This window comes from Strix uralensis, chromosome 3 (assembly GCF_047716275.1).
Source record: "Strix uralensis isolate ZFMK-TIS-50842 chromosome 3, bStrUra1, whole genome shotgun sequence".
Lineage (NCBI taxonomy): Eukaryota > Metazoa > Chordata > Aves > Strigiformes > Strigidae > Strix > Strix uralensis.
In genome coordinates this window covers 57330591-57618948 of record NC_133974.1, presented here as the reverse complement: position 1 = coordinate 57618948, position 288358 = coordinate 57330591, and positions in this window count along the sequence as shown.

Here is a 288358-nt window from a genome sequence, read left to right as displayed (position 1 = left end):
TTATAAATTTACATCTTTCATGACAAACTAAGATTAGTATCTTTTGTAGCCATATTAGAGAGTCAGAATTCACATTGAATATTATAAATGCATAAATGCTACGTTTGTACACAAATACATGTGGGACCTACAGAATTTTGTTTGCAATGATTTTGACTTATTATTTTGGCAGAAATTATACTATCATTCAGACAGAAGAATATCATGGGGTACAGTGAGTGTTCTTACAGATCAGAAAAAATGAAAAAGAGCTACAGAGGAATTATGTGTTGAGAAAAAAGAATAAAAAGGGAGATTATTGTGATATGGGAAGAAAGGGTTTCCTTTCTTGCCAGAAGACCAGCAAGTATTGAGAAAAAATGATCCTGCACACCCAAATTATGTGTTATATAACTGCAGTAGTGTATTACAGAGGAAACGCAGTCATCTCCCGTAGTGCATCTCCCCTCAATGCTATGCTATCATCTCTTACACACTAGTCCCTTGGTCACAGTTTGTGTGATGGACATTTGGGATAGATACACTCAAGGGGGGAAAAACAGTGTTTCCAATGATAACGCTGATTATATCACCTTACAATTTATGGCAGAATTTCTCAGAAATTCAGATGATACTATCTAGAATTAAACTGGTCTGCTAAGAGGACTGATCAACGTGAAAGACAGCCTTGTGAAGCAACACTGGCTTGGCTGTGTAAGTGCACCAATTATTAATTGTTACAGGGAAAGTAATATCTACTTCTTTACATAGATGAGTACATTTGATTCCTAATTCACAAGCAATGCTTGGGACCATAGTCTTCTCCATAAACTGACTTCAGTAATGACAGGTGATTTGAGACAAAACTCTCATTAGGAACAAAACTGTTGCCTAAAAAGACTGGTATGTTGATGCTTGTTTTCTGATAAATTGGTATGAAACTTGTTTCAACTAACTGTAGGCTACATTTTGAATAGACTGCCAGAAACACAATTCCAGTTAAGAAAACTTCCCCTCAGCAAGCTGTTAAATGCAGTAAGATATCATTTTACTATGTGGTGTTACAGTAGTGACCATAAAGCTGTGGAGTTCCAGATCCTGAGGGAGGTGAGAAAAGAAAGTAATAAGGTACAGACCCTGGACTTTCAGACAGCAGATTTCAGCTTATTCAGGAAACTGGTAGGTTGAATCCCACGGGAGACAGCTCTAAAGGGCAAAGGAACTCATGAAAGTTGGCAGAGATTTGAGGACAGCATCCTGAGAGTGCAAGAACAATCCATCCTAATGTTTAGGAAAACAAAAGGTTGTAGCAGGAGACTGGATTGGCTAAGGAGGGAACCCATGGTAGAGCTCCAATGCAAAAAGGGAGCATACAGCAGGACTAATCAGGGACAGGCTACAAAGCAGAAATTCAGAACCACTTTCTGAGCATGAAGGGATGGTGCTGGGAAAGCCAAAGCTCAAGTGATTTTAAGACATGCAAGGGACATCAAGGGCAAACCTTATAATATGTTAGTATTAAAATTAGAACTTCTGATAAAATTAGTACTAAAAATGTGGGTCTGTGGCTTATTTCTGACTAGGGTAAGTGATTTAATAATAGTGGACACAGATAAGGGTGAGGTCTCTGTGCTTAATGAAAGGATTCAAGGACAAGACAAACCAGCAGTGAATGAGGGTCAAGTCACAGATTGCTTTAAGAGAGCTCAAGCCATAAAAATCCATGGCACCCAATGGGTTGCATTCAATGGTGCTGAGCAAACTGGTTGATGGCCTCTAATATCTTCAAAAGGCTGTGGATACTGAAGGAGGTTCCTGATGACTGGAGAAAGATAAATGTTATATGCATCTTCAGTGAAGGCTAAAAGGATGATCTCAGGCATTAATGACAAATCAACTTCAGGTATAGTACCTGAGAAAGTCATGGAACAAGTCCTTCTGAAACACATTTCTGGGCACATGAAGGAGAAGAAGATGACTGGGACCACCCAGCAAGGATTTACCAAGGGTAAATCATGACTGACAAATCTGTTTGCCTTCTGCAGTAAAATTACTAGATATCTGGACAAGAGGAAAGGGTGGAAATCATTTATCTCAACTTTAGGAAAGCTCTTGGCATTGTCTCCCACAATATTTTTGTATCCAAGGTAGGACATTGAGATTTGGATGGATGGACATCTAGGATGGGTAAAAAATCTGATTGCATGGTTGTGCTCAAAGCATAGTGGTTAATGGGTCATTCTCAATCTAGAGACTGATAGCAGTGGAGTACCACATGCGTATGCCCTGGAACCCCTACCCTTTTTAACAACTTTGTCGATGACCTGAAGGAGACAACAGAGTGCATGCTTGTCAGGTTTGCAGATGAAACTAAATTGGGGGAACTAGTCTATATGTCTGAGGTTGGGGCTACCATTCAGGGCAATCTAGACAGTCTACAGAAATGGATCAACAGTATGCTTGTGAAATTCCACAACCACATATGAATTCTTGTCCCTGGGAAAGAAAATCCCTGTGAACTATACAGTCTGGAGCAGGCCAGGCGTGGGAGCAGCTCTACAGGGAAGAGGCTGGGACTCTGGTGCACAAGGAGCTGTGAATGAGCCAGCAGCACCTGGGCAGCAGGGCTATAGCCTGTCCGTCAAGGGATGGGATTATTCTACTGTTCTCAGCATTCAGGAGACTATACCTAGATATTGCATCAGGTTTTGGGCCTCCCACTACAGAAGAGACAGTGATAAATCAGCGCGAGTTCAATGGGAGACCAAGATGGTTACGGCTGGAGCAGTTGCTCTTCAATGAGTGCTAGACTAGACTAGACTAGACTAGAATACAGTACAATACAATACGATATAATACAATAGAATAAACTGTTTCAGTTGGAAGGGACCTACAACAACAATCTAGGCCAACTGCCTGACCAGTTCAGGGCTGACCAAAAGTTAAAACATGTTATTAAGGGCATTGTCCAAATGTCTCTTAATCACAGACAGGCTTGGGCCATCAACTACCTTTCCAGGAAGCCTGTTCCAGGGTTTGACACTGTGAGACAACCTGTAACTCCTCAAAACAAAGGTGAGAAACGACTTAGTAAAGATAAGGGATGGGGGGGAGCCAAGCCCCTCTGAACTGAGGTATGTCTCAAACACTCACAAGTAATGAAATTATAGTCACAGGGTGGATAATGTGGAGTCTGGAGCTGATAAGGTTACCTGGATAGCATGCAATGCAGCTGGAGGAGGGAGCCCTGCTGAGACAGGATGGTTCTGCTCTGGTACATCTTGTAAAGTTTCAAGGCCCATCTGTCTGATGAATGACTTTTGCTTCATTATCCACGAAATGCATATTAAAATTGACACTCCTGCATGTGCTAATGAAGATTAACAAGATCATGCTAATTACATCATCCCATGAAACACCTTACTCCTCCTCATACATGTGATACATAGATATGTAGGTCGACCTAGGGGAGGAACCCAAGGAAAGTGTGTATAAATTGAGGTGGGGGCGAAGAGTGAAAAAAAGAAGTGAAAAAGTGAGGAAGATGGATGCATCCTGGAACCTTCGTTGACAGGAACAGCGCAGGAACCTGGACCGGTGATCTCTATTTCTACCTCTCTCTGTCTCTCTTAATTTGTTTTTTCCCCTTTTTCCTTATTATCATAATGTAACACAAGGCATACCATATCGCTTGTCATAATTTGTTATATACATAGGCAATTATCATGTATCCAATTAATACATTGTGGTAAATTAAAAATGTCTGTCTATGTATGGACTTTGAGACTTGTCTCACCGCTGTCCACTACGTTGGGGATTTATGAATCTAAGTCACTTGTCTCCCTCATCTGAGCATGACATGAAAGGCTTCCTAATGTGCAAGCTAAACCTCCCCCGGCACAGCTTTGAACCATTCCCATAAGTCCTGTCACTGGATACCAGGGAGAAGAAATCAGCACTTTCCTTTCCACTTCTCCTCAGCAGGAAGCTGTAGAAAGCAATGAGGTTGTCCTTCAGACTCCTTTTCTCCAAACTAGACAAGCCCAAAGTCCTTATCTACCTCCCATAGGACATGCCTTCCAGCCCTTTCACCAGCTTTGTTGCCCTCCTCTGGACACATTCAAGGATCTTCGCATCCTTCTTAAACTGTGGGGCCCAGAACTGCACACAATACTCAAGGTGAGGCTACACCAGCGTTGAATACTATGGGTTAATCACCTCTTTTGACTGGCTGGTTATGCTGTGTTTGATGTACTCCAGGATGTGGGTTGGCCTCTTGGCTGCCAGGGCCCACTACTGACTCATATTGAGCCTGCTGTCAACCAGCATCCCCAGATCCCTTTCTGCAGGGCTGCTCTCCAGCCACTCATCTCCCAGTTTATATTTGTGCCTGGCATTACTCTGTCCTAGGTGTAGAATCCAGCATTTTGACTTTTTAAATTTCATCCCATTAATCATATCCCAATACTTCATCTATCTACATACTTCTGCAAGGCCTCTTGTCCCTCAGGAGAGTCAACAGCACATCCCAGTTTGGTATCATCAGCAAACTTGTTAATGGTGTTTTCAACTCCTGCATCTAGAACATTGATAAATGTATTGAACAAAACTGGGCCTAGAATTGAACCCTGAGGAACACCACTGGTGACCAGTCACCAACCAGATGTATCCCCATTCATTACAACCCTTTGAAACCTGCCATTCAGCCAGTTCTTCACCCTGTGCACCGTGAACCCACTCATCCCACAGCTGGATAACTTGTCCAGAATGATGTTGTGAGGGACAATATCAAAAGTCTTACTAAAATCCATAAAAACTACATCCACCTCCTTCCCTTCATCCACTAGGCGGGTGACCTTATCATAGAAAAATACCAAATTAGTTGACTGTGCCTGACAATAGTATTATTGTTTAAATGCCTTTCAATAGTACGCAGTATAATCTTCATAATTTTTTCCAGGAACTGAGGTTAGAGTAACAGGTCTGTAGTTCCCTGGGTCTTCCTTCACACCTTTTTGGTAGATTGGAAAAACATTGGCTAGTTTCCAGTCATCAGGGACCTCCCTAGACTCCTAAGACCTTTGGTAGATGATCAAGAGGGGGCCCTGTCATGATATCCGCTAGCTCCTTCGGGACTCTGGGATGAATTCCATCAGGCCCCATGGATTTGTGAACATTCAGTTGATACTGCTGGTCCCAGAAAGAAAGTATAGGGACAGGATGGCTCAGCCTGGGGCAAAGATGGATCCAGGGGGCTGTCAACAACCACAGGTACCTGCAGAGAGGTGGTCGAGAAGAGGGAGCCAGAGAGACAAGGTGCATCAGCTGGATCAAGGAAAAGAGATTGAGACAGGACTTAAGGAAAAGGCTGATGGGGCAGAGGTGCAGGTTGCCCAGGAAGGTTGTGCCAGCTTTGTCCCTCCTGGGGGCTGTTGTAGAGATGTCAGCTGCAACTTTTAGAAACTGAAGAACCCCACTAAGGACAATTTGCTGATTTGAAATTGTGATATACTAAACTGACAAGCTAAGAAAGAATGTCTATTCATGTGGAATAGTTTAAAGACATGCTCATAACTTTATCTAATACACAAGTACACTTTCAGCTATATTCTGCTACTTCTGAAGGTGCAGGAGAATGCACTATTTACTTCCACAAAAGAAGCTGGATGGGTCTTAAATTGGTATAGTGAAAGCTTTCAAACCAAGAAGCACTCTTAGGCTGCAGTGGGAGTAAATAAACAAAGATGGCCAAATTTCTTAAACTCCATTTCACATCGCTAGTCTTTGTATTAGGTGTTTACTCAAACAGCTTTTGTTATAATGGAAGTATTTTACTCCAGAACTAAAGCTTTTATCTTTCCATATTGTCATGAATAAAATAAAATCTAAACTTTTGCTATGACTACAGGAATATGATCGCACACATCCACTGATATCTGTGCTTTTCTACACAGAAAATCACAGCTCAGGAAAAATAAACTGAAGGGAAAATGAAAAACTCCAGCTGTACGGAAGAGAGCATATAAAGAACACTGATGACTTAGAGATATCATTATAGAAGCAGCAGTGTAAAAAAAAAAAATCTTGTAACATGCATATTTAATTAATAAAGTGATATTGTACCTCAGTTGTGATAAACTAATTGTCTTAACTCACTTGCTTAAGCACTATCCAGGATTTATTCTTACCTGTGGAAGAACTGTAGGTTCAGCTGTGAAACTATGCAAACTCAGAAGGTCTCCAACTATGAGATTTCAAATTGTTAATACTGAAAAACGCATTTCTACCACGTACTACATATTTCACATAAACAGCAACTAAAATAATTGGATTTCTATCACTTAATTAAGATACTTTATGGTGTAGGTCCCTCTGAAGTCTCAATATTTCTGAACAAAACTGTCAAAACGTTTTCCATTCCAAATGTCCATAGCACAGGCTAGGATCAGGGAAATGTATCTTTCAAAGATTTCTGTGAAGCTTTATATTGCAAAAAAAAGTACTGAAGTAATTTTCTCATATAGTAAAGTCACAAAGTGTCACTGTAATTCCAGTTTCAAGCTCTGTCAGGGATGATTCTAGCATATATGCCCAGATGCCACATATGAGTTTAAAATGAGTCTTTCTGAATTCTCATTTGTGATTCCTTTTTCAGCCTAAAATGTAAAACCTTTCTTTCCAATATCAGTTTTACAGATTTATTTTGCAACTGTTTCTTACAGGTCAATGGAACTTTTAATTATTACATGTATATAATAAACATATTTTTTCTAAAAACATGTCTGGTATCAGACAATCAAGCAGTCAGATTGCTGTGAGGGTATGACAAGTGTGGACTATTCTACTCCTTTAAAAAGTTGAAAGATAAACAAGGGTGAGTTCACAAACTCTTGGCAAGGGTTCTCTCTAGCATAAATTAGAGCCATTTTGGTATTGAAGATGCCATGGACTTGCCTAGGGTCATCAATCCCCCCAGGAATTGTGAGTCCATCCATGCACTTGTGGAAAAAATGATGACATAAACATACAACTCAAAGATATTTTTATTTGCCACAATACACTTAACATGCCTCACTGGGTCAGGACACTATGCTGGCTGGGGCTATAAACTGGCAATTGGAATGGCGAAAGATGGTAAAGGTATTTACAGCATGAACATGAAATACTACAGCACAGTATGGATTTTTATATTGAGATTATTTACCCATATTTCTTCATTGTGCACTCTCACAATTACTGAGACGATATGATAATTATGGGGAAGTTGTTTTTCAGCTTTTTTAATAAGAAGAGGATTTTGCATGGCTAGTTTTTAGATTATTATCACTGTACATAAATGTTGATGCTTTTTGTTCTGTGAAAATTAGGAGTTCTGGGATGAAAAACATAGCTAGGAGGCCTTTCTACTATTTATAGAAATGCTTGAGGAACACTGGTTTGCTGATTGATGAGTAGAACATTGAAAGTTAACTCAGTTACAAAGATGTGATGGGATACTAGCAGGCAGAAAATGTTAGCTGAAATAATAGATCCATACAGTTCAATGCTGGCTATGACTATAAGGTAATTTATTCTGAACCTCGGGATGTCATAAATAATTTGCTTTCACCAAGTTACCTTTCAGTCTCTCAGTTACTGGTGCTTGATAAAGAATTGGATGCCTTTGACTAAAGCACAGTTTCTGACATATACCCAGTTTTGAACTGGAGAAATGAGAAACGGGACTTTATGATGTCCCTTGATTTTTTTTTTTCTGCTTTTCCCATTGATACAGTCCATCTAGCCGTTAAAAATGTTTTTTCCCACTTTTGAATTTGTCTGGCTCCAGTTTCTAGACATTGTGTTTTTTTCTCCCCTAGATTAAAGAACCTTTTCCTGATGAGAAAATGGCTAGAGAGAACAATCTAGCAGATCCGAACACTGAAAAGCACTTTCTCCATTACATTCACAGCATAGAAAGAACACATTTTGGAGAGGCAATTGTGTGAGCCAGCACAGGCAGGATGCAAGAACAGCCGCAAAACCATGGATGAAATGTAAAGAGTAAATTTATTTTCATTACCTTGCCAACTGGGGGATCCCTGAAGCTGCACCTGGGCAGAGGCACACATGCAGGGAAGAAGGCACTGCAGAGCTCAGTCCTTGCTAGAGGATCACTGAACCTGCTGGTTTTGCCTGTATCTTAGGGATTCGTGCAGGTGTAGTTTACTGATGTGCTTTGAGCTTTCCCACAGCAGGGCAGGAATCACAAGCATGTTTGATAGGGTACCTCTAAGTGTATCACAGGCCTGTGTTATCTAAACACAGATGTTCTACTTGTCCAACATATGAGTCTAAACAACAACTAGTATAATGTATGTGTTTTTCTACACCCAGCTACAAGTCACTTGAGTGTGTTTACAATTCTCCTCACCAATCTTACGTTATTTTCCCAGAGTGATAAAATTCTTCATATCAACGGAGCAATTCCTTGGTGGAGACACTGCTTACAAACAGCATCTTTTTATTGTATTCCTATTTGTCTTCATTTTGGTACTTAACAATTGTAATCAAATGATGGAGAGTTTTAAGTATCTCACTGAAATATTCTCCAATTCCTTAATTATTTCCATAATTTCATTGTAGTTTTTACTTTCCCTTTAAAAACTCTGGACCCCTAATTTTTATAAAATAATTTGCTAGTAACTTCACAATATCTCATACTGAATGAAACCACCTTGTACTCTCACCTCCATTTTTATATAATAATTTAGATCTCACTCACTTATGTTCCCCCAATATCATGTGCAGGGTTCATGTTTTTTCTTTACCTATTATTAAGACTTTCTTCTTTTCAGAGTCACTGATACTGATACACTATGTAAGTACATTTGCTTTAAACTGTAGCAAGAAGTCTAATGTTTGAAAGGAGCTAGACTAGGATCAGAAGGACTATATGACCTGTTCTCACTGTTCATTTGCCACTGTAGTAATCTTTGTGTCATCTTGAAAGTTAGTTTTGATTTTGTATTTCTTCTGGACCATTGATGAAGATGTTGAGTAACATCAGACCTGATACTACATACAGTGCATATAGAAACCAAATAGCTCCATCGCATTATAATGCTATATCAGTTTTTGCGACTTAACCACCTACTCTGGTTAAATGGACTCCTAGTTAATACTTCATGTGGTTCTGAATGGCAGTGTTAATTTCACATAGCTAATGTGTAGAACTCAGTCAGGTACTTAAGAAAAAATGTCTACAAATGACTACTTGTACACAGTTATTTTTTTCAAATGATAAATTACATTAGGCTTGTTTTAGTCATGATAAAAACTCCCTATTGACTCATTTTTAATTTGGCACACATTGCCCATCCAGGTCCTTTTCACAAATGTTGCTCTTCAACCAGTTCCCAGGCAGCACTGGTGAATGGCAATGTTCCTCTCACTTTACACATCTCCTTTCTGAATTTCATGACATTTCTTCTGGCCCAATCTTCCCTCTGGATGAAGTCTCTACCACTCAGCATGCCAACTGCTCCCCCTAAGTTAGTGTAAATCTGTCAGACTCCCACTTCTCTGCAGCTGAAATTATTCAGTAGTCTTTTATCTTTTCAGACTTTACAAAAATACATAGTTATAAAGACAAGGTTTGGAAATTATTTTTAATTATTCTATTTACTATGCTTAACTGGAATCCTAAGATAAAGCCTTAAGGAAAAACAAGAAACTCTAGGAGGACCATAACAGAGGAAGATAGAGCCTTTGAGGGGAAAAAAAAAAAAAAAAAAAAAAGTATTTAAAATGTAACTTTTTAGGTAACCATGCTTGACTAAAGTTTGAAGTTATTATCAGAGGGTTTAAAGTGACTAATATAGTGTTCTAAGCATTTTTTTGTGCACAGGTGTGAAAGGATAAACAGCATATGCAATGGAAACTTATATGAAAATGAGTACTTTTGATATCATTGAACTTTTCCAATCAAAACAGGATTAAAATCTCTTTGTTTCATACTTTCTTGATGAAAACTATACTCTCCATTTATTGCTGAAGATACAAATTAATTTTCTGAGTTATCTCTTTCTATGTTATTCTTCAGACCTCGCTGACTATCCAAGAGAAAACCATCTTAAAAATCATATTGTTTTGAAATTCATTGTTTTTTCTATTCTTTCAGCTACACTGGCTGTGGTTTACCACACCCTCCAGAATTCACCACAGCAATGGAATTTCCTTCCTTTAAATGTTTGTGAATTTGAAAAAGTCAATATATGAGAGCAATTCCATAGAACTCAGTTTGAACTAACCTTATCCTATTCTAACAGCCATCAGTATATCTGCAGGAATAAGCACTGTTACAATGAAGAAAAATAGCTTTAACCCCTTTCCATTTTCAAAGTTCCCATCCAGCAAAACATACCAGTATGCATTGAACATTAAGAACATGTTTCAATCCCTCCACAGTCATATAAGCATTTAAGAATGTGATTTGTTTAAGTGCTGCTTAAATCAGACTGACAGCAATTTGACTTAAGCATACGCTTAGCTGCTTTACTGGATTGGGATGGGTTGGGATGGAATGAGATATCCAATGTGTTTAAGACTGGAAATGGGTTGCATATGGAGTGAAGTCAATATGATACTATCACAGAGAGTTTGGGATCTGCCCAAACTCCACCATGTGCTTCCATTTCTTCACTGTTGTTGTCAGTTAGGTTCCAGTTCACCACAGCATCTAGGCAAATGGCTTTCCATAAAACATGTGTAGGAGGGGCACAGGTTACATCCCCTTCTGTATTACTTCAAAAAAAGACTAATGGTGAATCCAGATCTTAACTGGGTCCAAAAATCTGGATTCTGAAAGAAGGACTTCATAGAGATGTGTTCTTCGGGAAAATATAGAAAAGAGCTACCATAGTACAACTGGTCAAAACTTAACACGTTCATCCAATACAGACTTCCTCTATTTTGGCTTTTAAATCTAGCTTTTTGGTCTAAATTGGGATTTCTGCAGAAATACAAATGAGAAACTTTATTATCATTTTTAAGAATTAGGACTTAGTTTCTCTTCATTTTTATAAAACTTAAACTAATTAATTAGTTACCCCATCTTTTGAAGATCTGAGTCCTTCATAGCAAAACAGAGGGCAGAAGAGGGCTTTTAGGACTTTGAAGCTCCATGCCACATATATAGAAAATGGCTTCAAGAACAGCTCTTCCCATGTTTCTTAGATCAACGGGGAACTCAGAAGTGCTGGAATTCACAGCTGTACAGTGATTTGCTAACACAATCCCCTGAAGCAAAGAGCTCACAAACATGTACAATGCCTGCCTCAGACACTGTGTACATATTATGAGAGATGTCCAGAGAACTACACCATCAATGCACTTGTAGTCCCACGGCTTGGCAAACTCATTTGGTAGGTTTCATTGGACCTCTTCTCATGCTTTGGCGGAAACTCACAGGTACAAAAAAGAATATTTCTACAAAATATGTTACTTTCTCACAAACCAACATATTTCATAGAAAAATATATTGTTGTAAAGCTTCCAGCAAGCTCTAATCCTCAGGAGAAAACCTTGTTACTCAGCTTAACAGTGGCAGCTGTCCAAGAGAAGAATAAAATATACATGTTTGCAATGAGTTGAGATATTGGCACTTAATATAGCATAGCAGTAATTCAGGGAATAAAACACTGACAATATGCATCTCTGAATTACATCATCTTTAACCTACAACAAAAATTATTTCAGTGAGTAAAGCAGAGACTGGTGCCACTCCTCGTTCTTGAAGAAAAAGTCACCATGGCCCTATCTGTCACCACAAACGCTTGAACTCCTCTGCCTTCTCTGGAGGGAATTATGGCTACAGCTCAGCTGCTTGTACCAGCACCATAAATTCTGGCAAGGTCATGCACATCAGTAAATACTGATTCTCACAGGGCAGGTAGACAGAGAGTGCCTGAACTCACTTACTCCAAAAGGCACTCTGCACAATAAAGAATTCAAGATAAAACACTCTCGTGCAATACCGTGAAATAGTAGAAACTGTCTAACAATGTAATTGTAATGGGTAATGGGCATTTGATAATTTAATTTTAGCTTCTTGATTTTTGCTACCCTGTATAGGAGGTATTCTGCTGTGTACATCCCACCATTTGCTCAGCAGCACTTCTCACCAGGAAATGTACTTTGAATGATATTGTTGTTTTAAATCTAACCTTCACCATGTCTCCTGCAGGGATTAATATGAGAATACCACAGAAAGATCATCAACAACCTTTGCTTTCATGCTGGAAACAGACACCTATATCAACTGGTGTTAGCAGGTGGACAAATACATTGCAAGGTCTACATGGTTTCAGGGTTCACAAAAGTTTGTAGAACCAGAGGTTGCTAACAAATGTTTTACTACCATTGGATGATAGTAAATCAGATGGAAACATTTGCTTTTTACTAACTTCTGGAGAAGTAGCCAAGAGCCTTGACTGTAGTAATAGCAAAGCCATCTCCTACTCCTACTCTGGATACTCTGTTGTCTCTTTCAGGAACAAAGTTAGCTAAGTACCTGCCCACCGCTGAGGTAGCCCTGCCGAAGGACACAGTCTCAGCTGGGCAGTGAGGTAGGAGAGCTGGCAGTGTGCCACAGTCACCGCAGAAGTGCACATGCTAGGACTGACACAAGGAGATCAGCCAGCTCTGCAGGCAGAGTGCATAGCTCAGGAGCAGGGTGGGAGACCAACAACACATTCAGTCAAATGAAAAGGGTGCAATAAACCCCTGAGCCCAGTGTGGTTTCTAACACTGAATCTCATTTGAAATCAATGACCTGATTTCAAATCAGGTCAGGTAGAAACCACCTCTGTGGTGCTGTCGCAGCTGCCTCTGCCCTCCCCATGATCCCAGCTGCCGCTCCGCAGCCTCTGGCAGATATACAGCTGCCTGATGGAAAACGCAGCTCTTGCTTGGGGATCCTCAGCTGTGTCACCATCAGTCATGGGGAAGAGCACCCCAAAATGGCTGCACTCTTCAGCAGCTCATGGTTTAATATCACTTGAAGTGGAGCGCCTTTTTCCTCTATTTACCACCCATTGCTCAGCACTGAAAAGTGCACACTGTTCCCTATTCACCTCACAAGCTGTGCATCACCTTTCAGGACTTTTTCTGTTGACTTTGACTGACAGCAGTGTGAAGATTAGGCAGCCTTTTAATCTTTTACTAGCCATGATTACTATCAGTGGAGTAAAAGAGCAATTGCCTGGCAGTGCATGTTGCAGACCAATAAAAGGTTTTCAGAGCAGAAGGCGGTCATATACTAAGTTAAAACTCCAGTCTATTCAAGTCCATGATGCCTCCCTTTGAAAACTGCATAACTTAATGATAGTTTCCTGGAGGATTTTTCATGAGCCTTTACAACAAAAAGACCTATATTTCTCATTAATAACATTACAAAAAGGAAAAAAATAAATAAAAAAAGAAAGAGAGAAAAAGGTTCAACTATTTCTTCTAAAATTACAAACCTGAACATAATTCTTTTTTATCTTAAACATTTCAATATCTTTTCTTATCTGGGAGACTTTAATTTGTATTTAAACAGATTATGAGACAATCTGAATGAACAACAAATTGCCAGAAAACTGGAACAGCTCACTAGTATTCAGCAGCTACCTGAAATGCTTTCAACATTGGGAATGCTCCCACAGAGATACTTTTACAGCTCTGACAGTATATGAGCAGAAATTACTTTGATTTAAGAATAAAAAAAGAATTCATTTTCCCATTACATAAGCATGGGGAATACTAATAGCACTGATGTTACAGCTCTGTTCAGACTCAAATTAGGCATATAATTTCAGATCATGGAAGTTTTGTTAGTACCAACCCCTAGACAAGGTGCAATGGCACAGGTTTCTGTGTAGATAAAGTCCTTGCAGGTGTACCCCACAGTTCTGTATGGTATTTATCACAAAAGTATCTGTCACCCATGTCTTCAGTGTTCTTGGTATGTACAGTTACTGAACTAAAACATCCTGAGTGTGCTTTCACATGTTCACTCCAACCTGTCTGTCACAACATGAATATCACTGTCAGGATTGAATAGGAAAAGTGTTTTGAACAGATGTGTATAAATACTAAAATCTGATTTACAAAGTTAACCTAACCTGTTACCAAAAGGTAATCAGTAACAATTACATAGGTAATATTCAGGTAAGTGAAGTCTAGATTAAAGTTTTTGATATCTCATTGACATGCTCTGAGTCATCCACATCTTTCTCAGGCTTATGGGAGATCTTATGTGAGTTAAACTCAAAATACCTTTTGAAGCAAACAGAGCTGATGTGATGTGGCTTTGTAGTTTCTTTTTTATATATTGATTTGTTTAAGTATTCATTAGAAGTACCTTGCCCATTTAGATGGGCACTTGTCACACTATAAACCTAAACAAGCACAACAAAACTGGCTTTCAAAAATCTCTCATATAAAAAAATGTGGAGCTAGTAATCTCAAAAGTAAATGTGACTGACTACAATATTTTCACTCCAGCAGTCAAGAAACATGGGTAGTAAAGAATAAATATTTGAGCCACAGACATCATCAGAGGTGAATGAACACCCTGACCTTATCTGTGACAGATCCTAGTAGTAGAAAAGTCTTAAAATTAAATTCACTTATACATTCTCTCCTATTACATCTGAATGATCCTTGTTCACACAGATTTAAGGGGGAAGATCACATCATGCTGTTGGTGACATTATTTCTGTGGTATCTGAGATCTGAAATAAAGGAACCTGAAAGGAAAAAGAAAATATAAAAATAGCTAGATCATGCACAATGTAATTTATGGGCTCCACACTGGAAGTCATCTGCTTTTTCAGACATTGCTGACAAATCAAACTATTTTCATCAAATAAAAGCACAATGAGAAGTGCAATATATTTGTTTCTTTTTGAAATCTAGTCTTGAAATTGAATTGTTTAACCTCATGCCTTTCTAAAGTTCTCCAAAGAGTCTGAGAGTCTGCATGAGTAAATGAACAGCGCACTTTTTAGTATGCATATATTGCATACTGACTTGATACTTCTTCCCAGCTCCTACAAACAGCTACATAGCTGAACCATCACTGACAGTGACACTCTTCTCATCTTTCATAACAAAAAGAAAAAAACTCCATGCTTCTCCTGCATATGTAAGCACCAACGTCTTTCTCTTTCACCTACAAATTACTTTTGAAGAGCATCTCACAGTGTTCCTCAGAGAATAAGATTAGTTAACTTTTTTTTTTTACACTGAGCACATCTGGATAAACTCAGTGATTAGTGTATTTGAAAACTATAGCTTCATTTGCATAATGTAAGCTCCATGAACCATACAAATAGAACTTGCAGTACTTTGTGAATTCTCCAATGTTTTGAATGATTTAGCATAGTGACATAGTGACAGCACATGCTCTGTAAAAACACGAGTTTGATTTCCTTCTATTTACACACAGGACTGAAGGACAACAGTAACCACATCAGATACACTGTTAAAGCAGCATTAACTAAAAAAAATCCCCAAAACCTCTTTGGCTTTTAGAACATATAATAATATCTACACACACCCAAAACCAATGTAACCACATACAAGCACTCCTTGAATGATGAAAATACACACACGTACTGTCATATGATCTCACCACCTTGGAGCTAGGAGAAGCACAGAAGTTTTTGCTGTAGCCAGAGTGTTTCCTTCTTCTATGCTACTTCCCATCTCCAAAATCTTGATAATATTGCACACTTATGAAGGACATCTACACAATCTTACGGCATTGTCAATCAATCTGGATGAATTAGGCAACTGAGAACAGACTGACACATGCCATCCCAGGCCAATTTTACAGTCCAATGGGCAGGTTATATCTTTTACAGAATTTTCCCATGGTGTGATTTTCAGCGTATCCCTCTTGATTCTAATTTCCATCTGCTCAGATCAGCTGCTGTTATAAATGCAGGTCCACAGAGGAAGTCTCCAATGCAAATGTCTATATAATTGCCATTCCTGGCAGTTACATTAAAAGTCTATCTATCTGATAAATCCACAGCTGTAAAGATAGCAGTCAAAAGAAAGGAAAAATTAATCCAATTAAAAAAATAAATAAAAAGATAATAAAAAAAATCATCAAATTCATAGTATGTTTTGTTTTTATGAATTTCCACATTTTATGGCATACTTGCCATGAAACTCACTTAGCAGGGCCACAGTCTGTCTGTTTTCAGGGTGAATCTTTACTGCTCTAGAGCTTTCTAGTTTAGACCCATAGTAATAAATCTGAGGCAAAAACTTCTTCCCTCTCCAGCAATGGTGGTGTGAGAAAGCAGACTGTCAATAAGCCCAGGCTGAAACGATGGTTAGTTGACCAGCAACCAAACAACATTGAAAGTAACCCTTTTCCTATGTCTGGTTATCAGTGTAGAACGTACTGTATCAAAGCAATTTGTAGGAAGTCTAACTAGAGGCAAATATTTATACTATGAATATTTTTCCTATACTACTAAATTGTTTGTGCAGACATATATTAACATAAATATGAGATACTGCAAGTGTGAAACAAAATCTGCAAAACATACCACTGAACATAGCATTTGCAACTAGGAGATGAGAGGGAAAACAGCTGAACCCAGCAACTAGATATGCTGGAGATTTCCCTAAAACACAGATTCAGGTCAAATACTTTCAATCATGCACTCATTTATGTATGCAGATTGCTGGACTTTCAGCATCAAATCAAGCTGACTGCTCAGGGTTGGTAGATGTGGAAGAGCTGTAAGTCAAACAAGAAAGCATATCTGAAGGAAGAAATGCTTCAAAGATTCATGGACACAGAAAACCTCAAGGACAAGCTGTGGCCTTTGGATTAGTCTAAGGAATGTCACCCAAGGAAGCAGGAGTGTATGGAAGGATGCATCCCCCACTGCCTTGCAGTTGCATTGACAAACTCCTTAGATAAGCTTCAGAGGGGGAGACATAGACTGAGCGAAACCCTATTGTGCAAACCAGACACCATGCTTGCCTTGCCTAATGACTTCTAATGACTAATGGCACCTTCGTCATTGAAGTGGTAACAAGAACTGATAAGAGGTGATCATTTCTGGGATGACTGATAAGATCTCTGGGAACAGAGGAAAATCCAAAGCTAGGCAGTGACCAGACCACCGACTATCGACTCAACTGGAATCCATGCTCCACCTTTTTCCTTGTCTCTCATGGAAATGAATTTGTGGAATACCTGCCCCTCCTCATCTAGTATGCTAATCAGCTAATAAAATGAACTTAAAAGGGCAATGGAAACTTTGCTCGGTGTGCACCCACCAGCCAGGATTACCAGACCTGAGACAATGCTGGATCCAGGGGTGGTGATCTGAATTTCTTTGACTCTTTCTCTCCTTTCTTTTTCTTTCCTTTCCTTTCTTTTCTTTCTTATAAATTTATAAGAGACCACAATGCTTATTATCCTTTTCCAAGTTTAAATTGTTCTCTACCGCAAGTAAAACATTTTAACTGGCCGTTTGGTGTCGTTTCACCTTAATTTAACCTGAGGGGATCACAGAACCATTGCCATTCTCTGGGCTTCCAGTCCAGGTTGTGACAATATCCTTTGGACCTCTGGACAATAGTGCGAAAATCTCTTTTGCCCAGGAAGTTTATTCACACTTATCCAGGGACAGCCAACCTGATCCATAGCTGGAAGGGTGAATTCAATGTTGTTTGCTATCAAACCATTATCTGAAGGCTCTGTGGATTTCCTGATACGGGTATTTTAGGAAAAGTACTGAGTGTGTTCTGCCTGTGCTGGCAGTGCATGTATATTTAATTCTATTTTCCAGCAATTGCTGGCAGATATAATGATTGTAGAGTGGCCTTGGCCTTACACTACCTAGTAAGGCTGATTTGCCAGGACCCACTCCAGTGCCTTTTGAAACTACTCAAAGAGGTTCTCTTGTAACCCATAGATGGTGAATCAGACCCTTGAGCTGAAGCTACCTGAAAATTGCCATGAGGGAGTTCTTCACTGTAAAGGAACAAAAAATTTCCAGGCATTTCTGCTTCTGAACTCTTTTGCAGTGCAGCCAACATCAACAGCTTGGACTCTTCACCATCCATCAAGTGGAGAGATATTTGTTACAGAGGCTTCCAAATAAGCAACCCACCACCAATTTAAAAAAATTAATAGATTTATTTTTTTCATAAAACCACCAGTCAGCTCTCCGTAGATTACAGATCCGGATGTCCACAAGAGGAGAACAGAATAACTTTCTGGGGTTTAACAATAACCCGAATTACTTTACAAAGCCCCACTCCCCAGGGGTTTACCGACAACCCCAAATGCAAACTTCACTTCCTGGGGTTTAACGGGAACCCGAAACGTAAAACAAAGCCTCACACCCCAGGGGTTTAACGGCAACCCCAAACGTAAACTTCACTTCGTGGGTTTAACGAGAACCCAAAACGTAAAACAAAGCCTCACAGCCTAGGGGTTTAACGACAACCCCAAACGTAAACAAAACTTCACTACCTAGGGTTTAATGACAACCCAAAACGCTCTATCACTCACCTAGAAAGTGAGGGCTCTCAACCTTGAGGACCTGCTCAGGGCAGCGTCCCGACCCAAAGTACCTCGAGGAGTTTCCTTGGGCAGAGTCCTGACCCAAGGGGAAAGTCCTGACCGCAGCGTGCAGCTCCAGGGGACGAGCTCAAAATGGCTCCCCCAAGGGACTCCGTTTATACCCAGACCGAATCTGACCTGTAGTCAATAGCGGCTCCCATTGGTCAAAGGTCTCAGCTACCGCGAGACCCTGAAAACAAAGACAGCCAAAAGCTGCCACGTTTCAACAACCAGGAAGCTCTGTTTTCACTGGGCGGATGCACCTGCCACAATATTCCTTGAAGTGACTTTCCTGCTACCTGTCCTACATGTATTTTTGAGAAGAATCCATAGAGTGAGGTAATGCTCTTGCCAGACGGATCTTATTTCAAAATCCAAGGAAACTCAGTATAGCATTTAATTAAACAGTTTCCTGTATCCATACTAGTACATGCAATGAATAGCAAAATGAAGGCAAAATAATTTTCATGAAAGCCCCTCCACTTGTTACATGAATTCTACTGATCTCCATGTTGCTATTCTTGTCAATAAAAACTTTTCACACTGAAGGTCAAATGTATATTTAGTAGTGAGTATAATTAATCACAGGTGCAGAGTCCTGTTGAGAGTATCTTCCCTTTCACTGGGAGTCCTGAAAACACGAACATCTGTAGCATGAACAGTAGTTAAGGGGCTTTGTGCAAGAATCCCTCTGTGAATTTGATGGCCCATGTTACAGAGGAAGTAAAGATGGCTCCTTCTGGCCTTAAAATGTACAAGCCTCCAAAAAGTCGCAGTGGAGATACTCCTTAGAGTGACCAAATTTTAACCTGATTGCCAGTTCTCCAGAAAAAAGGCTCTTGACTTTATGTTGAAAACCTCTTCTTTGGGATAAGACTGACTTTTAAATGTTCCCCAAAAGAAAAGAGCAAGGACTTTTATTTTCTGACTGAAGGGGTTAGTTGTGAGGCCAACTTTTCTGGTATGTTTGCACTACAAAGGAAAGATAATTCAGAAGAAGCTTCTAGTACAGTGAGACCATGGTCCATACATTTTATGTTTCTATTGGGTGCATCTACATTAGCAGTTTGAATTAGAAGTGTGCTTTTTAAATGATGCTCCCAACCACCCCACTTTACACACTTTGGCTCACATCACAGAGCAGTCTTGGAGTGCATGAATTAGATGTCTTTTGGATGAAACTAAAATGAAATATGCATTTCAGAACTGTGCCTACTAATCAAGGCCCAAACTAGAGTTAATGTAAAACCTAATGAAAGACTATGCACAGTGGATGTTGATCGGACTCCACAGATCCACCCATAATGAGCTGGACTTTTTTCTGTGTAGACAGCATAATTCATAGAATCATGGAGTCATAGAATCGTAGAACCATAGAATCATAGAATAGTTTGGGTTGGAAGGGGCCTTAAAGATCATCTAGTTCTAATCCCCCCTTGCCATGGGTAGGGACACCTTCCACTAGACCAGGTTGCTCAAAGCCCTGTCCAACCTGGCCTTGAACACTGCCAGGGAGGGGACATCCAAAACTTCTCTGGGCAACCTGTTCCAGTGTCTCATCACCCTCACAGTAAAGAATTTCTTCCATATATCTAATCTAAATCTACCCTCTGTCAGTTTAAAACCGTTACCCCTTGTCCTACCACTGCACTCCCTGGTAAAGAGTCCCTCCCTATCTATCCTGTGGGCCTTCTTTAAGTACTGTAAGGCCACTATAAGGTCTCCTCAGAGCCTTTGGTTCTCCACTCTGAACAACCCCAATGCTCTCAGCCTGTCCTCATAGGGACTCCAGCTCCTGATCATCTTCATGGCCTCCTCTGTACTTGCTCGAGCAGGTCTATTTCCTTCCTATGTTGTGAGCCCCAGTGCTGAACACAGGACTCCAGGTGGGGTCTCATGAGAGCAGAACAGAGGGGAAGAATGTCCCTTGACCTGCTGGCCACACTTCTCTTGATGCAGCCCAGGATATGGTTGGCTTTCTGGGCTGCAAGCGCACATTGTCAGCTCATACTCAGTTTTCCATCTGCTAATAGCACCAAGCCCTTTTTGCAGGGCTGTTCTCAAGTCACTCACCGCCCAGCCTGTATTTGTGCATGGGATTGACGTGACCCATGTGCAGGACCTTGTACTTGGCCTTGTTGAACTTCATGAGGTTTGCATGGGCCCACCTCTCCAGCCTGTCATTCACTAAAACGAATGTCAGCTTACCAGACTCAGATCATGTTTTTGATAATCTTTCTCCTGCCAAAGAGAAACAACATTGCAAAGTTTCATATATATATATATAAATATATAAAGAGAATTCATTCTTCATACATTAAATGGGAGAGCAAGAGATTACTGCAAGCACCAAGAACAAGCAACCATCAACTAAAATAATTTCCTGCTAAGAAGGTCGTGCCTTCAAAGGGTTAAGAGTAATGGAGAAGTAGGTGTATACACTATCCAGCCAGTAAGTAACAAAGCAGAAGCTGGCTGGAGCAAACAGTGATTTTTTTTTTTTAAATGAGTGTTTGTTTTCAACCACAATTAAATATTTATCATGAGTTTACTTATTTATCTGGGTTGGACTCACACATACTTTGATATCCCTATGTGGGCAGTAGCAGCCAGACAGTATCATTTAGAATTTTAGTCCTGTAGTAACAGGACTTCCTGCAGTCTCACTTGTAATTGGACAGAGATATTCTAAAACCTTACTAATTTTTAGGCTAGTACTGGACAGGAAAGAAGAAAACTTTTATAGTTGTTTTTTTTTTCTTTCTGTCTTTCTTAGTAGGGCAGAGACAAATATATGTCTTATAATATATGAAACACAGGTGTGGCTTTACTCCATGTGCTCAATCATGTGAAATAGCTACTGATCTTCTAACTCTATCACTCCCTCAGATATTTAATCACAAAACTACAGACCGCTTCTAGTGCCTGTCTGGAAGATGAAGCTATTCTTTTCTTCACATATGATTGTACCTCTTTTTATATATACAGTTCAGGCATTAGAAAATACCAGTTTTGTCCAAAAATGTCTGAAAGTGCACCCAGTTTATCAGATAAATAACTCCTTTCCCTGTTTACATTTAACATCCCTGTGTATAAGTACATTCCACTATTACAGAGGGTACATCTTAACATCACAGAGCTGTTTGCTCGAGGCTTGGATGATCGCACGCTTTGCTGGGTGAAAAACTGGCTGGATGGCCGGGCCCAAAGAGTTGTGGTGAGCAGAGTTAAATCCAGTTGGCGGCCGGTCATGAGTGGTGTCCCCCAGGGCTCGGTTTTGGGGCCACTCCTGTTTAACATCTTTATTGATGATCTAGATGAGGGGATCGAGTGCACCCTCAGTAAGTTTGCAGATGACACCAAGTTGGGTGGGAGTGTTGATCTGCTCAAGGGTAGGGAGGCTCTGCAGAGAGAGCTGGACAGGCTGGAGCGATGGGCTAAGGCCAACTGCATGAGTTTCAATAAGGCCAAATGCCGGGTGCTGCACTTGGGCCACAACAACCCCCAGCAGCGCTACAGGCTTGGGGAGGAGTGGCTGGAGAGCTGCCAGTCAGAGAAGGACCTGGGGGTGTTGATTGACAGCCGGCTGAACATGAGCCAGCAGTGTGACCAGGTGGCCAAGAAGGCCAATGGTATCCTGGCTTGTATCAGAAATAGCATGGCCAGCAGGGACAGGGAAGTGATCTTACCCCTGTACTCGGCACTGGTGAGGCCGCACCTCGATTCCTGTGTTCAGTTTTGGGCCCCTCACTACAAAAAGGACATTGAATTACTCGAGCGTGTCCAGAGAAGGGCAACGAAGCTGGTGAAGGGTCTGGAGCACATGTCATACGAGGAACAACTGAGGGAACTGGGGTTGTTTAGTCTGGAGAAGAGGAGGCTGAGGGGAGACCTCATCGCCCTCTACAACTACCTGAAAGGAGGTTGCAGAGAGCTGGGGATGAGCCTCTTTAACCAAGTAATAAGCGATAGGACAAGAGGGAATGGCCTCAAGTTGTGCCAGGGAGGGTTTAGACTAGATGTTAGGAAGTATTTCTTTACAGAACAGGTTGTTGGGCATTGGAATGGGCTGCCCAGGGAGGTGGTGGAGTCCCAATCTCTGGAGGTGTTCAAGAGGCGGCTTGACATGGCGCTGAGGGATATGGTGTAGTTGGGAACTGTCAGTGCTAGGTTAACAGTTGGACTAGATGATCTTCAAGGTCCTTTCCAACCTAGATGATTCTGTGAAATTCTGTGAAATTCTGTTAACAGTATCTCTGCAATGTTCAAAGTGTTATGACTTTCCTCTAAAGATGAGAAACTGAGGCAAATTTCCAAGCTTTTCTGCAACTCTTTCAGCTTTGTTGTAAACAGTTTCAGCACAGAGGTCATCATTATTAATTTGTCCTCTTGGGTTGACTAGGAAATGGTAAACCTGAACCTACCAATACCTCATAGCAAGAGGAGGTAGGAAAGGAGAATGATCTTAACAGCAAATACTATGGTCTGATAAAAGTCTGATGTCTTCTAATTCTCAAGAGAGAAACTCCATTCCCAAGGGCTCAAAGTTAATGCATCTTTCGTAGCTTTAGTTAGATGTTATTTTACATACGGCCTGCTGATCTCCTTGTTCCATGGTGGCACCAGACAGACATTTTGATGTCCTACTCTGTAATCAGTTTGCCAGTAGCAAGTTGACCCACTGGTTCTGACCTTCCCCCTTCCCTTCCCCCCCCCCCCCCCCCTCCCATTTTCAAACATCTCCTTTACTGGTGAAATCTTATTGAAACATTTTTATACCAAGACACCGTTTTGTGGAAGGTCATTCCTTCCCTCACATGCAAGCAGCTTCTTACCCTTCAAATGGACACACCATTTTTCAATTTTCACATTCGTTTTCTATAGACAAGTCTTTGCACACTTCCTTCTTTGTAAATAAACTATGTGAAAAATGTCCCTAGGTCTCTGAAGGTGAGGTAAAAAAATTAATTCCTACCTACTCTGATTAACTTGTTTTGCAAAGCAGTTTTAACAGATATCCCCTCTGGAAAAATTCCTTAATTGCTTGCTGAAGGCAGAATGCCTGTGACTAGTTCCTGACATTATTAGGGAAATATTTTACTGTGATTTTTGTTGTGCACACACCGTATTACTTAGAGAGAAACAAATCTCAATGCTCTTATTCATAATTTCCTGAAGTTTAGTAATTAAGATGGAAAGAAGCAGTCAACTGTCAATTAGCTGCATTTTCATAAGGTTCTTAAGTAATAAAAACTTGCATTCTGGCACATATGTCAAACAAATCTCCCAACTATGCAGGCCTCCTATCCCCAGAAGATGAGAGATGTTATACTCCAGCAAATTCAGTTTTCATACAAACATGAGGAGATATACATGTGTATGTAAATATAAATATATATTTGCATTTATATATACATTACTCTTAACCCTTTGATGGTACAACCTTCCTACGAGGAAATTATATATGTACATTTGCATATATATCCATAATTTAAACATAAAATTGTTTAAAGTCAATTTTTAAAATCCTAGGTGAAAGCTACAAAAACATTACCCAGAATGTCAAATATTTTGTAATGCATATTTAGGAAAAGAAAGCCCCACCAGCTGATAGGAACTGTGCAATGCCAAGAGATTTCTAAGTACAGAGAGCAAAGAGGGGACCATCAATAACAAGACTTGTCTTTGATAAGTCTCTACCACCTGACCCATTTACTGTTCCTAGCAAATGGCAAAGTCAACTCAAAAAACCAGGCATCATCAGGTTACTGTGACCTACTGAGCATATTACTTCTGCAGATAGGAGTTAAATGGCAAAACTCTACACTTCACTGATCAGCTTCACAAGCAAGAATGAACTGCACTGGATTTAGCTGTAATTTTTTTCTCTTTCTGCTTTAAAAACAATCTATATATTTTTTCCATCCATAAAAAAAAGAAACAAAGTTCTACAAAAAAATGTAAATTGCAACAAAAAAAAAAAAAAAAAAAAGGAGATCCTGGGACTTTTAATGTCAACAGCAACTCCGGTTACAAAATATTATCTTTTTAGACGATGCCTAGGTAGAAGGACATGCTATGGTCTGGGATGGACATGCTATGATCTGTGATGAATTAAACCCACTGGGTATAACTACTGAGATGTAGGCTACTCTGCATGTGTGTGTTGTGCAGTAAAAGAATGCACTAATGATGTATTACCTTGTATTGCACCTATATGGTTTAAAACAAGGATTTAAAGCAATGAAGATATTTTCTGGCGTCTCTCACACTCATAATGACAGGCTACCTATGCAGAATACAAGATGCTGTCACACCTAAGGAAAAAGTACAGATCTGCATCTGTGAACATATATCATTACATCTGGTTTAAAGACATGACAGGAATACCAGAGGAAGATAGCTCAACATCTTCGTTTTGCCAAAATACAGAGCATACATGTATTTACTACCCTCTTCTACTGTGGTCATTTCCACTCGATAAAGCATTTTTATCTTCACCCTGCCTACTTTCATGTTCCATCTCCTGCTGTCAGATGAAAACCACAGCAGACAAGAAGTGGATGGACTGTGTTAGACACAAAGCAGAGAGAGTCACCGCACAAGAGGAAAAATCATGTCTTTATGAGAACGGGCAATAATAACAAAGATACATTGGACAGAAAGCTGATTCAGTTGGGCTCAAGTGCCATGTTCCCTGAGAGAAGAGGCTTTCAACTCCCAGGATTTACCTTTTTGAAGAACTTTTGCAGAAATATTTTACTTTTATTTGGCCAACCACACTGTACCCAGCAGCTTCATAGTCATACATGCTGATCTGCAGCCAGCATGTAGGGTAAGAATCCCACCTTTGCTCTCTTTCAGCTTGTTAGGGGTTGGGCAGAAACAGCCAGTTGAAAAGTGGTTGAATGTTGGATTTGTAGAGTGGTCATCCTTAGAAAAAACATCCAAACTAGATAACCCACGTTGCAGAAAAATCTTAGCAACTTAACATTTTGTATCAGGTGTACGTATCAAGGTGTTGGCAGTGGGGGGATGCTGCAGGGGTGGCCTCTGTGAGAAGACATCAGGAGCTGCCTCCGCAATGGACAGAGACAGTTTGAGCCCAAATTAGACCCACTACTGGCCAGAGATTAGCCCATTAAGGATACTGGAGGCACCTCTGTGATAACATATTTAAGAAAGGGTAAAAAAACCCCTTCACAGCGGCTGTGAGAGAAGAGTGAGAATAAGTGAGAAAAACAGCTTTGCAGACATCAAGGTGAGTGAAGAAGGAGGGGGAGGAGGTGCTCCAGGTGCCAGAGCAGAGATTCCCCTGCAGCCCTGGGAGAAGACCATGATGACTTGGATTGTCCCCCTGCAGCCCATGGACAACCACGCTGGAGCAGATATCCACACTGTAGCCTGTGAAGGACCCCACATGGGAGCAGGTGGATGCACCCTGAAAGAAGCTGCAGCCCATGGAGAGCCCACACTGGAGCAGGCTCCTGGCAGGAGCTGTGGCCTGTGGAGAGCAGCCTATGCAAACACAGGTTTCCTGGCAGGACCTGTGACCCCTGCAGCAGTTCATTCCTGAAGGATTGCACCCCATGGAAAGGACCCATGTTGGAGCAGTTCTTGAAGACTGCAGTCTGTAGGAAAGACCCATGCTGGAGCAGTTTGCGAAGGACTGTATCCCATGGGAGGGACCCCACATTGGAGTAGCAGAACAGTGTGGTAAGGAAAGAGAAGCAGAGAACAAATATTATGGACCTTCATTTCCCATCTTCCTGTGCAACTTGGGGGAGAGGCAGAAGGAGAGACAGAAGGAAGGTGCTTTTAGGTTTGGTTTGTTTCTCATTCTCATACTCTGTTATTATTTGGCAAAAAATTAAATTAATCTTCCTCAAGTCAAGTATCTTTTGCTTGTAATGGTGTTGGTGAGCAATCTCCCTGTCCTTGTCTCTACCCCCAAGGTTTTCATCTTGTTTTGTATCCTTGTCCTGCTGAGGAGGAGGAGTGAGAGGGTGACTGAGTGGGCACCTGGCAGCCAGCCGAGGTTAAACCACCACACATTGTTATGTGGCTTCTGAGGAATCACAATAGTTACATCCATATCGAGAATGACTACATCGTGTCATGTCTGTTGCAGATGCGGCTCAGTACAATAATAATTCTTGCATTAGCCAAGATGATATGACTAATGGACCATAACTGCAAAGTAGCAATTGTGTTCGGTTTTTTTTCCTGAGGGCAAATTAAGAGATATCTCCTTTCAACCATTTTTCTAATAAACAAAACAGGGAGGTGATATCAATTGCAGCATATCAAGGATACTTAATATTCTTTCTACTGTAAATTAGCACTCATCAGTGTTGCCTCCCCTTCTCTTCATTTTATTCCAGAGAAGTTACTGTCGCAACTAGGTCATGTGCCCTGTTTAATCTTCAAAGCTGTAACATTACAGTGGATTCTTGTTGAAAGTGAAACAAACAAAAGTGGGCACTTTTTATTTGTAGCCTTTTAGATACAATGATAATAGGACTTTACAAAAGCATCTCTGGCAGTGAGGCTTGTGGAAGTACACCATTTTGCTGAGGTGGTGAACAACTAGTTATGGACACCAACATGAAGGCCTGGAAGCAAGTCTAAAAAGTAGGACCACCCCAGACACCAGCAATATTTCTGGAGGTGGACAAGTGACCTATCACTAGTCCTCCATAATCTCTTTCAACTGAGCATTGCTCCTTTGTCACTGCTTCTTATTTTTTTGAAAAGTGGGATGATACACTTGGAGAGAGAACCTCAATGGCTTGAGCAAATCAAGTATTATTTATGCTTCAGCAGTGTGTTCCCATCGAAAACATTTACAGATGTAAAGGATAAACAAGGTTAAAGGAGCCAGATATTTTTCACTTTTAAACACAAGCTTAGACTACGAGAGAGGGTTGCTTTTATGGGATTTCTGGTCATAAAAGTTAACATCTGAATACAAACAAAAATAGTCTCTAACGTGAGTGTTATATGGCAATGGAAAGAATGAGCAACTTGATTCAAATGAGTGCATTCTCTCCTATGCTATGCCTGTGCAAAGTAATAACAATCTGCCAAAATTCAGAAAATTGCCACCTTATTCTTTTAAACAGCCACCTTACACCAAGAGTGCCCTGACATCCCAGAGCACTGCTTTCAAGCGCTAACTAGGCAAGAGACAAAGCAAGAACTCTAGTTTTGTGCAGAACTCCCTCTCATATTCCTCATCCTATGCAAAACCTCATGTTCTGTTTGCCTGCTTTTCAATCAGTTACTATCTGCTTGAAAATAACATTTTATATTCTTTAGGTAAAGAATATAAAAAGCTTAACAATAGGGAGCAGATCCTTGACTTGATTCCAGGAAATTGATGACATGGAAGTAATAAAATGACCTAAAATATTCATAGGTAAATGCATGATTGTACTGGATGGAGTTTTTGCCTTGTATTACAAGAACTTATATGCTTCTTAATGGGACAAAGTGCAGTAACCAAAGCTCCATTTCAGAAAATATTCCAGTCAAATGTGAGTTCTTGTACCAGGACTTCCACGAAAAAATTTGCAGGACTAAATGTATCATAGAATATTAGTAACAGTTTAAAACACTGTGTGTGCAATCATGACTCTGTGGGAGGCTGAACTAATTAAACATGACATCATTCCAGTGGCTAATTAAAGTGAAATATTAAACTCATCTTTCACGTAAGAGAATGAGAAAGTGAATTGAGTTTAATGAAGAGGAAAAATTCTAAGAAATGAAAACATCTACAGAATTGGTATATCCTCTGTTAAGAACATTTAGTGAAACAGCCCACTTCTAGTATATGCTCTCATTTTAATGGTTTTTACCTAATATGCACTGCATGCTGGCCTTTGGGAAATCCAGGTTCCAATTTTCTGACAGCATATTCAGCATCACACAGGAAAACCCTGTAAAAGCACAAAATGTTATTTAACCCCATAAACACTAACCATGAGTCCTCCATAATATCTTTCAGCTATCCAAGTCACATCATGGCCTAGTTCATGGGCTTCATTGGTTTTAAGAAATACTTTTTATCTATTCTGTTTGAAATTAATTCTTACATGACTGGCAAACTAAATGCCAACTTTGACTTCCTTCTCAAGATTTTCTCACCTTTTCACTATTACCACATGATCTCACTGGCTTTTTAATGAAGGATAACAAAAAACCAAACCACAACAAAACACCTATATAACCTCACTCCACTCCTTTTTTCTTACCTTTGCCTTACCTCCCACTCCTTTTTATTCTTTATCCTTTGCCACCCATGCAGACCTGAACATCTCTTGCCTTTCAACTCTTCCTACCTGGTTGAATTTTCCCCTCATATTGTACCCCTCACACCCCCTTTCTTTTCCATCTCCCCTTACCCTTTCTTTTACAGCATAAACATAAGCATACTCCATCTATCAATAAAAAATTGATTCTTGGTAGTACTTACTAGATTCAGTTCCCATTGTGGTGAATGTGACACCATCAGTCAATGTCTTCAGTTTCTCCACACTATTTCACTCATCGCACATGTTCTTCTCCCTGCATTAAAATCGATTTGTCTTGAACAGTGCCACACAGGAAGAACGTGGCCTGCTAAAATAACGTATTCATCCCACATCCTCATTCCTTGATATCCCACCCTGTGATCGATGTGTGCCTATCCTGTATTCCCTGGCTCATCACATCAGTCAGATGAGAAGACACACATAGTCAAGACACTTCTTCCCAGTTGTATTACTAGGATAAGCCTTTACTTGCGTCACATGAAAGGGGCATATCTAGACTGAATGCAGGATAAATATGCATATATATAATTTCTCATGAAGAGATCAGTAAAGCACATAGGGATTTAAAGCACTGGCACTCGAAGAAGTGGATGGAAACTAGAAGAAATGGCAACTTAAGAAAAGTGTGACAGATTGTACAATTCCCTTAAAACTGGACGGAGATTTCATGGGACTGTTTCGACAGCATAAAGCAAGGAAGATGCTAGAGAAGTTGTCGTCCTTAAACTACTAAAGGTCCTTGACGAATTTTGTAGATAGCAGTAGCTCTTTCCACAGCTATTTATGATCATCACTTAAAAGGAAATGGAGATGACTAAAGAAGGTGAAAGAGAGTAGAGAGAGAGAAGACATGGAAATGGGAGCAAATATAACAGATACAATGGAAAAGAAACATGATAAGATGAGAACAAAATATAGCTTAATTTTAAAAAGTTTAAAAATTCTATTAAAAATTTATTTTAAAATGTATTTTCATCTTGTTCTTCCTGTAACCATAAGCAGATGGTATAGACAACCATCAGGGATTTAAATTCATTAGTTTATAGGGCTTTATCCATTCTTACCTTCCCTTGATGAAGAAGTATTGTTGCAGTGAGAGGCAGAAGCTGTAGAGTAAAGCAACAAGCGGAAAGATATCACCATTTAAGGCCGTATTTTTAGTGCAGTACCTCTGTATTTATTGACTTTCCTCAGTAAATCTTAGTCAACGTAAAACAAAAACTGATTAGTCCATGCCATAAAAATGCCTATATGAGCTATAAAGTTGGAAACAGAGGACAACCCTGAATTTGACAATTTTTCCTGAGAAAATATAGAAACATTCCAGGAGTTATTAAAGGCAAGACTTAGCTGACATGCATGACAGAGAGGGGCATCTTTGAGTGACCTGGATGTACACATTTTTTGAACCAAAAAGTGAACATGCTGTATTTAGCTGGGAACTTGAGAGCATGTAACTGGCCTGTGCTGGCTTGACATGGCAACACTGTAAAAAGTTCTGCTCTACCTTTCAGAAGTAACATTGTTTGACTATTTCTCAATCAATAAATTTCATGAACTTTGTATTCCCTTTTTGGATACAAGACTGATAAATTGTGTTCCTGTATGCTCTTATAAATAATTTGCTTTTGTTCATCATGGTGTACACAAATACTTTTCTTTAAGGGTGTAATACATAGATTTCCCCTTTCACCAACCTTCCAGTAAAAATTTAACATATGTTTTAAAATTATGTTAATTTTTAAAAAAATTATGCTAGAAACACCAAAATACTCAGCTTGTAGGTTATATTGTTGAAAATGCTTGTGGAAGCAGTTGGTGAACAAAATGTTTAGTATTTTAAGGAATGTGTCAAATAACATTTTTTACCATCTCTTATTGAGAAATGATGAGCAATATAACAACTCAACTGTGTGATTATGTGCCCAGGTGACTCCATCTCCATTTTTACTTCTGTAGTTAATACATTTTACTTTTATTAGAACTCTTATTAGACTATTTCAAACAATTGTATAACAATATGGGGAGGTTTGTACTTAATCTGTTACTTAAGAAACAAGCAATTGCTCACAGTTTTTCTTCATGTGGTGCACTGTATTTATTAATGTGGAAAATTACATAGTGTTTAGGTTCAGTAACCTAGCAATGAACAGCAAGAGGATTTCAACACTTGACTCTCTTTCATGTATGTGAATATTAAAGATTGATGGGAGTGAAACAGGAATTAATTGTGGGACACAAAGAAATTTAAAGTACCATGAAGGCCCTCCTGACTCATGCGCAAGCCAGTTTGGCTACTGGAAACATTATATTAAATGGAAGAGGCAGCTCTGGAGGCAAATAAAAGTTGCTATTGTGGCTGAGAAGCTACAGCACATGTCCTGCTTTCTTTGCTCATGTTAGGCACAGGTTTATTCCGGTAGCTGCTGGACTTCAACAGGTCTCATCTGGTTTCATGACTTTCAAAATCTTTGATCTGGGTAGCAAAACAAACATGGTTCCTGCTTTGGTCAGTAAAAACACATCAGTTCTGCCACACAACAATCCTTCTGTACTCATGGGAAAAAAGGCAGGTTTTATCCCTCAGAAATGATTCATTCTGTACTAGATGAATTTTGTGATTGACTTCCATGGATGTCAATTCCTTCACAATTGAAAATCATTACTGGTTTGTTTTCTAGCAGGGATCTGTTTACATTCACCCTCCTGAGGTATCAACTGGTGATAGGTCCTTTTTCCTACCATTTGTCACTTCAGTGGATCTGTGACCACAGTAAGCTTCTGACGGGGGAGAGTGCTTACAGGCTACAGAACAGTCTATAATCTTTCCCATAAATTTCTGTTTAATTCTTTTCTGACATTTGAATACAAAAGTCACTCTTGTCAAAGTGTCAAAAGAAATCACATAGGTGTTCTAGGACTGTGTCCAGATCACAACCAAAGCACAAATAGCATTAGAAATGCATGGCACCAGGTAGGTATAAGATACAAGAAAACCGATCTGCACTATGAGCTTGACCATCTCTAGATGATTTGCTGTGTTGGCACATCAGATTGAGAATGTTTCATTGAACCAGTGACCAAAATCATCTGTTTACTTGTCCTTCGGTTCAAGTAAAAGCAGTGTCTGCTGATACACATAAGTGTTCAAATTCTCACTGAACGTGGGGGGTTTCATGAGTTTGTTGCATTTTGTGAAAAGTATTTTGGAAATGGCATACAGACAAAGTAAAATAATATTATTTAAGGTGAAAAGTCAACTCAGATCAAAAAAATATTATTGTGGTTCCTTGTGCATCTGCATTAAACCATAGTCTTTTGTTATGTGATTATATCCTATTTTTCTTCATAGAATCACTACTTAATTCTGTACACAAGTTAAATGCACAAGGAAACAGAATTAAGGGCTGGATGGATAGCTATTGAACAAGGTACTTCTGCAACTCTAGAATGTTTTAATTTGGCACCTACATAAAATTCTTCTAAATCTTGACTGACAGACTTGCAGCGATGCTGCAGCTGTACGACAGAAACTAGGCAACAGTGTGGGGGAGGACCTTTGTGGTTCCACAGGTTTCACACAGAGTGTTATGAACAGTCACTGCTGAACCAATTAATGTGGGCAAAATGTTCTGCTAAAAATAAGGGGGAGAATCACAGCCAGTATAGAAAAGAACAGAATTCCATTTCTCCTGATGAAGACAAGCATCACATTATTATGAAACCAGCTGAGATAGAAGGGAGAGTTGCTTAACTCCACTCAAGCATATTGCAGAAACTTTAATTATAATGAAAAATTTCTCAGGAGTCTTTTTTTTTGTCAGTCTACAAACAAAGTGTTGATTTTTCTCATTAATCTCTGATTTAAACATGGTGTTTAAGAAGTTCAGGGTTTCTTCTAAATGAGATTTCAATGTAAACAGGTTGACCCATCTTAAGACAACCTGAAGACAACCTGATAATGGTGTGCATGGTTATTAACACTGGGAGTTGTGGAAAGAGCAGTTCCTATGAGAAACATTCAGAACCACAGAACCTCAGTATTGAAGCAGAAATTTCTCAGATCCTGAGATCTGGAATGTAATATAATAGAAGGAAAAGACTTGCCAGGGGAAGGGGTAGTTTCTTGGTGTTAGGTATGTTTTTTTCCAGAGGAGGGGTTGATTTTTAGCATAATTACTCCATTTCACATATTTCTTCTCATCGTTTCAACTTCCATATGCAGGTTGACAAAAAAATCCTTCCATCATGTTTGTTCATATTTAGATGACTCTGCTACAGAAGCCTGACAAGCATCTATTCACCACATTTACTCTGAACATCTGAGAAGTATTTAAGACATGACTCGAATTATTCTAGCACAGGTGAAAAATGTCACTTTGTCAAAATCGAGGCAATCCCAGAGCCAGAGTTAAGGCAGTTAGCCTGGACACTGTGGTTTACAGGAGAAAGGCTCTCTGCAGCACCTCATTCTCTGGGTTTTTTTTGACAGCTGGTCTTTTATATATGTTTTCCACACTTCTTTACACAGAAAACTTCATTTCACAGAAGGTTTGCTTTCATCTCCTATCAGGGAAATTAGATAACCACCATCCCAAATTCTGAGTGAGCTGGCACATGAAATTATAGATCTGAACTTGTGTTCTATGATTGGAAAATACCAAACCTACTAATACAAGAAGGGAAGGACATGGGAAGTGCTCATTAATTTAATCTCATTAAGGGCATAACTTAATTTTTTTTTGGGGGGGGGGGGGGGGGGGATGAAGTTCAGAAAGAGTGTATAAACTGTATTTTATTAGCCTATTTAGCTATGATCTTATATGAGAAATTATTTAATTGAAGAGCAGTGGAATTTGCACAAGGGTTATAAAGTGAGTAACAAACTGATGGATGGAAAATAGCTTTTGTCAGAAGTTAAGGCCTTAGAAAGGAAGGAGAAAGCTAATTCATGAAATTCCTTGGGTATCACTGATGGAACTGATTTAATTTTCTGTTTGGGACAAAAAGTAGGAAAGTTTTGCTGGTGGTGGAAAATTAATAGGTCAAATCAATGGAAAGGATTGGCTTGTTGTACAGGAAGAAATGACTTACATTTATGTCCAGGCTGAAGCATTGCCAATACCAAAATGCAATAACACAAAATTCAAGTTATGTACTTCAGGACTTAAGACAAGGACTTCTGCTAGAAGATATGAGTTTATCAGCTGGAAATGACCAAGAAAGGGAAAGACTGCTGCACTGGTTAATTGGAGGATAAATGCCAGTAAAACTATAAGACACTTTTAATAAGATAGTATTTTTTATGGAATAAAATTTCTGTTTTCTGTAAACTCTAATAACAGTGTGAAAAATACTGGAGGAGCCAGGATTTTAGATGAAATATCATGCTCTGGAGGGATAAGCTATGTACAGTTCAAGGAACACTGTTTTGATGTATCCCATTATGACAAGGTTCAAGTGTGATCCTTGATAGGATTTGGGGGTTTTTGGTTTTGCTTTTTCTTGCCTTTTTGATTTTTTTTTTTCTTTTGCAAAGCTTCCTGAGTTATGATTTCACAGTCAGGCTATCATTTCAGCAGAAGAAACCACGACATACAAGACAATTCTAAAAAACATCTCTAGGGCTAGATACAAAGTCCTCTGAAGTAAATGGAAGGATTCACATTAACGTCAATGTGCTTTAGTTACAAAATATAAAATGTAAAGGTCATTTTAATACATATTTTCTGCCTGTAATTAGGTGGTTTTGATGAAAATTTAAGAGAGAATAATCAGGGAGGGATAAAGATAGTATTTACGTAGTTATAATGTAGGCATCCCGGTAATCTAACCGCGCAACAACTTACTGAGCCAGATAAACCATTCAGTGCTAGTCTAAAAGATTACTCAGTCTCTGGGTAAAATTCATTAACCTTTAAGTACCACTTAACTAAATCCTTCTTTACAAGTGTCTACCTCACTGTGACAGCTTTAAGCTGTTTACAGTCCTAAGAGGGAGAGAGAGAGAAAGAGAGATGAAAGCCTAGTATGCCTCTCTCTCATGATAAAATGTATGCTGTATGTTTATTGACTTGCAAATTCTGACAATAAAATAAATGTGAAAGTGGAGGTCATTACAAGTTTTTGTTGTACTTTTGTTATAATTTACTACTCTGCTATAGCGTTTTTGCAAACAGAACACTGCTTGCCATAGCTATCAATTAATATACCTCTGTTTTACAGAGAAAATGCTCATTTTATTTCTTATAGTTGATTTTTTATAAGAATGTGGATACCCCAAGAAACCTAGTTTAGAAAAATTATATTTGAGGATTCTGAATATCCTGCTTAGATAAAAAGTTTATGTTGGGAGTAGAAAGTGGGATTCCACTTTCAAAGAGGAAAATCTGGCTTAGAGCAAATTCTCCTTTGACTCTGAATGGAAGAAATAACGAAGATTCAGAAAGAAAAGTAAAGCAGCTGAAGCTGAAAAGCTGAAGACAAAAGGAGGCCGGTCAAAACAAACTACAAAGCAGAACAGACACAACGATTAAGGCAACGTCCACCGTATTCCTAGGATCTCCTCCTGGAGAGGACTACAGAATCTCAGCCTGGAATGGCAAAATATACTGAAGAATTGGAGCCCTAAATAGTTTCCAGATTTTCCAGGAAACAAGGGAAATCAGGGAAGTTGTGTTACCTTGTAATTTGATTTTAGGAAGTAGAGACAAGAAACATACAAATTGTAGGAGATTACCCGTACCTTTGTAATTTGCTGAGAAAATTTCAAACAAATTAAAATAAATAAGGATTTTATTAAGATGAACAAATAAACAAATTAGCATAAGCCAAGCTGCTACATAAGTTCTGGAAGCTAATTTAGAAAAGGACTTTTTTTTTTTTTCATAGCAGAAAGCAAGGTCATAAGTAGCGACGTGGTGAATATGTCCAAATCATCAAAGCACTGGATATTCAAAGCAGGTAATCAAACTAATCAAATTGAACTATGGATGAGAAAATTACTTTGTCACCTTAAATCATGAAAATTTACAGAGGAGTCAGATTTTTCCTGTTTGAGATACTTAGTCAATGTTTCAAAAACTTGCTTCTTTCTACTGAAGGACAAAAAGATCTGTGGACATGAATGTCTGTGGGGCATAATCTACTTTGATCTCAGATTCTTGCAAGAATAAATTGTCCAAACATACAGTCATTGCATCTTGGCTCTCCTTCAGAAAGTATAGTAATACTTATAAAAAATCAGATTTATCATGTTCCCCTCAAGTTTCTTATTACTACCATTTATTTTGTTTCATCCCTTCTGGTAATAACACATAATCTTTCCAGAGACTTTGTGTAAAGGTGGGACTGGTAAAACTTACACACTGGCAGCTTCTGAACAACAGCACTTTTATCTTCAAAGAATCTACAGACTAATAAGAGTGTAACTGGGATCTAGCTTTAGGAAACTTATAAGCAGTTCCCACACCAACAGCTGCAGCTTATGCACATAAACAAAATCAAAATTGAAGGAGACTTTTATAAAAACAAATATTTCTTCACCTTTGTGGGAAAGGCTGACAGTTCAGACATTTTGAGAACAATTACCTATCAAAGCTCTTATCGGTCTGGTGTAAGACCAAATTCTTGCTTATTTAATGTCTTTGGGAACTAACACAGTAATAACAAGCAAATCATATATGGCCACTTGTTCCCCTGGCCATTATTGGCTCCTCCAGGGTAAATACATTGGAGCTGGAAAACATGACAGAAGATCTCAGTGACACTGAGATAGAGAAAATAGGGGAGGAAGCATGGGTGAGTTCCACAGTCTCTGCTGATCTCTTCCCACTTAATATGGCAATTAAAAGAACAGGTATAAACAGACTGTCTCAGAGATTTTCCTAATAGTTATGGGGAATTCGTCTCCTCATCTCACAAAAATAGAGGGCTGTTTGGGAACAGGAGACTCACTGAGCAGCCATCTTTATGTTTTACCAGTGAGAAAGGGAGCACAGAAATTGAATGCTCACTTTGAAGGGTTTTTATACATTACTTCAAATAGATTATACCTTGGATGCTGTGGCAATTGCCATCTGATTTGCCATGCTGGATCTTAAACTGTGCTTTGGCAGGATGTAGCAAGACAAAGTCTGTGACAATTTAATGAGATATAGCTTTTGGCTTCTGCACAAAGCCAGAGCAGAAGCCAAAGGCACACCAGTTCCAAGTTGTGAGCTTCTGTGTAACCTAGTGTCTCAGGACATTAAGTACTCAGGGTATGCTTATGGTTTCATGATGTCCAATTTTAAATAAACCCTCTCTCACAAAACAAGAATCCCAATCCTGACCCAGCGTTCTCCATCCTATTGTCATTTGGAGTCCAAGAAAACCTGTAAGGCTGTGCAACACTGGGTTACCAGCCTTGTGTACAGCCCAACCTTGCATTAGGGGTCACTTACTGGCACCTGTCTATGCCTAGATTTTCCACAGACCCTAAAACCCCTGAGATTTAAGAAGCACAACATCAGCTCTACAGCAGACTACCTTGCATGAACATTATTTGCCATGCAATAGAGCAATTATTCATGCACATGCAGAGCACACACCTGCCCTATGTCCAGACAGATCTGAACTCTCCAGGAGAAAAACTCCCATGCAAAAATGTCCCCTGAGCTGCCCCACAGCAGGTGTGCCAGATTGTCTCAGGCCATCACTAGCAGCAGTTCTGCCAGGAAAAGGAGAAAAAGCAACAAATATTTGGGCACAGTCCCCTCTGCCAGTAGCTCCTGAGGCCCGGTGGAATGTCAACAAAATCCAAGTTCAGTGTTAATAGGAAGGAGGAAAGGAATAACAAGGGAGTAAATTACTGTAATTACAGAAACTCTATGCTGACCTTATCTATAGAGATGGAAATTGCTTGGTAAAGTTGGAAACAAAAGATGCCAGGGGAACACTCTCAGAGAGGGAAAAATCATCCACAAAGTAGATTTCTCATTATAGCACAGCAATAGGGTGCAAAATGTTGACAGTTAGTTTGCAGTTATCTATGCCTGACCCACAAACAAAATAAAAAGTGAGCTTTGATACAATCACCTTACAGTACAAAGGGGTTGTAGAGGTGGGTCTCTGCTTTTCAGTGACTGGGGAGAGCATGTCACCCAGGACCATGATCCACAGCAGAAGTACACTGCAAAGTCGTACTCCCTTTTTGTATGAGTCAGAATTTGCTTTACCTAAATTACTGCGGCTCTGAGAGAGCCAAAGCTCAGTCAGGCAAAAGTAACTGAAAGATGCATGTGCTTCACATAAATGACTATAGCTCTTAGCAAGCAAAGACCCTGCCAGGTGAAAGGAACAGATAGAGGCAATACCAATAAAACTTTCCTAAAAGTATTTTATTTTTACTCTATAAAATAGCTTTTCTAAAATGTGCAAGATAAACAAAAATCCTGGAATTATTATATATGTTTAGGACAAGCAGAATAATTCATTCATAGCTTTACTCTTTGTGGATCAGCCAGCTGTTCTGTTCTTGAGCCAATAAAAATGTTGATCATATGTCCAAGAAAAGCAGTAAATGCGATATGAAGAACCATCCAAAACAAGTAGCTAGTAAAAGTAGGTTGCTTAATCTCTTGGAAATTGTATTAAACAGTGATTTGAATGTCAAGTTAATAAAGATATACAAATTTATATCTGCATTTTAACTGACAACTCAGCATTTTCTACATTTAAACCACAATGGATTAAGCTTGTATGTTTTCTGGTAGATGTAGATGTAGCCATGAGGAAAATTTCTAGGACAGAGATTACAAAAAAGCCCTTACTGATTAGTTTATGAATCAAAGACACATACTTCACATTTTATAATCATGAAGTCTACCACAGCATTTGGAAATCATCTATTGACATAAAATTTAATGACAAAATAAATTGAATTCCTTTTACTGTTAATTTTTTTTCCAGCTGCACTGACTCCAAACAGCCATCAAGAAAAGATCCCCATTAGCTGCTAAGTTAGTGTGGCTTTAGAAAACAATTCCATAAACCTTCTGTGGTTCTTTCCCAGCCACCTCCCTTTACAAGAGTTTGATGAAAGATGTATTACAATAGCTCATCACTAGTCCTGGTTCCAACTCTTGCAGTTACAAAATTAGCACATCGAAAAGCTTCTGGAGGGGTGTACAGTATCCTGAGAAGCCCTAGAAAAATTAATTACCTGTTAAAGGAACAGACTGGCACATTAGGGGTACATTCAAGGTCTTCCTTCCTTTTTACCAATATGTTGCATTTAAGCTAATGAGTTAGTCTGGTAAGCGATGAATCCCCTTGTGTTCTAGCCAGTCCTCAGAGACTAGAGGGGTTAGGGGCGGCTGGACTTATCTATGCCAATTATTGCTGTGACTATAGGCCTGACACCAGATGCACAAACAGCCCATGTGCTGTAGGTCTGGTTGCATTCAAGAGAAGCAGTCAGGTTAATGAATAGTACAGTTGATTCTTATGCAACATCTACAGATTCTTTGAGATTGCCTACAATAAATGCACAAACTGCAGGTTGGCTATATAGCACTACAGACAAAAAACTGATTGCAGTCATCCACAGTTAATTCCCAGGTAATCACTCGGCGTAGCTGAGGGCTCAAATCTTACCAAAAGGCGTCCCTTCGGGGAGGGGAGTGGGGGGTGGGGCATGAGGGGGGGTGGCGAGGAGCACAAACCAGTCGATCTGTCCCTCCGATTTGGTGTCAGATTATCGTCCCTCTGAGTTAGATACAAACTCGGGGTAGTATTTATCTTAGAATGTATGTGTGAGTGGGTGGGACTGTGGTCAAGCCACTGCTTCTTGAGCAATATCACAGCACATTCCTTGGTGCAAGGTGTGTGCTGTTTTTGTGGGGAAAAGAGGAAAAATGAGAGATAAGGTCCACAGAGTACTGCAAAACAGTCCTTGAGAGAAGGGGAAGAGCAGGGGATAAATCTGCATAGCCATGTCAAAATTTCATTGATATAAGTGGAAGAACAGGACCGCGTGGCCTCCACCTCGTTTCACATTCCTCCTTGGTGATACAGCAACACAAATCACTGGATCTCCATCCTGTCCTGTGTTTGTTCTGGGCACCATGTGTTAAGGAAATGTGTGTTTTACCGATTTTTCGCTGTTTTGCTTTTCCCACACTTCCAACACAATATTAACAGGTTTTCCTACTGACATCTATAGTTACCTTAAGATACTGCATATGGCTGCTTCAGCTACCATATTGAAGGCCACCTTCTTCCCCTCTGCCGAGTGTTTAGATTGTACTTGGCTATCTGCACCTTAATGATCTCCTTCAATTTCGTGTTTGTACTTTTTTGTTGTTTTTTTATCCCCTTGCCCTCCTTCACCAAAGATGTGGTTATGGATAGTAGAATGCCAGACTGTTGGGACCAAAACTTGGATCTTGCTTCTTCTCACAGTGTCTCACTGAAATGCATCTTCTTTCCTTGGCATGCACACCCTGTGGACATGCATCACTTCCAGTTCCATCAGAGGTTCACCTACATCTCCAAGTCCCCTCTGGAATTCCCTAGACCATGAAATATGGAATTACTACATTCATTTCTTACACCAAAAGGGACTGGAGTAATTTCAGAATTAACTGGGAGATTTTCATGGGTGGATATCATTAGCTATGTACGTCTTCAAAACATTAACGAATAAATCCACTCTCAGACTAACAGTTCAACACTTGTACATTGTATCAGTGGAGTGAAAGGTATCAGCAACGCAAAAGAAAATCCAAAGTATATCCAAAAGCTCTTAGAAACAGACACAATTAAAACAAAACATCAAAAATTCCACTTGGGATCCTTGAAAATACCTTAAAATATGAAATTTCCTTTCATCCTCTTTTAAAAGGCTGTATTTTTGCAACTGATGGTTTGAGAAGTTTTGAAATATGTCTTCAGCTCTTGGTTAGAACATAATCTCACTCCCTGTTTCCTGGATTAAAACATTTGACATCTATGAAGAGTGTTACAGGAACACTAAGCCTCTTAGCTTTCTGCTGTTAGACACAGCACTCCTCTGCTGAGTAAATATGCACCCTAGATTATATCTCCATTGTACAACTGTTTAAAAAATTGAATTTCTCTCTTATGGATTTGAAAAATGTATTTTGTTCCATCAGAATGGGGAGTTAAAATATATTCAAAATGTATCTAGCATGATATATCAAAGCTGAAACCAAATACTCTCTGTCACGAAGAGACTACTGAGCCTTGTACAGTCCGGTGACTATTACCTGCTGCTGTTGTTTCATGTGGGCACCAATGATACAGCCAGGAGCAGCCTGAGGCGTAGCAAGGACTACAGAGACATGGGAGTGGCATTAAGGGACTCTGGAGCACATTTTCATCAATCCTCACAGTCCAAGGGAAGGTGTTTGAAAGGATCAGTCAAATCTGGCAAATCAACAGTTGGATACGGGACTGGTGCCACAGCCAGGAGTTTGGCTACTTAGACCATGGAACTTGCTTTGAGTAACCTGGTCTGCTGGGGACTGATGGAGTCCATCCATCAGAGAAGGGGAAGAACATCTTCAGTCATGGTCTTGCCAAGCTGGTGAAGAGGGCTTTAAACTAAAGTTGCTGGAGGAGGGGAACCTCAACCCGTCCCACTCTTAACAGTTTGATGCCAGTGCCACCAATAGATGCCCAGATCCTGGAGAGAGATCACAGGTCAGCAGGAGAGCACCTGAAGAGCAGCACAAAGGAGTTCCAGCCAGTAAGTGAGCTCATCGGGGGCTCACCTTAAATACCTGTATGCAAATACATGTAGCATGGGGAATAAACAAGAGGAGCTAGAGATGCGCGCATGTCTGCAGGGCTATGATCTTATTGGTATCATGGAGATGTGGTGGGATGACTCCTATGACTGGAGTGTTGGAATGGAAGGATACAGGCTCTTTAGGAAGGACAGGCAGGGGAGACGAGGAGGGTGTGTCTCCCTCTATGTCAATGACCATCTGGAGTGCATGGAGCTCTACTTGGGGGTGGGTGAGGAGTTGACTGACTGCTTATGGGTCAGGATTAAAGGGAAAGCAGAGACAGGAGATTACCCTGGACTTCAGGAGAGAAGACTTTGGCCTCTTGAGGGATCTGCTTGGTACAGTAACATGGGATGAAGCCCTGGAGGGAAGAGGGGCCCAAGATAGCTGGTTAATATTCACACACCTCCTCCAAGATCAGGAGCCATGCATCACAACAAAGAGGAAGTCAGTCAAAAAAGCCAGAAGGCTTACATAGATGAACAATTTGCTCCTGGACAAGCTCAAGCACAAAAAGGAAGCCTACAGAGGGTGGAAGCAAGGACAGATAGCCAGGGAGGAACACAGATAAATTGTCCAAGTTGCCAGGGATCACATTAGGAAGGCCAAAGCCCTGAGAGAATTAAGTCTGGCCAGGGACACCAAGGGCAACAAGAAAAACTTCTGTATCGAAGCTTGTACCTATAAGGTATATCAGTGATAAAAAGAAGACTAGGGAAAATGTGAGCCCTCTTCAGAAGGAAACGGAAGACCTGGTTACCTGGGATGTGGAGAAGGCTGAGTTACGCAAAGACTTTTTTGTCTCAGTCTTCACCAGCAAGTGCTCCAGTGACACTGCCCAAGTCACAGAAAGCAAAGGCAGGGACTGAGAGAATGAAGAACCACCCACTGTAGGAGAAGATCAGGTTCAAGATCATCTAAGGAACCTGAAGGTGAACAAGTCCATGGGGCCTGATGAGATGCATCTGTGGGTCCTGAGAGAACTGGTGAATGAAGCGGTTAAGTCACTATCCATCATGTTTGTTAAGTCTTGGCAGTCTGGTGAAGTTCCTGCTGAATGGAAAAGGGGAAACATAACACCCATTTTTAAAAAGGGAAAAAAGGAAGACTTGGAGAACTACAGGCCAGTCAGTCTCACTTCTGTACCTGACAAGATCATGGAGCTGGAAACTATGCTAGGGAATATGGAAAATAAGAAGGTGATTGGTGACAGTCACTAAGAACAAATCGTGCTTTACAAATATGGTGGCTTTCTACATCGGGGTTACAGTGTTGGTGAAAAAGGGAAGAGCAACTGATATCATCAAGCTGGACTCGTGCAAAGCATTTGACACTGTCTTGCAAAACATCCTTGTCTCTAAATTGGAGAGACATGGATTTGATGGGTAGACCTCTTGGTGGATAAGGGTGGTCACATTCAAAGCTTTCAGTCAATGGTTTGATGTCCAAGTAGAGAGCAGTGACAATTGGCGTACCTCAGGGGTTGGTACTGGGACCAGTGCTGTTTAACATCATTGTCAAAGACATGGACAGCGAGTTTCCCAATGACAGCAAGCTGTGTGGTGAGGTCAACATCCAGAGGGACCTTGACAGGCTGGAGAGGTGGGCCTGTACAAACCTCATGAAGTTCAACAAGGCCAAGTGCAAGGTCCTGCACATGGGTCAAGTCAATCCCAAGCACAAATACAGGGTGGGCGATGAGTGGATTGAGAGCAGCCCTGGGGAGAAGGAATTGGGGATACAGGTGGATGAAAATTTAGATATGAGCTGGCAATGTGCACTCACAGCTCAGGAAGCCAACCGTGTCCTGAAGTGCATAAAGAGAAGTGTGGCCAGCAGGTCGAGGGAGGGGATTCTCCCGCTCTACTCCGCTCTCATGAGACTCCACCTGGAGTCCTGTGTCCAGCTCTGGGGCCCCCAACATAAGAAGAACACAGACCTGCTTGAGTGGGTCCAGAGGAAGGCCACAAAGATGATCAGGGAGATGGAGCACCTCCCTTATGAGGACAGGCTGAGAGAGTTGGGGTTGTTCGGAGTGGAGAAGAGAAGGCTCCAGGGAGACCTTGTGGTGGCCTTCCAGTACTTAAAGGGCGCCCACAGGAAAGATGGGGAGGGACTCTTTAGCAGGGAGTGTAGGGATAGGACAAGGGGTAACGGTTTTAAACTGAAAGAGGGTAGATTTAGATTAGATATATGGAAGAAATTCTTTACTGTGAGGGTGGTGAGACACTGGAACAGGTTGCCCAGAGAAGTTGTGGCTGACCCCTCCCTGGCAGTGTTCAAGGCCAGGTTGGATGGGGCTTTGAGCACCCTGGTCTAGTGGAAGGTGCCCCTGCCTTTGGCAGGGAGTTTGGAACTAGTTGATCTTTAAGGTCTCTTCCAACCCAAACCATTCTGTGATCCTATGATTATTTCAGTGAGGTAAAAATGCAATGTGTCAGTGATAACATTTAGAAAATGTTGACAAAATTCTTATTTTTCTGTGAAATATTTTTATGTTATCAATCACATCAGTATTTTATATGGAAAAAATTTTCTCTTGTACCATGATAGTCTATTCATCAAAATTATTTTGATATATATTTTAGTTTATTGAAACATCCCATAAAGAAAGTCTGTGTTACAAAGTGTAGTATATTATGATTCAGTATACCTGATTTTATCTCCTGTCAGCAGTGTAGGTCATTGAAGTTTCTACATGGGTATGCTCTTTATCTGCACATCTTTCATTTTTGCCTTTATATGCATAAGTACAAAAAGAGATACTATGAACATCATCCTACCTGTAATTATCCACATCTACGTAGTGAAAAACCTTTCCAGAAACATAACACAGGTAAAGTATTCATGCTTGTGAATCCTACAAGAAAATGTAAATTTTTCTGTCAGTCACATCTGTATTATGCTCATCCCAAATTTTCGGAGTGAACTGCCCCTGTTTAAAGTAGGGACAAGGAGTAAAGGAATTTTGCACTTTGTAAATTGGGGACAACTTTTTACTTGCTTCATATCAAGGTAACTCAGCGAATTGCCTTAGCATTACTCCTGACACACAGTTCTGCAAGGAAGAAAAGAATCAAGTTGAATATGGACTGACTGTATCAGTGGTCAGAGGGAGAGCTATGGATGTCATCTACTTGGACTTCTGTAAGGCCTTTGACATGGTCTCCCACAATATTCTTGTTGCTAAATTGGAGAGTTATGGATTTAATGGATAGACTGTAGATGGATAAATAATTAGATGGATGACCATATCCAAAGAGTTATAGTCAATGGCTTAATGTCTAAGTGAAAACCAGTAAGAAGTGGTGTCCCTGAAGGGTCCCTAAGGGGACCAGTACTATTTAATATCTTCATTAGTTACTTAGACAGTGAGATTGAGTGCAGCCTCAGCAAGTTTGCAGACAATACCAAGCTGACTGATGCAGTTGATTTGCTTAAAAGAAGGGATGCCATCCAAAGAGACATTAACAGGCTTGAGGAGTGGGCCCATGTGAACGTTATGAAGTTCAACAAGGCCAAGTGTGAGGTCCTGCACCTGAGTCAGGGCAATCCTCAATATCAATTTAGATTGGGGAATGAATGATTTGAGAGCAGACCTGCAGAGAAGGACTTGGGGATACTGGTGGATGAAAAATTGGATATGAGCTGGCAACAGGCACTTGCAGCCCAAAAAGCCAACTGTATACTGGGCTGCACAGAAAAAAACATGACCAGCAGGTCAAGAGGAGTTATTCTCTCTCTTTGCTCTGCTCTCATGAGAATTCCCCCTGGAGTACTGTGTTCAGCCCTGGGGTCTACTGTACGAGAAAAACATGGACCTGTTAGAGCAGGTCCAGAGGAGGGCCACAAAAATAATCAAAGAGCTGGAACACCTCTTCTATGAAGAAGGACTGAGAGAGTTGGGATTGTTCAGCCTGGACAAGAGAAGGCTCTAGGAAGACCTTATTGCAGCATTTCAAGATATAAAGTAGGCTTATAAGAAAGACAGAGAGAGACTTTTTGACAAGGTCTGTAGTGACAGGACAAGTGGCAATGGTTTTAAACTGAAAGAGGGTAGGTCTAGATTGGACATAGGAAGAAATTTTTTACAGTGTAGGTGGTGAGACACTGGAACAGGTTGCCCAGAGAAGTTGTGGATTCCCCATCACTGAAAATGTCATGGTCAGGTTGGACAGTGTTTTGAGCAACCTGATCTAGTGAAAGATGTCCTTGCCCATGGACTAGATGATCTTTAAAGATCCCTTCTAATCCAAACCATTCTATGATTATATGATTTTATTAATATGTTTATTGATCATTATTGTTTAACATTAAAAATTAAGTAGCACTTAAAGGTCTCCAATGGGAGTTCAATTCAGGAAGGACATCCTATGCAGTGTTCACTTGAGCTTTCCTGGTTTTATCTGTATTGTTCCAACCTGCTTCTTGTTGTCTTCCAGTGATGATGGCTCATGAAGCCTCATGCATCCACTTACCATTATTTCAGAACACACACAAATACAGAGTTAGAAAACTACTCCATTTTACCATATTTTGTCTTCCATCCCACCTCAAGACTATTAACCATGTTTCTTTTTAAAAATAATAGTAATTAGGAATAAATTCTGATCAGACTGGAGATGTTTGGAAATAAATATTTATGTTTAAAAATCTAAATAAAGACTGTAATAAAGAGTGGTAGAGGTGAAAATCTGGGTGTAGCTGGAAGTAAATATAGCAAACTAACAGAATTTTAATGCAGCTAGGTATATGTGGCAAGAAAGGGAAAGAAATTAAAGGTCACAAGAATATATGTTTTTGTGACACCCTGAAAAAAGAGATGTTTATTCTGTATACAATAAACATGGATATAGCATACAGATGCTTTTACCAGAGAGAGAGAAGAGCTGAAGAGAAATAATTAATCTGAAATAAAAGAGGCAATAAATATGACTGGATGTTGTAGATACAAAAATCCTTCACCACCTTTGCAACAAAAAAATTTTAGTGACTTCCCTTGACAATTCTTGTAATTGTTTCATTTATGCTTACACAAGAACACAACATATTTAGTTTTAGCTAACCATACTACTTCTGAAAGTCACTGGACTCTTCTAAGTTATTTCTACTATGTTAATTTTTCCACTCTTTATTTCCCTTTCTATCTTTACTTTGTCTATTTTATTTCAATCTGCTGGAAAAAAAAAAAAAAAAAAAAAAAAGATGCAGTGCTGGTTTTGTTTCTCAAAAAGGAGATCCCATACATTTTGTGTCTAGATGACTCTTATTAAAGAATATCAGGCATAAAAGCTGTTGGAGAAAATGAAATACTGGATATTGATTATGACATTCATGAAAAATGTTGATATATCATATGCAAAAAAGGAGTATAAATTAACATCTGCCTGTCGAGAGGATGAAAGATATCTGTTATAAAATACCTGCATGGTCTTTTCTTTCAAGCTCAGCAACCTGCTCAAATGTCATTCAATTAAAAAGAAAAAAAAGCAGACAAATTACAGGCTTTTTCATATACCAAATCATATGCTATAAAATTTGTCAGCAAGGAGTGTTCAGCCACAAAGATAAAAGGGGACAGATGAATAAAGAAGTCATTTGGCCTGCTTGCATGAAATGTTACACTACATGTTAGATTTGGAGTCAGGAAGAAATTTTCTCCCGAAGGCTGGTGGAGACAGTAAAAGTCTTTGCTTCCCTCCAGAGCAAAGACTTGACCATGGTCGATCTGTAGACCCCAGCCCAGCCTCAACAACACGGACTTTCAGATGGCAGAGTGGTCATGGGTGGTAGATGCTGTGACAACTGTTGGCTAAGTGCTATTGTTGTGACTGTTTACTAAGACATCACCACTAAACTACAGATAACTCCTTAATTTAGACAAAGTAGGTACAGGCAAAGGACAGCAGAGGGACACAGAGAGGTAGAATTTGTTCAAACAGGAAAACCAGACTAGCTGTTTCTGCTGTTACCAAGGAAGGGAGGTAGAAAAAGTATAATTAATCTCCTCATTCCCTAGCAGTGCCTGATGGAACAAGCTCACCTCCCATCCAGCTCCTAATAATTAGACAAATTTAATGGTGCAGGTTGTGGAGAAGCCAACAGGATTGTCAAATTGCATCTCCAATAGTCACAGGGAAATGGAATAGTCTGCAGAACATTTTCATCTCACAACCCAAGTTCACTGAGGGCCACAAATACTGGCCACTAGTCTAGGAGAAATTCACAAGCAGAATCCTCAATTCTAATGTGTTGCAATAGGTGAGCAGAAGATATTAAGGTCAGTGTTACTGTCCCAGTAGTAGGGATCTGTTGAATGTAACTCCCAGACAGTCGTAAAAACTGGTTCACAACCTGACCATCAGAGGAAAGCACGCCCGATGTTTTTTAGTTAAAATTCAGGGCTTAATAACATTCTTGCTGTTTCCTCTTGACTGAAGTACACTCACAGCTAAATTAGAACATGTGGATTATTTTCTCTGGTAAGTGTTGAACAGATAATGCATAGCATAGTTTTCCATTTTAATTCTTGTCAGATGTGTAAAGGGATGCTCAAATTCCCAGGCTGTGTGGGGTCATGAGAATCCACTGGAAGGTAGAGTCAGTCAAACTTGGTACTTTGAGTATTTTCAGGCTTCATCCTCTGGCACTGCAATTCACAAAGTGCCCTCTAGAATGCATCTACGGGAAAAAAAAAACAAAACTGTACAGAGCTCACACTGACAGATGCAGAGGGGTTAGTTGTTGTTTCTGGACATATGTTTAATTATTGCTTTGGTCATGAAACTTATAAACCTCAATTACCACTCAAGAGAGATGTCTCTTCCAATCAAATCATCTCTTTAACAGCCTGGGACCTCTCTATTCATAGCCACACTTTTTTTCTTTTGTGGGATGACTAAGCTGTTCTTCCAAGTTTTCCAGCTTACTTTTAAATTGAAAACAAGTACTTACACAGCACAAGCAGATCTAGCCAAAAGGAAGCTTTCACACTTCACTTTCAATCCTAAAATATATTCTCAGAGTTAATCAGAATACAAATGCTAAACAAGAAGAGTTTGGAGACAACTGCCAAGAGTCGACATAGTGCTTAGGGATATGGTGTAGTTGGGAACTGTCAGTGTTAGGTTAATGGTTGGACTGGATGATCTTCAAGGTCTTTTCCAAACTAGACGACTCTGTGATACTGTGATCTGCAGCTGGACATCATCTTTGCAAAGAAATAAAGATATCATAGCTGGGGCATGAGTGTGACTGTATTGTTTGTAGCAGAAGGCAAAGTTTCATGGCTGTTACATTCCCTTGATAATTTGACCATGTGCCGTATCTTCTGTTGCTCGGTCGAACTGCTGCGTCACTCATGTATCTGGTCCCCAGGTACCAGCCAGCACAGCCGTGTCCCTGTGTTGTACATGTCCCCCTGTTTGCTGCTCTCCTGCTCTGTTGCCACTGGTTGCAAATTATGTTGGTCTGCTTGGGACACTATTGCTTTTTTTTTCTTATGAGAACAGTATCTGGCATCCAATGTTTAGGATCAAACGTTTGCTGAGAAACTCTGGGTGTTTTTCATCTAATGCTAGTCATTTCAGTGGGTTGCAAGAAGGTTTGAAGTTTAATCGTCCTTACTGTCATGCTTGTAAATGGAAGATGTGCACATAGCATTTGAAAATCTCAAACTGAGCAGAGGAATGAAGAAAGGTAGACAATGTACAGTAAAGACTCAGGAAATTATTAAGGTTCCATGTAAATTCAATTTTATTTCCCTTTAATTAACATTCCCTTGCAGAGGAAACTTAAGGTTTAAAATACTTGTTAATAGCACGTTTACAGTACTAATACTTCCTGTTAGTTTTTTATTCTAAAGCAATGAGTAAGAGGAAGGAGTATTTTTGCAAGTACTGGTCTTAAAAACCTTTTGCTTGAAATGTTATCACACTCAGCATGTTTTCCTGCAGATGACTCAATAGTTTACTTTCAAAGTTTAGTGAGATGTCATGAAACAACTTGACTAGATTTTGAATAAGACCTTCAGCATCCAGTGTGGCAGCAATAATTAGAGCAGATTCATAAGAATAAAAAGGTAGGATATCATTATCATCATACTCAATAAAATCTCTCCAGCTTTACAAAGAAAGGAGATTTTCCTGAAGCAGTCAAAGTGTTCCAAAGGCATTTCTCAGTACATGTTTCATATATTTCAAAGCAGAAGAGACATTCCAGCTTTTAAACCGTTCTGTTTACAGATAGGCTGATTCTGCTTTATGCTAAAACCGTGTTACATTTCTATGATCCTCTTTTCAGGTCCATTTACACCATGAGAAAAGTAAGGCTCTAGAGTAAACAATTAGGGACAGTTTTTATGAGCATATCGATCCACAGATTTTTTTGAACATTAATGCTCTATACATTGTCAGCAACTTCTTTTGTTAGCAATTGATACATGATATTTGCAATTCCACATCATGTTAGTGAAATGTCTATCAGGTAATTGCCCCCTCCCTGCTGTGAGCACCCCCTCTGCAGGAGCTGGGCAGCCTTGAGGCTGAGCTCACTCGAGTCTCAAAGTTGGTGCCACCACAGAAAAATGTAATGGGGAATCTATCATCTATCACTTGCTTCTGTTATCAGTATATTTAACAATCCTTTTTAAAAGTTCTTGAACCCTTATAATGTTGTTCCTAGGCCATTCCATAATGATTGCATTACAGATCTATAAGACCGTTGAAGAGGGAGTTAAGTACCTCAGGCTAAAAATCTTTTATATGCCTATCCACACACTTTGCGGCCTAAATACCCTCAGAAAACAGATCCTTCATAGCTACTCAGAAAAAAAAAAAGAAAAAAAAAATTCAAATGCCATACTCTTCTGTTATTTTTGTTATATAGCAAAGCCAGAGAAAAAGCAGTTGCAGTCGTCAAACCCACAGTGTTTCACCATGTTATCGTTATTCCCAATTACAATTGAGTATTTTGTTAGAAAGATTTATTTTTTCTTCAATTTGTTTCCTCCTTGTCAAAATCTAATTCATTTTAACAAGAATTGGCAAATATTTTTAAACTTAAAAGATGAAAATAACTTCAGAAATACATTTTATTTTTGTAAAGTAATAAATATATTTCCCAATGCAAAATGCTATTTAAAGAATGAGAAAAATTATTGCTCAATTTTCAAACTCTGCATAGTGGTAATAATTTTAAAGGCTCATAGTTTATAATTTATTCATTTTAATTTGTTTCTTGTTTGTTGGCTGGGTTGGTTGTCTTTTTTATATTTTTTTCAGTCAAGTTCACTTGATTGCCCAGGTAAATAACAATGCAACCAGGAGATCCCATTATGCTATTTATTTTTCTGTCATTTGGAATCTGGAGTGGCATTCTTCCTCTTCAAGTCATTTAGATTGATCTGCAGTAAGCCATGAGATCAGAAATTAAGCTGGTATGAGCTGGAATTCATATTAAGACATGTCTATATTACTCTAATATTTGACATATCTAGGCATATTCTAGCAAGACCAGCTCAGCTGCATAGCAAGGAACTCTTCGCAGCATAGATGTTAGTTCTGCACTTAATGTCTTTGGCTTGATTTCATACTGTCCCCTGCCCTTGTGGTTTGTGAGTCTGAGTTTCCGGAAGACAAAAATCCAACAAACAACAATAAAAGAAACTACACAACAACAAAAAGATACTCTTGAAGTGAAAGGTGGGACTGAACATAACCAATATTTCTCTTTCTAAAGGGAGAACTCCAGTAGACTCACAAAGGGTGAAGCCATGCAATTTGGCTTATTAGAGGTGAAACAGGCTGACCAAAGGGTGTAGGGAAAAGAAGGGCAGTTGCACAGAAAGATTATATTAGACATTCAACAACCACTTACAGCCAGAAGGACTGTTCAAGCAAAGCTGCTTACACTCCTGATGAAAACCCAAGTGCCTCAGGTTTCAGGTCAAAACTTGGCTGGATATCCAAGGCTGTGCCATTAAACACATACTGTTTGTCAAACTGGGCACCAATTTCCTTCCTAATGGTATTCAGAATGAATCACAATTTAAATTATCCAGTAGCAGACTTGCTCCTTACATGTGCTCAGAAAACACTTAATTTTTTAAAAAGAAAGAATTTGAAAAGAATGGGTTTGAAAGAATGATGGCACTCTGCCTGCTTTTGAGTAACAACTCATTACTTACAAAACCAGTTTCTCAGCAGCGCTCAGTTGCCTCTTGTAAGTTAATAACTTCATAAAAGGCAAGTAAGATCTACAAGGATATGGAGTCTGGGCAATTCAGTGAGCTAGAAAAGATATGGATATAATTCAAGAGAGTAAAGCAGACACTTACTGAGAAAACAGATTTCAGAGGATCTCATGTTATTAAACAACACTGATGAAATTCCATTTAAATCAGTATAAATAAAGTTATGTTAATAAATGCAAAGGAACCCAAATGAGGGATAAACACACCTAACTATCTGAAGACAATGGTAGGCTTGATATTACCTGTTGTGACTAAGGAAGAGATTTTGGAGCCACTGAAGATAATTGTCTGAAAATATAATTTTTGTATCTGTGGTATCAAAGAATAAATGAAACTATAGAAATTACTAGGACAGAAAGAAAGGACAAAGAAAATATTAAATACCACTGTACATATTCATGGCATATCTATATCTTGATTTCAAAAGGGATGCAATACAACTACAAATGGTACAGAGAAAAGTGAAAAAGTTGATCAAAGGTATGGCATAACGTCTATGTGGCAGGAGATTAAATTAACTAGAGCTGTTAAGATGGTAAAAGAAAGGACCACAGGTGGGAATATGGTAGAGGTATATAAAATAATGAGTGGATGAACAAGAAATATTATTCAGATCATCATAATGTCAGAACAAAGGGGCATCAAATTAAATTATCAAACTACAGGCTTAAAGCCAAGTGAACTTAAACTACAGAACCATCAGCTGCAGGAGGCTGTGGGGGCCAAAACTATAAATGGGATCAGAAACTAATTAGATCTAGGGAAGAAAAGTTAAGGACTATTAAAAGGAAAATACTACCCTCAGTTTGGGAAGTTGCTACACCAGGAGCTGCGGCATGTGAGCAGGCAGAATCAGAGAACCCTAGCTGTGTGCCTGCAGTCTGGCCCAGGCACCTGCTGCTAGTCATGTTTAGAAAACTCCCTGAGGCTTGATGAATCCATTATAGCTGTTTTACAATTAAGATTATCTGTGGAGACTTTCTCCCCATAGTTTTTCCATGGAAAGCCTAGAAATCACAGTCTCCTGTTTTTTCTGTGAGTGCATTAAACCCTGGGCTGTGAGGGAGAATCTAAGGGCAAGAAGTTGTTTAACTCACCTACTCTTCCAGTTTCGCAAAGCTACATAGGAAGCAAATGTTGTAGACATACTTCTCTCCTTAGTGTTTCAGTGCAGGTGTCGCTGCACTCAGCATGTCATTGAGATGCCTAATATTGGCTTTTTAGTCTTCCCACAATAGTATAATGCCATCTGTTTGTTCCTAGGTCAACTGCATGAGTTCTGCCCCCCAGAATTGGCACCTACTTTTTAGCACTTCTAGACCTTACAACACCCAGAAGTGCTTGGTGAAGCTGAAGAACTTCATTGTGACTCCCAAATGCTCAGTTTCACTGGGCTACAGATGGTGCAGGCAGGGTGAGGGGACTTGTGACAGAGCACAGGGTACAGGATGAAACTCCAGGCTGAGAAGCACCTCCTTTTGCAATAATACCCTGTGATCCACCTGAACAGATCTGATCCTATCTTGTTAAAATGTCCAGGACTACAGAGGGGAGAAAAATTGGAGAAGTCCCAAGAGCAAAATAGTTGAAGCAGGATGGCACAAAAGAGTCTGAAGAAACATAAAAACTAGTACAATCATCAATGAACAAAAAAGGAAGAGCTCCAATTTGAGTGCAGCCTTGCTGTGAAAGGAGCCCCGAAATATGCCGTATTTAGAAAAACAAAAACTGGATTAAGATTTCTGTTCCAAGTCTGAGAGGTTACCTGCTGTGTGCAGGAGCTGGCCATCACTGTCAGTTTGGCAAATGTTTGAAAGGGAAAAAGGTAAGAAGGTAGAAAAAGAAGTAAAAAGTTGAGACCAGTGGTGGTGCCTGCTGATGCTGCTGCTGTTATCTTTGCCTCATTGAAAGTTACATACTTACTTGAGGGCATGAACGCTCTTACAGAAGCTGAAAAAGCTGAGCTGTGTTCAGGGGTCAGAATATTACCAAGAGCATGGTACAGGACCATAATGTACAGAAACAAATCTTGCATGTAGCTGCACAGAAAAATGATTACCTCATTACCTCTGCAGAGCAGAAACAATAATTATCCTACACCCTTTCCTATTTTGGACTCCTGGAGTCCAGAAGTCTGGCTTTTCTAAACTAATGCACTCTTTAGGTATCTATGTGTCCTGAACACCCAACACTATCATTCAGGGAATGGTTAAGCACATGGAGAGGGCTTCCAAATTAAGCACTGGGACCCATACTCACAACTTGCCATATTAATATATTTATAAAATAATACTGTCCTATGCACCTTTGGGGACAGGAACAAGGCAAGGATATCTGAACACAAGACCAACAACATTATATCAGTTTCTTCCTTATACTCCGCTTGCACTGTGCTCCAAGCAGTGTTAATGGAAGCAGCCAGTCCTAACTCTCGATTTCACAGCCATTGGTAACCTTAGAGGAAATAGTCACATTACCTTTCCAGTAGACCCAGAGCAATCAGTTTATCCATGTGTTCAGTATATTAACCCAGATTTTTGTGAATTCTGCCCATATACTACAAAATACTACTGGTCTGATGTTACAAGCACAGTTCTGGACCTCTCAAACTGTTGCTTGTTAACTGAGCAGGAAGCAGAGAATGGAAACTCTACTTGGATTTATAAGAAGGATGTCAGTGCAATACACTTGACTGAAGCAAATCATTGATTGCCAGAGCTGTATACAAATATTTGCTACATCAGTCCACTCAGTTTCTAATTCTGCTGCTCAAAACACATTTGCCTGCACAGCGGGGCACAAAGAAGTTGTGCTGGGAGTGCATGACTACAGGCAGCAGTGCAGGCAGCACTGGCAGTGAGGCAGGTACAAATCACCTGGCCTGGCAGCCAGGCTCCTCCAAGTGTCATTGGCATGAAACAGGAACCCACAAAGCCAGAAAACAGCACTTCTGAAGGAGTTTTGGCCAATTTATGGATGTCTCAGATCTGTGTGGGAAGAGAAACAACAGAAAGAAAAAGAAAAAAAAAATCCCAAACAAAAACCAAATTGGTACAGAAATAAAGACTGTTTGGCCTCAGATGGACTACCTTGTGGGATCCACCTTGCATGTTCCCTCTAGACAGGAAGCAGAGAAAAGATGGGGAGATGCCTCCCAGTTCTCTGCAAATACAAATCAAGCACAAATATTACAGCACTAAAGGTATCTGGGAAAAGGAAACAGAAGATAAGAGAATCACAGAATTTCACAGAATCATCTAGGTTGGAAAAAACCTTGAAGATCATCTAGTCCAACAATTAAACTAACATTGACAGCTCCCAACTACACCATATCCCTCAGCGCTATGTCAACGTGACTCTTAAACACCTCCAGGGATGGGGACTCCACCACCTCCCTGGGCAGCCCATTCCAACGCCCAACAACCCGTTCTGTAAAGAAATGCTTCCTAATATCCAGTCTAAACCTTCCCTGGCGCAACTTGAGGCCATTCCCTCTTGTCCTATCGCTTATTACTTGGTTAAAGAGGCTCATCCCCAGCTCTCTGCAACCTCCTTTCAGGTAGTTGTAGAGGGCGATGAGGTCTCCCCTAAGCCTCCTCTTCTCCAGACTAAACAACCCCAGTTCCCTCAGCCGCTCCTCGTACGACATGTGCTCCAGACCCTTCACCAGCTTCGTTGCCCTTCTTTGGACACGCTCGAGTAATTCAATGTCCTTTTTGTAGTGAGGGGCCCAAAACTGAACACAGGAATCGAGGTGCGGCCTCACCAATGCCGAGTACAGGATTAAGATCACTTCCCTGTCCCTGCTGGCCATGCTATTTCTGATACAAGCCAGGATACCATTGGCCTGCTTGGCCACCTGGGCACACTGCTGGCTCATGTTCAGCTGGCTGTCAATCAACACCCCCAGGTCCCTCTCTGACTGGCAGCTCTCCAGCCACTCCTCCCCAAGCCTGTAGCGCTGCTGGGGGTTGTTGTGGCCCAAGTGCAGCACCCGACATTTGGCCTTATTGAAACTCATGCAGTTGGCCTTAGCCCATCGCTCCAGCCTGTCCAGATCTCTCTGCAGAGCCTCCCTACCCTCGAGCAGATCAACACTCCCACCCAACTTGGTGTCATCTACAAACTTACTGAGGGTGCACTCGATCCCCTCGTCTAGATCATCAATAAAGATGTTAAACAGGAGAGGCCCCAAAACCGAGCCCTGGGGGACACCACTCGTGACCAGCCATCAACTGGATTTAACTCCGTTATACACAACTCTTTGGGCCCGGCCATCCAGCCAGTTTTTTACCCAGCGAAGCGTGTGCTCATCCAAGCCACAAGCAGCCAGTTTCACCAGGAGAATGCTGTGGGAAACGGTATCAAAGGCCTCACTAAAGTCAAGGTAAACAACATTCACAGCCTTTCCCTCATCCAATAAGCAGGTCGCCCTGTCATAGAAGGAGATCAGGTTTGTCAAGCAGGACCTGCCTTTCATAAACCCATGCTGACTGGTCCTGATCCCTTGGTTGTCCCACATGTGCTGTATGATGGTACTCAGGATGAGCTGCTCCATCATCTTCCCGAGCACCGAAGTCAAGCTGACAGGCCTGTAATTTCCCGGATCATCCTTCCGACCCTTCTTATAGATGGGCGTCACATTGGCTGATTTCCAATCTGCCGGGACCTCCCCGGTCAGCCAGGACTGCTGGTAAATGATGGAAAGCGGCTTGGCGAGCACCCCAGCCAGCTCCTTCAGCACCCTCGGGTGTATCCCATCCGGTCCATAGACTTCTGTATGTCTATGTGATGCAGTAAGTCACTGACTGTCTCCTCCTGGATTGTGGGTGGGTCGTTCTCCCAGTCTCTGTCTTCTGGCTGAGGAGGCTGGATTCCCCCACTACAACTAGTCTTGTTATTAAAGACTGAGGCAAAGAAGGCATTAAGCACCTCAGCCTTCTCCTCATCACTTGTTACCATGTTTCCTCCTGCATCTAGCAGGGGATGGAGGCTCTCCCTGGTCTTTCTTTTGCTGTTGACATAGAAACATTTCTTGTTGTCCTTGATTGCTGAAGCCAGATTAATTTCTATCTGGGCTTTAGACCTCCTGATTTCCGCCCTGCATAGCATGACAGCCTCTTTGTAATCATTGTGAGGCACTCGCCCCTTCTTCCAAAGGCCATAAACTCTCCTTTTCTCCCTGAGTTGCAGCCAAACCTCCCTGTTTAGCCAGGATGGTCTTCTCTGTTGCCAGCTTCTCTTACAGCACCTGGGCACCACCTGCTCCTGAGCCATTAACACTTCCTTCTTAAAGAGTGTCCAGCCTTCCTGGACCCCTGTACCCTTCAGGACCATCTCCCAAGGGATCCTGTCAAGCAGGTGCCTAAACAAGTCAAAGTCAGCCTTCTGAAAGTCCAGGATGTCAGTTCTGCTGCCCGTCTCCTGGCCTCTCTAAGAATAGAGAACTCTATTATTTCATGATCATTGTGCCCTAGTCGGCCTCCAACCGCCACATCCTCCATAACTTTACCTTTTTTTTTTTTTCCCCTTCAACAAGACTATCTGGCAAACAGCTACATACCATGATTTAAAAAAAAAAAAAAAAAAAAAAAAAAGAGGTGTCAAAATAGTCCTGATGTTTTCAGGTGAAAAGCATAGAAAATTCAAAAAACATGTAATAAAAGTATTGATGTATGACAGCTGAGCTCAGGCTTTGCTCCCTTAGAATCAAAAGCAAAAGCTTAAGCCTTGATTCCCCACAGCCTAGGTGGATCGTATCTTTGGGGTCATTCTCTAAACTACATACAGGGAAAATATCACCCTTCTGACCATGGAGGCCTTTATATAAGCATTCCTAGTTACACCAGCCACTCTGCACATGATGGAAAGCCACAAAATGGTATACCAGGCATGTAAGACATTTGATCTTGTTGCCAAGAAACAGTCAGTCCTACAGAATGATTTGATTTTCCTGACTGGAGTATGCAACTATTTTGTACACATGGTAAATGCCACCTTGTTAAAAAGGAAAGCTGAAAGTGTTTTTCAAAATCAGGTATGCACCCACCTTGCGAAAGTGGCCTCTAATTTTCTGTATAGTTGTAGAGGTTTCATTTGCTAAAATGCTGAAAACACTCACCTCTTGCTGTAAAAACACCATTAACATAGTGTTTATAAAAATTTTTTATAATCACACTCTGGATTTCTAGTTGTGTGTCCACACAGAGATTAGACTAGGTCAGAAGAGACAAGAAAGAATTAAAAGTTGCCCAGGCATCAAACAGAACCTGAAACAGACATAACATATAATAAATTAAACATTACATACACATTTCTCAATCAACAGAAATCAATTCCAGCTAAAGGAGCAAACATAACCTTTTTGTTTCCTACTGTAAAGTAAGAATCACTGAAGTGATTTTATCTGGAGTATCTCGGCTGGGGGAAATGGTAGTGAAGCATATATGACAAAGTGTACCGGGTCTGGCTGAGCCAGAATTGGTTTTCCCCTGTAGCAGCCCTCATGGTGCTGTGTTTTATGTTGGGAGCTGGCAGGGTGTTGATAGCACACTGGTGTTGTGGCTACTGCTGAGACGTGCTTACACAGCACCAAGGCTCTTTCCGACATTTTCCCCCCCACAGTGGGACGAGGTGGGCAAGATCTTGGGAGGGGACACAACCAGGACAGCTGACCCGAACTGACCAAAGGGATATTCCATACCATATGACGTCTGTTCAGTATAAAGCTGGGAGAAAGGAGGAAGGGGGTGGGGTCACCCTTGGTCCTCCGAGGCAACCGCTACGCATATTGGAGCCCTGCTTCCTGAGAAGGCCCGACATCGCCTGTTCATGGGAAGCAGAGAATAAATCTGTTTTCTTTTTTTTTGCTTCTGCGCATGGACCTTTGCTTTGCTTTGCTTATATTAAAACTGCTGTTGTTTTACCCACAAGGGTTGTTTTTTTCTCCTATCTTATTTTCTTTCCCCTTTTTGCCCTGTTGAGAAAAAAAAGGGGAAGGGGGGGGAAGTGATAGAGTGACTTGGTGGGTACCTGGCATTTCGCCAAGGTCAAACCACCACACAAAGCAAAATTTTCTATGCTATCAGAAGAAGCAATATTCATGAACAACAAAAAAAATATCTTTGGTATTCATTGTGGGTCTTGATGAAGCATTGCTCAGCTCATGTAAAGGCTTTGTTGAAGTGCTGAGCAATGTGGGCCTGAAAGGAGCTATTTATCATGCAAAATCCATCAACTTTAATGAGCTTAAATGTAAAAGGAGAATAGTGGAATATGCAAAGGTCAGTCTAAGAGTGAGTAAGGGAGACAAGGTTATTAAGCAGAGGATAGTCAGATGTGCATGGATATAACATGAGCATATAAACAGGATGGGTCTTGGTTACAACTATCAGTGTGAGGATGGAAGGTAATATCTAATCTATTTTAATCTCTGTAGCTTCTTTGATCAGCATATGAAAGAAAAATTGGAAACCACACAGCTATTTATTGGATCATGGGGTGTGGTTTTGTGTTAATAGCCTGTCACGGCAATGTTAACCAATGCCTTGCCAGGATGAGCTCCTTATTGACAACAAACATGTCTGAGTCCTTGCTTCCTAACTGAGTTTGTGGTCTTTATCTGTTAACCAAAGTCAACTCGGGAGTCTCAATACAGCTGGCTTAACTGCAAGAGGAGCACTGAGACCACAGGGCTGTTATGGCATTCTTCAGCATTGATTATTTGAAGTACTGCTGTGCTTTCCACCACACTGAGCACTCCTGTAGCTGCCTTGTATTTCAGTAGTCATACCTACTGCTTCCTTCAGGAGGGAGATGGAAAGAAGACCTTTGGTGATTGCCCTTCCCAAAGGTCAAAGAGCTGTGTCCTAACTCTTAAGAGGGCACAGTGTTTGTAGTGAACAGAAGCGGGGTGGGGAACAAGAAAAAGCTTTCCTTCAGCTTCATTTCCCACCTCCCCAGTGAGCTATGAGAGGATAGAGATTTTACTCATAAAACCTGTCTTCAAGTAGACAACTGACTTGGAAAAAAGGAGTCTACATCTTATTCACAGGAGATGAATGAACACATCCTGTCATCACTAGACCAGGACAAGTAGGTCTAAACTCGCAGGAACATTGGTGGTCACTACTACAACGATACTGTTGCTGTCATGCAAGATGAAGGTCCACTGAGACTGGAAGGTACAAGAGACAAAGCACTGTGGGAAGAGGGGATCGTGGAGAGATAAGCCTTGAACACTAGTACATCTCAGTACAGATTTACTCGTCACCTATCCAAAGAAGCACAGCATGACAAGTATTCTTAACTTGAAAGCTGAATAGCAATTTAGGGAGAAAATTATCTCCTCATGTTAGGAAAAAACCTGAGTTGCTGGAAGGGCAGCAAAACTAACATACAGTAGTGTGCAGTGTGGTGAAATACATATTGAGAAGGGATATTCTGCAAGGAAAGACTGGAAGACAATGCTCCTCCACTGTTCTTCCTCCATAGGTGTATAGATGTGCATGTCCTGGACATTAACTCTTCTACCTGAGGACTAAAGGCACATACAGCTCATTTCTCCTTTATTCTTAATTTGCTTACCTGAATTCTTGCTTTATCCCTGATTGCCTTTGCCATCTGTGGTTCAATGACTCTCTCTCAACAGTTTCTCTTGATCTGCTGTAGATTGCTCCCAAACCTAACTAAATTTTTATGCAATCCTTGTGTATTTTTTCCAAAGTATCTTTTCAATGTATTGTGACATCTTTTGGATCCATCAGAGATGTGATACAATGTCTCTTTTATTTGTACATTATTTTAGTGCTTTTGAAAACCAATAGAATATTAAAGAAGAAAATACATGACTTTTGATGCCAAGAAAAAGGCTTGGAGGTGGAATTTTTGTGGATGAGAAAGCAGCTGCTGCAGATACTAGTGAAGAGTTTCTTGAGCAAAGACTGTTTTACAGTTTTAGGCACAGAATATTCTGTACCTCTATGTTAAAAGAAATGTTGCAATTAAAAATGAGTACTTGCTTTAGCATCACACTATCACATTTTTAAATATTTATTTTTAACAGAAAGGAGGCAATCACCACTACCAACAAAGGGGAGTCATTAAGTAATTAAGATTCCTGCCCTAATCCCTGTTAACCTCAGAGATCCTTTCAACACTACACATAAATGCATTTCCTATTCATTGTAAACGCTGCTGCAGATTACATGAAATCCTTTCATTCTATCTAGGGAAAGAAGTGTTTGTGATTTAATGTATTTGCTCTTTACATGAACCATTCTGTAGCTCTGACAGCACTGATGGCTGCCCTAAATGAAGGTATGCAACACCTTGACACCCATTTTATGCTCCCAGATTATTAGGAGCTAGAACAATGCCATTTCTAGATATAAATGTGGGCCCCAGTTTGGTGAGTGAAAGTAATTTACAGGCTCTTGAATGTTGTGAGTGTTAGCCACAGTCATTACAAAAGGCCCTTCTTTGTAATAGCAAATAAAATGCACAGCATATGGGCTGGCTAGTTTCTCTTAAAAATTGCTTCTGTAATGGTTATTTACAGTTTATCCTCTCTGCATGAAGATAAGCAATTTAAACAACATTCATGGTAGAAACACAAATGATGTGGTACCAGAAAAAAAAAAAATATGGCTGAGGATATTCTTCCTATTCCTTGCTTTCTCGTTTCTGTAAGTGTCTATATTATGTGAATCTCAGTTCAGTTATAGAGCTTCAAATGGGGAAAAATGAGACATGTTATTGAGCCAGGGCTGTTTTCTTATTTTTAGAAAATGAAACAAACAATCCTCAACTTGAATTGCCCTGGTTACAGTACACATCACTGATCCGAGAATCTGATACAATAAACAACATAGAAAAGCTTTTTGAAATATCACTTCAGTCTTGATCATATCTGGTACAACTTCAGAGTTAAAAACATTGAACTAAAGCAGGTTTCATCCAATTTCCCTCACTCCCTTATCACAACTAAATGTACTGCTCCTCCCACACGAATATCTGAGTGACTTGAAAGCTGCCCCATTAGGCCATGTTCAATAAAAGCAGCTTAAAATCCACCAAGTCTGTATCTAGTATTTCCAACTAGCTGGCTCTACGTGGCTTTCTGCTGTAAGCTGATTCACAGAAACAGACTCTACAACTCAGAGTTATAAAGCAGTGATGTTTACTCCAGCACCAGGGTGCAAGGGGATTTCTCCACAAAGCTTGTACACCAACAGCACATTTTACCAGAAACTTATAGAGTGTGGATATACATATTCATTGGATTATGTAATACAAATATACATATGCATAAGTAAGGCTGGGTTAGTTCGAAAGGCTGGTGTCAGCAGTTTATGTTATATTTGCACCTGTGCATTGCCTCCTGGTGGTTGTCTTCAGGGGCCTTTTGGAGGAAGGCTCGTAGTCTTTCTCACCTTTTACTTTTCCTCGGAGCACGCGCAGATTCTCTTAGCTTCTTTCTGGAATAACAAGAGTTGTTCCAGCTGGTTTACCATCTCTATCTTATCTAAAAGCACCAGTATATTGGTTTCTACCATCCATATATGGCTATCTATTCACTACAAAGACTAAACTAGTCAGAACCCATCTGCTTTCCAAGGATATGTCTCTTATTTTTGCCAAACATAATAATTCTTGGTAAGATTCCACAGAAAACTGCTTTGTTTTGATGAAAAGAGTAGCCCTTGGTAAGTTTCCACAGAACAGTCAGGACAAGCAGGATTATTAAGCAATATTCAGAAATCATTATAAGTTGTTGTAAGTTGCTATAAATAAATAAGTTGTAAAGCAGGTGATCATTTCCCTGTATCAAAGCAGCAACTTATCCAGGGTGCCTGAGTCACATGTCAGAGGCTGTCAGATGCTCCTAGCACTCTTAGCTGAGCACAGGGACAGAGGGGAAAGGAGGATTTTCTGCTCTTCCAGCCCTGCTTCTCACAACTTGTCTCTGTAGTAGATTCCCCTCAGCTGCAGGTCCTCTGTCTTCAGCAGTCGGTCAAGCATAGCTCCAGACAGCCTCAGGGACTTAGCACTACCAGCCCAGGTGCAGCTTCTTTAGAGGGTGAATAAAGGATTTCCTGTTTTCTTTATTTTAAACATAACACTTATTCTTCATTTAGAGTTTAAACTTACAAGGTGCTGAGTTTCTTAGATGAGCAAATCACAATGCCTGGGTCCATGCACCAGAGGCCAGACTGTAACTTTCAGCCAGTATGGATCTTTGCTAGTGGGCACTGTACAACAAGTATCTCTAAGTTCAGAATAATAAAGTTTAACATGATGCATTTTTCCTTAGGCAGAATCCTTACCCGTGCTTAATTTCTGTATCTCTCCTCTGACGACACTTTTTCTGACATTCTTACAAAGGTCTGACAAGAGTTAGTTTCCTTTCATTAACATAGGATTGCAACAGAAAATCTTCAGTGAATTGAAGCTGAATTACAGCTTCCCAGTCACTGGCTTGTACATAAAATAGGTGTATTTTGAAATCCATCTTCCAGTTAGCAATGATGATGCAATTAAAATAGGCAGAATGACCTCACCACTGCATGCTCTCAAGCACCATGCTGTCAAAGTCATTCTGTTGCTGAAACCACTCCCAAGCCAGAACTGAGATGCAACACAGAAATCCCCGGTTTTGGCAGATGTTGGATAAGCAGGTTTATATTTCGTTCCTCGGTTGCATGTATAATTTCACCTGTAAATTTCATCGTTGCCTCCACCTGGATCCAAACATATGCTCTATTATACTCACGACTAGCCTTTCTGTAACACACAGGCCAGCTTTTTAAGCTTAGATGGCTGAAGTTTGTCCCAGATCTGTATTTAGGGTCTCATGAAGATCCGACTAGCTTCAGATGAAATAGGTTCACTCCTGAACAGCAAAATTAGCTAAAGTAACCATTCACTTCCTATTTTGTCTTTATATCAGAAGTATGGAATTTATCAAAACTAATTCACAGTAAAGGTAAAACAGTAATTTACAGTGCTCAATTCAATCTCCTGGTTCAACTGGCTCGGTTTACACACTGTGAGCCTTGGACTCTGTCTTTTTGCTCCTTGCCTACCTGTATTTCTTACTATAGCTGCAGTTCCTTTCTCGGTATAGGTAACCAGTGCAAGAGTGCCTTACTCCACTACAGATCTTCACTAAATCCTGTGAAGTTCTTGTTACAAATTGCTTCTTAACAGCATCGTGTAACAAAACCCTTGCAAGATTTGGTGTTTGCTGCAGCCCAGAAATTGAAAATCATACTGAATATTATGTCTTCTTTTTAAATGTCAGCATGTTGAAAGGAGTTTGTCATCTCTAACAGAACTCTATGACTGTATGCATAGTTTTGATGCTAAAAGTTGTTTGCTTAGAAAAGATTGTACCATTATAAATTTAGTCTAGCTTACATCAAACTATACTCCCTATAGATGATCAAAACTTTGAAGACAACTAAGTCACCTCAAATATTTGCCAAGACCAGTTAAATCTCTGATGACTCACTAAGCCATGACAGAAAAAAAATCCTGTCTTTCTGGGGGAAACTACAGTGACTACCTAAGCCACAATTTTTTATTTTTTGGCTTAAAGGTGTTTGTTTGTACTTTTCCCTTAAAAAAAACCCCAAAAAACCCCAAAAACCCAAAGCTAATTCAGAGGAAGAACATACCAGGGACTAACTCAAAAAAGACTGTCCTCCACTCCATAGGAAAATTCTCTCTACCCAGCAGAGATAGGCCAATTCTTTCCACTTACAGAGATGTCATCTACTTAATATTTCTCCATAAAATTATGTTTTGACTTCAGCTCCAAAAGAATGAAAAGGATTTGCAACTACCATTAATAAGTGAAAACCACTGAAGCATCAAATCATATCAGACTCATAAAAGTAGAAGACATTTGTAAGATCAAAAGCTATGCAGATGCTGCTTTGCAGCTCAGGTATATCACATCAGGAGGACCACAACAGTACAGCCTTCAAATTATAATAAAAAAAGGTTAAGTGTATGTACCATTGTCTGTTTTTATTACAATCATGCATATTCATTAAAAGATTCTTTTTTTTCAGCTGTCTGCATCAGCAGTACAAGAAATCAGAACTATTTTGCCTAATAACATTTGTTAAGGATAGTTATGAAGATGGTAGACTGATTTAACGTTTTCAATATCCTGTAATTTTGACTAGCTGACATCCTGCCCCTACCTTGCAGCCCAGAAGCTGAAGCCACAAGTGTTAAGAAATCAACTGAGATGTGGAAGAGCTTTAAAAAGGTCACTACAGTACATTCAGCTACTGCCTTTCACAGCTTGCATGGCGGCTTGAAACCACTTTCCTGTGCCAAAGACAGCAAGCACAAATCCAGAAGAATGGGTATGGCCACACTGTGGTTTGGAGGCAGACAAAAACTTATTCTGCCCATGCTCCAAGGTGGCTGGATAGGAGCCAGCTATGATCTGGATGTTGTATAGATATATTTGCAGAGCAGTATGGCCCTGTGTTTGAACTAACATGTTCCTTTGAGACATATACGCAACACACAGAAGCGAAACTTTTCACTGCATTCTCCATCTAGCTGAAATACAAGCCTCGGACATAGCAACCTTAGGAAATGTCATCCCAACTAAATGCCTTGAGAAAGAGCAGATGGAAGTATAATCAGAATCTTTTCTGTCACCCTTCTGTCCTTCATAGAAAGGTTTTCAGATACTTCATTAATAATACAGGCCCTTCAGTAAGGCATGAGATAACTCCAGCCAGCACTGAACCAATTCATAGAATACCAAAACTTTTCTTCTGTTTGATTTTGCATCTTGACACAGGAGAGTATTTCAAAGCAGGGAATATACATTTGAACTCTGACTTCATGTAATAGGCAAGTATGGGGAACAGAGAGAAAGAGAGCCTGGGAGGAAAAGCTTTGCAACATTTCCAGAAAATAACAATTTCAGTTAGGATATCTGCAAGGATAATGTTTCCATTTTCCAAACGTTAATATCAGAAAGCACATTTGTGTGCTCTCTGTTTACAGTATGCCATATTTCAGTGCTTTTTCACAGGTTTAACCAAAGTAAAGAATAATCACTTACTTCCGAGCTTTATATTTACATCAGAGCGGAGATGAACTCTCTAGTCTTGTACACAGACTGGTTAGAAGACAGGACACACGGGACAGAGAATCACAAACCCATAGATGGAATTTTAAACAGAAGGTTGCATCTTATTATCTTTTAACTTTAATGTCAAACCTTCTCCATCTCAAAGAACCTGGCATTCCTTGAGCCAGCTTCAGCATTAAAGCAGCCTCACGCCAAGCAACAACTTTTGAGATTGGCCTTTTCATCCTCCTCTGTCAGATTCTGTTTGCCTCTGACTCTTCTCATCTTCTCCCTGCAGGGAAAATGCGGTGCACATGAAGGTAGCTGGAGCAGAGGCTGTAAGATCTCTTCTCCATCCAAGCTAACAGAATCAGTGGTTATTTCAAAAGTTTCATTTTCACCTGTGGGAGCTGTTTCCTTTGAACTTCTCACTTGCTCTGGACAGGTTTAAACAAAAAAGCAAACTCCACTTTTAAGTGTGAAGATTTTAAATTTTTATTTGTGCTTTTTAGTAACTAACACTGTCATTCTGGCAGAGCAAGTAGAAATATCCACTAAATACCTTATCCTGAAAGGACAAAAATGTCCTTATGAATTCCAAATTCTAGTGATAATGTATGATTAGTATCATTAGAAATTCCTGGAAATGAAGTTCAAACACCATTTAGGGGCAGGAAAGGTAAAATGCATACATAGAAGTTTTCTTACTGCATAGACTGATTTCGTTCACACACAATCAATTCTCTCTCTTTCCTGCCTTATGCCTCAGCCAAAGGCAACAGATAGAGCTGTTGAAATTTCTTGTTTATCACCATCACCAGAAGCATGAGCAATATTGGTTGCTATCAGATATTTTGAGGAAGTAGGGAGAGGAGGAAATATCCCAAGCAGCACAGCCTGCCTCTCCACTTAGGATCCTCTGTGTCCACTGACCTCAAATAATCTCAGTAAATGTACCCCATTTATTGAAACAGGGGCTATGCTGTTCTATGGATTGTTACAGTCATAGCAGCTTGTGGAGGCAAAAGAGTGCCAGCAAATCCCATGCAAGTAAGTGTATTCAGCCATGTTACAAAATCCTGAACAAAACCCTCCAATTTACATTGAATTACCAAGCTTCCTAAAAGCATAGGAGAGAAATTATATTGTATTGCACGTCGCTCTGGTGATTGTGATTGACTGAAATCTGTTCTGTAATATACTTAAGCCAAATTAATGGAGACAAGTGGACTGGACTTGGATACACTACCATCTCCAGGTCTGAGACACAGCCAGGTTTTCATATTCCACTGACGAAACTGTGACTGTAGAAGCTGAGGAAGACAAAGAGATACTTTCAGCTCTTCAGCAAAGATAGCAACATAACAGAAAAAAGCTGAAACAAGACAAACAACATAACTTCTACTGTCAATATGATTTCTGGTTTGAAATCTGGGATAAGTTCAGGTCCAGTACCCCTTACTAAAACTTTCTCTGATGCTGATAGTGATCAAGGGCATCTTGACACAAACTCAATATTGACTTGCCTTATGGTATAAAGTTAAATAACATTATAAAGCAAACAGGTGTGGAGTACTAGTGTACTCACCAGAAGACCTTGCCCTTAGCAGAGGTGAGTTTTTTTTCTTTTTTTAAGTAGCTGAAGCACATCATTATATTTATTTCAAAGATCCTATCTGTCCTATTTGCTCTTCCATTTCTGGAGCCTTCTTTCTTAACAGCAACAGGTACTTTGACTTTCTAGATTCTGTGCACCGTAAGATATAAGTTAATGACAAAATACCAGGCACCTCTTCTACTACTCTGCCTTTTTCTTCGCTTTTCATCCTCTCTAGTTTCCAACAATGTGACACAGCTTAAGGTACTGAGTAATGCAGTGCTCGCTATGGCATAAGAAATATTGTAAAATATGAGTATGACATGAAACTTCTCCCAGGTGCTGTACTGCACATTATCTGCACACTTGAGCAAGGAAGTCTATCAAGATGCTTATTAGGATAGGAAAAGTTCTGTATTGAAAGAGACCCCTTTCATTTCCATCCTGCTCTCTACTTTCACTGTTTAACTTCACATAACTTATCTAATCATTACTTCTTGGAATGGGAAAATGAAGCAGCTTCTTTTTATATACGTGGGGGGGGATAAGTATTTTTTTCCTTTTCTTTTCATAAGAGTTTCCACTGAGCCAAGAACTCCTGAACATTCATAATTAAATGTTATTTTACTTTAAAATCAGATATTAATGATATATATGATTCATGCTCTGCAAATTGCATATTCCAGGGAGAGGGACTTCTGTTAAAAGGCACAGTAAAGTGAATATCTGGATAGAGAAGATCTGTCTAATAGATGGAACAAGAAACAGATAGACAGCCTGAGGAGCTTTTCAGGTAGAGACGAAAGTCACAAGTGTGTGTGTGAATTAAAAAGAACAGATCCATTTATCTCTGCCTCTTTACACCTGGGCTGAATGCTAAGAACCATCTGTCAAAACTGCATGCAATGCAATAAAGAGCATTTTGTTTATCTGTGAATAAATTAAGAGCTTTGGACAGGATTTCAGTGGAAGCGTGGTAAGTTGATTTGCTCACAATCCACTCTGGCAGTTGTCCTTTCTGAGGAACCTCAAGAGGGCTTTTGATGGATTTGCTCAGAGGTGAAGGGGCAAAATACCCAAGATATTTCACAATCAGCTCTTTCTTTTCAGTATTGTCTTTCTGATTGTCAGTGTTCTCCTTTCAGAGCAGACAGATGTTATGTTTCTTAAATGAGAACAGACTAACCAGAGCTACTAGAAACTTCTCAGGACTGTCCCACTAAGGGATGAGTGATTCTGGAAACCAAAGAAGCTGCCAGATTTGAAGCATCTGAACGTCACTGTGACTGTCATCACTGATGGAAAGAGTATTTCTACATATAAAGCCATGAGATCTATTACTGGAAAGATCCATATGTGCTCACATGTGCAAATCCTTCAACAGACCAGTCAGGGCTCCTAAGAGGATAAATTAATTATCATTACTGATGGTTAGAAACACAGGAACTGTAAACTAGTTGTTACATGTTCTGTAAATGATGTATGAATTTGGGCAAGTTATTTCATCCTTCTGTTGGAGCAAGTAGGGAAAATAGTTTCTATATTGTCTAGAATATATTCTACTAGTCTATTATATTTATCTGATATATTCCCTAGTCTATATGCTATGGATTTCTTCTGAGTGACCCAAAATAGCAATGAACTTCATGAAGTCTATAAATAAGCAGTTCCTGTGTATCAAAATAAAACTTTTGAAACCTGCAGAATGGACCCAGGACCAATAAAAGACAAAAAAACTTTGCAATAAGAGAGACTTGGGTGGGAAGAAAGGGGGAAATTGCCCGGAGAGAGGACTGGAGAGGAAGAAATCCCTAATAAAATGTTTGGTGTTCACCCTCATGGAAACATGACCCTATAATTACAGTACTCTGAGAAGGTCTCAAATGAACCAAGTTCATTTCCCACCTCTTCCTCAGACTTCTGGCACAGCCTTGGCTAATTAGCCAAATCCTTTTGCACCACAGAACAAGCAGGCATAATAGTAGTCCTCCCCACTGCTTAGTCATGTCTAGTTAGACTGTTAAAATGAATTGTTTTTTTATAACGTACGAGTTGTTCCCTTTTATGCTTTTGTGCAGGGCACTTAACACAGTTGGAGTAAAGGCTTTAAGTTCTACAAGTAAAAAACAAGGCAGGGAAGGAATTTATTGCTTCTCATTATCATTCAAGTCTCTTGCTGGAAGAAGTGTAGGAGCTTTTCTTCTAAGGGCAGATTTTGTAGAATAACATCAAATTCTCAGAACAACCGACCTTGCCACCTCAGCAATGCAAATGAAAAGCAGAGGATTTGCACATGAAGTGGTAGGAGCAGCATACTGCTGGACCCTCCATGGAGAAGTGGCAAGGACTGAGTGTCCTGGCACCCTTGATCTGTTATCTGTTGTGTGATTTTGAGTACTTTTAGCAATTCCCTTGTGGTGAGGCAGAGAATAAATTGTTGTCTGTCAGGTTATGGCAGGGATTTCAGTATAGAGCATTAACATAAGCTAAGAAGCATGGATATTGAGCACAGAGAGTATAACGTTCCCTGTCTCATAATGCTCAGTAATGAAATTTCCTCATTGTGAGCTGTAAGTAGAATATATTTGACCCTGCTAACATTTTTTCAGACTGACTTGATTAGGCTGACCCTGCCTTGGATCCTCACACTGTCCCACAAATTAGTAATAGCCTCTGTTTGTGTGACCCACACACAAATCTAGTAGGGTAGTTTGAACTGTCACTCTGCTTTTCCCGTTTACAAAATATGTGCCTTTTGTAGCCTCTGGGTACACATTATGGCTTCTCTTCTGTTCTCTACTCAGCAGAAAAAAAATAATAAGAGCATAAAACTGTGTGTATGTAACTCTGTGTCTTGACAGTATTAACTCTGCAATATGGAAGAACACACTAGAGGAAGTACTTGGTGGTGCTCTGTTGTCTATGGTCAATCAATACAGATGATGATATTGGTAGTCTACAACAGGCACATTTTTCTTTGGTCCTGTATGTGTTGTAACCACAGATAAATAGCCAATTCATTATTTATTTTTTACTGGTCATGTCATTCGTCTTCTTACCACAAGATTCAACTCTATGGAATTCACTTTAATATTCCATATCTGAGCAACTTCATCTGAGAACCCTTAAATGACTGACCTACAAAAGAAAAAATTTCAATTTCTGGATTTTAAATGCAAGTTTAACCCTATTAATTCCCCTCTGCATTGAGTGCTTGCCACGGATTACATGGAATTATATCAGCCTGGGGGCTGGGACCGAGAAATTCTGTTTTGGAGTAGACACCAATAGTATTGCTGCACATCACATTTCAAAATCCACTGCAGTCTCCATCTGTCAAGGTACATGGACAGTTTACAAAGCCGAGCACAAGAGATTCCACACTCCTATCTCTGGAGTGAGTGCTGGGAATTAAAGTGATTAACTATACACATGAAGAATGTGTTATATTTTTCAAAGAAGGTTCATTTTTTTTTCCATTTACTTTTTCTCTACTGCTGAATCTCTTTCGCACGGCTTCATGGCAGGGATAAGACCCGTGGCCAGAGAATGGCATACAAACTTAGGAAGGGGTGCTGAAGCAGCTGTAGGTCGTGCCTTTAGCATGTAGGTATGCCTTTTCTGTCCTGGACTGGTCTGGGAGATAAAAGACCCCTGGTGATGTTTAGAAAATTGCAACAGCCAGCCTCTGGCTTTAGAGTTATGAGGTTCCTTCACAGCAGTATGTACTGCATCATAGCTCCTAATATATTCTAGCTTCTTCATCAACAAAAACCTCAGCTGCAGTGTTCAAGATTTGTTCGGCTTTCAGGTGTTATTCTGACCACAGCGGTTGTCACAAGGAGCCTGAAATGGGGCATTTGTATGTGGGCAAGATGTCACCAAGCTTTCACTAGAGGTAAGTCATTATATACCAAACGGAGGTAAGTGCATGCCTTGTTCCAAAGGGATTCTGAAGCAATCAGATTGTTTCAAATGAGATGCTGGACCATAATAGATAAGATTAAGTAGGTGATGGATTGTAGATGAGAGAATAAGTTGTTCAAGCTGTCTCTTTTTAAACTTTCCAAATATTTCTAAAGTGGCTTTTTCAACATGGAGCAAATACATGGGCAGTATATGTGGCAGGGTAATGATCTAGCACTCTCTTTTCTTTGGTGTGACTTCATTCATGGCTGCTCCAACTGCAGGTAATGTGTTGATAAAATATTCATAACAGATCATGGTCTCTTCCCTGTTCTACATGTATTCACACCTGGCTGGGTGAAGAACAGCACTGATAATCATAAACATCCCAAGCCTTTCTCATCTGAGGAAATAATCCCCCAGGGATAAAATACTATAGGAGATTAAATATTCACACAGATATCAGTAGCCCAGATGGAATATGAATAAAGAAAGAATAATTTTGAATTTTAGAACATATTTTTTAAGGAGATATACCCAAGAATAAAATTGTTTGCTCTGAAGTTACTTTAGAATTTAGTTGTAGATCTCTGTAAGGAAAAATGCTACAACAGACACGTTATGACATAGATGTGGTAGTCCAAGCATCCATTCTATTCCTAACTTGTCCATCAAATTGTTAATTTAAAAATCTTAGATTACATCATTTTTTAACAAAATCAATAAATCAATATTCTTAGGCAATAAGCACTACTTTAGGAATTATTTAAAGTAATTAAAATTAAAAATATTTTCATTAAGTGGGGTTGCAAGCTTAGTCTGTTGGTGAGTTTGCCATACAAGCAGCTAAATCCTGAATCAGCTATTCCTCGCTTTACTGTACCTATTATAGTGTCTCAATTTAGCTGCCTTTTGGCTTTTCTCCCTTATTTAAAGATCTTGTGGACTTAAAGAACTAGACAGGTGATATTCTTCTATAAAATGTTTCAAAAAGGTTATAGGAAAGCTTTTTATTTTTGAAAAATGGTTTAATTTTTTTATTTCCTTAGAACTCCACCGGTTCAATCTCAGTTATGTTCTACAAGACTTAGTCATAAACATGCTCTTGTCAGAATGCTCCTTCATTTATCCCCTTGAGGCAGACTGATGCGGATTCCAGTTAGACTAAAATATACAGGAAACAAAGAATTAGTAGGGTTGTAAGAGACTATGAGCTTAAATCTAGATTTCAAAAGCTAACGGTTTTTCTAAGCAGGTTTGTTGGTCCCAGTTCCAAAAAAGGAAGAAATAATTTTATGTGTAAAGAATCTAATAGAGTATTAATTTGGGGACATTAAAAATTAGGTTAAAATCCCTTTAAACATTTTTTTCTACTTGATTTTCAGTGCAGCTGGAAATGTGGGGGGGTTTTTTATCCAAGTTGGACACATGCCATTGTCATCTAGTGTTCCAAGAGAGATTGTATAAGACAGTAATGAATACATATTTCATTTCAGGTTTTGCTGTTATTTTAGCAGGGCAAAACATCCTTCACACCACTGAAGCTTCAACACGCACAGTATGAACACAACCATTACAACTGACAGGCATCTTCCTATGTCAGCCTTCCTCCCACACTCAACTCTCCATCCCTGCTTGCACAGTTGTTTAATTCTGAGCAAAAGAAAACACTTAGACCCAAAACACCTGTGGGTTTGCAAAAGTTGCTAAAAGTCACAAACTCTTTGATAAGGACATGGTAGAGAGGTTGGTGCTGGTCTCTTCTCATAGGTAATTAGCGATAGAACAAGAGGGAATGGCTTTAAACTGCAACAGGGGAGGTTCAGACTGGACATTAGGAAAAAATTTTTCACAGAAAGAGTGGTTAGACAGTGGAATAGGCTACCCAGGGAGGTGGTGGAGTCACCATCCCTGGATGTGTTTAAGGGTCGTTTAGATGAGATGTTGGGGGATATGGTGTAGGGGAGAACTTTGTAGAGTAGAGCTGATGGTTGGACTCGATGATCCCAAGGGTCTTTTCCAACCTGAATGATTCTCTGATTCTGTGATAATTCTAACATATAGCTGGAGCAATGTGAGGGTGAGTAAGGAGGTTAAGCTTGTTCATTTGATAAACTCAACAGAAAGGCTTTCAAAACCAGCTTAATGCAATTCAACAAGTTACCTTATACCGAAGGAGGAATGTAAACCAGGAGGTATACTTTGAACACATGATCCATTCAGTCATCGATATTCAAAGATGAAGATATTCTTGCAAACATCCTAGAAGATGTTCTTGCAAACATCCATCTGAATATGAAAAGCTGTTTGGTCCAGCATTTTTTTTTTTTTTTGTATTAATGGGTTTTGCTTCTATTACTCTTTCTCCAGTCCCTATTCATATGCAGAAACAAATATATTTGCATATGCAAGAGGATTCTGCATGTACTTTCTTTTTTTCCCCATTATTGATAAGCCACAGGTTTTAAAAGATGCTTCCATTCAGGAAAGCAAAAGAAGTAGTGCCAGTGAGGTGACTAGTCACATCACAGAGAATTCAGACAAACAATTTGTAAATAATCCATAACATAAAATGGGTTTGCTGTATGGCAAATACTTTCAAAGTAATGATTGTTTCCATAAAATTCTGGATCTGCTTATGAACAGAAAAAAAAGAGGGGCTACATTCAGTCAGATAATTCACAGTAGTACTTTGCAGAGATAATAGAAAGCATCATTACCCTTGAAAGAAACTACGATATATGTGGTAGTTTCTTGATGATATAAATTGTTATCGCATTGTTCACAAACTCCAGAAGCATTACAATTTTAACAGATCAAAAAATTAAACAAATTTATCGTAAATATCTTCTGTGTCTGGAGGTAGGTCAGAAGTATACAGAAAAGCAAGCCAATACAATTTACAAGATTAACAAATCTCCATTAATGGCAGAAAATGTACTTAGATAAATTGAAAAAATGCACCAAATTTTGACTAGTAAAACGCTTTTTTTTCTGCAGTGAAAAAAAAAAAAAATTTTAGAGTATTGTTTCACCCAGTAAATTCTTCATTTTCACTTCTCTGTTACTTATTTTTGTCTTGGTTAAAAGGAGACAGCCTTCACAATGCATCTAAAAAACCCTTGTGATTCTTCTGTATTTATTTAAACCAATTAAAATTGACTAATCACTTGTTGTTGTGACTAATCTCTTGTTATTAATTCTGTTCACACACTCTTCCTCAAAGATACATGTACAAATAAAAATGTGCTGTCATCACAGACAACTGACACTCTCTGGGTTAAGTATTACCATCATAAACAGCAAAAAAAATGAAGTCTACTATCTACTCTATCCAACAGAATAGACAAATTCAGGCATCAAACTTTGAGTAAAGTGTAAGAGAGAAAGTAATTTTACCCCTATAACAGCCTATATTAAAGTTTCTGCTGATTTTTTATGTAGACTTTTCCTATTGTTCTGAATAAGGTGTTCTATCACTTATGCATGCTAGCAGTAATTCATGGATGGATTAGATAAGGAACAAACCAACATTGATAAGCTTTTCAAATAAGTTTTAAAAAATGAAGTAGTGAATGAAAACCATCTAATTACTCATCTTCTTACCTGCAGCATGTTTCCATGCATGAAAAATGTGCATAGTTTGGATGGGCAAGTTCCCTGTCTTAGCAAAATCTTGGTTTTGAAATGCCATATCCAGTTAAATGGAGCTAACATTCAACAGGTTTAAAAATAAATACACGCATTTATCAATACCTTAATTTTTAACACAATTAAATTTCTTCAGTTTCTGGACTTTTTCCTTTCTTTTCGTTATGTACTCAAGCATTGCTGCATGTCTTAAGAAGCATAAAGCCACTATTACAACCCTCAGTACAGTGGAGGCATTCCTCATTGAGCCCAAAGAGTAATAAATTAATTTTCATACAACAGTTTGATCATAGCAGCAGAAGAAAAGGTGAAACCCCTACCTACCAATGAGCTGAACATAGACAATGACTTCCTGTTACACAGAGATAGTTCAAATCCTTAACTGATACAAAAATCCAGATAGTGTGTCAGCGCTCTTCAGTGACCTAAGTTCTCAAATTTGCACACTCTGAATTAAAAAAAAAAAAAAGAAAGTTCATTGCTAAGGAGATTTAAGTGAGACGAACAACCCTAATCCAAAGCAAAATTAAATTTAGTATTCAAGTGTCAAATGGAACCACTCTAATTTAGTGAATGCTTGTTGAAAAAATCCAGCTCGCCAAAATATTCATGAATATCACAGACTTTTCTTTCACCTTGTTGATGAGTAGCTTAGTATATGTAAATTACTTCATTATGTTCTATTGCTTTAGAAATTTTTCAGAAACAGTTTTGTAAGCACCTATACATTCTCATAATTTCTTAGAAGAGGATGAAAGCTCAGAAAAAAATGACGTTGCTCATTTTTCCTTAAACTCACTAATCCAAAAACTCTTCTCTGCAGAGTATGAGCTGGAAAAAAAAGCCCTCTTTGCCCTCAGCCACTCTGAATGTGACTGCCTTGGTACTGCAACTCCAAAGAATGAAGAGCGCTGAGAAAAAAAATGCTACATGGAAAGCAAGGAAAAATGAGGCATTAATTTCATTCTGGCTTTGTTTAATTCAGAGTTTATTATCAGTGTGAGGTTGAACCAGGAGATTGTTTTAAGAAACCTGCCTGTTGGGACTGGATGGGATACACCCAAGGGTGCTGAAGGAGCTGGCTGGGGTGCTCGCCAAGCCCCTTTCCATCATTTACCAGCAGTCCTGGCTGACTGGGGAGGTCCCGACAGATTGGAAATTGGCCTATGTGACGCCCATCTATAAGAAGGGTCGGAAGGATGATCCGGGAAATTACAGGCCTGTCAGCTTGACTTTGGTGCCCGGGAAGCTGATGGAGCAGCTCATTCTGAGTACCATCATACAGCACATGCGGGACAACCAAGGGATCAGGCCCAGTCAGCATGGGTTTATGAAAGGCAGGTCCTGCTTGACAAACCTGATCTCCTTCTACGACAGGGCATGGATGAGGGAAAAACTGTGGATGTTGTTTACCTTGAATTTAGTAAGGCCTTCGACACCTTTTCCCACAGCATTCTCCTGGTGAAACTGGCTGCTCATGCCTTGGATGGGCACACGCTTCGCTGGGTAAAAAACTGGCTGGATGGCTGGGCCCAAAGAGTTGTGGTGAATGGAGTTAAATCCAGTTGGCGGCCGGTCACGAGTGGTGTCCCCCAGGGCTCGGTTTTGGGGCCACTCCTGTTTAACATCTTTATTGATGATCTAGATGAGGGGATCGAGTGCACCCTCAGTAAGTTTGCAGATGACACCAAGTTGGGTGGGAGTGTTGATCTGCTCGAGGGTAGGGAGGCTCTGCAGAGAGATCTGGACAGGCTGGAGCGATGGACTAAGGCCAACTGGATGAGTTTCAGTAAGGCCAAATGCCGGGTGCTGCACTTGGGCCACAACAACCCCCAGCAGCGCTACAGGCTTGGGGAGGAGTGGCTGGAGAGCTGCCAGTCAGAGAGGGACCTGGGGGTGTTGATTGACAGCCGGCTGAACATGAGCCAGCAGTGTGACCAGGTGGCCAAGAAGGCCAATGGCATCCTGGCTTGTGTCAGAAATAGCATGGCCAGCAGGGACAGGGAAGTGATCTTACCCCTGTACTTGACACTGGTGAGGCCGCACCTCAATTCCTGTGTTCAGTTTTGGGCCCCTCACTACAAAAAGGACATTGAATTACTCGAGCGTGTCCAAAGAAGGGCAACGAAGCTGGTGAAGGGTCTGGAGCACAGGTCTTATGAGGAGCGGCTGAGGGAACTGGGGTTGTTTAGTTTGGAGAAGAGAAGGCTGAGGGGAGACCTCATAGCCCTCTAACATTACCTGAAAGGAGGTTGCAGAGAGCTGGGGATGAATCTCTTTAACCAAGTAACAAGTGATAAGACAAGAGGTAATGACCTCAAGTTGCGCCAGGGAAGGTTTAGACTGGATATTAGGAAGCATTTCTTTACAGAATGGGTTGTTAGGCGTTGGAATGGGCTTCCCAGGGCAGTGGTGGAGTTCCCATCCCTGGAGGTGTTTAAGAGTCGGGTTGACATAGCGCTTAAGGATATGGTGTAGTTGGGAACTGTCAATGTTAGGTTAATGGTTGGACTAAGTGATCTTCAAGGTCTTTTCCAACCTAGATGAGTCTCTGATTCTGTGATTGTTTTTTGTTGTGTTTTTTTTTCCTGTGACTGTCTCTGAAATAGTAATTTATAACACAGATAAAAATGTTTTATTAAAATATATTTTTGAAGTGATTGAAATGCTACTTGTTGTTATGGGAGGACAATTGCAAAGAGGTGGGTCTTGCATTCTATTCACTGTTGGGAATAGTGAAATCATAGTGATACTTGTCAAACAGTTATTCATTTCCCCTTGGGTCCAGTCCACCAAGTGAATGTCTCTGATGATGCTATGTGGCTTCGGAGCGGTCTTGTTCTTCCACACCTATATTTCAACACCAGAATCAGGGAACTGAATTTAATCTGGGAGTAGAGACAACAAAGTATGCTGAAACCAGGAGTAAGGGATATTTCCTATCTTGCCATACTTGTAAGAACCACACTACATGCTGTAGGGCACAGATCTCCATGCAGTCCTCCATTTTAATCATCCTTCTGGCTACTGTTGACTACCTAACTGACACCTGCCACTTATGAGCAAAGGGAATCCCCTGACACTAAATGCAGACAGAATTTTAGTCCTGACAACAAAAGTGTCACATCAGAAAGTCCAACAATTTTTCCAGGGACAGACTTGATTTCTGTGCTCACTCTGACCTGGCGTGACTTTGCAGCACAAGCAGGTAGCTGTAATCAGCTGCTACTCCCCAGGAGGGTTTGTCAGTGAGTGCCACCCATTTGTGGAGGCAGAGGCAAGGAGAGTGATGTGGAACTAACTGCAGGCAGACCAGAGCAATGCAGGGGTGGGGTGCAGAATGGGACTTTCAGGCCCATGACTATACAGATGAAGGAAGGAAGGAATCTCTCTGCTAAACCAAACAAAAAGAGGTACACAGTTCTGGAAGCAGGGAGTGGAGCTAATTGTACTAAAATGGACAGATTGACTTCTAGCACAGCTATAACTTGCCCACAGTGTCTCACCACCCTCGTCTAAATGGTTGCTCCATGTCCCTGTACATGGCAGTGTCCTGACGTAAATCATCCTACCCCCCAGAAGAGAAAGATATTACTACATTCCTAAATATTTCAGCATTAAACATAATATTTCAGTATTAATCATCCATTTGAGTTTGTAGAGAAATATCAGAAAGCTGTGAGACTTCTGAGTAAGACATAGAAAGCCAAATTAGGAAACCAGTAAAGCATAGAATCAATGAATCATAGAATGGTTTGGGTTGGAAGGTACCTTAAAGATCAACTAGTTCCAACTCCGCTGCCATGGGGTCCATCCAACCTGGCCTTGAACGCTTCCAGGGAGGGGCCAGCCACAACTTCTCTGGGCAACCTGTTCCAGTGTCTCACCACCCTCACAGTAAAGAATTTCTTCCATATATCTAATCTAAGTCTACCCTCTGTCACTTTAAATCTGTTACCCTTTGTCCTATCACTACACCCGTGATAAAGAGTCCCTCTCCATCTTTCCTGTAGGCCCTCTTGAAGTACTGGAAGGCCACTATAAGGTCTCCCTGGAGCCTTCTCTTCTCCAGACTGAACAATCCCAATTCTCTCAGCCTGTCCTCATAAGGGAGGTGCTCCAGCTCCCTGAACATCTTCATGGCCTTCCCCTGGACCCACTTGAGCAGGTCCATGTCCTTCTTATGTTGGGGGCCCCAGAGCTGAACACAAGACTCCAGGTGGGGTCTCATCAGAGTGGAGTAGAGGGGAAGAATCACCTCCCTTGACCTGCTGGCCACACTTCTCTTTATGCAGCCCAGGATACAGTTGGCTTTCTGGGCTGCAAGCTCACATTGGTGGCTCATAGTCAGTTTTCTATCCACTAATACCTCCAATTCCTTCTCCCCAGGGCTGCTCTCAATCCACTCATCGCCCAGCCTGTATTTGTGCTTGGGATTGACTTGACCCATGTGCAGGACCCTGCACTTGGCCTTGTTGAACTTCATGAGGTTTGTACAGGCCCATCTCTCCAGCCTGTCAAGGTCCCTCTGGATGGCATCTCCCTTCCCTCCAGCGTGTCGACTGCACCACACAGCTTGCTGTCATTGGGAAACTCGCTGTCCATGTCTTTGACAATGATGTTAACCAGCGCTGGTCCCAATACCAAGCCCTGAGGAACGTCACTTGTCACTGCTCTCCACTTAGACATTGAGCTGTTGACCACATCTCTTTGAATGCGACCATCCTTATCCACCAAGAGATCCATCCATCAAATTCATGTCTCTCCGTTTTAGAGACAAGGATATTGTGCAGAACAGTGTCAAATACTCCAGAGTCCCTTAATGCCACTCCCATGTCTCTGTAGTCCTTGATACTCCTCTGACTGCTCCTGGATGTACCATTGGTGCCCACATGAAACAATATCAGTGGATAATAGTCAGTGGACTTCACAAGGCTCGGCAGTCTCTCAGTGACATCCCTGATACAAGCCCCTGGTAACTAGCATGCCTCTCCAGAGAGTGCATCAGGTCAGCAGATGGGTGCCTCCATGCTTCTCAGAAGAGGCATCGCTTACTATTATCACCTGTTGCCTTTTCTTAGTTGAGCTGATTGTTATATGGGGAGCAGATCATGCTGCCTCAGCTCCCATGACTCTCCTGATGTGATGGGTCTTTTCTCTTCAGTCTGAAGAGAGGTGAAGTAGTTCTGCAAGAGCACCTCAGGCTTCAGGAGAAGTCTCTTCCTCCTGCAGATCCTTGTTGTTGCAAGCTTCCATTCTTTTGCATTATTATCCCCCTTCCCTTCCGTGTGTTCCAGTGGGGGAGTTTTTGGTTGTTTGGCCATGGGCTGTGTGTCCACTACAGACTACATTTGGAACCAGCTATTTAACTCCTTCTCAACTTCCCTGATGCTATGCAGCCTTCTCACCACCTTCTGCAGCTCAGTCACCTGCTGCACGAGGTCATCCACCCGGGCACATCTTCTGCAGGCAGGTCTGCTGCCTGTGCCTGCCCCAGGAGAATGGTCCAGGCACTTGCTGCAGTCTGAGGTCTGCACTGCAGCCTCCCCCTTCAGCAGCTCTGTCTGGGTGGAGGCATCAGCCACCTCTGGGACAGATGGTGCAGACCCCCCCTCAGCTGGAGCTGCAGCCTTTGCTCTCAAACAAATACCCACCATTCTGTCTTGAGGGTCAGGTAGGATCAGTGCCCTTGGCCTGTGCAGATGGTCACAGAACCATGCCCAGTTGCTGGGTTATGTGGACTTTAAGCTATTCACTTGGCCAGTGGAATGTCCCTCCTTCGAAGAGGCACCCTCCCTGTGTGTAATATTTCAAAAAGATATATCTGCAACACCAGAATTGTTCAAAATACCCACATCTCTTTATACAGAATCTGGATAAAGTATGTTAAATGTGAGGCTCCCACTGCCTTCATGCATCTTTGCATTCAACTAATTTCCCTGTGTCCTTTGAAAAGCCAGTCTTCCATTCCCCAAATGGATCAACCTATCTCTGAGGTATTGTGAGAAAATGAGAGAACATCACCCCAGTGCACAGCACCTTTCACTGCTCAGCTCTCCAGATTAAGAGCTACAGATAAGTCCTTATCTGCTTTCTAGCAGCGGTCAGAAAGCTGCTTTTCTTCAAGAATATAGTAGAGCAAAGTGTGTGCCTGAGAAAATAGCCATATTTGCAATTTACTTCCTAAAAGGCAAACACAGTAAAAAAGAGAAAGTTTTTTTAAAATATCAGGTATCATCCACAATCACTTGTGGATTTTTTTGTGGATTTTGAATGATTTTGGTGTTTTAGATGCATCTCTTTCTGAAATATTACACACAGGGTCAGTTTGTCTTTCAACTTCATTGCTGCCTATTGCTGCCCCATTGCTGCAGATTTCATGTAACACTTCCTATGCTCCTTAAACATTGTTTTTTCTTTCTCTTTTTTCATCTCTCACTCCTGAGTTGTTTGGCAGGGGGCTCTAGTGGATGCTTTTCATTTCCTATATTTTTCTGGGTATTTTTTGGACTCCTTGGAGTTAGCCAGCTTTATCATATCAGGTCTCATGAGGCCATTCATTCTCACCCCCTTCAAAGTCTGCACAAATTAAACAGCAGCTTTCTGTAAACTAACACTTTTAAATTACTTCTATTCACACTTTCCAGCATATTCTGTTTTGCTAAAGAAGATTTCAGGACAGATGTCAATGGTTTGCCTGCCTGAACAGGTTATCTGCTTTTTTACTACAACTCCCCTCACAGCAAGATGCCACCAGTAGAAAACACCATCCCACAGGAAATTTCTCTCAAAAACAAGGCAGTCCACTTTCACCTGGGTTTACCACAAAACAGATACTCAGGAAGAAACCGCAAAAGGTGCTTTCTGAGAGATAACTAAAATGAGAGATTTGGGCAACTATTCATATGCACATCATTAATGTGCATATGCAATACCCCAAAAATAGCTGCAATTGTCCCTGATTTTGATGCAATCAGAATATACTGAGAATAAGTTCTTTTGTTCTGTTTTCAGAACAGACCAAAGTCAAGCAGAAAAATGCTCACAGTACTCAAATAAACAAACATGTATCATGGACAGACAGAAAAAAGTACAAAAGCAAGAACCTGGGCAAAACATAAACATAACTGTAGTTTCCCCTTAGGTGTGCATCTCTGCAAAGAGAACTTTTGATTCCTTCATTTTCCATTGACAGAGGCTTCAAGTGAAATCCATTTAATGGCTAGTCCTCCTAAGACTGAACTAAAAATGAAAAGTAACAACAAAAATACTTTTTAAATGATGGAACACAGAAAGAATACAGAATGTATAATATAAATGTGCTATACACCGTGCATATACTGTGAGGGGCACTAGACCGCAAACAGGCAGCACAGTATATCTGTGTATCAAACAGTATCAAACAGTATCTCTGTTCAAATTCCTACACCCTTGCTCTGGACAAGCCTCTTTCTATTAAGTAAATAAAGTTGAAAAAGCACTAAAGAGTTTTAAAAGAGGGATATGTCAAGGTTAGGTTGCAACAGGCACTGTTTCAGATATTCCAGATGTTGTTGTAGCTGCTGTAATTAAATATTTCTAACAGAAACAGGGCAGCCACGAGACACACCACCACTGGAAGGACACAAAGCAGTTCAACGTTACTTTATGTTACTTTAACTTGAGCTGCCCACGCTCAGATGCACAACACAGACTACTAGCTCCTCTTTTGATAAGGTTCATCATTACCTCCTGCAGCACTTTTGTTTGTAGGTGTATATGAAACAAGTATGCTATGATGTGCGTGGACATAAAAATCAATATGAAAAAGGTTAAATTCATACAGAGTTTTGGCCAGAACCCCTGAGTGACCTTTAGTTTAATTAGGATAACTTTATTGTTCTCTACCTTTGATCATTGATGGTAGCAGAGTTGTTCATAGAACGTAATTTAGATATGGTGAAGATGTTTCAAAGGATCCAAACCATATTTCATTCTTTAAATCCCCCAAATAATGATTAGGCAAATAGAGTACTTGACTTTCCTATCTGTTGCCCTAAACAAAGTCTTGAGCCACAGCCAAAATCAGAGAACAAGAATGAACATCAGCACTTTTGGCTTTCTGAGCCCATGCCACATCAGTGAACACAGAATTCAAATTTGAGGTGAGAACTAAAGTATACAAGATACTACTTCAGGAACCCCACAACAGTTTAAAGAAATAATACAGAAGAAACCAGCAGTCATGTTTTAGTAAGTGGTGTTTGGCTTTCCAGTGAAAGAAAAGTTAGTTGGCAGGACTGAAAGATCACATCTAGGCAATGGCTGTTCCCAAGCCAGGGCAACTATAGATTATAGGTTAATACTTCAGGAATATAGATTATAGGTTAATACTTCAGGAAAGAAAATCAGAGTGACAGCCCTTGCACTGAATACATCACCAGTTTAAGAAAATGTTCTTATTGATTCTTGGACATTTAAGCTCATGTTCACTAAGTAAACAGTAAACAGGCCTGACCTGAGACCTATGACACCAGCTGTATTAATGGTGAACGGCAAATGTGACTGAGCATCAGAGGTGTTGCCAAATGATCCAGTGTCAGCATGAGTACTGCACTAATCCAGAAGGGAGTGATCTAAAATCTAAAAAAAAAATCCTCTATTAAATGTTGAGAAATTACAAAATAGCTCATTTATAAGGCTTTGAACAAAATAATAGTTGATGATTTTCGGAAGCTGTCTTTGGAGTCGCAGCTAATAATTACTGTTCTCAGGACTGTAAAGTTCCTTCGTTTAGTAGAAATGAATATTCATACACTGCCAACCCATCTAATAAAAATATGGAAGAAAAGGAGGTCTGTGCAAAGTGGTTTTATGTGGGGTACTTAAAAGGAACAGTACAAAATGTCACCACTGGTAGCACCAGCAGATGCCATGATTCATCTTTCATAGCTCGAAATGTCAAGAAATTAGGTCTCTGAATCCAAACTAATCACCTTCAGCTCCTATTATAATCAGTGGGGGAAAAATACAAGCACTGCCCAAGCATAATTCATCTGAACTGTCTTAGATATCTATCTCAGGCATTTCGTCCTGCAGCTACACAAAAGAAAATGTTGAACTGTTTCACTATAAATAACATGTCAGTGCCTAAGTAATAATCTCCATTTTCACCATAATCTCCTGTAATTTCATTTTCTTTTAAATAAATATTTACTTGACATTTATGGATTCAAAAGCTCGTAATAAGGGAAGAATCAGAGAAAGCTTGTCTCTGAGGCCTGTTAGAGTGCCTCCCCTTCTCCTACAATACTTATTGTGAAAATAACACAATACCAGTAACAATAATTCTAAAAAATTAAAATAATACCAGAGTGGCCACTAAACAATTCATAAAAATCGTAAGAGTATTTGAGAAGAGAGAAATTGGAAATATACTTGACTGGGCTGTACAATATTTATTGTCATTAAATTAAACTGACACTTAAATGAGAGAAGAAATAAAGTAAGTTTCCTCAAAATAATCTAGTTAGCCTTTCTGCTTCAGTTTCCCTAGTCATACACTGTTTTTTATTAAATACTAGTAAGATTAAGAATGTACCTTATATAATCAATATGAAAGGTATTATAAATTCTATATTAGAATGTTTTCCCACCAAGAGTGAAATAAAAATACATTTCTGCTGGCAAATGATTTATGAATAGTTCAGACCTTGGGTTAGGCAAGAATATATCATAAACTCCCATTTTCTTATATTGCAGTAGACACAAACACTATTTACTTTCCCTGTAATTTTAAAAATTACTAAAAGATTTGAAAGCTCCTGCTGCTTTTTCAGTCTATAAACTGTATACTATAATCAGTGTATCATTTCAATAATACAGAAATATAGACCCGCTTATACACAGCATCTCACTTCTATCCCTCAGGAAGCTGGAAACTAGGAAGTTTACTAGAATCCTCTACACTGATGTGCATTAGGGGTGAAATACTAAGTATTAAATCTTTCCTATTATGGTCTAGTTTTCAGATATCCAAAAGATATTTAATCCCTTTGGTATTTCCCATATTACTACCCCTGGTTGTATATTATGCACTGCAAAAATTAAAACACTTCATTCCCTCCTAAGTAATTTTTTTCATTTCTGCTACTGTTATTACCTGAGGCAGAAACATGCACATATGAAAGACTACCTTAGTCTTGTCACCAGCAGTTGTCACACTTCTTTCTTCTTCCATACAAATATATAGACACACATACCTTTGAGGGCTTTAATCCCTGACATCTAATGCACAGGCACATATCAACACATATCCTGAAAAATCACCTTTGCTGAAGTCCATTTGCACAGCGGACAGGACTTGAGGCAATCCACAGATTGACTGCATTCCTTCTACAGAAGCAAAATATTAGCATATTTGGGAGCTGAGCTCACTCAACGAGGTTGAGTAAGGTTCAGTCCTTCCCAGTTCCCCTTGTTGGTCAAAATCAGGAGTCAATGCCATGAAAACCAATGTGGTAGACTGAAAATGAAATTTTTTATTCATGCCTCTACTAATCTTGATCATTCAGGACTGTAAACTAAGCCTTTTCAAAACTTTGTCTCATAGCAAGTCACTCATATGATTTAGGCATATATAAAATTACTGATCACAGTCTACAGTTATGGAACTTAATTTATGCCCCAAAGCTACCTTTTAAAAACCAGATATTAATGAGGTGATATTAAAGGAGATGAGGTGATAGAGCAAAAGCTGAATATGCTGAACTTTGTAAAAGTTATACGCTGCCTTGTTTACACATATCATAATCTCACATTCAAATCTAATGTTGTCTTATGATTTTTTCCCTTTATAGCCTCAGTCTATTGGATAAGTGTACCACCTCTCTACACTCTTCACTTATGCTCACAAGCCAAAGACTTCTGATTGTTACATTTTCAGCTCAGTACATTTTTTCTCAACTAAACAAGAAGAGGTGTTTCCCATGTTAATGGCATGCTCAAAATTTAGTCTCCTTATTTGTGGATCTTCCCAATGAAACTCTTGGATTTTTGTGGAAAGTAGTGTTTATTACTTTATATTACAATAGACCCTTTTGTGTTTGTGGATGAAGACATACCAGAGTGCAGGAAACCACCTCTATTTCTGTTTCCCTGTATACTGCACCTGAGAGAAGTGGAACAATAATTAACGACCTGCAAGGCTTCTGCAAAGCCTTCTGCTTCACTCCTTAGTTATTTCAGCTAGGACTGCAATTGGAAGAGGCTGGTCCTGAACCACTCATTTTCCTCTTGCATCTTGTGCTGCATGTATGTGCCAGCTAACACCACATCTATTTTGTGCTTCAGATCCAGTGCACACACACACATACAGCCCCTTCTGGTGTTTACTATCTCCCACACACCCCTGGGGAGTGTGCAAGGAAGAATGTGGAATTATCAGACCTTAATGGTGTCTGGTTTAATACATTTTGCTTACTGTAAATCCATCCAGAGATTTACAAAAACCTTAAGACTTTTACAGAAATCAGCCAAGAATTTCTGTTTTTTCCTCACTTCTGTGTGAGTCAGCTCGTGTAGAGAATCATCATCCCTATAATAAAAAAGATTTTTTGCATTCTTTCTTCCTCAAGGATGTCATTTCCAGGGACTGTGGGAACAGCAGGCAGGTCTTTACCCTGCACTGGGTTCTGGTGCAGGGATGGACTGCTAGGCTCCCTCACTGGAAATCAAATGATATTGAGTTGTGTTTCAGGGTTATTTGAAAGTTGAATACTTTCCTGAGGAATTGTTTCTGCAGTGATTGCCAATTTTCTGCTTGAGAGGTTTATGATCAAATAGTTTCTGGCAGGAGTTTTTTGTCGGGTTCTTTCAACTGCTGGTTTTCTGAGGACATTTTCTAGTGAATGTTCAAGTTTCTTCTGCCGTTTCTGTTAACATTTACAGAACAAATTTCAGCACCTGCTAGAAGATGTGAAGCACTGATAACACATAGATGGAGAGGATATGGGATCAGCTGTGTCAGGAAATAATAAATAGAGTACTTTGACTACACAGCAGAAGATAAAGGTACAAATCCAATGACAGATGCTAAATAATCTAACATTAAAAAGAAAAGGCTTGATATTTATTTTAAACTAACTTCAAAAGGGACCTGAATGGCTAGTAGGACACATCTGTGCCAAATATCCTCCCAGGGTGAGTTCATTTCTAATGCAGTTTTCACAAAGTACATGCTGAGGTCACTTTTAGACATCTGAGCATAGCTGTTATAAAAACAAATCTAATATCTATGCTGAGATGCACTTGTGAAATCAGGGGCAACAAAAAATCTACAGTTAACACAGCACACAGTAGGCATAAAAAACTTGCATATGCTGAAGGAGTCAACATGAAGTGAGACATGCTGAAAAACCTGGCACTTGTATGGGCAATATTATAATAATAATAATAACTATTTGATTCCTCTGCTGTATGCAGCAGAAGGCTGAGTAAATGAGACACACTTAAGTTAATACTGGACATAAAAATAAGCCATTAAGAGGCCATTCCTATATCATTTGCATTTACAAGGAAAGCTGTTTTAAAACATACATACTTAGAAAATTGAGACTCACTGTGGAGACTTGAGATAAACTGAAAAAAACAGTAGCTAGCATTATTCTCTTGAGATAATCCCAGCACCTGAGGAAGTGGGATGGCCATTACAGTGGTGAGCAAGCAACTTTATTCATTGTGGATTCTTCCATTTGACATTTATTTTAAATTGGTTTTGGTTTTCTTCCTAATTGAATGTAATGCTTGTGAGAGTTGCACTGACAAGGTTGGAAAATTAAGTCCAATATGCTCGTTCCTAAAATTAGCAAAGGCAGAAACTGTGCAGCCTTGCCCAGCTAAATGTGCCCTCTGTGTTGTGAGCTGGGGGAGAAACTGTTAGCGTAACTCCAAAAATATTCCTGCTTTCTCTGATGTAAATATCTTGTTCCAGCAACTGCATTAAAACCGTGTATTTACAGGGTAAATAAAGCTCTCATTCACTTTCAGAATCAATTATACCTAACCTAGAGATCTATCTGTGAATCATTGACTATTATTATAATTGTCAGCCTTATCTCTATTATTATTATTGTCACCCCTTTCAGAGCCAACAGACAACTTTGTGATAGACTACGTACTGTGTGTATATATTTAGAGAGAGAGCATATGGGCTACAGTAAAAGACAGGCTCCACTCTGGGGTGGACTAAGGCCACAGCTCAGAAATACTCTACAGAGAAAACCCATTATGCACAGTGAAAGTCCTTTCTCAAACCATTATGGTTCCATTCATGAACAAGATCAGTGACAGATGAAGCAAGACCATTTTACATATGACATAAAGCACAGACAAATGAAGTGACTTGCCAGCACCCATCTAAAACTAGGAATTAAGTGCTACCATTTTGGAGCATCGCAAACATATCTTTGTTATATTTATTTTGAGGGGGTCTTTCCTTCTTTCTCTTTTCCTTTCTGTCCATGTGCAGCCCTACTTTATATTGTGTACTCTGCTCCTTCTAACATGACAACACCTGGCTCACGGGAAGCTTTGGGTAGACTCAAATGACACACCCTCCCTGCCTCCCTCTTCCCTCTTCTGTCCAGGTAAGTATGTCCCTCTTTGCAAGGTTTCCTCAGCCTCTGTGATCAGTCCCCTTGGACAGAAAAAAAAAAACCCAGTATCTGGATTGTTTTCTCACCTTTCTCTTACCTACTCTCTTTCTTCATTCTTTTTTCAGTGCACACTTTCATCCTCTCCATGTCAACATTACCATAAGAAACAGAAAAATCTTTCTCTCCTCACCACTATTTACTGCTTTTTCTTCCTGCTCTATAGTTGTTTAAACAGTTTCTCTACCCACACTATTGAGAGATCTATTTTAATTTTCTTGTAGTCATCACTTACTTAAAGTATTTAGTTTCAGCTTTGTGGCTTCTTATAGGAATCTGTAGCTAGTGTTTAAAATAAAGTTTCCACATCTTTGAGCAACTTTCTCTTGATTTGTTCAGAAATAATATCAGTAATTACTATGATAATCCTAAAGTGAGAGATCATCCACCTTACTGCACCTTACCTCTTTCCAATATTTTGGTATGCACCATTCTCTATTCCCAAATTTTGTCTTAGCCAAATCAAAGACAGAAATAAAGACAATTAATGAATTGACATAATACAACACTTGCATTTTATCTTTTTCAAGCACTTTTTTCACCAAATCTAAACCAGAGGGAGGACAACTTATAAATGCTAAGAGATAATTAGTGACAGGGCAAAGATGACAGGAGGACACTAAGCTTTTACAGCAGGGGAGCAAACATTGCCTTCCAAGTAAAGGCCGAGGCAGTATTTCAGTTAATTCTTCTCAACAGTGAAAAATCTGTTCAAAATAAGCCAAACAAGAAAGCACAAGGTCCCAGATGAACATACTTATTACTTTCTGTAACCTTCTCAGCAAAGCTATCAAGGCTAATGGTAGCATTAATAGGAGAATGCAAATCAAAAGCAATCCCTGGAGCAATTTATATCCAGTCAGCAAGAGGGAATGCAAGCTGGTCTCTGAAAATTAACACCTTGTCAGATGGGAATAATGATGAGAGAAACTCAGGATTACAGTTTGGTAGTTAAAACAGATATACCAAGGCACCCTACATTTTCTTCACTGTTACAGTCCTATGACTTTAATAAATAAGCAAGTCAAAGATCAGCCCCTGCTAATTGGGATGTAGACACTTGCAGGTCTGCCTGCTGTAGAGAGTCACTAATTCTAAATTACTGCTTTCGAACTTGATGGTGGGACTCATAGTTACAGCACCATGTATGAATCATAAAACTTCAGAGGAGATCATCTATGAAGTCTGCTGTAATTCACATACCAGGGGGAAAAAAGAGGATACACTATACTGCATAGTTTTTCATAGTTGAGTTGTTATTATGCCACCAGTCACAGGAACAAGAAAAAGAAGCTTCTTAATGGCAATGATCTTCTAATAAAACAAAACAGATATGTAGTCAGTCCTTCTGGGAATGTGGAGCTGGGTGCCTTAAAATTGGCTGTTACCAGTTGAAACTAATGGTAGTTTCTTGTTGAATAAGAACTTATTCAAAGCATTAGGTGAAATACTACCATTCTGGCATGGTGTGAAAAAGTATTTTAGTTTTGTGAATAACAAAAGTATTCACAGATTTAAACTGAAGGACCAGGACAAGGTCTGTAGCAAATTGCGGGACTGAGCCAATAATCTCAAACATAACAATAAATATCTCTGTGTCAGGACATTTTGAAATTAGATTTTAGAAGATTGTCAATTTTATTTTTTATTTCTATGTTTCTCTTTGTATTCTTTAAGTTTTCCTTTTTTTTTATGTTACTGAACCAACAGCTTTTGCAATATGAGCTTGATTCTTGTCACCACCTCTCCCACTGAAAATGCATACTTTCAAGATGGCCATGTAATTAACTGTAACTATACTGAGGAAGAGAAGCCAAAGAAGTATTTCATATCCTCCATATGTATTATATACAGAAATCTTTGCCTATGTCTGTCTATCCTACCACACTGAGCAAGGAACACAGTTTTATCTTCTGCAAAGATGAACCACCTTTGTTACCTTCCATGAGGAGACAGGGAATTAATTTATTTACATGTGACTTTTAGTGTACCTTTTACTTGGTCTTTCTAAAGTGACATAAAGGATCTTACAGGACTGCAATATGTGCTGCATGGTTATTGGTAATCAGTGATGCACTGTTACAAGAGTTTACTGTACTTCAAATATTTACCCTATACCTCTCATCAACCCTATAACTCCCATCTTCCTGTCTATGCCACAAAATTTAAATTCAAGAATATGTTTATAGAGTCTTTACTCAGATGCTTATAAAACAGCTATATCCCCTTTGTGTGCTTTTTTTGCCTAGTGAAAAAGCAGACCTGCAACCTGTGATGTCTGCTAGTCATAATCACTGGCAAATGCCCATCATGCAGATGCATGCATAGACAACACCACAGCTCCATGAATGTCAACCCTTCTCTGAAGGCACTTTGTGCAAAGATCAGTTGCTGTGAATGACAGATTTTCAGTTTGTTGGAAGTGTGAGAAAAGCAAAACAGTGAAAAATCTGTAAAACACACATTTCCTTGACACAGGGTGCCCAGAACAAACACAGGACGGGATGGAGATCCAGTGATTTGTGTTTGCTGTGGTGCCAAGGAGGAATGCGAAGCGAGGTGGAGGCCACGCAGTCCCATTCTTACACTTATCTCAAGGCCTGCTTTACCCCCTTCTCTCAAGGGAAGTTTTTTGCAGTAACCTGACAACCTTGTCTCTCATCCTCCCTTTTTTCCCACAAAAAACAGTGAACCCCTAGCACCAAGGAATGTGCTGTGTTGTTACTCAAAAGATAATGGCTTGACTGCATCCCACCCACTCACACAAACATACTAAGATAAATACTACCCCGTGTTTGTATCTAACTCGGAAGGACGATAATCCGACACCAAATCGGAGGGACAGATCGATGGGTTTGTGCTCCTTGCCCCTCCCAGAACGCACGCCTTTTGATAAGATTTGAGCCCTTGGCTATACCAAGTGATTATCCGGGAATTAAGTGTGTGTGATTGCAATCAGTTTTGTTTTGTGTGTAGTGCTATATAGCCAACCTGCAGTTTGTGCATTTATCGTAGGCAATCTTAAAGAATCTGTAGATGTTGCATAAGAATAAACCATACTATTCGTGAACCTGACTGCTTCTCTTGAATGCAACCAGACCTACAGCACATGGGCTGTTCGTGCATCTGGTGTCAGGCCTATAGTCACAGCAATAATTGGCATACCTATTAAGAGATAAATCTAGCTGCCCCTAACCCCTCTAATCTCTGAGGACTGGCTAGAATGCAAGGGGATTCATCTCTTACCGAATTAATTAATTACCTTAAATGCAACACAGTTCTTGAAAAAAAATTGCCTTGTGATACAATGCTGACGTTATCTGACAACCAGTGTTAGCTCTCTTCTTAACTGCTTCAGTCATCCTTGTAACCCAGCACAATAGTTGTAGTTGAAGCACTTGTGTACGGTCTGCGCTAGCTGATATGAAGACCCTGCCATCAGCTTCTGGCCGTTTTGACATGAGAACAGCTAACAGCAGCTATATAAGTCCCCCCTAGTGCCTTGCTGCTGCTGTAACCTCAGAAGCATTGTGCCACCTGTGCTGAACATGTGACAGGACGTGATGGGACATGACACCACCTCTACCATGCCAAACCTGATTAAAATGAGGTAGATCTGGCAAACTGCACACTCTTTGGGGAGCAAGGCCTTTTCCAACTTCCCAGACACCCAAGGAACGCTAGACTCTGCCACAAGAAAGAGTTAAAGCCCAGACCTGACTGGGAACGCTTCTGCAGGAGATGATGTCACCAATCTCCCAGTTACATCTGGGAATTCTTCCCCATGGTCCTCAGCCCCTCATTTGTACCTGAGGAGGGCTGCTGAAGGAGTAATCATCCCTTGCCTGAGGCCATTCTGGCACTATGCAAAAGAAGTGTGAGACAGTTGCTGGAAATTCATTGACTAATATCACAGATTCTTAATTATCAGGATTTCCCCAGGATTTTAAGGTTGCCTCTCAAGTTTATTCTTTACTGGATATCAAAAACTATATGTGCTCTTCCACAAGTGTAACTATGACATGCACTTTAGCCCTTAACTAAGTGTTGTTCACATATAATCTCTTTAATAACAAACTGTCCTAAAATCATATACTTCCACATACATGTGCAGGTAAAGACTAAAATGTTGTTATAATTGCTAGATTATTACTAAAATATTAATAGAATATTTATTGCCAACTCTACCATTTTAAAACCTGATCTGGGAGTGGTCTTGCAGACATGAAAACAGTCCCATTGACTAGACATTTAGTACTACACAGAGGTAATAATAAGACCCAAGGAGCATTTGATTTTTAAAGAAGAAAAATCATATGTATCTGTTATTTATTTATCTATATAAAATAATGCAGACACTTTTTAATATGTTTTAAAAATGCAGCAGTAATATTACAAGTACACAGAAGTGACACTGATCCAGAGATATCTTCTGGGAGATTCAGGGTAAAAAACAAGCAGACATTGTTAACAGGTTATTTTTCTTATGCAGTTTGAGTCCTCTAGAACTTTTGTCTATAGAACTTTCGAAATTTCTGTGAACCAGCTATTGCCTCAGTGCAGCAATAGGATCCATTCTTAAGAGTGACTGAGAAACCTGTAGTAGTCAATATGAAAACTGCAACCCTTCAATAGCAGTGAGTTTAACAGGAAAGTTTTTAGTCCAGAACTTAGGAGATCCCCTGAGCATAGCTGTGAAGCATATACGTTTCTTAAACCACTGCTATTTGGTCCAAGGAGCTTACAAGTCTAGTTTCTTGCCAAGCCCTTCAAGCTAAGCCTTGCAAGTCTTAAATTCTACATCAGAGACTCCACTCTGTGCTCATAATTTTTTTTTTTTTTTTTTTTTTGGAAATAAAAAGATTAGTGTTCATACTGCAGACTCTAGGAAGGTTCTGATTTGTTTGGAACTGTTACTGATCTCTGTTGTGTGTATGCAGAACTGGGACCAGATAGACATTTTATTTCAAGTAACCAGAACTCAGACATAACAAACTTTTTATGCTAGACAAGATATTCCTGTATTTTTATTTATTGGTAAGAAATAATAAGAACCTTGATTTGAGGATATTTTCTACAACTTCATAATCAGCTTAAAATTCCTCATCATATCTCACATTATTATTTGCAGTGCATACAGTCAGGGCATATTTAAAGTAGATCTTGAAGCAACATTTGTATACTATCATGCCATGCCCAAGAAAAATACCTCTGTCCTCTCTGGGTCCTGACATTTTTTATCAGATTTTTTGAGTCCAAAGTCCACATTTGAAGCAGAAATTATTTGTAGAAATAACAGAAAGATTCATGAATGCAGGAAAGAATCATAACGACAATTCATCCACTGAAGCTAAGGGGAATCAGGGAGCCCTGATATTAAGAAAACAGTTTTTCAGACTATCACAAGGAAAGCTCTTCAAGGAGAGGAGTATTTATTGTTATAATTATCATCTCCATTAGAAAGGATAATAATGATTTAATAATAATTCTTATTTTAAGAGTATGGAGAGGTCTTTAGCAATCAGACACTATTGTGTTAGGCATGATGTAAATTTAAGTAAATGTTAATGTCAGACATGAGGAATATGTCTACACTGCTAAACAAAAGGGACCATGAAGCAAGGCTGAACACCATATCCCTCATCATATGCAGATGGATATACTTAAATTTTTTGAAGCACGTAAGTTACAAGCATGCTTCTACAGAGTGTGGGAGAGGCATTGATATTCAGACAGTGTTGTAGACCCCAAAACCATCTGGCCAAATAAGCTGGCAGTGGAAGAAATGATAAAAATCTGACCTTGTAACAAAGACTGTTTTACTCACATTGAATCTAATTTAGTGGCAAGCCAAGCTACCCAGAGGCAATTTCAAAGAGCACAGCATGTAGGAGGGCAAGGGAAGGACTGGCTGACTGTGGTGGACATGATGAAGCTCCTCACTGGACAAAGACAGTTCTGAGAAGCACTTATGAGCTTATAAACACAACTGGTGGGGCAGGAGAGTCGAAAGAAGAAAACAACATAAAAGAAGTCCCTCTTGTAGGGCAGGACAGGGACAACAACACAAGAAACAATACCAAAACCCAGACTGGACACAGACCTGGAGGGGCTCAGGTCCAAGAGTTACACTTTGGATACATGACAACTCTGCTCTAGGAGCACTTATCTTTAATCGGTGTGGAGATATGCCACTTAACCTCATGGCCAGAGATCATTCATTCTCTGGCACACTTGTCTTAGCAGGATAGATAGAGAGATGAAGTAAAAAGATAGATGAGGAGAAAAGGAATAAAAAAAAGTTAAGTAACCTAGGATATTTTTGCACAGATACATAGCAAATCCTCATTTCACCAGTGATTCTAATGACTGACTCAAATGTTCACAAAGGTGCAAAGCCTTCACATATTTTCCAGTTTCCAGAGGAGCAGGCAATGGTAATAGACTGATGCACTGTCCTTTATATGTCTGTTAAAAACAGTTTTCTCCAACCTCTGAAACTCTAATCATGGCCAATCAAACTGAAAGTCACTTGGTCTCTTGGGGATGGGATCCCCTCTAGGCTAGCCTCCCTGATGATGCAATTCTGTATAGACCAGTTTCAAAGGACTCAAAAACATGAGGAAAGATGACAGAGAAAATGCAAAAATAATGAAGTGTCTATAGTGTCATGTTGAAACATGAACATAGACACACACACTGAATAGTTGCAATACAAATGTCCATAGAACAGCTCCACCTTACAACACTGCCTGGCCAACAGACCTACTCACCAGAATGTGCTGTAAAAAAAGGTATAAAACCTTTCTGTGACTGTGTATGAACACTATATTTAATGAATGAATTAATTTTTTAAGACTCTCCTATCAGGCAGAGGAAACACTAATAAACAAGTACAAGTTTAACAAGAAAAATATCTAAAGGAAAACCATACAGTGCTGTCAAATAAGAATACTGAATGCCTTAAGGTTAATTTTGTATATAGCTTAATTTTTCATCAATCATCTGATGCACTAGAAAGTCTGGTGTTTGCATTTAATTTTCTATTTTTTTTTACTTTGTTGCACTTAAATCACCTCTAATTTGTGCAAACATTTACTTAATACCTACCGTAAATCATGAAACAAGGAGTGCTTACAAGAAAGCAGTTAAAACAAAGCTCCTTCTCTCTTGGGATGTCATTACTTCTGCAAACATGGATTCAGCCTCTCACAGTATGTGGAAAATATGCCAAAGAAATATAGGTAAATCTTAGATTTACCCTCTGGTGACTTTCTCCTGCATGTCATAGGAATAGTAGTGGCCACTAAGGAACACAGGTGAGGTGCAAAAATATTTAAGTCACTTACAGAGCTGGAATGAAACCTGGCAGCAGTATTGTTTCATTATTCTGTGAAACATGAGACAACTAGAAGTGTTTCATGTCTTTTCACTGCTCATGCTGTATTAGACATTCAGTAGGTAGCAGCTGTGCAATACCACTGTAGTCTCAGATTTGTCTGCATTTCCATACCACATTTATTTTCTCATACCATAACTTCCTTAAACTTTTCACTATTTATTGCAAATTTCCTAGGCTTTTCTTTCTCTACATTTAATAGGCAAAGGCAAATCAGTCATTTGGAGAGGAGAAGAGAATGACATATAGTAAATGTTGTGAAAACCTATGTGAAAAAACACTGAATAGTAATACAAAATTTATCATAGATTTTAAAACAACACTAAAAAACTGAAAGTTAGAGCTTCCAACACACTTGCAATGATTCAGTACTTCATTTGTATATTACATACTTCTTCGCCCCTTTTGTCTAATTGTAGGATTGGGACTGTCCTTTCTGTACATGCATTTTTTCTGTAGTGTCTAACTGCTGCATCTGAGGATTGCAATTTTTTGTGGTACTCCAGAAGTGAAATAAACAAACAAACAAACAAACAATTTAAGCACATTCAAGCTGGGAAATATCAACAGAGAATAGAAATGAATAGAAATGAATAGAAATGAATAGAAATGAATAGCATAGCATAGCATAGCATAGCATAGCATAGCATAGCATAGCATAGAATAGAATAGAATAGAATAGAATAGAATAGAATAGAATAGAATAGAATAGAATAGAATAGAATAGAATAGAATAGAATAGAATAGAATAGAATAGAATAGAATAGAAGAATAGTTATGGACATTCAGTGTCTAATTACAGTACAGCCTATTATATCTTAATACAGTGCCTCTGAAAGCCCCCACTGAAGCAACTGGGTGGGTTCAGATGGCTGCAAAAAGCCGTGTTGAAAACACTAAGGAAAGGCTAATAACAGAAAAATCTCACATCTTTGTAATTGAGGACATGGTTTGTCATCACAATCAGTAGTTATATAGCACCGAGGTCATCTTTGTGACCCAGAGTCTGTCACAGATAAAATGTTTGAGATTTGGACGTTATTGTGAAGAATACTGAAAAATAGTAGTTGATCTGTTGTGAGTTTTTCCCCAAAACTTCACTATGAAGGTTTCTGGTTTGAAAGATATTGATATCTGAAGAAATTTTAATTTGTCTATAAAAGCTGTAAAGATGAAAAAACCAGCAAGGTTCTATAACTTTTTTTTTTTTTCATATTTATATCTGTGATCAATGAATGGGAAGGGAAGATTTTTCTTGTGGAAAACCTGAAATAAAATGTCTCTGTGAAAACTTTAATTTAATCGGTAAGATTAATTTTTACCATCTCTACCAAACAACTGTGTAGACCCAAGCTGAACTTGGCATTAGTGCAGAAATTCCTAGAAAATACTCCTTGGTCCATGCTCTGTTTTGTGTAAGCCAGATATATAGAAGTTGTTAAACATGAAAACTACATAGTTGGCTGCCCTATGCTGTGCCAAATTATGTGGGCTATCTCTAGCAATTGCACAAAAGAGCTGATGTTAAGTTAGCCAGCCTTGCCATACATCACTTGTTAAATTAGTCCTGAAGTGAAACTTAGTCCCTGTGCTATACCTGAGAAGGTCACTACCAGGAGTTGAAAATGAAGAAGTAATAATAAACACCATAAAATAATTTTACACAGATGAGGCTTAAATAAAAATAAAGTAAGAAATTGGTTCTTTTGAAATGAAATAAACTAGTTTCTATAAACAGAAACAGGTTAAGTACCTACCATTATTCAATAATCCTGAGGACTACAAAAAATAAACAGAATTGAAGAGTCCTGTGAAAGAGTCAGGAAAAATTAAATCAGAATATCCACATAGGGCAAGAAGCTAAAGGCTGTGAAGAAGGGGAAGAAATTACTTTGGCTTAGTACTACATCAATTCAGGCTGTGCTGAAAAAAGCAACTAAACAAACAAAACCAGAAAAATTAAAATCAAAACAAAAGTCAACAATCTCTAAGATTTGATATAATTTATATAAATAGAAAAATAATAAATCTATATTTTTTATTAGGGTATGCAATCTTGGTTTCTAATCAGTGTAGGTGAACTGAGCTCTTTACATTGTACACTTGTGTTATAAATCTTTGATTGTTTTTTAATTAGAAAGTATATTTAGGTAATAAAAATAACCATACTATTTTTGCATACAAATTAAGCTTAAGAGGGAAAAGAGATTGATCAAGTTGCTGTTATTATGAGACAGATTTTTAGCCTCAGTTTAACAATTTTTTTATTAGCATTCCTCTCACTAGTAAATATATATTCAAAAGATAACGGATCTTCAGCTAGTACAAACTGGAATTGCTGTATAGTCTTCAGTACAGTCACACTGATTTACACCATCTTAGCATCTGGCTTATAGCTTCTATTACTATTTTTCTATTAGTTGATGCTGCCTCAATTTTCTCCAAAGACAGAGAGATCTAAGCTATAATAAGCAGTTACTTATACTATTGGTAGATAATAGAATAAAAGGAAATGGGTCTAATGACTTCCTTGGCACTTTCTGGGTGTGCAGCAAAACAAAGACAAGGGTGTTACTCTAATGAGACTGCAATCTATATTATATGTAGGCTAATACAATCCCCTATTCAAATTTCCCAGTGCTTCATATTCTTAGGTCCTTTGAGATATCTGCAAACTCTTCTGGCTGAGATGTTAGGAGGGAATGGTGACCCAGAGCTGAGATGGATCAAGGGCAAACAGGACTTTGCTGAGCAAGCAAAAAAGTTGAAAGAGACTGGGAGCTAGTAAAAGACACAGAGAGTTATTTGGCTAACTTGGACAAATGGTTGAAAAATATGGAGAAGCTTGTTACTGGAGCTTAAATCATTCGGAACAGATGAACAGGAAATGGAGAAATAACAGGGAGAAGAACTGTATGAGAGACATGCTGGCATGCAAAAGGATGGGAAATGGCCAGAGGAAGTGAGACTGATAAAAAGAGACAAGGAAGGAGCATGGAGGTGATCTGAGACTGATTAGAAACTCAGATTGAGACGAGAAGGAAGGGAGGTGGGCATTGGATGAGCTGAGAAAGGAGCATTGGACATGCATGGGCCAGTGGGACAGGTATGACATATCTGAATGCAGGTTGAGACAATGCAGGCAAAGAAACCAAGAGTAGGAAGAACTCAGAAGAGAGAAAATAGAGTGATTGAGCAGGGTCAGGTGACAGAGATTTAAGCTTGGGGAAATAGGCACAAGGCTGAAGAAACTCCTATAGAGCCCCTGGGGGAAGCCACAGATCCCAGCTCTGTGGTCTGCTGGCATTTATGAACCCACTCTGCCCGGTGGCACAGGAAGCACTAACAAACAAAAATTCTGCCCCAAATTTCCCCCAAAAAATAGTCACTGCATATAACTCATACATCTAGAAACTTAAACGCTGTGAACACAATGGAGAATTACATAAATTTTTCACTTCTAAATATCGTTCTGGGGAGGGGAATGTTCCAGACGTCTTTCCTTCTTTCTGCCTTCTCTGAGGCTGATTATTGTTTCATTACGGTTAACATGAAATTTGCCACAGCCTAAAACCATATGCTACATAGCAAAACAATATGCAAGATAAGAAAAGAGAATCCTGTTTTAGTAAAGGAACTATGTATAACACAGCTGGCCAAACTGCTAATGCTGTTTTGAAGAGATGCTGCTGGGAAAAGCAAAAGTAAGGCACTGATATTTTCAAGACTACATTCTTCCTGCTAAGCTTCTTGTTTTTGAGTCAGTCTTTCCCTCATCCAAAACTTTTGCTCCAGTCACCAGGTCCAAACCCTGTTACACCTCACTCTAAATCACAGCACTGAGTAAGTTTTCAGATTACTTTGAGATTCATGACTTGGCCACACAGTACACAGTACACTCTCTCTTCAGAAACCGAGCACATAGATTATGGATCAGAGATTTCCTCCATAGCCCAGTTAGTACAACCACTGTCTTTCACCAGGCCTTCATGCCTGCAGGAAGAGTTGGGACAAGGAGGAGCTCTGGTGGGCCCTCGACCCAGCTTGATGCTCAAGGGACCAGCAGCCAGAACACACTGCAGGATGCACAGCTCAGTCCAGATCCAGTCTGTGGGAAACTCTTTTACCAGCTTCACATCTGTAAATAGTCAATATAGTGGCCAGCAGTGTAAATGATTTCACTCTCCTTTCTTATGTTGGCATTGTTGTTACTGCCTAACACAACACTATTGTTATTTTTTGGTAAAATAGAAATCCTTTCATATAAGTTTGCTCCATTTTAAACCCAGGAACGTTTACAGTTGTGGTCAAAATACCACATGTGAAAAAGTCTGGAAAACCTACATTGTTTTGCTGAAAATATATCTTGTTTATTACAGCCTTGTAGTTATCAGTGTTTGGTGAGCAGTTTGGGAATTACTGATCTAGATGAAACTGGAACAATTTTTAGTAACCATCATAATGGAATAAACAGCAAGTGAGAGGGAGACAGTCAGTGAAGTGACTGAAAATTCATGAGGGAGAAGTGTCTTGACAGCTTACCTGAAAAGTCCATTAAAAACCACAGTCCTTCAGATCAGCTGCTTTCACATCTGAGCGCTTCAGCTCATACAGTTTTTTTCTTTAATTGTCTTTAAACACTTTCCAACCATCAGTTGGAAATTATGCTTTTGTCTTGCTGTTATGATTTCTTAAATTCTTAGAAAAGATTACTTTTTAAAGAAGTTTTTTCTTCTTGCCAGGGTTTTTGGTGTGTTTGTTGGATGATAAAAGAAGAGAAACTGGAGAAGTCTGTTTTGCATACAATAGCCCTGAACTTTTCTCCTCAGAAAAGTCTGTTATGATTGAAATGTTGAAGACTGCTATTTGTACTGAAGGAGAAATGGAGGCTTGTTTGTTATAGCAGCACTCTGACAGACTCACTTAAAATAAAAATGCTGTGTTGCTTTTGCAGCACTACTGCTTGAGTGACTGACAAACCTGTCACAGCACTTCCACAAACAGCACAGAAAGGCACACATTTCCAAGTGGATAGTTTTCACAGTAATCTTATACTGCTACCCAATTATTCCCTTTCTTAAAGAATAAACCTTGTTCTCCAGATATGACTAATATCCCTCTGAATATTTTTTTTTCATCTAAAGTTTAATGGCTTCCTTGTTTATATTTGCAAAATTCCATTACATTAATAACAAATCACATATCTTTTGAGCCACTTGACATTTTTTTATTATACCCATTTTTAACGTTTTTACTTTGGAGTGATTAATTCTTTGGCACAATGTGCTTCTCATAAAAGCCTCTGTATTTTTTTCATGAATTATATATAATATATAGATAGGTTTGTGGGGTTTTTAATGAGTTTGCATAAAAAGTTTTTATTTGTGAAAGGACTGACTGAAAAGGAGCAGAAGATTAGGAAAGTTGGCATTTCCTTAAAGTGAGGGTTTGAATTTATGGATGATGAAAGAGACAAAACAGACCTTATTTCCCTCTGCATTTAGACTTGTTCCCTTTTCTCTTCTCTTTCAACCAACTGCCATGGTGTTCAAGCCCTCCACTTTCTTACCTCCACAACTTATCAATTGCTTGCCAAGAAACTAAGGTGGTTTTAAGCTGCTGTACTTTGGGACTCTGTTGAATCTCTTTGGTCTCTTGACTGGTGTGATGCTGAAAGGAAATTGCACTTTTAAGCAGCTTTTGTTTCATAATTCAAAGGCAGTGGAAACTGAAACAATAAATTTAAAAGGTCTGAGACAAACAACAGATCAGAGAGATTACCCATATGGATAAAGACTAAAAGGAAATGTACTAAAATATTTCAGTGAAAGGATGGAGCAGCTAAAAGCTCCATCAGAGTAGTTGAATCTCTTTAGAAATGTCAAAAAAACTGGAAGGAAACTCAAATGACATTTTCCTCTGCATGTAATGAGGAGCAGTAAATGGAAGACATCAGGTATTTTTCATGGTCGGCTGGTTCCACAGCATCTGATTTGCCTAATAGCTTGTACAGAAACTTAAGTAGTACTGCTCCCCATTCTATAAATGTATTTCACATGCATCCAACTTTTATCAGATGAGACTAAGGGAAGGTGAAAAAACAGAGGACTTTAAGACTGATTCCTGGCAGCCCTGGTTAGCAGCTGGTCAGTGAGAAGCTGCTCTTCCCATTGAGGTCACTTGTTGAGAGGAGCTGGTGGAGGATCAGCTTTGGCACCTGCACCCCATCCTGCCTCTCCAGCAGAGCCACGAGCAGCTAGATCCAATGGGGCGATGTTCATAGACCTCAATAGCTGGAAACTGCAGGAAAAGAGAGCCCTATCTGCTTTGAAAATAAATGCAAAACCAGAAAACATAAGGGAAGCCAGGCAGGTGTTAAGTTACAACAGCAGTTATCTGCCTTATGATCCTGTCCTCAACAGTGTTAATCGAATCCAGGTCTCTGCTTTCCTATCAAAGAGAAAACCTCATCACCCTCTACAACTACCTGATAGGAGGGTGCAGAGAGGTGGGGATGAGTCTCTCGAACCAAGTCACAAGCAGTAGGACAAGAGGGAATGGCCTCAAGCTGTGCCAGGGAAGGGTTAGACTGGCTATTAGGAAGTATTTCTTTCCAGAAGGGGTTGTTGGGCATTGGAATGGGCTGCCCAGGGCAGTGGTGGAGTCCCCATCCCTGGAGGGGTGTAAGAGTTGGGTGGACCCAGCGCTGAGGGATCTGGTGGAGTTGAGAACTGTCAGTGTTAGGTTAATGGTTGGACTGGATGATCTTCTAGGTCTTTTCCAACCCAGATGATTCTGTGATCTGAGACTCAAAAAGTCCACCTTACAGCTTCTAAAAAGCTAGTTACTAGTTGGGTTTAGAATAAAATAACTCAGAATAAGACTATGTAGAGATGAAGCTTTCATCCTCTGCCTTTGGCTGTACAATGTAAGTTACACATTTCTGAGAAGATTCTGACCTTCAAACTACAAGTGAATCTCTAAAAGTACATAAAAAAGCCCAGGAACCTATGGCAGAAGGGCCACAAAACTCAGTGTACAAGATGAACAGAATAATATGTGGTGTGGTACTTTCTCTGACAGAACACTGGCTTAGGCAATGTCTAGAAAATAGGAAACATGTAATAGAATAAAAGGAGCCACATTATTTCTCACAGTTTCTGAGTGCTGCTAGTACACAGGCAAGGAGAATTATGACAACTCTGTTAGCACGTAAGAGCTCCTCACAGAGCGATAGACAGTGCTCCCACAAAAGTTGAGTTGACAGCCCACATGAAAGCAAGTGAAAAGCATTTTTCCAAGCTGGGTGTTGGTATATAAGTCACTGTGTTGTTACAGGATTGTTAACAATTCTGAAGTTATGCTTTGAGCAGTACAAGATAATATCAAATACTCTTCATATTAGACAAAATTTATAATTATATCATTATAAAAGGTATTCTTCCTACTTTGAAATTATGCCAGTGCTTTGAAAATTCCCTGTAGAGCAAATGGTGATTTAAGGTAGGTATGGAGAAGGCAAGAGTTTGGGAAACTAAATAAGGTGACTTTAAAGAGGTCCTAGTCCTGAGGAACTGGGACAGAAAAGTGAAAATCCTATAGACAACAGATGTCCTCCAAGCAGACTGCTGCACAATCTGCTTTCAGCATCAAGATTAAAAAAAAAAAAGTAAGACCACTGGCTTGTGACAGAAGGAACCAAATCAGCCTAACAATGGATTAATAAAAAAACTGCCATGTCTGTTCCTTGGAGTGACTGTGGATATCCGAAACACAACGAAAATGGCTTGCCAGCACTAACAAAAGAAACTGGCAAATTGCCCTAACAGCACAGTCTTATGCTTTCAGTTAAAAAATATATGGCCTACAAGTTGAAAACAAGCTTAGGAGAACATTAATAGCAACAAGCACATTCTCTAGAGCATATGATAAAAGCACAAGTAGTCTGATAAAAAAAAGAAAGTGCTGGACAAACTGTAGATGTAGCAGCATTTTTAGGACAGAGGAAACAATAGTCTGTTAGCACAGGGTGGTTGGAAGCTCATGCTCATAGCCACTACTATCAAGCCAAAGGGAATTTCTCAAATCCAGAAGGAATTCTGTTTACAGACAACAGAGAACAGTATGCTTAACAGATTATATAAAGGTTGTCTAAGAATATAAAAAAAAAAAAAAAAACCACCACAAAAACCACAGAATAATATTTTACTCTGGCCTCTACTCAATAGTAGTACTGGGAAGCTATCAAGACACATGCTGAAACGGAGACCAGGACAAGCAGGACAGTGTGTGCTGGTGGTGCAGGAAAAGTCAACCCAAAGTAAGTATACACATACACATATAGGATATGTGGAAAACTTTTCTTGCATGACTATTATTTCATTTTCTGTGAAATAGTTTCTTCTGAAAGACAGAGTGACCGTGCATGTCAAAGGTTACTGTTAGGTGCAGTATAGCCGATGTAACTGTATCTACAGATTTAGTAAACATTAATTTAAACAGTCTTCAGTACCATTTATTTAGTTATTTCATGGAAAGTAAATTTCCTAATTTTCATTAGTATCAGAAACCCTGACAGACTGGCAAATTAAGGAGTAAAAAAAGATTACAGGGTAAGATCCCAATTATACATACCATTTTTCAGGGACAGGGTGCATGGCAGATACAATGAAATACCAGTTGCCACCTGACACTCACCTAACACAACACAAGGAACAAGGAGGTCTTTGACATCAGGAATTCAGGAAAGGAAAATTCAGTGTATGCAGAAATGTAAGAAGTCAAACACAGCAACAAGAGTTAGCATACTATGGGGTCCTGGAAGCAGTGATAGCTTCAGGTAAATGGTGAAATATGAATTTCTATCAAATACTGTGGCTGCAGGTGGTGACAGTTGTCCAACGGCTTGCTCGAAGCCTTGTGAGGTTGTTATTGCCCCTGGACACACCCTGAGGAGGAAGGGACAACTGCAGTTTCACCAGCAAGCAGAAGATAAAAGAAAAGTATGCTCAATTTTGTCTACTAAGGTTGCACACAGATAAAAGTCACAGATATACAGGCAGGTCCGAAGACACTCTAATGTCAGAACAAATGAACTTAGTACCAGAGTCTCTAAAGTTAAGTGCTGCAATTCCAAGCATTGCAATGCCTAGAATCTAATTTTATAACAGGACCTGCGTTTTGAGGCAGAAAAAAGAATAGCAAGAATAGCACAAACACAAATATCACAGAAAAACTAAGGAAAGGAGAGGAGGAATTAAATCATATGAGTAGGAGCTACAAGACCCTGTCCAAAATAGGGTTAATCATATTACCTTCATGTGTTAACTTTTACCTCAGGGATGAGTGAGGCATAAAACCCCAAGATGGAGTCAGAGAGCGATTCAAGTTGTAGGAAGGAAATATATACTTAATTCTCAGACAGCTAATAAAAAAAAAAAAAAAGATTAGATAAAAACTGATAAATGCTACTGTTTTGCTATGTGCCTGTTCCAACATATGTAGCACAAAGGCTAATACATATAAATGAGTAGAGGGTTTCTTTTAAAGTCCTTTCTAATATTTTCCCTCCAGCGCTAGCAGAAAGAGTATGGAAGTATTGCTCTCTCATCTAATTCATGGGGTGTTTGGAGGATTAATTAGTTAATGTTTATATAGTGCTTTGAAGATCAAAAGCATGGTATAAGCACCAAGTACTATTGTACGAGGCCTCAAGAAGCAGGAAATGAGAAACCTTCATCTCATAAAAGGGAAGAGTTTGGTGCTTGTTAGCTATCAAGTGTTCCCCTCATTTGTTAGGACTTTCATTCAGGGAGACCATCTTTATGTTCTTTATGTTGCTAAGGGTTACATTTCAACGGCTGTGAACTAGAACTAGTAACAATAGCTCTTCAGACCATTAGACAGCTGGAAAGAATATCATAATATGACTGCTACTCAGCTGCACCTTTTTCTTCTTTGCAATGGAAAAAAAAAGTAGGGAAGATTCAGTAAAAACATATTTTGAGTGTTATAATCCTACCACTGATGTAACCATCCGAAAGTCTAAAATAGTGGTAGAGACTAAATACCACAGACCAGAAGATATTTTCAGTAGCACATTCACCATCAGATGGAGTCTTTTAAGTCACAAATGCTTATACTCTGAAAGATCAAGCACAATTTGGTGGCTTCTGACCAAGCTGCTGTTCACCTTTATGGGCATGCTAGGGTCAAACCCCAGAGCTGCAAGTGTGCAGTAGCTATAGCAAAGGTTTCTGATCCGTTAGAAAAACCAGATCATCAGGAAGCCCGTTCAAAAGCAGGTAACATTTCCAGGTGGAAAAGGAGAGCTTGTCCAAGAAATCTCAGAAATGGAAGCTCATTCCAACTTGTTTTATGCAAAAGGTCATATTAGATAATTATTGTGGTCCAACCTGACCAGAGCTAAGGTCCATGCCAGCCCTCATGGGCTACAAGAGCAGGAACTCATGGGGAATCTCCTCTCCTAACAGAAATTGAGGTAAAGGATCCAAAGTTCTTCCTAGCTTCCTGGGCTTTTTAAATTCAAGAGATGTCCTTCCTTTCTAATCTGCTTACAGTGAGGTTTCACTTTTCGTTTTGAGTGTTTCACTCTTCTGACTCAACTAAATATATTATTTTAGTTTTATATGATGGGGAAAAAAAGCAAAAAATTCATTAACAGCCACTAGTGTTTTAGTATTCTGCCTCACACTACATACATTCCCAGTTGCATTTATTACTGGTAAAATTGCAGTCTAGAGTTCTTACATCTTTTATGCTCAACCATGCAGCACACATACCCTGAGGAAAAACAAAGCACAGGAGTTTAAAATGCCTTCAGGTTAGTGTTCAGTACCTCTGTTGAGATATGCCATTGCTCCGCTTGCCTCACAGAGTACCTCAAGTTGAACTGCTTCCTCTGTAAAGGATATGAAAATCATCAGCTTTACCTGAAGAAAGTGAAGATCCCTGGGAAAGGAAGAAAAGCACGTGGATTTGGGTGACCTTCTGTCCTGGTTTCGGCTGGGACAGAGTTAATTTTTCTTGAGCTGGGAGGGAGGACAGCTGGAGTGCCGGGCTGGGATTGGCCAGTGGAGTATTCCATATCACATGACATTATGCTCATTATATAAAGGAGGCAGGTTCTCCATAGCTTCCAGGTTTGCAAGGGTGCGATCTTTGTTCTTTTGAGATCCTTGGCTGGGAGCGGGCTGGATATCGGTCAGTGGGTAATGAGAAATCGCATTGTGCATTGCCCATTTGTACTTCCTATTATTGTTGTTGTTTTGTTTTATTATAATCACTAAACTGTTTTTAATCTCAACCTATGAGTCTCCTTTTGTGGCTCCCCTATTTCCTGGGCAGGGGAAGGGTGAGTGACTGGCTGCATGGTGTTTGGCTGCTGGCCCAGTTCAAACCACGACACCTTCCAAGGCTCCTGGACTGGGCTGACTTTTGTCCTGCCTTGGACATCCTGTATATTTCTTTTAAGCATAAAATGCAAAGCCCAACCTCCCCCCCAAAAAAATTCCTGAGAAGAGAGATTTCTATCAGCAATAGAATAGAATTCTGTCAGAAACTTGTCATCCTGAAGCTTCATCATAAATTCTTTCACTCTTCTACTTGAACTGGATCACTTCAAAAAAAGAGTTTTAGCAGCAGTTATTTTGGTGTTAAATGACTGAACCTTAAATGAATCTATTGGGTTATAGGAAACCCTAAACTAACTTGATTGTCATCCGATGCATCATAACTTAGTTAATTAACACAAGGGCATGGCAGCAAAACAGAGTGTTTTGCTTCAGATCTTACTGCTTGATTTCAAGACTCATCAGAGACTATCAGAAAGACCTGCTCTCATTTAAGCCAGTTCCAAAGAGATATCTTCATCACCAGGCAGGAGACTTAAATGCTGGCCTCATGACTCTTTTGAGCATAACTGGAAACAGGCACAACTCTACTTAACCCAAATTAATCTGTTAGGATGACTTGGCTTCAAGCAGCCTGCAGGTAGCAGCAAGCCTGGGAACAGTAAATGGGGAATTTGCCTAAATGTCTCCTTAGCTGTAGACTATACAGTAACTACTGATCTTATAGTAACTATAAGTTACTAGAAAAGCTGGAGTGTTTCCCAGACTAAGTTTATATAGTTCAAAATCTTGTTCAGTGCAGAGGCACACTCTGGAAATAATAAATCTTTTCTAGTGCTAGAGGTAACAGACTTAAGGTCCTCCTCTTCTTTTCCTTTCAGTAAAACTGGGGCAGATCCACCAGTTTCTAAAAGTTAAAGGTTTGCACAAAACAAAAAGGCATGTTGAAAGGCAAACACTGTCCGTCTCCCTCCACCCTGGGAAGAGAAAGCTCCTAAAAGAATTAATGGTTCCAAATAGCTGTGGGGAAAGCTGTAATCTGCATTTAAATAAAAAGATTCCCAGGTATTCATTTTTCTTTTTATAGCAGGAGGCAGAGCATTTTTTATGTGTACATTTTAATGTTAAAAGGACACTGTGGTGCAGGTCTGTGGTTTATCACACTAGTGCACAGCCAGCTGAGTATAACTTTACCTGCCAGAGTAATGCTAAACGTTTGTCCTGAGCAACATCCTAAGAAACAAATATAGATAGAAGTCAGAATTGTGTGAAGCTGTTATTGTGCAGCTAATGTAGAAAACAGACACAATGCAGCTGAAGGACCAGGTTTGCTTATGCGCAGGGGCAGCACTAAACAAAGTATGAATTGAGAATGAAGAACTGGGCAGAACCTCCTGACTCGTCAAATCCTGTCCCTTGTTATTGTGGATGATTCATGCCTACCTCGCATATGAAATGGCAACTAAAAAAAACCCCAAAACACAAACCACCCATAAAAAAAGAAAATCCATTAAGATCTTATATTAACACACACCTGAAAAATAAAGCAAGAAAAAGTCTATGAAATCCCTAGTCAAAAGCCTGGAAGGCCACTTAAAATTTATAGGCACAAAACTCAAGGGATTCAAAGGAATCTGAGCAGATTTCCCTGAGTATGTAAAATCCCTTACTATGCTACTGATGAGTTAATATTCAGATAACTGTGTCAGGTGAAATTGCTTAATTAGAGCTCTAATTAGTTTCCAACCATTCAGAAAAAACACTAAGAAGAATCTCATATTTTAATTAAGAATTCATTTTCGATAAGCAGGCGATTCTATCAGTCACTGACAGCTACATGGAGGATGGCATATTTATGTGTTTATATTTTTGCATCGCTATATACTCACACCCACAGTCAGGTTGGATGTGTGACATATTTAAGGCTCAGTTCTGACAGATGCTTAATCACATGAGTAATCCCATGGGTTTACATGAGTAAATGTTTCTGGTGTAGAGAGCCATTTAGACTTCATTGCTATTATGTGAATTTCCACTTTGACTATGACCCCCTCAAAATGACTCAGGTCCCATGTGTTATATGTTTCATGCTTGGGCGAATCATCAGGGTCCCACAGAGTAGGAGGTCATGGTTCCTCTCTCTGATGTAATGAATCTCAGATAGCTTATGGAAAGTGAAACAACTCTTACAGATACTCTTTATGGGCAGAATACCTGTAACCCTGCTACTTACAGCTTTCTTCTGAAAGGTGAGAGATGTGGAGAGAAACAGCACCTAAGTGGGCCTGTCTCTCTTTCTTCTCAGACAGCCTTTAGGAAAACAAATGTTACTCATGCTTTTTGGTATGGATCTTGGTGCAGTACCTGCTCTTAGTGCTTACCTTTCAGTTTGGATTACTTTGGAGGGAAAGACAGAAGAATGCTTTTCTTACTGTCTTAATTGCAAGCTAGAGACACAACTGTGCAGGAATAGCAAAAGCTGAAGCTTTTCTGATATGTATATACTCAGTGGCAACCTTCCAGTAAACGAACTAACCAACCAACCAAAGAAACAAAAAAAATTGAGACATCTTCAGTATTTAAATATCTAATGGGCATGCAAGGAGTTTCTGGCTCACAGGTATTTAAATGGTCCTTCAGACAACTGCACCACTTTTGGATCAAGCTTTGTTCTGTTTCTGCTGGGCAGTGCGCAGAAGACATTTAGAGAATGCACTGCAGCAATGCTGCAAATTCTGATTCTCCCCTAGGGCTTCCCTCCTATGAAAAGTCAGCTGGTTTCACCTGCTGCAAAACTATTCACAAAAAGTTCAGCCAAAATATCTTGGTAGGAATTAGCCAAAGTCACTATGTTGTGAAACGTAACCCACTTCTATGTCTTAATTTATATGAAAGTCTACCTTTGTATTATTTAAGTTTTCCCTTTTGTTCTTTTAGAGTGCAGCATTAATGATATGATGATTAGAGAATTATTCCACTCTTTCCTCTTTCTCATTGCTGCATTGAACCTACTTTTGTTAATTGCTAAAACATTTAAAAATCACTGAAGTAGTTAGCACCTTATTAACAAACATCTGTTTTTTCAAACTTCTAAGAGCCTGAAAAAATGGTATGTAGTGAGATGACTTTTAGGTACATGTTCATCCCAAACCCCAGGCCCATAGTTGTGTTGTTGACCACAACTGGGTCACAATCCCTCTGTAACTGAGTTTTCTGCTTGTAGGTGTGATAAGACATCAGCAATTAGACCCAAGTATTTTTGTGGACCCACATGGACTTCAGTGCTGTCTGCACATATCTCATGGTCAGAATTGAAGCTTCTAGACACACTCTCAGGCCTAATAAGAGTTTATGCTACAAATATGTGATAGCTGATAATAAGTAATTATTTAAATTGTGATTAAAATATTAAAAAATCTAAAAAATCTGATATTAATATACATAATAATGAAGGATGTTGTTTTTCATACAGAGAGTAATGTGCAGTAAATGTGCAATTTTAATGGCAATTAGGTGAGATATGAAATTAAAATGAATATTAAACTAACATTCCCTTCCTCCCTCTTCCAGGCTTTAAAGTACAGAGGCTTCATCTGAGCATTCAAGATACACTAACCCCAAATTTAGATCACTGAAAGCCCATGGCTTCTGTCTGAGCCACAGCAGGGTGAGCATCTTCCCTTCATTCCTCTGCTGCTTACAAATCTCTCCTTGTTTTCTTCCCATAAAGAAAAATGCTTAAAAGGGAAACAATTGCACAAGAGTAGAAAAACAGTGGCTGGGGACTGTAAGGATGACATCAGCCCAAGGTCTGAGGCAGATTTTATTTTGCTGTAGGTGAATAGCCCACAGTGTTTACTTTAAAATCAGTTTGACTTCAGATCACTCCACGTGAATGTAATCACATATAAAATTCCAATACAGACATCTCTGCCTTGGGTGAGCTGAACAGTAATATTTATTTATCCGTCTTGCTGTCCCTGCTAACACCTCCTCATGTTTACCATAGTATAATTCCATTTGGTTGTCAGATCACTGGTTTTTCTCTTATCGTGATCACATTACACTCGAAAAGTTTCCATTTTGAAGGATATTTCATATAACTTTAAAACATAAGCAAAATTTATTTAAGAACGGACTCAATTCAGGGTCTATCAAGGCAATATAGAAGTGATGAAGGTGCCAGCTTTGAGTCACGCTGTGTACTGGGTGACCTCTGAGACTTGCAGCCACCAATTCTGTGAGTTTTAAAGCAAGGCAGATGAAGAATGACTTATCAGTTTCTTCATATACAGTGTGTGTTACCTATATGAGGGTTGCTTTGTGAGAAAGCTGGCATCCTGCATTGCTCCTGAACACGGCTAGTCAGTTAGCACAAAAAAGCCCAAAGAAACAAATTGTTTAGAAACAACTGCTTAATTTAGATTTACATAGCTCTACTAAAACCATTACTCCTTTAAAATAGAATTGAGCATCATAACTTCCCCACCATTCCTAAGGGCAAAACATGATAATGTCCGAAAATGTGAATCTGGATCTGAATTCTCCATTTCAGGTTAGATCTCTATTCTCAGGCCCCAAATACTGGATATCCAGCAACATTGGTCAAGTTTGGGAGTTCCTGGTAATCTTCTTTCCTTCTATCCAAAATGTAAAGTGTATCGTTAGGTTTTCTTTTTTGTAAGATTAACCAGAACAGAATAAGCATGCTATTTCTTATCTTTCAATATTCCATAAAGTACTCTGATCACTTTATAAAATATATTAATAACTGTGCTTGATGTCATTATTTTGCTTCTCGTGGCCATGTTAGCAAAGACATAAATGGATTCAGTACACTCGGTGAAGAAAAATACATTCAGTATATTTTTTCAAGTACATCATGAGTATGCCACTTATATAAAAAACATATCTTGTTGAGTGTAATATATGAAACAGGTTGATTTCCATCTCACATAATCCATTTATTATCTATAAATGTAAAATGTTCCAATTCTATAACTGATTTCTTTGCATTTATAAAAACCATATAATACCTCTTGTACAGACAGTAATGAGAATTTCCTGACTCACTCTCTTTGTCCATCCCTTTTTTTTATTGAGGACAGTTTGCTGTGCCTCAAAACCCTGGGACAAGCTTGCTGTATGTCAGCATACCCTGGGGGCTCTCTCGGCCATGTGGGTATTCAAGGATCAATGAAGAATGAAGCCAGTTTAGATGGGGCCATCTGACAATGAATAAGCCTAATGCCATAGCTGCAGAGGAGCTTTCTTCAGTGGCAGCACCCAGAACATTAAAAGCTTAATAAATGACACCCAGAATCTTAGCAAATTAAACACACTTTTCACCTGTGAAGGGACATTTTGATATTCCACCATGACATATCAATAGCTGAATTCTTCCCAAATGTGGATGACAGCCTGTTCCTTGAGCACTGAGAACATTACATTCTGAATTGCCTGTCTTGTACACTCCTGAGTTTAGTAAAGCCCAATTAAGATTAGCAGTCTGCTAGAAGCACTTTTTTAGCACAGCTTGTGTTACAGTTTTCTTTAAAACATTTGATTGTTTGATATCAGACTGCCAGTCTCTGAGTGGATATAAGGCATTGTCTTCTATTTTAAACTTTGTTTTCTGAGTCCATGACTCAGTATGATCTCTTGGAAAAGGAAGTTTTATGTCAGTTAAAAACATATGCATGTTTTATAACAGCGATAACTTCTTATGAAAAAGTGATATATTTTTATTATATAAGGGACACTGCTAGTTCATAAGGGACTCACAATGCTCAGTAATTCAACGCCTGCTATGTACTTAAAATGTTTTGTAGAGTACTTCAGTGTGTTTGCCTAAGAAGTAAAAATTGCTGTAAAAATGTAAGTTGCGGTAATGGTGTTATTGCAAGTCATTTTTGCCAGCCACAATGAATGATTTCTAAATGCCACAGTGTGATTAAGCTGTAAGGCACAACGGGTTATATTACAGTGTGAAGCCCTAGGTGTGCTGAAATTACCTTTCAACAGCTCACCCGGGAGTATCTCTGGGAGATTATAACATGACAACTTTACTGTTTTTTAAAAATGAATAAATGAAGTCATTAAAAAGCATTCTTTTCCCAGATAAGTGAAGTGCCTTCCATCACCCAGTGTGCAGTCATTAGGTCTAATGTGCTTTTCTGCAGAAATATTTCAAAATGATCCAGGGTTCCCTTCCTTGCTATTGTGGCAAAAGGAAGATTTGTTACAGGAATCTTGGTTCTCTCTGAACAAAGGATGTACGCACAATTACCCAACATACTCAATTTCCAGATTCTACAAAACTGCACTAACAACAGATCCACTATGTTTTCTAAAACATTTTTTGCTCCAAATCTCTTGTTATTTTAGTCCATAAGTGTTTCTTCCCCATTTCTTTCCTCCAAGAACAATAACAGAGACCTCACGAACTGACTGCCCTATAGTATGTCTGATTCCTCAGAAGTTGTTTTCAGTGGAGAACCTTTTGAAAACCTGTACGATAAAGCCCACTAAGTGTTCATTATCATTGTCGGTCTTGGTCCAGCCAGGGCCAGGGCGACACGCAGAAGAAAGACAAACTCAGAGTAGTTTGTTGAAGGGAGGGCATTGCCAAGAGCAAATGCAACGGCACTAAGTGCAAGCTCCCAATTTATTACCACCTGTTTACATAGGTATTACTTTTGCATCCTACTGACCTTCAGGTTTTATCTGTTTACTGCTCACATGCTCACCATGCATTCTGCAGGTGGTGTTCCGGCCTGCTGTTTCTGACCCTCGCAACACGGTGTTCTGAATGTTGCCTTAGTTTCCCACAATCATTCTTCTAACCTCAAGGCCAGTTTACATTTTGTTAACCAGCAGTTCTTAATTCCCACACATCATTATTTTTTTAATTAAACAATGTGACACACCATCTTCTCCTTATTTGGGGAATATACACTCTAGGAAAACAAGGCATAAACTATATTTCTATGCACTTGTGTGTTGGTTGCACACAGAGACGCTATGCTGCAGTGATTCCAGCACAGCAAACTTTAAGACCTTTGCAGAATGTAGGTAACAGCTCAAGGGTACAACTAGAAAATGTGACTAAAAGCAGGTAAGGTCTGTCCATATAGCCCAGCCACTGTGGCTCTTTTCTGATCAAGACACACTGCTATAAGCCCAACTCTCCAGCATAGCATAAGGCCAACATCTGGTTCAGATCTCATCAGTGAACCTCAGGAACAACAGAGTTTTTCCCCTCTTTGCTCTGCTTCAACACCAGCACACTGATGGCTATGAGGTGAGTTGAGACCTGAGCTCTTGTGGACTAGTGAGCAGCCCAGGTATTGGTCAACCCTCTAACATCATTTTTGCAGCCTCCATGGGGGAACACTTGACCCTCAGCAGTCCTGTAAAAAAATGACTGTCTTCTCTGCAGCTCTGCCATGAAACATCTGCCTTTTCTGTTGCATCCTGTGCCCTGGAGAGCCACCAGGAGATTTGTCTCTTGGGAAAAATGTAAAAATAAACTATTTAAGGCAAAGGAAATGATAGTTAAAGGCAAGCTAAATGATAGGTGAAGGCAAGCCTAGGGGCAGCATGTAAGGATGTCAAGAACTAAAGCACAGGCAGCAGGTTTGAAGTCTTTCATTAAACCTACTTAACAAGTTAAAGTACACCAGACCTATCTAGTTCTGCACATGTGAGATAAGCCACAGTGCTGTTGTAGTTTCCCCATCACTTCTTTTTACCATGTCCCACTTTTCATTATACCTACACATCAACTTTTAAGTAAGCTCTTAAAGAACAGATCAGAGTAATGTGTGTGTCTGTAGCTTGTCTAACACCAAGGAGGTCTTGGGGGGCTGCTATCCTCTATGATGAATACTCATTGCAGAGGCAGGAGTGTAGCACCTTCTGTGGGCTCTTGGAAAAAGTCCTAGTTGAATTCAATGAACAGGGATATCTTCAACCTGTGTGCAGGGTTGGAGTGACTTGGGGTTAGTCCTCTACAGTAGTTACACCTTCTAAATTCAGTTGTATACAGCTAAAGTAGGAAAAATGAAAGAAAGAATCGGTGCTTGCAATGGTTCTGTCTTTAAACAAAGCTGAGGAGAATTGTTATTTAACTTTCATGGTTTGTGCTACAGGTAAACCCATAGTTAAAAACCTACCACCATCTTTTCACAGTACATATGGCAAGACCTTATCCTTACATTGGTGTCAGAATGGATCATACTTGTGGTGGAGTGTTCTGATAATACCTCACTGGTGACAACACATACGCTGTATTGATCCGACTTCTATTTCTACTCACCTAGGAGGGTAGTTGCTGCAAGCATTTGAGAATCTCTTTCTACTATAATACCTTCCATTTTATTTGAAAAAAAATCCAATTTAAATAAAATGAAAATACTTCTCTGATATAAAGGAACAACATATTCCAGAACTTAACACAGTGTGTGAAAATGAATTTGAGGGGTTTTTTTTGTCTCATTGTGGTTTACATGCTGTTGGTAGAAAATAAAGTTAAGATTAATTTTCATTATATACTGTATTCCAAACCCGATTTCGGAAAAATACAGTTTACAGACTTTGAATTATATCACCTTGTACAGTTGGCTTTGAACATTTTGAAGAACAGTACTTTTTCACATTTTATTTTGGCACCTGGATCTGATTGAATGATTTGTTTTGATGGAAAAGGCTGGGAAGAAAAGAGCTGCCACAATTTTCATGGTATATATGCAGCTCATAAGTGGAAGCATTTAATACAGTATATCTCTCCCTCTCCCAAGTGTTACAAAATTAGTCAGTTTGGTTACATGTACTGGATAAGTGAAAGACAAGTGTGTTGCAGCTGTCTCAGACTCACAGAACTGAGAGGTGGAAAGAACATGTTCCTTTTTTTCAGCTGTCCTCTGCCAACACAGACCTTTTCAATTTACTACATTCTTAAGTGTTTTAGCAGACTAATTTTTAAATGATTCACTGCTGGAGTTTCTACTGCTTCCCTCCAGAGACTGCATCACTCTGATAGATGTCACCATTAGAAAGTGCATCAGCAGTTGGTCTCAAATAGCTTTTGTCCAGTTTCATCTCAATATTACTTCATGGGCTACATTACAGAAACCCTGCCCCTCCTTGGCTGCCACATTGCTCTTACTTGCATTATTATAGTCTCTTGAAACTCACGTCAGGACTGAGGTCTCCTTGAACCATGTTTTCAGCGTAAATGCTTTATAAATGATTGTTTCTACCTTGCCAGTTTGCAGTCTCTTCAGACAAGTGACTTGGCAAATAGGAAGTGCTAAAGAGACAGACATAATATAAAAACAAGCTTATGCAAATGTTTTGGTACTTATAAGCAGACAAGTGCCCTGACATTTAACCTACCTTTTCTTCCTTTTTAATGTTATTTTTTCATTTGCCATCACAGGTTTCTTAGTTCTAAATTAGCCAAAAAAATTTTCAAGCATGATTGGGGCCTTAAACGATGGCCTTTCTACACACTCATGCTGCTGTTTTTTGTAAACATTTTTTCATGTACAGAACTACACAAATACATTCATGGTATATCACACAATACCATTCAGAAACAATAAAGGAACCTAAATTACCTGCTTGGATCCAATGAAGAAGCACCCTTAGAGGCTTCTCAGTAAAAATCTTGGCTCGATATACAATACTTGTCACAAAAGCTAAGGTGGTAGGATATACACAGAAATGTCTAAAAAACACGATGAAAATTATAAGATGCTGTTCAAAACCAGTGGTGCCTCCTCATTTAGAATCCAGGATCCAGGTCACAGGATCTTGCTGAAGGAAGATGAAGAATTAAGAAGAGAGGAGAAATTATATGCTCAAGACAGTAAAAGACTGGAAAAGGACAAATAAGAATAAGATAGTTGATCTTGAAAGAAGATGGATAAAACAAGACACAAGAAAGGAATGAAAAATGATATGTGGTACAATGGTTTTCAGCCAGGGGATATCAAGGATGAGGGGTCATAAAATGTAATCAAATGGTCCTAACAGCACTCAAAAATACATTACAATTTAAAGTTAATAAACTCTTTTTCACCTTTAGCCACACATCCTTGCCCTTCAAGACCAAATGTTTTCTGTCAAGATCTCAAAATGAGCACCAAAATATAAGACATATGGCTTTGTCAGTGTTATCATGAATGCATGTTTTACTCTTTTGGTACAAAATAATGGATCAAGTGAAAAAATATTCTGAATACAGGTTTATCAACCCACAAGGGTGGCTTAGGCTCATTTGTCCATCTTCTATCATTCTTCACTACATTTCTTTTGTTAATGAAAGAGTTTAATGAATAGTAGAAAAAACAGCTGAAATGGTTGATTCTAATTCACGAAATGTACAATACTTTCAGATGATTCTCTCAGGATAACAAGAGAAGAAATTTGTCAGCCTGTTTTACCTAATTAACCAGCAGATCATGCACACCAGCCAGGACAAGGGTCAGTATAGTTGCCACCTGCATGGGAAAAGCTGTCCCAGTGACCTGACTGCTAGCACTCCAGGGCACAGCAATGATGTCTTCTCAAACTCTCTTACCGTGGCTATTCAACCTCACATAAAATTATTAAAGATTCACTGCACACAGATATTCTGCCTCCCTAGCAAGTACTCTGCCTGCCAGGATGAAGCACCATTCCCAGGGACTCTCTGACCTGATTAATATTTAAAATATTTTATTCAAAATCAAATAGTTCCAGTAAGTGAGATCAAGGAAGACCTGCCCATATGACCCCAGGAATACATTACTGTCGACCTCTCCCAGGGGCTTGGGATCTTTTTACACTCCCTGTTCACAATCAGCCATGAGTCAACCTGAGCTGGTGTCTCTTTCACAGATGTTCTAGCTACCAGTTTATGGAGTCACTGTTATTAATTTCAGCCAGTTTTGCATGAGTATCAGTACTTTATACACAATGGAATAAGATCAAGGGGAGGCTGAGGGCACTTTAATCAGACCATCCCTCCCATGAGGCACAGAAAGCAAACTAGAGGGTATATATAAGAGTCTGGGTTGATAAAACCAGCAGCACTGTGGGTTTGCTCTCAAGATAGAACAAACAGATACTGTCTTTCCGAATCTACCACATAATTTCTGACGTAGCTTTTACCTGTACACCGATCTCTAGGGATAAGAGTTGAGGCTTCACCACCAGTTCTTGGTGACACCACTGTTTCCCAAGTGCCCCGCTCTGCCACCTGCATCAGCTCCTGCATCTGCACCCTTGTCTGATTGCAACTGAACTGAGACCCAAGCAACATTTTGTATAAACCACAAACCAGCCCCAGCCCAGCTATCACCCTAGAGAAAACAGTGCTTGATCCAAAGCCTCCTGAATTCAATGCAAAGGCAACTGTCATTTGGATCCAAATAAGAATACATTTAGGAAAAAAGTGTTTTATTTTGAGGTTTCCTTTTCCAAAGCTACATAACTAAAATGCAGAAGTGAAAAATATTGGTTTTGACACATTATACTGAACCAGTTCAAGCAGAAACCATTTTCAGCTGACAAGTTTCTCTCTAACTCCTCTGCTCAGATTTCTTTGCATGTTAAAGCTGCAGGACCAATTATCCATCATTATCCTTACACCAAACCATATATGTAGACTCTTAGATACTTTTCTAAAATGCACTAATTGTTATGGTGTTTGTATTACAGCTGTTTCAACTCCAAGTTGTGACAGGAGACATACATAAACATGTTTAAAAATTAAGTCCCTTACAAAACACTGAAATTATAGCTACTTGGTGCTATGCTCCACTGAGGCATTTTTACACAACCACATCAGAGTTTATAGGAAGGACAGTCTGCCTATTTTTTAAAACATGTTTTGGTTGAAAGATGAAACTGACTTTCATTTGAATCTGGCGTGAGGATGCCACAGAAAAGTAAAAATAAAATCATCCTTATTCCTGCAGTTTTACATTCAGAGTAGAATCATGGATATTTTTGTTCTCATGTGCCTAAAACTCTAGAGGTGTTATCAGTGCCCAAATATTGCTTTTGTCATGATGGATAAATTTCTGTAGCAATTATACTGACAGCTTCCAGGTAAGAGATAGAATATTCTCTTCTCAAACCCTTGCTTATTCACACACAACTTTCATCATTAACTTACCTTCTCCCCATATTTCAAAAGTCTAGGAGCGGAACACTGTGCAGCAAATCAACAGTTTATTACCCTATTTTCATTTCCATTCTTTTCTGAATTTATTTCAGCCTTAATAATTTCAGTTAGCATATTATAGCTTAATGGATATACAGCATATTTTTATCTATGGTATACAGAAGATATAGGGTTGAGATATATCATCAGCAACTACTGCTTAGGTTGTGCCTTGGCAGAAATTACTGTTCCTATCCACTTCAGTCTAAGACTCTAAGGAATAGTTGTTGACTTTGGTTCAGCCCCAGAGTGGGCTGTGAGGATGAAAGGATTCAACACAACCCATTACTCCTCAATGTCTTCTGAGCATCATCTGTATAAATACTTTCTGTTTGATTGGTATAATATTTTGGAGATGTAGAGCAAAAACATGTAGCCTGAGATTACTGAATTCATTTCATAACACAAAGATGAGCACTGTACAGTTTGGAATATCAGGCCATTGGTTTCTTCTGACTCACATAGACTGAAATGCAGTGTATTGTAAAAACAAAAGTACAGCCTGGGTAATATTGGAATAAACTGTTACTTTATATCACAGATTCAGGCAAAATATGTCTCAACAAAGAGCACTAATTAAAATCTGCATCTCTGGGTTACTTAAATTTTAGTGATCCTCTCATATGTTTCAGTCTGACATTTAAATTACTTGCTGATGTCAGTCATAAACAGTGATGTCATATTCAAAACTTTTCTAAGTGAAAAATTGTTCTCCTTCACTTTTTAGATAAGCCTTTTGCAAGCATGCCTCACAGCAAAATCACGATCTGGATTTCACTGCCGGAGCTTTTGCTCCCAAACTCATATTTATTAGCCCACATATAAAAGCATGCTTGAAAAGGAGCTGACAGGGCACAGTGAGGCATGAATTTCAAGTATATTCCAGCATCAAAGGTCAGAAGCAGATTTCCTATTTGAGTAGCAATTATAAATAACCATCAGAGGTGAAATAGGATTGAAATACTGGGTTATGTTGTGTTTCCTGCTGATTTTGAAAGGTTAACATTCTGAAGGAAATAAGAAAAACCCCTATTCCATCTCTTTAAAAAATTAAATGCTTTCCAAAAAGGGTAAAAATGGGGTACCACAGCACTTTTTTTTCACAAGAGAATTATTCACAGACTCAGAGGTTTTAAGGCCAGAAGGACAGTCCAAGGACACCTTCCTATTCATGTGCTGTTTTCTTCTTCCACGTCAGATTCCTCAATACGTGCTTCACACCCCAAAAAGATACACTGTCTAGACTGAGCAGCAGATGGTTACTGATGTGCACCCCGTGGTCCTGCTCTCATCATCTACAACATGTTGAGGTCATGCAAAATTTCTGTGTCCTGAAACCCTCCTCTCAAAGTAGCCAAATTCAAAGGGTTGAGGAGAAGGACTTCCAGGACCATAGATTTCCAACAATATGTATTGCTCTTCCAGGATATGTCTTCATGTAATTCCCAAAATGTAACTTTATTAATTTTTTTTTTCTCCATCCATAGGTCCCACTGGATTTGCTAACTCTCATGACTACTTTTGCTTGGATACCACTTTTACTTCTCTTTCTGTTCTTTGATTTTAATATATCATCCACAACTTTCTTGTTGTCACCTCTGCCCTTCTTTCCCGTGTTCCTCCCCTCATGTAAAAATGCACTTAATTCCACCACCATAATACCTGAACTCAATAATTATTGTTGGAGGGAAGATAACAATAAAAACTACTTTCCTACTCTCAGTACATTTTTGGTAGCATTTTACTATTTTTCAGCAAGAATGTTTAGGAATATGTACCCCACTGAAGGGATAAAAAGAGTCAGCACTTGGGGCTCCTATCTAGCGTGAAAATCCTTGTGATTGTGAAATGTTTCATTAAACAGCTGCTGTAAATATTCTATACTTTAGCATTTAGTGGAAATAACATGGATAGAAGCCTTTTGCCTAAGCTGGGTTTGCACAGACCAACTATGAAACACATCATTATAAATTAAATGACTTTGACAAGTAACAGCCCTCACAGCTACCTTGGCCTAATGCATTCAGCGAGGGTCTCTGGGTATGCGGTTTATCTAGGTGACATCATCAAGAAGCCAAAGAAGGAAATTAAACATATCCTAGGTGATTTCCTCTGAACAGGCTTTATGTGAAAGATGATAAATAGAGCTCTGTATTTTGAACAGAAGGTTGCAGCAGGGGCAGTGCTGACAGGGTCTAGGCTTTGTGCCAAGGTATTTATTTACTTGTTGTGTCATGACAAATATTAAGCCACAATCTGAAGTCTCACTGAGCAGCAAAACCTCAGAGGGCCTGGCACAGAGGATCTTGCTGTGTCTGTGTTCCCTCTCTGTGGGGAATGAGGAGTCCATGTGTTTCATCAGTGTCCTGACCGCCAGAGTTTATATTTCACCATGGGGATGAAAACGATTGCATTTTTGCCAGTAAATAACCCAAGAACTTTTCCTGGGACTGTCAAATCTGCCCAATGCTCTACGTTTCTGAACAAGTCTGAAACAAAACAAGTTTGATTTAACAACATCAAAATATGTTTTAAATATTGAATGGCTGTGTTTGGGAGGAGTACTGGCTTAGATCTCTGCATACCAGGAAATGGCTTCTATCAGACATTTGCTAAATAGAAAACAAAACAAAATTTCACAGACTATTGGTAAAACTCATGAATTACCACTTAATTAAATGTTTACAGACTGATGACTGCAGACATGTTGCCTTTTACTGAGAAGAGCTTAGTAGGTTACAAGAGCAATAGTAAAGAATGAGAATTATGAAATAGATACTTAAGGAAAAAAATGGTTATATCCATTTAGGATAATTTACTACTTTGGTTTGTGTAGTTACTGAAAATGGTTTCACTTGAGTGCTATAAAAGCATATTTTGGTATGTAAGTTATCAACCAGTGCAAATAATGCATTGTTCCCATTGCATTCAGGATTTGAACAGTACTCACAGCAATATTAGGAAGACACCCATATTAGGCAGGTGGGTTTCTGCACAAATCACTGCACTGAGTGGGGCTGTGAGATGAGGATGCATACTTAAACTACCACTGAAGGAATACAGAAGTGGCTAGATCCAAATCATTTGTGCACATTTTATGTACTCAGACACTGGGTCATGAAGCAATAATTGAAAAATGATGTGTGGCTTTTTTGCCTATATTTGATTAAATTGCCTCTCTTAGTCACTTCAGTAACAGCTTCGTGATACACTGTGCTGCCCTATTTACAAAAGAGAGAGGTTACTCTTTTCTCTCCCTGGTCCTTCACTTCTCAAGTCTGCGAAAACAAAAATCACCATGCAATGACATTTCCTGATCCTGATTCCCCATTGTTTTCCTAGTGTTGTCACAGTAATATCCTGTGTTCATTTTGCTAAGTGAGAGGAAGACGGAATCAGACCTATTGCTTTCAAATGAAAAATTTTATTCCCAGTCCCTGCTAACAAAAGCCATTTTAAAGCTTTTGAAGGAACTGCCTCTGTGTCCTAAATGAACACAAATCATGACATATAGACTAATGCTTGAAAGAAAGTGAGATTTGGGCAAAGAAATCTGTTTTGTAGTGCATGAGATGGAAGAGAACCTGGGACAAGAAATCAAAAATCAGTACTATTAGGTCTACAGGATCTGTGATGCAATTTTGACAGTCTAAACATAGAGGCTTTGTACCATGCAATACAATAAGAAAAGGCACCCACTTACATCCATAAATCTACCTGAGGAACAGTATTCAGTCTTGGAAGTAGTTTGGATGTTAATCTGCAAGCACCACAAACTCACATCTGGAGTGAGTACAGAAAAGCATGAGGGCGAAGGAGGCTGGCACAAGGGGCTGTGGGGCAGCCGTGCTGCCCTCCTCACTAAATTGCTGCCTCTGTCTGGTAATGCTGGAAGGGAAATGAAGGCTATGAAATAGCAGGGAAGTGGGAAAAACAACAGCCAGCTACAGAGCCTTTGTTGTCAAATATCTGCTGATATTGTTTTTCTATTCACAGGAAAGCTGATGGCAGAAGAAAATTTTAACTTTCTACTAGCAGCAAAACTTCATTGAAGATTATCATATCTCCAGCTGCCTTCACAATGTGCACCAGTTTTGCCGCATGAAGTTCAGTATATACTGTTGTATTGGTCTTTTCCAGCCCTCACCAGGTTTGATACCAGAAACACTTGTTCAGTCAGCAACCTTTGATTATCTGTGATGAAAATGTAATTTGTGTTATTGATAGTCTTTCACTTGTCAAAGTAACGCAAACTGCATTAAGTCTTGTCTCTTTATCTGACAGTTTCTTCGCACTTTACACATAGAATAAATGTTTAAAAATAAGCAATCAGAAAACTGTGCTTCAGGCTAGATCTGAAGGATATTGGGGCAGGGGTTAGCTGGACTCATTGAGAGAGCATTAAACTAGATTTGAAGGGGGAAGGGGACAAAACATCAGCCCATCTGAAGTGCATGTACACCAATGCACACAGCATGGGTAACAAACAAGAGGAGCTTGAAGCCATGATGCAACAGGAAAATTATGAGGTAGTGGCTATAACAGAAACATGGTGGGATGTCTGCCATGACTGGAGTGAGCCAGTTGATGGCTACAAGCTCTTTAGAAGGGATAGACAAGGAAGGAGAGGTGGTGGGGTGGCCCTGTATGTTAGGGACTGTTATGACTGCTTCGAGAACAAGTGTAGTGAAGACAGGGTGGAGTGTCTTTGCATTAGAATCAGGGGGAAGGCCAACAGGGCAGATGTTGTAGTAGGAGTCTACTATAGGCCACCCAGTCAGGACAGAGAGGTGGATGAAATATTCTATAGGCACTTAGGAGAAATCCCAAGATCACTTGCCCTTGTTCTTGTGGGAGACTTTAACTTCCCAGATATCTGCTGGAAATACAACACAGCAGAGCAGGACCAGTCCCAGAGATTCCTGGAATGTGTGGGAGATAACTTCCTGATGCAGCTGGTAAGGGAACCGACCAGAGAAGGTGCCCTGCTGGTCCTCCTCTTTGTGAACAGAGAAGGACTGGTCGATGATGTAGCGGTTGGAGGCCGACTAGGGCACAGCAATCATGGAATAATAGAGTTCTCTATTCTTAGAGAGGCCAGGAGATGGGCAGCAGAACTGATATCCTGGACTTCCAAAAGGCTGACTTTGACTTGTTTAGGCACCTGCTTGACAGGATCCCTTGGGAGATGGTCCTGAAGGGTATAGGGGTCCAGGAAGGCTGGACAGTCTTTAAGAAGAAAGTCTTAATGGCACAGGAGCAGGCGGTGCCCAGGTGCTGTAAGAAATGTTTCTATGAGTATGTCAACAGCAAAAGAAAGACCAGGGAGAGCCTCCATCCCCTGCTAGATGCAGGAGGAAACATGGTAACAAGTGATGAGGAAAAGGCTGAGGTGCTTAATGCCTTCTTTGCCTCAGTCTTTAATAACAAGACTAGTTGTATTGAGGGAATCCAGCCTCCTCAGCCAGAGGAGAGACTGGGAGAATGACCCCCTCTACAATCCAGGAGGAGGTAGTCAGTGACCTACTGCATCACATAGACATACAGAAGTCTATGGGACTGGACGAGATACACCCGAGGGTGCTGAAGGAGCTGGCTGGGGTGCTCGCCAAGCCGCTTTCCATCATTTACCAGCAGTCCTGGCTGACCGGGGAGGTCCCGGCAGATTGGAAATCAGCCAATGTGACACCCATCTATAAGAAGGGTCGGAAGGATGATCCGGGAAATTACAGGCCTGTCAGCTTGACTTCGGTGCCCGGGAAGCTGATGGAGCAGCTCATCCTGAGTACCATCACACAACACATGTGGGACAACCAGATGATCAGGCCCAGTCAGCATGGGTTTATGAAAGGCAGGTCCTGCTTGACAAACCTGATCTCCTTCTATGACAGGGCGACCTGCTTATTGGGTGAGGGAAAGGCTGTGGATGTTGTTTACCTTGACTTCAGTAAGGCCTTTGACACCGTTTCCCACAGCATTCTCCTGGTGAAACTGGCTGCTTGTGGCTTGGATGGGCACACGTTTCGCTGGGTAAAGCACTGGCTGGATGGCCGGGCCCAAAGAGTTGTGGTGAACGGAGCTAAATCCGGTTGGCGGCCGGTCACAAGTAGTGTCCCCCAGGGCTCGGTTTTGGGGCCTCTCCTGTTTAACATCTTTATTGATGATCTAGACGAGGGAATCAAGTGCACCCTCAGTAAGTTTGCAGATGACACCAAGTTGGGTGGGAGTGTTGATCTGGTCGAGGGTAGGGAGGCTCTGCAGAGAGATCTGGACAGGCTGGAGCGATGGGCTAAGGCCAACTGGATGAAGTTCAATAAGGCCAAATGCCGGGTGCTGCACTTGGGCCACAACAACCCCCAGCAGCGCTACAGGCTTGGGGAGGAGTGGCTGGAGAGCTGCCAGTCAGAGAGGGACCTGGGGGTGTTGATTGACAGCCAGCTAAACATGAGCCAGCAGTGTGCCCAGGTGGCCAAGCAGGCCAATGGCATCCTGGCTTGTATCAGAAATAGCATGGCCATCATGGACAGGGAAGTGATCTTACCCCTGTACTTGGCACTGGTGAGGCCGCACCTCGATGACTGTGTTCAGTTTTGGGCCCCTCACTACAAAAAGGACATTGAATTACTCGAGTGTGTCCAGAGAAGGGCAACGAAGCTGGTGAAGGGTCTGGAGCACATGTCGTACGAGGAGCAGCTGAGAGAACTGCGGTTGTTCAGTCTGGAGAAGAGGAGGCTTAGGGGAGACCTCATCGCCCTCTACAACTACCTGAAAGGAAGCTGCAGAGAGCTGGGGATGAGTCTCTTTAACCAAGTAACAAGTGATAGGACAAGAGGGAATGGCCTCAAGTTACACCAGAGAAGTTTTAGACTGGCTATTAGGAAGTATTTCTTTCCAGAAGGGGCTGCCAGGGCAGTGGTGGAGTCCCCATCCCTGGAGGTGTTTAAGAGTCGGGTTCACATAGTGCTTGGGGATATGGTGTAGTTGGGAACTGTCAGTGTTAGGTTAATGGTTGGACTAAGTGATCTTCAAGATCTTTTCCAACCTAGATGATTCTGTGATACTGAGGCTAGAAAGGTACCTCTGCTAGTGGCTACCAGGAATCAGCTGATCTCTCAAGGTTTGTGATTGAATGTTTCATAGTGAGTTCACTATTGAAAACAATTTATGGGGATTTTGGAGGACGATTCCCCCAACCATGTGTAGTGGAAATGTAAAAGTATGGAAATAGAAAAATGTAACTCAGAGGAGATAAGGGATGAGTGAAAATAGATGAGTGAAATTAGCATTACTGGATGACAGAGGACCTTAACACACAGTGCAAAGCTCTCTGGCATCTATTTTGTGTGTGTGACTTTGTCTTTACATTGCAAAATCGAGTTCTTAACCCTTCTGTTCTTTTACCACTTTATTGTAACAAAGTGGGATGGAACTTGCACGTGATACATGACAAACCAGTGCCATCACAGAGCTTTTCATGATATGGCTCTGACTGTCCAGCCAAACTGTGGGCTGCAGTTTCCATCTCATGTCTGTCCATGTAAAGAGAATAATATGTGCCAGAGACCACAGATGGGTCAACAGCTGGCACACGTGAGTTTTGTGTATCATTGAGTATTTCCCAGCCAACCAGATAGTCTTGGAAAATGTTCAGGGAAGGCGTTAGAAAGCTGTCCAGTGCCATTGATAACAAGAAGAATAATGCTCCACAGAAGACTTGCTGCCAGAGCAAAATGTTGGCATGTGATAAATATCACAAAACTCGCAACTTTTTCACAGCTAGCTCACCAGCCAAATGTCACCCATTTCCAAGGAGGCTCTCACAGCTGTTTTATAAAAATAGAAAAAGATATTCGGTGACACTAATAAACTCCCTCTATAATAGGGTCAGTACTTGAACCAAAGACAATGCTAACACTCAGCTCCCAAACCTTACCCCCTTACCCCTGACCTGCCTTAAGTCAGTCTCAGGTTTGATAACAGTCTCCAGCTGAGAGTAGGTGGACATTTGCTGTGAAATTTAAACAGACACCAGTAGTAATGTTCTTTATGGGTTTACTGTTTCTTTTGAAACCATAATAGTTCTTGACTTTTTCTGTCACCAACTCAGTAGACAGAGGCAGAAGAAGGGGGCAGTGCACCTCTAGGACTATTCAACACTATCAATAGCTTTTCTTCAGACATGTTAGGTAACATTCAAAAGGAAGACCTGAAAGCCCAATGTCCTCAGTCTCCAGGACATATGTAAATCCCATGTTGACTGATTCTATGAGGGCTACCTTCTTCAGGCAAATTATTTCCTTATAATCCATTACTCCCTGCTGAACACATAATGTCAATCCTACCAAAATACTTGGAAAGTGAAGCTAGTGAGAAATTCTAGAAATACGTCTAACACAGCATATGCTCAATGCAGTTCCTCACAGAGTCTGTCTATATAGTCCAACGGCTTCTTCCAGATCAATCCTGGGAAGTCTTCTCTGACACAGTGCTTCACAAAACCCAACTACAGTTCAGCAGATGAGTCACTGCAGTCACTTTTTTTCATATTGACCACCAACATCTTGCCTGTTCTAGTACTGCACTTTGCTGCATTACCCATTTGCTGCTTACATCTTGCATTTACAATATATTCCTCAAAGCAAGAGTCAGCCCCTTGTGTATATTTGTACAGTGCCTTGCACAGTAGAGCTCTGGCCTCTAGGTGTTACCATAATATAAAGAATAAAAAAAATAATCTCTATTTTGGGATATCCAGACATTTTCCAAGCACACAGAAGTTTTTGTGTTAATAATATTTAATTAATAATCATCATTTTTCATAACAAACAATAGCAGGGTGCTAAACCAATATTAGCCATAGGAAAAAGAGTCCATTTTGCTTGTACCTAAAAGCACTTAATCCAGGCTTCCTGGAAGTGTCCCTTTATCACAGATGCTGCTTTTTTTTTTTCCTTTCAGGTGAATAGCACGGCAGTGGAGTTTGCCTGACCTATTAACAGAGCCCTGATATAATTGTGAGGGGTTGAGACAGAGTGTTCTGCCAAAAGGTCCTGAACTCCAGAACTTGCTTTTCCCATCCTTCCACAAAACTTGAATTAGCTGACCTCTAGGTCATGCTACAAAGGATACCTTTTATAAAAGGCTCTTTCTGGGAAACCAGGATGAGTGGGTTGTGTTGGAGGGCAGGAAAGATCTTATTTTCAGTACTTTTGGAAGGTTTCTATATTATGGCACCGGTTTTGACTTGTGTTTTATTTCACATGCTTTCCTGGAATTTGGATAGGCTTGTTTTTCATTTAAACAAAACAATAAATAATGATGAAGTAGATTGCTGTTGAAACTGCAACACTTACAACAGTTCTAGTAATTTCTGAACAGTTTGTTCCCAACAGAAGCAGGCAGGAGAGGAGGAGGAAGAGATGGTCTGTCACTGAAAGCTGTTGTGGAACACAATTTTCCTTTGATTGCCTGCCAGGGATGACACTGCAGCCACCTCATGTTGTTGTAGTAGATGTTACCCCAGTAATGTTCTCCAGAGCTGCAGCAGAAGTGGCATCACTTCTCTTAACTTGAGTTCACTTTACACACCAAGGAACCACAGGAGAGAAATTCACAGAAAGCCAATTCCAGAAATAGCTTTGAACTGTGCCTTTTGTTATGGTTCAGTATAAAAAGAGGTCTGATTCCAGGAAAGCCATAGCTTGTCCTCAACTCCTAATAGTATGAGTGGGGACTGTTTGCTCAAGTTTTGTCTGGGTCCTCAGGGTTGTTCTAGTTTGTCTGAAAAAAAGGCAATGGTATCAGGTGTGCTGGATGAAGACAAAAAATGCAGGTGCAATAGATATCCTGCCAAAGTTTGTTTGTAAACAGAGTTGAGTTTAGGACAGATTATTTTGTTAGGAAATCCAGTCAATGTGTTTAAACACTACAGATCCTGGTGTATGTTGTGATGTGTAGGCGTCCACCTTACTAAACAGCTGATCAGAGAGGGAGCCAGCAAGAAAAGTCCAACATCTTTATTCTGTGTGATATAACTCCCAAAGGGGCATCTATATACAAAACGAGCTCTGAAATTATTTTATGTTTTTTTTTTTTTTCTGGAGCTTTCCAATAAGATATGTGGCTAGTGCAGTCTCTTCCAAGGACAGAACAGGTTTTCCTTTGTGCATGAATTAAACACTATCTAAACTGATTTGCTATCCCTTTATATAAGAGACCTTCTGAAGTCACTCTTTACCTAGGCTTTTCTCTGGTCTAGGAAAAAGCTACCTTTTGCTCTGTAAATGAATTACTTCAGTATAGCTGACACTTACCTTAGTGGGAATGACATAATTCAAAAATACAGTGGGTCCCTGCTTTTATTCATTTTTCAGGATAATAGACAGTCATAGAGTGCTTGGTGTGAGTTAGGAATTACATGGGCAGTGGAAAACTTCTGTCCCTGACCTTAAGAGAAAGAAACTACTGTGCAAGTAATCCCTCCCTCTGACAGAGTTTTTACAGCATCTGGATATAGTCAGGGAAGCTTTCTAAGTTTTTATTTGTCTTGGAGTATTTCTTTAGTTATTTTAAAAGTTTCATTTCTTCACTCAGTGTTTGGGAAGAACAGTCAAACATCACCCACTCCACTACTTCTCTTTTTATCATGTGTGGGCCCCCTGCTTTACTAAGACAGACATGCAGAACTCTCCAAAGCCCAAAATAACAGATTTTTAAGTAAAGCTGTTAAAATAAAAATACATGTATATATATATCATCATGCCACCAGAAACATTGGGCAGAAGATGTGAATTTTTAATCTGAGTAACTGAATTTAGAGATTTTTTATGGTATTCAACACGATGAATGGTATGAGGACTGAGGAAGATCTTTCTGCAGAGCCAGGATGCTGCTGGTAAAAGCCTGGTCCAGTTATGTTGATCCAATTCTTGAAACCACAATCAGTTCTTTCCACCTGGTAACACCTGCTTCCATGGTGTGCCCTGCCTCCACTGTCATGGGACACTGACAATTGTTCTGTTACAGGAGTCCTCCTGCTCCTGTTGGCAAAGAGTGATCACTGCCCCTCACCTCTGAACAAACTAGTATTGAAATTTCAGCATCCTGCTGACTTGTTCTCTTTGTGCGGCATTCAACAGCAGCTGCTCAAGTGGTTTTTAGTAAGAAAATAGTGAATGAAGGTCAGACTCCTAGGAGAAGGAGACCAGTAGCATTTCCCCCACTGGCATTTCATACAAACAGAATATATTTATACTTGGTGGAAGATTTAAAGGTTCTCAAAGTGACTAGTCTGAACACAATTGGCTCCTACCTGAATAAACAGCTGAAAGACTGGCTCCTTCATGCCATATATCCAAGAACTATTCTAGCTTTCTAAGGCCTGGACTGAATAAGTGAAAGGCATGGTTCAAAAGGTGTGCTTTTAAACCATACCATCTGCAAGTAAGCTAAAAACCCCCTATCACACTGAAATAAGAGCACACCCCAGCAGATTTCATCAGCTTCAGTTCTTTCATTTGAAGAAACCCTAATTAAAATGGCACAATTTCCTTGTGTAGAATAAGGTCTTTCTTGTGGCAAATGTCACATCATCAAGTCATAAGAGCCTCATGACTTCTCCCCTCCCATCTTCTCAGTGTCACTAAAGGGTGAAGCATCTCCTGGAAGCAAGAATGGAGAAACCCTATCCAGACTTTTAAATGACCAACCAGACACACCTTCCTCTGCAAAGAGGAGCTGTCTTTTGTACCATTTCACAGTGAAGCTGAACATTTTCTAAGGCTTCTAAGAGCAAAAAATAATCCCTTTGGGACATTTTCTTAGACACACATTCCAGCATAGGTCAAGCCTCAGGCTATGGTGTGAGTTGGTTTCTCAAGAGGACAGGATTCATGAAAAGAGGAAACAACAGAGAGAAAAATAAGAGCATAGCACTCCTCCCACATCATCAAGCACCAGACTTTGTTTCAAACAGGGATCAACAAATCACTGTGTGAGCAATGAGAAGTGTGATAAATTTACCACAGTGCAATGAAATCAATTGTAATAGTAACTACTCCTACTGCTCAGAAAATGTTAGGCTGGATTTCTTTGGTTGTGAAACCAACTAAGACATTAGTCTCTAGTGTTTTTAGATACTGAAGGCTGGCAAAACGTTATGAATTTATCCAAAATAACAAAAATTAAATCCTTTCTTTGACTTATCGAACCAGGACAGTGAAGTACCTCTTCCCAGTTCTCTCTTTGTCACCCTGTATCCATTTCCCCTGCAAAGTAAAAAGTGTTTTGGGGATTTGGAAGCCCAAAGAGACCTTTTTCCTCTGTATGAAAACATAATTCCTGTGATTTAAAATATTACCTTTGGGACTTGTCAATTTTGAATGCATCCGGGAGTAGAAGTACATTTTTAGATAGCTGCAACTTCACAGAGAAAAAAAAAAAAAAAAAAAACACAAAACAAAAACATTTAAATGGGAACAATACTGCTTCCTAAAAATAAGAAATTCAAGCATTTGGGTGGCCTGAAGAAAAATAGAAGATTCTTTTATTACTATTATTTCAAAATTAAAAGAACAGATATTTCAAGCCCTTTCATTTCAGATTTTTTCTAAGAAAATAAAACAATTCTTTGTGACATTTCCTTTTAAACGTAGTTTCTTTTTAAAACTAGCCTTTACGAAAAAAGAAGTTAAATAATCTATGTTATGAAGTTAAGAAGTTAAATAACCTAGTTAAAAAAAAAAAAAGAATTTTCTCAGATTGGACTAAAATGTAAATTTGAGGGGATTTTTTTCTATGTTATCAAAGCATTTAGACACTTTTTTTTTCCCTTTTAGTGCAAATAGATTTTTCTCGCTTACATTTTCTGGTTTATCCATCAGTCACTTACCTATAACCTGAAGTATTTATAAAATCTCTCACACGTTTGCAACATTCTTCATTTTCTCTCATTAAAAACATATACAATGTAGATTCCTCTGTAGTTTGCTTAGACACTCAGTCTACCCAGTAACTACCCGTGATCCCAGTATCCCTACTTGCTGGCCCTGGGACATGTGAGACCCCAAGGCCCCAACCTCACCTCAGCTGCTGGTACTCAGACCTACATACACTGTAGATCCCTGCAGTAATTGTCTTTATACACGCAGTGTCTTGTTCTCCCCACATGCCTCTCACACAGACACACACATACCCAAATGGGTCTCAGCTGACCCCCAGACTCCACAGCCTCTCCAGCAGTTGACCTGGACCTCCTGGTCCCCTCAGTACCCAACTCCTCCAGTAATCTCACTCCCAGACACACACGTACAGCTGGCTCCCAAGCCACCCACACTACTGACCGGCTTGACATGCACTAGTGATCACATACTGACACACACACCCTCACCCACTGCAGGCACACTGGCTCCTCTGATCTGTTGTCTTCTCTCCAGTGCCTGCACTCAAACCTCCATACGCACACAAGCTCAGATAGAGAGCCCCTTGCCCAGGAAAAGAATTAGGAAAGGAATTTAATAAGAAGCCAAGACAGCCTGGGGGATCAGACAAGGGCACTGAACAGCCACCTGTTTACACAACTGGTTCCTTTTATCTCCTTTATTCTTTTATTTTCCTACATTTTTTCCTGCTCAAACCACCTTGATCCCTCCTTTCCCCATCCGTCAGTTTCTCCCACAACCACCCTATAAGAAGTCTTATGCCATCCCAGTTGCTCTTCCCTGGTATCGCGTAACAAGTCCATAACCCTTGGCAGTGACCCCTCAGTCTGTAGATGATCTCAGGACAGCTTCTCCCATGGACCTACAGTGGTAGGTGCCACTCCCACCCATGGAGCTGACACCCTCCTGGGAGGCCATGGGGGGCCAGATCAGGGACTCCTATCTCTGGCTGCATTATTGAGATTCCCCTACCTGCCGTTGTTCCTCTACACTCCTTTGTGTGTGTGTAGACCAGCTTCTCACCACACATCCTAACAAAACTTAGTATAAAAGTCTGGTTAGGTGGGGTAAGAGTCCAAGAACTCCTACTCTGAGTGGAGCTCCTCTTCAGCTATATTCATGCCCCCCATATGGTTACATTTCTTTAAGCATTTGAGTAGATGCTTTCCTTTGAAGGGTTGCTTGGAGAATGACTGTTGCTAACACTGACTTACAATTATGAACAAACAAGCAAAAAAAAGATAAGGCTTTTTCCTCCTAATTGAAAATGTTCACCAATCAATTCAGGAAAGAAGAAGGTGAAAAAGCCATGCCTATCCTCAAAGATTTTGTCAGTGGCTGAAGAAACAGATGGCAACAAATGGCAGCTGACATGATAAAGTTACAAACACCTGTGGTTGGTGTGCTATGGGCATACCATAAGGAGTACTGTCACAGAAGGTACACTATACTATACCAGCCTGCACTACATCAGTGCTGAACAGCTGATTCTTTGTGAAATGCACCTACAGTGCATTGTGGGTTGACACCTACCAGTCAAGCTTTCACATTTAAAGCAGAATCTTCTCTTCCTGCAAATTTCCTTTTTGCATCTTTAAATTTCTGCTAGTCCCTCTTGTAACATCCATGCTCTGTTTCTCCGTGTTTATCAATTTCTCTTCTGAAAATGGCTACAAGAACAGATGCTGCAGAGTTGGTGTAATTCTTCTACCAGTTATAAAAAGGGACTGAAGTCTTGCTTCTTCTGCCTTGGCAGAACTATAGCAATTATTGCAGTGGCTGGCCACTGAGCCAGGAAAATGAGACAACTGGGGGAAGTGGGTTGATGTAATACAAAATGAGAATCACCAGGCATTGAAGGCATTCACTGGCCAGCTACAGAGAGTGGAGTGATGCCCCTGGGCCTCTGAAGCAGTTGAGAGTTCATAGTAATTCAAACCTAGTAATCAGCAAAACCATCAGAATTTTCCAGTATAGAAAATAAAACCTCTGGTGGTCCTACGTGGTATGGCAACCAGTTCTGCTCAGGAACAGCAGTACCAGAAGACAACCCCAAATTTTTCACCAGCTCTTTGCATTGCAGTCAGACTGCAACTCTTTCCTTTTGTCTAAAGGTCTTCTTCATTCGTCTTTTTCTTGGCTTGTTCAGCATTTGAACTAATTCCGGTATTTATTCAGGAGCTATTGTTGCACTGTGGACTGAGGTATGGTAAGACATTTTTAGACTGATACACACTCTGAGACTGTTTTTTAAAAAGATATTTTAAAAGTAATAGTGGATTTTCTGTAATTTGTTGCTCTCTTCTGAATCTTGATCGGCAACTGATAAGCCAAGAAACCAAAGCAATCAATCAAAACCAGCATGAGTTAGAAGTTACTTACTGAACTCAAAATTGAGAATTGATGCACACAGGGTGTTAATAAACAGAGTTAAATAGGCCAAATTAATGTGATTTTTACTTTGCACTGAACAAACATCAGTCACCTAATCTTTCCATACATTTTCCCTCAACACCGCCAAGTGTCAGGCAATGATAAGACAATTTTTCTGATCAAATATGACAATATTGGCATTTATAAATTAAAATATATATGATTTAGGATCTTTTTTCTGATCTGGAAGTAGAATCTACTTTACCTTCCTTTAAATGGTAGCCAAGATTTGGGGTTTGTTCACCTGTAATCTGGGTTTCTTTCCATCAAGACCTAAGGCACTTCTTATTTTGGCTATTTGCTTTATTTTAATCACACAAATATAAAATTTTCCACCACATTTCAGCACTGAATTTGTATTGAAAAAACTCAATTGCTTCTTTTTCCAACATACATTTGTTCTTGGGTTGCAATACTTTCACATGAATTTCAAAAAAAGGCTTTGTTTACCAGTGACAGCTGAGGGAGCTGCTTGTTCAGACACAACCAGTTGAGATTTCGAAGATTCTCATGTGAAAATGTAAATTAAATTGCCCCACAGGACCACCTGAGTTAGGCTCTGTCTCATAATCTCTGTGAAAGATGTTCAGAGACTATTTTTAATGCGCATCTCTTCTCTTTTATTGAGTTCTTAGCTTTTTCCATTACATTGAGTATGTACATTGCAAGGCTTGAGCCATTCATGAAAATTAATATCAACCACTGTTTACTGATTATAAAGATACCACTTTATTTTATGGAAGCTATACTGTTGTGTGTCTAGAATATATTCTACTAGATGTTTTTATATACAACTAAGAGTGATCATTTTAAATAATTTTCTGATACTGCTTGGGGAATTACTGACTTATAGTTTATGCAATATTTCCTCACATTTGTTTTAATAATAGATTTTGTACCTTTGTGATAGTGCAGGAGAGTAGCTGATTATAATGAGGCTGCAAAGTCTGATGACAACCATTACACAGAAGAGCTGATGGATGTAGTAAGACACCAACTCCAGCAGGAGCTCTTCAGTGATCAGGAGCTGAACTGGGGGGGTGGGAGAGGGGGAGAAATTGTACACAATGGAAGAAGGACATATTGCCAAAAACCAGCATAGAAGAATAGCACATGATGGAGAGAAAGACGTAGAACCCTATGGCACAAAATGATATACAGCTGGAAGAAAACATAAAAGGCAATCAGGAAATGCTCTGAAATGCATTAGATGTAATAACGTGATGGAAGAAAGAAGGGCTTGTTATTTAAAAGAAGGTTGCAGGTGACAGAGAAAGCCAGTTTTATTGCTTCAGTTTGGTTGCTTTATTCTGTGTAAATAGGTTAATTGAGATCAGCCACTTAACATGGTTAATATTTATAACAAGGGATGAAGAAAACAGGCCATATTAGGGAAAAAAACAGTCTAACAATAATAAGATAAGATAAATTAGATCTTTAAAGTTATTATTCCCTGATGAGCTTCACTTAAGGCAACTAGTTTAGGCAGTTTTCTTGCATGACTTGTGAGGACTCAGTGGACTGAAAAAGGGGAAATAACTAGTGTCCATTAGGGGGGAAAGGAAGGGGTAGTGAGAAGAAAGATTAAAGGGGGTATAGGCCTAATAGAACATGTAACATTGATGCCTGGAAGAATATTAGGCACTACATTATTAATCAATTTGAAAGAACCTCAAGAATACAAGAAAAATCAAGTAATAATAAAGAGCCAACATTTGTTAGTCAAAACCAGGTTTTAACTAAAACAATCTTGTTTCCTCTTAATAGGACATTTCCTAGAAGACACAGGGAAAAAGTAGATGCAATCTATTTTGATTTTACTAATGCTTTTGATATAGTTTGATGTAGTTATCCTATAAGCAGACTGGGAAAATTACTGGAAATGTGTAATTAGATTTAAAAAATACTTGAAAAACAGTTATTGAGTTTAGTCTCAAAGTAGAGAGAGCATTTTAGCTAACACAGTGGTCTCACTTATTCTATATTTATTATCCAATTATTATTTATGACAGTGATATAAACAACAGAACAGAAAAGCATATATCTTAAAATTGGGCATGGCATCAAACTAGAAAGCAAAGATTTTGGAAGCAAGATAAGAATTCAAATTATTTTGATAAATTGAAGGAATTATAAATACTATAAAATTCCATCATTACAGGATTAAAGAACTACATTTAAGAAGGGTAAAAAGTCTTATTTGAGAATTTATGTTAGGCAATAGCTATCTTGAAAGCTGCACTGCAGAAAAAATTCTGACACTTGCAGTGGGATGCACACATCACAAAAATGTGTGTTGTTGAAAAGACGACAAATGTCATTTTAAGAGCATTTGTGTGCACAACAAAAGGAAAGGAATTACACCTTTTCACTCAACACTGCTAAGGCTTCTAATGAAAGATCATATCCAGAAAAATTGGAGAAATTAGTAAATTGCAAGATTAAAGGTCTTAGAAAATGTGATCTATGTGAGAAAGTTAAAAAAAAAACAACTGAAAGACACCTCTAAAAATAAAGAAAAAAAAATAGAAGACTGGGAAAGAGATAATATGCAAAGGGTTATTATAAATAGGACAGAGATGTACCAATGTCTACATGCATGGGGTTATGAAACAAGTTGTGGGTCTAATCTAAAACTCAGATAGACATAAGGAGAAACTGTCCAAGTATAAAAAAGTTTAAACATCAGAATAGGTTTTTCAGAAGGGCTTTGTACCAGAAATTTACAAGCAATTTTGTCAACATCTGCCAAAAACCATGTAAGTGTGTGCAATTCTGCCTCAAAGTATGCACATGGACTAAATGATTTCTTCGAAGGCTGTTATGACTTTGATACCAAAATCAAGCATTTCACCATTAAAAATCTATAGTAGGTGACTTCTGGTCCTAAAATTACTCTGACTGCAGTCAGACAAGGTTGAGACCACAGTATAATCCAGTACATCCTATCTGATATTTATTTTTCAATACTGCTTCAATCTTATTGCATGATGGGCAACAGCAGTTTTACTAGAAAAGTAAAAATGAGTTACCCTTCCACCCAACTGAGAGTTGATCTCCAATTAAAATTGTTCTTTGCATATCTTATCATACTTATCCCTCCTAGAAAGTTTGCATGAGAGCAATTTCTACATTTACCTCCAGTCCGTGCTTTAACTGGCTCTAAAAAGAAAACAAAAAAGCAATACATTCATCAACAAAACCCCGCACACATTGCACACAAAAGAAACTGAAGTGCTAGTTCTGTGCAGAAGAAACAGGGCTTTTAGCTGACCTTGTCCTTCTGCATCCTGTGTCCTAAAATGTCAAGGTAATTTATTCAAATATGTGCACTTCACCACACAATTACTAATGTCAGAAGCTGTGTTACCCAATAGTAAGCATCATCTTAGATCCTCAAACCCAGCTGTTTCTTCATGGCCTGTGGAAAGACCATCCTTGCTCAACTCCAGCTCAGGAAAACAAGTTTTAAGAAACAGAACAGCACATTTGAATCCCCTAGAGATTGGTCACTTCATGATTCCTTTGTTTTCTGATGGTCTCTGAAGTAAGAATAACTTATCAGAGAAGATACGCCAAATAAACCATGCTGAGTAAAGTCGTCAGAGATATTTGTTTAAAAGCTTCAGTTTTTTAAAAGAAAACAGAAAGGGCTACAATCCCTCTCTTCTCTGTCAACAACATAGGAAAGGTGCATTCAAGGGAAAAATATTAAGAACATTCCTACACTGATTCACCAAAACACATTTCTTTTGTCCATCCCCTAGCAATACAAAAAGCACTACTGCTCTGTACCATGGGGCCTCCATTTTCTGGGAAAAATAAAAAAATTTAAAAAAAAAAAAAAAAAAAAAAGAAATAAGAAATGGTAAAGCTGGACTGAAAGAATATATTGGGAAGGCAGATATGATCATTCCATTAATTCATCCACATACCTCACACAGTCACTTTAGAAAAGTCCCTTGTCAACAGTCAGAACTGTGGGGTAATATTTTTTTAATCTATAATTAATCTCAAATAAGCCACTGTTTCAGAGAAAGAGGACCCAAAGTGCCGATCAGACAATTATTTTGTTCATATTTGAGTAGTTGGGCAAAAAATAGAATTTTTGCAAAGCAGAATGCACATTTTTATGGTGTCATTGCACATCATCAATGAATATTTATCTTTAAAACAATAATTGGGCAGAGAATAGGACTAAAGTGTCAAAAATAAAGTGGAAAAAAATCTTGCTTAGTAAGTATATATACGCACAACTAATTTACAGCTCTAGAGAAAATTGGAACTATTTCTATTTCCCTAACCTCCTTCCCTCCAAGGAGTGTCTTGATGTTCCAGTTTATGTATGAATTTGTTTATTCATAATTTTCCTTATTTTATTTTTTCAAACTGTGTTTTATAATCCCTCCCTTTGTGCATTGACAAACAGCTATCAGCATAATAATGTTTGGAATTGAGTGAATGCCAGGGAGCAGATGCTTGAAATGAAGTTTAGGCAACTAGAAACGGAGAACAGCATGTTGGCCACAGTATTAGCCATTTAACTCTTTCTTGTCATCAGAGCCATGATTTAACTTTCTTTTTCATACAGAAGTGGTAGTTATAGGGACTGGTACTATGAGGTGAAATGCTGTGACCCTAATAGTGGGGGATCAGGATAAAACTCAAGCTGTAAGCCAGTGGACTGAATCACATCAATCTAAAGTAAGTGCTGCGAGAGATTTATTGTTACTTGCTCACTTAGTTGATTCTGAATCCTGTGCTGAATGACTATGTCCCAGTGATATCACATCAAAGTTTTTCACTGGACACTCCACAAGAATGAATTTAAAACCATTATATTTTACTTTAGTTTGCCATTGTCCTTCATTTACTTTCACACGCACTAGAATCCACCATGCTTTTTCTTGTCTTCCCCTTTTCACTTCTTAACAAAATAGATAAAGGAATAACAGTGTCTGCTTACTATAAAATACATCTGCAGCTGGAAACATTCCTCCTTTAATCTGTCAGCTGCTTTTAGGCAGAAAACAGAGATTTTGCAACACGTCTTGAATAACACTTGTTCACTCAGATACTATGAAGGCAACTCATCCCACTAGGGATCTTGTTATATAGTTCATCTTTCCTGTGAGTTTTTATAGAGAGGTCATAGAGGGAAAAAAATATAGTTTTGCACTGCCACGGTCCATTAAGGACAGATCAGCAATGAAAACAACAATTATTTGCAAATGTCCAGGAGAACATCAACAAAGTTTAGCCACTTCAGCATTTGTGCTCTATCTGGTGCTGCAAAGAGTTGATATAATTATTTCTAGTCTGAGGGTAGGCTCGTGTCACTGCTTTCTTCCATCTCACTGATGCAGCTCAGTAGAAGCCCAGTCAAGCCTTTTTTGCATCACTGGCTTTGCAGCCTTAGGGAGATATAACAGTTGCAAAGCAAGCAGATAAATAACAATAGAAGACATTTTTGGAGACAATCCATCTACTGATTTTTTCTTCTAAGATGTTAACTAGGCAACTTTAAAAACTGAAGACTGTTTCGGTTTTATCTTTCTGAGAGATTTGAAGAGAGCAGTAGAGTTACATGACTATGTGGAAAAAGGTAGACAGGCCATCTCCAGAAAATGATGAGGAAGTTTGGTGGTTTGGCTTTTTTTCACACAAGTCCAAAACCCTATACCTTTCTTCTACTATGCTAAGTAGATCCACTGGTTCACCTGTAGGACTCTACCCACTCAAAAATTGCCTTTGTGAGCAACATATATGCTCATTAGCTTGTAATAAATTTTTCACAGGTCTCAATGTATCACCACTAGCCATTCAGAGATTCATACCCCCACAGGACAAGGCACATGACAGCCTACTGCTTGTCTTGCCCAGGACAGAAGCAAGTATAGTAAGACCAAAGAGGCTAAACACTTGTACAGAGGAGCAGGATCCTCCTAGCATAAGCTGTTTCACCAGTTATTTGAACATCAGCATATTGCAATATTTGGAAGGTGATCTTATTTGCTTATTCTTCATGTCATAGGAGATACCTGAAACTAAACAGTGACACAGATTGTATGAAACTAGTAGATTCTTTAGAAGTGAAAGAGACAATCCCAAAGACTAGTAGAAGTTTGAGAATTAAGAGTACATTGATTCCTTATTATCCATACACAATTAGTTCTGGGAAAAAAGTAATTAATTTAGCTGACAAGAGAAATACACTCCAGATTATAGGGACAGTTAAATCTTCCAGTATATTTATCGTCAGTTTCACATAGATCAATTCATCAGTTCAGAATTTTGATGGATAAATGAAGGAATCCTGCTTCAGGCTTAAGACTTAAATTTCTTAGATGTGTCTACATTAAGAAAATAGTTGATACCGGTCACTGGGACTGATTGTATGAACAATACAGCTGACAACCCTGTCACACTGACAAGTTTGGATACTATTGGCAAGAATCCATTAATTTAGTATATTTTATCATGGATATGTTTTTTGGTAGCACTATTTAGCTCTTAGACCAGTAACAAAGTGAGCAAATAATTTTAGGAAGGAAGTAAGCACATGCAGCAGCTGTTTGTAGGTGGTGTTTCTGGTTTTGTGATTTGGAGTAAGTTGCAGCTTCAGGAAGCAGCTCTAACATCAATAGCAGCAATAATGAGAGGCTGCTAAATTGGCTAAAATTTGTACAAATGTCCAAGGGAAACTATGGATTTCCTTGAATTTTATTGAAACCATTTAGCACAAATGACCTAAATCAGCCTAATTCTGTTTATATCCATCCATTTTGCAGTTAATGAATGCATTCTTGGACATAAAAAAAAAAAAACAAAACAAAACAAAAAACACCACAAAAACCAAACACAAACAAACAACCAATCAATTTAAAAGAAAAAAAGTAAATAAAACCAGAAAATGAATGACAATATGATTTGTGTGATCCACAATTCTAGTAAACAATAATATGAACAAAAGGAAAAGATGTTTTTCTGTCTTCTACATATGATCTTCCGCATCTAAGAATCTACATGGACTTCTAGCAACCACATGACAGAAAAGAAATGAAATTGGGTGTGGCAGGAATTGAAATAAGACGACATCATCACCACTTGTCTTAATTTACAGCATGCTGAAAATGGTCTGCTTTAAATTCAATAAAACTCAATTGCGTCATCAGCCAGGTCCCAAACCTGGGCACACCCAGGCCTGGCTGTCCCTGCCTGGCCTGCTTGTGCTTCCCCCATCCTGCCCACTGCCCAGGACCCCATTGCAGCCTCCTGGGACCATCAGTCCCTGTCCCAGTGATGCCACAACAGTGCCCATCTCCAGCCTTATCTCCTGAATGCACACGGACCTCCACTGTGTGCAGCCTGTCTGCTGGATGGGCACCTCAGTCATACACTGCAGCCTTGTCTCTGGTCTCTTTGGCCCCATCTGCACTAGCTCCTGACAGGAGCCCCTGGATAGTCCCTGGTCTTGATTCACCATTTTCCATGTCAGGGGCTGTTGATGGACACTGTCACAGCTCCGAGCTCTTCTCACCATGGTCAGACTCTGTGGGGCAGCAGCCGTTAGTGAGGGTCCACTTCAGATCCCAGCTTGTCCGCCTTCAGGAGCGCTCAATGCTCACCATGCCCTGACAGTTAGTCTGGAGGCTGGGAAGAGGGAGAGGAGAGAGCAGCCATCTTCACTCACAGTCCTACATAGAAGTTGCTGCTCCAGAGTGTAAAGGGAGCATCCTGAGCTGCCCCCATGGGGCAGCCTCTCCTGGGCCGAGATCCCCAGAGTGCAGGATCTACCCTGACTCCCCTCCTATCCCCATCTCTGCTCCCACAAGACATCTTGGTATTCAGAGGACTGCTTGGTCTTCGTAAAGGCTGATCCAAACTCAAAACTAAACAGAAATGTCTCTGGTGTTTCAGTTACTTATGGTTTGTAAAATGGACTGAATACTTCTCTAAGTAGGATACTGAAAGAAGCCTTACTCAACAGGTATTTATTAATAGCTCAATTTCATACACTGCAAGAAGTGACATGTAAAATGAACTGGAAACAGGGGTGAAGAGGAAAGACAATTTTGATGCCACTACAGCTTTTGCTAATGGAATCCACATTGACAATCCAGCAGAGACACTAAATAAAGAAATAAATTGAAACTACAGCCTACATCCTACACCAAAGGGAGTTTTCCTGTGTCAAGGCTGAGCAAAATGGGCCAGGAAGCTTTTCTGAATAACCGTTGTTCATGTCATTACTACAAATTAAAATAAAAAAGAAAGGAAGATGGAAAAAGAAAATTAGGAGTGCTAGTAACTCTTTGGGGTTTTTTTGAGCTCTGAAATCGTGCCAAGAAGAATTACAATATTAGTTTATCACTTTGGGATACTTTTGAATTAAAAAAAAAAAAGTGTCATATCTTTAAAAGAAAAATGAAGGTTTTTTTAATGTATGACTAAAGGTACTGAAAGATATAATTATTTGCTTCCCTTGGTAATTTTGTTCTACAAAAGGAACAGTTTCAACTTAAGCTCTCTCTTCTTTTATTATGTTCTTCTCTTCGTATTTCATCTTTCCCCCTTATTACTCCACAGTACTATTTGTCCCTCCCCCACGTCTAGGAAAGTGACAAGTTTTGATACAATGATTCTTTTCCTTTTCTCCTTGTACTTTTTCTGTTGCTGTCTTATTTTCCCTTGTCCTTATCTCCCTCCCTCTTGACTTGTGCATCATTTCCAGCTTCATTCCCTGATTTGTTTCTCCTTTCTTTCTCCATTGTTTCTTTTTGTCTTCCTAGAATCCAACTTCTGATCACTTTTCTGCATATTTTGTCACTTCCTTATTAATTTCTTATTTTTCTTCTCACACCCTTCATCTTCCCCATCCATACAGTCACTAGGTAAGATGAAGAAAAGGTAAGATAAAGAAGGGGAGAGAAAAGTTGCACCCTGTATGAGACATGGCTGTCTCTCCCTCTGGCACCAGATAGCAGCAGTAATCAAGGGACTGTTTTTTTCAAAGGGTAGGATCCTTCATTATCCATCTCCTACCCATGGGGAAAAGGAAGCCACTGATACCACCCCTTCCTTTTACTAGTATGCTGGTTTTGACTGGGGTAGAGTTAATTTTCCTCATAGTAGCTATTATGGGGCTATGGTTTGGATTTGTGCTGGAAACAGTGTTGATAATTCAGGGATGTTTTAGTTATTGTTGAGCAGTGCTTACACAGAGTCAAGGCCTTTTTTGCTTCTCACACCACCCTGCCTGCAAGCAGGCTGAGGATGCACAAGAGGTTGGGAAGGGACACAGCTGACCCCAACTGACCAAAGGGATATTCCGTACCATATGATGTCATGTTCAGCATATAAAGCTGGGGGAAGAGGAACGTTCGGAGTGATGCTGTTTGTCTTCCCAAGTAACTGTTACATGTGATAGAGCCCTGCATTCCTGGAGATGGCCGAGCACCTCACTGCTGATGGGAAGTGGTGAATGAACTCCTTGTTTTGCTTTGTGTGCACGGCTTTTGCTTTACTTATTAAACTGTTTTTATCTCAACCTGCAAGTTTTCTCACTTTTACCCTTCTAATTCACTCTCCCATCCCACCAGGAGGGAGTGAGCAAGTGGCTGTGTGATGCTTAGTTGCTGGCTGGGGTTAAACCATGACACCTGGAGAGATAGATCCACTTTTGTTGCCCCAAGAAGCAAAGCAAGAACATTTGCTTGGAAACCAGAGCTCACAGTCTCAAATGCTACTGATATTCCTCCTGCTTGCAATAATATCAGGAGTCCTGGAAATTCCTTCAGGAGTATTGGTGACAGCTTCAAACTGTCCTCCTGCTGAATACTTGTTTCTACTGAGAAAGGTGAGTTACATTACATATAAGCAAGATTTTTTTTAGCTGAGTGAAATTGTCTAACTTACTCAGGAGAGGAAAAAAAAAAAAAAAAAAAAAAAAAAAGAGGGGACCAAACCCTCACACCTTTCTGAAACACTTTAGTTTTGACATAACTATAAAATTACAGAAGATAGAGGTTTCCTGGTGGAGCAATTCTACTATTGAATATCATTAATCAATCACTCACAAGGCCATTGTGTGGGGACTCTCAGCCCAACTTGCAGCTAAGGACATCTGAATCCATCTCTCCATGGATAAACCTCCTGTGCTCTCATGCAGCACAGGAGGTTTTTCCAAGCTGTTCAGCTTCATTTTTATGGACTTCCTAAATGCCCATTCAGACAGAGAGACCCCCTTCTTTAGAGCATGGGAGGGGAGACACGTGTGTTTTAATTGCTGGTCTGACTTGGCAGATTAATTGAAACCATCCTCCCTCCTGAGAGCACCGCACCATGAGAATACAGAAATATTCTCATTTTCTTCCTACTTCACTGAAATCAATGCCAGACTTCCTACTGACTTGGGGCTTGAATAAGCTGCTATGTAATTATATTACTGTACTTTACACTGTTATACTTTTATATTCTATACTGTAATTATACAGCATAGAATTAATTGCATGCAAATGTGTTAGCACATCATTAATAAGATTTATCAAGCATTCTTCCAAGTAAATTACAAGAAATGATCTTAACATTGTAAGGATGCAGTGTGACATAGTTTTTTGGAAAGCCTGAATGGGAGCCTCAGGGCTTTGGGATTGGTACAATCATCATTATGCTACCTAAAGCAATACCCCAAAAGTCCATTCAGGAGAGCACATACACAACCAGAATTGTTTAGCCAAGACCCACAGACACTGCTGAAACAAACGTTTTCTCAAGTGCTGCCTTGAAGCAGAATTTTCTCTGCACCAGGCCTTAAGCTCTCCATGTCTGTGCATATCTCTTTACAAGTCAGTATAATATATTGTACACCTTAGGCTTAATTTTGAGTAGTCTACAGTCTTAGAAATATCTGAAAAAAACCCTCACATTTGTCTCTAATATTAAGAAATTAAATGTAAAGTACTTAATCTTCCTATGGTGTTTCAATTTGTACCTGTCTTTCTACTGTGCCTCACCGTTCTTGCCCTAATTGCTGCTATCAGATACTAAGTTTTTCAAGGTAGAGATTGATTTTCCATGTGCATTCTGTAAACCATGAGGCATGATTTTGGATATAGAAGAAGAAAAAAAATACTGTGAACAAAACAAGGAAAAGGCCAGAATGAGATGCCTAACACACTGCTGTATGGGGGTCTTCTGCACACTCCAGCCAACACATTTTTTCACCTTGCAAGTCCAGTGAATCATCCATACTGTAAAGGGGTAATAATATTTTGGTCTAGTAATTTGATTTATCAAACAACAAAGCAATATTTCTTTAAGTTATGGCTAGCAAAGTTCTTAAGAAAATCCTTAATGTCAGTTCAGAGGAGCTTAACACTTGTGACAGCTCATTAGAAATATTAGCTATGAAATCTATGCCAACAAAACCCAATAATATCTGAATTAAGGTAAGGACAGAACACACAGGTTTAATCTTGCAGACTCACGTGTTTAAATGGGTTCCACTTATAATTAAACTTCACACTGTTTTTGACAGAAAGAAAAAAAAAAAATAGCCTCTACTGCTGTTAATATATTTGCCACGCAATTTTGGCAGCTTTGATCAGCTTTGTCATTTCAGGATCCGGTAGTTTTCATATTGATACAGGCATTAATCAGAACACATTTTTTATTTCAGAATTAGCATACCAAAACTGTTTTGTGAGTTATCATGTTAATATGTTCTATCAAAGACTAAATTAACATTTTACTGCTGTTAACCAGAGGCAGTGCTTCATATACAATTCAGATGATGTTGCCAAACTTTTCACATTACCAGCTGCTTCAATTTGAGGGTGCTTAGTAACTGTGGACCTAAAGAAATATCATTTGAGAATAACCTAACAACAAAGCTCCCCACAGTCCAGTACCAGTATTCCCCGAGCTAATGAAGCCCCATACTGTTCCTGAACTCTATTGTACCTCCAGTAATGAGGTAAAGCACAATGTTCCAAACACCACTATGCAGCATCCCTTTCCATCTTCACCTTCCTTTAATTTTTTCAAACTTCTTTTAGTCTCAAAGGTATTATGAAAAAGGATAGGAGAGCAGAAGGGAGGAGGGAACTGATAACCTGCTGTATCTGAACTGCTTTCCTTTCATGGGAACAAAAGAGAACAAAGCAGAAAGACTGTATTTTGCTGTTTTCCACTGCCGTCACATGAAAACTGCTACCCTTCTTCTGAAGCAACCATTCAATGTCAACAGTTACCATTATACATTACTATTTTGGTGGCAGAGTTCCTGGCTCTCAACCCAGAGGTTTCCTATGGCAAGCTTCCCAATGTCATCCTACTTGTAAATGCACAGATCATGCATGCAGCTACTATCTGCCAGGGAGTATTCGCTTATTGCCATCCAGGCAAACTTTCTTGACTTCTGTGAAATCTGCATAACAACATTCAGCAGGGTATCTGAGAAACTGTGCCAGCAGAAGTTTGTATCTTCTACATATATGTAGAATCTTTTGCCAGGAATCTGATAGCAACAGCTGAGGATAGTTGGAAGTTTTCAGTTTTTGTCTGAGAATGGCTCCTCTCCACAATGGGGAACAGAGCTCAAGTACTTCATTTACACTTAGAATAACCATTATCTAGGTTTAAATTCAGATTTAATGTTTCATTTAAAATAAAATTCACATGTATTTAGAACAACAGATACCCTCATTTATAGACTTTATCACCCTACATAACTAATTATGAATTTAAAATATTTAAATGTAGATAGTGCCAAACTCAATTACACAGGAAGCTGACTCACTCCCAGCATTCCCCATCTCCTTTATCACCTTTCAATACTCAAAACTACTGAAAAGACTTTTTCATCAAGGTGAGGACATCACCAAATTTTGACAATGTCAGACCAGAGGCACCAAATTTTCAAATCCTGATACTGTCTCAGTCCGTGGTGTAAAGAAATACCAACTGCAGCAGTAATGGCAAAGAGCAAGAGCTGAGCTGTTCCTCCACTGTAATTTGCATTCACTTGAAGATCCACAGGAAGCCTATACAGACCTGAGAGGAACCATGTTCCAATCAAGTTGCTTTCCCCGTAAGCAAACTGCCAGAATCCCTGTTAGCTTCCCTCTATAAATCTAAAATGTTTAGCAATAATTTAATATTTAAGGGAATAGGACTTGGATGCCACTGACAACATCTGTATCCACAAAAAAGGTCACAGCTCCGTAGCCAAACACCAGTAATTCAAGGCTATCTGCGTTTCTGCTGTGACATAATTGTCAAATAGCAGCTGGGAGTTTATAACCACATCTTAGCTGTGGGTACTGTTAACTAATGGCAGATATATTTCTTCCTACAGAGAAGCTAAGATTACTTCCTCTGTCTCCTCTGGCTACTTTCCCAACCTGCCATCACAATCTCAGTTAATCTGAATTGAGCCTCTGCCAACAAACTCGTATTTCTGCTGTGCTCTTCTTTGCAAACTGAGGTGTTATGTCATTCATTGTGGGTGGAAGATATAGATTCATACATGTCTCTTTATCAACAGGCTAAAACCAACCAGATCCCATCCTTCCTAAGGGTGAGATTCATTCATTTTAACTTTTAGCCACCTGAAGTTCAAACTGGTCTCCCTCCACACAAAGTCAAAAAAGAGTAATAAGCAAATCCAGAAGGCAAGTTGTTTGACCTAGTTTAAACTTATTCTTCTAGCTCATACTTGCCCAAGTTCTTTTGACCCCAAAGTTAGATCCTATGCTAACTCCCAAATAGCCCCTTTTCTGGTTGAACAGAAGTGAAAACCAAACTGGTGTCCAGCAGTATCCACACTAGAAAGCAGTTTGAAGAAAAAAAATTACCCACACTTATCTGCTGAAATCTCTCTAACAGGAAGAAAGAAGTCAGTGAAAAAAAGAATTTCATCTTACTCTGATCAGAGATACCACTAAGTCACTTACAGTCCTTCAGAAGCAACAGCATTGAAAGCAGCTGTAAGGTTTAAAGCAACTAAAAAAACATTGACACCAAGTCATCAACTATTCCTTACACAAATGCTATCAACCACCTCAATCTGTCTGGCACAGCCATCATCATTTCTTACACCCCAGTGTTCTGAGCCCTCAGTTTTAATAGCTACATAACAGTTCACATCATAGTGAGGCAGGCTGCAATCCCCCTGAAGATGATGTGTTTCTTTACCAGCTTCAAGTTAGATTTTTTTCCAAAGACCTTCTTTAATCATGGCTTTACAGAGAAAACAAACACTTGCTTAAATCTAAGAGATATAAAAGCAAGAATACTTTTCTTAAAATGAGTAAATGATGTATTTGAAAAATATGGGGTTTACTTACAAATATTTGATATTCAGCATTGCTACTGTTAGTAAGCATTCTGTTTTGGAACACATACAGCACTTAAACCTCAATAAAAGGTAAATTTCTCACCTGTGTTGGTTTAACTGTTCAGGAAGAGACCTTGCTATTTAAATAATATATTTAGCTTTTTAGAATGCAAGTTCTGCAATGAAGAATTTGCACATTTAGACACTGTTTGCTCATGTAGAAAAGTTCTTCCCTTTCCAGTTTTCAGATGCCCTGTCTAATTAAGTGTGTTTTCCTTCTCTGCCAAAATTCCCCCTGCCCCCAACAACAACAAGCACTCTTGTACCAACTGCAAGAAAAAAAAAAAAAAACCTAGAGAAAACATTATTCTTAATATTTCTACTGTGACACTACTTCTGAGCATTACAGCGAGGTTTCCTGAAGAGTTGGTACCTAACAATGCAAAAAAACCAACAACCAAACAAACAAAAATGTTACTTCCTAACATAACTAGTAGTTGTGCTTTTAAGGTAAGCATCTAACCTGCAGAGAGAATTTTTAAGATCTTACTGCCCACTCTCTGCACCTTTGGGAGCCCAACTACCATTGAATCTCTGAGTTTATGTGTTTTCCAACACAGATAACAGTATCACTATTGATCTAGCACACCGTAATTGCCACTCATTTATTAAAGTAACAGCCCTTCACATGTAAGATGCAACAGAGCACACAGGAGATCAGTAAAAGAGCATGGAATATTTGACTAACGAGCATCCAGCCAAGGGTTCTTACTGCATCATTAGTGTGAAAGAAAGCCTTGTAGTAGTTCAGCCATCTCTGCATCAGCTCATCACCCACAGTGCAAGGCCGCTTGCTGAAGCAATGGAGCCCAGAGACTTGCTTCTTTTCAGCCTACTGAGATGTTTGTATCAGTCTTGTGCTTTCAAAGTTGTTTCTGCCTGGGAAAGAATCAAACCCCTGTTTTCAGAAGAAAACTGGTCTTTCCTCAAGATGCTTAAAAAATAAAATAAAACATTAATCAGAGAGTCACAATAGTTAACCCATTGGTGGTGTGAGGTGGGGATATTTAAAAAGGCTTTCTTTAACCTAAGAAAGCAAATCTCCTAGACTAGTCCCTGCAGAGGGGAAGCATACTCTCTAAGGGCCAATTGAGAGCATGCTCTGAAACACAGGTGATCTGATATGCCCACTAAAGGAGCCTGTTGATTATAAGTCAGCTTTTCACAAGCTTCCTGCAAGCTTGACCTTTTCTGGGTTTCATTGCCTTTGTACTATGCCCATCCCCAAAGAAGGGAACAGCTACTACCTTTGATTGATAGCAGCAACTTCTCTCTTAGGGAGTAAGGAAAAGAGAAGCAGATGAAATTATTGGGAACAACTTAATTCATTTTTTGCCCATCACACAGGAGCTAAGCTGATGCCTGAAATTAGAGGTTGTTAGCTGTTCCCTGGCTAGTACAAACAGTAGTAACCAGCAGTTGCAGCTGCTTCATACTCCATTACACAGGAGAAACTGAGCTGCTACTAGTAATAAACCAGCAGATTTTGATTTAATATTTATCCTTTTTTTCTTTAGTAGCTAATAACATTTTGATCCCTTTTAAACATTCCTATCTTTCTTTTGCCACAATATTCACTTTGATAAACTACTGCAGACATACTAAAATATACTTTTGAAAGCACCCTTTTTTGCACAGACATTCCATCTGTAGAGTGTCACTGTATCTTGTCTAAGCAGCTAATATTTGGGTGATAATCCTATTCAATCACCAATATGTTGCTTGCAATTTTTGTTTCACTTGTCCTTCTGTGGCAGCTCAGTCTGGGGGGGTTGTGGAGTGTGTTTACAGTAAGAACTAGCTGTAATTACTAGTTGAAGTTATAAATATGCACCTCCAAACCCTGGAAGAAAGCAAGCCGCTTCAGCCATTAAAGTTATCTAACAGTATAAACATTTGAAGACTGTAATGACAGCTTGTTCTCATTTCCCTGCTAGCAAAAATTGGACTGCTTCTGGCTGCTATCAATTAGCACATCCCAACACTTTGTAGGAATGTGGCTGCCAGTGACCCTGTGTTCATGTGTCAAGATAGAAGCCATGTGCATCTGAATATCTGTCCTTGGCTCTCCTAAGCATGATGACATCTTGGGTTGCTGAAACTCAGTCTGGCACTTCACTGAGCAACAGCTTGTCATAATAATAATAATAACAATAACACATCTTTATATTATGGTAATATGCTTATAATAAATAGAATCTATTTCTAGCTGGAGAATATAAGGCTGCACTGGAACAAAATGTTTTTCAGCTTGGTCTCTTTATCCAGTATCAACACCTAAACTAAGGAGTCAAAAGTAAGTCAAAATTTCATATTTCATTTATAAAAAGCACAATTTTTAAAAAAAAAAGAATTGTTGGAAATGGAAGAAGAGCTATATCAATGAATTCTTTGACAGTCTAAATAACTAAAGGATAAGTAAGTGATGAAATGTGGGACTAAGGGTTTCTGCCTCTTTAAGCAACTGCTTAGTTGTCTGAGAACCTAGAAATGAACAATCAAACTTTGCATCTTTCATGTAAAGTATTTTCTCTTGTATATCTTTACTCTGAACATTTTCAGTAATTAAGCTTATAGTTCCTATCATACGGTTTCCTTCAAAAATTCAGCTGAAGTGTTTTGTTGGAGGTAGGCTGGCTCCTTCAAACATTTCTGTGATCATCCATATTGTGATGAGATAGTCAGATCTGGAAAAGTTATAGTTAGTCTAAGCAACTGCCAGTACAGCTGGCCTTCCTCAGTAGCTCAAATAATCTAATGTGTTGCTCTGTGTCGTGAGATGTGACATCACACTAAATGCTGAAAATTTACAAAGAACTGCCAGCAAACATACAATCAAATTTTCTCTTTTTAGGGATTACCCTTGGCTGCTCTAACTCATCCCCATTTCAACTCACACATGAATTTAGCCACAAAACAGATATGAGAAGTAGACAAATCACTTCCACAGTAGTTAACTCCCACAATCAGGATCTTGGCATTCACTTCACATAGCCTCCAGTCTAACAAAATGTGACATTATGTTACATAAAAACATTTGAGGTTTTGAGCTATTTAAGCCGAGAAAAATCTGCTGCATTTAAATAAGCTATTAATTGCAATTGGATTTATTCTTTCCTACCTGTTTTATAGAAGTCTTTGACTTCTATAACAACCTAAATGGACCAACTTAAGTCCTGCCTCCTGCTCCCTTGTTCAAAAGAAACAGGAGCAAGTTGTCTTTCCTTCCTGCCACACAGTTGTACATTAAATTTTTTGAAACGAATGGGGTTCTTTGAGCATGCCAAAGCATTTAAGTCAGTTGACAAGATTGTTGCAACAGTTTGGACTGGATTTCAGATTGTTTGCCAGACTTAACACTCAAAATGCTACATCTTATAAAACAGTTTTAGAAAGCAAGTGGCTTAATGTTTGCCCCTTTTATGCTTCACAACTACAATACAGTAAATTTTCTTTCATTTTGTTTTATTAATTCTTGTCAATAAATACTGAACTCATTGAGAAGAAGACAGTTTCAATCATTTTCAAATTATCTGACAATTCAAATCACACCAGAAGTTCTGGAGGAAGGAATAGGCTCACAAAACTGATCAAGTAGTAGAGTTAGAATGCTAGCTCCTATGTCTAGAAAGCTAGGTTCATTTCTTTCTGGAGATTTGAGTCCAGATAACATCCTCAAGCATTTTGGGCAGAGAATCTTATTTAAGACCATGGTATAATCCAGCATCTCTGGATCTGAGCATCCACCTCTTAGTTGACTCCATTAGTACACAGGATAACTTGGTGGAGGTGATTCTCACTTCTCCTTGTTGGAGCTATGATACTTGGAAAAATGAGTCACTAGCCCAAAAGAGGATGCTCCAGGACAGTAGGAAGGGAACTTAGGAGTCTCCACCCATAGAGTCTACTTTCTGGTCTTGTAGATATTGACATTGTTCAATTTTCTCTAGGTAATGAATTGGGAGCAATCGTGACCCTATCTGTCCTTTAGGGCCTTGGGAAAAAGCATACATAGTAACCAAATTCCCTCTAGCATATAATGAGACTAAACCTCCATATCCCATATTCTAGTTCCCAATAACTTCATAATTTTTTGTAAAAATAAAGGTGAACTTATATCACAGACAAAGTTAAAAATTTTATATCACCAAATCAAGAAGTTGACAGAGAACACTTGCCTGTGAAAGCTAATAGTGTGCAGAAGAAAAGAGAATGAAATATTCTTTGCTTTAGACTTGTAATAAAACTTTCAGTGCTTCACAGTGCCTCTGGTAGCTCTTCATATCCTCTCTAAGGAGCTGTGACTCATCAACTGAAGAATACTAGTCTGGATTAGTGGCATTCACCCAGAGCTAACTTTTTTTTTTTTTTTTTTTGTTGTGAACAAGCATGTCTGATGCCATGCCACCTTTCCTTTAGTTCTTACATCCATAACAGAAGTGGAAAATATGATGATTCTGCATTCCTCAGCATTTTTCCACCCTTCTAGGGGTAAAATGGCTTTGTTGGAAAGCAGGGCAGATGTGATTATGAAATACATTCTTACAGTCATAACTAGCTATTGCTCTGTTCTACACAAATTACTCAAGGTTAAAGTTTCATGTTAATGGCATAGCAGAGTAGCAGGGGACAAAGCCAATGCAATGAAAGAAACTAATAAAGTAAGGCACCTCTGGGCCTTCTGGCTCCCTGTGTTATCAGTACTATACTTTAGTCAGCTGCACATCCTGAATTTTATAATAATGTAATCCTGAAACCTCTAATTGAGAACACACTGTCTAACATATAGATGAATCAAGAAGACTTGTGATAAAATTGAAGAAGGAGCAAGGGAAAGCTCCATCGGACATGAGCTCTCCATTTTTAAGTGGGTTTCTGAGTTGTGTGTATTCTTACCAGATCTTCATGCTCAAAAAAATCTAATGTGGAACACATAGGGAAGGAAAATGTTGTCAGAAACATTGCTAAGAGTTTTAATTTGCTTTAAAGGAAAAACATGTCTTCAAAAAAGTCTAAAAGATTATATTGCAATGTCAGAATGATGACAACATTTGTGGCACTGTTGATGCGAATCAATATCAGAGTGACACAATGTCAGTACATGTTATCATACTACGAAAACAAACACATCAGGAAATTTAAGACCTAATTATGTGTGCAGAAAGGGAAGCCTGAAGCAAGAGAAACAATGAAAAGGTGAGTTGGTGCTTTATAAGTAAATCTGAGGCCTACATCAAGTACACAAAGAAACATAAACACTGTAAAAAATGCATTTCTTAGGGCCTCTTCCTCTTTTGAATAGCATCCATAGCAATGAATAGCACTGATTCCTTGTCCAGACAGAATAGCATTCACCATAGGAACAGAGAAGATAAAAAGGAGATGGGTCTGTAACTCCTCTCTTCCAGGCCAAATTCTGAGGATTACAGAGTCTCTCTGACCCAGGCATAAATCAGAGCCTCATGACATGAGTACTTCCAACTGGGGAGATCTGCTGACTTAATAGTACATTTATATGGCAAAAAAAGGCTACAGAAGAATGAAGAATAAGGTCTGCAGTGTGAAAATAATGTAGGATGAGGTGAGAGTTAAGATCCTCACATTTTATGCAGTTTTTATGCAATAGGTAGCTCATTCTGCTGAAGAGAGACGTTTGACCCAGAAAGAGCCAATGAGACCTTTCCTCATTAAGAATAATACTCTGAAAGGACTTCAGGACTTAGAGCCATGTCTGTATGGCTCACCCAAACCCAGCTCACACACTCTGATTATCCGTGTGCTGGCACAGGAGCTTTGCTCAGGGCCAGGTGTACAGCATGGTTGAAAACAACAGAGGCCACAAGATGGACTTGGATGGAAATACCAGTCCTACCTGAACTGTTACCAAGAATAGTGAGAACATGACCCAGAAGATCAGAAACCAGGGTAAGGTGTAAATGTTAAAATTGTGAGAATTCAAGTATTCTTTACAAAAATGCTTGAACTGCAGCAGTGTTAGCGGATCAGGATCCATCTGACTTTAAGAAAAAGGCATGAAGCCTGCTGGAGTAAAAAACTAAGACACAGTCTAAACGCTACATACCAGAGAACCATTAAAGTAAATTAGGAAACTGTTGGAAGAAAGAGTTAAAGGGAAGGCTACAAGGTATACACTTTACCTGCTTTAGTAATTTACAGAAGTGTAATTGTGGAGTTTCTTAACTCAATAACTGAAATAAAAACTTTATGTAAGATCAGGTAACAGTTCAGGAATATTACGAAGCTGAATAACCAAACCATCAGAAAGTACTTTGAGAAGTTCTGCAAAGCACTGCAGAAGTAAAAAAGATCTATACAATTGTTTACTAGCTATGCAAACTTAATTAAGCTGAATTCAAGAATTTGTACTAAAATAAACAGTTCAGGCCTTGGGCTCAAAATGTACAGCCAAGTTCTTATTATACTTACACCTCCATAGAGCTTTTTTTACTTTCCCTTCCCTTCTGCCTCCCGCTATGCATCCTCAGCAATTTTTAGCTTAATTTTTCACTTGAAGAACTAAATTTGGGAATTTTACAAATGTAAAAACGAAAACAACACACACTTCCACATGAAAGTCCCTTGATGAAAAAGACCCCCCTGATTTTCTCTTATTGCTCTCCTGGGCTTCTGCTTAGTAAGGTTTCTTGTTCAGGTAGTCATTTTCAGGGGGGAGTTATAAAAAAAGGAGAGAGATCAATTAGGAAGCTGTAGGGCAGCTTCACCATATGGTATGCCCAAAGGAGAGACTAGCAACACAATAAACTGCAACTCATAGTGTCATACTGCTGTACTGTGCATACTTCATTGCCTCAACTTGTAGCAGAGGTCTGAATCAGAAGACATGAGATAATGTCTGTAAGACAGTTCTCATTCTCAAGTAGTCCGTAGCAAAATTTATTTGTAAGGTGTAAAATGAGGATGTGCAAGGTGAATAAAAACTTTCTTGAGCAGACCAAATATTGACCTTCTCTTTTCCTGAATGTTTTTCAAGTTCAGGAACATGCAGACCACCCAGTGCAGAAAGGTAAGGGTACTCCCTCAGTCCCTAAATTTCTGCCTGAAGCCTCAGCTCTCTGATTCAACAGATGATCAATTATTGCCCTGCAAGGTAAGCAAAATACAATCCAAGTGCTTGTAAGGCCTTTGCACTGCTGTACATACACACAGATGGTACAAGGTACTTGACAGTCTGACCTAGAAATCCATCTATTCTGAGGCCCATTTAAATCCTTTCTTCACTCTCTTTGGAGCCCTGAATGAAAATAAAAGCTTTCAGCTTTGCTTCCTTTTTTTTAAATCTCCACTACCAACCACTGTTAAAGTTTCACACAGTGAAGTACCTGAAAAACCTCTGTTGAAACTCTCTGATTTAGGAAAGAGGCAAAAGCAAAAGAAATAAGGAAAGAAGGAAGGAGAAAGACACCTCACTTCCTCTGTCTTTGAAAAAGAGGAGCAAGGTGGGATTAAAGCATCAGGTGAGAGTTCAGACACAAGACACAAGTGACAGACAGAACAGGTTCATCAGGCATTAGAGCACTGGTGTCTGCTAGCTGATTTGTGGCAGCTGCTCCTGCAAGAGCAACCACTTGCTGCTGATTTACCAGCCAATGGCTGAGAGCAAAACACAGCGTCCGTCACTTGGACGAAAAGTGCTCTATCGCTCATCAGCAGGACTCCTTGTGGTACAGCTCTGCAGGGTGGAAGTCCAGTGTTCTAGCCTGTTTATTCTTAGTTAAATTGCCCTGTTTTCAGGTATCATTCACAAGATAGCTAATAGAAAAAAAAACCACAAAAGCTTTGGTTCAGCAGTAATGAGGCCTGCAGGTAAGCATTTACCATAAAGATACATCTTTTGTTTTGTTTTGTTTGTGTTTGTTTATTTTTTCTTCACTTTTAAATACCTGAGTTTTCATCATGCAATTTACAAACTTTCAAATTGCCATTCTAACTCAAAAACCACAAGTCAAAATAGGATGTCATTATAAACCTTTAATATATGTTATGAAATTAAATTATAAGGACACCTTATGCAACTGCAACTAAACATACTAAATAGCTGGTAAAATCACACTTTACTACTGCTAAATGGAGCTGGAAACAGGACAGGGTGTTGGTAGGAATCAGTTACAAATGTAAAATTGGTCACTAATTGGCCAAAACTTCACAGATAATCAACTTAATAACAGCTAATCAAACAAGAGTTACAAGTTAAACAAATAAATGCTTCCCTCCCAGTCCTTCCTTTTGAGATCCTACTAGCTCTGAAGTGTGAATCCATTCACTGGGTGTATAACAAACCAGCCGTTTTTAGAGTCCATCCTTGCTCAAATTGTAGACAGACGTGAGACTGATTTCATAAAATAAAGCCTTCAGCACCAGCGACTCCTGTCACAGCACATTACCTCCTCAGTTGTACTGGCACAGCTGTCTGAGAGGCTTTGCTGTGAACCAGACCAAGAACTGATCCAGCTGGAAGTAAGCCCATAGAATCTTTTTTTTTTTTTTTTAATTTTGTTTTTTTCTTCTCTTCAGGCCAGATCACTTTGCCTGTCTAGCTCACAGCAGGAGTGGGAATACGCAGGGAGGTGGCAGTCATCCCTGTCCGGTCTTGCTGCTGGGTATTTCAAAAATACTAGACCACAGCCTAAGAACTTCTTTTTCAAGGCTTGTTCCTTTTAAACATTTGCAGATTATACATGCAAAAGCAGTCATAGATACTACTCAACATTTAAAACATGTCCCAGAATCTCTAAATTTTGAAGTGAGGTGCATAGCATAGCCTCAAAGCTGTATACTACTGCAACTCCTCCCAAGACTCAGTTATATAACATTGGTAATGCTTTGATTTCATTTCTTCTCCAATTACATATTTCATCTTCCATTTTCCTCTCTAAAGCACCAAGTTTGCAGCAGCTAGGCTCAGGCTTCTGGACACTCTGGGCTCTGTCTTCACTTAACGGAGTAGTACGTGGGTATGTTCAGTCTATTCTGCCGGCTGGAGCCTTGAAACACAGTATCCATGCTCAACTTGGAAAAGGTGAGCTGTAACAGATTTAACAGATTGTCCCACCCCACCTCAGTCTATCCTGGACACTTCAGTGGAAGCTTACACCTATAATCAGGGGCCAATCTTGTCTGGGTTCCCGGTGTGTAGCAAACTCCAAGCTTGGGCTCAGATGAGCAATGAGTGGAAGTCGGAAGATTTCTAATGTGAGATTGTGAGGAAATCTGTCTTGAGAACATGTACTTAACTGATGGTATAGACATGCTGAGTCTTATTCTGCTGAGAGCAGTTTGTTCCTGCAACGTTCAGTTATTGCTTCAGGGGACTTTAAATATCATTACTTGTGGCCCAGATGATCGCAGGTATTCGGGCTCATACAAGAAATGTAAGCTTTCCGCAGCACTGTTTCACTGAGACACAGATGGAGTTCTATGATTTATCTGAAGTCACCCAGGGATACAACAGCAATCAACCTCACCAGGCCTATTCCCAAAAGCACAGCCACCCTTCATCATAGATTCTGAGTAAGTACACAGTCGGCGCGAAGAGTAGAAACGGATTCCTTCACTGAATTCTGTTTATTGCTGTAAACAATTTACATGGATAGCAGCTTGTTGTGGGGTTGATGATTCATTGCGATGTCCTACTAGATCATGCTTGCAGCGAAAGGAGGAAGTCAAGAGCATAACTCGGACTGCGGGTGTGACTAGTGTCTGTAAGGCTGGTGAGGTGGCTATATTTTGCCTAACTGGGCAATTCAAACCTGGGATTTATGAACAATAGCATCAGACTCAGTGGCAGGTGGCAGAAAGGCCTGCACAGAGAGAGGTGGGAGATGTGGTAAAAGGCACAAAATTGTCAACTGTGAGTTACAGTCATAGTCTAAAGATGACGCCACCTCACTGAAGCCATAGACGCAGTGCTCATAGCGTCGCCACTGTCTGGTGTTATCTGCACTTGGTCTTAAGTCTCACTGATAATGATCTCAGACTGCATTCTCATTTACACAAAAATCTTTTATACAACTTGACCATTACAAAGGTCTTGCACCTTCCTTTGGCACCTGCTGCAAGATTTTTTTTCACTGGCAGTGCAGTCTAGAAAGACCTTGAGATAAATGGGATTCAGGTCCCCACTCTGCCCTGTGTACTGCGCTCTTGAACATATGTTGTGGAGTCTATAATGGTTTGCTGTAACAAGCAATTCACTGTGTAACGGGTGATGAATGAGTTATAATATTTTACTGCTTTTGGCTAAGTACATGAAGTGGCATGTGTAGTGAGCATATTTCAGGATTTATTCAAGTATGATCATTGAAACACTCATGTGCTTTGCAGGAAGCAAGAGGAAATAGACTTCAATGTTTTTTAATAAAAATGCGGCATTCTTTGAAAGGATTTGCTCTGTTTTTGCCATTTTGGAGTATTAACTACAAAATAGTTTGGCAGAGTTATGCTTAAATGATGTTCTAACATTTGCCACTATGTATAACTTGAGGGGAAGAGGGTTGTTTGTGAGATTCTCCTTACCGATACAGCTATGTTGGGTGCTTCAGGGAGGCTGTCCATGTCAGGCAAGCAGGAGGAGACAGTGACCGGTGACAGGATCTGCCAAGAACTGGACAACCCTACAGACTTCTTCTGTGGGGTTTCTCTGTACACATTTGACTTAGACCTGTGGTGTATCAGTGAGGTATCATTGCTGACACTAACACCTGCCTATATTGTCACCCCTGCATGCTCTCTGCCACTTAGTTTCCTTTCTGTTATAGGGAGTGGGTTTCTCTAGGGGAAGGAACTGCACTATACCTGCCCTACGCTAATAAAGTTAGAGGATTGTTGTAATATTATGGAATTGATAATTGTAAAAATAAGCTGTGGGCTGATGCAGTGACAACAATTTGTTCTCACATCTATTTTAAACCAGAGGTTTTTCCTAAATCTCAACATCTTCACTCCCAAGACTCAACTGCATTAAGAATGAAGCACTCTTCTCACGTCCCTTTTAGGTTAACATCATTAGATTTCCATTAAAAGATGCCATTTAGCTGTGTTGCACCCACAGTAGAAAACTATCAGCAGGTCCTATCCCTCCTTCTTTCTTTCCAAACCTAATGTCCACTTTTCCTGTTTGTGTCAACATCACAATGTTGACACTGAATTTCTTGTTTGAATTTCATGCCAGACTGCTGCCTGGTGGTTATCTGATTGGTCAGCAAAACTCAACCTATGTGAAAGACAAACAACAGAGATACTCAGTGCTGGTGGTGGAACAAAACAAAATTAAAAAACTCCACCACAACAAAACAAAACAAAAAAATCCAGCCTTTTTGTGTGTGCTATAACACAAGTACCCACTGATGGGAGGGTGTATACTTCCCCTGACATCAGATACATGAACTTTTTTTGCTTTAATCAGAGAGAATACTTGTCCTCATCTAACTTAATGTGCTGACTTAGTTTTACAGGGGCTAGATGGTCATCTTTTCCTCCCACAGTCAGAGTGCTGGGAATCAGGTTTTATGCTTGAGAAGTCAGAACTTACCATCAGGAAAGGGCTAAAGAGCAAAAGTGATTGAAACAAAGTTGCACCATTGGCAACATTTGCTTCTTGATTCTGAATCTGCAAATGACCACATAACTACATAATTCACAAGTTTTCATGGAAGAGTATTATATGCATTGTCTTGCACAGTAAATTATAGAACCCTGGCCAGTGTATTCCTTTTCTGGCAATTTATCACACTGATATAATTTAAAGATGCTTTCTCCAATCTGTTTTTTCACCATCAACAAGAAGATGAAAGCCTGAAAAAGACACCTAGCTGAGTGCTTTCCTATTGATTTATTTTGTCTTACTAAAACCTTTTCCTAAATACAAAGTAGGAAAACACTTAAAACCTGGTTTACAAAAATCTGGAGTTGCAATAAACTTTTTTAAAATCATAACTCCACAGATATTTCACACTGACTTTAACTCTATGAAAATAAGATGATTTTGTATAGATGTTAAATAACATTAAACCACTGGCTTTATGAATATAAAACAAATAAAATAAAACATTTTTAATGAATATAAAATACCAGAGGCAACAACATGTTTTTCTCCTGTTAACCTTGACCACAACAGCATAATTGGAGGATCTCCTGGACAAAGTGTTGCCTACAAGCATTAGGTTAAAACCCATAGCATTAGACATTCAGTTTCAGGTTTTAAAATGCATCCTGTTTGGTGCACAGAGCAAGAGTAAAGGTTGTGCTGCAGGCTGATATTCCCAAAGTCAACGAACCATGACAAGAAACCAGAAGATACTGCAAGAAGTTGCTTGCTGAGCAGGAGTGATCCTAGAGATTCCCTGTGTCTGTCCAAGCCCAGCATGCACCAATAGGCTCAGCAGCCTCTTCCTCACTGTCTCCACCATGGCTTGGGCTGCCTCCTTCCAAGGTCAGCTCTGATGTGGCATGGATGTGTAATCTCAAATCAGACTGCTGTGTAAACATCTAAGCTGTCAGAAAAAGCTGTGAGTAGCCTTGTCCAGAGCCTCTTCACCTTGTCTCAGGAGCTGCCTTTGTCTCAGGCCTTTGCTGCAGCTGTGTTGTAGCTATGCTGGTGTCTGGCTCTGTTTCCTCCTGATCCTGACCTTGCATCACTGATTTTGACATCCTGACTGGACCTCAGACTTGTCTTGTCACCACAGACTTGTGTCTCAGGACGTGGCACCAGTGGGAGCAGCTGCCTCTGTCCCTTCAGAGACCTTGGCCTAGATGGGGCTCCCGAGGGAGGACTGCCCAGGCCCTCAGCTGCAGTGAGTGCGAGGAGCTGCCCCAGCAGCAGAGGGGAGCAACGCTCTGGTTGCTATGCTGAGGGGAGACGTAGCAGTGGACATCTTTACAGACTGCCCCATCAAGAAGAGGAGATAGACAAAGCCCTCTTAAACCAATTGGGAAAAACCTTACAGTCTCAGGCCCTGACTTCCATGGGAGAGTTTAACCGTCTAGAAGGGCAACATGTCAGAGTACAAATAATCCAATTTTTGCAGTACATTTGGGACAGTTTTTTGACACAGAAGCTGGACAGACTGAGGGAGATGCTCATCCAGGTGTTCTGTTCACAAGTAAGGAAGAACTGTCTGGGGATGTGATGTTAAATGGCAGCATTGCCCAGACTGTCTATGAGATTGTCCTGGTTTAACCAGGATAGGGTTAAGTTTCCCCAGCAGTGGAGGGGGAGCTCTAGCCAGGTTATTCAGATACCATGCGGACGTCACATCCTGGCAGGTCACATTTTTCCTGGCGCGGGAGCGCAGTGCACTCGTGGTTTTGTACATCGTGCTTCCCACTGCTGTATTTGGTAGCTATTTTGCTCTGTTAATTGTTATCACTATTACTGTTATTGTTATTGTGGTTTGTTGTGTTGCTATTGCATTGTTGTATTAAACCTTTCCTTATTTCAGTCTTGGGGCTTGGTATTTCACTCCCTTTGTGGGGGAGGGGCAGCGGCCACGTGGTCTCAGACCCCGGCAGGGGCTAAACCACCACAGAGATTAATAGATCCTGAAGGAAGTGAGGAAAGCAAATAAGAGAATAACAGCCCTTGACTTCATAGGAAAAAAATCAGTTTGTTAAGGGACCTGATCAGCAGGATCCCATAAGAAACTGTCCAAAAGAGCAAAGGTGCCCAGGAGACTTGTGCAGTCTTCAGGTACAAGAACAGTCCATCCCAGCATGTGGAACAACAAGCATTGTGTGGTAGGAGACCAGTGTGGCTGAATGGGAGCACCTGGCTGAGCCCACCTCACCAAGGGAGACACACAAAGGGGCAGCAGGCAGGGGCTGCCCTGCAGCGGTGCAGAAATGCTGCCCAGGCACGTGGGGATGGAAGCAGCAAGGACAAATATTGGCTGAAAGTTGACAGTAGTGTGGGATGTGTGGGGTGACAAGGGCTTCGACAGCTGCATGGGCAGCAAAAAGATCAGGGGAAATATTGGCCCGCTGCTAATTTGGGAGGGCAATCTAGTGACAAAGGACAGAGCAAAGACTCAAAACATTCCTTACCTTGGCCTTTACTGGCAAGGTCTGCTCTCAGGCCTCCCATGTCTTTGTGCTTAGTTGCAGAGCTTGGGAGTGAGAAAAGTTCATGGTAGGTGAAGATGAAGTTAGGGACCACTTAAGTAAACTGGACATACACAAAAAATGGGAATGAATGGGATACCTCAGAGGGTGCCGAGGTTGCTTTCTATGCCATGTCTTATTAAGATCCAAATGTGCCAAAATTAAAGCATGTAAAATATTCACAAACAATCACAAATCCATTCAAATATCAGTCACAAACTATTCTCACCAATGCCTTCTGCAGAGCTCCCTCTTCCCTTCCAGAGACACTTCAAACTATTTGACCCTGGTTATTCAACTCCATCTTGCCCCTCAGGAACACTACTGTAAATCAAGCTTCCATGACTGTCCCAGCTTCCTAGAGACCTTTCAGGACAGGCTTACTGCAAAACATCTGGATTGGTGCCAGCTTGCTCTAACAGGGCATGAGAGTGCAGACAACAGTAGCAACAGGTTAGGGCCAGGCAGCCTACTGTATCGTTACAATTGCAGTAAACGATTGTAAAATAATGATCACTCTCAGACAAAGAATACTTCTTCTGACACAGATGAGTGTTTGGGGCTTGGAACATACCTTAAAGTAATATTATGAATATGGGGCATTGGCTTTAGATATGAAAAACATTACTGTGATGTAGTCATCATACTATCAAATTGTTAACAGCCATGGAAATTCTAGTTTCACAGTATTTGTACTGTTCGTAATGTCAAGTACTGGGAATACCAATAATCTAATTTGGGTCAACTAATTTTTATCACATAACAGAGATATAGAAAATATACCCAGCAAGGTGCCACTGCACCATTTTACATCCTGGAGAGTTGTAGTCATTTCTACAAGATCCATATATGGGTAATTAATGAATCTTCTCTAACTAGCCAACCACATGCCCATTACTGAGCTTGTGAGTCAATACTACTAATTCACAATGACATCAGCTGGTGGCTGGGGATTTTCCCTCACAGTGTGCCACTGTTTAACTCATGTTTATGACACTAATTACACTGGCACATTGCTAAATAATTCAAGCTTCCTTGGACTCACACACAGGCATCAGTAAGGTTTATTCATGCCCATCAAGCACTGACCCACGCTGGAAACTCTGCACAGTGAATGCTGTCCCAATTTTCAACGTAGAAAATGACAATTTCTGATATAGCTGATGCTGCCAGACACGTTGGTTTTACTGGAATTTTCTTTTTTTCCTGATGAGAAATCCATCAGGTGGAATCTGAAAACTCCACACTGTAATTAATGGTACTCAAGCATGATCATGGAAGAAGCACCCAGTATGCTATATGCATGAGATACCTCCTCATCATCATGCTGGTGGTCTGGATGCAGCAGACTTAGGGCAGACGTAGAGAGGTCAAAACAGGTTTGACTTTTCCTGGGTGTGTTAGACATCCTGAACAGGTGCTGTACAAATGGCCTGTACACTTACAGTAAATCTGATGTATGCAAGAGCTGCAAACTCATGTGCCTTGATGAGTCACCTGTAGAGTACATACACACAGGCTAGGAACTGTGATTACCTCTGTTAGGGTGACATACAATACGATCTGACAGCTGTTTGAAAAAATGCAATGGTGTTGCCATTCAGAAAATGATATTGCCAGAGTCAAATCACTTTCACAAATCTTTTGAGCCACTTACTTGATGCAAAGAGACAAAGGAAGAGGAAACTGTGACCTCAGGATGCTGAACAAGACTAATTCCACAGCTGGTATCTAAATGCAGAAGTGATGTGCATATAATGAGTGATACGGACCTTTTCAGAGGTTGATTTCCACTGTGGCTCACAAGCAGGCAGAAAGCCAAGTACTGTCAATGAGGAAACTGGACATATTTTTTGTTCATCCCTATAGCTCATGAATGCAACAAACTAGTAGTGCTCCAAATTACCAACCTCTGTACATTTCAAAAATAATGATTAAACAGAGAATGACTGAGACCAAAGGCCATGTCATTTTATACTATCAAAGTACTTGGTGCAGTGAGAGCTTGCTACAGCTTTGTTTTTAAAAAAATAAATAAAAATCTGGCAGTCTGGCAAGACTTGACATAGTGATCTGGAAATTACACTAAAAAAACCCCTATACTAGTGAAGAAATAAATTATTTTCTCTCAGCCATACTGAATGGTGTCATCTGCGTGTTCAGAACAAAGCAGAGATCCTTAACTCTATGACAATTTTAGGTTAGTTTCAAGACCATCAAGACAGCAGAGGAAATAGCTCAAAACATATTAAAGAAATTTGCCTCAGTCTTAAAATATGCAATAATTTAATTAAGAATAAGAAAGCTAAATTTCATCCACCAGCCCACACATTCAAAACATATTACAGCAAGAACTCAGGCTCTCTGATAATTTTTTTGTCACAATAGAGTATTTGGTACCTGCTCTTCCACCTATTCCACATCTTTATTGAGAAATTCAATCTTTGCTGAAATTAAATCCCTTCTCAAATAAGATAAAATTTTATTCACATGTTCAGAACAACTAATCTTGCACAAGCCTAAAAGCAGTATTTTTATTCAGGAAAGAGACAGCAAAAGAATAGAACAAAACTACTGAGACAGCTTTTACTCAGCCTGTATGACTTTGCATCTGAATCTCAAAATGGCAGTCACCACACTGTCTTCCCTGAAGCAGGGAGGAAAACAATGACTTTTTAATGAAAGAACTGCACAGACACAACTAAATGCCATTCTCAGTCAGGCATTTCTATTCCATTTCCCTTGACTAATTTGTGATTTTCTTCTTTAATTTCATGATGGATTATTTTAGACTTTGGGAGAGTTTATACTACAATGTTGTGGCCAGATGTGTGTATCAGAAGAAGCAATTGCATGTGCTCTTCCTCATTTACACCTGTAGATTTACCATCTGCCACATAGAATTGGGAGAGAATCACTGAAATATTTGTGTTCTTCAAACATTGAACAAGGAACTTGAGTAGTAAAAGGAACATCATATTAACCCCAAAGCTACTGTTCTTTTTCCATTTCACTGCAGTTTTTGCATAAAATCCCTCTGTGTCTGGCTTCTTGCTCCAAGCGAAGATAAACAGTTTACCACAGCATCACAGCACCAAGTGCACTGTTACATTTACATTGCCTTTAGGCTGATAAGAAGTGTGATCATTTTCTTTTTTTATTAATCACATTACCTTCATTTGGCACTTGAAAGTTTTTTCTTCTAACTGAGTAATAGTTAATCAGTCAAAAGGTCCTTTCATTAATTCACTTAAGATTTCCTCCCAGCATATTCTTAATACTTTTCTCCTTCAAATATTGCTTCATTTGTAATTTTATATCCAAACCCTCTGATCTAAACACAAAGCCCTAGGAGGTTTTATTATTATTGCTGTTATTCTTTTCTCTGTGTTTTTCTCTATCTAGTGCTTTTTCTGAATCTAGTAATTTGATCTAGCAAATCAAATCTAGATTGTAACAGACATTTTAGAAATCAGGATACTGGAGCTTTTAGCACAACATGAAATTCACAGTACCCCGTTTCAGAACACCGTCACATTTTTTTGTTGCCCTTTTAAGTATCTTCAAAGCACATTTGTATATCCTATTAAGAGCTGTTAAGAGAGGAGTTTATTTCCAGCTATGTTGTTCTTTCAACTTTGACTTCAACTAGAGCTGGACCTAGCCTTTCAATCTGAATTTATTCTGAGAAATTAAAGATCAGAAATTAAGGGTTGTTATCTAAGACAACGTCCTCAGATAACCATGCAGTAAACAAGATAGAGTGCTCCAATACTTACATTATGGAAGCATGTCATGTGTACTGTTTCTGGCCATTGGAAATTAGTACCATTATTACTAGTCCATTTTGCCTGTTTAATAATTTCTTCAGAATCATTACATGGTCTTTGCTAGAATTTACTGATCCAATTTTAAATACAGTTCCAAATCTACTTGCTTCAGTCATCCATCTGAAATCTATATAACATTTTACACCATCAGACACACATACACACAAAACTAATTTCAGTTTCTTTCTATGCTTTTGGAAACATCTATAACATTGTTATGTTAGAGTGAATGTAACTGTATTTTTTATTATGACACACCATTCCAAACATAGTTCAGGAAAATACAGGCATTGCTTTTCAGACTAAACCAGGCTAATGAAATAGCTTCCTTTTACTTGGGACATTTCCACACAGAAAATAGTTAACATATTGGAATCACTATTATCCTCAACATACAGCAAATCCTAATTATCCTGGAAGAGGAACAGCCCACAAGTTTTACTCTAAAGGGTTTAGCAAGTGTTATTATTCTGTTTAGAACAGGCACCGAGAAATAGGCACACGCCCAACTACACACACATTACAAAACAGAGTAAGGCAGTGACTGCAGCTCTCCCTGATCCGAAACAAGCAACTCAGTCAGGTGTCTGTCCTCTCCGATTCCAGATTTAAAACACATCTCTTCTGTTTTCTGGTAATATTCAAATAATTAGGATACCTTTCCTCCTCTCAGTTCATCTTGAACATGTTTTGAGGTTTAATTCCTTCTCTTCTTCCTCCCCTAAACTAGAAATACTATATCCCCCTTACTGATACTCTAGTTCTTTCTTCAGAGAGAAAACATTGTCATTATTCATCCTCCACTCCTCTGTCACCTTTCTTTTGTTTGGTTTGTCTGATACCTAGTTTGCTGAACTTGTTTCTCCAAGACTATGTAAAATTTCTATCAGATAACATTTGCTCTAATTTTCTGTTTCCTAAAGGTGTGAAATTTAGATGTTAACTTGAATCAAAAAATATATAACCATCCATAGAAAATGTCAAGGATGAATACAGTCCTGTTACAGGATCCAGGTAATACTGAATTATTAATATAAAGCATGCTGTATCTGAACACAAAATAATGCTTAAGTAACTTCTCCTGAATATATCAATAAAGATTTCCAGAAGCACCAGAAGAAAAAGAGAAAATACAAGAAAGATTACATTTCAAAATTACATAAGTGTAAATAGCAATAAAGATTTCCAGAAGCACCAGGAAAAAAAAAAAAAAAAAGGAAAATACAAGAAAGATTACATTTGGAAATTCCATAAGTGCAAAGTATTGCCATTTAAAAAGTTTGAATAAAATACCACATAATTTTATCCATTTGCAGAGGAGAAAACAGAAGCATCTATAATTATTCTATAAGATCAGAACAAAAGAGAACAATCAAGCAGAACTTACTATACACGTTCACCTATTTCTTCAGTTGTGAATATATAAGCTTTAGTTACTTGATCTAAAGATATGTGGGAAATGTCTGCAGACACCGAAAAGGATTTAGAAATGCTAAAGCTGCAAAATCAAGTATTGAAAAATTACAAAATTCTAGGCTTGTTGTTACAATGTCATTGCTGATGTACACACATGTGTGGCAGCTCTGATGCTTTTCAGCTGTTGAGAATCTTCATAGTGCTTCATTCTGCTTCATCCCAGAAAAAAAAAAAAATCAAAGTATTCAGTTAAATAATTAATTCCTTACTACTCACCTTGTGAATGAAATCACAGGACAGTTAGGGTGTTGAGACCCTCTAATTCTGCCTTATGGACCACTTTTCATGCTCAGCCCATGCTGCTGCATGCCCCACTCTGCAGCTTTGGGGGTAGCCAAGTAAATCCCCATAGAAGGTTATTACCCAGGGGCGATGCACCTTCACTCCCTGTGTCTGCTCTATATCCATGTATGTAGCATGGGAGGGAAAATACTCAGAATGATCTTACTAAAAGCCTTTACAGTTCTGGTAGGAATGGACCTCTATGGACCTCTTTATATCCAAGGCAAAAGCCACCACCTAAATTTTTATTACATGATCCTACAAGGCTTTTCCTTATAGCCAATGCCTCCTTCAATATACCACTGAGCACAGTGCCTTGAAACAATCCATCTTTCTGAGTTGGCTTCTCAAGTCCATTTGCATCAGATGTGCACAGTTTCTGCAGTTCAGTTATAACCTGGGGATAATATCTTTTGCTTCTAAAAATCCTTAGGGCTGTTCTTTTAGCACTAGCGTTATTTTCTATAGTGCCACAATTATTTGCTAATTGCACACATAAAAAGAAAAAGTGGTGCTATCATTATGGGGGAAGGAAGTGAGGAGGCACACATATAAAGGTGCCATACTTTAATTTGCTTTTAACTTGCCTGATCCTTTCTTGAAATTTTAAAGGAAATTCAACACTGTCTGGAAGATTAAATGTTAGGAGAATTTTACTGAACAATGAATGATATCAAAAAACCTAGAATAAATGTGTACAACTATTATATATTTACTCTGCATTCATTTAAGTATTTCAGGGTAATCACTTCAAATAATTTGGAACAAGTGTCTGGAATTTAACATCTCTATTAATAAAACAGATACTAAAAATCTTGCTTGATTGAGCAGTGTAATTATTGTCAGAATGAAACCTTTTTGACACTATTTCTCTCCTAAGATTTCTATCAAATTAAAAAATGTGAGAAATGCATGATACACCGAAGAACAATATGTGATATAAAACAGTGCAGTGGGGAAAAGCAATGGTAATATACGGGCTGTGTCACTTACCAAACAAAAGATAATAATGGCTAGTCAAAGAGATGGCAAATAAACTCCATACTTAAGTGGAACATAGTGCAATTCCAAGGGGCAATTTATTCCACCCTAAAAAGTATCTGAAATAGTTGGGTTGAATTGTTTTTTAAATAATTCTATTACTTTTTACTCATTATGGAGCAAACCAAGATTATTGGTTTAGATACCTAAATTCCAGATAGCTATGGTAGGTAGGATGACTGTCACCTAGAATTTCTAGGTCCTAAAGTCCAGTTATCTACCTTTAGAGCAGTATACATTTATTTTTAAAATCCCATAAAACTCTGTCGCATGTATCCCATGCATGGATACTTACATTTACAAGTAACTCAGGAGAAAGAAGCTTGAAATTGCTGATGTAGGTCTAAAAATTCTCTAAATTCTTGAAAAACACATTACTATGAATTACACAGTACAGACAAAGAGGTGAGATAACACTCTTAAGCTGTCTGGATGTACACATCAGTGACTACTCAGCTCAAAATTCCCAGAATGAACAGTTACATGGAATATCATAACAGTTAAATTAGCTGTGAGGAAAAATTAAACTAAAATTAAAGCAGCTGTGAGGGAAAATATACCAACAGAAAATAGAAAATCCAATTTATGGGGACAGAGAAATGTGAATAAATAGAGCACTCAAAAGCTATAGAAAAATAATTTTGTCTCACCAGAAAAAAATGCAAAGCATCAGTATTTTAAATTATTATATGGTGACATGAACTATATATTTATCAAAGATGATCTATCTATTCTTTAAATACCATCTGAAAATTATCCAAAGCTTTGATTCATGCACCTGAAGCACACATAGTCTCACCTCAGAACAGGCAAGTGATGAATATACAAGCTTTGACAGAATTTCCCCTTACTACTGTTTAACACAGGGAAAGCTGCACTATACAAATGCAAAGTGGGAAATTACTGGCATCCAGAACACAGAAAATCACAGACTTGTACCCCAAAATGCTGTGAGTCACAGTGTTTCTTATACAGTCCTGCGTTAATCTTTAAGGTATTTTTCTCATTTAGAACCTGATACCCCGTTGCCCAAATACAACATATTTCTCTTTTGCTGCCAGACAACCTAATGTCTAACAGAGTGTGCATCTATGTGGCATGTAAAAGCAGTTTTTATTCTTCTTGGAGAAAAGAAGATTTTCTGAGGTGCATTAATGAAAATTAAGTGAAATATAGGAAGTGAAAATTTAATATAAATCAGAGAAAAGTGGAAAAATCCCACATTAGGATTTAAAAAAAATAATTTCAAACCTGTTATATAGCTTCAGGTCACCCCAATAATGAATGACGCAAGTGGTGAATGCAATTTATGTGACAAGAGGTGATGTCATATGGAAACATAGGGTAAGCACAAGGAGCTTTTACACATTCATTACTGAACATACATAAATTAAAGGTGTAATTAATAGTATTTTTTATTTTAATGTGCAAAATTCAAGCAACAAGCATCAAAATGCCAAGAAACAGCTGCTTTTCAGGCTCCTGTATATTCAATGAAAACGAAAAACAGATTTTCAGTCTAAGCTAAAAAACCTCTTATTTGCTATTCTGTAGTTTATATCAATAGATTTCAATTTTGAGAATGATCCATTCTCAGACAAAGTTTCACTAGACAGTAAAATATCTTCAGAGATTTCTTCTGATTGACAATTTAGTTACGATTCACCTTTGCTTCATTTAATTGCATGATCATGCAAGGGAAGATTAAATTAACACCTTTTCTCCTCTAAAAAATGATCCAGTCTGGATTCCCTACATTATTTTTCACACATTTTCAAAAGCAGAAGATTAAATAATTAATCAGTCAATGAGTTGAAAACATGAAAAACTAATGAGTCAGGCTTTATGTAAGAATCAGAACTCCTGTATGATGAAATACGTATGGCACCAATTTATATGTTTATTTAGACTTCACCTTTACAAGTACTCAAAATGAATGTCTATAGTCATTTTAAAGGTCAGCAGGATTGAGTAGACTGATGTTTTTATATACCAATCTGAATTACTTTTAAGGTTGCACCTAGTGTGAATGACTTTTGAATCATTTCTTCATCTTCACTGAAATAGATCAGTTAGCAGAATAAATTGCATTTCTCAGAAAGTCCCATCAAATATATGGAGATTTCCATCTCTCTTGGAAAGCTTACAAGACACCTGATCATGTTAATCCTTCTGTACGATAACTTATTTTTTTAAATTCAGAGCAAAACAGGCAATATTTTCCTACTAACTTGAAGTCACCAGGGACTGCTGGTACTCTGAGTCTTTGGGGATTTAACCAACTTCTATTGCAAAACTGGATGTAACAGTCGTATTTTATCCAAAAGTACTGCAAGGAAATGGAGATGAAAAAGACCATATATCTAGCAGAAAATAAGCAGAAGGAAAACACGACATTGGAAGCTGAAAATGACAGTGAGGGCAAGCCAACTGCCCTAGACATGCCAACATATAAACTGCCGTGCAAGGGGATACTGTGATGTATCGATAGGATATGGAGAGATTGACTATCCCACTTTGCTCTGTGCCATGTTTTTGTCTATTCTGACTGCTCAAAGCAGAACTGTTCTGAGGTAGAGACAGTTCACTCATACAGTAAATGCCCCAGATTGAACTGCAAAGGCTGAAGGTTCTTAGGGTATTTACCCTTTAATGCTCTGGTAAGAATGCTTTTGGGTTATTTCCAAGGGTTGTCCAAGGCCAAAAAAATATGGACAACTGGAGAATTGATAATTACAGATATTGTGAAGACCACCTTTCTCTGAGGTGTGGTGTAGGGTTTTTTTCTTCAAGAACCATAAGAAATTCTCTCTTACAGCTCTATGTTGTTGAACCTCTTAGTCCACACAAACAGGACTGTACAAATAAAAACCAAAAGAGAAGAGAAGCTTTCGGTTTTGTTTTTGTTTTTCTTTTAATTTATAGTGGCACATTGGCTACCTCCATAGCAGCACAATAAACAGCATGTGGACTCCTGCCTGAGGATTGTCATGCTAACAATTAAACTGTTAGCAAGGTCCTTGTGTCAACTAGAAACCTCTCAAACAAAGCCTGGGCATGCATCAGGGTTTTGTATGGGCCAGGAATCATTTCCAACAGGCTGTCTGAATAAAACCATCCTCTTTAGGTGGGTAAGAGAGTTAATGGTATGGACATAGGTCATATCATGCCAGCTGGCCACAAAGAACTGTCCTGGCTCATTTTTTTGTTGTTTTTAAACATGATAAATGGTGCCATTGGATTCAGCCACCCAATAGCTTGTCTGTGGCAATGACAAATGGAAAATGTTTAGGAAAAGCATTTAAAAAATGGGAAAGGAACAGAGTGATATTTCCCTTGGTGTATCCTGCTGGCTTCCAACAATCAACAATCTAAGGATTTCATGAGTCACAGACTGCATCCAGATGTATTGATTTTAATAGCTTTGCCCTCTTACTTCCAGCTGTTTTCAGCTTTGCATTTTCCATTTTCTTTAGGCTTAATTTTAGAGTGAGTTCTTGGGCCAAGAAGGGAGCACAGCCTGCCTCTCTTCCAGTTTCTGAGAACAAGCTGTATTGGGTTGCACCAGCTCCAGGAGGTGCAATGGGCTGGATCCAGAAAACTAGGAATTCAGTTCTGGAAAGATGAAAGTACCTGCCTGATTTTTTAGACTTCTCTTTTAGCAAGTTAGTGGCCTGCTTCAGGCTCCCACGTTGAAGAGAAACGTTCTCTCTCTATGATAAGCTGACAGAAATTCCATCATGCAGTGAGGTATTTCGGATACATTAAATTCAGGTAAGCGATGTTTGATTTTATTTCAAAATTTAGTCAGCACTGTTACTTCATATGTTTTCTGTTTTTTATGGATTTTTCACAGGCTCCACCAGAGCTTCCTCTGCTGATAAACTTGTATGGATAATTCAAGGCTTTCATATAAATAATTTGTTTTGAAGGTACTTGTTCTCCAGTTTAATTAACATCTCAGTACGGAGTTGACATCTGCCTGTACAAGAAAAGTTTTTTCCAAGTTCAGGAGCTGATGCCATTGCACAGAAAGGGCAGGGACCTTTTCAAATGCACAGAGGTTAGAAGAGGAAAGCAGGCAAGAGAACTTTTGCATTTCTGAGGAAAGAAAGGATTTTAGGAGAAGAGCAGAGGCTGATGGTCTGGAAGGAGATGTAAGGTCACACTCTCCTCTTTCATCAATTACTCCTTGGAGAAGATAAACCTGTTAAGAAAAATACATTTAACTATAGTTCAGCTACACTTTACAGCAAGGCAGTTTCCAATACCCTTTAAAACCAAGATTGGACTCTTTTCATCTGACACAGGAATCCATGACAAAAAAGAATCTAGCAGAGATGAAGCCCTACGGCCCTTGAACATGAGCAGTGCCAACAGTGGGTAACACTGCTGGTGGATGCACATCCCATCTGTGTGTCTGAACATTTGGAGAGGGCCTACAAGCCACCTGTGGCACATATGCTGCTGTACAGAAATCTATTATCCAGGCCAAAATATGTTTTTTTAAAAGAAAAATACCAAAAAAACACCTTAGCAGAATCTTAGGATGTGCATAGTGGTTCTTTTACTTGTATTAAAACTCAGTTTTGCTCATAACAGTTTTTAAATGGTTTTCCAAACATGGTGTCCCTGCTCATCTAGATGTATGACTTCATGTCATATTTCCTAGTACAAAAGAAATCAAATTATAAGTAAATGACTTAGAGCAATTATATTACTTATAGACTTTTTATTCATGACAGATAAGAAACAGACCTGTTACTAGCCATATTCTAATTATTGTCTTAAAAGGATTTAGTAATATAGTCTAAGATGAATATTAAATTACCTTTGCCTTGTCTTATGCACCTGGGTCAGGAAGGTTGATTGGGGTTATGGCCTAGGCTGTGAAATCTTTATTTTAATGGCAATTTCATTACTTTTTTTACTTTTTTTTTTAAATGCAGAAAAAATAATTCTGTATTTTTATTTGATTTTGTTTTAAAATTAATTTTCCATCTCATGTGCTAAGGAAATGAGATGTGAAAACAGTTCTGTACTCTGTGTGAGCACATTGGTTTAGGAACATACTTTCAGGATTAGTCTAGCTAACATTGTAGCAAGGTTACATTTATCTGTTTTCCTTACCAGTTTAGTAAAAATACCTGTGCAAAAGTTATCTTGTTTTTTTCCATTAATAATAAAGCTTTAAATATATTAAAAAGATAAATTTCAGTGTGTCATGTCAACAGTGAGTGCCCAGGAAGTCTTAAACTGTCAGCGACCTAGGAGGCTAAGCAGTACTTACTAAGCAGTAAGATTTGGAAATGTCTCTCAGAATTTGCAAAATTCTCTGTCACATTGCAAATGTGTGCCCTCCGCACAGTTAAGAGGACTGGCTCACTGATCTATGCATCACACGTGAAATAATAGGATTCTGATTTTGGCCTCATATCAATTCCACTTCACTGTAGTTGCAAAACCCCCAGCAGAGTTTTCAGAAATACATATGTGCAGCTGAAACCAACAGAGAGCCACAGCTCTCTGATACTACTGCATGAGCTCATCTTCATTATCTCCCACATTTCTTCTCTACTCTCTCATTGCACTCAACAGTTACCTCTGTTTCCTTTTGTATTGCAAGCTCTCTGGAACAGAGACTACCTATTTATGACAGTCCATTCAGGGTTTCTGGGCATTTCTGTAAAGCTAATCTGAAATAATAGTATTCAGGGAGTGTCTAGACAAGGTAAAAGCAATTACTGAGCCAAGGCCCTTCCATGATCATGCATTGCCTACAAATTGTGTAATAGTAATCTGATTTCTCACTGGAATCTATTCTTGCTATTTTTCAGTCATGTGAGTGGCTTGTAGTCAGTCAAAAGCTGACAGCAATCTAATCCATAGGACCATTTCGTAATTTCTTCTCGTGTCCATAACGTATGCAGGCAGTCCATCTTAATCAGAGCACAGTAAATTTCAGTATCCCTTCAGCGTTCTCAAACTTTATGCAACTTGCTTTGTCTGACCATCAATCCACACTTACTGCTCTCTGCACTTCCATCTGAGTATACCTACTGGCAGTAGGGAAGGAAACACTGGCATGCCTTACAGGTGATCCAAGATGATGGATGCTTACTTTCTCTATTTTGCTACAATATCAAGTGCTTTCATTTTTCAGGATTTGTTCCAGAAAAGCAGGTCATCTTTCAGAGATTGCTGCATAGACTAAAGAAAAAAAATCAAAATTCTGTTTTGCAGTGGGATTCAAGGTTTTGTGCCTTTGTTCTCGTTTTGTAACCAGCAAGACTGAGATGATCAACAGTGTTTTCACCTTTCCCATCATCCAGATAGAGCACAGAGATTAGAGCCCCCACAAGGGATAGGGAATAGCCATGTTCAAGGTGTTGTAAGGCAGAACTAGGAAATGGACTTTCCAAATATTCACCAATTAGAAAGCTAATAATGCATTTTTCTTCTGCACATAAACTATTTAAACTAGGAAAATGGGAAGATTGGGGGTCAAGAAAGAAGAAATGGTGCCAAAAAGAAGTGGTGTCAAAAAAGGGAAGAGGGCCTAGGAAGCAGAAGGTGAAGATCCTGGCTGCAGGAAAGATCCTGGAAGTGGGGGAAGATCCTGGAGATCAGAGAGTTGTGTGGAGATGAATGCCAGGGATGCCATGGGATCTTGGCCAGGGGTGCCAAAGGCTGGTACCCAAGAGCAGTGGATCAATGGGAACTGACCCGACTTTCTGCATGACTGTCCCAGAGCAGCTATGACCTCCCTGCGGGGAAGGGAAGTCAGGACCTAGGAAATACAGCACTGTGGGAAGGGAGGGAGTGTGTGAAACAATCAGGTAGGGTAAAAGTTCTCATCTTGTTGGTCCTTAAATAAACCCCAGCATCCAGATACACCACAGACTGATTTACTCTGTCTCAGCTGTGACAACTCTCTACTAGGCTGTTCTTGTTTGTTTCACCTACTCTCTGTCTTTCCTCCTGCTCTTCAGCTAAATTCTGTATGAAAAGCCTCCATTTTAAGAGTCTCCATCTCCTTCAAAGTTTGTCAAAAAATCTCAACTATTCCTATGAGTCAGTGAATCATTGTAAGAATTCTTTCATTTCCAAAACGAATTCAGAAATTTGTGCTGCCTTACTGACTGTTACGTTCTCTCTATCTGGATCTATTACTTGCTCACTAATTGTTTCCAAGGAGCTCTACATGACTGTGACAAAGGCAGCACTTGTTTCTCTTGAGCTTTAGGCCCACACGCTTCATTGTTTCAATATAATACACTTATTATATTCTTCTTCAGAAAGGTCGTACAACGCCACCTGTAAACGATCACCTTTCAGGTGCTGCAGTTTCTATTATTTTCCTCTTTATGAGTTGAAGTGTGTGAATAATGTCAAGGGGAAATAGTCTATTCAAATTGTTAAGTAAAATTAGCTAATTTGACACTTCATGAATGTAGAGGAAACTGGGGGGAAATCAAAGACCATAGGAAGCAAAACTGCAGCTTGTTAATCTGGAAAAAATCTTATCCAGTACAAGAAAGACTTCTCTGGAGTTATACAAATCTCTGTGAAAAAAATCAAAATTAATCCAAATAACAAACCTGATTTAATTGTATAATTTCTTTCCAAGTGAACATTTTCTTTGTTACCCAGCTGTCTGTCAATCCTAGCCTTGCAAAATTTTGATTGACAAAGTACCTATCATATCTTGAAACATGGCAAAATTCTCAAAACCATGTTTATTGAAGTTTCAAAAAAAAAACTTTTCCATAATTTGAAATGTTGTGTATCGTGATTTGTGAAAATATGCAATGTTACAAGATTTAATTTTTTTGTGAAGTGCAAATGTGACTTTTCTGTCAACTGTTACTGAATTAACCCTCTACAAGCTTTCATTAAAGCTGGACAAAGAATTTTCAAGAATGGAAAATTCAGCAGAAAAGTGATTTCTGTCATCTCAAACTATTTACAAATTTGACTTCAGTTTCACCAAGTCCTTTCAAACAAGAGGAAAGTGTTTGGGGTTGCTTTGGTAAAAGTATCAGAGGAGCAATTGGTGATATTTTCCTCTATTCTCCAACAGTTCAGCAGTTTAAACACTCTCAGAGAAAGCGGGACAGCCCTGCTTTGTACCCACAGTCTGTACAGCCCTGGGGAGGGTTTCAGCAAAGCTTTTGTTTCTCCTTCCTCTCACTTAACAGAGGCTTCAGAAACAGGTCTGTGCTCATTCTCCATGTTGAAAACATACATTTTTCATATTGAAAATGTAAATAGTCAGAAGCTGATAAAACTGGTAGCTGGACTGGTCACCTTGTCCCACCATCCATGAAGAGCAGGACTAACTGCTAAGGACTCCTAAGGAGTCCAAGAAGTCTGGATATTCTTCAAGAAGTAAATCTTAAGGGCACAGGAGCAGGCCATCCCCATGTGCCAAAAGACAAGACAGTGGGAAGAAGACTGGCCTGGCTGAACAGAGAGCCTTGGCTGGAACTCAAGAAAAAAAGGAGAATTTATGACCCTTGGAAGAACAAGCAGGCAACTCAGGAGGACTACAAGGATGTCATGAGATTATGCAGTGAGAAAATTAGAATAGTCAAAGCCCAACTAGAACTTAATCTGGCTATTGCCGTAAAAGACAATAAAAAATATTTCTATAAATACATCAGCAAAAAAAGGAAGGGCTAAGGAAAATCTCCATCCTTTACTGGATGTGGGGGGATAAGGCTGAGGTACTTAATGACTTCTTTGCCTCAGTCTTTAATAGTAAGACCAGTTGTTCTCTGGGTACCCAGCTCCCTGATCTGGAAAACAGGTATGGGGAGCAGAATTAAGCCTCCATAATCCAAGGGGAAATGATTAGCAACCTGCTACACCACTTCAACACACACAAGTTTGTGGAGCCATATGGGGTCCACCCAAGCATACTGTCAGAAGTGTAGCTGTCAGAAGTGCTTACCAAACCACTTTCAATCATTTATCAGCAGTCCTGGATAGCCGGGGAGGTCCCAGTTGCCTGGAGGTTAGCAAATGTGACATCCATCTACAAGAAGGAATATCTGGGGAACTACAGGTCTGTCAGACTGACCTTGGTGCTGGGGAAGGTTAGGGAGCAGATCATCCTGAGTGCCATCACATGGCACATACAGGACAACTGGGTATCAGGCTCAGCCACCATGGGTTTATGAAAGGCACATCTCACTTGACTAACCTGATCTCCTATGACAAGGTGACCCACTTAGTGGATGAGGGAAAGGCTGTGGATGTTGTCTACATGGACTTTAGTAAAGCCTTTGACACTGTTTCTCACAGCATTCTCCTGGAGAAACTGACTGCTCATGGCCTGGACAGATGTATTCTTTGCTGGGTAAAAACACTGGCTGGATGGCTGAGCCCAAAGAGTCGCAGTGAATGGAGTTAAATCCAGCTGATGGTTGGTCACAAGTGGTGTTCCTCAGGGCTTAGTACTGGGGCCAGTTCTGGTTAATATCTTTATCAATGATCTGGACAAGGGGATCAAATGCACCCTCAGTAATTTTGCAGACTACACTTAGCTGGGCAGGAGTGTTCATCTGCTTGAAGGTGGGAAGGCTCTACAGAGTGATCTGGACAGGCTGGATCAAGGGACTGAGGCCAACTGTATGAGATTCAACAAGTTTGAGTGCTGGGTCCTGCACTTGGGTCACAACAACCCCATGCAACACTACAGGCTTGGGAAAGAGTGACTGGAGAGCTGCCCAGTGGAAAAGAACCTGGGGGTGGTGGTCAACAGCCAGCTGAGTATGAGCCAGCAGTGTGCCCACGTGGCCAAGAAGGCCAACAGCATCCTGTCTTGTATCAGAAATAACGTGGTCAGCAAGACTAGGGAAGTGATTTTCCCCCTATACTTGGCACTAGTGAGACTGCCCTTCAAATACAGTACTCAGTTTTGAGCCCCTCACTCCAAGAAATACATTGAGGTGCTGGAGAGCATCCAAAGAAAAGCAACAAAGCTGGTGAAGGGTCTAGAGCACAAGTCTTATGCGGAACAGCTGAGGGAACTGTGATTGTTTAGCCTGGAGAAAAAGAGGCTCAGGGGAGACCTTGTCTCTCTATACAACCACCTGAAAGGAGGTTGTAGCAACACAGCTGTCAGTCTCTCCTCCCAAGTAACAAGCAATAGGACAAGAGGAAATGGCCTCAAGTTGTGCCAGGGGAGGTTTAGATTGGGTATTAGGAAAATTTTTTTCACCAAAAGTGTTGTCAAGCATTGGAACAGGCTGCCCAGGGAAGTGGTGAAGTCACCATCCCTAGAAGTATTTAAAAGACACATAGATGTGGTGTTAGAGACATGGTTCAGTGGCAGTGTTAGGTTAACAGTTGGACTTGATGATCTTAAAGGTCTTTTCCAACTTAAACAATTCTATGATAACACCTGCTGGGACTTCACCTAACTAAACCTTAAAAACCTCCAAGCACAAAAGTTTCATGAATTCTCCAGGTAATCAGTTCCAGTCACTCAGTCTTTTTCAAACTTGTGACTGTTGCCTCTTGTTATGTCACCTGCCATTGTGGAGGAGAGTTTGGCTCTGCAATCTTTGTAACTCCCCACATTTGGTCAGTTCTAACCTGCACTTCACCAAACTAAACAAGCTCAGATGCTTCAACCTCTCCAGCCAGCTTGTGTGCTCTAGACCCTTTGTGATCTGAGCAGCCCTTCATTGTGTTTCAGTTTCTTAATCTTTTTCTTAAATTGGGTGGTCCAAAACTAGACACTATTCCAGGTGCAGTCTCATTAGTGCCAAGCAGAACTGGTCATAACACAGCCTGGTATGCAGTTTGTCTTATTTGCAATGAGAGTGCACTGTTGGCTTGTATTCTGCCTGGCATGCACCATAATTGTCATGTCTTTTTCCAGCAATGCTTCTCTTCAGCCAGCCAGTCCCCAGCTGGTACTGATGCACAGGGGTTATTCCTCTGAGGTGTGTGACTTTGAACTTCTCTCTTAACCTCATGAGGCATCTGTTGGCCTCATCTTCAAGTTTGTCAAGGTCCCTGTGGATTGAAGTGCTGCCTGTTTTGATGTGCTGTGGATGTCAGGCACCTCCACCCATATGCATATACTGCTGTATCTCACAATGTGGTATTTGGGAAACTGAGGAGCAACATGCTTACACTGAAGTAATTTGCTTGAATGAAGTAGAAAAGATTCTGCAGACATGGCTAAGAATCCCTTACCTCCAAACACAGAGTTTATAGTATGGTTCTTAACGCACTTTCCTGGGAAGAGTAATAAGGGTCAAGCCCCAGGCAATGAAAGGAATTGCAGTGCCTGTCCCACAGTCTCATTTGGTAATTCGGCTGTCGTCTGTCAGTTACAGAAAGGAATGGCAGGACCACCTCTTCCCTCTCTGAAAGTTCTGTGTGTGTATTTAACTCCTTTTTTCCTTACCTTTTATTGTTTGTCCCTGAAAATGAAACTATATTTTGGTGTCAGCAGACTGCTTCGCTTGACACAAAACAATATCTTTGCCTTGGTAAAGAGAAAGAAATTGAAAAAATAACTGTTCATTAAAATCTCATCCCAGACTATATTTTTACATGATGAATTGTTTGCCTAGACCTAGCTCTAATATTTTCTCTAATCCCACACTTTACATTTCAATTCAATTCCATTCCAAAAGGAATCCATTGCCATAACAATATTTAATCTTAAAGCAAAATAACGTAAGAGTATTAAATACTTTTCTTTAAAACTAGAGAGCTACCTTTTCTTCTACATCACTCTAAACAATACAGCTCTGTCATCCAAAACAGGATGCTAATCTGTGGGCAACTTGCTTGGAATTAGTATCCTTTAGCTTAACTGTTGTCTAGAAAACTCTTTCAGATTTGTTTTCCTCCTAAACCATTTCCAAACAAGTCAGTTTATGTTAACTGAGCAGGATTTTTCAGACCCAATTAGAAGATTACATTTATCATCAGTTCCTATATTAATTTTAGAGTTGTCTTCAGTGTCACTGATTTAGAGGCTCACCTTCAAGGACCCACTAAAAATATACATCTAGGAAATTATTCAAGAAAGAGATGCACACACATTTCCTTGTGTTCTAACTTCTCTCACTTCTGTTATATAAAACACAACACCAGAAACTTTTTCTTCCTTCTTTTCTAGCACCATTTTTTCAGGTAGTCTTTTTCCTGGCATGCTGAATCTACCTAAGACTTGGCATTTGTATTTTGAGTGTTTTGTTGCTCTCTCAAGATTTTATCCTCTGAAGAACAGAAATACTCACATTACCTTCTCTAGCTCTTTTTGCTCCTTTAAAAATGCTTTGAAATGTAAAAGTTATTAACTACATTCTTTACAGATGTCTTCATACTTCAAAAAAATTAAAACTACTTTTGGAGAAGGTCTTTATTCAGCAGTCCAATGAAAACCTGGACCCTCTTGCAACTATTTAACAATTGTCTGTTAATTCCTAGAAAGCCCTTGTAAATATTTTAATTGTTTTGCTATGCAATTAAAATATTCTTTTATGAATTAGACTTCATCAGAAAACAAGAAAAGTAGATAAGAAAACAGTATTTTTATTTAATAATAATTTTCTCCCTTTTCACTTTGTAATGAGAAGGCTTTACAGACAGCATTCCTCCCTGAATTAAATACAGAGTCTAGACATGATTTTGCTACCCAACCCACTAAGCTTCATGATGGCTTCTATCAAACAGGAAAAAATACTCCTGCCAACCATCTTCTCTCCTTCCCCAGAATAATGCTTCTGCCCAGATACATTCTGTGCCTTCAAAGACAGAGTTCTCCCAAACATTTGGAAGCACTGAAGTGCTAAGGCTTGGACAACAGGCCCAAGCCAGAGTTGACCTATAGATAAATCCTGTACATTTTATAACTGATAACCATTGTGCTAGTAGGTATTGTACTAAGTTATAGCAACCCATTTATGCTGGTGTAAAAAGTGCTAAAGCATTGAAATACTGCAGCCTGAAGAACAGGCCCCAAGCTGAAGCTGCTAACTTAGCATGTAGTTATTAATAAAATATGTAAACTTGCTAGTGAAAGACAAAATATAATCAGTAATGAGGAGAGAATGTGTCCAACTTTCCTTTCACAGCCTTGTTCAAGGCTGAGAACCTACGTAGTATTTGGCCTTGTTAGAAACTCCCTTGGTTCCCCCCCCGAGCCCTGGCCAAGCTTTGGGTGGAATCCAACAGGTGAATGAAACCAGAAATTTTCCATTCAAAACAAAGGTGCCACTTATTCTGGCTTGTCAATCTCTGGTATATAAGGCTGGGCTGGGCCCGTTTGCCGAGACTTTGGATGCCTCACCTATGGGTGGATGCACAGCGTAGGATTTCCCACTTGCCAGGACAGGGTCTCCAAATCCTCGCTGTAACCGGGGCTGCCCAGCGACTGCGGATCTGGATGATGATGATATATGCAAGTGGTGATGTATCTTTCTTAATCACTATTCTCTCTCTCGTGTAGTAATGATTTGATGCATTACCCTGTATTTTCCTGTTTGTTGCTTTAAGTGCACTATTCTGCTTTTTCTTACTGCATGTTTTCTGTATTACGCTGTCACATTATTTGGTTATCACCAGTAAAATACACCTGCTCTTTTCACTCTGGTGTCCAAGTTTAATTGGCATCCTTAATCAACAAAACAAGCACCGATCCCACAAACAGGCTCTGTAGGGTCTTGTTCACATATATGATAAAATGCAAGCTGGGCATTGTATGTGGAGTTTATGTAGAGCCTGCTTTTGTGATAAGAATATCTTGATGCATTACTAATGAAGAGAGGTTGTAAAATAATCTATGCAGCAGTAATTCTGCAAAATAAAACAGCAGCTACTAAAATGGAGAATTCAAGGGCTAAATGTTAAAAGTACATTGTGGTCAGGATTTTACAAGAGAAAATACATAATGCATATGCATTATATAAAATACATAATACATATGCAATGCAAGTATTAGCCATATATCAGTGAGGTGTGTGTAGAAAAATTAAAGTTCAATTAAGGAACCAAATTACCTTTTTAGCAAATTACAGGGTTTTAGGATTTCTGTTAAAAGTGCATTACAGGTTGTTAGCAATTAGTTGATGTCATTTAGTATTGATATGTAATTAAGTTCAAAAAGTAACTTTTATTTCCAGTAGAAAAGCTTTTGTGATTATGTTATGAAACTTAATCAGGTAGAGGAGCCACCAAGGCATTCCCCTCCCTCTCTTGACAAGCAGCAATCTATATTGTCTTAGTTTGACAGGTAATGGTTTATATCTACATAATTTTAAACCAATTACTTATCTTGTCTTTTATATTATAAAGGCATGCTTTTAGTTGTATAATTTCTCCTAAGAAAAATTCTATCAAACTAAATTACAGGATGCAAATAGATGTACGAAACAGAAAATGTAGGCATAAGTTCTAAACAAATACTAGGCAATTCATATTCACATCAAAATAACAGTCTAAGTTGAATATTAACATTAAACATTTTATTAATTTTGTAGTTCCAGCCTTTTTTATATTTTGATTGGGAGAAAAATGTGTTGATAGCCAGTACACTTGTAACATCCTCTGATTACGGCAGAAAAGACCCTGGGGTCCTGGTGGTTAACAAAGCAACCATGAGTCAGCAGTGTACTCTCCTGGCAAAAACCCTGCTTCTACTCTGTTCCACACTTGTGAGGCCAAATCTGGATGCTGAGTCCATTTCTGGCCTCCCCAGTACAAGAGACATGGATGTACTGGAGTGAGCCCAGCAAAGGGCCAGAAGGATGATTAAGAGACTGGAGCATCTCTCATTAAGGAGAGGCTAAGACACCTGGGACCTTTTAGTCTGGAGAAGATAAAGTTTAGGAGGATCTTATCCATGTGCACAAATAAAAGATGGTGGGGTGTAAAGACCAGCCAGACTTTCCTCAGTGGTGACCAGTGAAAGATAAGAGAATCATAGAATCATAGAATGGTTTGGGTTGGAAGGGACTTTGAAAGGTCATCTAGTTCAACTCCTCTGCAATGAGCAGTGACATCTTCAACTAGATAACGTTGTTGACCTGATCAGCCTGACCTTGAACGTTTCCAGGAACAGGGCATCTACAACCTATCTGAGCAACCTGTTTTGATGTTTCACCATCTGCATTGTAAAAAATTTCTTCCTTATATATAGTATGAATCCACCCTACCATTACCTGTTGTCCTATCACTACAAGCCCTATTAAAAGGCCTGTCCCCATCTTTCTCATAATCAGAATCATAGAATGGTTTGGGTTGGAAAGGACCTTAAAGGTCATCCAGTTATAATCTCCCTTTAAGTATTGAAAGGCTGCAATAAGGTCTCTCCAGAGCCTTCTCTTTTCCAGGCTGAACAATCCCAACTCTCTCAGACTTTCCTCACAGGAGAGGTTTTCCAGCCCTCTGATCATTTTCATAGCCCTACTCTGGACCAATTCGAGCAGGTCCATGTCTTTCCTGTGCTGAGGGCTTCAGAGCTGGACACAGGGCTCCAGGTGTGGTTTTACCAGAGTGGAGTAGAGGAGGAGAATCACCTCCCTCAACCTGCTGGCCACACTTCTCTCAACACAGCTCAGGATACAGTTGGCTTTCTGGGTTGTGATTGCACATTGCTAACATGTCCAGTTTTTCATCCACCAAGAGGCAATGGGCACAAGTCAAAACACAGAAAATTGCATCTGAAGACAAGAAAAAGCGTTTTGATTGTGAGGGTGATTGAACACTGGAATGGGTTACCCAGTGACACAGTGGAGTCTCCATCCTTGAGGATATTCAAAACCCAATTGAACATGGCTCTGGGCATCCTGTGCTCTGAGCAGGGGCAGTGGGCTAAATGATCTCAAGAGGTCCCTTTCAACCTCTGCTATTCTGTGATTCTGCAAATAATTTCCAGTGTCTGAGCACAACCAGTTCAGATTACTGTGACTTTTGCTATTGATTCCAAAAGGGCATGACCAGATCTAATGAATGGGTTAGTGGCCTTTTAATACTATGAGCTTGTTAATGTAGTGCATTCAAAGTTACAGAACAACAATGGTGTGCTTAATTATTTTGTTGCCTTAAAGGTCAGCATAAAAATGGTCTGAAATAGGGAGAAAAACACATATCAGATTGCAAATGATAGCTGTGAATTTAGAGCCATGGAGCTGACCTGTCTGATTAAAGATAATTATTTCTCAGAAAGTCTGTGTGTGAATTAACCTTGATATAAAATGAATGACAGATGCCTGAATTTACAGGAAGCAGAACATCAGCTTCATGATATTCAGTTCTTATGGCTGACTATTCTAACATCTACTGCTTAGTTAAAGCAGTCTCTTCCTACAGGATAAAGTTTTCTTTTTTCCATAACACTTTTCTGTTCTAAAACAAGGGGAGCTTTCAGCACAGAAACTACCATCAGAGGCTATGACTGCTAAGATCCATTTGTTTTACGTGCTTCAAACTTGCATTGCATGAAAATGAGATGGCTAAATGCAGAGGTTTACCGTGTTTCATATTTTTTTTGCAGCAAAGGATTCAAAGCCCAGGAGAGCGTGAGCATATTACAGAATGCAGCACTGGCGAGTACTGTCTTTAGATTCTTTACCCATTGAATTATCCTGTAAAACCTTTTTCTTCTATCACCTGCCCCTCTCCCCCACCTCAAAAATCGACATTAAACTCCTCTTGATCAAGGTCACACTAATATGAGTGGAATAAGGTTTAGCATTCAGTCAGGGTCAACAGCATCTCTTGGGCTGCAATATGACTAAATTTAATTTACCATATGATCCTAAGAGTGAGACTTTTGAACTGCAGTCCACCTCCCTTGCTTCCAAACAGTTGATATTTTTGAACTGCTTATATTTTTTGTCAGATCATTTGGTAATTATTTTTTTTTCCTAAGGGAGGACTCATTCCCTCATTCAGAAATGTAAAGGTTTTTTTCCCATGGAGGGGAATATACACAAGCAGGTACATTTTAAGTATTTAACCTCAATATCTCTACCCCTAGTAACAGCAGGACAGCAGGTTTTGAAGATTTTCCAGATCACTCCCCCTCAGGATAATTCTGTAACAAAGTCAACAGTACACTTTTGCAGTATGCTTATCCTGGATTATCAACAAGGTAAACCTCAAACCATTAGCACTGAGCATATCAGTATAAATCAATAACACTCTGAGCAAAAAGATTCAGTCCTCTAGGTTACAACTGCAGTAGACTGTAAACCATTCCAGCACTGGATGAAACATTCAAATTCTGGTAGCACTGATACTTCCACTACAGAAAATTGTTTTGTGACTTTCACCTCTGTGACACAAAGAATAGCACGTTTAATTCCAAATTATCTTAATTTCCTTTCCTAAATATTAAGTCAGGTTAGCAAGACTGATAACAGAATCTCTAAAGCTGGGTCTCAGTTTGTAAACTACCATCTGTGAGAAGTTCATATTTGGTCTCTTTAGATTTCTTTTTTTCACCTCTAAGTGGCTAGTTTCATGGAAAATATATTCAAGACGATGGTAAGACTTTTCTGGCCCTCACATGCAACTCTAACTTGATTTGTTCTTGGCAATCCTCTCTAATCATGCAGTGAGATCCAAAATAGTGCCTTGGCATCAGCAGTATAATTCAGAAGGAATTGAAGGGCCTGAATTTGTCACAACAATCCAAAAAATCTGCTAGGTCATTAAGAGGCCATAACTACTTAAGTTTTCACAAGATAACTTGTTGTTACACATACCACAGGCACTTACACTGTCACTAAGCATGCAGGTATCTTTGCCCCCAACACTGATTCAGTATGTAGCCTCAACACAAGATTAACGTGCAGTGGTACCACTGAGTACAACACAGCATATAATAGTTGTTGTTACTTACATTAAAAAAAGGTGGCAGAAGAAGGGTGCTAGTGACCTTTTATGTAATATCCTTATGATGATATCGCCTACCCAGCAAGTGTGAGTACTGGGTTTTATCCACTAAGCTATTCAATAGGTTGTAAAATTTGTGCATGTGAACTTTAAAACAAAAAGCTTCTAATATCTCTTAGTTATGCTCCTCTCTGAGGATTTTTAGTGACAAAACCAAAAAATTAAAACAGTAAGACAAAAAGATATTTATATCAGAATGAATTGGAGTGCTTCTTTTCCTGATCCCTGACTTCATCACACTGGGCTCAAATAGTTCTCACATCAAAACAACGATAAACAAGAGTGGCTGACACTGGGAGAAGAGGAGAGCACAAGAGATATGAGCATTGACTGATTAGACAGCTGGCATCTGTCACTGTGCTCAGAATGCAGGAATGAAAAATTGCACCTTCAGAGTACCTGTGAGAGATGACTTGTAACTCCCCAAAAACAGGGCCTGAGAGAAACAGGCCTGCAAGAATAAACAGCCTGAGAGAGATAAGGGATGGGGGGGACCGGAGGCCCTCTGAGACGGCGAATGTCTCAAACACTTGCAAGTAACAAAACTATAGTCACAGGGTGAATGGTGTGGATTTTGGAGCTGATAAGGCTGCCTGGATGGCATGAGATGCAGCTGAAGGAGGGAGCCCTGTGGAGACAAGATGGTTCTGCTCTGATCCATCTTGTAAAGTTTCAAGGGCCATCTGTCCAGTGAAAGACCTTTGCTTTACTATCCACAAAATGCATATTAAAGTTGACATCCCTGAATATGCTAATATGCTTAACAAGATCATGCTAATTACATCATCCCATGAAGCACTTTACCCCTCCCCATACATGGGACAAGTAGGCATGTGGGTTGACCTAAGTGATGGACCCAAGGAAAGTGTGTATATATTGAGGGGCGAGCGAGGAGTGAAATGTAGAAAGAATAAAGACATGAAGAAGTGCAGAAGAAGACTGATGCATTCTTGATGAACTTGGGTGGGACCAACACAGGAACTCAAACCAGTGATCTTTGCTTCTCTATTCTCTCTCTCTCTCTCTCTCTCCCTTCTTTTCTTTTTCCCCTTTTACCTCACTACCATTAAGTAATGCAAGGCATACTATATTACTTGCTGTAATTCATTATATACTTAGTCAATTATTGTGTATCCAATTAGCGCATTGCGGGAAGTTAATAAATGTCTGGAGTTTGAGACTTCTCTCACCATTGTACACTCCACTGGGGATTTACAAATCTAAGTCACTCATCTCCCTCGTCTGAGCAGGACGTGACAGTACCCAAGCACCAGAGTCTCCATCACTGCACACATTCCCAGCTCTGTCTAGAGACATGTTACATATCAACTGTGGCTACTGGCTACTGGCTAAAAAAGTCTGAGGAGAGGGGAGAATGCATGAAAAAACAAGATATTACATTGTAAAAGGAGAACCCCCTACATTTAATCTTTATTCTTTCTTTCCTCTCTACCATTTTGTTCCGTCTCACATGCAACAAGGTCTCCGGAAACAACCAGAAACAACCACTATTGATATCTGAGATTCAAAATTCTAGCTATAAGGTACTATGACAGTTAGCTACAAGTGATGTAGTACCATTACTTTTCATTTACATATACGTATACATGTTCACATATCAACATATGACACAAACATCAAATCTTAAACCCGCAGCACAACATTTGTGATGTTTATAGAGTCAATTCACTAACATGGATTTAGCAATGGAAGGAAAGATCAAAGTCATTTCTTTTTCAATACAGACAATTTTGTTTGCCTGTGCTGATTTTGGAAGGAAGCTGTCATAATGTATAGTCTTAATGAAAACTTTCTGTGCCAATTGCCTGTTGTCTTTACTGATGAAAATCTGAAATTTCTATCATCTGTGTTGAATTTAACAATCACTCCCTGTGGTAATAATTTATATTTTGAGTTGATGTCCAAAAAAGTCAGAAATTATATCTTAACACACTTATTTAAACCAATATTGTCCTTGACAAGAGACAACAAAAAACCAAATGACACATAGCTGAACATCTCAAAGAGAAAAATACAGATATTAGTAATTACATGCATCCAATCCACTTTATCTTGTTGCAACTAGGATTAGCTACATAAAGAAAGGAAAGAGAAAAGGAGAGCTCTCAGTAAAAAAGTACCAGTCCAGCTTCTCTCTTTCTCCTCACTTATTTATCTTATAGCTTCATGCACTTCTTATTGTCCACCATGCAAATACAGAAAAGTAGTGATTTCTTTCTAGGCTTTTCTCCAACGGTCTCAGAAAGTAATCTTAGATCTGAATCTTAAAGCAAGGTAAGATGATATTATGCATTTGCCCTTCTTTTGGGTCAACACACTGCACCTAAGGTAAGCATCAAAAAGGGACCAACTAGACCTCACACTAGAAGCACCCATTTCTCACACACAGAATAGCAAGTAAGGCTACGCTGTTATGTCCAATACTGATTTCAGCACTTTGTCATTTATAGTTGTTGAAATAAATACCCCACTAATATGGCATGTAGGCACTAAAGTCACACAAGTGGTTAGCAAACACACTGACTGACACAGTGAGGTTTTATGAGCAGTCTTGATGCCACCAGCCAACTCCATATGCCTTGGATGCTCAGCAGTGGAGGCTTCTCTATCCTGTCAGAGCAGGAGGGGGGACATCCCTCACACATCTCAGTCCCTTTGGGTCCCCAACCCCTGAGATCACTATGCTGTTTTAAGTCCTCAAGAGCTCTCCCAGACGTGCTTAGAGGAGTTCTCACTCTTTTGCACATTTATAGACCTTTCCAGCACACTAACTTTCAGAAAAAACACTTGCACTCATACCTGCTTCTAGGAGTCCAGTACAAGGTTGAAAAGCCCATCACAGGAGTCAAATGTTTATTTCCTTCTGGGCTAAGCCTAGACTGTGTCCTGTGACTCATTGTACTGGCCTTCTGATTAACCAAACTGAGCATCTGGCCAGAGTATAAGATATTTTCTTCCAGGCCAGATGCCTGTTTTTCCTTCTCACTGAAGGTTCATGGAAGCAGTGGAGTTGGTCTAGACTTTGAGCCAGACCTGAAGCAGGCAAACATTTTGAGGTCTTGATTTGGATGATGCTTTTTGAGAATCTGGGTGTCAGTTCTTTATCAATGTTTATTTTCACAGTATTCCTGTAAAATGTACTTCTCTTCCCTTAGAATGGGATACATATGCTCATTTCGTTTTGTACTGAGATTCAGAGTTTAAAACTGAATGTGTCAAAAATGTCATTAACTCAGGATGCTGAGTTTGAGAAGGCTTGAGACTAACTTAATGAAGTAATTAAAATTTTAGATGACTTTGTACATGTAAGGAAGAGTTCCCACTGACAATAGAGGCAGCTGGTCAACACTTCTGGACATCAGATAGCAGGTGTGGAGAGCTGGGTAACCAAAAAATGAAGAGTTTAATATTAGCAATCATCTGTGAAAACTTTGGGTAACAGTCCTACCATTATATAGACATAATGTGGAATCAAGAGGAACAGAATCCTTGACACTCTACTGTTTTGTCCATAAAAAATGTCCTTTCTCTTTGCACTGTTCCCTTCTGGGTTCATTCTTCACTGAATAGAAAATTTGGCAGAAAATTCAGTTTTAGAGTGAAGAGAGAAAGAAGAGATTAAGAGAGATGAGCATAAGACAGAATACACTTTCACAGAGTAATAGTGTATACAGCATCAGATGAAAGAAAAGAGGCTTTTGAGTATAATCACTTTGACCCTTGATTTAAAATAGCTGTCTGCTTTCAAAATTCTCCTATATGGGGAAGAAGTAACTTAAATATATTTGGTATGATGATATGAAATACTTTTTTGGTTTGTTTTGGTTTTTGCCAGACTGCAATAATAATAATTGACTTTTCCAAAACTTTTCTGTTTACCTTCTGAAACAACAGGGGAAAAATAGTATTGTCAAAGCTATATTCACAGTTTTATTCATCCACTCCTTTTTAGCATCTGCAACAAATTAGGTAGGAGCTAGAGATATCAAGCTTTTTAACCACAAACCTTTGGTTCATCTCCAAAAAAAGTCTGTATTATACTCCCACGAGACAAGGATTTACGTGGATAACATAGCATATGATTAAATAATCACAGACAGTATTGTAATGCAAATAACAGAAAGACACAAATGGGGGTTGGTTAATCATAATCACAGAATCTCAGACTGGTGCTAAGATCTTGATTGTTAGCACAGCGAAGAATAAGAAACATATCTTTTCAGAGAGCAGTATCATAGCACCACGACCATTTTGAAGACAAAGTAGTATGCATTTATGGATAATTGTCATCAGGTTTTTTTAAAAAGCATCCTTGCAAATGCATCCCTTAGAACAAACTAGATCACAAAATCAGTCTCTTGATCTCTGTATAGGTACAAGAATATGTAATAAACTGACTAAATTCACAGATATGCAGCTTGCCCAAAAGATGGTTTTTTCACAGCAGTAGTAACCATATTTTTCTGGCCTTTCTACCAAAAAAATCTCAAGCAGTCTGAAGTCAGGTAAATTTTTGATACAAAATTTGTATGTCTCTGGAACTGCCACTGAAATGGCACCTTGTCTGAACGATGCACAGTGTTGTGGTTCTATGCCAAAGACATAAGAGCTTTCATCAGTTTACATTTGCAGATAAAATGCAGCATAGAAAGAATTACCTGTTTAGAACAGGAACTGGCCTGAGATACTTTGTAGGATTTTATGTAAATGACAGATAAGTAGGGTTTTTATTTTAATTACCCACTCCACCATAGAAACAGGATCATCAGAGCCTGATACAAGCCCTTATTACCTAAATCTAACCCCATATATGGATATCTTCAATTAAAACTAAACAAACCACACTAGGGAAATCTAGAAGAATCCCAAGAGTGAATTCATTAAATTACCAGTTGCATAATAGTTACCATTCCTAATGCCCTCCCTTCTGCTTTTCCCTGCTGCTGTAAAGTGCATAATTAGCCACTGCCATCTGCACTGACTTTCAACAGGGCGATATCTCATTTCCTGACTGCCGCAGCACCCAGCAGTAAGGGCAGAGCCACCTCCCTGCAGACAGTGGATACTTTCTTTTGCAGACTGGGTGCAAGGGGTGGCAGGACAGTGCTGCCCTTGCACCCACCCTACCCCTTCCCTATAAACATGGAGAGACGGGCCAAGAGTGGGCTTCACAGCCCTCACTGATGCCCCATTGTCCTGCCTGGATGGAGCAGCCTTCCCATGCCTTGGACCAGACCTTTGTATCTGTGCTGTATGGAAATTGATATAGTGCAGGGTCTGTTTCCTCAGTATCTGCATCTGACTGACCAGAATAACACAAGATAAACCTTTAGCCTATGTAACAGTTTGACATAAGCAGTCCAAGATGGAGATTTCCCAAAATACACTTCCTCACAGAAATTAATCAGACGACCTTGTGGCTCTGCCCACATTGCAGTGCTTATAACAGCAACTCACTTTATTTTACATTTCTTGCCCAGAGAAAGAGAATATCACTCACAGAATAATAGATCTTTAATTTAAGAGGCACAGTAAGGGTATAAGTTTAAATCTTGTATGCCCTGCTAGAGGCAAATTCAGAGTTTACAGGAAATTCTTTTGGTCCTACTCTGTCCCAGATGGAGCTGTTCATAAAAGCTTGTGTCATGTTGCGTAAAAGTACTTTGAGCTTTACAGTCCACTTAAGAAATACAACAATGTATTCCAAATGGCTAAGGTTAACACTACATACATCTTTTCTAACCTGACAAATTCATCTATTCATTAAAGTGGACAGTGACCTAGGGATATGGTGTAATTGAGAACTGTCAGTGTTAAGTTAATGGTTGGACTAGGTGATCTTCAAGGTCTTTTCCAAGCTAGATGATTCTGTGATTCTGTGACTTAGATTGTGTGTATATGCATGCACGTAGACAGACCTACACCAGAGATTTTAAGAAGTGTTATCTGAAACAGGACTGGGCAACTTTGCAAAATACAACTACTGTTAATAACCCTGTACAAGAAAGGTTAAGAAGGAAAATTAAACATAGCAGTAGTTGTATTTGTGTATTTTCTATTTTCTACTATATCTTGCATGGTTCAAAAACTACCAGATTGTGACTGCAGCCTGTAGACACACCATTCTGTTCCTCTGAAAGCTGCTCCATCAGACACCTCCTAAGCCCCTTCAGAAAATTTTCTTTCTAGAAATATCTTGCAAGGACAAAATCTAAATTGTAACAGTATAGCAGAGTGTGAGGTGGAAAAGCAAATACAAGTTTCAAACACATGAAATCTCATTAAACAAAATTAATCATAATAAAAATATAAATTCATTTGAATTATGTATACACCAGTGTCATCAGTCCAGTTTGATTATGGTACTAATAACTTTGATAACTTGGCTTATCTGTTCCCAGACTGCTCCTCCGCTGACAGTACTACCCAGAATCTCTGGAAATGTCTGACAAATGTTTTATTTACATGTTGATGTGTCAGCTCCTGCCTCTTTCACACCTTGCCATGCAAATAAAACATTTATCAAACTCACAGAGGGGTTTGAATAGCATTTCTTTGCTAAGAAATTGTGTGCTGTAGGTAAGTAGTGCTTATTGAACATTTGTCTGGTGTGTATTGTACATCTTTCAGGACAGAATTATCTTTCCCGATCAGCATGCCAGCTGTGATTGATTGCCAATATTTTGCTCTTTCATGCATGCTGCTATCCATGGTTCAGACTCTCTTTTGCACTATTTTACACTGTTCAGGTAAAGCGGTGAAACAACAACTGGAGGATGGTATACTGTTCCATTTATGCTGTCATATTCATGTAATGACAGCTTTGTACAAGTGAGAAAAGTTTGACTAACATTATTAGTGACGTCAGTGAATGGACAGAAAACTCTTCCTTCCTCCTAAAAACACATACCTTGAAATCTCTGGGAGTTTTGCAATTTGGACATCCCATGTTGTTCTAGGGCCTGTTGTCACCCTCTAAAACCAAACAAGATTTTTAAGAACTGTATCAGAGCTGGGCAGGATATTGGAATCACAATCAGAATAGGCAGATTTCACAGGACAATTTTTCTTCTTTGTGTCAAATATTCAACAGAAACTCCCTAGAAAGCCAGTGCTCCCAGTGACCTGTTCTGCTTGACCTGCTCCAGTCAGCGCTGACTGCAGGTGGAGAACTGAATGTTCAGCAATACATAGACAAATGGAATTTGCCTTAGTCTTGTCAAAACACCTAGCTGAAATATCAGAGAACATCTGCAAGAAAAGTGGTGCAGTTCAGCATTTCATGGTGTAGCAGTAAGGTGGCACTGAGGTCTGTTTTATTTACTTTATGTGAATAACCATTTAATCCTTTATTTTTTTTTACTTGAGATCATTATCTCTTTCTATGGTAATTTGAACTTTTACCAATATACATCAGTCAAATACAGTAATTTGTTGAGGCCGGGGCTCCACATAAAAATGAAAGTACTTTTTTTTTTTTTTTAAGAATAAAAGAATCAAGTCCCATAAGTAATAGAAGAGTGAACGGCAAACTGTGGTATTGTTTGTGACAAATAAGTCTGTAACAAGAGATAAATTCTAAGTGGGTCAAAAAAACAACCCAGAGTTAACCCAGGACACAGTTAAAAGAGTGTGCCACGCAGAAGAAATTACATGATCCTGACTGGAGCATACAGAGAGTGGACTATGGACAAAGTATGTGAACATCTTCGAGAAACCAAAATACTAAGAGAGGAGTGACCTGACTGGCATTTAGAAACAGAAGTACAGTATTACTTTACATCATCATGCAAAGATCTGCAGAGTGTGTATAACATGGGTAAGATAACAACACCATGTTTAGCCAAACATATATATTTAAAGACTCCATGGCTGGTGTTGCAACTGAGAAGAGTAATCCCTCTGCAGATGGATAGGTCTTGCATTGTTGAACAACACTCAGCTCAAAACACAGAGTGCACAAAGCCGTGTATTCACAGTTTTACAGGCATTAGCACAAAGAGAAAAAAAATCAGAAATAGAAAGTTAATTGATAGCCCTGAAGGTTTATGATTGTAACCTTATCCCTATAGGGGAGTGTGTGAACTGAATGCATGAAAACAAAATAATAAATGGGAAATGACAAAATATGTAATACTCTAGTGAGAAATGTATCTATAATAGGGATGAAAGCTCATCAAGAGCCTCAAGAAAAAGCAGTCACTGGAAGGCCAAGGCTTAAAATAGATAAGGAAAAATCTGAGGCCATCTTCTTCCTATTGGTTGAAGAATTCTCAGACCATAAAAAGAGAGCTGAAAGATCATCACCACAATTTACATTCAAATAATTTCCTGTACCCTAAAATAAAGGTTAAGGGAAGAGCTTACTGCTGGGAAAATCATTGGTTAAGTAGAAGAGCTGATAAAGCGGGCATCTTCACTATTACTTGCAACAGGATGCAAAAGTCTTTCCTTTTGCATCACCTTGGAAAAATTTAACATAAATATGAAAAAGAATTGTTTTCCACTCTTTGTCATATGAAATATCAATCAGATATCTCAAGTAAAGATGCCTTGGCTAGATCCAGGCAAGTGTTCTCAAAACCACAAAACAGTTTAAACTGTTTTCACTTCTGCCTTTTTGGCTGTATTTCACACACCTGAAGGACAGGACACATTTAAGATGCCATGGGACTGTAGATCTCAGCCTGCAGTGCCAGTTTCTTTGAGATTCACGAGGACAACTAACAGTCTGATAACCTGTTCACAGTAGCCCTCTCTTCCTGATGAAATGAACTCTTCGCTGGATTAATTTTACAGGGCCCAGCAGGAATTCAGTCTTGGCAGCCACATGTTAGAAGGTAGGAAAATCTTGTGCCATACCTCCAGTCTCAGAACAGCATGGTTTTACAAGTGGCCAAGAGGAAATGTGTCAGCATCCAGCCCAGCAAAAAATATTGCTTTCATATTAGGTCCAGCAATGTGACAGGTGGACACTACAGTATATTGGCACTGGCACTAGTCTTTGTTTGCTACTGGAGTAAGACAGAAAGGCAATTAAAGGTTAGACATACCTATTTGGTGGGGGAAACAGCACAATAGAAACAGAAGGAAAATATTTGGGGAGAAAAAGAGCACAGAAAGAAAGGATCTGAATAGTTCTAAAAAGACTTTTTAGATAAAAATAATTAAAATGTAAATCCCATGTAATGAAAATGCCATATGAGGTTCTCTTTGTGAAGAAAAAGTAAAAGTATCTGCTTTGTATACTTAGACAGAAGTACCCAAATGTCCTTTGAGCACTGTAAATCTGTCTACCATGGCTGTCCAAACAAACAACGTAAGAAGCAAAGGCATGCAACTGAAGTGGGATTATTCAATTTAGCAAAGAATACGAGAACTACTCCAAGATTTACATAGCAATGATGCAATCTTTAGGCACTGTAAAAAACAAAGTTGTTCACAAGTATTTCAAGGAATCAAAATGAAGTAATTTCTATCAGTGCAAAAATGTTGTTTTCTTCTGTTTCTCTCCAGTATGCTATACATTACAGCTCTTAGTTTTCTTGTGTTCAACTTCTTATGTGATAATAGGGTGGAGAAGGAAGGTGTCTCATACATAGCATTAGGTAAGAGAATAGATGCCATCAGAGGACAAAAGCAACAAAAGGAGTCACTTAAAAGAAGCTGAATTTACCATCAAAAGAGATGTTTTTTACAAGTAATCAATCTTCAAGACCAGCATTTTTATGCACTGCCAAGACCTATGACTCAAGAGTAGGAGAAAATCAAGTTGAGGACACTAAAGCACTTAAGGGACAGAGACCACAATATATGAGGGGAGGCTGACAGAGAACAGAAAACTAAGGGAAAGTCTAATTGCTATTTTCTACAATGTAGAGGAAAACTATAGAGCAGATGAAGCCAAGCTCATCTTGGAGGTTCACAGCAAAAGGACACAAGTTACAGCAAGGTAAACTCAGTCTTTCTGTGAGGAAAACTTTCTCCCCAAAGAGCACGGTTAAGCCCTGGAATAGGTTTCTATCCCTGGAGATTTTAAAAATTCAGATGGACAAAGTCCTTTACAACTTTATCCAAACTTTTAAATTAGCCTTGCTTTGAGCTAGATGACATCCAAACATCCTTTAAAACCTATTTCTCAATGATTTTGATGATGTTTAATTTTTTTCTATGATTCTATGATTATAAGTAGAATTTAACAGTCAAGCTCAGTATTAAGAGCCAAATTTTGTAATGTAAGTACAATCAAGTGAAAGAGAACCCCAGTATTACACATTACTGAAAAGAGTTGCAGACTAACAATATTTCATTTTATGATGCACCTGAGAATCTAATTTCAGGTTCATCTTGTAATAAAAAGTTTGCAGTAAAAACCAAATATATCAACATCTGAACTATACAATTACAATTTCAGTAAAAACTTTAGACAAATCTTAACTTTGTAAATTTTGCAATGTTCTGTATGCCTTAATGTTGCTGTTGCAATAAAAACATCATATAAAAGTGAGCCACAAATGACTGCTCCTTATCTATCAAGACAGTACCTGGGATTCCTCATACTTTTGAAAGATTATTCTTTTACTAACTGTGATATCTCATAAAGCTCCCTGAATACAATGGAAGATTGATTGTGAGGGTCCTCTTTATTCATGATGAAATATTCCATTATGATTAGAGGGGTGATTTCTATCACTTGCTCTTAATTTTGCGTATGAATCCATAGATGAAATTCTTAAACTTCAGAGGATAAAGATGCTGAGAGATGGCAGTATATACTTTAATGTGGTTATACTGTTGCCATAGGATTTTCAGTGGGAACGGATATGCCCCTGTTGATTTTAATTCTGTGTTTCTCCATACTGCACTATTAAACTTGCTCCAGGTTCAGCAGGGTGTAACAGAAGGCAGGTTGACAATATTCCTACATACTTTGGCCTTCGCATTTGCTTCCACTGAAGACAGAAGCCTAAGCAATGAGAGTGTGCAGACTGGGGTTTTTTACATCTGTTGTAGGCCTGAACTTTCCAGACAGAGGGAATTTCAGTGTGAATATTTTTCTGTGTAATGCTGTTATATAGAGTCACTGTCTTTTTAGCACTAGCCACCAGCAAATATCTGTGAATTCTAACAGCCACATAGTAGAGGCAGCGTGCTTCTACCTCCCTACAAACACAGATGCTGGGACCAGCTCTTTATTGCACATGATTATCTGTAGAGAATGGTGAGTGGGGCCTAACTAGAGCCTACCACATAAATTTTTAACCTTAGTTCTTATTTTTTAATAAAGCACCATTTATTTGGTGCCCACAAGCATAACCTGCCCCTTCTGGTGCAGGGAAAATATACATACAATTCTCTTTTTCTGAGGGTACAAAATTCTTCATTTATGCTAGATGGTAGCCAGGAAAGTGTTAAAAAGCACAAGCTGATTCTTATGAAAACACAGAGTGACATGAAGCAACAAGGGTCTTTGAGGAATGCCAATCCCTGCTGGCAGGACAGTGATCTTGGCAATGCCACCAGTTCCTCCCATGCATTTCCTTGTACTCATGAATGTAAGAGCTGGATGTTGCAGAGGTGTTCCCCCTGCAATGAGCAGGAATATCTTCAACTAGATCAGGTTGCTCAGAGGCCTGTCCAGCCTGATCTTGAATATTTCCAGGGATGGGACATCTACAACCTGTCTGGGCAACCTGTTCCAGTGTTTCACCACCCTCATTGTAAAAAATGTCTTCCTTATATCTAGTTTGAATCTACCCTTTTTTAGTTTTAAACCATTATCCCTTGTCCTATCACTACAGACCCTGCTAAAAAGTCTGTCCCCATCTTTCTTATAAACACCCTTTAAGTATTGAAAGGCTGCAATAAGGTCTCACCAGACCCTTCTCTTCTCCAGGCTGAAAAACCCCAACTCTCTCAACCTTCCTTCATAAGGAAGGTGCTCCAGCCCTCTGATCATTTTTGTGGCTCTCCTCTGGACCCGCTCGAGCAGGTCCATGTCCTTCTTATGTTGGGGGCCCCAGAGCTGAACACAAGACTCCAGGTGGGTTCTCACGAAAACAGAGTAGAGGGGAAGAATCACCTCCCTTGACCTGCTGGCCACACTTCTCTTGATGCAGCTGAGGATACGGATGGCTTTCTGGGCTGTGAGGGAACATTTCTGACTCCTGTCCAGCTTTTCATCCACCAGTACCCCAAATACTTCTGCACAGGGCTTTGTTTTGTTTCATTTTAGAGCACTTCACTACTGATCTCTGGGTCTCTTTCTGCTCAAGACCTAAGAAAATTCTTTCAGAATATCTTAGCATTTCCCCTCTCTACCTAGTCAAAACACACTGAACAAATCAATATAAAAGACACATTTATTTACATGTAATGTAATTATCAAAAATTATATGCTTTTTTATCAGAAGTTTATCACCTTCTCCTTTACATTCACCATCTAAGCTTTTAGTTCATCTAACTTTTTTCTTTCTTAAAATCAAAAATCCTAAACTTTTTAACAAACTAATTAAAATTGAAACCTCCACATGAATTAAAACCGCTCAGTATCGGGTCATGCTAATGCTAGTAAGTGAAAGAAAAAAAATCTCCTTTCACCTCAGAACCCCTGAACTAGAATATCCATAAAGAAAATAGATCATCTACAGCCTAAAATATGTACCACACAGAGAGGTATGGCAACCTTCACAAAGGTACCTCAACAGGTATTAACTAACTTTTACTCAGGAAATTTTGTGGGCCTATTTGCTTTCTTCTGTGTCACCTTCACAAGACCATGCCTGCCTCTCTGAAATGAAGGTAAGGATTTGGTTAAAAACAGTTGAGGATGCATACTAAGACCTTTGTTTGCTGAAGTTGCAGGACAGTATTTAACCTCTCTCTTTCCAAAGGCAGAGAACAGGTTTCAGCAAACACACCTATTGTTCAAAGTTCTTGCTCTGATACACTCCCCAGGTTTACTTTCCTTTCACATTGTTTTATAACAGTGATGTAGTACTAGTCATTTTTACACAGTAGCTGAAAATTTGCAATGTGTTTCTCTCTTCCATTTGCATGGGAAAGCACATGGGGATGATTCTCTGTGGAAGAAGCCACAGAGAGAAGGTTGTTTGTACTGGTTCAACAGAGCACAGCAGAGAAACAGCAACCACTTCTTCATATTTGTGACAACATATGGACTTTTCAAAGTCATAGTCCTTTTTTTCTCCACCTTTTAAAAAGAAAGCCTCAATAATAGAGATGCTTCAATAACTTAGGAATAAGCGAAACACAAGTAAGGACATGAATTAAATAAAAGCCTGCTCTCATAGGTTCATTCATTTGTCTCCATACAGTGTCCCCAAGAGCATGCTTCAAAATCACCCTACCAGGAAAACAGAACTTTTTGACAAAGGCAAATGTTGATCAAAGACATAACCATAATCATAATAGCCACACTAAAACTAATAAAGGATTATCTAAATTCTGAATCCCTGAAGTAACTCAGAGTTTTAGCTTGTGCAGCTATCATGGATTAAAAATGCAAGATTGCCAGCATTCTTAATCACTGGTAACTACAAGAGTGCTGAAGCACAAAGTGGCAATTAGACTTTCTTTATGAGTAGCATATAGTCATACCACTCCAAATAGACAAGAGCTAAATAATGGTGGACTGAGAAAACACTGTGAAGATGCATAAGAAAAAGTGTCTGCCATTAGTAATCAACTGCTGACATAATCCAAAGCTTTTGTTTTAAGGGGGAAAATATTTCATTACTGTTGTCAATTTGAGACATGTTTGCTGATACACTAGACAACACAAAGTAACAAAATTCAGTTTTGCACTGAAGTAGAACATCCCCAAGGAACAGGTAAACACACTCATGACACTTTATCAGGACAGACAGCAGACAAACTTTCAGCAGGTGCACGCTGCTTGTCACTGTTGAGAGATCCATGAGAAGATGACCTATATAGCTGCTATATCTGTTGAAGGAAGTGTCAGGTGGAAAGAATAACCCTGACACCGCAAAGACTGAAAATACAAAAAATAAAGTGTTAGTAAAAAATTGCTCTGAGGTTAGTGGGTGTATCTTGCAATTTTTATCACTTTGCTTAGTGTCAAAAGTCCCCAGAGAGATGAAGGTGACAATGTAATTTCTAGGTAGTAGCCAGGTATCATGTGTAGTAACACCCCATAAATTTAACAAATTATGAGTTTCTCCCTAAGAAATGCCTCAGTGTTCCTTCAGACCCTAGCACAGTGTTCGTGGTGACTGGGAGCTTGACAGAGGACCTGTTACACTCCCTCATTTTTGTATCAGTAGAAAACCCCTCCCAGACAGGAAAGATCATTAAAAAAATATTTCTATGAGGACCAACAGGAGGCAAAACCATGGCCTTTCCTTCCTTAAGAAATGTTTGCTTTCCTGTTCCTGACCTGTTTTCTGAAAGTTGAGCTGGACTTTGCAGAGGATGCTGCAAGTGGGGCAGACCCAACAGCTCTGACACATGGTGTTCTTCAACACCATGACATTTAGAATTGTGTTTCTGAAGATAAGCATGTAAAACCTTTGTACATCCCTCAGAAGGATCACTGAGAACTGTAAGGAAGGCAGCCAACACCTGTAATCTGGACTGAAATGCCTGTCAACCCCTAATCCAAAAATAAGTAACTAACTCTTCTGGTCCTCCTGCATGAACTGAGCAAACCCACAGAGGTACCTGCAATGAACTCAGGGACACCATTTTATGACAACAATGAGGAAAGAAAGGAAAAACACAATTCATTTTTCTTTATAAAATGTATTCCTCTTCTCCAATCATCTCTCTCACACAGAAACCAATCCTTTATAGACCATATGGTGAACAGAACTATGGACCCAAATCAGCTGAAAACTAACTTTTCTTTTTCTACATTGCTTTTAACCTGAGTCAGTTGCCCAAGCAGGTTACCACCTGATGACGCTAATGCTTGTGAAGGCACAAGGAGACAGCATGAGGATGGGAATGAGAAATGGGAGTACAAGATCATCTCTTTCAAAAGCAGCATCAACTTATACCCACTTCAGTAGATCACAAGGTCACAGCTTGAGTGCCACACGTGGGATTTTCTTAAATTTTCTGTCATACGCAGATCAAGTTTTGATGTTTTTCCAACAGTTCTGTCTAGCCTGAATGAAAGGTATTTATCCCATTTTGTACTTATAATCAAACTATCAAACTTAGTCAAACTATAGCTTTAGTCAGAGGGAAGATTTAAGTTGGAGGTTCCTCAGTTTATGACAAGGTAGAAAGACTAATTTGATTAGTGACTCTGAAAAAAAAACCTCCATCACTTACGTTTCACAGTAGACTCAGACAACCTGAAACTTCTTGGATTCTGACAGATTTATTGTCTGAATGCAAAGCTTAAATGTGATTTTCTCTCATTAACCTTGACACAGAGCAATTATGTGCACATGCACAGTTCTGAGGTTACAAAGAGACAGGATCATGTTCTTTGCTTAACTATTATATGGCAATGTGCTGGTAAAGTATTCTGTGAACCTACCCTCCCTGTTACATCAAGTCATATTTCTTTCTCATTCCTTTAACGCCATATAAGAACAGTGTTTACCATCTTCCAGTTACTGTGCAAATGAGTACATGACCATGTTCATGCTGGTCCTTGACCAGTTTCTAATAGGTTTGTGAAACTACTTCACTGTTGTACCAAATAGTACTCCAGCCTACAAAAATACAGTGCTTTCACATGATCATGAGAACTTGAGAATCACCATGTAACATCCACAAGATTATGAGACTGTGACAATAGATTGTGAGAATTATTTGACTGTGAATTTTTAGTGTTTATACTGAGAACTGGATGGGCATATCAAGGTGGTTGAATATTGACAACTGAACACCATTATTTTAGTAACTATTTTAAATCAATACTAGCATCAACCCTAATTACAACAAAACCACTGGTTAAGATACCTTCAAAGTGGGATTGCTCTTTACATTCTCACACTGAGATGCATTACATTTGAGAATCGAAATCTCCATAGAAAGCTCCTAAGTACAGGTAAAAATCATTTAACTAGGCCTGTTGTTTCATTCATAAGGAGGGGGGATATGCCAGACACCGTGTTGTCATGGGTTAGTTTCCTTTTCCCTAACAAGAAAAAAAGGCAGCGATCAAAGAAATATTTCCTAAAGGAGCAAGAACATTGGGAAACACATTTCTTAATTCCAAGCAGAAATGCTTGGACAGGATAATCTGTTATGAAATAGTATGTTGTTTCCCAAATTTCTAGATGCCAAGCCATTAAGTGAACAGAGAAATGAGAAGCAAGTTTATGGCACCTCAAACCTAGTCCCAGTTTTCAAAAGGGTATAGCCAGGCATATCTTCAGCTTTTGAACAATGTTGAATGCTGAGGCACTTCTTGTATTTGCAGCGTGTGTCAGGCTAACTCAGCTATCATCAGAGATGAACATACCAGAATTCGCTCTCTCATGATGAGAACAAGTACTGCAAAGCCAGGAGCTCTAGCATTCAATGCAAGACAAGTCACCAGCTCCTGTGTGATCTAGAAAGTGTGTCCTTTGGTCCTCAGTTAAAATAGAAAGCAGCTCTGAGCTGGGTAAAATAATGCTAGTGGGACAGACAGTGTCCTGTCAGAAAAACTGCAGTTACTTGGGAATTAAAGCATTTCACAAGAATGTGTCCGATTTTATTAAATTTTGGAGAAGAAGTGTCAAAACAAATCGTTTCTGCTTGCTTCTTTCAATAACAGGGATAACACTGAAGTGTTTTGTTTAGATACAGTGGAAATGTTATAAATTTTGTAACAATAATGTTAATATAGTTATATACAGATATAAGATTAATAATTTCTACCTTATGGGAAAAGTGTTCATAATTTTGAACACCGTAATTTAATGGTTATTAAATTCTTTCAAAATTTTACTTTGATGCACAATTTTAACACTCTATTACAAACAAACACAAATGAGTTTTGAAAGATAAATTTCACAAAGCATGACAGCCATTTTCTATCTAGCTTTTGCATCAGATGACATTCACAAATAAGCTGGTTAGTTTAAATATTTGCCACCGATACAGTGCTTTGAGATCCTCAGATACAAAATGTTGTAAAAGAACAAATCTGGTCAGATATCCATGTATTGTGAGAAATACCTAACTTACAGTAACATCTAGAACAGTTTCATCCCATCAAAACTGCTCTGCAGCATTAGCTGTGATAATAAAATCCTATTTTTTTCCATAACTATGTTATCCCCAACATCCAGATCACTCTTGCAGATGACAGCTGTCTGAAGAAGTAGCTTTATTTTGAACAGCCTCCTACAGTGCTTAGCACTGTTAGTTTGGAAAAAAAAAATCCTCCCTTTGGCAATCAATATGCTTTGTTTTATTGAATTTGTTATCTAATCACAGGCACATTCTGTGCAGTTTAGGAAGGAGAAACGGTTTTACTAGCTGCCAAAGAATGAAATGGTTCCTATGACTTTCTACACGCACTTCATTGTTATTACTCTCCTCAGGCATAAAGATGGGAAGAAGGTGGGGAAAAAACCAAGCAAGGGTCTAGAAGAACCCTATTGGAAATAGTGAAAGCAAATGATTAAGTGATAGTCTTCAAATATCAATTTCATTTTTATTCAATAAGACATCTATATTACTTAATAACAAATTATTAAAAATCCATCTGCCAGGATTAGGAAAGAAAAGACTACATACCCATCCTACGGTAATTAGTTTTCAATTACCATGTGTTAGTAATTAATTAGTATTTAATATAAAATAACTGTTCTAATGAAGTCTGGGATTTTATTGGGTTACAAATAAATAACGTTTAAATATCAATTACATGAATTAATCTTTTCCCCAACATTTCACTAATTCTGGATAACTCTGATTTTGACTAATCCCTTTAGGAATCTATGCAGCAATAGGATTTTGTTCATTACTGTCTGCTTTGAAATCCCTTCCGTAATTCCATTTATTTATGTTCAGTGAACTTCATTAATATTCATCAATAATTATTTCATTTAGGGGTGCTACTTTGAAGGTACTTTATGATTCTTGTGTCCCTTGAGATCTCTTTTTTTAAAAATACATAAATTTTGTTTCTTCAGTCTTCCCATGTCTTACCTTGTTATCTCTTTCTATTTTCTTGACTTTATGTTGTTTCTCCTATGTCCTTTCTAGTGTCAGTCCTACATCATGTACACTACTCCAGATATGTACAAACTAAAACTTTACAGATCTTCTATTTGTATTTAATCTACTAATAATTAATATTAAGCTACACTTCCCTTTCAATAAAGCAGATATGTGAGGGAATGGTCTGTGCAATGGTTGGGTGTAAACCTGAAGTTTAGATTTGGTGCGTTGCAACACAAGCAGGACAGATTTGAGAGAACTCAAAAGAGTCAGACAAAAGACATTTTGTCAACTATTACCTTTATATATTTTACAGAACTAAAAAATCCTTGCTTTCCTTAGGAGGTTTAGTGGGTAATCAGGTCCTATTAAAAAGCACATCTGAAGTTAGGTAGCCTTCTGGTGCATTACTAGCTGACTGTAATTCTTGCATCTTTTAACTCACATGCTAGAACAAAATGCACAATTAAAAGATGACCTGTATTTTAGCCTCAAAGAAATTACTGTGTAATTCATTCAAAAGATATTATTTTGAATACTCCCCTCAAAATTTTATCAAAATAAAATTGAACAGAATTAACTCCCACAGATATCAGATGTTTGGAGTCAGGAATCTGATGTAATGATTTAAATTATTCCTTGACAACTCTCTTCTTTTCTAGATGGAAAAAAAACCTTTGACTGTAACCGTGCCTGAACACAGGGATGCCAGAGATCCACCAGACATATTTGTTTCACTGGAGCACCCAGGTCAGAAAAAGGCTCAAAACTTCTGGCGCTGAACAATGTATTTCAGCTCATCCAGCCTCCTGATCCACATTACTGATCAGTGAAGCTAATACAGTAATGTTTTATCTGTAACAACACTATTATTTCAACTCCACCACTGGCATTGGTAGGACTAAACATGAGGATAGATATTAACTTTTGAAGCATCCTATCTCCAAAAATCTTTTGCAGAGCAGGTTTCCAGTTTTCTCCTTTACAGACAAGTATAATTGCTTCTCATTGACTCTTCAGCCATTGCATCACAGAGCTGAAGAAGTCACCATCAGGGTGGGAATTTTAGCTAACCTGATCTACTAAAGTCAAGTCCAGTATTGAGATATATATCAATCTTTCAGTGAGACAGTAGGAGAACATAAAACATATGCAATTGGTTCCAGGAAAAAAAAAAAAAAAATACTTATAAAGAGAATGGTTTCATTCTTATTCTGGGAGGCTGGAAGCCACTAGTTTATCAAGGTAGAATTTTAAAATAGTAGGGACAAAGGAAAAATAAATAAACACTAGGGAAATATAGAAGCACAACAGGACAAATAATACACTAGAACTTATCTAAGAGGGTTCCAGCAAACCTTCATTTGTTTCATAGTTCGTTATTTAGGCTGGTTGGTAGGTTTCATGCTGCTCAGCATCATTTAAAAAAAAAAAGTTTGGATGTGGATAAAGGTTTAATTTATACATTTACTTCCTCTGGCTACCCGGGCAAACAGGATGCTTCACATAACACGATTAGTGAATTTGCATGGATCTGATGGCTTCATTATACAATACTGCATAATGTTAACCCATTTTCCAACAAAATCTGGCTGCAATAAGCTCTGCTGAACTAGCTGAATGCATTACAAGAGAAAAGTAGTTGACAACTCTGCTTTAGCATAGTACTGCCCTAAAATGTTTTGTATATGCCATAAGAGGAGAAAAAGTACTTTGTAATTCTCTCCCTAAATAATCAAAATCCTAAAGGAATTCTGGAGAAAGTGAAGGGTTCTTTGGTTTATAAAGAAATATTTGTGGAACAAGACAGTCCCTCTGGATACAAAGTGAGCTGAAATGAAAACTTAACCATCTTCCTCTCCGTCTATGCAAATTTTAGGATGTCCATTAAGATTTAAGCTTTTGCTGATATTCTTTCAGTGGCAGCAGTGCACTTGTTTTTCGTGTAGAAAAAGCCAAACATCTTAATGTCTTTGAGAACATTCTTCACGCATCTTATGTACTTGAATGGTCAAAAGGATTCAAAGGTTGCTAAATGGGACATGGAAAAACTAGACAGGCAATAAAACTTTGCCCCAAGTTCATTTCCTCAGCAGTCAGGGGTACAGAAGAACAGGCTAGAGGTGTGCTCATGTTCTGCTGTACCCAGATGAACAGGGAAGTCCATGCGGCATGGGAGCCAGAGACAAACCAACTCAGCTCTGGGAACCCTATAAGTGCATTAGCATGGCATGGGACCTGAGCTAGTGTGGTCTGTTTAAATAGAACTGGACATCATGATACAGCACCATAATGATGTGACTGTACAGTGTCTGGACTGGCCTTTTAGCTGCTGACCCAGCCTTGCAAAGCAGTGGCACAAATCTGTATTCTCACCTGCTGGCCCAGCCTGGTGGAATAACACTGTATTGATGGCACTGTGGCTATCTAATATAAGTCTGTGACAAAAAAAGGAGATGATATTTTATAGGCAGAAAGATCTTTGTTCAGAAGAACCATCTGTCACTGAGGCAAGAAGAATTTCTTTTTGTCTGACAGATTTTGGCAACAGATTATCAACACCAGGCAGTGGTAGGCGTGAATTGAGTTGTTGATGAATGGGATAGTTCAATGAAGGCATCACTTCTGAGTGTTTAAACAAGCAACGAGACATTTCAGTGGATTAAAGGGAATGAAAGATACTCTGAATAAAACATCATAATGACACTACGCCTTGCTCTCCTATAAAGAGCAAAGTATGCTTTCATCCCAACTGGAAATTGAAACAGACGTGAGAAGGAAATGGTTTCTAAATGTCACCAAATTTATTGCCACATTTTCTACATTCACAAAACAAACCCCACGTTCTAAGGGGATACCTAGTGATGCACAGAAAGCTTTTTAGGATATTTAAAATCATGTAGGAAACCAATAGAAATATTTTCAGTAAAATCAAGGGGAAACTGGTTATTCTTTCTGTGTTTTAAAATAACAAAGAAAAGCCATTGGACTGTAGCTAAAGTGAAGAAAATCTAGAACCATGCAAAGAAAGTATTTCTTTACAAGTCACATGTACCTATCCAGTGTATTGGTACAAATGGTCACCGAGACAAAATGTGGATTACCTGTAAAAAAGGGCTGGAAATGCACTAGAAATATTAATTGTATTTGTGAATATTGTCACTAGCAATGATAATGGATAACCAAACTATGTATATCAGAGATAGCATAAGCTGAACAAAACATGTGATGTTTAATTGCCAATGATTTAATGAAAAGAAACTACCCCATAAGCTCACAGCTATTTAATTTCACTAGGCAGTTGAGGCTTTTACATGCCAGACGAAAATAATTCATAATTTCAAATGCATCTCAGAAATCTTTGATATTCTTCTTTATAAAGAATAATATCTTTTATCTTCAAGCAAGTGCCAGCACTGCCAATGGTTTGATGATTTTCATGGTGTGAATCACCTTAGCTTAGCTTTTGTGATGGACTTCTTCAGATTTTGCCTGCTCATTCTTCATCACCCTAGCTTTTTTTCCTCTCTCTGTTTCTTTCAGTGAAGATCCTTCATTTGGGTAAGCTCATTAAGTCACTTTGTATTTCCTTATTTTTCTACCAAAGGAGTAAAAGTAAGACTGAATGTGACCTGAGTACATCTATTTCAACATCTTAATGGTCAGAAGCTTCCAAAAGAGGTTTGAGATGCTTCTATTTTAAGTAGGTGTACAGGACAGTCTGCCATGGACAAGACTCTTCCAAACACTCTCTAGATTAAAAAAAAAAAAAAAAAAATTAAATCCTAAATTACCATATTTTCAAATGGGATAACAGTTACTGCTAAGGCTCACAAACCTTTGTTATGCACCAAAGAGACTGATTTCATTTTTAGTTTCAGTAGCCTCTTAATTCTGTCACATAAAGAAAATATTTCTTTTTGCCAAGCTGAATCCACCACATTCAATTGCTTTGCCTTGGTTTTGGCTCAGCAGAAAGTAACCCTCACTAGCAGAATATGCCACAGCCCCATAAAAAAACATTTGTATCTTATAACTGTAGTTCTTTAAAATAGAGGTAGTCACATGTTCAAAGGTATTCAAAGATTTAAGTCACGAGTTAAATTCCAGTCCTCAGCTGAAATGAGTATAACAGCTTCAAAATTGCTTTCAAATGTATCTAATGTCTTTATATTCTGGTTACTAGTTGCCTCAGAGGGGAAAAAAACCCAAACAACTAACAAACTAACAGAGTTTATTTACTAATGTTTAATGGAGTATAACTCAGGTCACTAAGGTGCTGTGAAGAGCAGAGTTTACTCTCTGAGAGAAAAGAAGTTAAATACAGAAAATGTTTTGAGAGATCAGGTTCTTTGTTTCACATGTTGTCATGTGTATGTCTGCATGCCTAGGAATGTCTCCAGTAAACAGTTATATTTGTGATCTGTAGAATAGTTAATGCTATAGAGGAGGGAAAAAAAGTTACATTGACTGGCTTTTCCCCTCTCAGCTACTTTAATTGACCTTAACAATTGCATCCAGCATCACTGTAGAGAGCATATCCTCATTACTGAGCAGAGCAACTCCAACAGCTCTTTCACTGCCATTATTGCTTTACTCCTTTGATAAATTCTAGGTCAGAAGTAGATGTTTCCACGCACAGAGCACAAAGCTGCTAACTTTTCTTTCATAGCCCAAATCCCCAGCTGTCCATAAGGAGGCAACAGAAATCCCAGTGAGATGAAAGCCAACCTGAGGTGCATTTCCTCAGCTGGCAAGATAAAAAGTGGAGGGGAGCATGACCTGATCTGTGCTTGGATTTATTTTGTCCTCCCACTCTGAATTTTCCCAGGTCTCATTTGGCTTATATGTTTCTTTGAATGAAACTTTCTTCTGGCAGCTGCTGAGAAAACCTTTGGAGCCTTCTCAGCTTTAAGCATGTTTGTTTTCCTTAGGGAGAGAGGAAGAAGATCTGGGAGATGGGGAAGGGGAAGATGTTTCCTCTTAAAATCACACCCCATGTACGTCAATGGATTAACACATATACAACACTCAGCCTTTGATCTACTCAATCAAAAAAACTTCAGAACAAGACTGGGCACCCAAAACCCAACTCTCTAAAGTAAATTAACTATCTGAACCTTAATAATGGCCTTACCTGCCAACTGCATATATAGGCTATACTGACAGGGTCACATCAGAGTAATCTGTTGCTTCTGGCAGCAGAAAGCCCGGAGCAGGAGAAGGGCTCTTGCAGAGAGAAGCCATGGCCCGTGTCCAGCCGGGCAGTGCAGAGCCCCAGGGCTGGCAGCCGGGACTGTGCCCCTGCAGCGGTTGTGCAGGACAGAAGCTGCTCTGGAGATCAGCAGAGAGGAGTCCCATCCAAATAACAATTGTCCCCACTCTCAGCCTTGCAGGAGTAACAAGCTCTGTGGCTAGCTAGCTAAATATCGATCTGGAGGTGGCAGATTTAGGTTTTGCTCACAACTCTGAGAAGCTTAGCTTGCTGTGTGTACAGCAGATAACACATGCTGCTGTGCACAGACCTGTTTCTAATACTCATTTCACTTGAGGTTACTTCAGGCTTTTAAAGTATCTTCTCATTTTTGTTCGCTTATAAGAGCTTTCTGCTTTTATGAAAAAGTACTATAAACATAAGATATTACCCCTTAAAGGATACAATATGATTTATCTAGCTGCCTCACCTTTTATTTCTAACATAGCTATTTCTTTTATAGCAGTTAATCTGACATTGATTTGCTTCAAAATAGAGACAGGGAGAGAAAGAGAGAGAGAGAATAAGACTTGCTACTGATATCACAACATTTTACACCACTCATCCCAGGTCTACTCAGTGTAAGAAGAGCAGTCTCCTGAGGGGCTCACTGCAGGCTTGCTCACCTCCCATCCATGCAGCTGCTGCAGCCCCCCACTAGCCGAGCTGACTGGTGCATGCCAAGGGGCCTCCCACATTCAGGATTTCACTTACTACATGCTCCAGAAGGCAACCATCGGCCTCGTCTCAGCCTGCACCCACATGTTTGCTGCACGAGCAGACTGCAAGACTGGACTCACCTGGTGTCGGCTCTTACAAGACGCCATGGGTATCAGTGGTGCTCGCTCTGAAAGTGGTTACAATACCAGCAGCCTGTCCTTGACAAAGACAGCCCCATCAACCCTGACTGCTTACAGTATCAACATTTCCCCAGATAGTCAAGTACGGGGATTTGGTGGATGTGTGGGTATACAGCGTTTTGCCTCTAATGTTAGGAAGCTAGAGCTGCAAGAGACCCTGTCAGGCTTTCCTGGCCATGGGTGACTGAATAAAAGCTGAGAAGTGGTTACCACTACTCAATACATCCTCCCCTCAGAACAAAAGCAAGCACAAAAGCACAGCCCAACAAGCCTGTCCATTCCCAGGCATGAATTTGAACTGCTAGAGGAGAGCTTTGGATGAGATGGAGGAGAAATGATTACAGGTCGGCTAAGATGGCGTGTTTCCAGGTATACCGTCAGGTTAGGAAATTGTGAAACCACATGCTTGCTGCTTGAAAACATGGAAAAATGTTTTTCAGAGAGTTAAAGGAAAATGGGTTTCAGCTGACATACTATTATTTAAAAAATGACATTTCCATGTCTATGTCTGCAGCATGGGAGGCTGAGCTGCCAGAGCTCGGTATCCATTCAGCAAGGTAGCCTGGTTCAAGCAGAGCACAGAGATTACACAGGGCTTGTGCTGCCAGGAACCAAATGGTTTTCCTAGAATTGCTGACTCCCCAAATCACTTCTGTTTCTTTCTTTCTTGCAGGAAGCATAAATGTTCCATCCTCAGCCTTTCAAGCACTTCTGTCAGCTGCTCTTTTAAATTACAGGATGACCCTGATGAAACATGAATTCAATAAAACATGATTTATCATGTAAATAACTAAGAACTAGAATAATGTGCCCCAATATTAGACACATTCAGAGAGACTAAGGATTTGTATCAATATGAAGAGGCTGAAATAGCTATTTAAAAACAATAGTTTTAGACTCTGTCAGCTTATAGCTATAAATATTTGGGATTGTATGTTCTTTGCTATATATTACATCTTGCCCAGGAAGTGAAGAGACAGGACTGGGAACAGTTGGGGTTTTTTAAATTATGTTCAACATGTGGCAGTACAGGTGTGCGGAGGAACCCAGTGCTTGCCAGCTGCGGTGACCATATTGCAGGAATGCCCCATTGTCTCATCAGATTGTTCCCCAAACAGACATGCTTCAAGCAGAACAAATCTTAGCTTCCAGAAGGGAGGCACAAAAGGTACTGAATTTACCATTTCAACTGAAGACACATCTTTGCTTTGGCAAGTATTAATTAAACTAACCAAGCCCTGGGAAATTACTAAAGTTGAACTTTAAGACTTCCTTTTCACCCCCAAAACCATAGTTATAAGTCAAAACAGGAATTTTGGTGGAAATTAAAATAGGAAGCTTGGTGGAAACTAACAGGATGGAAATCCTGGGTGAAGAAATGACAAGGAAAATATCCACCTTTGAAGAGAGGGTGGTCTCTTGCTGATGCACATACTTAGGACTTATATTACTTAGTCTTATATTCAAGGCCCTACTTTTCTAAGCATAGCTGACAGTGATTCCAAAATGCCGATGGATTTTGGCATTCCAAAATTTCCCATGAAAATATGTGAAACCTGTCATCTTGATATAATATCTGAGGCTCAAAAGCTGTGGCACAAGTATAGTTTCACTCCAATATAGCCATTGCAGAAATAATGAGTAAGATTGATATTTGAAAAAAGCCAAGAAATGATGTAGAATCCTGTATGGATTAAAAAAAAAAAAGAAGAAGAAAATTGTTATATATGGACAACAGATTTGTTCTAAGGATTTGAGATCATATGGTTTTTGTTAATTTTTGTTTATTACGTTTTGGCAGGGAAAGAAGAGGCAGCCCTGGGAACTGTATCTTTAAGTGCCTTAGATTCACAAGCACATAAAACTAGGGGCAGGGGCATTGCAGAAACAAATGTTTATTAAACAGTGCTTGCTGGAGATGGATAGTGAAAAAAGAAGAATGAGTTTCAAGCACTTGAATGCATCTGTGCTCCTGCTGGGAATCAATGACAGAGCTGCAAATAGATTCTAGGCATCTTGCCTCTCCATTACCAGCTCTAATGCTGGACTCATTCACTCCTAACCAAACACGCTGCTTGAAAGGCTTGTGCTTCAGTGAGTCCAAAATTCACTTCTTCCCAAACTACGTCAGACTGTGGGATTGCAGTTATTTTATTAAGAGAGAATGTGCTTCCCATGGGTGAAAAGGCCAGCAGCTGATTCCATTAGTTATGCAGCTGGCTCCAGAGGATCCACTGATATGAGATGCAGACTGGTTTTTACTCATTTGCAGAGTATTTCTTTTTCCTTAAGCTGACCACCAAATTGCAGGATTTGAGTTGCTTGCCAGAAAGAGTCAAATCCATTACCACTGAGGCATACACTTGCTATAAAAGCTAAAATTACAGTCTTCATGTTTAAACATCTGGTCACAACCCAGGAGGGATGTATCCCTGCTGGCCATGAAAAAGTAAATCTTAAATAAGTATAAGTTAATTGCCTGTAGTAATATGGAATCTTTGTAATCATTTATGTTCAAGCATATGAGTGGATATTCATTAAGCTGTATTTTCAGGCATTTATGTAGATTATTTAACACATACATTACCAAAATGATAAGCTGCAAATTGGAGAAAATGTGCCCTGCACACTGGCACTGTCAGTTTGTTCCACCCAGTGTCACTGAATCAAAGGGATAGGTAATATATTCACAGATCAACATGACAGGAGGAAAAGGTACAGAGTTTTAGCTTCTATGTACATCTCTATTCATCTGAGCACACACTCTGCACTTAATGGGTTACTACCTTGCCCTTTTCCAGCACACAAGGCACACTGGGGTTTAAGATCTGACCTGTCCCCTTTTTCTGTTGTATGGAAAATTTTGTATATGACTCAGGAAGAAAAAAAAAAAAAAAAAAAAAAAAAAAAGAACATTCCAGGACTCCTTCAGATTTCTATTTCCTCCTTGTACCTCTTTAGTCCCTGGACACTTGTCCTATGTTTCCATTTGCAGAAAAGTGCAGGTGAGAATCTACATTGAAAAGGGATCAGGGAGGTTACAGGGAGTCAACACTAGCAGTGCAGTCAATTGGAGGGCTGCAAGGAAAGCAGAGTGATAAAGATTTCTTCATACTGCTGCCAAGCCTGGGACACCAGAAATGTTAGTTACCCATGTTTTTATTTACTACTACATCATTGATCAATGTATATTAATTACTAGCCCTTTGCAATTTTCTACTCCCTGACCGTCAACAGTGGAATCAAGCCATCTTGATGGTAAATGGCTACAGAAAATGAAAGTCTTAGACATCAGTGGAGAATGTTTTAGAGGTTCAGTCACACCAGTATGAGGTGACGCAAACTCAGCCACCAACCAAAACCTAGAAATACCCAGCTCTGTTCTGAATCAGTTACAATGCTTTGTACATCTTTCTGAAAAGAAGCCTGCAGAAAGATATAAACTTTGAAGTGTGACCTGAAGTTCAAGACACTGGACAAAGCAAGAGGTGACTTCTAATGGAAGCTGTCTTCCAGCATTTCACTTTCTTTTTTTCATCTGGGGTTCTGCAGCTTGAATGCCTCCATCAATAATAAGATAACAGGAAGATTTGCACAACGGAAAACAGTGTTTAATATAATAGGCCCTAAATCTAATACATCTATATAAGAAAGAATAGGTAACCATTTTTAAAAGGAGAAGGAATGTGTCTACATGCAGAATGTGGTCATGGCAAAAACAGTACAAGCTGCAACACACTGGGTTACCAAAAAAAATTTCATATCCTAGCACTTGAAATTTTCAAGGAAATTATATGTGGAAAATATTAATCCAATGGGGAGTTTCTTACAGTAAATGGACTTTTAAAGACAATGGAAAATAGAAGCAGAAAGCTTCAAGAAAGAAATCTGAACAAAATGTCTTCCAGCTTCTAAAATGCAGAAACATTCCCTCAGATTACAGATATGTAACTGTTGTGCATGACAGTGTTTGGTATCATTGGGTAACACTGGGTCATAGACACATAGTCTTGGAAAACCAAGGATAATTTACCATGCATGTTTGTATACTATGAAATAAATGTAAGAGCAACCCCAAAGTAGTTCTACACTGCTTAAGGTAGCCAAGTGTGGGATCTTCAACAAATACAGGAAACAATATAAAAGAATCATCTAGCTATAAAGCTCCCATTTTAGCTTTGTTCCAGGGTTGATATAAACCTACCTGAAGTATCTGGGACATAGTGTCACTTTGTGTGGATATTATTATCCCTCTAAAAACAATAAAACCAAATACATCAATAATCATTAGCATAGATAGCTTTAATACATAGTTTGGTCACCACAAGGTTAATTCCAAATATTAAACCTTGACTAGCTCGCTTCATGTAATCTGTTCTGTGTCTCTTGTCAAGCAGACAATTCAAGCCTCTACTACACACTTCCAGAAAATTAAAGAGTAAAAAGTGAGTAAAAACCAGTAAGTTCAAGACATTCTTTCTTACTAGTCTAATAATTTCACATGTTGTGCTTTATAAGGTTTAAAACATACTACCGCTTTAGATATGTGGGTAGAAGGATGGTTCTAAGTAGCAATAAAGACTATTAATTGCCAATCAATCTTCTACAGTGTAATTCTGCCCCCCCGAAATATATGTCAGCAGAGCAAAAGAGAAGACAAGCGAAGTAATTCACCAGTTCTTTGTGAACAAAACACTGCAGACATCCTCAGCACCAATAAGACTTCCCTCTCACCAAGTTCAGACATCATATTCACTTGTGATATTCACATCAGCAGAAGAAATTTTAAAAGTCAAGAAGAAACCCACAAGAGCACAGTTTCATCATTTCTTGAAGATATCTTTGGTGCTGCCCACTGCTCCTGTTTTAATCTAACAGTGAAAATTGCCAGGTGTAATGCAAATATGCTAGGTGCCAGATCCTCCTCCTTGATCAAAAAGCCACATGGATTCTCTAAGTGTGCTTTATATCAGGCAAAAGAGTGAGGGAGCAAAGGACATGTATGGAGTGCCATAAATAAGATAAAAGCATAAACTTAAACCATCAGTGCATTTGGTAAACATACTGTCCTATATTTGGACTTGAAATAGAGAATTCACCTTCCAATCAACCGCAACAAGTTGTATGGTAGAGGGAGACATAACAGCACTGCACTAAATCTAATAAAAAGTCCTACTTGCTGGGACATTGAGTACATTTAATCCACAAGCCAAATAATTCACCTGTGAATAACAATATTGACAACATATAGATTTGATTTTCAAAAAGTATACAAGGCAAAAGAAAATCACTTGGGCCAGAACTACTGGTATAGCTGTGCAGTGTATTCATTTTTCTGGAATTATGTTGTGTGCTAACAGACACACAGCATTGCCAGGGGATTGGTCCCGTAAACCTGCAATAAAATCCGACCTATTGAATTTACCCTCCTCTTCTGCAAAACTCAACAGTCTCATCACGTGCCAGGGGAAAGACCAGACTGTTTGGTTCTTTCCAGTCTCTACATAAAGTCAAGGGACTATCTATCACAGAATCACAGAATCACAGAATCATCTAGGTTAGAAAAGATCTTGAAGATCACTTAGTCCAACCATTAACCTAACACTGACAGTTCCCAACTACACCATATCCCCAAGTGCTATGTCAACCCGACTCTTAAACACCTCCAGGGATGGAGACTCCACCACTTCCCTGGGCAGCCCATTCCAACATCTAACAACCCGTTCTGTAGAGAAATACTTCCTAATATCTAGTCTAAACCTTCCCTGGTGCAACTTGAGGCCATTACCTCTTGTCCTATTGCTTGTTACTTGGTTAAAGAGACTCATCCCCAGTTCTCTGCAACCTCCCTTCAGGTAGTTGTAGAGGGCAATGAGGTCTCCCCTCAGCCTCCTCTTCTCCAAACTAAACAACCCCAGTTCCCTCAGCCGCTCCTCATACGACATGTACTCCAGACCCTTCACCAGCTTTGTTGCCCTTCTCTGGACACACTCGAGTAATTCAATGTCCTTTTTGTAGTGAGGGGCCCAAAACTGAACACAGTCATCGAGGTGCGGCCTCACCAGTGCCAAGTACAGGGGTAAGATCACTTCCCTGTTCCTGCTGGCCACACTATTTCTTGCACAAGCCAGGATGCCATTGGCCTTCTTGGCCACCTGGGCACACTGCTGGCTCATGTTTAGCTGGCTGTCAATCAACACCCCCAGGTCCCTCTCTGACTGGCAGCTCTCCAGCCACTCCTCCCCAAGCCTGTAGCGCTGCTGGGGGTTGTTGTGGCCCAAGTGCAGCACCCAGCATTTGGCCTTATTGAAACTCATCCAGTTGGCCTTAGCCCATTGCTCCAGCCTGTCCAGATCTCTCTGCAGAGCCTCCCTACCCTCGACCAGATCAACACTCCCACCCAACTTGGTGTCATCTGCAAACTTTCTGAGGGTGCACTCGATCCCCTCGTCCAGATCATCAATAAAGATGTTAAACAGGAGTGGCCCCAAAACCGAGCCCTGGGGGACACCACTCGTGACCGGCTGCCAACTGGATTTAACTCCGTTCACCACAACTCTTTGGGCCCGGCCATCCAGCCAGTTTTTTACCCAGCAAAGCGTGTGCCCATCCAAGCCACAAGCAGCCAGTTTCACCAGGAGAATGCTGTGGGAAACGGTGTCAAAGGCCTTACTGAAGTCAAGGTAAACTACATCCACTGCCTTTCCCTCATCCAATAAGCAGGTCACACTGTCGTAGAAGGAGAAAAGGCCAATACAAACCTGATTTTCAATGGGTTTAGATTTCATTTTTAAAAAATTAAAAAAAAATTCCACAAAAATCACTGTGATTAGCTTTCCCATAGGCTGACTGAGTTTAGCCTGCTTTTAATTAATAGTTCCTAGAACTATCCTCCTTTTTGGTTTGCAATTGTGTATCACCTGGTTAGCAATTATTAAAATTGTGTATATGAAGTTAGCATTAGAGAACCATTTAGCATATTCCATAATTCTCTAAGGTAACTCATCAGGAGTTGACAAGGACCTGACTATAAAGACTACTAGACCTTCACAGAACAGCAAGAGGCATCTCTTTGTGAATTACTCTGGCAATGAATTCATTTTTTCAAGGAAATAGATTGTATCTTCTCTTATTAAGCAGCAGACATGTAAAAGAATCTAGCATGGACTTTCAGTGTACAGCTTGAACTATATAAATACTGAAAACTATAAATATGAGATTAGACATCTATCTATCTAATTAGAGCCAATACAGCGATGGTACTTCTAAGTTTAAAAAGTGATGCAATAGTTTGAAAAATTGCTCTAAAGGCAGATTGACTCACAATAATTCAATTTCAAATATGTTCTTACAATAGAGACAGAGTCTTTGCCCCCTCCAATTTATCTAAGAATATGAAAAATCAATTGTTTCTAGCCCATCAATCCATGCCTGGAAGACAAATCAAACAAAGGTAATGCAACAAATAGAAAAAAAGTGGGCACGTTTTCTGTGTCTGCACTGTTTTCACAGGGCTGACATGAATAACTCTGGCCACCAAAAGCACTTGAGCTGAGAGTGATCAGGCTTTGCAGAATCCAGCCAGGTAAGAAAGCAGGATTTGAACGCAACAGATCTTCTGATGGAGATATGGTTTATATAGAGAAAAAATAAACCAATGAAGCACAAAAATTACATTTAGCTGTCTAAAGTTAAATATTGAAATACATGTATTGACAATTGCTTTTTTCAGAGCTGCTGCAACTATACCTGGGGATAACAAGGGGTATCTGAAATCCCCATTCAATTTTGTGTTAACTGCAGGTACATAAAACTCAGACCAAATATCTTCAGTTTCTAATTATGGAGTAAAATGACTAATTTAAAACATGTAAATCTGAGATTTTTGGCTTGAACCTACAGATGCACTTGAACATCTGACTGCCTCCTCCAATTCAGTGCCTTATAAAACTCTTTAGTCTGAATGGGTTTGAGGTCAGCTTCCCAAGTGAAGCATTAACAAATTGCAAGATGGGCAATAAGAGCAGATACAGCTTTTTCTGAGCTGGGTCCAAATTACTTTTTTCATTGCCTGTCTGGAAGTTGTCAGTAGTGTTGCACGAAGCAACATAAATCCAATGTTTTTTCTGTAAATCAATATAGAATATTTTGTGGTTTAAGATGGCATACAAGTTCAGCTGAATTTTCTGAATGCTTCTATATGCAGCATTTTATGAAGCATCTCCTTAGAGGACATTTCAGAAATCCCACTAGTTCTCAGCAAATCAATTCCATGATACCCATGTGATTTAAAGGTAACATACTGAGAAGATGTGGGACATGGAAAAATACACTTAATTATAGTATTTAGGTGAAATTTAATGCATAGAGAATGGTTTGCAGTCAGAAGAAAGCTTAAGGATTTTCACTTCAGGTGTAAAAGGACTGATATGTGCTTGCAGTATTACGGAAAGCAGCTGAAGCCTGCCAGCCAGACAATAGAGTGAAACCCAGTGCATGCTAACTAACAAAGATGCCTGGTGTGAAGGGATTGTATTAACTGCAAGAATGCTTATTATACAGGTATATTTTCTTCCAGAACAATAAAAAACCATTGCTACATTGTTCTTAGGATTGGAAGAAAAATGAAATCTACCAGGAAAAGTGCCCCAATTCCCTAAGGAAATTGTTCATTTTCCAAAAGAAAGCAAGTTCTTTTTCTATAGAGTCCTTTTCAGTGATCAGAAACTTTCTCACTGTTGAAAAGGAACAGGGGATAGAAAACTTTACACAGTCTCCTATAACCCACAAGTTTATTATGTTCATTAAGTACACCAAGCTATAGAATGACTTTAAGTAACAGCAGGGAGATATTTTTTAACTTGTAATACACCACATAAAATACATGTCAAGCTTTACAACGATTCAACTGTAGCAAGAACCTGCCCATTAAAATGTCTGTGTCAAATGAAGCTCTCTATGATTCTAGACAACTTTTTCAAGACTTCTTAAACTCTGGAGTACATTATATCTGACTTTTGGGGATTTTCTATTTGTTTTCCACATGCTCAACTGTCAGAAGGAGCCCAGCTGTTGCTATAGACACTTACTGTCATTTTGGTGTTCCTGTACATTCACATGTGGTGCTTATCCTTATGCACAGATTGGTCTGGAGAGGAGTCAAATCTAAGATTCAGGATATCCAGAGAAAAATGCACTATATAAGTATGGTGGTGGTATTATTGTGTTATAATGCAGTAAAGCACCCTGCACTGGCAGGGAAAGGACTACAATATTTAACAGTTTTTTCCCATCTCCAACAACTCTGTAAGAGGAGCACAACAAATCTGAACTAGTTTAGCCAAAACTGTAGCAGGTTTTTTTTTTCCCCAAAGAAAATGCTAGAATTTGCTGGTTGTTAGGCTAAATCCCCAAAGGGGTACTTTGGAGAGAGTCTTGATTGGATCCAGTTTGCTGCAATATTTAACTTATTTGAAACTAACAAGGTGAGGATAGAGTACTTAGGCACAGAAGAAAAGCTGAAGCCATGGAGCAGGGAAGTTATAACCACATTGTCCCTTTGTATTCACCATCAATAACCACTTCTGACCATAATCTGCCCAGTAGTTGTTGTACTTAAAATTGTATCTTGCACAGTGAAATCCCAACCAAATGCAAAGCATTAGTTTCTAAAGAGCTACAAATAGAAAGAGCAAATGTCAAGGATGATTAAAGAAAAATTCAAGGGCCTTATGCTTTTAAACATTAAAGTGTGTTTTTTTCTTTTCTTTGGAAAACAGAAAAAGTGCAAATTTTGAAAAAGCTGTCAAGAGAGCATCCAGAGGCCAAAATACTTCACATGCTCATGAGTATGTAACGATCCTTCTTCCCTAGATTTGAGATTAAGCCTTGAAGATACAACATTTTGCATGTAATGTCTTTTCTTTTACCCTTATTCTGTCTCTTATATTCCTGTTAGCTGCAGGCAAGGTTTGTTTTCCCTCACTCATTTGCTTCAGTTGTGTCACACGTCATGGTTAGCTTCTTTAATGGAGTGTTTGCAGATGAGGTTGTAAAAATCATTAGCCACGGTCGGCAGATGCTAGGTACTGCTAGGATGCAGTTCCAATAACTTCTTTTCTTTAATTAAAATTCTAAATAAATCATGAGGTTTTGCAAACACAAGCCTACAGTACTTGCATGAGATGAAAGCTCTGCTGACTGCTGGCAGTCTCGATGCAGCTCTTTAGCCTCCTATGTCTTCCATGGTTTGTTTTGTTGGGTTTTGCTTTTTTTTTCTTGGCCTTCACACAAAATCCCCATATGCACTTCTTCAATGCTAAAAATCATTATTGCTGAAGATCAATACCAAGAAAACATCTGTGGCTCTTCTTGGTGCACAGATTTACTCTGGGTTTGTTTTGTTTTGTTTTGTTTTTTACAACGAATGCAACTAAAACTCCATGTAAATGGTAAAGGAAATATACTATATTCAGTTGCCTATTGATTTTTCATTATATTCTTGTGAAACATAGGTGTAGAAGCATTAAGTATGCACAGCAGAAGAATATTTATTTGCCATAAAACCTGAATAAATTGAATCTTTTGCTCCTTGTTTCTATGGGAACAAGTTCTATTGAATAAACAGTCTTTGAACAATATTTTATTATTTCTAATTATATTAATTATAATTCAATGTCACATTAAAATAATTTCAATTGTAATGAGAAACTTTAATACTGGTGCAAGCTTAAAAAAATAGGCCAGTTGAGCATAAAGTAATTTATGCTGCCTGTAATTTTTATCTTCCATTGATACTAGAGCGAATTATTGAATGTTTGCATTTGAAATCTTAATGGGGTGATGTTTTATTGTGGTATTAAGAAAAGATATGAAATAACCATGGTGAAAAGAACAAAAGTTGTAGAAAAATAGATTTACCAATGCAATGTGTTACTAGGGAGCTTTTCTTGCACACAAAATCCCTGCATTTTCCTGTTTTCTGTATAACTATTATCTACCTTTTTTTTTTTTTTTTTGCTGAAGTAGCAAATAAACATCTGAAATATGATTTTTAATACAAATTAAAAGGAGACTGGTATTGTAGCCTAGTCTGTTGGTTAGCATCTTATGTCTGCATAAAATCAATGGACTACCTCACAGATCAGCTCAGATGGATCAGCATGCAGAAATGGGCTCCAAAATGACACTATGATGGATTTTGAAGTGAATACAGCAGTGTTTAACCAAAACTAAATTTGGCAAACCCAGTCTAACCAATATAATCAATGGTAAAATCACCATCAACCACAAAACCAACCCAAAGCAAAACAACCAAAAAAAGGCATTTAAGTGAAGAGAGACTTTAGTATCATCCTGGAGAAATTAAAACCGAAAAGTTCACTGGCTTTTTTTGTGTTGCTACAGTGCTGATGATCATCATATTGTTATTGTCGTCACATCTAACTACTCGTACACAACATATCAAAAGTCAGGCAAAACTTTGTTTTTAAAAAAAGAAAATAACTTGTGGCCTTATTCATCCTTATCCAGCCTTTTCTTAATTATTCTACAGCAATATCAAAATCTCTTCCTCCTGAATTCCTTTCCATGTCAGAAAGTCACCCAAATCATAATTTTAACATAAGTTAAAGATTAAATGATGAATCAGAAAAAGAAACAAATTTCTGGCACAACATGCATCTCTTGTATTAAAATAGAAAAGAGAAATCTGAAAACTGTGTGAAAAGAACAATGTATTATTACTTTACCAAAGGCAACTTAACTATTTAAGCATTCTCATGACTGTATTTGTTTAGAAAACACTGACCAGCAAAGCTCTCTTTGTGTTCTCCAGTGGTAAGACCCATATCCACAGAAATAGAAATTTACATCCAGTTTTTTACCTGCCACCATTCAAATCTCATAAACCTCTCAGGATTGATCATCCACATTAGAAATGTTTCAATAAGTTGTAAAAAGCCGTTGCAGAGATTTTCATTTAACAGCTGGAATACCTAATGAATGTGAATAATGGTTTTATAACTGTGGCATGCTAAAGGATCAGGAGTCATTTTTATTTCTCACTAAAAGGAATTATTCACTATCCATAAATATTTAAAATATACATACTTGAAAATGCAGTATTTTGCATCTGGCAACATGTGTAAACATGATGAGTACATAGAGAAAGAATTCTCATTATGAGCTTCTTTGTTCTGCTTTATCGTTGCTTGTGATCTGCGATACAGTCTGAAATGGCAGGATTTTTAAAAGTAGAATGACAATAATTCTTTTCCAATATAACCCTGGGTTTGAGAGAGCAAAGTCATTCTTCTTATTATAGAGGAGATAGCGCTCCTCGTAATACAGACTAGTGCACATTTTATCCCAAAAATAAGTGATGAAAAGATTTTTGATGCCGTTCTGCAGACCTGGCACATTTATTTCAATAAGTTTATTAGAAGTTGCATTTGTAATTTGTTCCAGGACCATGTAACTAAAGCAATTACTTATTGGGAAATAACTTCTGAAAAAAAAATGCCTGCAGTAAATCCTAATGGATAGAAATGATCCTACAAATCAAAGTTTTAGCTTCAGTGAAGTTTGTAACTGAGGAGGACACTCAAAAAGGAAAAAAGCCACTTAAGGCATTCATTTTGAAACAATTGAATGAGGTACTTGTCACCACAGCAGGAAAGAAACAAAAAAGCACTTAAACCACTGTCTGTACAAGTAATTTATTTTAGCAATCATCTCCAAAGTTATACAGGAAACAAAATGGAAAGGAAATAACTAATGAGAGTTCATTAATCTAAACTCCAGCAGTCACTAATTTATAGGAAAGGGGTATGTATTAAAAGTTCCCACCATGCAAATGATATAAGATGAAATGTATCAGAAGATGTTTTTTAAAGTCAGCTAAAAATAACTTATGTAAGCACCTTAACTAGGGTGAAACCTTCAGGAAGTACAACCCAGCAGGCCAGAAAATGCATATGCCCGAGAATTCAAAGCATATGTTTTTGTCACTGCTTTGACTGAAACAGTCTTTTAATTGAAGGTTTTACGAAATAACTAGTAATTATTTTAGAAGTTCCAGAGAATTTAAAAAATGCTGAATACACTTTTCATTTTAAAATGCAAAATAACCTGTTTCTCTAACTACCACTAGTTAAATTTATCTTGTCTGGTAAAATGCAAACACAACTAAGTGAGAACATTATGTGATAATTTAAAAAGCTGTAGTAAGGAATAAGACTACAGAAAAGGCCGCAAGGAATAATAAAATTTGAGAGAAGCAGTAGGGGACTAAGGAGAAATGGACAAACAATAGAGTAAGTGGTCAGATGAAGACCAGGTAGGTATTGAAGAAGCAAAGACAGACAGTGAAAGGACAGGAAACAATGAAATAAGGAGTAGAGGGACAGAATGGCAATGAGTAGGAGATGATACATGCATTTGTTCCCGAGTAGGTTTTTGTTGTTATGGTTCTGAAAACAGAAACTGAAAAGCTTGTGAGTCACTGTCACAATGAACAATTTCAATTATCATAACTAATCTAAATATTAAATAAAAACAAAAAGGAATTTCTCATTTCTATTTTACTGAACTCCACCCATTTTGAAGACCAACTTAGGAACTTACAAAGTAGACAATGAAACTAAATGACACAAATGATACCAAAAAAATCATATTAATAAATCAAGAGAAGGTTTTTATTCTTTTTTTTGTAGTTCCTTTCAGCTCTTCATTTAATGCCATCTCTTCATCTTTGCTGTACCAGAGTTGTATCAGAGGATGACCAGTAGATCAGACACAAGCTGCATAAAATTCTTCTTTGTTCGCACTGTCATAAACAGAAAAACATTTTAATCTATTATTTTTATCCCGATAAGATCCCACCACACAAAAGTTCTCTGCATAAGCAAGCTTGCAGTTGATGGCATACTCCCAGAATCCAGTTTTGCTATATTTTGGGGGTATATATTTTGTGTTGCCATAAATACATTTTTAAGAAGACATTGAAATACCCATTTTAACTGTCCTCTCTCAAACAACACATTAAAGAAAGATTTTATTAACATTCAAAAACATAGCAAAAAAAAAAAAAAAGTCTAGGTTTAAAAACCATAGGTCTGGGAATGACGATCTCTGCACAAGAAATCATACTCATGGCTTGCTACAGTTTTTTGCAGACCCTGGGAGACACATTCTCATTTAATGTCTTTTCATTTTTCCTTGCGCAAAATGAAGATATTGATTCCTCATAGTGATGCTGGAATGTTTAACTCATCTTATGAAGTACTTTGGAGGGTTATTTTAATGCAAAAAATCTAAATAAAATGCAAGGTCTCCCTCACACACACACACATGCAAAGACAGATCATCTTATTTTTAGTTAGTTACAGTTTGATCTGACTTCCTGATGAAATCACAAGAACAATTTTGCCTTAAGGTAATTCGGGTTTAAACACCATATGACAAGGATTACAAATTATACCCTATTTTTTCCTTCTGATTACCTTTCACCATCACTCTCCTGCATTGAGTGCTTTTCTGTCCAGTCTAACACCTAACAAACACCTTGATTTCAACTTTTAAAGCTGCTTTAAAAAAATTCCATGATCCATACACTATCCAAGCCCTACCCTTTTCCCCATCAACATCAAGTGGAAAAGAAAGGGGCAGGTCAAGGATATGCATATAGGAAAAGGAGTTTCACTAATAAATGTGAAGAATAAACATTTCATCAATTTATGTCTTACTTTATGTCTCACTTTTAAATGTCTTGCTTTATAAATAACATAAGCTTGCATATCAAAAAACTGAACACAGATGCATTAAATTGATGCCTGTCTAAATGTGAGTCTTTTATCTATACTTCAGCTTGACTCCTGCAGTGAAAAATGAAAACAACATTAATAAATGTGCACTGACAACAAATCTTATTGAGTTCTCTCAGATTACACTGAACTATGGCTTTGTCTGTCCTTTGTTATACCCCACTCTGGTATCTGCTGTAGGAAGAGAGTGCAACATCAAGGCCTGAGGCAAGAAAAGAAAGACTTCTCTGGTGTTCAAGCCTATGCAGAGTTTGATGGGTGTATACTGAAAAAAAATTACAGCTCTTCAGATTCACATACTTTGTTTCAATCTGATGTTACTGAAAGGGCTCAAACAAATGAATTTCTGACAATTATTGATTAAGACTAAACTGTGATACATGAAAGCTTGCTTTGTGTTTTGCTTCGCTTGTTTCAAAGCTTTGCTTGTGTTTTGCTTCGTTTCCCAAGGACTCCTAACTCCTTAACTGTTTCCCTAGGCCTCTTTGTCTGTTTAGACAAGATTAAAACACTCCCTACATAAATCACTGATAACAGAGACTCAAAGCCTTCAGTGGACACTTGGGCAACTCCTAAAATGGGCAAACTAATATAAGGGGGACTCAAACAAAAGGACAGAGACCCTATTATAGGGAGGATGATTTTGCTGAATTAGGAAAAAGGCACCTGAACTTTACTTCATAGCGCATGCTCTGGAAAGAAGGTCAACTAGCAAGCACTGTGAAGAAGACTACTTACTTCTTCCCTCAACCACCGGAAGACCCTCACTCTGTTTTTACTACACATACTTGGACTATGTAAATGAATTCCAGGAACTCATTATCATAAGACACCCCTTTCCAGGAAATCTAATGAATATGTATGATTTGTGTATATGTAAACTGATGTCCCTTGCTAATTCTTGGGAGCCCTTATGATGAAGAATCCCCAGGGCGACCCCAGCACTGCTAATAAAGAATACCTGCTTAACAGTAAAAACTTTACTGTTGAGTGAATTTCTTTGCTTCATTACTAAAGAAGGCCTCTGGCACTATCATACTGTTGGAATCAATTTCTTTTTTAGGAAAGGTTTCAGATAAATTTTGTTTTCATAACTATAAAAAATGCTCTCTGACCTAAGATCGGTGCAAAGAGGAGATCATACTTACAGGAGTCCATTACTCTCATCATATGCTCATGTTCCCTATCAGCATAGAGGAGTTTTCCATAATTATAATGAATTTCTGCACTCTCTTTGTTTGCATATACAGGAAAACTGGAGTCATTCCTGTCACACCACTTCATATGGAGCATTATTACCCCACAAAAGTGCAATCTAACAAAACCTTTAGAGAAACTGTAAAAAAAAAAAAAATCCACACTTTTTTCCTTTTCTACAAATAATACTTATCATGAAGAGGAAAATCACAACCTTATATTACAGTTCACCAAGTTGTAGTTTCTTACAAAATGCTGAGGAACACAATGTGTGCTCCTGTTTTCTTCCTTGTGTTTCTTATTCATTTGGTATAACAGCAAAAAGAGAGACAGACAGATAGACAGATAGACAGACAGGAACATTTTTCTTAATGATCCCTTCCACAACTGAAATGCCAGGGGAGAGGATATTCCATTACCAATGTAGACAAGAAGGTGACTCAATTATCTTCTCTAGAAGGAATTGAACTATACTAGGAAAAAGCTTAGGGTATGCATAGAGAGTTGGGGGGAGGGTTGGTTTGTTGACTTTTTTAGCTTGTTTTCCCATTTTAACTTATATTTGTCAAACTGCAATATGTTCAGTACTGTTCATGCTTCAGGAAATGGAAAAATGAGACTTGCACAGTCATAAAGGTCAAGGCAGGTGGGAAGAAAGGCAAGAAGGACAGTCATTTCCTTTCCCACACAACTTTCTGAGGTTCTAAAATTTTCCCTATTTCACTCTAGGATAAGACAAAGAACTTCTAGTGGGCAAGCAAGAACTGTATGTAGTTTAACAAAGACAAGTACAAGGCCCTGCACCTGGGACAGAATAACTGAACACCCCAGTATAGGCTAGGACCTGTGTGGTTGAGAAGCAGCCTTGCTGAAAGGGACCTGGGAGTCCTGGTGGACAACAAGCTGAACATAAGTCAGCAGTACGTTGCTGCAACAATAAAGGCAAATCAGATCCTGATCTGCATTCACAAGGACATTACTAGCAGAGACAGAGGTACAATCATCCCACTCTACTCAGCACTTGCCAGGCCACACCTAGAGTACTGTGTCCAGTTTTGGTCCCCACAATACAAAAAGGACATGGACAGACTGGTGAGGGTACAAAGGAGGGTCACGAAGATAATCAGAAGGCTGCCCTATGAAGGAGTTAGGTCTTTTCACCCTGGAAAAGAGGAGGCTCAGGAACAACCTCATCACAGTTTTCCAGTACTTGAAGGACAGCTACAAAGAGGATGGAGGCACTCTTTTCACAGGGAGCCACATGGAGAAGACAAAGGGCAATGGGTACAAGTTGCACCAGGAGAGGTTTCATTTTGATATAAGAAAAGCATTTTTTACCATAAGAGCAAGCATTCACTGGAAGAACCTCCCCAGAGACGTGGTGGAGACTCCACCACTGGAGGTTTTCAAGATGCAACTGGACAGGGTGCTAGATAATCTCATCTAGGTCCCCTTTCCCACAGAAGGTTCGGCCAGATGATCGTCTGAGGTCCCTTCCAACCTGTATGGTTCTATGAGTCCATGATTCTATGATTCTACTCTATAGAAGGGAAAAACAACATCTTCTTCCCAACAAAAGGGAAGGGTACATAGACAGACAGGCTCCTCTCCAAATAGCTAGATGGTTAGCTTTCTCCTGCACGTTTCTTCAGTGCTAAAATTTTCATATATGATCTCAAGGTCAAGGTAAATTCCTCTAGAAGATTGTGCCTCCAGCTTATAAATCATCAATTTCAAATCTAGATAGGTCATAGAAAAAGAAAAACTATTTCTTGAGTAGAGAATATTTCATTACATTTTCTTTATGTCCTGTATTGACAGTATTTCTGCAAATAATTGACAAAACACAGACAAAACAGTTTACTTTGTTAACTTCTTTTATCTCCATGACTCTATAACACATCCAGCCATAGATGTATAACCAGAGACCTAGATGCATTGCATCTTGTCATACAATTGTTGTCTGGAAGGAAATTCTGGCCATAAACAGGGAGGGAAACTTAGTGATTTCTATTGGTCTGAATGATGGAGGTACCCAGGCCAGAGTACAACCCACTGAACACATCTGCCCTGCTGCACAGACACAGCTCATGAGCTGTCAGACAGAGGAGGTTTCCGACATTTTTGCAGTCAGTTCTTTGCACCAGTCCAGACTCATTTCAGCAGAATTCAAGTCAAAATGAAGATACCTAAATATATGTATCTGCACATAAACTTATGTAGACCCGAGTGCCCATTGCAGTCAATGGAGATTTAGACAATAGTCAATGAAACCTATGACTTTCAGCTGATCAGCCAGCAGCTGCCTATTTTGAATCATAGTATGGGTTGGACTGGAAGAGAAATTTAAATATCATCTAGTCCAACCCCCCTACCATGTGCAGGGACATCTCTCACTAGATCAGGTTGGTCAAAGCCCTGTCCCATCTCATTTTGAACTCTTCCAATGATGGGGCATCCACAATTTCTCTGGGCAACCTGTTTCAGTGTGCCACCACCCTCATAATAAAAATTTCTTCCTTATATCCATTCTAAATATACCCTCTTTCAGTTTAAAACCATTGTCTCTTGTCCTGTCACTACAGGCCCTGGTAAAAAGTCTTTCTTTGTCTTTCTTATAAGCACCCTTTACATAATGAAAAGCCACAATACAGTCTCCCCAGAGTCTTCTTTTCTCCAGGTTAAACACCCCAGCTCTCTCAGCCTTTCTTCATAGGAGAGGTGTTCCAGCCCTCTGATCATTTTCACAGTCCTCCTCTTGATCTGCTCTAACTGGTCCATGTCTGTCTTGTTCTGGGAACCCCAGAGCTGAACGCAGTACTTCAGGTGGTGTCTCACCAGAGCAGAGCAGAGGAGGAGAATCACCTCCCTCAACCTGCTGGCCATGCTTCTTTTTATGCAGCCCATGCATAAGGTTGCTGTTAATGATCCTCTAGCTTCCATTACAAATACTCCATTGACTATAGTAGGAGTCTGGGCACCTTGCTTATGCATAGACACCTATATTTAGGTATTTGAACCTCTAACTGAATCCTACCTCGTAGGCACCTAATGTCAGGTGTCACCTAATGCCAGGTTTCCTGGCCAGCTCTAGTCTCCAGCTACTCTTTCAGAAGGGCACAGAACCCAGATTGTATCTGCCAGTCCTACGCAGATGTCTCATCTACCCTAGGGCACTTCAATATATCAACCAAACAGGGACCACAATGTCAACACAGTGTGCGTGCATTTGATTATCAACCTCCTTACAATAAATGGAAACAGCATAGCTAATATCTCCAAAGACGCCTTACCCCTGAACTGCACTGAATCATACATATCAGAATGTCTTCTAGTGTAAATTAAAATCTTTGATCTGCTTGTAGTCCTTTGACATAATACATCTGAAGGGGCTACAAAAGAAATAAGGACTAAATATTTGTACATACTGTCTACAGAGGTTTCAAGATTCTCTTATATATTCCTATAATGAGTGGGAGTAAGTCATAACACTTCTGTGAAGTAATTAAAATAAATTTGCTTTAATGCATTGTATCAGACTTATTATGTGGAACAAATATGACACTGCTAATGGAATGTATTAGGAACAATGAAAACTATCATAATAATAGGATAGTTTTCTGAGATATTTTATAGATAGATAGATAGACAGACAGACAGACAGACAGACAATTTGGCTCACTTATGAGCCTGAGAGATTGACACATTTCCTTTCACAATTCTGTCCCTTTACACATGCCATAGATGCACAAATCCTGCACAAAAAGAATACAGCACATTGTCCTGTGCACATTAACTTGGATATTTTAGTCCTGCTCTTGGCCATGCAAAAGTAAAAACATATATATATATATATATATATACACATACCTTCACTTATTTTTACCAAAGAGACTTCTGATTAAGTCAGGCCATGAAAGGGCAATTTTAGACATGATAACCTATAGTCTTCAGTTCAAATGTTTATGATGATAAATGGAATGTATCTGTTTAAACATCGATTTATTAATATATTTATTACAAAGTTTAAAACTTTCTGTAAAGTTAAAGATTATTCAATTATTTAAAACATATATGCCGGTAACTCACAATATACAACAGACTCAAATATTCTACTATCCAAAGCAAAATCTAACTACCTAGAACCCAAGTTTTTATTTCCTTTGGGATCTTGTAGAAATCCAGCTTGGTAAAAAGGCTCAGATTTAAAAGCTTTGCAAGTTAAAGAACAGATTAAAATCTAGGGTGAAGGAGAGGGAATTCATAAATTAGAAGAAGGATTCATGAGTTGTCTAATTATCTCAGTTTACACTTTCTTTCAAAGCTGAACATTTTAAAGGCATACAGAAAATAGATTCACACTAACAGAAACAGGTTTCTACCATGCAGATTTCTCTTTTTCTCCCTCTCTCACTCTTTTACTTTCTTTTAAGACAGTTTGGCAATAATGTAATTAATGCCCTGTCTGGCCTTTCAGTCAGTCAGCTCCCTGTCAGGGATGCCAGAGCACTGAAATGCCACCAGTGTGTCATGGGATCCATGCTCAGAGCTTTACTTTTCTCCCAGCTGTGGACCATCATGTTGAACTGACATTGCACATCACTCATCATGGTGATGCCAAAACAGCTAGCACCCAAGAGCAGCACGTGTAACAGCCTGCTGCCATGTTGATCTAACCCTGATTTATGGCAGTTTCCATCAGCGTAAACCAACAAACTGCCCCCTTGGCCCTGTGAAAGAGGAAGAAACAATAGGGACACAGTGGAAAAGCAGTAGGACTGAGACTATTCTGCCAAACTTCACATTTCAGCTTGAAAGTTGCTTTCAAGTCCCTGTGTCCACTTACATTTTTGTGCACTTGAGTTGCCAAGACTGTGCCTGTGGAAAGCAAATAAAATCTTTAGCACATGGTTTCTAACAGGATTGAGTTATTTATATGGAGCAGGCATATGCTCTACAAACCAGGAGGAGACCAGTTCCTAGAAACTGATGTCCAGAACTTTACACAATCCCTTAGCCACTGTCTCACTGCAGAGAGTCCCCATAGAGATGACCTGTCTTCTAGTTTCCCATTTGCCTTTTACTGCTTCACTGACTGAACTTGCTGGACTTTGAAGGCTTGAATCCAGGGAAAGGACATGAAGTGTATTGATGCTAGAGACTACCAGGTGGTTGCTAATGTTGTTAGATTGCAAAAGTGAAATAAGGCTCTGAAAATAGTGTGCTCACCTTACATACTCAGGACAGCAGTACTGTATAGATACAGATTATGCTGTCCAGGTCAGGAAATTCATCAGCAGGTCTCAAAGCATCTCTTTTAGGACAATGAGTTTTCACACTGATTTTCCTAACATTTGGTTTTGACTTGTACATTTTAAGACCTACTTGTTTAGTAGTTCTGATTAGAAAGTTTGCATTTCACATCTCAGTACATTCATGAAGCAAGTGTCATTCATATTTGTGTAACTCTGCTAAAACCATCCCAAATAATCCATTCTTCACATCTTTGGTTTGTTAATAATGCTTCTAAATTACCCAGGCTATTTCACAAGGGCATAGACATATTTCTGTTGTCTGCCCCAAAAATATTTTACTCATGACACAAAAGGCTTCTGAATAGTCTACCAGGCTTAGGATGAGTGACAGCTGCCATTCATTTTTTTTTTTTTTTACCTTTGTTATATACAATAGGAATTGAACAATACAAGAATAATCATGATGAAATTAAGCTCATCTGAGTTTGAGGTCAATGGCATTGTGCAGTCTACCCATTTTTCAAAAAGAGATCAGGAGATTTTTTTTTTTTTAAAAATGATACTTTCTAACTGTGAACTGGCCCAGCTAATAACAAGTGACCTCTGCTTTATGCTGCAGATGTAAGCATGAACAGAATGGTGAAGAAAGGTCTTTCAAATGGGTGTGCTCTAACAAAGGGACACTTTCTGTCTGCAGCCACACTTATTGGCCTCCTTACTGCCTTCAATATGAGACCAGAACTTTCCACACCAGTTAGTCACTCAGGCACATGTCAGAGGTAATTTTGAGTTACATATCCCATGGATCTGCGGGAGATTCCTTCTCTGGCACCCCGCAGTACATCAATGATTTCTGTAGATATTTATATTATCCTTAAGTTTTAGTTTGTAGGCTTGTTTGTGGACATCTGGGTTGAGTTCTTTCCTCCAAAGCCTCTTTTATCAAAGTTGACCTTTCATATCAAGTGGAGGTCACTCTAAAACACATTGAAAATGTCCTACTGCTCCATTTGCTTGTACTTTTGTGGGGAGGGAAGAAGAAAGAAAAAAACCTGTAGCTGCAAAAAAAAATCAAGCAGAGGCTTTCTGGTTTAGAACAGATTTCTTTTATTCTCTTTTTGGTTGTTGTTTATGATTACTAGGCCTGACTTTCAATATATATTTGTTTTTCCTTGTTGATAATTTTACTATTACTTTTACTTTGAGGGTTGTTTTCTTTCCATTAACATTAAATGATGTTTAGGTCTGTCTGCTTCTGTTCATAATAGCTTCCCACACTGTGCTCATGAACTATTTCTCTGTCCTATCCAAACTATTTCTAGATATATTGCCAAATATATGTCTCAGAGTTTCTCTGAGTTTCTCCTCTCTTATCAGAGGTGGACTCCTGCAAACATGGTGGAAAAGCTGTCTGTGAGCAGAAGTTCAAACTGCTATCTATTTTGATAGCAGAGGATACATCTGGAAATAAGGATTCTGAAAGTACTTTTTAAAAAGAGTTTCACAACACAGCACACAAGTCATGGTCATTTTCTACATTGGCTTCTCTGATGTACAAATGTCCAAAAGAATGAAACAAATTGCTTATTTGGTTCCTGGCTATTTATGGATCACATTGTGGGTTAAACAACCATTCTCACAAAAAAAAAAAAAAAAAAAAAAAAGATGGGTTATTGGCAGCAATTCACAAGCTGGTCACCCCTGCTATTACATCCACAAATTCTTCATGTGCCAGTGGTGCTCTGTCGTTTACGATTGTCCATTCCATGACACTTAGGGAGACACTAGGGAAACTTAGAACAGTAAGGCAGAAAATGCAGGATGATAATCAGATACACACATTGCATGTGGACTTTGGAAAATACTAGTCTCAGTACAGGATGTCTTTGAGTCCTGTCGCTCATGATTGTAATAATTCCCATCCTTCCAATCAGAAAACTCCAAGGTAGTTTATCAGCCTCTTGTCCTGGGCTCAGCTCATTTGTGTCCAGGCAAGAACTTGATCACACATATCCCGGTTCAGGCCATGCACAAACATTCAGCTTCCTTTTGTCAATGTTAGGAGACTACAGGACAGCTAATTGAATAAGTGTGCTTGGTTTATTATATCTTAATGAGACGTTCTTAAAATAACAGACCACATATTCCCAAGCTCCTACTAAAAGATTGGTCCCAGAGGCAATTGAATAAAACAGACAAGCCTCAACCTGCACTTTCTACAGCACATCTCTGCAGTCTGTAAACAGCAGCCTGGGTGAGAATTTTTCAACAGAATGGATTTTTACCAGAATTTGTCAAAATGAAAATTTCCTGGTTTTAGAAACACATCTCCTTTGTTGGGAAATATTCCCAGCAGCAAGATGGGCTAATGTGTTGATTTTAAGCTCAAGAGACAAGATTCTCAGGGCTGTAGGAAAACTTCCATACAAGTTTTGGACCCTCTCTCCACTGAGAACCCTGCCCATTGCAATAGCTGATTATTCCCTTTCTGGCTGCATCCAACACAGAAACCTCAAAGCTCTAATGAATGGATAAACATGAAAACAGTTCTCATTTCCCTCTTTCAATACTTCAAGTAAGCATGCTAAAAAAAATTAAACTATGCAGACAGCCAATAAATCTTGCAGTAGCCTAATTTTTCTTACAATGATGCCTCAGGCAAATCAGCTGTGGCAGAGAAAGGGAAAGGATTAAAGCTATGTAAAAATCTCTCATTTGCTTATCTTCCACATCTTCTTAAACTAGTACTCCTGCCAAGGGAGTCAAAGTCTTAGTGTTGTTCAGTTCTTCTACCAACCACTGAGAAGAAATGTTTAATAATGTTTATCAGACCACTTCTAACAAATCACTCAGGAGTTTCAAACCAAGTAATTATTACTTTTAACAAAAATGTAATAAAGATAACATATATGAAAGTTGCAGAAAATATTAGTCATTTAGTTCTTTTCATGGACCCTTCTGACTCACTAAGAAATCTTTATTTCCTCTTTCAACAGGAAATATATCAGTGCTGATGAATCTCTGTTGAAATTAAGCTGACTTGGTTAGCTCCTACCCTTTCTATTCCTCAGTAATTTCAGAGAAGTGATTTTAAAGCTCACATAACCATTATCAGTAATTTTGATGCTGTACACACCACATCCAGAACTAAAACCATATTAACCATGCTATTGACTATCTAATAGATAGAAGGTTAATGGTCACTTATATTGCTGGGATCTCCCTGCATCATTCAGTATTTCCATCAAGAGTCAGAAGTGTGCCATCTAAGGAGGTACTTCATATTTTGTAAATCATTCTGATCCATTAGCTTTCAGAGCCTGACCTACTGTATACTTCTATTTGGTTTGTGGTTGCCTGGATAAGGACCTATTCTCTTGAGGTGAGAATTCACACTTAATTCTTCCAAAGCAAGCACACTCAATGAGAGAAAGTAAGAAATTCAAATTTTAAACACTTCACGTGCAGAGATTCACAAAGATCATTCATCTTTGACTATTTAGAGAATTGATGAGACACTACAGACTCAAATTTGAATATGTTTGCTAATGATACTTAGTTCAGTTTACCCTTCATATCATACAACTATATCACCCTCACTAAATTAATCTACTTTTTGATGAAGATGAGCTCATGGATGAAGAACAGCTGCTTGGAAATTAATCAAATCAAAATTAAGATTATTATTTTGAGGTAGAGGAAAGCACACAGTTTGCAAAAAGGCATGGTCTCATCTATTTCATAAAGTGTAATCACAACTATTCCATTCTTAACATAAGTTACTTAAGAATTTTCGATTCCTCACTGATGGGAACTTTTTATCACACAGTAATATCCATAAAGCAGTAATTAATTTTGGCTAGGACACTCCATTATATTTTCTCTTAAATAACATGACTCTATGTCCCTTGGATATATTTAGGACTACAACAACATAGTCTTGGAAGTAGACACAAAACAGCACTCCAGAAACTACAGCCAAGGCTGAAATCCAGCAGAAAACTTTGTAATTTACCATAAAGACCATAAGTTTTACTCAGCTCTGCCTTGTAGTCTCCCTGAGGAACTTCCTATCATGATCAAGATCTTGGGTCACCTTTCAGGGTGGGCGTCCCTTAAAAAAAATCCAAAACCACAAAACTCCCTGATTTTTCTTAAAAAACACCATGGTTAACAAGCAAAATGCTGCCTATTGCCAGGTGAATAAAGACTCTTTGTTGGACAAAGCATTGCTTGGAGCTGTTTCAAAACTGTTAAAAACACTCTCAGAACCTAAGAACCAGTGCAAGCCTTGTTAATCTTACTCTCTGTCTGGAAAACCAACTTCCTTGACCTTCACTCTTCTAATAAACATCTAGCAGAACATATGCAAATCTAAAAAATATTTTACCTTTTTTCATCTACAGACAATTATCCCCCAGGAAAAGGCAGAGGGAAAGAAGAAAATAACCTGTATAAATTAACAGCTCTGAATTATTCATTTTTCTGAGTATTAATAATATATTCATATGAAATAATGATTCCCTGTCCTGCACATTTGAAATAACCTGTGAGGTTTTATGATTCAGGAACAACAGGATTGACTGCCCCAACAGAATAGATTTTTATTGTTTATCATTCAAACATACCAGATGTATCAAAGTTTGACTTTGCAGATAGTGCTGTTTCTGCCATGTACAATTCATGGTCTTTTAAAATAAACTAATATTTCACTTCTGAATTATGGAAGCAACCTCTGATTTCTATTAACAGGAAGCAGGAAGCAGACTCCTACTCATATTTTCTGTATTTTTGGCTCATATCATAAAGCTTGGTGTGATATTGTTATTCATTGTCAACATCCAACTCTCAGACATATTTACAGAAAAATGAGCCAGTGCTAATGGTTTTCAAAGCAAAGTTAATTACGAATGTTATTAAGTAATATGCTTTTCATTGACTCAAAAAATGAAATAATTTAAACTACTAGTAATGATCCAGCTCTAAAATAATGAAAAAATGAGGCTGCTTGTAACTATTCATTTGTTCTGAGCACAGTGATACCAAGATTTAATAATAACACAGGGTATTTTGTTTGTCTCCAATCATATTGCACCCAGGATGCACTAAGCTCCTTTTAAACTTCTGCCTCTGCAGCCAGCCAATTCCATTGTCTGCTTAGGCTGGAGGCAGAGAAGGGCTCTGCCATCTGTCACTGAGCATTTAACACCAAAAGGGAGAAGAGATAGGACAACACAGGTAGACACAATGCCAGCTTTCCTTAGGAACCTGAGTTTTAACTGGCTGTACTACAGAGGTGTAGCAAAGGTAACAGAGGCTCCTTCTGACCTTCCTACCTTATGCAGCTACCCACATACCAGATACCATATAGCTTCAAACAAGAAAAAAGTGTTGTGTTTCCTTGAAAGAAATTGAAAAGAGAAAATGCCAAGGTATATAGAAACTATTAAGATAATGAGTAGTGTTAATTCTACCAATAATTGTTATTGTTGATATTAAGAAATACATCATTATTTTTAAAAACAGATTCAATATATTGCTAATTTGAAAGGCATAGAAATAGCTCAAAATACACGTAAATGATTTGTCATTATCATGCAACAAACTTCTTTAAAAAACCTAAAATCTTCTCCACAACATGATAAAATACAAGCATAATGTGTAGCTGATACGTTACATCAATCTTTCGTCTTCAAGCTAAACTATATGTTCAAGAAAGAGCAGAATCACCTTCTAAATGTATACCTGCTGGCCGAACTGGCCCATTGAAAGGCCTGTTACAAATTATGCATTTAATACATTTGGTTTAGTCTTTAATGACCAGAAAAGAGAAAACCCAGCTAAGCGGATACACAGAGAATTATACTGATTTCATTCTGACTGACAGGCTTTGCATTACTGAGAAAATTGTAGAGTAAAACCACTTCAACTCAGGAACTGCCTGCTGAGATATATCATTTAACAAAACATTAAGCAGGAAGGAACAAAATTGTTCAGCATGAAAACTTCAGAATTTGCTAAAACAAGTTCAGGACAGAATTTAGTCATGGGATGAAAGTAGAGAGACATTAAGTGTTACTAACTAATTGAATTTTTCTGTATTAAATAAAAATGAAGAATCTGATTGCAGTTGTAAATGTAGCCCATCAAGTTAAGAAATTACTAACATTCTATTCTCTCAGAAAATATTATATTTTATTGAAATGCAGGCTGAAGTTACAAATCTGAAATGCAAGTCTTAATATCCTGTCAGAGGTATTGTATTTCTCAATAAGATCAATCAGAAGAAGTTCAGGCACTGCACTACAGAACAGATTACTTTTTCCATTTTCAGAAATGATCATGATGCAGAAGGTAGGAGACCTAATAACCAGTAGGAACAGAGGCAAAAGAATGGAATGGTATGGAGGGCACATTATGTGACATTGGTTTGAAAAAGCAGCCGGCAAGAAATTTGCTATTGACTAATTTTGCTCAGTTTTTCAGAATTTGGTTTTTTCATTGTTAATTTCTTTAACACAAAAACTGTGACTAAATTAAGAAACTGGCAAACATTCCGAAGCCAGGAGGATAATCTGTTCAAGAGATAACTGGAATAACACCTGGGAAGAACCATGTGACCTTGAAACATGAAGAAAAAGAAATGTAATGGTAAAATAAAATACAAGGTCCTGACTGAAGAAATAACAGGAATTTCTATGAGAAGTTGTAAGTGCATCAGCTAGAACTGAAGAAGGAGAGAAACATAGGTACCTTAGCTAATCACAGCAAAACCAATAACCAGCAAAGAGAAGTAGCTATGTAAAATATGACTAAAAGGTGTTTCAGTCAAACTGTTTCTAATTGAACTAAGTAAACATAAATGTCATGTGTGCATCACAATATGATGCCTAATTTAAAATACGGTTTTCACCACACGTATTTAGATACAAGGAACTTGGACTAGAGTGGATGTAGAGAATAAGTACTGGTGTGCTCTGAGCAATGACTAGCCCATCATATGAGATGAGGTTAGATGAAACTGGCTTGTTTTCAGTCAACTAAAATGAAGACCAGGAAGAATTTTTTATCTATAAGCCTGGGGTAAGAAACAGAGGAAAAAGAATGCTTTAATTTAAAATATAAAAACCATGTAATAAGATGCAAACTGTTATTAAGAGATCAGAAAAATTCTAGGTTCTATCCTGTCAGGTAGTGAAATCTGCAACAGACTTTTTAGAGGCTTCTCATCCACCATATGCTTATCATCCTTCAGTTTTGATTAAGTTAAATTCAATTAACTTGTACTATTGTTAAATTATAGAAAAATGTGGGCTTACAGAAATCAAGTGGAAGTTGACTTTATTGGTAGAAGTCATTGTTTTCTTGTTTGCCATTAGTCAGCCTGCCAAAAGCAGGATGGCATGAATCCTTAATGTGCTGCTAGGACATACCTCTGACACTTCAACTTTCAGGTGATCTCCTCCTCTAAGCCAAGTGGCTTGATGCCATTTATATAAAGTAAAATTGCTCACAGCAAGTGTATTTTCATGTGCAATAATTCAAATGTGTTTTCCCACCTAAACATCACTATATTAAGAGCCTGGTCTGTTCAGATTAGTCCCACTTGTAACAACAGACATTACCTGGGAGAGAGTTTTAAAGAAACGTCCTTCTCATCTGTATTTTATCTACTTGTCATACAATTTCATAGTCATCTCTTAGCCATATCAATTAACATTGATATGTTTTTTCTTAGCCGCACATATCCATGTTGTCACCCTTATATCAATGCTTGCTATCATATTACTATGCTTGCATTATTATTATGTTTCAATATTCCACTTCATTATTACTGAAAAGCAACTTGGGTAAACAATCTAAACTGTTATGACTTTATTTTCCTTTTTACTCAACAAACCAGATCACTCCTCATTCAGGTGAGAGGGTTAGCATCTATGTATCAACATAGCAACAATATAATTAATTTAGAGTAACCAAACTTTTTAAGCCTAAACTGTTCATTATATATTTCTGCAAAGCTACAGCAATAGGAATATTGCTGTACAATATTGAAGAATATACACATTCTTCCTGAAATTATTCTCATATATTAAAGTCTGTCTTATACATTGACGCTATTATAGCAATTTTTTCCACTGTCACCTAGGGCCACCGTTACTGGTGACAGAAACAGAAGCAGTGGTACAGCAGTAGTTATTGGATTGAATTAGTTTTACTCATTTAGAAAGGTGCACCTGTGACATGCAGAAGAAATTACAGCAGCTAGGTTTAAGATGCAGCCTGTGAATGTAATTCTCTATGAAAGGCATTATAAGACATAGCCTTTTGACACATCAGAGGTTTAGCACAGAAGGTTTCTATCAGTCCTTGTACTTACCAAACAGAAACAAGAATGCTGGAAGATCATTGCTGCTTCATTGCACTTTCAAAAATAGAACAACCCCAAGAAGCACAAAACAAAAAGACCCTGGACAAAGGACACCTTTGCATGCATTAAGTACTTCTCAGCGTCTGTCAGAGAGGTAGCACGTAAATGCAAATATTGCAATTCAGTATGAAGAATTTACAACAGCCTCATGATCCACTTGCAGAGTGTAGAAAAAAATAATAATGACATAAAGTTAAAACTGTGAGAAACTTGTAAAACCTGAACGTTTTCTTCTTTTATCAAACTCTCTTAGCATCAAATCAAGTATTCAGATGAGTTATTCAGAAAGACCTTGGAAGAAGTAGAACACAGGATCACATGCAGAACACTGAAACTGTATTTAGAAATATAATCACTGACAGGAATTCCTAAATGGCAATACGGTATATCTGAACTTGTTAAAGTGATGTGGATCTCTGACAAACTGAAAAGGGTTCAGTGAGCAGCCAATGACTGCTACACGTTCATACAGCTGTTCAGCTACTGCACGCAGACACTCATTTACAATTCTTACTACCAAAAGGTCATAAGTGGAAATTTTATCCATCCTGAAATCATTCAGTGACACTTCATTGAAAAGAATCATTAAATTTAGATAGGTTAAAAAAATAAGAAGCATAGGCTCAGAGAATAGTTTTTGCAGATGAACATGACTGCCTTAGGATGTGCAAAAGTAGTAACTGGAGAAATTATACAAGAAACAATATGTTTTGAAGCTAGTGAGCGTTTGATCTGTTTCAATATCTTGAAAAGTTGATTCATACGGACTTGGATAGTGATAATGTCATATGAATTAAAAATAGTTAAAAGATCATGACAAATAGGAATGATAGAAATGTATCAATTTGTGATAACTCAGCCTCAGTGCTTACATAAATTATATCTGTATGTTAGACTGAAAGATAGAAATATTCAAACCATGAAAGGGAGATGCAGTTGGTAATAATGAAATATTTATACCAATAGAACATCACTTGAACAAATCAGTGTCCTAACCTGCTTTCTGAATAGAGTCCAGACGATCTAGAACTACCCACAACAGGTCCATCCACTTGAACTGACATCTATATCTACATCAGGCTCCCAGAAGAATATGCTCTAGGGCGCCTCAAACAGTCCTGAATTCAAATGGAGAGGATACAAAAACAGGCTGTTTTGGTCATTCTTGCATATTAATGGAATTCCTACATAATTTTGGCAATTGAGAAAGAGAATAATGTTGGTCACAAAAGGTTGTTCATCATCAAAAAAAGTCTTATGGAAGGAGTAATGTATGAACTAAAGCAAAATTTGCTGGTTTTATTTGCTTTTTAATTGGATGAAAGAAAGGTTTCTTACTTTAACAGCAATAATCATATGTTCTCTTTTGTTCAGTTTGGTAATACATATGTAAAAAGTAAATAATAAACAATATAATGTAAGAACAGCTTTTACAATTTTTTTAAAAAATTTCCTAATTCACCTCTTATGTTTTCATTAGTGTTACTTTCTAGTAACCTTCTATGAACCATGAAAGTTTGTTGATGGAGATGAACAAGCAGGGTAGCTATTTAGATAAAATAGTTTAAGATATAGACCATAGTGTTCAGACCACATTGGTGCCAAAGATTATATGCTATCAACAAAAAAAGAGTCATTCTTCACCATTATCAGCAAATGTTCTTCTAAATATCTTTGTGTAACCAACTGAGATACCCACTGGAGTACATTCTGCTGGTGACAGAACATTTCCAGAAACAACACCTTCAATGTCTTATTCTCTATAGCCAGACTGATGCTACTGCTATTAAAACTGAATATCTCCTTACTAATTCAAATAGCACATTGATGTAGAGAAGACTACACCCAGGAAGGAAGAACACTCCAAGAAAGGTCTGTCTAATACCTAGGGACAATATCAATTAGAAATCAAACTGAAAGGCAACACAGCTTAAAGTTCCCCAAATGACCTGTTACTTCATATGTTAAGTTTCAGATTCATTTGTGTACCTGTCCTGAAAATATCAGATATCCTTTCTCAGGAGAAAATTACAGAGTAGAGAGTAGTAACGGCTCTTGCCAACTGTGAGCCTAGCCTTCTGTACTACTTGCTAGGTCTTTTGTGTCTTCCAGCAGGGAGAAATTGTACTGTCAAAAACCAAAAACACTACAACTACTTCCTCTTACATTTTAAAAAGTATGATAATATACTGACTCTTCTTTGTATAACATGCAACACAAAAGCAAGTCCAGTTGCTGTACTGTCAGATCTTCACACAATGGCTGTTCCTTTTCCTACATACCTTTCTGCTTTATGCATTATTCACTCTTGAAAAAAAAAAACTTTAAAAGAAAACATGAAGACTCCTATCCTCACACAGCATTTGATGTGATGACAGGAAGTCACAGAGGAAGGACTAAGCAATTCTGAAGTATTGTGCTTTGGAGGAAGACCTTATTAGAGTGTGAAATTCCAGTCCTACAAAAACTAAAATTTAAGTAGTTTTTATTTGTTTACTCCACTTTTTATCAAATCAGATTGATATATTTTGTTTAGAGGAAAAGAACAAAACAGTATTTTGTAGTGATTTAACTGCTTTGTTTTGACAAAGTTTTGACTGAACTTTGTCCATGCAACTTCAATAAAACCTGATGTAACACAACTACCATGTACATTAAATAAAATATAATTACCAAAGTATATAGTTTACTGTACTGTAATGGGAAATCACAAGTTAGAAAAGACAGCAATAATTTACAGATTTACTGAAATATAATTTAAAAATCACCAGTTAAAACATTAAGGAGAGAAGCTTCTAACAGTGAGCAATCCAAGATTTTGGCTATCTGGTGGGAGAAGCCGTTCACTCTTCTCACCTGCAAGATGTATGTATTGCTTCTGACAAAATCCACCTCTTACAATAGAAAATCCTTCTGTCAGGTCAATAAAAAGTAGGCCTGGTGTTTGATATAACCCAAAAATACTCCAAAATTAGAAACACTGAGACATTGGAAGAAAGAAAAAAAACATGGATTTAGACTATTTAGAAGACATATTTCGAGTCACATACACTATTAGTAACTTTATTCTGAGGATGTTCTGCTTTCTGAATGTGAAGGAAGAATAAAAAGACTGGAAGATAAATATTGTGCAAGAGCAGTCTAAACGATTCACTAGTTAATTAAAAAAAAATAATAATCTGAGAATTTTCATGGGTGAGAAACATAATTTCCAGAAAGCTGAATAATTGTTACTCTTTGTTATGTGTAGTGTTAAATTTTAGTTTTATACAAAATATATCATTTTCTACTCATTTTTTGTAATTTTGCTGCATCAGGAAAACCAGTAAACCATAAAAGATCATAACTGTAGCCTAATTGGAATATTGGTACAGAAAACATTAGTCTTGTCCTTTTCAGTCTCCTTCATACCTGCCTTAGTGCTTTTATTCTCCAACAGCGAAACATTGTCTTTGAGATCATGTTTGCCACTTTCCCAGAATTATCTATGAAATGGCAGATCATATGTTTGATATTTACTAGATTTAAGTCTACCACTAACCTTCTCTGATGGGTCTGAGGACCCACCAACGGAAATTCAGTAACATTATTAAGACCCTAAGAGTCTCCATTGTGTCTACTTCTCTCCTTTCTTTTTGTGGTCAAAGCTTCCCTTGCAAGAAGTGGTTTTTTATTGGATGATTGGTTTCCCGAGGAGGAGTTTTGTTGCTTATAAGTAAAGTGTGAGGGCTCCCTTTGTCATCTGGGTAGAGAGACAGACTCATCCAAAGCTGATCTTTCCCATCTGAACACACAGAGTATTTCCTAACAGTGGTCAGAGTCCATATTCACCTCTGGAAAACTGCTGTAAAACATATTCACACAACCAAGATCCAAGAACAAATTAGATTCATTTGTCTCAACAACTTTGTACTTTTCCCAGCAGAAATGACAACTCAAAAATCAAAGAAAGAATTTAATTTCCCCAAGTAATTTTAAAAATTATTGTGGATAACATTTATACTTCTGCCAATTTTCTTCTCTCTTGTGAAACAGACCTCTCTAGCTAACAGAAAAACTTCAAAAAGTTTTGCATTTATTTTCAGTTTAGATAAGTACACTGAATTTCAAATAATTTTTCCAAAAATCTATCCACCCTTTGAAAGCTGGATTTAGATCTCACTTACGCTGATTTGACCTTGCATCACACCTACTGAATTCAGTACCACTGCTTCTGACTTAGGTTAGAATAAATGAGATTCAGACCTCTGAAGTCTGCAAATGGGAGTACATTCAATACAAGAACTGCTTGTCTTTCAAGATTCCCAACACTTCTGAGTCCAGCTGGAAATTTCGCAACAGCAGCATCTCTCAAGGTATCTTGGCACTTCCTGTGTTGGCCAGTTCCCAGAAATTCAAGGGCTATAAAAATGAGAAAGGGAAAATGTGTTGAAACATCTCAGAACCTCCATAAAGTCTGTATCACATCTGGAAATAGGGCCATTTTTGTAAGAACACCTACGGATAAGACAGAGTGAACAGAGCTGTTTAAATTCCCAACCAATTCTCTATCCCTAATTCTATTCTTGTACTCAAGTTTTCCTTCAGTCTATTGTTGAGTGTTAAATGATTTTTCATTTCAAGACACATAGTGTCTCAATGACCAGAGTCTAGCTCCTTGCTTTCAAAAGTGCTTTTATGCAATGGAGAAATGAAAGGTACTAAAATAAAATCACGTTATATTCTTTAAATCTGTCCACTTGCACATAATGTCCAAGAGATGACAGCAAGAAGGAATTCCTGCTGTGCATCACAGTATTTTGAAGAAGCTCAGTTTTGTTCTGTTTCTCAGCAGAGATTCACAGTTAGATTCTTGTCAAGTATTTATGTAAAAGATAGAACAACAGCTCTTCACAGTCAACCAAATTTCTGCATACCATTTTTTCCAGCTGATTATCTCTAGTAAACAGATAAAGTTTACTGTTGAGCAATATATTTTTCTTTCCATTGGCATTTTCAATGTAAAATCAACTTACTACAACTGCAGAAGCAAAAGGGAAAAAACTGTTTTCACTAAGTTTGTATGAAACTCGTGATTAACTAATTCAATTTTCATTGGCTATCCTTGCATAGTTTCTATTCTTTGTTTCGTCACTGAACTACAAAATGTGGCCCAGAATTTAATGGTTCAGAATCATGTTTGCAGAAGAAAGCACTATCTTACCAGTGAAAACAGCTTGAATAAATACCTGTTCTCTTTGTTTACGTATTTGGGAAGAATAATTACAAAATTTGTTCCGCTGACTTAAAATGCAGGTCTAAAGTTTCTTCCAAGCCAAGTTATGTTTTGCCTGCCCTTTCATTCCCTGATGGACATTTCCACCTCCTTCTTTTGATTTGTCACTGGAGATCATCTGACCACATGGACATCCAGTTCAAGGTTTGGATGAAAACAACCTGTAATAATAATAATAATAAACAGTAATAACAGTAATAATAATGTATGTATGTATATATTCTAACCAGATCAACCATAAAATGCAGCATAAATTGTGAAAACAAATCTTATTTTAGACATTCTTTCAGTTTAAATTAACTACAGAATTTCTTGTAACCAACTTAACCTTGGCATCACTAGAAAAAATGAAGAAAAATATTCTTTCCTACATTGCCTTTTTTAAGAAATTTGTTAATGGAGAGAAAAATACAATTCTCCCAGCCTTCTGTCGAGGTCTAGAAGAAACAGAACAGAAAGAGCTGCACTTTCACCCTGCACTAAGAACCTATCATCCCTCATCCTCATCCCCAAAATTCTGATTCTTAATCTGGCCTCTGACAATAAGGCTGCAAACTTTTCTCCAAAACCACAACAGTAATAGAACTAATGTTACATAACAAAAAGTATATGTAATCACATACAGAAAAAGCCATAAGAAAAATCACCATATATCACACTCACTAGCACCATTATACCACTTGGCTCCCTAGTGATATTTCTGTTGTCTGCACAAGCACTGTATCTTCTACTGGACAGAAAGGCAGCCTTTAAAGCCTGTTTGCCAAAAACTCTCTTCTATGAGGTTTGCAGAAACTGATGTTTGTAAGTCTTAGCCTGAGAAAGAAAAGTGAAAAGATAACTAAAGATTATTAGCCAAAGACTACAGAAAACAGGACGGATTTTAACTCACAGACCACTCAGTAGACTGGCTGTTGTTAGGTTACAGAGTTGGGGATTTTTTTGGTTTACCTAAAACACAGGTGCTGAAATCAGGTCACTCAGAATTAAATGAAAATAAAAAAAGTTTCTACCCTGCCAGTTCTAGGATCTTCACTCTCTTGGCCTCTTATCCAAGTGGATGGACAAAATCCCCAATTATTTCAAGGACAGCAAAATAACCACATTCAAGTACAAGAATTCAGTTGGCATAAAATTGTCATGAATATTCTGTACAAAAGCTCTTTGCCTGTGCTTCCTGTTATAATTGAGGAAAATATTTAAATTTTTGACTTATCAAAACAGCTACTTGTTTTGGATGAATGAGAAAATGGAATTTTGCCTATATGTGTTAAAAAACCCATTCTGCTGCCCCAATCCTTTTTCTGCTTTCCAGCCAAACAAAATAACAGAAAGAGAACAACTATTCCAATTGGCATGTTCTGAGTGCTGACAGATTTTCATGAGAGGAGACACCCCAAGCACTGGACTAAGCTCTCATGTTCCAAGGGTATTTTTGACCCATTTACCTAAACCCAAACATGTCCAGATTGAAATGAGACCTCTGTTTTATCTCCTGAATCTTCACAGTGTGGAAATGATTTTGCTTCTGAAGCTAGCTTGTGGTAGCATCTTAGTCAAGACACTCACTTCTCTGCCTGAGTTTTTCCATTAGCTTTTCCATTTTCCTATTAAGAAAATATAATTGTGAAGTCATCTACCTCTACAGCTATTAACAACTTTTCCATGGTCAATTCTCAGTCTTCATCTTTTAGGTCTTCCCAGCATGCTGTCACACCTTATCTTTTATGAGAACTATGCCAACTTCTCACTCCTGTGACAAACTCAAGGTCCTCAGCATTTTTTGCACAGCTCAGATCCTGCTTATATTTAATCTTGATTTTCATGCCATAAGCCTCAAGTCACACACCAGCAATTATCTCACAATATTGCTTCTTTGTCATGTGACTCTGACTTTCTTTTAAGCCTTCTAGAGCTATGAAACCCTCTGGGAAGCAGAGATACAGCCTACAGCCATCTGGTGTGAGGACATCATGAGGGGACATGAGATCATTAAAGAACAACTTCTTCCAGGTCTGCAGAGCAATTAACATTCAACAGCATTGAAGACAATATTTTAAAACAAGAAATGTTATTCCACTGAGAAGAAGAAAGGGTTAATGACTGCAACAAACCTTCAGCATCTTCCTTCCCCCAGCTCAAACTCCAGTATCCCTTTCCCTTCACTAGTATTTCACTTGTCAGGGAGAGACAGCCTCTCCTTCTACCAAAAGAAAGTTTACATCCTATTCCCAGTGCTGACACAGTCCAGATCTAGTGAATGTCTGTTACAGCATTTCCAGTCCTTCATTTATCTTGCCTTTCTGGAAATGTGACCTCATGAAGGCTTGAGTACTTCTTCCTCTATAACTGAGAGAAGCAAAGTCTGCTGTGTATATTAGCACGACTTCATAAGGACCGGGCAAAGGGAACTCAGACTCTACATAGCTTATTACTGCTTCTGCAACCAGGAGAGAGAAAATGCAGTTAAATTGGGGGGAAGGAGGGATCAAGGTAAAGCTGCATGGTTTTGAGGGCAAGGGGGATATTTTATCACCATGTCTCAAGTTTTGTGGCCATTAGAGGGAGGGCAGGCACAAGCTTTAGGCTACTATCCTAAAGCAAAAGCAATATTGCTGCACCTATGAAAGCTTCACAGTTCAACCACAGGGAAGGGTTTCACATTCATCTTATTGTTTCAGTCAGCAATGCTTGTTAAAGTCCCTCTGATTTTAAAACTTCAGTGAGAAGAGATGCCTGGCTGCTTCAGTAGACCAAACTGACAATGGATAGATGAATAAAAAGTCTCATGCAAATTATGGATTTAAACATAAACAAGAGTTAAGAAGCATGCTTGTACACAGAAAAATCACATCACAGCATAGATTTTCACTTAAGCTGTGACTGACAGGAGATGCCAGGTCACTCCCTGTAACAATGGGAAATGTCACACTCCAACCCAGAACAGTATTTTGCCATACCCTGTCAGTAAAACTGAAGTTTAAAGGGCAACAGATGCTAGGCTGCTTTCCTAACCATGAAAAGAGGATGGTGACACCCCTGGCTAACTCTGATTGCTTCAGCTCTGTGAAAGTATCTCAATATTTTATGTGTCTTACTTAAAACCCTAGCTCAAGGATCTATTTTTTTTTATCTCCCACAGTCACAGAAAAGGCTCATAAAGAACATTTCATAAGTTCCTACTTTTAAAGGACTTTTTTTAAAATCAAACAAAAATCATGGTTTCAAAAACTGTCAGGATTTTGACAGCTCATGAGCAATTCCAGCTGGTAATATTGATGCTATCCTCTCCCTTTTCAGTTTAATTTATCAGCATTAGCTGTAAGCGGTTCATTTGTTTGCAGCATTGTGATTTTGTTATGGTTAGGGGTGGGGCAGTAATCCCTAGGTGTCCTGTTCCTTTCCTCCTACATCACCTAGGGAAACAACTGTTGACAAGCACCAACAGATTAGGGCAGAAGCCAAATAGGTAGTTGCCTTCTACTGAAAACAGTAGATTTTACTGTAATAATTGCCTAGGTGTTGTCTTCTCTAAATGTTGAACTAGAAGAATTGTAGGACAGAGTCACAGGAGGTACCTGCCCCTGTATGAACCCATCCTTTGCAATACAGTACTATAGGGTATCAAGGACCCGGCATAAAAGGAGAAGGAATAAGAGAGGGGGGATCTTCCTTGGCCACCCCTTAACCCCCTAGCAAAAATTTCAAATCTATGAATTTCATGCTTCCTCATCACTTTATTTTGCCTAAAAAGCTGACAAGCCTTGAGTCAACTCTTCTAACAGTTTGATATACATTTATATAGCATCTTAATCTATGGAAGAATGAAAGAATACTGCAATGAAAATTAACAAGCAAAACTGAACAGATCATCAGTTGGTGGTCCCAGTGAGAGCAACACATAGAGCTTATGTTAGAAAGGAAAGAGAATATGTCAAAATTATCCCAGCTGATGGTAGCTTTCTACAAAACAATTCTCATTGCTGGCAAAATCAATAGAAAAGAAGAACAGCAAGTTGACACACGCTGAATTTTACATGAAATGAGAAATAGCACTTGTTCAAAACACCGAGTCACGTATTTATGTCCAGGAGAAAAATGTTTTGAGAATTTTCCCAACAGAGCATATAGGAAGATTGGATTACAAAAGAACCACTTTTTCACACAAACAAGCAAAAAAACCTTAATTGCTTTATTTATCAGAACCCTATCAAACTCTGGTGGATTTTAGGGCACATTCCCGACCAGAGGCATAATATTCTTCAGCTCCCAGTACCAAACTAAAAATTCCTGGACTTTTGTTTTGCCATTGGCTGATACAGCTGCTTATTTATTTAAATACTAGCCTACAAATAAATTTTAAAAAAATAAATAAAAGGAAAGAAAATATTATCCTAGTGCATATTCTATGAAGTTTGGCAAATTCACTTGTTATTTTCAAAAAATAAAAATTTCAGTGGCAAAATGTTTCTTGGTAATAAATCCATATAAAGACCTATAAAAATACCAGCTGCTCCTGACAAAACCTTGAAGCAAAATTAACACTTCAGTACAATTTTAGCAGCTGCAACCTCTAGGCAGTAGCTGAGTTGATGACCAAAAATAGCTATTATGCACATTTGATATTAACTAAAACAGGGAGGCTTTTGGCACTATACTTGCAGTCTGAATGGAAAGTAAGATGGAACACGAAGGTCAGCTCTTCTGAAGACATGAACCAAAGAATCACAGAATGGTTGAGGGTGGAAGGGACCTCTGGATGTCTTCAGGTCCAACCCCCCTGCTCAAGGATGGGAACCTAGAACCAGTTGCCCAGGAACGTGTCTAGACAGATTTTTAATATCTCTAAGGATGGAGACTCCACGACATCCCTAGGCAACCTATTCCAGTGTTCAGTCAACATTATAGTAAAAAAACATTTCCTGATGTTCAGAGGGAATCTTCTGTGTTTCAGTGTGTGCCCACTGCCTCTGGTCCTGTCACTGAGCATCACTGAAAAGAGCCTGGCGCCATCCTCTTTGCACACTCCCTTCAGGTATTTATATACATTGATAAGATCCCCCTGAGCCTTCTCTTCCCTAGGCTGATCAGTCCCAGCTCTCTCAGCTTCTACTGTAAGGTCCCCCAGTCCCTTAATGATCCTTGTGGCATTTTGTTGAACGCTCCAGTATGTCCATGTCTCTTTTGTACTGGGTAGCCCAGAACTGAACTCAGTACTCTAGGTGTGGCCTCACCGGTGCTGAGTAGAGGGGAAGGATCACCTCCCTTGACCTGCTGGCAGTACTTTGCTTAATGCAGCCCAGGATACCATTCGCCTTCTTTGCTGCAAGTGCACATTGCTGACTCATGTTCAACCTCTTGTCCATGAGGATGCCCAAGACCCCCAAAATCCCCACCAGGACCCATAGTTTTCTTGTCTGCCAAACTGCTTTTCAGCTGCCTGGCCCTCTGTATATACTGGTGCACAGGGTTGTTCTTCCCCAGGAAGTCAGTCTTGCAGACAATGCTAGTATGAATTCAGTAGAAACAGCATTTAGCCAGAGTCCTAATTAAGGTGTTGCTCTGATGGCATTGCATTCTTTGTGGGAGTGTATTAGAGAACACTGAGACATGCTGCTGAGTCTCTGCTGGTTACTGCAGAGGAAAAAATATCGTGGATAAAGAAGCAGAAACTTACATTTCACACTAAGATAGCCACCTGTTTCTACATTTGAAAGGAAGGGAGGCAAGTAAGCACTCTGCAAGTTAGTCACTGAAGGACTGGGGACTGAATATAGAACCAAAAGTGCCACTTTTCAGCAACACCTATTTTTAAATCAGCACCTACATTCAAAATAAGGTACACCGTGCTTGTGTCCATTCTGGAGTTCAGGAAAAACCCTCTTTCACAGTAGGTTTCTGTAATGAAGAGTTTTCATCAACACATACTTTTGGCTGCACTGGAACACTGACAATCATAACAAATAGCAAGGAATGGGACTATCATGTTGTCTAGATTTTCTTCTAAATGAAGAACAAACTTCATCTGAAATTCCCATCTAGAAGCATACTTATATTTCTTTCCATGGGAAAGCAAAATCTAGTTATGTGTATATTTTTGGAAGATACTTATTATTCCTTCTCTTCTTCCAGCTCAACAAATGACAGGGGGACACAGCAAGTGTGTCTTGGAAAACACAGTAATCAACTGAATGGGTTAGCTCTTCACATAAATTCTGCATTGCCATTCTGCTAACAGCTTCCTGTAACTCCAGCTCTTATCCAACTCCCTGAAAATATGACACCAAGTCAGGTACAATCTGCAGCTCCAAGTCAGGTGACCAGAAGAATCCCAAGGTGAATATTACAGCCTCTCACAGACCCTCAAACACTGTCCTTTGCTCCTACCCTTTTCTTGTCTTGCCAACCAAACCTATGCCTAGTAAAATGTCAGTGTATCCACAGAACTAAAACTGTTAAACTAAATCTAAAAATTTCCACAAAATTAAACTGCTCATGTGCATAGGTTTCCATATGACTGCAGGTACCTAATCTCTACTACATGCAACAGAGGGAATTTTCAGATAACAGAATTCTTTGGAGCCATGAAAATGTCAGCAACCAGAACTGCCTTTCAGATTTTTCCTTTTACTAAAAACAGGATCCAGAAAGAAGAAATCGGTGAGTTAACCTGGTAGCAAAGGACTACTTTATCAACTGTCTCATTTAATCTAGAGGAAATCAATCATTATTGCTTCTCTCAAGCTTTCTTGACAGCGTGTGTCCCTCCAACCCAGCTTGCTTCATTCTATCCCTCTCTAGTACTCCATTCAGTTATGGAGTACTAGATCCTCACATTTATTTAGATTATCCGTTTCCTGTGAAAACAAATGGCAAGCTGGTACTTAGTGTCTTTGAGGGGCTGGCTCTTAAAGCCTGAATGTCCATTTGCTAACAAAGAGGAGAAATGCAAGCAAACATCCCAATGGAAACTAACAAATATTTGGCAGCAAACTAAAGAAAGATCATCTTTTACTAAGATTTCTTCTCTTAATCAACTGATATTGAATGTTTATTTTTCAGTTCACAATAGCTAAACAAGCAGAACTAAACACCATTTTTTATCATAATGAATTCAGCTATCCAAATATCCGTTACAGACAGATAGCTTTAGAAGGGAAAAGGCTCTAAAATGTTTTAAAAAGCTGAGCAAAAGAGATTGCCCCTGGTGCAAAACAGCTTAGTTATTTTTCTTAGACTTTTTAATATACAGCACATAAAGCAATTGTTGCATCAATTTTACAGAAACTATTCTAGAAAACATTCAACCAATAAAGCAGTTTTATTGTTCAGATTATATAGCAACTTACTGAGACAGCCGTGAAAGAGAACCTGGCCTGTCTCCCTGATCCACTAAAGCCTTCTCAAAGCAAGAAGGAAGGAAGGAAGGAAGGAAGGAAGGAAGGAAGGAAGGAAGGAAGGAAGGAAGGAAGGAAGGAAGGAAGGAAGGAAGGAAGGAAGGAAGGAAGGAAGGAAGGAAGGAAGGAAGGAAGGAAGGAAGGAAGGAAGGAAGGAAGGAAGGAAGGAAGGAAGGAAGGAAGGAAGGAAGGAAGGAAGGAAGGAAGGAAGGAAGGAAGGAAGGAAACCTGAGTTTATGAACCACTTTTAATACAAATGTGCATTGTTGTGTGATATCTAAGTTGTCAGCATTCCACAAAAAAATACCATCAACGAATTTCACAACTCAAATAGGCCACAGTTCCTTGGAAGGCGTAATTCTGACATGGCCACCAAAGAAACCAGTACCCAATGAATTTGCTAGCAAGGAATAGGTTTAACTGAGAGTCCTGAAAACTGACAACAGAAGTCTTACAGATGGCTTTTAAAATTTTACTTTAGGCAGCTGCTCATACATAGCTAGATGCTCATTAAACACACTATCAAATAATATCCATCTAGCAATGTGGCCTGTGTACTCTGAGTGCTAATGATATTACAGAGGCAGTCCCCATTCCCTGCTCTGCTACTTCACGTTTTACTTGAACAAATACATTCCAGGGCAGTTACATCTGCAAAATTGTATACCACCTATCAATCAATACCATTATTGAAATACTATATACCAAAACCCAGTAATTTTATCAATTTGTTTCTGGGCTTTGTAGGCATGCCATATTCATCTGACTGTATATTTGGGAGAGAAAAATATTTATTTAATCACCCCACAAAAGGATTCATAGGAAATAACCACGAATAATAAACATCCCACACCTACAACATTTGAAATAAGAAATGCCAAGATGGTGGTACATTTAATGTCCCAAAGGTTGCTGGAATAACAAAAGACATGCATGAATAAAGAGACAAACATGCTACAGGGAAAAGCAATAGGTTCTTTACGTCCTTAGGCCAGTGGAATCTAATCAAGAGTCTGTGTTACTTTTACACATTTTAGAGAGCATCACCAGAGAATTTAGGTTGTAAGAGGTCTGCATAGTGCAGAAAAGAAATTAAATAGAAGTTGCTATCATACTTATGGCTAAATAAATGACTTCTCTGTCAGGCTTGACAAAGTGATAGTATAAATAACTTCCAAGGATAATTTGCTAACACTTGGCTAGTTGTCTTGATTCAGCAATTGGCACTGATAACCCAGTCTGATTCTCAGAAGAGCAATGGCATTGTTTAATTCTTAATTCCCACTGCAGAAAATTGCAACCTATTGTAAGAACCAATGATTTACCATGGTAACATATATCACCAATGTGCACACTGCAGAGTCTCACGGTGGATATCTGTATCATTGTCTCAGAATGTGTAGACCTGTATAAAATAGAGTGGAGGAAATGGAACCAAAATGTCAGTCCAAAACATCTCAAAGAAAGCAAAACCACAAAATTAACCTGTTTATAAATTCTAATTATAGCCTTCATGGACTTACAGATAGCCTGGTGCTGGGATCTAATTGAAATCTATTATATGGACAGACCCTTGCTGGTTGCCCTCTTACTTCTCATCATGTGCGTGGAAACAGCAGCTCAGTCATGGAAAAAAAGTCCTTCTGCATGTGGAAGCATGAAGATTACTGCTGCTGCAACTTTGATAACAACTTGCTTGTCCAAAGGAGACTGCTGTCATGCAGTACCAGCTTTATGTACCTTATACACTTATTGTCACATGTTTGATTTTTGCCTTACTATTCCTAGTCACCTGTCATTCTCCCCATTTTGAAATCTAAATCTTCCACAGCTGCTGCTGTGGCTGCTTTATCTAGCATGGCCAATAAAACTGACAGTGATAAATAGCACCCTGATGGACGGACATGTCCCTGGTAGAAGAAACCTGAACAAAGGGAATCAGACTTATTTAGTGCCCTTCTTTCTGACAGTTGTCAATTCAAAAGCCCCATGTTCATATTCATTGCTGACTACCCAGCAGCAAACCTTCCTTGACTACATGCTAGCTGAATCACACCCTCTCAAAGGTATCCAACAGCAGCAGATATAAATATTTCTATCAATAAAGGATTTTCCTAGAAAAAGAGTTTATATTAATTAAGAACTGCAAACAATGCAAGAAATCAGCCACCTGCTGTACAATCATTTTTTCCCTCCTATTCACACTGAAGAGAACAGTGGTCCTAAAAGGAGAGGAACAGAGGCATGAGCCAAGTGTGTAACCCCGTAAAGGCCCCTCACTAGCACTGATAGTAAGAGAACCATTTTACAGCATCCTCTGCAAGGTTTAAGGTCTCAACCACTTAACTATCACAAAGACTTTGAATTAGTGAGGGACAATAGATCTGGTGACTCAGTCCAAACAGTCAGTACTGTCTCCAGCCTAACTGATGCAACTCCATAAAAAAGGGAGGCAGTGGTGACCTTCAAACGTAATTGCTAAAATTCTCAAAGCTCTGATTCATGCATAGTCCTCATTGTTGAATGTACTTTAGGGGATAAACCAACTTGAATTTCATTTTTCAAAACCAAAAAATGCAGTCGTATGTAATGAAGAGATTTAAAACAAAGCAAAAGTTTTCATGAGCAGCAAGAAGCTCCAATCTTATTATCCTTTTACACTTCTAATGTTATGGAGCTTTGAGAGGGGTGATTCCTCAGTTATTTCAAGAATAAGTTGTCAGCATTACCATGATCAAGGAAGGAAAAATGAACTATACAATTTCTGTATGAATACGTGTGTGTGTCTATAAATAAATATGTATATATTAATAAAACCCTTACCAAGGAATAAACTATACCTCACATGCTATTCACCCCATGGAAAAATAGTGGAAGAAAGGATGCAGAATAACAGATGTTAGATACTCAGCCTCTAAGATGATGAAGGTAGTGAGAAGTCTGTGTAGAATAAAATAGCACAGAACAGCAGAAATCTGTGACATGGAATGAGAAGCAGTTACCTATGAAAACAACCAGACCTTGATGAAATAGATGGTAAATCTGATACTAAAGCTAAACTTAACCCATATTTGGTGTAAGATCTAAGACTACTAGTTTTACAATTCCCAAAATCATGTTGGATATTTTCCAGGACAAATAAAAAGATATGAACCTTGACCTGAATGGTTTTCAGACTTGACATGACAAGTGAAGATCACCAGTGGCATCAAGGGGATAAATTAAAGAAAGATAATGGAATATTATAGCTGGGGTGGTAGGCATCAAAAAGGCACGAAATTGAAGAAGTTAGCTTTCCACGGCAACATTAGCTTTGCTGTGTTACTCAGCCTGTATATACTACATAAACCATAGCATGCTAGCATCTACATTTCACAAAGAAAAAAGAAACTCAGATGCAGTTTTTGTCCAATGTAGAAAACAAAGCCACTTTTGAATTCAGTGGAATTGAGATTAAGAACCTCTTGTAGCAAAGCAGGTACTGGCATGTTCTGTACAAAGAGATATGAGAAACTAGATCTGGTAGCAGAACTTAATTTGCTAAGACAAAACTTAGTGGAAATTCTATTGATAGGTTGAATACTGTTTTTTAAGGCTCCTCAAATTTATTCTTGAGACCATCATGGCCATTCACATGGTCTGTTTTTAGCTTTCTACATCAGGTGAAATTCTCTACAAACATCTTCATGAACAAAAATGTGTTAGATAAACACTTCAGCAGATAATGAGAAGACAGACTTGTCAAAGGAGAATATTTAGCCAACTATCCACCAACCTGGTGAAAATAAAAGCATCTAACATGAAGTGAAAGAACTCAATTACTAATCTCTTGAGTGCTGACTACTGGAGGTAACTTTAAATGAGCATGGCACAGGCACACCTCCAAAGTAGCAGAAGTAGAACTTAAGTCTATTGTTTAGATCATATATAATACCAATGGCATGAATGGATTTAAACTTTAGTAATTCCTTTGTGACAATGGTGACAACATGACATCCTACACAAATTGCTTCAAACAGCAGTCATTAGTATTTCAGAAATTCAAGAGGAGTAAGACTATCACAAGGACAAAGCTACAAAATAATGAGGTCATTAAAGAAAAGCTGCAATTACATGGATAAACAATGTACAGCTGACTGAAGCAAGTTCAACAACTAATACAAAGGCATTAGCAGAAATTCTCCTATAATCTGGCTATAAAGACTGGTTAAAAAATTACAAGAGTATTTGAATACCATAAATTCCACCTGAAGGAGATTATTGCTATGCTACTGTAGTTACAGATGGAACTGGCTTTTCAAATAAGCCCACAGAAACCTATTTCACAACAGGTAAACAGAATTATATGAAAGCCTTTCAAGCTATGAGGATATAAAAGTTTATAAGCAAAATACAGAGATGAGAGGGAGAAGATGGGATTGAGAACAGAAGGAAAAAAGCCAACCTTAGTCTCTGCCACAGGAAATAATAAGCATATCCAGGTAGTATACAAAATAGCAGAATTGCAATTTGCATTAAAAAATAGCCATTTCTTGCCAGCTCCCTCCTTTTATCTCATTTTATTCACAACCTCCAGTTCACCTGACCTCTATTTGCTTCAATGGCACTTAAATGCAAAACCCACTTCCTTACAAATTAGGTTCCCCATTACAGCATTCCTGATCATGTTTACGCAGTTGTAGAAAAGTTGTACATAGGAGCTTCAGATCATTCATAATTTTCCCCCAAAGAATAATAACAATAACAAATGTTTCATTTATTTATTTAGATCCAAAATGGGAAGTAGGCAGAGAAAATGTGGAGCAGAACTTGACTATTTACTGCTTGAGATATCAATAGCAAAAGACAGCAACACAAATGGGGACGATGTGGTAACTGCCCACAAAACCTCATGAACTGGTGATGGACAACAGAGCACTCGATTTGGGCACCCATCTTTTCCTGTTGAAAACCCAAACTGTATTTCTTCCCTTCACTGAAAGGATTGAATCCACACCATCAAGCATGGGGGAGGAGCAGTTTCCAACATCTCCTGCTGAGTATATTCCATCTTTGTACAAGCTACTTAAATATTCACTGAGCCATAGAAAGGAATGACATTATAATCTAGTGGCTGCAGCAATGCAGTACACTCCTGTTTCTAGTCCCTGCTCCATTAATATGAAGCATATGATGAAGCAGAGCAGTGTCAACAGACACTACCAAGAGCTGCCCATCCATCAATGCCCTACAAGACAGTGCTTAAGATGTGGTCTGAAGCAGCAACTGCAATGGTGAATTCAAACTGAAATCACTCACTTCTCCATAAAGTGGTCCAACTGTAGCATATTTTATTAGATTAATGAATATTTAAATATCTGATATGAAGGAAAACAACACCAATATAAAATAAATGCACCCACTCCTTCAGTCATGCATAGTCTGTAACATGACACTTGGAAAATTCTCATTGCATGGAGGATTCAAACCCCTAATCTACTAGGTGAAAAGGGGAGCACCACTAAATGGAAATATTTGATAAATTCAAAACAAATTCAAGAATAATTTCAAGCAATTAAGCTACTCAGAGCCATTTAGCTCCATTCTAATATAAATTTGCAATACAATTTCCATTATTCATGGACCTCATATAAAATAAACTATTTAGGTATAGAATACAAATAATTAACAATCAACTTAAATTTTGAAACTGTGAAAATGCTTACACAATAATTCAAACTGATGATGTATTTTATAAATGTAACTGCTAAAATAAGAGTTTTATTATATTCCTGGCATTAGTTGCTTTATTTAACAAAAAAAAAAAAAAGGAAATAAAATGCGACATACACAGTTTCTTCAACATTTTTTGTTTAAACCTTACTCATACACTTTAAAAAAATAGCTTTTAAAAAATAAACAGGTTAAGTAGTTGAAGGAAAAGCCTTTCAACTTTGTTTCTTTTCCTTCTCTGGAAGTGAAAAGGGATCATCTATCTTGTAATAGTTAAAGCCACAATTGTCTTTTCTATCCCTACCTCCTTTCTTCTGGTTCTGTTTTAATCTTTCCCATCCCATGAATTTTTCATTTTCTCAGTTCCTCATTTTCTTCTCCATCTACTTTTATTTTATTTTATTTTATTTTATTTTATTTTATTTTATTTTATTTTATTTTTTTTTTTATTTTATTTTATTTTATTTTATTATTTTATTTTGTTTTGTTTTGTTTTGTTTTATATTTTTATTTTATATTTTCTTTTATTTTATACTTTGTTTTATTTATTCTATTTTATTCCCTTATTCTTTTAATAGAGCTTATTACATAAATAGCCTAGAATCATTTCTGAATGAACTCAGGGGAAGAGGGAGGAGGCGGCAGGGGGAGAAAGGAAGCAATACCACAGCAACTCCAAGGTTTCTAACTGAATTCTGCATCTAATCCTCTATTCAGTAAAATTCCTTCATATTTTTACAGGTCATGTCATAATAAATGGCAACTACTGCCGCTTCTAGTAGCTGCAGACCCTGCAAATACAGTGTAACTTGAGTGGCCAAGTCTAGACAGTATAAAACACTTGTGCAGAGACAACATGAATTGTAAGATTTCAGGATAATTTTATTACATCTTATAACCTGGCTGAAGTTGTTGTTCTTATCATTTACATCATGTTATCTGTGCCCTCTGAAATCCTGGCGGATTTTCGCTCTCCACTAAAGCACTGCTAAAGAATCTGCCTCTGCCTCTTTCCATCCCTCCCAGCCTCAGTGGGACATCCCACGTCCCTCCAAGCCATGTCCCTGTAGCTGTGTGGTCACACGTCCCAGCAGGGAGCACAGCTAGGGAAGAACCATATAGTAGATATAAATGTCCAGGGCAGACATGGAATGGTTTTTAAATTAAGTTCACAGTGTCACCTCTTCAGCTTTCACATTCTTTAAGTAAATTACTAATAGGTTTCATGTTCTGTGATGCTTTCCAGAAAATATGCAAATTTTTCTGGGACACAGTCCCTCCTCCAAAAAAAACACAAATAGAGTTGTTATTTTTAAAAAAATGACCTTGAGTCCAGATAATTGATCATCACATTATTGGGCTGATTTTTCCTCAGCAAGCATAAACTTCAGCCTTGTTTCCACTAGTGGGTATTACTGGACCTCCACAGTCAATATTAAAGAATGCAAATGGAGAAAAGGATACTAAGGAGAAGAAAAATGGAAAAAATAAAGAATTCTATTAGTTATTCTTTAATATCTTATAATAATGATGCTCAATTATAATAATTATGACTATGGTGGTAGCCGTTTAAAAGAAAATCCAGCAGGTTAGGATCCTGATGTCCTATTTCTAACGCCTTTCAAAAAAGAGATGATAAACTTTGGGAAGATCATCTTTGCAACCTATTGCTTTGTTTCTAGGGTCCTAATACCATTGCTATAGGAGCAAGGGAAATGACAAACCTGAAAGCTTCCCAAAAGAGCACATTTAGAGAAACATGAAATAACAGATGATTGTCCTCACCTTCTTGCCATCGTTAATGATCCACTAATGTTCCTATGGGTTCACGCGGGTTTAAAATAAAAAAAAAAAAAAATAAAAAAAAAAGGCCCTTACAGTTACTTTCAGGGACATTATTTCACAGGGAGCTACATCTTGTTTTTTACGTGCCTAAATTATGCCTATTTGTTCAGGGAACCAGATTAAATCAGATTAAATGACAACCCAGGCAAAATCCAGATCTGTCCTTCAAACTCGACTTTTCAGATTTATAAATTGTTAAATGTCATAAATTTGTGTGTGTGTTTTAGAATGCCCCACATTACACAAGGGGTACCAAAAAATCTGGTTATTCTTGTGGTTCTTTATGTTTCTGAATTACCAAAAAATTCTGGCTGGGACAATTTTCAAAAAACTTTTATTATATCAGAGTCAGTGAGAGCTGGCTGAAATGGAAGCTCAATTTCTAGTGTAGTTCCAAGTTATTGGGAAATGTGCTTCTAAGGAAAATGGTGTTATTTTCAGAAATGCAGAGCTCATGCTACTCACTATGAAGTTAAATTCTGAATTGTAAAGTAAAGAAAAGCAAACAAAATAATACAATAATGCATACATGTGCCATGTATCTACTAGAGTATTGCAAGATTTATGTAACAGTAAAGTCAGAATTCAGAACCTATTTAATTTTATATTTTTTTAAAAGGTCAAGATCTAACTTGGCTCTTCAGAATGACAATTCCTTTTAAAACTAAGTTGTGCACATTCATAGAAACTGTAAAGATTCTGAATTATCAGAATCAGTTTAGAAAGGGACTTGACTGTCACTAGGAAAAGCAAGCTCTTTAGTAAATGTGCAATTATAGTCAAATCAGGGAAAAAAGATGTTGCATAAGGCCTAGGAAAAAACATCTTTGAAAATGTTACAGTACTTCTTCTATAAATCAGAAGTGTAATTTAATCTGGATTAACATGTAGCCTATTCCAAACAGGGCAATGCAGAATTAGGTGGGATTCAAGGAAGGATAGTAAGAACTATCCACCTGGACACAGTCTGATGAAGAGAGACCAAACAGAATGGTAAATCTCTATTCTAGGATGAAGTACAACAAGGAAACAGTAATATTTATTAAAGTGAGTAATACGGGGAAGATATTTTAGGGGTTTCTCTCACAGTAACATAGGATATCAAATAAAATAAAAATTAAGCTAATTCAAAACAAATTTAATTTTTTTTTACAATCTAACATTTTGAAAATCATTTACACAAGAATTTACAGACATTAAAAATTTAGAAAGATTCAAGGAACACCTGAATATTCATATACACAACAAGAGTAGTCCAAGTAATCAGAGCTGTTGGAAACCATCTTTGCTTTTGCAAAGGATATGAAGTTGATGTTCCCAGGCTTAAGTAAATCCATCTAAAAAGCACAGACTTATGATGAACAGGACTACAAGTTATCCTACCTTGACTACAAGTTCTTACACTTTCCAAAACAGCTTTTGATGCTAGCTATTGTTGACAGCAGCAAGACATGGACAAACCTCAGCTCATTGAAGACTGTCAATTCCCACACTCACGTTAAATTACCAATCTAAGGAATGACCTTTTTCATGAATTCTCATGTATTAATCAATATGTCTTCATCTATAACCCAGAAGGGATATATTGGTATATAAACTGTTAAAGCAAGAGTGGCCACCTCTCTGAATGCAAACAGCAATAACTCTTTACAGCAGGTGTCATGCTTTTTACTAGTTCATTATTCAGAGTGGCAGCTACAAAAAAAGAGTTCTACTCTTTTGCCACAGTCTCATCTCTACCCTCTTTCCCTACAACGCATTTAAAAATGCTGGTTTTTTCTTTTATTTCTCCTGAACAGTGCTCAGCCAGCACAGCAATATGGTTTGAGATTGGGTTAACTACAGCAGACCAGAGTCTCTGGAAATAAAAAAACCCACTAAATAAAAAAAAATTACACCTAGTCCTATATGTCTTTTCCAACTCATAGACAGCTACACACGCAGCAAGTCTTTCTGGAAGAAAAGCAACAAGAGACTAATAAAAGAAACTAGAAATGTTTTTTTAAGGCTTAAAATTGAATTAAGGGAATTGCTTTCCCATTCTCCCTCACCACAAAGAGCTTATCAGAAAAAAATAATAGATATTTCTCACCGTTACCAGATTACATTGAAAATGCCCTTTTGTTTCCCAATGGCATATGCTAACATGTATATAGCAAGACAAGTAAGAAGACCCATATCTACTTAGGTTTATACAATCACCAATATGAGTATCTGTGTAATAAAAATAACAGGAAAAACATATATGAACTGAAACTTAATTTTAACAAACCACTAAGCATCATGAAAAAAGAATATAATCCATCCCTTCACAAAAGGTAGGAACAAAGACCCCTCAGGTAAACTCATTTTATAATCAGGGAGTGTATTTTATGCCATACCAACATATTTCTGAAGCTACTTATATTCAGATGTAATCCAAAATTCACTACAATTGCAGCACCTGGTCCATTGTAAATGCTTAGTGAGAAAAAGGACAGGTAAAAAAACAATCTATGACTGGGTCTGATCACGTCTATGTTATGACTAGTCTGTGCTAACACCTCAAATGCAGTAATAAGGACAAAATGCTTCTATAGTGCTGCAGAGTGAAACCCTTCTTTTAATATTCCTAACTCTCATTTTACTTTCCCTAAACTACAGAATTAAGTAAATTAATTCTGTAGTTTGTTCCAGAGACTCTTCCTTATTTTAACATTACAGAAATGGTGCTGCACATGTGATACCACAAAAGCAGCTCACTATGAGGAACTAGGAACTATTAACCTCAAAGTTTCAAGTAAACATCCTGTGAAAGAGACATTTTGTTTCAACTTTCTCTGCTCTTGACCCAAGTGCCATTTTCCTGTCCTTGCTGGAAAACTGAAGCAGAAGTAGCCAAATAAACAAATCTTCTAAATCAAAAGTAAAAGGTAAAAGAGTGAGAAACACAGTGAAGAAAAATCATTGTCACACAGGCAATCCTTGTGTATAGCAGTATTTCTTAGTTTTGTTTAAACAAAATTCAGAAATTCACAAGATCATACTAGGACTCAAGAAGTCATCTGTTTAGCTCCCTACCCAAAATATTTATGCCAATCCTGACATTGTTTTGTAGACTGAATATAAAAGATATGCACTAATAGAGACCACACCACCTCAAAGGCAATGCAATTCAGTTACATTAGGGAAACAAATTTTCCATTGCTACAGTGTAAGCTCATTATTATTAAAATCCATCAGAACAGAACAGAATTTATTCTTTTTCTCTTGTAGTTCTCCGTTTGTGACCTCAGTCTCCTTTGTCTTCTCTTCAAGTCAAACAATGTTGTCTTAGTTACTCTTTCCCCCAAAATCATGTTCCTTTGACCTCTGACTGCTCTCATTCTCTCCACCAGTTTCTCTCCAGCTGGTCCACATCTTTCAGTATACAAATACATGCTGCGTGCTACCTAATGCCTTACAATTGCAGAACAGAATTAAAAGGATTACATAGCTCATTCTGAGGCTATATTCCCATATATACATTTTAGCTTAGCATGTCCAAGTCTGGTAATGGCAGGATGTTAATTCCTCTTTGGCTTATGACCCCCAGATGATCTTTTCGCAGGGATAATGATGCCTTTGGCTCTCCTGTGGCAACTGTGAGTGACATTAGGCAATGGGTTTAAAAATTGTAAAGAAAATAACAGACATGCATGTGTACAGACACACACAGACATATGTATATAAGTAGATCCATATATAAGAATATACACAAAAATAGAGAAGTTTTGTTTCCTTCAGAAACTAGGCAATGTTCCATGTTCACCAATTTCAGAAAGAGAAATCTTCTCAGTATACTGTGCTGACCTTGCACTTGGGACGTGGTTTGGGGGGCATGGGTATTAGGTTTTCAGGAGTGTATTTTCCACAGTATACTTCTCTCTATTTCCAAGAAATAGTCAGCTAATTATTTCAACACTTAGTTTTGTAACGTCCACGGTATATGAAGAACCTTTTCTGTCTGCCATACTTATAACAGCATCATGTGCAAATTATGTAAGCTCCAAGCACAGCCTAAAATCACACCCAAGGCCAGTTTCATCTTCTAAAGCAGGCTTAAAAATGAAATTCAGCATTCTCCTATTTTAATATTCTGTTCACTGACACTGATTAATTTATTTGCTTTGAAGACTCCAGAATGTAATAAATATCTCTGTAATTCTGAGATTATATCCTTTTCTGAGGTTGCAGTTATTTCATGGTAACACCCTTACGGATTTCCTGTAAAGGTGTTATTAAAAATGTTACCTGATGCATACTAACTGCATCTGTAAGATACATTGCCTTCTAGAAATATAGACCAAAAAGTCCATGACTTCTAACATATCATCATTTCTACTCTGTACAGTATTCATATTTTAATATATTCTACACATAAATAAACTTTATGCATAAATAACAAAATTTGTGTTGCATTTGGTGCAAATATTGTCTTATTATTTCCTTCTACTTTTAACAGAAATATGATCATTTTCTTTTGTTCTGAAAGGACTATCTGATGCTATCAATGTTTACTTTAACAGAATGTTCCATAAATCATTCATAATAAAACCAAGGAAATTACAGAACTTTGAAGTATAAAATGCAAGTTTAGCAACACTGTGCGTTGAATGTTAAGATATCAGTCAAGTACATCTTCATACGAACTCGTAGGAAATAAGTGAAGGAAATGGATTCTTTTCTGATACAGATGAACTGTGGATCAGTATTATACCAGCCACTCCAAAGTTTTAATACATTTTTTCCCCATCTACTCTATCTAGCTCTGTTCACTGAATCAACCTCTAAAGGAGAAATGTCAAATTAAAATCTAGTGAGGAAAAGAAATACATTTAAGTACTGTTTACATAGCAGTATATTCTCCTGGATATTGTAGGATGTTATGACTTAAAGTAATGTTGTTGAATGCAAGCAACAAAGAACTTCCAGCAGGCACCAGGGAAACTCATAATCATGAAGTCATCTTAGACAACAATAATAAAAATATAGTTTAACAGACTTTGTTCCATAATAATACAGGCTAAATCACAAAAAGAAAAATGGAAATAATGATTGCAAGATTACAGTACGGTCATTACTTGTAGACAATACAGAGGAATTAGCAGTGAGATAGTCAAAATGTCATAGTGATAGCGTTAAAGGTAATTAAGACCTTCCATGATACTGCGTGCATTTTTGAAATGTCACATACAAACAAGAGAGATGTATGGGAGTTCATGCTTTATTTTACGTAGTCCATGTCTCAAGCAATATTTAAGTAACTTTGTTAATGATGACAGTAGGCCTGTATAATTAAAGGTATATTCCTCTGTCCCATTAGACCCCTGAAGTTGTTGGCTTCAGATTCAGACAGTGTGGACATTTTGGTCTGATCAGGCAAGACACCTTAAAACATTCTTAGGTTGGGATTTATGGGTAGAAGGGTAACTAGCTAAAAGTTAGAAGGCAAAGATTTAAAATATTAGTACATTTAGAAGATGTCTGATAGCCTTTAAAATAACATCTAACCTATTTACTTTTTTTTTTAATGGTGAAGATGTTAAGTAATTTTCTCTGAGCATAGAAATAAAAGCTGTACACAAACACCTCACAAGTTCTCCTTCTGTGCTGTGGTGCTGTTTTCACCTATTCCCGATTGCTATCTAGAAATCCTCAAAATATGAACTCAGTCATTTAAAAGCATATTTTTCTCCCCTTTATTCTTTGTTTCATAAAGGCAAAAAGAAGGAAACAAAAATAGATACAAAGATGATAAACTACGATAAAAATAATTCACTATAGATAAGATGCCTAACTCATCTTCCAATAAGTATTATTTTTATGCTTAAAGGAGATAAGGTTGGTTAAATGTTTGATGCAATCCCATTTTCAATTCTTAAAAACAATGTTATGAAAACTATAGGATTCATCTTGGTTTAAGAATATGGTACTAACACGTATTTCAGTAATGACTTCAATCCATTTCTTTCCAAGGATATCTCTTGTCAAATATCTGCTGAAGCTTGCAGAGCATCTGCCTACAGCTCTATTGCCACTCACTACAAAACCTGAATTACTTTTGAAACAACACTAGAAGACACTACTTTTTGATACATCTGCACAAGTAAAGCAAAACAAGATGTCATTATTAAGGTTGATGTTCTTTCTAGAGGTTCCTTTGGCATTTGGGTTCTTTTTTAACCTCACTCATAAACTTCAGAACGTGAAACCTTCTTTCTGGACATAGTTGAGATTAACATAGTGAAGTATTAATAATGTAATGGTCATCTTACTATATTTGTAATTCTATTATGCATAATAGAAAACAGACAATAGGACCAGGAAGGCAAACTACACCCATACAGTAACTACTCATCCAGCTGTTTGCTAGCTTAAGAAAATAAAACTTCAGAGAAATCACAGAAATCTGCTTAAAGCAATAATTTTTTTTATGCTTAAAAATAATAAAGTTTACTAGAAAATACTTACAGAACTCAGTCCTGATTCATAAACTATTTACTGTAAATCTGAAGCAGGTATACTCTATCAACATAAAATATTAAAGTTTAATAGCTGGCCTTAAGTGCAAAAATGACTCCATCATCAAATACTGCATTTCTGGATTCTGGACCTTATTGCTAACATCTGGACTAGCAGACCATGAAGCCAAACAGAATTTCAGAACTGACACACACTGGATTATGCTCAGACTATTGAAACTGCAGAAACACCTGTGCTTACCATTGTTGCACACCCATAAATCACTCAGCTAAAAGGAAAGTCTTTCCAATTCCTTTTAAGTATACAGGCACAAGCAGCCAAACTTATACATATGCTTCAGACTTTTCCTACAGCCAGAACTTTCAGTTTTCTTAAGCATTGCTTGAGTTTGGAAAGAAATTGGGCCCCATGGACCTTCATTTTCTCCAGAATCTTTTCCAGAATTTATTTTCTTTTGATATTATGCAGCATAACATCTTGGTAGTTGTAAAACCTTTATATCTCTTTCATTCACATAACCAGCATTTAAATGGGGGCATTTCTTTCCATTTTCTCCAAAGCCGCTAAAATCTGACAGTCCTCCTGCCTCCCCTTAGAAAAGACAAGACCCACTAGATGAATTCTGACTGGACATCTACTGAGTCCAAATGAAAGATCAGTTCTTCAGCTCCAAACCAGTGTGGCCACAGCTAAGTACCAATGTGTTGGGGTTTTTTTTAACACTGCCCTCATCATCCAGATTCATTATACAATAACAAAGTGTTTTGCTGATTAAGGATATCAATTAAACTCAGACACCAGAGTGTAAAGATCAGGTGTATTTTACTAGAAATAACTAAATAATGTAACAGAATAATACAGGAAACATACAGTAAGAAAAGACAGAACAGTGCACTTAAACAAATAGGAAAATACAGGGTAATGCATCAAATCATTACTACTTGAGAGAGAGAGAGAATAGTGATTAAGAAAGATCCATCACCACTTGCATACTTTACCATCATCCAGATCCGCAGTCGCTGGGGAGCCCCGGTTACAACGAGGATTTGGAGACCCTGTCCCGGCAAGTGGGAAATCCTACGCGGTGCGTCCACCCGTAGGTGAGGCTTCCAAAGTCGCTGTGAGCGGGTCCAGCCTTATATACCTAAAAATCAGTAAGCCAGAATAGCTGGCATCTTTGTTTTAAGCAGAAATATCTGGTTTTCATCTCACGTTAGGTTCCCCCCAGAGCCTGGCCAGGGCTTAAGGGAGAAGCTAAGGGAGTTTCCCTGCTTATCTAGTTAATTTATGAGCAAGGTCACAGGGCCAGACAACTGTTTCTGTGGCCTTGTTATCTTGCTCACACATAAAGAAATATAAGGATACATTCAAGATAGACATGTTTTATGATGTTTAAGCTACATCTTCTATGCATATTTCACTAATGACTACATACAGAGTTAGCAGTTTCAGTTCAGGGCCTGTTGCTCAGGCTTCAGTATTCCCACCTTTTACATCAGAATAGTTGGTTTGCTATAACTTAGTATAATACCTATTAGCACAATGGTTATCAGTTATAAAATGTACAGGATTCATCTATAGGTCAACTCTGGCTTGGGTTTATTGTCCAAGCCTTAGCACTTCACAAAGTTGCAGGATATTTAGAAGAAAAGACTTTGTTTGTTTACGAACTAGAAGAAAATACTGCTTTGACAGTATAGTAGGTCAAACTTTGCCCAGGCTTATGCCTGGTGCAAGCTTTTGACCAAGACATTACACACAGCATGCCTATATCTCCCATCTTTGCTTCTGAACTCCGATTAATTCCAAAAGCACAGCTCATTCTACATTTCTGATATTTTAAAGTGGTTTGGTCTTAGCCAAATATAATCCTTTGGCTCTGATGAGCCAGCCAGCAGAAATCTCTGGCCCATCCCTGCTCTGTGACTAAGGGATCCTGAATCACTGCTGGGAGGGCTGACAGCAGAGAGCAGCCACACCAGAAAGAGTGAACCGTTGCACAGGAAGAGCGAGCTGCCTACTAATAAAAATAACATTTGTTTTCTTTCTCTTGTGACAGCTGCCAGTGTATAAATCTAAGTATTTTACACTTCTTTTTTCAACTAAATTAAGCCAGACAGGTGCCTCATACACCATGGGAACTGCAGAACAAATCCAGACAAACAGCAGTAGAAGCTAGTCTTTCAAAAGGAACAATACAAAGGGGCAACAATAAAAAAAAATATTTTTTTAAAGCATGCTGTAACAGTGAATTCTCTAGAGGAGATCCCTATCCTGGTTACATGTCAGATGGTAGACTCTGTAACTACTGAATTGCAAAATAGCACATTTTTTTCTTAGTCTTCATGTTTTTAGGTGGCAATCCATGACATCTTTATCACATTCATATATAATGAAAAACACATATTTTGTGGGTGACAATGATAGCACACAAGTCTCACTAGAGTTTTAGGATAAATTATTTCTCTCCCTTTATTGCAGAGGTCTGTGACATTGACTCAGCTTTGTTAATAGGACCTTAAATTCTACTGTCCTTTAAGAAAGAAATGCATCTAGCTACTTCCAGCTCAGCAATAAATTTCAAAACATCTTACAAACAGCTATGAGTTACAGTAATCTTAAAAACAACAAGGTAAATATTTCAGAATGGTTCCTGAAGTGCATGACTGCTTCCTCACCTGAAATGCAACCTGTCAGTCAGTGTACAAGGGAAAAGTAAGCCATGAAAACCTTTCAGAAGCTAGAAATTCATTTATAGAAGATACTTGGAATGCTCATGTCTCACCACCCATGTAAGAAGCCTCTGACCCTACTGTTAACATGCTGCTTCTTTGATTTTTCCCTGCTGCCTTGCACCTCACATTAGTCATCTGCATCAGAGTAAAATGAATGCAAACAATTGTTATGGTCTGATCTGCTACACCTATTTTGGACAAGCATAAGTGGCTATACAAAGCATTGAAGCCCTAGAGAAGGATGCACGATGTACATCTCAAGCAGTCAAAGGGATCTGGGCAGCTAATTTCAAGGTCCATTTTCAAAACACAAGCATGATTCAACCCCTAAACATCATGAGTAACCTGAAGAAACTTCTAAGAGCATATCTTGTCTGCCTACAAATGAATGCGTAAACTAAGTTGAAAATTAATAGAACAAGAAAAGCCATGTCAGTTTTGCTTGTATGTGTACACAGGTTATAGTAGTGTATCTTGTTATTAATGCATTTTTTTTCTATATATAAACAGGTATCTCCTACCTGTGGTAACACTTTTAATCTTTACACACAGTGGCTGGCCTACTAAACAACATATATTGTAGTTTTCATTAAAATAATGCCTCTGCTCCTACTGCGATCTGTCTACAGCTTAAACCTTGGTTCCTTTGTGGTCACCCTCTCTCAGGTGAAGGTAACACAGCTTTCAAACAAAGGCAGACTCCTTACTTCTGGAAAACATATCTGCCTGGTAAAAGGGACAGAGGTGCACAGGGCCCATCCTACTTTTAGGTGTCGAACTGCAGAGTCTAATCTTCAGTGCAGCTACATTCAGAGAAGATGGGTTAGCACCTCTACTCTGCATGGAGTGTACAGGGGCAATGGTGTGATGAACCTGACTCCAGAACCTCTCTTCAATTTCTGAAGTTTGGCAGCATGAATTCTCTTCCCTTTCTCCTCCCATCATGTTATGTCAGGGCTTGGATTTTTTTTTTTTTTTTTTTTTTTTCTCAGAAATGCATTCCCATATCAGAAAGTGTAAAACACCTCAGCAAAGAAACACTTCAAGACAGCTGGGCCAGCTTAAGACGTAGGGTTTCTTATAAAACTTATCAGTAACTGACCACCTTGATAAATCTTCTACCAGACAAGCTCCTACCCTGAGGCACTGGGAGCCTAAAAATTCCCCATCTCTTGTTTGAAATGATTAATTACTAAGGGGAATGTAGGGAGCAGTTGTTAAAATGTGAACTGCCATAAGAGTTGGCTAACTTTTGCTTAATCTCAGAATTGCCTTTGGAACCTCAAAAAAGATCCTCAAAAGTGGACCTTTGACACTTAGCCAACTACAGGGTCTTCATAGATGTCAACACAGTCATTTTGATGGTAGAAAGGAAAGAAAGCTAATAAAATTTTGGCTTCTGTTCAACATTCACCAGATCTACCATGGAAAAAAAAAACCAGCTAAGTCAGTTAATCATTGACGAACTAGCAGCTCCACTTTGGAGCTAGGAGGATGGTGAGGTAAGAGGCAAGCAGAAGGTCAGATGTGTGTGTGTTTCTGCCTGCTGATGGGAGAGCACATAATAGGGTGACAGCAGAAGAAGCAGCTACAGACGAGGACTGCTTACTGCTTGTGCTGCCTGGAGGAAGGAGGGCCTGCTCTCAAAAGACAGACCCAAGTGTGAAGAGATGGAACATGAAAAGGGATCAAGGCATTTTTTTTAAATGAGGATCAGCAAGACTCCAAGCAGCAGCAATGATGCCAGCACTTTTTCTATCATCAGACTATAAAACAGTGCCTGGTAGGCTAATGGCTAAAAATATGTCTCAAAGGGATGTTATCAACACAGAACCCGGAGATCGCCAAGAGAAAGGCAATATCTGGCATATAGGTAATGGCCCTGTTGTAAAAGATAGGCTTCTTATGCATACTCTTCTGACCCAGAGCTTTGAAGGGATTTTGTTCAGCTGGGAAAAGATACCCTGAGGGCTGCTGAAATTGGGTTCTGTTGAACTGCCTCAGAAATCCTCTTTGCAGAGAAAACCTTAGCTCTAACCAAGGAGTGCTCGGACTTAGGGACAGATGAATTAAACCTTTCCAACATATATTTTAACTGCTTTCTACAGGTCAGCAGGTGGGGCAGCCTGCCACAGAGGTAGGTCACAGGCCACTCTTTCCTATACAGAGAAAACATTTTTCATAAGAGTGAAAAGGAAATAGCATGATAATAATAACAAGGAGCTTCACCTGGTGGTCCTCACTCTAGATACAAGGAAAATGACTTCCACAAACCTCAGTAAAGCGTGAAAAAAACCCTGAAAGCGATTACCTGCTGAGCCTGTTTGAACCAGAATTATCCATTAGCTTGAACTTCAGCCTCCTTTACATTAACTCCCATGCCAAAACAGATCTAGGAGCTGTCACCATATGTTGATAGTATTCATTTATTTATGCATTACTTCTTCCTTCTACTGACACAGATGCCACTGCAATTTGGAGAACTCAAGAGGTTTTATTTTCTTTCTTTTCCTGCCATATATTAAACTAAAACTGATAGTCCAGAACTCAGCAGCCTGGGTTGTGGATGCTTCTCTTATTAAAGCAGGCTCTGTAATGACAAAAAACAAGAATCTGAATTTCACTTACAGAGTTTTCCATGTATCCAGATTAAATGTCTGTTGTTAAATATATTTGTGCACCATGGAAGCAAATTTTAAAGAGGAGCACACTGCAATTTTTAATAAAAGATGATTTAAACCCTTCCTGTCCCTCTCACTACCACAGATACACACATATATTGTGAGTATTTGGGCTCACATTTTTGAAAAGTAGTATCAGCCATACATTCATAGAAGAGGACAATAACTAGACAGAGGTAGATAATGCAGCAACAGAAATGTTTTTAACTGTCAGTCTCCTTTATAAGGCTCTGGTAAAACCTTATTCCCAATACTGTGTACAACCCTCATCTCCCTGGGGCCATAAAAATTAATTCAGTCTGGAACAGATACAGGGAAGGATTTCTAAGATGATCAGGGAAGCAGAGAGCTGATTTTAGTAAAGAAGACTAAAAGAAGGGTAGCTCATACACCCAGAGAAATGAATGCTGAGAGTGGATATTAAAGCTCTCTGTTAATACACCAAAAGTAAGCAGAAGGGAGGGGAAAAGGACTATTCAAATTTAGAGAAAATGTTGATGCAAAAGCAAATTGTTATAAAGTGACCATGAATAAATTTCAGCCAGAGGTGAGAAGAAGGTTTCTAAACATCAAAGGAACAGAGCTTTGGAAGGCTCTTTCAGTGAGAGCAGAGAGGGAAAACACCTCAAGCTTAAGATGGAGCTCAATAGATTTGTACAGTAATAGCAGCAAGTTGGATTAAATGACACAGTCCCTTCAGTTCTATATCCCCTTTATTTCTGGACAGAAGCTGAGAATATTTGTAGATATTTGTACATAAGTTGTAGAAGAATTAAGGTAAACTTCCAATGTATACAACTCTTTTTCACTTCTGTAAGAGCAGCAACTCACATTGCCTTCAGAAGAAATCATGATGCAAACTATAAAATCCAGATAATTACTATTATTCAAGTATTCCCAGAATAAACCCCAGATTAATTCCAAGATTAATGCAATGGGTGGCATTTCTGAGGGACTGTAGAGTTTTAGCTCTTGGAGTTATGTTTTGTACTATCGTCTAAAGACATGAGTAAACTCTTCAAACTGAAGTGATAAAAGATTTCTGTTTGATTCAACCTTGTAGGATGGATGTGCAGCTGGTCAATAATCCATTCTTGCATTCGATTTCATGTATTTATTTTCAAATGCTGCACTGCTGAAGTTGGTTAAAACATGTTCCAACATCAGTGAATCACTGATAATCCTTAGGTAACCAGGGACTACTTATATATCCATTAGAAAGCCAGATTTAAATAAGACCTCTGGAGATAACAAGTATTTTGTGGGAAAGGTATATTGATAACTTCAGTTTGGAAATGAGTAAAAAACAAGAAAATAGACTAAATATATCCTTTCTGAAGGATTTAGAGGGCTGAGCCTGCTCTGAAAAGAATAACTTTTAGATTTGTTCTATCATCATTTGGAAAAGAAAAACAAGAGCCACTGATTTGCAAATATACACAGGTGGGGAAAAAAAATTACAAAATGATCTGTTAGGATCAGAGCACAGGCATGTTTATTCCAAGGCATGAAGAAAATTTTCCTTCAGAGGCTTCAGCAGCAGAGTTTGAAACCTTTCACTGGCTTTGCTTTTGAAGAAGCTCAGTTATCAGTTCTTAGTTTCATTTTGATTAAAAGGATAAGTGGGAATAGTGAAAACAATATCACAGTGATGCAGCAAGATGGACATTGATGTAACAGGAACAACAGTGGCTGCTACTTTTGAAAAAAAGTTCAGTTCTTCTTACTGACTTTCAAGAACTGATATGTTCTCTCTTTTGGAGGGAGGGGGGTGTCTAGAGAGTGAGGGGGAAAGGAAGGAGTTAAAAAGGTCCAGACCCTGGTCACCTACAAAGTTAAAGTTTGAAAAGTTGAGCAAAAGATATTCCTTCTGGAAAAATGGAGGGTCAACTTAACATTAAAGGGTATGAGCTGCTTTCTGCAAACAGCTGGAAATTCCACCTTCCAAATTTCTTGATATAAAAGCATCCTACAATGCTGAGTATGGCCTTGATTTCTCCCTTTGACATCTCTCTGAAACTCTGAGCGTTTTGGTATGAATGTCAAGTTTCCAGTTTGAGAAGAGAGTCATTTATTGGAGTGAGATGTACAGAGCAAACATTCTGGGAAGCTCTTTTGACCAAATTTCTACTCTGAAAGTGTTTGTAATTGAGGGGGCTAGGGTTTAATGTCCCTAGAAGTCCCTTCTGAAGTCTCTGTTCCTTATTAACCACTTATTCCTTTCTATGGGTATGTGTACTTTTTTGCTTCCATTAATTATTTCCCCTGTGAGTTTTTAATCTCTCCTACTGAAATATTTTAATAAAAGTTAAATTAAAAAGGGATTTGAGGGAAAGCTATTAAGATTGGATTTTTCACTGCCACAGTGTAAGGATTTAGTTGTTTTTTTGGCTCTCTTCTCACTTTTGTTGGTTATAGAAACTTTAAATGCCTACCCAGTAAGATGTTACATTATTAATCACCTGGGTATGGAAAATGCAGTTTCACTCAAATAATGCATGCCAGCCAGCTGTCCAAAAAAACCAAAGCAGCCACCTCATCAGCTACTTACAAAGGAATTAGGAAATTGAGAACAAACTATGGTCCAGTGAATGGAGGGGTAAACAAGAAATAATCAAACCTAGACTCTCTTTCAGTCTCTGCCTCTGACTCACTCTGAGATTTCAGACAAGTCCCTTGACCTCTCTACCCTTCAGTTTCTTCATCTATAAAGTAGAAATAACACGGTTTTTGTGAATTGTGTGGAAACGCATGGGTAAAAAGCATGTTGGCACAATCACCATAGCAGTTACTGATTGAATACGATGCCACTGGATCCTTGTAGGATTGTAACATTTACATTCTTCCATGAACAGTACAAATAAAACCAAAGTTCACAAGCCAGTTTGAACAAGAAAATGGAAACAACTCAGGAATTTGCATACAGCTGGTTTTCTTCCAACAAATACACTATGCTGATATAAGCTGATAAATTTTCAGATGCAGTCATTAGTTTGTATTCAAAACTTCCTCCTTTCAGTGTCTTTCTCATTACATGTTCTTGACACAAGTGTGAAGCAGACAATTTTTAGTATACAAAAACATGTAAATAAAACATCCTATCCTATTAATACCTAGGATAATTAGCTTCCTGTGCTCTGCAGCTTGCAGGTTTAACACTAGCCATGAAGTTGGGCAGAAACAGCTTTTAGATTAAAATGGATTAAAATTTCCTACCATAGAAATAAAGATCTTTCTGGGATTTTTTAAAAATAAGAATTAGACATTAAGACCCCAAAAGAAACAAGACAACTTGGCAGTGAAGACACTCTGCTTTGGGAAAGAAGGTTCCAATCCCACCGCTACACCCTTCCCCCTTTTTTTTTTTTTTTTTTAATTTGAGAAGGAATCTGAATTTGGGCCACAGATGTTCCAGATCAGTGCTTGGGCTATGAAGCAGCTGATAATTTGGAGGTTGGTTAGTCATTGGTTCAATTCCAACCAGAATATAATGGTTTTGTCAAACACAGTGGGCACTTGAAAAGAAGTCATTCTTAATTAATCAGTCCTTTCTGACAATAGAAGCCTAACTTTCTTTTGAAAAACTCTTGCCTGTCTCTAACCAGTCAATATGGTTAATCCTCACAGCATCAATGTAGCAATGTATTCACTGACAACCAGGTCTCTGTGTGAACATTTTCACATACGCACCTACTAGTGAAGAGAAAAAAACACTGTTTGTAGCACCAGTACTACAGCTTCATCTTTCTTGATGCCACAGCCATACACAGTGTATGGTCTCCTAGTAATCCTGATTTCCTTGATTTGCCTTCAATTAGAGCAAGGAAAGATATTTATAAGCCTGTATCAAGTGGTTTTTGGCTATTTTCTGGAAAGGGTCAAAATTACTTACTAAAATAATTTCAGCATGAAACAGTCAGTCTTTCATATTGAACTGGTTCCATTTGTAAATATATTTTATTTTTTTAACTGTCAAAAATTTATCCGAAGAAAATATTTTTTTGGATCAGAAGGAACAAACACAAAATAAAGTGTAAAAAATAAGTCTATTTCACCAACAAAACTGAAAACTTTTCTTTTCGAACTCATGAGAAGTCATATTCCTTTTTTTGTTCTGTAAGGGCCCTGGAAGTCATACATCTTTTATGTCCCACATATTCATTATTTCCTTTAGAAGATCTCATCTTTGTCTTTTCCAGGTTTTGAGGGTTCTCTTCCTTTTTCCCATTTACCTTAGATATGACATATCACATCTACAATCATAAATGTCTATCATCCTCCTGCAGACTGTTCAAGGATTTACCTTAATTCTCTAGACCTATCTTATGCAATTCTAAATTCTAAATCTTGTCTATCTGATATAATAACTGGTTTCATATCAAGCATAACATGGCTATAATAGATCAAACAACATTTTTCTGCAAACGTTCATCACTACATTATCTATCAACAGCCATGGGTACTGTCATCCTACCTTATCTTCTGTTGGGCATAAATAGAGCATCATCTTCAAAGTGAACTTCTTTAGTCCTGATGTTGACATCATTGCTATATATTGCAGGTTCTCTCTGCATAACATAGAATCATAGAATCATAGAATGGTTTGGGTTGGAAGCGATCTCAAAGATCATCTAGTTCCAACCCCCCTGCTATGGCAGGGACACCTCCCACTAGATCAGGTTGCTCATCCAACCTGGCTCTGAACATTTCCAGGGATGGAGCATCCACAACCTCTTTGGGCAACCTGTTCCAGTGCCTCACCACCCTCACAGTAAAAAACTTCTTCCTTATATTTAGTCTAAACCTCCCCTCCCTCAGCTTCCACCCATTACCCCTCATCCTATCATTACAGTTCCTTGCAAAATGTCCCTCCCCAGCCTTCTTGTAGGCGCCCTTCAGGTACTGGAAGGCCACTATGAGGTCTTCCAGAGCCTTCTCTTTTCCAGGCTGAACAAGCCCAATTCTCTCAGCCTGTCCTTATAGGAGAGATGTTCCAACCCTCTGATCATCTTGGTAGCCCTCCTCTGGACTCGTTCTAACAGTTCTATATTGTTCTTGTATTGGGGGCTCCAGAGCTGGGCACAGTATTCCAGGTGGGGTCTCATGAGGGCAGAGTAGAGGGGCAAAATCACCTCCCTCAACCTACTGACCACACTTCTTTTGATGTAGCCCAGAATCTGGTTGGCTTTTTGGGCTGCAAACGCATACTGTTGACTCATGTTGATTTTATCATCCACCAACAGGCCCAAGTCCTTCTTCCCAGGGCTGCTCTCAATCCACTCATTGCCCAGCCTGTATCTGTGCTTGAGATTGTGCCGGCCCAGTGCAGGACCTTACACTTGGCCTTGTTAAACTTCATGAGGTTGGCCTGGGCCCACCTCTCCAGACTGTCCAGGTCCCTCTGGATGGCATCTCCCTTCCCTCCAGTGTGTCAACCACACCACACAGCTTAGTGTCGTCAGCAAACCTGTTGAGGGTGCACTCCATCCCACTATCCATATTGCCAACAAAGATGTTAAACAGTAGCAGTCTCAGTACCGATCCTTGAGGGACACCACTTGTCACCGGTCTCCACTTGGACATTGAACCACTGACTGCAACCCTTTGAGTGCGGCCTTCCAACCAATTCCTTATCCACTGAGTGGTCCATCCATCAAATCCATGTCTTTCCAACTTGGAGACCAGGATGTCATGCGGGACAGTGTCAAAGTCCTTGCACAAGTCCAGGTAAATGACATCAGTCACTCTTCCCTTATCTATTGATGCTGTCACTTCATCATAAAAGGCCACTAAATTTGTCAGGCAGGATCTTCCCTTGGTTAAGCCATGTTGGTTGCCACCAATCACCTCCACATTATCCATGTGCCCTAGCAGAGTCTTCAGGAGGATCTGCTTCATGATCTTGCCAGGCACGGAGGTAAGACTGACTGGCCTGTAGTTGCCCGAATCTTCCTTTTTTCCCTTTTTAAAAATGGGGCAATATTTCCCCTTTTCCAGTAAGTGGGCACTTCACTGGACTGTCATGACCTCTCAAATATGATGAAGAGTGGCCTAGGAACTTCGTCTGCCTTCAGGATCCGTGGATGGATCTCATCAGGCCCCACAGAGTTGTACACATATTTAACCATGGAGAGGCAACCCATTCATCTCCAAGCTCCCACCAAAGTTCAAATGCTGCAGACTTTTCTGTAGCTTTTACCCTATACCTAGTTAGTAATCATGCCTGTTTATCATTTCTCCTGATTCTCACATCTCTGAATCAGTTTCTCAGCTCTGCCATATACTGTATCGTACGTCAGGTATTTACTCTCTCCCTCTCCAGGTTCTTCATAACTTAGTTCAATGCTCACAATTATCTCATATTCAGTTTCATTTCCTGTTATGCTTTTCCCTCTTATGAAGGATTTACTGAGTCACCCAAGAAACTCCTTCATTATTCTCCTCCAAATTGCTCCTAAAGTCTTTCCTTTGATGTGTCACTGGGCTGTTGATGCACTAAAGCCACAATCTATCATGCTGAATAACACTCATGTGTGGTGATTAATTTTAGCTTTACTTGGCATCCCTGGTATTCTGCAAAGATAATAAAGTGACAAAGATAAGCTAGGTTTATGTTCACAATAAATAAATCAGCAAATCCACACCCATCTTTGTATAATTTTGTATAACTCTAGTGGCAGAACATACAGGAGGCTAAAGGAAGGCAGAAATAGTCTTTGCTTTCAATTGCAAAATTTCATTCCAAATTTGACAGAGGACTATTGATAATTACTCATGCATGCTTGGTTGGCTTCTTTTCCCAGCCTTGTAAAGCAACACCAGAAGTCGCCAGGCTATCGATATTTAATTACTGGCATTCTCTGGGAGACTCCCAGGATGAAAGTGGTACCAAAATTGGTTTAGATCTCCTTAACACTGTGCATGTTCATGCTGTTAGAGATATGTCTTTGAGAAGAAAATATTAGAGCATGCAGCAAATTCTAAAACTGTCCAACAAAGGTGGGTTTATTTTCTGTGTGCTTCTTTTACAGCAGACACCTGTAACAGTGGCCAAAAAGAAACTGCATGGTTTGGCTCCAGCACATGGATGTGGCTAAGGTGAGATGTCAATTTTGTAGTGCCTTCCTTTCTTGTGAGCAGTATATATTCCTTATTGTTTCCTTTGAATTTATATCAGAGTTAACCTTCAGCAATAGAACAATGGAGTTGACTCTAAAGTAAGAAAAATATAAAACAACTACAAAAATTGTTTCCCATTCATCTGAGAACATGTTGGCAGAAAAGTGGCATTGCTTCAGCTGACAGGGCCTCCCAGAAGGTTCGAGATAGCTGGAAAAAAACAGTAGATAAGAGCTGCCAAAAAAAATAGAATAGTGGACAATAAGTAGTATCAAGCAGACCATAGACAAGCTAACAGAAATTGGAGAATTTTTTAAGATTAATATATCTAACTGAGAGATGAGTGGATCACAATGCTTACCTTCTGTGTGAGAAGGACAAAAAAGAAAAACTACTTTGCCAGCTGTGTGGTAATCTTGAGATGTATAGTCCAAGTAATAATAGACAAAAAATTGTTGGATTTTGGTGATGCAGCAAATTACTTAAAAGGATTATTATAGCACTATCTGACAAAGCCTACAGTATGTGCATCAAGGTTTATAAATGTATATCATCTGTAAATTAGATCCATCAACACAATCTCTATCATTTTCCATCAATGTTCTCCAGAAATATAGGAAATTCTTTCCATAATTATTCATTAAAAAAGATCAACCAATGACAAAATTGGGAAAAGTAATGATATCTTTCCAAACAGTTAGTAAATCATCTGATGGTGACAACACAATAAAAGAATAAAAAATTTTAAAAAGCAAAACTAAACGGACAAAAAAATTGTACACCGCACATAAAAGTTAAATCCACCTTGCAGAAATTTATTTTGGAAAAAGCCAGGAAAATTCCACAGCAAAATAAAAAGGCAACAAACTTTTGCATTTGAAAATGTAAAGACGTATTCCTTCCAAGTAACATTAATCCAGAAATCTTCCCTAAAATACTCATTATTTCATTTTCAGAAATCAGTATGTTTTAGCTTTCTGACGCCTCCACATTTTTTCATATATAACTTCACAGTATTCATCTAGCAGCTCAACCTTACCCTAATCACAACCAATGCAAATATTTAACTAACATCAAAATAGTAATACTGTTCTTGAACTCAGAAGACCAAAGGCAGTTATTGTGGGATATCTGCAATGCATACCTCAGAGGAGGAGGAAAGCAAGGCAGTTTAAATAAATTAGAAGCCAAGAAGAAGCAGCATGTTGTCACCATAGCAGAGATTCCTTTATACTCTTCTAAAGTCTCATGCCACGGCTCTTGTTTGTGCCAATGGTAACATGTATCTGCACTTACTTGAAACATCACCGCCTCACATAAAGTCCACAAATCCATTCCAATAGGTACTTGTGCCTGTTTGCAGCTGTAGGGTGAAAATCACATTTGTCAGTCACAGACAGCAACAAAATGACCATCCTGGGCAATTCTCCAGGTAAAACAAATCTCCATAGCCAGAATAATTCAGTTCTGCTTTCCTACTCTACAGGTAGCATTAAAATATTCCTCAAGAAAAGGAGAGAAAAGGGATGATTTCTCCCACAGAACATGCAAAAATCTCCTCAAAACTGCAACAAATCTTTGGATGTCAACTAGTTTTAATTCTGATAGTGTGATGAGCTGTGCTGCAGTCCACAAGCACATCAAGGTGAAGTTTCCCAGATGCATGTCTCTGGGCAACACAGCAGGATCATCCGTTAAATGTGGACATCTAAAATGAAGCCTGTTGCATAACCTCCCTTGAGGACCAATACAGGGGAAATACTCCTGCCAACAAGTTAGTGACTTGTAATGGCAGACTAGTAACTTTGAGTTCCACTGTGTTTGTTCCAAATTTTGTTGTCTAGGTGAAGACTCCTAATAACCCAGTACAAAAAGAAAGGAAAATACAGATTCTGATAACTAACAGGTAAAGCCAAGTCCTTACACTTCCAACTATCTCAGGTAAAGTGTGACTTTAGGTGACTTCAGGCACAGATGCAACTTGCCATCATCCATTCTGACAGCATTAGCAAGGACTTCAACTTGGTTTATTCATCATCACTGAAAAATATTCAATTATTTCCCCAAGTCCAAAGCTACCTGTGAACTTTGATGACTGAAGATTTAACTGACTAGTTTAAACTGCCTCTGAAGGGTCTGTTCACTTTTTGCATACATTTTGTTCTCCGAGAAAGCAGTCACTAAAGACAGCTTCATTTAGCTTCCACAGTGTCATCCAGCTGAATATAGCTTAGTTCATAGCTCTAAGGTGGAGGTAAGGGAAGAAAGAGAAGGAAACAGAGTGAAGAAAAAAGCCCCTGTGTTTTCTCTCTCATCCTCTGAACCAAATGTTTTGGAAAGAAACCTGAATATGGTGAGGTGTTAAAAACTGTAGAGGAAACTGGGAACAGTACAGAAAACATTTCAGTAAGATGTGGCATAGTTAACAGCAGTAACAGATGTGAAGGGGACCAAATATCTTTTTAAATTTTTTAAAGCATGATGAAGAATCTGTCCATCCCCAGGAAGCATAAAGAGAGATTTACAACTATAACTTATCTGAGGAAATCACAGAAACCAAATGTGTTTGTACAATGTTACTACATTGTAAATAGTCTATCCTGTAGGTTTGGCATATTTATATGTGAATGTATTTGAATTTCTAACCTTTAAAATTGACTGGTGTTTTTTCTAAGGAATAAGGAGTTGGTTGCTCATCAGTGGGTGTACATGTGTTTGTCACTGTGCCTAGAGGACTCACCATATATCTATGGCTTGGTCTTTTTTACGTTGATCTGCTGTGTTGCTTACTGGCAAAAGAAGTGCTAGAGATTATTCAGCAAGCTGCACTCCACGTTTGTGAAAAACAGACTTTTATTTAGTCATTCATTCTGGTGATATAATTTAAAAGAACAAATTAAACTAGACTCTGTGATATATTCACATATATACTATAGTGCTAGTGCTTCTCCTTATCACAAAGGAGTTTAAGCTAAGGTTTTCCTTCTCACAGTCTTTAAGAGGAAAAAAATCACACTTCGTCCTCTCTCTACTGAATAGTGTCCAAATGACCCAATGTCTATATGATGACTCAAGAAGCTGTAAGTTATGACTCTGCCTTGAGATCCTTTCTGTCTGCAAGAAAAGATCTGAGACAATCAAGGAACTGACCACAATATCCTCTGTATTGCCTCTATAACGTGACAAGAGTACCCACTACCTTTTAAATCTTCTCAATATGTCCCAGTAAAAGGTTATACATGATTCTCTGTGGCTGTCTGGATTCACCAGATTGTCTCCTTAGAAGAAGCTCGTACAAAGAACTGACCATCTTCATTTGGACTTGACTCTAACAGGGGCACTTGAGAGTGAAAAATACTGTAATTCTCCATGAGATAATCTAAGATGTCTCTCCACCACCTACTCACATTCTGTCTTTCAAGAGCTACTACACATAGCTGAACGCAATCCATACCCCCCCCAAAAAAATGCATATAACTTCCTTTTTAAAGTTTTGAAGCTTTTCTTGAAAGACTGGCTGCTTCTCCCATCTAGCTTTCCATAAGAAAAAAACTAGACTACAGCTCCTCAAGCCTGTGGACATTGAAAAAACTTTCAGTCTAGGCTTACTGGGAACAGCATCACCTTTTGCATGATCATAGTGCATTAGGCTGCCAATTTCCCATTTTTTTCCCCCTGTTCTGACTAGGAAGTGTTGGCTAGATGACTGGCTAGCTAGAGAAGGTAATGTTCCTTACAATAAAACTCCTTCTTTGCAACAGGAAAATATGACATAGAAGCTGTAGCCTGCCAGCTGTTGTTTTACTCCACTGGCTTCTTGCAGAAACCAAATGCAATACAACAATAACACAGATTTTACACTTATCAATGATGTATAAGGCAGCAGAGTATGCTCCACCCTCAGAGGTGTTGTCAGCATTGTCAGAATTCATCAGCTCAACTGAGCAGATTGAAAATCAGGGGGCCTTTAGGAGATCTCCAGTTGCTGGGGTAGAAAGCCTGGAGGCAGCTCATCCCTGTAGTTAAGACAATGGGTGCTGGTTCCAGCTAGAGGCCCTTAGGCATAAGTGCCAGATTTAGCATTCTTGCAGCTAGAGCTACTTCTGTTGATATAGAAAAGAAGGTGCTGCCTGTTCAGCTCTGCCTGTTTCCATGTCTGTCTGAGGCTGAGGAGGACATGGAGGAACAGCAAGCCCCCAGAGCTTCACCATCAGCGACCATGACACAGTCCCACTCAGCAGAGCAAGCTTTCCCAGACCTGTCTTCAAACTGATGAAGTGCAGGGCATTGAGGCGAAATCTCCACACCGTGCCAGACTCTGTCCTCAAAATTGTATTTGAATATTGCAGAGTACAAACACCTCACTTTTCTCTTTGGCCGTCACCCCATTTCTAGTTGTTCCTCTTCTGTCAGGCTGTGAAGCACATGTACTATAACAGTGGGAAGGGTCAGACTGATAATCCCGCTTATTTTGGCCCAACTTCACCTGGGGTCATGACTCCTCTCTAGAAACTGCTGACAATCAGTAAATAGGGCTTATGGTCACTCATTGATCAGTGACAGCAGAACAGATCATTTGAGGGAGTACACTGCATCTGTGCACTGAACATACAATGTTCAGCATGTGGAGGAGAAAAAGGTGTCTAGGTAAAGATTACTGCACAGTATGAACACCCAAATGGGATGACCCAAGCTTGTAATTTTGGTTCTGGCATTCCTGGATTTTTCAGTGGTTGGCCTTCCGATCTTAATTCTTTCTTTTTTATTGCCATTTTGTGTGGGAGAAATAATAGTAGAAAAACAACTTCTAGAAAATAGTAAAATTGAGAGAGATGACAATTACAGTCTACACACATTGGTGCAGAATTGCAGATTCCAAAAAGATATGACTTGAGAAGAATTTTCACAAAATATGTACATTCTCTCAATGTGATTTTGTGCCATTCTTCCCCTCGGAGATGGTATCAATCTTGCAGATTAACTGCTACTCATTCAGCTACATCCTCAAAGGGGTTGTGGTTCTCTTCATAAATGATTCAGGCAGCAACAGTGTGCAAACTTAACTCCTTGATGAGGAAGGAGCAGCTACCTGATCATTTGGTTTAGACCGATGCATCTTGCTCCCTGTTACTCAGTAGTGCTTGTAATAACCAGAGAGGGACTGGGAGACAGGTCTCCCAAGTGAGTGCTGTAGCTGACCTCCTTGTTTTGATCACTTCCAGAGGCTGAGAACCACCAAGTTTTAACAAGGAGAAAGGACTGACCTTGGCAAAGAACACCAGCAGTCTGTGATGAAAGCAGAGTATGTTTGTGTGAGTCTGGACAATTTTAGCCTGTCTACCTTTAAAATCTGAGACTAAGAAGAGTGAGAAGTGAGACCATTTATATCCCCTTAGGTGTCAAATCCACACTGCACACCTGAGAAAGAGAAACTGAGATATGTTGTATAGGAAAGCAATAAGGGAACACAGTAGTGACAAGGAAAAGAGCAGGGAAAAGACTGAGACGTCGAGGGACCATAACCCAAGAGGGATAAGGATGACTTGTTGCTAGACTATGAAGGAGAACAGAATGATCTACTGACAGCAGAAAGAAAGCCTAAGATTTACACCAGAACTAGGAAAAGGTAGTGACTATGGGCTTCGTTGTAAGAATTGACAAGTCTGTCACTCAAACTGTTGCAGCCAAGGAAGATGTATGATATCTGCCATGAGCAAAAGGTATGAGATATGTGCCTGAGGAAAGAAAAAATGCTGATAGGAAGTGGGGGTGAGGAAAGCACAGAAAAATCTCCCCTAGTTGCCCTTTGCAATGAAACAAATGATCCTGCCATATTCCTGTTGAAACAAAATCCAGAATAGCTTTGCCTGCTAGAAATGAGGCTCAAAGCAAGATGATCTATATGATAAGTATCTCTGTCCCCAACAGGGAGAAGGCATGGGATCAACAAGAAAGTGATGATAAACAGATGAATTAATGGAATATGTTATCTGCATGTGAGGAAGATTTCAGATGTATAATCCTTGGGAGAAATTAATGGGAAATTCTTGACACAGGAATTTACTCATCAACCACAATACCTGACTAACTTACATAACAGGATCAAGTTTTATGTGATTTAAAGTAAATAAACTAGGGAGAAGACCTTTTAAGAGAGAGCTCTGAAATCCATGCCATCTGTCAACACATAAGAAGAGGAAAGAGTAACAGATATACAAACACTATGGATTAATTAATGCCTGGGAGAAGAAGAAGGGAAAAAACAAGACAAGAGAAAAAGACACATACTGAAGGAAGTGGTACAGTTGGCTAGGCGAAGTAGTTAATATGACATAATCAGAAAAGGAAGGCATAAAGTCAATGTACAATTAGTCAGGTAAAGGGTCTGGCTGAAAGACAGATCCAGCCATTCCTTTAAAAAGCTATGATAAAGGGCAGAAAAAGTCTCTTATCTGTGTGAGGAAAGTTTCAGATGCAAAAGGGAATTTTCACTGCAGTGAGAATATGGTTTAGCAGTATCAGAGTAGACCAAGCAGTTGTTTACCTACTAGATGTAATAGTGGTTTGATGCTCCTGGGAGTCTGAACAGACATGAGAAAAACTGCTAGCAGTAATCCACCAGAATTACAAAGTAGTCCATATGGGTAACACAGGGAAAAGCAAGGAGAGACACTCCAGGGACAGAATTCGGACCACCAGAGA